Source organism: Symphalangus syndactylus, chromosome 19 (genome assembly GCF_028878055.3).
Source record: "Symphalangus syndactylus isolate Jambi chromosome 19, NHGRI_mSymSyn1-v2.1_pri, whole genome shotgun sequence".
Classification (NCBI taxonomy): domain Eukaryota; kingdom Metazoa; phylum Chordata; class Mammalia; order Primates; family Hylobatidae; genus Symphalangus; species Symphalangus syndactylus.
Window position 1 is genome coordinate 29,453,864 of NC_072434.2, and position 220,075 is coordinate 29,673,938.

Here is a 220,075-nt window from a genome sequence, read left to right on the forward strand (position 1 = left end):
AATGATTAAACATAGAGTAGCCATATGACCCAGCAATTTTATGCCTAGGTATACCCAAGAGAATTGAAAACCTAGGTCCACACAGAAGCTTGTACAGAATGTTTATAACTGCTTTATTCATATAGCAAAAAGTGAAAACACCCCAAATGTACATCAACTGATGAATGAATAAATAAAATATAGTATATTTATACAATATAATATTACTCACTTATAAAAAGGAAAGAAGTATTGATTCATGCTACAATATAAATGAACCTTGAAAATATTATGCTAAGTAAAATAAGTTGAACACAAAAAGCCACATATTATATGATTCCATTCATATAAAATGTCCAGAACACACAAATCTATAGAGGCAGAAAGTATCAGTGGCTGACTAGGGCTGGGGAGGGGAGAGAGAATGGAATGTGACTGCTAATGGCTATGGAGTTTCCTTTTGGGTGATGAAAATATTATGTAATTAGATAGTGATGATGGTTACACAACTTTGTGAATATACTAAAAACTACTGCATTGCACCCTTCAAAGTGTGCATTTTATGGTATAAATGGTATCTCAATTTAAAAAAAAATTATAGTATGCCCATAAAACATAAAGCCTAACCTTTGTCAATGCCCTTAAGCTAAAAGATAGGAGGACCACACGTGTAGTTGGAAAAGTTGAGCTTACTTCTCATTGCAGCAAGGGAAAAAAGACCCCATTGGGAACCGTGGGACATGTCAGTAAGATAATATTAGAAAGAAGTTATCAGTTTCAGGTCTATGGTAGGTGACTTTGGGAGAGTTTAAGGATGCCAGGCTTTCTTCTGGATTGAATGCTGCCAGTAAGTAGGGGTAATTCTATGACTGGATGACTGGGTATCTTTTTCTTTTTTTTTCTTTTTTGAGACAGAATCTCACTCCATTGCCCAAGCTGATGCACAGTGGCATGATGTTGGCTCAGTGCAGTCTCCGCCTCCCAGGTTCAAGCAATTCTCCTGCCTCAGCCTCTCAAGTAGTTGGAACTACAGGCACGCACCACCACTGGGCTAATTTTTGTATTTTTAGTAGAAGCAAGGTTTCACTATGTTGGCCAGGCTGGTCTCCAACTCCTGACCTCCAGTGATTTACCCACCTCAGCCTCCCACAGTGCTGGGATTACAGGCATCAGCCACTGTGCCCAGCCATGACTGGTTATCTTAATAAATTTTATCTAGTAGGAGGAAAGGTTATACTGAGGCTAAAGATGTAATTGGCATGAAGAAAAAATAGAGAAGGAGAAAGCTACAGGCACTCATTCATTTTAGCCAGGATAGAGGGCTGTCTGGTCACTTTTGTGGTTTGCATGATATCCAGGCTTTCTTTGTGTTCAGACATAATTACAGAGTGGTTTTTTCTAGCCTTCATCAATCATGGACCCTATAAAAATTTGATGTTCTGTGACCAGAATACAAAAGAATACCAGGAGAGCACCACAGTCCAGCTATGAATGCCTGACCAGCTTAGAGTAACACCTAGGCCCAGCTGTGATACAGTGCAATATATCACTATGTACAAAATGATAGCAAAAGGACATGTCATGTACCTTTAAAGACTGGAAGCTAACAAATAGTTGAAGAAAGAACACATTTAATTAAAGTCACTATCAGTCAACTTTTCAAATTAACAAACTAAGACTAGAAAGTAACTCCCTTATTCTGTACAAGATACCTGTATCAATTTCCTTTGCTGTTGTAGCAAATTACACAAACCTCCTGGAATAAATAACACAAAATTATTATCTTACTGTTAGAACTCTGATACGGGTCTTACTGGGCTAGAATCAGGAGGTCAGCAGGACTGTGTTCCTTCTGGATGCTCTGCAGAAGAATCTATTTCCTTGTCTTTGTCTTTTCCAGTTTCTAGAGGTCACCCACATTCTTTGCTCAAAGCCCATTCTTCCATCTTCAAAGCCAGCAATAAAGGTTGAGTCTTTCCCATGCTGCCATCTCTCTTGTTTTCTCTCCTCTGCTATCCTCCTCCACTTAGAAGAACCCTTGTGATTATATAAAGCCTACGCAAATAATCCTGGGTAATCTCCTCACCTCAAGGTCATCTGATTAGCAACTTTAATTCCCCTTTACGATGTAACATATCACATGCACAGGTCAGGGATTATTAAATAGAATGTGGACATCTTGGTGGGGTTGGGCATTATTCTGCCTACCACAGTATCTAAAAAACGCCTACAGCATATATCAGAAGATTCTGTTTTGAAACCAGGACTAACGAGAATGCCCACTGTCACTGCTTCAGTTCAAGACTAGGATAAAAGTTTTCTAGTTGTCAATACAGTGTTCCTTGGACTATACCACACTGTCATTACTAGTTTCTAAAATGCAAGCACTGGTCCTAATAAAGACAATCTGCTCACGGGTTACACATAAACCTGAAAATACATGTCTTGAGTAAAAGCTAAATCAGAGCTAGCAAATGCATGGCACTGTGCCTCCTGCACAACTCTTGGGCCCCTGGTGAATGTTGTTCATATAGCATTATGCTTTCTCCCACAGATCAGGAATAAAAACGCAGAATCCTTCTCAATATATTATTTGCAGCAACCACAACCGGTGGATAAGTGTTGGCACGTGAAACAAAATCTATTTGCCAGTCTTGATCTAGATAATTAAAACCTGATATATAAAGAAATGAGAATAGTCAGCTCCTTTTGTTCTAAACCACATACAACAAAGTGTAAGTGGGAAGTTTTACAATCAGAAGATTTAATTTCCTAAAGATGCCACAGACCTTTAAATTAGTATTTAATAAACCTCTAAGGGCAGTGGAATAATTTTCCCTTGACTCACTTTATTCTTGATACAAAAAGAGCAACCTATAATTAGCAGCATGATCTGCTTAAACTAGCATCTTTTTCTTAGTGCCTAAGGATTAGACACTAAGGTAAAGGTATTGAAGCACTAGTTTATTAAAGCAGTCAATTAATAGGAGATGCTAACAGCTCAAATACTTTTTTATTCATAAAGAAAACAAATTGAAAAATTCAGGCAAATATAAACTATTTTATTTCTCAAATTAATTGTTAAATGAGATTAGAAAACTAAACCTTTCTAAACCATCTGCAAGTTCCCAAAGAAAAATAATATCACTGATGATATGATTCTATACTTAGAAAACCCTAAGAACTCCACCAAAAGGCTATTAGAAATGAAAAATAAATGATTGTAACAAGGTTTCAGGATACAAAAATCAATGTACCAAAATCTGTAGCATTTCTACACATCAATAACATCCAGGCTGAGAGTCAAATCAAGAACACAGTCCCATTTATAATAGCCACAAAGAAAATGAAATATCTAGGAATACAGCTAACCAAGAAGGTGAACAATCTCTACAAGGAGAACAAAACACTGCTGAAAGAAATCAGAGACAACACAAACAAATAGAAAAACATTCTATGCTTATGGATTGGAAGAACCAATATCATTAAGATGTCCATACTGCCCTAAGCAATCTACAGATTCAATTGCTATTCCTAGCAAACTACCAACATCATTCTTCACAGAATTAGGGAAAAAACTATTCTAAAATGCATATGGAACCAAAAAAGGAGGTCAAATATCCAAAGCAATCTTAAGCAAAAAGAACAAAGCCAGAAGCATCACACTACCTAACTTCAAACTATGCTATAAGGCTACAGTAACCAAAACAGCAAGGTACTATACAAAAATAGGCACATACACAATGGAACAGAATAGAAAATTCAGAAATAAAGCTGCACACCTACAACCATCTCATCTTTGACCAGGCCAACAAAAACAAGCAATAGGAAAAAGACACCCTATTCAACAAATGATGACGGGATAGCTGGCTAGCCATATGCAGAAAATGAAACTAGGCCCTCCTTACCTTTCACCATATACAAAAATTAACTCAAGATGGATTAAAGAGTTAAATATAAGAACTCAAAATATAAAAATCCTAGAGAAAACCTAGGAAATACCCTTCTCAATATTAGCCTTGGCAAAGAATTTTTGGCTAAGTCTCCAAAAGCAATTGTAACAAAAACAAAAATTAACAGGTGGGACTTAATTGAACTAAACAGCTAGCGTAGCAAAAGGCACTGTCAGCAGAGTAAACAGATAATCTACAGAATGGGAAAAAATGTTTGCAAACAATGCATCCAACAAAGGTATAGTATCCAGAATCTACAAGGAACTTGAATCAATCAGCAAGCAAAAAACAACCTTATTACAAAATGGGCAAAGGACGTGAACAGACACTTCTCAAAAGAAGGCATACAAGTGGCCAAGAAACATGAAAAAAATGCTCATCATCACTAGTCATCAGAGAAATACAAATCAAAACCACAATGAGATACTACCTCACATCAGTCAAAATGGCTATTACTAAAAAGTCAAAAAACAACAGATGATGCTGAGGCTGTGGAGAAAAGGGAACACTTGCACACTGTTGGCAGAAATGAAAATGATTTCAGCCACTGTGGAATGCAGTTTAGAGATTTCCCAAAGAATTTAAAACAGAGCTACCACCCAGCAATCCCATTATTGGGTATATACTCAAAGGAAAATAGATCATTCTACCAAAAAGACATGTATGTTCATTGCTATGCTATTCATAATAGCAAAGACATGGTATCAACCTAGGTGCTCATCAATGGTAGACTGAATAAATAAAATGTGGTACATATACACAATGGAATACTATGCAGCCATAAAAGGAATAAAATCATTAACTCTGCAGCAATGTGGATGGAGGTGGAGGCCACAATCTTAAGTGAATTAATGCAGGAACTGAAATCCAAATACTGCATATTCTCATTTATAAGTGGGAGCTAAGCATTGAGCACACCTAGACATAAACATGGGAACAATGGACACTGCAAGCTGCTAAGGACAGGGACATAGGTTGAAAAATTACCTGTTGGATACTATGCTCGCTACCTGGGTGCAATATACCCCTGTAACAAACCTGCACATGTACCTCGTGTATCTAAAATAAAAGTTGAAATTTTAAATAATAATAACAGTATAGCTCCTAGAATCCAGCTTCCCTTAAATCTAATTACTGCCTTTCTCAGAACCCAGAACCTACCACATGAATTTATGAACATAGAGACTACTTTCTTATCCAAATCTGTAGTATAGTTTTTAAATACTAATTGCCCTCAAACAGATCTGCTTTTCCACTTTAGGATGATACTGAATCTTAACTTTCTTCTCTTCGGTGGGGAAAAATCCCATAGAGTATCCTCTGAGACACTTTTACATACAATGAGCATCACATACCACTCAGGGAAACAAATGTATTCCATTTCTGAAATTACTCAGACAGAGCCTAGATTTCATCACAAACCAGCTTTCCTTGGTATAAGAAATTCCCTAAATAAGGTTGACAAAATTTAAATTTTCCTGTAGCTGAGTTTAATAGAATCTTCAAAGAATGGTAGGATTTCTTTGGCTGATTCCTACCCTGTTATGAATCTGGGAACTTTTGAAAGTTAGGAGGAAGGTAAGAGGTGAGATAGTCAGGCTAATCTATTTTTTCTTTTTAAGATGTAAGTCTGTTTGTCACTGCTTTGTGTAAAGCCATTCTGTTGCTACCCACCACATTTGGGAACAAAACTGAACTCCTTAGCATGACCTATCAGGTCCTGCATGAGCTAGCTCTATCCTGCTTCCCTCTCTAACCTTCTATCATTCCACCACTGTTCACTGGTCTTTCTCACACCAGCCTTTCTGCTGTTCTAGGTAGGCCGAGCTCATTCATGACTCAGGACCTTTGCACTAGCAATATCCCTCTTTCTGAAATAGTCCTCCCTGACATCCTCAAGTGATGTGTTCTTTCATTCCATTTGGGTCACCAGTGAAACATCACCCACTGACTGAGGTTCTTCCTGATGACTCCGCTAAGAGATCCCTCTCCCTTTATTTTCTGCATAACACTTATTACTATGTACTTGTTTATTCTGTCTGTTCTGCTGAAATATAAGTTTCAGGAGGGCAAGGAGGAACCAGACACCTGAAGAGTTCCTGGTACTCAATGAAAGCTCAATAAATGTGTAAGTGCTTTAAATGAATATTATTTCAATAGGTGGAAAAAGGTCCATGGTTTTTACAAAGGCATACACTTTGTAGGTCAGTTCCCTAATCCCTAGATGAGTTTCTAACCCTCTAAAATCACATTAATCCCTCTATTTTATTCCCCCCCATTGGAATATGTGACCCAAAAAGTCTTTTGGGAAATGGTAAATGCCCTTTTACTGTGATATATTTGAATTGTGACATAAGAACACCCTTCTCTAAAAAGTAGTTGTGAATTAAACAGGGGAAGATGCAGAAAGATGAGACAAAATATAAATGTGGGGGGTTAGGCATGTTTGAATGTCACAGCTTATATAAAATCTTTTCTTCCTTTTACCAAAGTAATACATCCATATGGAAGATCTAGACAATATAATAGCCAAGTGAAGAAAATAAAAGTTGATCATAATTCCCTCAATCAGAGAGTCACTGTTAAAATTTTTGTCTTATATATTTACAGTTTTGTTTTCCATTTGTGCATGTAGAAACTTTTTTTTTTTTGAGACGGAGTCTTGCTCTTTCACCCAGGCTGTAGTGCAGTGGCGCGACCTCGGCTCACTGCAAGCTCCGCCTCCTGGGTTCATGCCATTCTCCTGCCTCAGCCTCCCGAGTAGCTGGGACTACAGGCACCTGCCACCGCACCCGGCTAATTTTTTGTATTTTTAGTAGAGACGGGGTTTCACCGTGTTAGCCAGGATGGTCTCGATCTCCTGACCTCATGATCCTCCCGTATCGGCCTCCCAAAGTGCTGGGATTACAGGCGTGAGCCACCACGCCCGGCCCTGCATGTAGAAACTTTTAAAAAAATAGGTCTTGCTATGCATCTATGTTTGTAAACTGCTGTTTAAAAAATCTAATTATATTTTTATGTCATTAACTATCCATCCTTAGCTTGATTTCAATTAATTTATTCAACAAATATCTATTGGGCTTTACTGAATTCCTGTTCTTGAGGAAAGCAGATGAGGTTCCCTGGAGTCAAACACTTTTGCTGCAGCCAATCATGGAGAAACAGAAACTTCAGGTCAGTTGTTTTAGAATGCAAAAGGACAAGAAGATCAAAATTTTGGATAACTCAAAATTATTTTTAGTTAAATTAAGAGTTTTAAGATGACGCTTGACAGAACACAGGATGAGTCAGTCCAGAATAGTTGCCCAGGACTCAAAATGCTTATTGATTAAAATAGAATGCATCCTACTAGAATCATTTTAAGACTGAGAGCAAGATGAAAAGGACGTTAAAGGGAGAGGGAAGGAGGAAGGGTGGAGAGAGTAGTAGACACACAAGAACTGTTCTCCACTTGGGAAAATAAGCCACTTGTCCAGAGCCTCAAAACCAAAAGAAAGGCCAATCAGAGATAACAGGGGAATAGAACCCAGAAGGCCAACTGACACCAAGAAAATAGCTTTAACTTACATCAAAGAGGGCTTTAAAATGGAGAAGCAATCCTTCTCCTTCCAGGACCAACAAGAGCTGAAAGAGAGGTTTCAGCCTCTAAGATGTGGGTGGAACAGGAAAATAACGATGTCTGGGGCTTGGAGAAGGGAGGGTCCTGCAGATGGCAAGAGGTGGAGTGTAGCAAATGCTTCAAAGAAAGCACTGAATTATTTAGCCATGTGCCACACTCCTGCAGTAAGACTACCAAGAAAATAGGTAAGAAGAGGGAAAATGTTATTGGTTACTTTAAGCAAAGAGGATCAGCCGAAAGGGAGACTGCCTTACCTTCTGGCATTTAACAGAGCTTTATATAAGCTGTAGGCGACCTCTTATAGGTGCTCCGGTTGGTCAGGGAAGAGAAGGCAGAAGGACACACAAATGTGTTCAGAAAGCAAATGCTCCCCTTCTATTCTCAGAAGATGGCCTAAGGATAAGATGGACAAGAAGAATACGTTCTGTGGGTATGAATCTTGCATCAAGGGGGAAAAGACAGTTTAAGCAAACCTGTTTACCCAGAGTAATGGGTGCTTTGGGCTTCGACCTTGCAACTCATGGTCATATAAGTGTTGGAAAAGAATGTGTTTATGAGTTACGTAGGGGTTGCAAAAAAAAATCACACATGTCCCAAGTGAATAGCATGAGACTATTCTTTTGATCCCCAGGTGAAACACCCTGTCTCTTTTTTTTTTTTCTTTTTTTAACAAGGTTCTCATGGTGAAGAAATACCCTTTCTAACTCCTTCTTTGCCCATCCCCTACCTGCCACTCAACCAATCTCTGGCAAATGCAGTCTCTCACAATCTGGATTGACCACAGCTTTTATGTGAAACTTACAAGAGTCCAATATTTGGGTATATAATCATCTATGCAAATGTCATATCTCTTTGTCTTTACCCTGAAGTTCTTAAGGGCAGAGTCCTTGCGTGATTTATTTTATTTTATTTCATTTTACTTTATTTTATTTTTTGAGGTGGAGTCTCACTCTTATTGCCCAGGCTGGAGTGCAATGGTGCGATCTCAGCTCACCACAACCTCCACCTCCCGGGTTCAAGGGATTCTTCTGCCTCAGGTCCCTGAGTAGCTGGGATTGCAGGCATGCGCCACCATGCCCGGCTAATTTTTTGAATTTTTAGTAGAGTTGGGGTTTCTCCATTTTGGTCAGGCTGGTCTCGAACTCCTGACCTCAGGTGATCCACCAGCCTCAGCCTCCCAAAGTGCTGGGATTACAGGCATGAGCCACCACACCTGGCCCCTTGCATGATTTATAACTGAAGCTCCACAAGACTAAGACTAATGCTGTGCACTCAATCAGTGTTTGTTGAATGACTATCTGCGTAACCTCTGTCTCCTATACGACAAAGCACAGATCCTACATGGCCCCTCTGTAGAAGTCCAGGCAATGTCACATGTGTGCTCACAGAGCATGAACAAATGAATCCTGGTTTTCTAGGCTTCCCTTCCTGCCTCGACCCTTCACCACAAAACCTTATTCAATGCTGATCACACTGTCATTCCCACCTAGTGTGATGCCAAGAAGGGAGAATAGCACAGGGTCTAAGACCTCGGGCTCTGTTCTAGACTGGCAGGGTTGGAAATGCTGTGTGCCTTTCTAGCTGTGTGGTTGCTTTTTTCATTGTGAAATGGGGATTACAATAATATTTATCCCTGGGATTGCTTCCTGTCGATTACATGAGTTATATGGAAAGTTCTCGGGGCCTGGCGCTAGATTGGCTCTGTCAGTGTTATTATGATGACTGTTTCCTCTTTCAGTCAGTGCCTTGGTCCTGACATCCTGGAGCCCTCACAGAGTTCTCAGTTGAAGGCAGTAAGACTATCTTTCTCTAACTTTAAACACTACATTCTTTTTTGAGTTACCCAAGCAGTGGCTATCATTGTTCCCTAATACCAATTAGAATTTATAATGTGTTTATTCACAGATTCCTCTCTCTTCTTGGAGTCCTAGATTGACATTCATGGGTGGCCAGGGCGAGGACAATGTATGATTGCATTCCGAAGTGCGCCTCTGCCCTCACCTCTGAGGATCTGTCCCTGGGTTAGCTTCGCTCAGTTCTCTTCTGTGAGGAGGACGTCTCACTCGTGAGGGCTTCTCAATTGTTCATATAAATAGACTTTGCCCACCCCAGATTACCAGGCACACCTGCACATGTTCAAATCTGACTCCACTGAGCCCTCCCTTCTAAACTCTGACCAAGTGCTCATGTATGTTTTATCCCTGCATGCCTCTGAACTATAATAATAATTAAATAGCACTTGGATTATCACATGAGCTAAATGACAACAGACAGAATGAGGCAAGGAGGGGAACTGAAAGGTGAGATGTTTTCTGAGGTCACCTTGCCTTTCGAGTTCAAATGAATAAACCAGAATGCCCATTTCTCTTGCTGTAGGAAAGCTAGCGGCCCTGCAGTCTAGCCAGGGAAATGCATACTTTTCTCCTTGGCTCCAAATTTCTGCACTCCCTCAGTTCATTCCAGTTTTGGAACATCTTGCCATGCAGCCCATGGCACCCCTTCAGCATACTACTTCACCCATGCTGGACACCACCCCAATCCCTTCATTCCCCAAAATGTCACCAACACAAAGGTACAAACAGAGCAGGTTTGGACTAAAAATTTCAAGAAATGGAAAGAGTTTACATTACATCACAGCCAATAATTTAAAATCAAGTATTAGCTCCTATTCCATTTTTGGTTTTGTTTTGTTTTTTTAATAGAGACAGAATCTTGCTATGTTGGCCAGCCTGGATTCAAACTTCTGGGCTCAAGGGATTCGCTTGTCTCAGTCTCCTGAGTAGCTGGGATACAGGTGCATGCCCCTATGCCTGGCATCAACTATTCTTCAAGTATTTTGACTACCTTTCCACGTAGTTTTCCTTCAGGTCTCTTTTCTCCTGTGCAGTCCATCATGCTGGGACCTCCTTCCTGCTCTCCTCTGACCTCCTCCTCTCCCAGCAGGCTGTTTAGCACCAGCCCCCGCCCACCCACAAAGCCCTCTTAACTCTTTCAGCGGAGCAGTTTGCCATCTCATTGTTATACATTTTCCTGATCACAACCCTGAGACTCTACCTCCCACCGCCACAGCATAACAGGTCTCATTAAAGCTGGTTATTCAAGTAACATTTTTTTTACCTGCTATAGCTGGAAAAGAAAAAATATTGGGACCAGGTGCTGTGTCTCATGCCTTTAATCCCAGCACTTTGGGAGGCCAAAGAGGGTGGATCCACTTGAGCCCAGACATTCAAGATCAGCCTGGGCAACATGGCAAAACCACCGAATTGCTACAAAAATTAGCTGGGTATGGTGGTGTGTGCCTGTAATTCCAGCTACTTGGGAGGCTGAGGTAGGAGGATTGCTTGGCCCCAGGAGGTCAAGGCTGCAGGGAGCCATGATGATGCCGCGGCACTCCAATCCAGTTGACAGAGTGAGACCCTATCTAAAAAAAAAAAGAAAGAAAAAGAAAAAAAGAGAGAGAGAGCAAGAACATTGGGAGAGTCTATAGACTGAAGTTGCAGTCTTTGGAGAAAAAAAAATTTCTTTAGTACCCCTGAGGATGGCCCTTCATCCATGACTTCTGGCAGTGGAGAATCCAGATCCACAGTTGGAGAGCAAGTGAAGGCACACTTCTGTGAACGATGAAATGTGTAAGAAAATGTGTTACAACAAGAAGGAAAGCACACCTGGACACGACAAACATATGAATCCTAAGCTACACAAAACAGCATGAAACCCATTCTTGCTGAAATAAAACCCCATCTGTCCCACACAATCATTTCTCCCTTATTAAATAAGATGCCAAGTTGCTTTCATCAGATTGGCATTTGGCCTATTCAAGAACAAGCATCAGAATCTCCCTAAGTTTGTTCCTGGATATGAACAATGGTGATTACTGCTGTTGTTTGTGGAACTTCCCTGTCAAAGCAGCTGAGTGATTGGCAATAGGCAGGCAAGAGAAAGGCAGAGCAAAGGATGCCAGTATCTACTGCAGTCATTTGCCAGTATAATGTAGGCTTGTCAATTATCTTGTCATGCAGCAACTTATGCTGAGTTTAAAAACAGTAAATGTCACACAAAAGTATAAGTGATTTATATATGAGACTACAGGAACACTTAAAATCTACAATGCAATAAAATGAGATACACCAACAGATTGCATGTTTTGTGGTTATTACCACAGAGAAAAAAAAACAAAAAACAAAAAAGCCTTGAGAAAATAACTATTTGAGAGCAATCAGCTCTAAAGCACGAACCAGAACCACTTCCCACTTCACCCCCTTCCCCAACTCTAAGAACATTTGATCGATCAATCTGACTATCTAATAATGCTTTAGAACTTTAAGTAACAAAAGCTATAGCACTCAAATCAAAAGCCAGGCTGTTGTCTACTGCACTTTGCAGGCTGACAATACACCATCTGACAAAATGCAAAAGGCCTTGCTAAAGGCAGAGGGAACGTAACAACAACAACAACAAAAAAAAACCACAGAAAATTCAAGACGGGTTATAAGCTATTGCTAAAGTGACCATACATAGGGTGACCTATTTTGAAACAGACAATCTTCCATTTGTTTTTAGAAGCTTGTTCTTTGGAATCACATTTTTAAATGGAAGCATTGAAATGTTTGGCTTTATTGCTACATCTGTTACCAAGAACAAAACAAGTTGAGAGACAAGAAATCAGAAATTGTTCACACATCTAAGCTTCTCTTATTTTTCATTCCCTGCTCTGCTATTCCATCATGGAGTCTGCTTTGATCTAGTGCTTCTATTACTTCCTATCTGTTGACATGACTTTAATCTATCTCTCCACTTCCCTCTCAACTACTCTCGGCTTTGTTCTCAGTCTTCCTGTGTAAATTCTAACCTGTTTGCCTAGCTATTTTGCCATCCGGATTGGCTCCTTGCACCTGGCTTACACATTTTATTCTTTCTGTCCTGTTTACATATCCACCCTGCCTGGGCAGTTTCCTATTTTGCCATTTCACCTCATAGTCCTTGTATTGTCTTTACTACTTTTTTTTATCCTGCTATTTTTTCTACAGTACTTTTACCGTGGTTACTTTAATTGTATGTTCCTATAATACGGTCCACAGCTAGTCACCAAATGTTCAATTCATCGGTTTGGTTTCGCTGTTGCACAGCTAATTTTCCCAACCAAAATTTCTGCCCTCACTTTCCACCTTGATACTTCTGCACAAAGCCAGGGCACCTCAGCTCAGCCACCAAGTGACTATACATAATTAAACATAATACAAAACAACCCTAAATGATGATGGCCTATCATGAAGAAACACTGCATTCTTTATTTGACAAAAGGGAAACATGAGAGGTTTTTTCAAGACCAACGTGCATGGTCCAGGCACTATATCTAAACTATTCTGTTAATTATTCTTATTTTTATGAACTTCATTGAACATTAACAAATTCAGACGTGAGAAATGAGGGTTTTCTTTAGGAAGGGACATATGGAAGACTCCAACCTGAAGGTTCACCTTTGTTTTTTAATCCTTTCCTAGCAACCTCAGCAGTTTATGAGGCAGGGCAGTCTTCATGGCACTCTTTTTGTGTGTGTGCTTTTATATTGTGATAATTTGACAGACCACCATTTCTGTATATCTTACAGTTAAACCACCATACCTCAGTATATCTTATGCCTTATTGCTTTATTTTAAAAAGTTTAAAGGGGTTATTTTACCTAAAGAACATAGACATCTCTTTAAAATGTACGACTCTCTGTTTGACATATACTGCTACACTCTGTGACATCATCAAGGAAAACTAGAATATAAACTGTAAGATTACATATAGTAAGCCATTATCTCACAAGCCCTAAAAGGCTCCCTTATCACAAGAGAGGTTCTGCTGAGAGGCACATTGATTCCTTTATTTATCACTCACTGGCACTCCTGATGGGTTAGGTACAAGTGACAGGGTTCATGACTCCTGGTAGTTTACTTTCTAAAATGGAAGGATATCACAAATATAAAAAGAAATAACTACTATGCAAATAAACATGAATAAAAGATACCCAAGGAAAGCTCTTCAGCAGAGATAAACATTCTCAATACTTTTACCAAGGAAATTACATAAAGGTGGGGGTATGTCTGAAATCAGACATAATTGAGTTCAGATCCCACCTCTACTGCTACTAATTGTGAGAACCATGGCAAGTTATTTGATTTATATGATTTTCTTTTCTTTTGTTTTCATCTGATAGAAAGGGATAATTTCAAATACAGTCATCCCTCAGTACCCATGCTGAGATTGGTTCCAGGATCCCAACAGATACCAAAATCTGCAGATGCTCAAGTCCCTTTTATAAAATGGCATAGTATTTGCATATAACCTACACACCTCCTCTCATACATTTTAAATCATCGCTAAATTACCTATCATGTCTGACACAATGTAAATGCTATGTAAATAGTTATTTGTACTCTTTTGTTTAGGAGAATCGTGACAAGAAAAAAAGTCTGTACATGTTCAGATACAACCATCCCTTTTTTCTTTTTCAAATATTTTTAAATCTACAGTTGATTGAAACTACAGATGCAGAACCCATGGATACATAGGGCCAACTGGATCTTCAAAATTAAAAGCAGTAACATAAATTAAAAGGTTTAATAAATGCTATCTCTCTTTTTCTCTTCCATTGATGCTATTCAAAATGTTGGTTATACCATAGCCCCTACTGATCACTCTCCGGAATACTGGCCTCCTTCTGTTCCCTAAACCTAACCAAAGTGTCTCCCCAGGGCCTTTGCACTTGCTCTTTCCTGTGCCTGGAGGACTCATCACCAAGAGCTTCTCGTGGCTAATCGCTGGCGATTCACCTGTCAGCCCAAATCTCCCACCTTTGGAAGAAAAGCTGTCCATGCTCCAATTGCTCCCCATCCTATTACACTTTCATCATCTTTGTAGTACTTGGAACTGCCACATGAGCTCATCTTATTATTTGTTAGTTTCATTGTTTATTGACTGGTCCTCCTCCTACACACACACACACACACACACACAGACACACACAGAGAGAGAGAGAGACAGAGATAAGATTAGTTTCCATGAAAAAAGAGAACTTGAATGCCTCATTCACTGCCAGACCAGCACAGTGTTTAGACATGACTCTGAGCAATGGAGAGTTAAGGGAGTGAATGAGAAGGTTATCATCTTAAAAAGATTACTCTGGCCACAGTGTGAACAATGAATTGGAAGAGGCAAAACCATAAAAACAGTCAAAAGATCAGTGACTAACGGGTTAGTGAGAAGGAGAAATCAGTAGGCAGAGCACAGAGGGTTTTTAGGGCAGCAAAAATACCTTGTACGAAAGTATAATGGTAGATACACGTCACTACGTATTTCTCAAAACCCATACAATGTACAACACTAAGAGTGAGCCTTAATGTAAACCATGGACTTTGGGTGATAATAGTGTGTCCATACAAGTTCGCCAGTTATAACAAATGTACCACTATGGAGGGAGATGCTGGTAGTGGGGGAGGTTGTACATGTGTGGGCACAGGGGGTATATGGAAACTCTATATACTTTCTGCCAGGTATGCTGTGAATGTAAAACTGCTATAAAAGGTAAAAAGTCTATTTTTAAAAAAAGAAAAAAATAAGCTGGAGAAGCCAAAACTCTAGACAAGGAGAGCAGAACAGAATAGTGCCCTAATCAGGTAAGATTCACGTTACAGGTAGGTTTATATCCTCATTTTGCATAAATGCCCCTCTTGAAGCAGAACCCCTTGGCATGGACACACCACCATGGCTAGCATCTCCCTGGAGTTAGTATAGTGGGTCTCTTACCTACATTGATCTATCTCTTTTGCTTTTTATTAATTAAAAACATTTTATTAATTTGAACACTCAGTTCCTGTAACAGGCTCTTAATGAGTTACAGTCACTAGTTCCCAAAAATATTTCACATAAAATACTATCAAAACACATTTTTCTCCATCTTATATTTTTACAAATCTTCAGTGATTTCAGACCAACCTACTAGGCTATTGTGACCTTTTTGCTTCCTCATTCACCCAATACAATAATTTGCTCGTCCGTCCCTCCAAGATGTGTGTTGCCCACATATTTTACATGCATTACTTCTATATTTTAATCCCATTGCAGTAAATGATTATAAGCAACTAGAGATTGTAGAGACTTTCAGAACCTACAAATACTCTTCACCTGCTATTTCAAGCTGTGTTCTATACACTAAATTACAGTACAAGGAAGAGACTGTCTAGGAATTTTGTGAAAAAATTGATCAGTATAGTGCCAAGAGGTTTCTGTGGGACAAACCTAGAGAATCCATTCATTTTTATATCAATGCATTAATCAAATATTTTGATTTTAGTGGTTTTAGTTTATGAATCACATTTCTCCATCTTGTTCATAAGGTTATCATGAGACAACTCATTGAAATTGGTGACTGTGTTGAGACTAAGGTTGTAGTGACAACTGTCTAAATGCCAGACACCATTCTAGGTGTATATAGCACTAATCAAAAGTGTCACAAGTCCCTGCCTTCATGGAATTTACATTCTATAGGAATGACATTCTAGTGGTACCTGAATTCTGGCCCCTTTTCTTTTTTTTTTTTTTTTGAGATGGAGTCTTGCTTTGTCACCCAGGCCAGAGCATAGTGGCACGATCTCAGCTCATTGCAACCTCCGCCTCCCAGGTTCAAGCGATTCTCCTGCCTCAGGCTCCCGAGTAGCTGGGACTACAGTCATGCGCCACCACGCCCGGCTAATTTTTGTATTTTTAGTAGAGACGGGGTTTCACCATGTAAGCAAGATGGTCTCGATCTCTTGACCTCGTGATCTGCCCGCCTTGGCCTCCCAAAGTGCTGGGATTACAGGCATGAGCCACTGCACCTGGCCAATTCTGGCCTTTTCTATAAACCAGTTTATTCTGTTTAGTTAGCCTTTCTTTTGGGATTTCCAGGTCAGGATACACTTAAAAGTGTATGCTGCTTCTTTGTATTTGTGCTTGAGATCTTGCGTAGTTTCATTTTATAGGTGCCCTTTTAAAATTCTGAACTCAACAGACTGGTTCTGAGATGGAGGCATTTAGTTCTTTGGATGCCTCCCCTGACTTCAAGCTGCTCATGACCACAGCTGGGGACAGAGAGATTTGCCTCCAGTCCTGGCTTTCCCACTTATTGGCTGTTACTAGAGCAAATTACTCTACCTCTCACAGTCTGTTTTCTCATCTATAAAATATGAAGAATCAGACAAACTGCATTGTTGTGAAGAGTGAATGAGCTAACTGATACAGTACACCCAGCAAGGTGTCCAGCCATAAAGGAAACCCTCAGCATTTCTTTGTAGCAGATCTAACCCTCTTGATTTATGCTTTCATTGTGAGTTTCTGACAATGTCATCACATTTTTTCTTTATGAAGTTATAAATCATGTTCTAGTTTAAAATGTCACTTTCTCCTAGATACCATCTTTATTCCTCTATGTCTGTATGAGGTCAGTAACCCAGGCATCCACCGTCTCACCTATAAGATGGTGGGCTCCATGAGGGCCAGGAGCTTGGTTTTATGTCTTTCTTCCTGTTGAATTTCCAGCAATTAACGCAATGCTGAGCACATAAAGGGTGTGCAAATACTTGCTGAAGGAACTGTCTCAGTTTAGGAGATACATGTACCTATGCCTGCTCTTCCTTACTCCATTAATACTAACTTAAGGATGACAAGGCACTCTCTCAGCTACCATCACTTATAAAACACTAACCACATTTTCTTGTACATCAGAATTAAGTAAAAAAAAATCACCCTTATGAACGTGGCCTAGTGCAAGTGGAAGCCACACTAAAGTTTGGTCAGATCTCTTAGCACAGTGTTGGGACAAGTCTTTTGTACCATATGAGAGTTCATAGTTCACAACTATATTCCTTTTCTTGATATATTTGACCAACAATCTAAAATGGGTAAAGTACACAATGATATAGCCCTCAAGGTTAATGACTGCTTAACTTATACGAACATTTAATATAATTTTATAGTCCTAAAGAAACTTAATATTTAAGGTATCATAGCTTATTAGATCTGTTAGAAGCAATCGTCTTGTGTGCAATTTAACAATTTTAATTAGGCTTATTTTTCCCAGATAACTCTGTATACACCTATTGCTGAAACACCTTTTGAAATAGTTTTTTTCTTTTTAATGTATTTCTAGTGGTTTCCTTTTTTTTTTTTTTGTTCTCGTTGCCCAGGCTGGAGTGCAGTGGCACAATCTCAGCTCACTGCAACCTCCACCTCCTGGGTTCAGGCTATTCTCCTGCATCAGCCTCCCAGGTAGCTGGGATTACAGGTGACCACCACCACGCCTGACTAAATTTTTGTATTTTTAGTAGAGACAGGATTTCATCATGTTGGCCAAGGTTTGAACTCCTGACCTCATGTGATCCACCCGCCTCGGCCTCCCAAAGTGCTGAGATTACAGGCGTGAGCCACCACACCCGGCCTAGTGGTTTCCTTTTTGAGGGTTAAACTTTGCCCTCAAATCTGTGTTTGAGAAATTTGTTTTAACAGGTATCTAATCATTTGTTACCTATTCCACTGAACATTTGAAGACCATCTTAGCTTCAACTCAACTTCCTTCTTCAGAAGAGCTTCACATGCTCAAAAAAAAGCCAAATTTTCTTTGAAATAATATTTAAAAATTTTTCAGCACTTTATCTCATCACTATTAATATGAATGATCCATAAATATTGCATATTGGCTGCCCCATAAAATCTTAACTCTTTTTTTTTTTTTTTTTTGAGAGGGCTCGGTCTGTCACCAGCCTGGAGTGCAGTGGCATGATCTTGGCTCACTGCAACCTCCGCTTCCTGGGTTCAAGCTCCTGCCTCAGCCTCCCAAGTAGCTAGGACTACAGGCGCCCACCACCACACCTGGCTAATTTTTGTATTTTTAGTAGAGACAAAGTTTCACCAAGTTGACCAGGATGGTCTCACTCTCTTGACCTCGTGATCCGCCCACCTCAGCCTCCCAAAGTGCTGGGATTACAGGCGTGAGCCACCGCGCCCGGCCTTAACTCTTGAAAAATAATGTTTCTTCCCAAAGCAACTAAGGGTATATAACATGAAAATAATCTAAATTAGAAATTGGAAGTTTGGAAGTCTATTGTTCATTCACTTTGCCAATATATGTTCACAATCCTTCACTGGAAAGCCTTGGGACCAGATGCATTTGGGAATTCAGATTTTTTTTTTAAGTTTAGAAAAGTGATATGTTACATATACTCTTTAGTATATAATGCCCACAGTGGAGTCTAGAACAGCTTCACAGAATGAAACATATTAAGATTTTTGCAGCAAAATATATGACTATTCACACTAAGTGAGATATATATATATATATATCCTCATTTCAGTTCAGGTCAGATTTCGTACCCAAAGGCATTTTGGTGCCAAACTTTTGAAAAACGTTCAGTTCGCTGAGGATTTTACATTTCAGAACTGCAGATGAGGGACTGTAAACCTTTATAGCCATGCACTTTTTTCTTAACTTAACTGAAGTCTTTTGAAGCAAATTAAAACCCATGTCAAACTGATGCAGAAAAATAGGATTTAGGCTAAATGTTATTTCTAATAATTTGTAACATGACTTAGAACTTCTCCTGAATTCAATTTGATTGGTGTCTAATATTTGATAGCATTATTTCCTTTGGGGATGTGTACTATGTAGACACATGCTGGTTGGTTGGCTTTTCACGTGGGCTTTTTTCAAGTGAAACACTTTGTTTTAGCCTCTGTTGTAATTGTCTGCATGCTCGTGCATGACAATATCTAGTTCACATGCTCCTTCCAGCTTACAGTCTGTCAAGTTCCTTCTTGGCAACCTCCCTCTTGGGCTGATATTTTGACAAGCATCTGATATGCTGTAGCTCTCAAAATCCATTTCTTATCTTGTAAAAGTTAGAGTGACCATGGATTTTATGCTGTCTCCTCTGCCCACCCCAACACAGCCCTTTTAGAAATTTTTGACAGGCAGTTTGAGAAGCATTGTGCTAAGAGATGGCTCTCCTCTCAGCTTCTCTCAAATGCTACTTCAAAATTAATTTGAATGTACTTTCTCTTCAATTTTTTCCACCAGAAGACTTCTTTCCCAATCAAGCTTTATCCATGTATTCATCATTGTCAGAAAAGATGAATGGCAAAAGTATCACACAGAGGAAGATTAAAACTCAATGTTTTAATACTTTTAGAATCATGTTCTATTATTCTTCATGGGAACTTTAATAAAGACTGTCAATGACAGCCAGCAGTAAAATTCCATGATGGTTCTAATTCTAGATTTTCTACTTAATAGATGACCTTGAATAAACTATATGGCTGGACTGTGTCTCATGTGTCTCATCATGGGGATTAAATTACTTAATACTTATACTCAGAACAGAGCCTGCATGTAGTAAGCACTCAATAAATGTTTATTATTATTAAACTATATCTGAAATGGTCTAGAAAGCTCTATTCTGTACATAAAGCAAAAGGAAGAAAAATATATAAAATATACTAATAAAAAGCACATCTCAAAACATATAACTTTTGAACAGTAACTTTCTGCCTCCATTTTTGTCTATAGTACTATAAATTCATGTGATTTCAATACTGAGGGAAGTCATAAATTACTTCTCTGTGCATATACCCAACTGCTTAGCGATTTCTTTTTTCCTAAATCTAAAGTAGTTCAAAAGGTAATTCTCTCTCTTCTTTGCCTGAAATGACCTTCTCTCTTGTAGTTTCAAGGGTAATTTTGAGTTACCCTTTTAGACTAAAGCTGATATTTCCTCCAAGAAGGCTTTACAGATTTTCCTGTCTCACCTTAAATACTCTATGTATATCTCTCTCACTGTTGTTCTATATTGTTTAGTAATTCTCTACCAGCTTCTTTAGGGCAAGGGAAATCTTATTCATCTTTGTTTTTCTAGGGATTCTTAGAGTGATTGGCACAGGTGAGGGGCTGAGGATACAAGGAAAAGTAAGTCAAGGGCTGATGGAGTGAATGATTTAATGAATGAAGTAGACCAAAGTTATGCCAAAGCAAAATATCAACAATTTCTTATCAAATTGGTTTCATTTTATGTGCATTGCATATTTCACTTGTAAAATATATTGCATGCAAAAATCTTGGAATAAAGAATATTTAGAACTCATGTCATTGTGTCTGATAATCTATGAATTAATCCCAAATGTTTTACTTGGCCCATCTTTATCTTCCACTGGAATCTTCCTTTTCACAAGTAAGAACATGTCATAAAATGAAACAAATTAGAAAATAATTTTCCTTGATGCTTCCATAAGTAAAGTGATCTTACGGGGAAACATCATGGCAAATAAAAATTTTAGGCAAGACTTTGAAAACTTCATTAAGAGATTCCAAGAAGCTAGAATCACAGATGCAGGACATCCCCTTATTTGACCCACTAATGATGTAATATTCCCTTACCTTAATCTGAACTATACTTTATTTCCTCTTTCACAGAATTAATATTTTTTCAAGATTTTTTCTCTGACTACAAATGTTGTACGTGTTCACACAGAAATGTTGAAAATGTAAATAAGCTCAATGAAGAAAATTAAAATTCAGAATTCCTCAATCCAAATATAATCACTTAAAAATTATATTGTCCAATACAGTAGCCACTAGATATTTATCTTTCCAATTTTTAAATAAATCTCTAACAAGTACTGTTTTATAATTTGCCTTTCATTCACTATAACATATAAAATTTCTATGTCATTAATATTTTCTTTAGCATCATCTTTTTTCCCCAGCTTTATTGAGGTATATTAGCCAAAGGGTACAAAATTTCAGATACAAAATGAATAAGTTCTAGGGATCTAATGTACAGCATGCTGACTATAGTTAATAATACTGTAATTACTTGAAATTTGAATACTTGTAATTACTTGAAATTTGCTAAGAATGGAGGTTAAGTATGCTCACCACACAAACACACACACACGTACACACACAATATGCATGGTGATGGATGTGTTAATTAACTTGTTATAATCATTTCATAACATGTTTCAGTATCACATCATTACTTTGTACACTTTGAATATATGGAATATTTGTCTACATAATCTGAATAACCACATATTACTCCAATGAATGAATATATCATATTTACCCTTTCTGTTGTTTCTAACTTTCTATTATAAACAGGAAAGAGTACATACTAACTTTTTAATATGGCTTACCTTGGGGCAGGGAGCAACAGATATTTGTGGAAGGAGAAGGCAGGAAACAAGGTAGTCAAAAAAAGGGGGAAAAAACTATATATATATATATATATATATATATACCCTTACCTATGATATGATGACCTATGACGTGATCTTTCTAAAATGTTTCTCAGTGACAACATGTACATATATCCTTTCATCCAGTCATTCAACTTATTAGTGGGTCCTAAGGAAACTCAATGGTTGACCAAATATATACATATCAGGACACTCATTGCAGAACTGTTTGAAACAGCATTCTTGAACCAGCCAATATCCAATAACTCAACAACTTTTGTCAAGGCCACAAATAATTTCCATGTTACAAAATTCAATACTGATCTTTCACCCTCTTCGTACACACTATCAAAGTCAATCACATCACTTTTTGAAACTCTCTTTGCTGGCTTCTGGTACTCAATGCTCTCTTAGTTCTTTTCTTACCCCACTTGCTTCTCTGCCCTTTTACTGATTCCGTTTCATCAGCACAACCTAGAAACATTAGAGTGCCTCAGGGTACAGTCCTTGCACCTGTTCCCTTATATTATCTCCTAATGATCTCATCTATCATCTTCCAGTTTGATAGCTTTAAACACATACAGTGATGCCTCCAGCCCTGATCCCTCTAGGGCTGGAGATCAGCCTCTCTCTTGAGCTCTAGCCTCAGATCTCCAACTATCTGCTTGCCATCTCCACTTGGGTGTCTAATAGACAGTGCAAATCTAGCAAATCTAAAACTGAACTCTTCTTGCTCCTGCTGGCCCTGCCCACATAAACCAGCCATAAACTTGCTCATCCACAGTCATTATCATTTCAATAAAAGGTAACTATTCTAAGTTCTCTAACCAAAAACTTGTAGGTATTCTTGACTTCCCTTTTTTTTTTCACAAACCATTAACAAATTCTACTTTAACTTCAAAACACATCCAGAATCGTACCATTTCTTATCATTTCCGCAACAGGATTACTTCTCAACAAAATTGCTTCAAGATCCTCCTTTCTGATCTCCCTTCTATCTATTTGTGTACTCTCAACAAAGCAGCCAGTCATCCTTTTAAAACATATTTCCTTACTCCCTCTCTGATTTCATCTCCTGTACTCTCCCTCTCTCTGGTTCTGCCCTATCCACATTGGCCTTCTTACATATTTCCAAGCACTCTCTGCGTCAGAGCCTTTGCCCTTGCTGTTCTTCCTGCTTGGAACAATTTTCTTCCAGATGTCTATGGACCTTCCTTCACTTAATTTGTTACTCTGCTTTGTCCTTCTCCATATTATTCCTCACTTATTATCACCTGAAATGCTAAATATTTACTTGTTTATTGCCTGAATCTCCCCTACTAGGATATATGCTCCATTAGCACAGAAACTTTGTTTTGTTCACTGCTACATTCCCAGTGCCTAGTATGGTGGGGAATATAGTAGATACATAAGAAATATTTGTTGAGTGAATAAACAAACAGAAAATTTCATGAAATGTAAAAACAGCATGAAATAACACAGAAGGTTTCTTCTCTTCCATTGCTGTCATCTAGTATTTGTCAATGCTTTTTTCTGGAGCTGTATTGTCCAATACAGTAGCCAACAGACACATGTGGCTATGGAAAATTTAAAGTGTTTCATCTAAATTAAGATGTGATGTAGCTGAAAATTGCACATTTGGAATCAAAGACTTAGTACCCCAAAAAAGAATGTAAAATATTATATTAATAATTTCTATATGGATCACATGTTGAAATATTTTTGGATAGACTGAATTAAATAAAATACATTATTAACATTAACTTTTCCTTTCTTTACTCTTTTAATGTGGCTATCGATAAATTAGAAATTATATATCTGATCATGCTATCCTAAAATATACCTTTTCAAGTTTAGTCCTATGTTTACTCTTCTCAATTTATGTAGCAGAGATTTAGAGATCTACCCAAATATCTGTTTTCCCCTTTTCCTTTGGTAATAATGTTTACATGAGAAGAAGCGATGTGTGCCTGTGAAAGAGAAAGGATGTCCGCTTCTATTTCTCTTGCCACTACTGGCTAAAATTTGGACAGAGTGATGTACCACCTTAGACCTCAAAAATCAGAACAAAACCATACAGATGGAAGAGCAAGATAAGGTCAAGACTGACTCCTCTATGACTGTGAAGATCATACATTTTGATGAGACATAAAATTCGATATTTTTCAAGCCATTGTTAACTTGCATCTCTGTTATAAGCAGTAAAAACAATGAATTTACTAATCCAACTAACTAATATAACAAATCAATTTCATGGTACATTCATATAGCTTATTTCAGTTTTTCAAATACTTCTCAGTATCTTATTTGATGTTCACAACTCCATCAAGTCAGTAGCACAGATATTACTATCCTGATTTTATAGATGGGAAAACCAAGGCTTAAAGAGACTTTAAGAACTGTCAAAAGATTACATAGTTAGGAAGTCTGACACACTTGGAATTAATACTTAGGTTTTCTGCGTTTTACTCTGATGCTCTTTCCTCTTTGCAACCCTGGAGTAGAGCGTGAACTTGTATCACACCCACAACAATAGCAAATTGGACATTTTGTCAGGCCAAATGAATACAACATAAATCTTTCCAAAACACTATTTTTATTTTCTATATGAAGTATATTTAAAACTGGAGAACATGAGGACACAGATCATATTTTCCATAAGTCATGTCTTTCTTTGCTCCCAGCACTCTGTCCAGTGGGTCACGTTAGTGGCAAAAAACATAGAGAATGGTGCAGAGAGTTCTCTGGGACAAAGTAAGGGCCAGAAGTGATGTGTCATAGATGAAAAAGCAGATTACTAATGAAATTGAAGAAAAACAACATATGGGATGGAATTAACCCACAAGTAGCAGTAGGACTTAAAGATGAGAAATATTAGAATTTTTTTCAATGACAATATTAAAGGAATAAAAGCACTGCTATCTAAGACACTGCTTACATCTGGGTTTAAATTTAGCTATTTTCTTTTTCTAGACAATCATTATTATTTAAAAAGAGAAATGAAAATAAGAAATTTGATCACATTTAAATGGGATTCAAGGAATCTTTTGCAACACATAATTTCTTATTAACCTGAGTTTTAGTGAAGGACCAAATGTAGTTTGGTGCTGTAAAAACAAAATCCTTTTTTTTTTTTTTGAGACTGAGTCTTGCTCTGTCACCCAGGCTGGAGTGCAGTGGCACGATCTCGGCTCACTGCAAGCTCCGCTTTCGGGGTTCACTCCATTCTCCTGCCTCAGCCTCCCAAGTAGCTGGGACTACAGGTGCCCGCCACTGCGCCCAGCTAATTTTTTGTATTTTTATTAGAGATGGGGTTTCACTGTGGTCTCGATCTCCTGACCTCATGATCCGCCCACCTCGGCCTCCCAAAGTGCTGGGATTACAGGCGTGAGCCACCGCGCCCAGCCCCAAAATACTTTTTTTAAACAACTGAGGTAGTAGAAGTTCCCACATTGCTTTCTACTTAAGCATCTCAACCTGTATCCACGAATCCGCACCCAGGGACAAATCACTGGGTTGAGTTTCTGCCCATTCAGCTTCAGCCCCTGCTTGCTAAAACTGCCAGTAAGATAGCTACTGCAATGGCAGTTTGGGGGATGAAGGCATTGGTCTATAAGAAATTGAATTGAAAACAATTCATTTTATATAATATCCAGCCATCAAGTGGTATAATTCAATCTCTATGAAGCCATGACAAAAATGAAAATGCTTGAATTATCTTAGGAATAGAAACCTAGTTCCTACCGCTTTACATGTTTTTATTTGAATACTTTTTTAATTGGAATATCACTAAAGAATACATTTAAAATATATGTATTCTTTAAGCTTAAGATTACAGTAATCATGTTTTTGTAAAAATTGTATCCAAATAATTAGACTTTGTTTTAGTTGACTTTCTAAAATCATTGCTTTTTTAAATTAAAAGTTCTGAACTGAATCAGTGATAACTCATACACTTCCACAAATGGGTTCCAAGTCAGTAAAACCAGAATATCCTAGTGATGACTAAATTATCAATTTCTACAATGAACAAGTCAGAAATCTTTGAGGTTTTATTGACATTTGCCGGTCTTTCATCCCCTGGATTCCAGTCAGTACCTAAGACCTGACAATGCTCCTAAATAGCTCCACGATCCATCACTTTGTCATCTTCACTGCTAAAACCTAAGACAGTTCAGGTCACTGTCACCTCAGTACCTAGAGTATTCCAATAGATTCACCATGCCTCTCACATCTACTCTTGCCTTCCTTCCCTCCATTTCATTCTTTCACAGAAGCTATAATGACCTTTTTACATTAACTGTACTCAACAGAAACCCATATGTATATATATATATGCTGTAAATATATATATATGTATCTATATATAGACATATATATAGTTCACATATATATAGTTCACATATATATAGTTAACATATATATATAGTTCACATATATATAGTTAACATATATATATAGTTCACATATATATAGTTCAGATATATATATATAGTTCACCAAAAAGGCAAAAAAGCATATTTATCCTGCAGAATATCCTGCAGCCATTTTTTTTTTTTTTTTTTTTTTTTTTTTTAAGACAGGGTCTCACTCTATTGCCTACGCTGGGGTGCAGTGGCGCCACCTCAGCTCACTGCAACCTTCACCTCCTGGGTTAAAGCGATTCTCCTGCCTCAGCCTCATGAGTAGCTAGGACTACAGCCACACACCATCACACCCAGCTAAATTTTTTTCTATTTTTAGTGGAGACAGGGTTTCATTGTGTTTGTTGTTCAGGCCGGTCTCAAAATCCTGACCTTAAGTGATCCACCTGCCTTGGCTTCCCAAAGTGCTGGGATTACAGGCATGAGCTATCAAGCCCAGCCATAAGCCACCACTCCTGGCCCTTATTTTAATAGTATTAAACTGTACACTCAAGTGCCCAGAACAATAGAGGGGGTGCACTAGAATTCTATGTGGCAGAAAGTAGAAGGAGGTACAACCATGTGCAGTAACATGGCTGAATCAAATCTCACAAACATATTGAGTGAAGTAAATCAAACACAAAGAAATACACTTTAATAATTTCATATGTATAAAGTTCCAAATTAGGCAAAATCAATTTGTGATGTTGGAAGTCAAGACACTGATCATCCTGAGGAGAGATAATGACTAGAAGAGGGCATTCTGGGGCGCTGGGGCTTCCGCCCTTGATCCGGGCACTGGTTACACGGGGTGTTCACTTGGTGAAAATCAAGCTGCACACTTGATGTGTGCTCTTTTCTCTACATGTATTATACATCAACAAAAAGTATACTTAAAAATTAGTTTGATCATGCCACGCTTCTATTTAACATTATTAATCCTGAGATTAAAGTTCAACACCATCAACATAGCCTTGATAGTCCTTTACAACATGGCTCCAGCTTCATGAGAATCACCCTCCCTTTCTGCAAATTGTCGTGTTCCTCAAATGCTCAATGATTCTTCCCACCTCAGGGTCAGCTCATGTGCCACTCTCTCTACCTGGAGGTCTCTTTTCCTGCCCTTTACCTAGTTAACTACTACTTATCTTTCGGATCTCAGCTTAAATCTACTTTTCATGGGGAGGCTTCCTGACCCTAGACTGGGTCAAGTCCTCCTGTTGTGCCTTCTCTCTTCACATCATTGTAATCTTTATGACCTCTTCAACACTCTCATTCAGAAACACAGTTTCCTCTCTCTTTCCAATTACCCAAAAGCCCACAAGTAGCATTAAGAAGGAAGTTGACTATCTCCCTCTTGAGGTCTCCCCCTCAATGATGCAGGTATGCTGGAGTTCAATCAGTCCCAAATGCATGTGCTTCCAAATCAAGAGCATCTGGAGTCTGTATAGCCCACCACTGCTTCACTTCTCACATGCATCACTACACAGGACTAGTTCCAAACACCTTGATCGGCAAAATTGGTGAATAGCAGTTGCCTCATTCTTATTAATCCAGATAAGAGATTTTTATCTGGGCAGACTTTAGTGGTATCCCAAAGTTGTTTCACCTTCACATGCACAGCCATATTTCCCAAACCACCACATCATGTTGGAACCTCAGGTACCTGTTCTTGTCTTCCTCATATACAATTGTAATTTGGGGCAGCCCACACATCAGATTCAGCTTGCAGATATTTTCTTTGTTCCAAACAGTGTTTTTTGTTTGTTTAAGATTGACCTTTAACTGTCAGAAGACATCACATGAAAATCTGGAGTTGTTGCTTCTCTTGAAAATTTGGAAGATCCTCTACCACTGGGCCTACATTCCAAAATGGCACCAATGGGCTGAAATCGATCAGCACTTGTTCTCTTAAACAAAGCATGCACTCTCCAGTTTGCGACAGTCCCTACTATCCCCTGTTGCCTCCACAACTCCTAGCCAAATGTCAGTTGCCATTATCACTGAAGATTCACTGTTAATTTTCCTTTCAAGAGAAAAGTGAACTACTTCTTTATATATATTTCTCTCAGATGTGAGGAATGATAGACTAAGTATCTTGTGTTTCAAGAAAAATAGGAAAAGCATGTTTATTTGAGGATGTAGAAACATTCCTATGTACTTACAAGAAAAGGGTGTTGCTATCAAAAGAAGGCAAGACACCATAAGGACGCAATCATAGAAGCCAGGCAAGAACTGTGCTCAATAAACCTAAAACTGATGTGAACTAAATGCCCTAAAACAAACTAAAATTTCAACTGTTTTTAATATTAATAAACTAGAGGGTGAAGCAAATCAAATATTAAATATACTAATTGGGCCAGGCATGGTGGCTCACGCCTATAATCCTAGCACTTTGGAAGGCTGAGGCAGGCAGATTGCTTGAGCTCAGGAGTTCAAGACCAGTCTAGGCAACATGGCAAAACTCATCTTAACAAAAATTAGCCAGGTATGGTGGTAAGCACCTGTGGTTCTAGCTACTTGAGAGGCTGAGGTGGGAGGATTGCTTGAGTTCAGGAGGTCAAGGCTGTGGTGAGCTGAGATGACACCACTGCACTCCACCCTGGGCAACAGAGCAAGACCTTGTCTCAGAAGCAAAACAAAACAAATATACTAATTGCCCAAGCATCATTATCTTTTGTAGATAAATCTATTTTTAATGTGCCTACTGACTGCAGCAGAAATTATGTGTCCTGAACAGAAACAAATATCTATAGTTTTACATCTTCCCAGAAATACTATTGTTCAACATGCTGAAAGATATAGCAGAGAACCTAAAGATCTAGTAATATGAGATGATGTCTGGCTTCTCTGAACTTAACACATCAAGAAGGCAGCAGTTTGCAAGCAATGCCCCTCCTCCACCAAAAAAGGCATTATATTCTAAAACCAAGGAAACTGTTGTCCATTAATTTTGTAGTAGTTTAACTACAAGGCCTCTGAAGATCTGCTCCAAACCAACCTTTTTTCCCTGCCTGGAAGAAGAGCTCACACTTTCCATGAACTTAAAAGAAAAACACAAACCTGTTATTATCACAACTGTAACTACATGAGTGTGAAATTAGTTGTTTAAGGTGTATCTCATCTACCACATTGAAAATTTTATAAAGGTCAAAATCATTTGTTCACCACTAAGTAAACAAATCACCAGGGTTCAGGTAAATATGCTGAGATGAAATAGATTTATTAAAGGCTATGTAGGCCAGCCAGGGTGGCTCACGCCTGTAATCCCAGCACTTCGGGAGGCCGAGGTTGGCAGATCACTTGAGGCCAGGAGTTCGGGACCAGCCTGGCCAACATAGCAAAACCCATCTCTACTAAAAATACAAAAATTATCCGGGTGTGGTAGGAAGCACCTGTAGTCCCAGCTATTCAGGAGGCTGAGGCAGGAGAATCACTTGAACTCCGGAGGCAGAGGTTGCAGTGAGCCAAGATCACACCACTGCACTCCTGCTTGGGCGACAGAGTGAGACCCTGACTCAAAACAACAAACAAGGCTTCGTAGCTAGAGAGAGGCAAGATCAAAGAGATGGTCCAAATCTTATTGTTTCCAACTTCCTGCTAATGCAAGTGTTCCACACCTCCTCAAGATTCTCAAAATTTAGGCTATCTCACCTAGCCCTGCACCCAGGTCCCGGGCAGACCACTGTAAATGGCCCACCTGCCAGCAGATAAGATAGTTAGGCTTTCAGTGGACATACAGGAACTGACTTCTCCAGCTGCCTTAGATGACCAGAAGTGCTTCCTAGGTGAAGCTCACCTGCCTCTGTTTGACAACCAGCCTCTGAGATGGCTCCCAATAAATCCCACCTCCTGGGTTTCACATTTGTGTAGTCCCCTCCACATTACCGGTATTGGTTTGTGTGACCAACAGAATATGTTACTTACAAGATTAGGTAATAAAAAAGGCTGGGACTCTCTCTCTCCCTTTTGGATCAAGACTCTGAGGAAAGCAAGCTACCCTGCTGTGAGCAGCCCTACATGAGGATGAATTGAAACTTCCAGCCAACAAGCATGAAATAACTGAGGCCTGCTCAGAATGACATGAGTGTGTTTGAAAGTAGGATCTCTGGCCCCAGTTAAGCCATGAGATGACTGCAACCATAAGAGAGGCCCTGAGCCAGAACCACAGCTAAGTCACTCCTGGATTTCTGGCCCTCATAAACTGTGAGACAATAATTGTTGTCTTAAACAGCTAAGTTTCAGGATACTTTGTTATACAACAATAAATAAATAGTACTCTCTGAGAGTGATTTTAAGGCATGGCCCTATCAAAGGAGTAGCCTTACTTTAACACCTAATCCAGTGGATCTCAGAGGTATTAATATCTACCATTTGTGATTGTCTTACATTACCCAAAGACTTAGGCTTTTAATGGGAAGGAAGATTATATGAACTTTTTTGATGTCCTAAAACAGCACAGTACCAAGTGCGTGTAAGTACTCTATAAATATTTCCTGAATTGATTTTTTAAACTACATTTTTTAAACTAGAATCCATGGGACTGAATCAAACTACATTTTAACAGAGCATACTATTGCATGTTTGTTCATCTTGATGCAGTTAGAAATTATTCAAGGTACTGGCTGGGTGTGGTGGCTCATGCCTGTAATTCTACCACTTTGGGAGGCGAAGGCTGGTGATCGCCTAAGGTCAGAAGTTCAAGACCAGCCTGGTCAACATGGTGAAACCCCCTCTCTACTAAAGTACAAAAATTAGCCAGGTGTGGTGGTGCATGCCTGTAATCTCAGATACTTGGGAGGCTGAGGCAGGAGAATTGCTTGAGCCTGGGAGGCGGAGGTTGCAGTGAGCGGAGATTGCACCAATGCACTTCAGCCTGAGTAACAGAGCTAGACTCTGTCTCCAAAAAAAAAAAAAAAAAAAGGAAAAAGGAAAAAGAAAATTATTCAAGGTACTATGACTAAGTTAAAAAGAGTAACACACACAGGGAAGATACATTTCACTGAAGAATTGACTCCAAATACCATTCAAATAATTTGGCACAAGAAATATGTCCATTAAAATAAGACCTCTGACAAGGGTCTCTGATCTCTATAACTTTGATTTCTCTTTCTTGTAGACAAAGTGGACAGGAAAACGTTAGGATGAGAAAAGCATCAGTGTAAAATAAACAGACACAGATGGAAGAATTTGACAACATGAAATACTGATACGATGTTGAATTACAGAAATGCAAAAAGAAAGATCTAGGGCAAAAGTTCTCAAGAAATCTCAAGTACATTGTTTAAAGTATCCTGATATGACAAAATAAAAAAAACAAAGTGAAAACTTTTCTATGTTGAGACCCACTAGTTAAGCATTCTTTCCCAGAGAGACTCTACTGTCAAAACTTTATTTAATAATATTTCTATGAAGATTTTTTAAAATGGGCAATATATCGCTTAAACTTGGCCACCAAAATAAAACTTGTAACATTTCCAAAATAAGGTTTTATTAAAATACTTTAAATTTTTCTATGATTTATAGCCAATTTTTCTGTCAACTGATATAAGCTTAAGGTATCAACAATAGATTTATCAGATGATAGTGTACCTTTCGGTGGTGACATGTAGGCAGCTCTTTAATAAATTTAGTGAGGACTAGATGATGACTCCTTACGTGAAAAAAATTATTAGATTTTATATTAGATTTTATGTTAGTCTTATGACATTGCATGATTCAGATTATCAAAGCTAAATCTTGTGAGACTTCTTATGGCAGAAGGTAAGAAAGTGCTCAAAAATATGTTGGGGGAATGTCCCGTGAATACAGGAGACAGCTTGAAGGGAATGTCACAGGCCAAACATGCAACAGTAATGAATTATAAGTCATTGAAAAAATAGGAATCTGAGACCAAACTGATAATGAATAAATTAATAGAGAAATAGATTAAGAAAGGCTCTTGTTTACAGTAGACTGCTGATTGCCAACTGTGGAGACAGTGTTGGAACTGGAAAACTATCATTTTGTAATCATCATGGGAAAGATTAGTTCAGGCAAGAAATGTCAGTGGATGCTAAATCTAGGAGGAAAATTTGGATGAGAAGCATGGTATTTGCACAGTCTTAAAAGTATCTCCCCACAAATTGCTTACTAAATATACAGGGAAAATATAGTAAATACATAGCGGAAAGATTGGACAACAGCTGAACCAAGTGAGCAGAAGCATCATCACCAAAGAGGGACAAATGGTTATTGTGTGCATCCAGATGTGGTACCTCAAGGAGGACTCAACGTCACTTACATCAGATTTCTATCAGGAACACTACCTGAGACTAGACATAAGAAAACATCTAACAAACCCAAAGGGAGGAACATTTCATTTAAAGGAAGATGACTATATTCTTTAAAAATGTTAGTGTCATAAGAGACTGAAGAACAATTTCAGATTAAAGTGTCGTGACAAATTAATGTATGATTCTAGACTGGATCTGTACTGGAGTGAAAAAAATGCTATAAAAAAGAACATTATTGGGTTAACTGATAAAATTGGAATATGGATTAAAGTATTGCAACAATATTAAATTTACTTACATTGATACTTTACTGTGATTATATAAAAGAATATCCCTATTTTCAGCCAATACACACCGGAATACTAGGACAATGGTATATGCAACTTACTTTCAAATGACATGAAAATCTGTGTGTGTGTGTGTGTGTGTGTGTGTGTGTTTAGGGGGTTGCAGAAAGAAAAGAGAGAGGGAACATGAGTACAAATGTTAAAGCATTTAAATGGTAACAATGTTAGGCTGGGCACGGTAACTCAGCCTGTAATTCCAGCACTTTGGGAGATCGAGGCGGGCGGATCACCTGAGGTCAGGAGTTTGAAACCAGCCTGGCCAACACGGTGAAACCCAGTCTCTACTAAAAATACAAAAATTAGCTGGGCGTGGTGGCGTGTGCCTATAATCCCAGCTACTCAGGAGGCTGACGCAGGAGAATGGCGTGAACCCGGGAGGCGGAGCTTACAGTGGGCCCAGATCGCACCACGGCACTCCATCCTGGGCGACAGAGCGAGACTCCATCTCAAAAAAAAAAAAAAAAAAAAAAAAAAAAAAAAAAATTAGCCGGGCATGGTACTGTGTGCTTGTAATCCCAGCTACTCAGGAGGCTGAGGCAAGAGAATTGCTTGAACCCGGGAGGCGAAGGTTGCAGTGAGCTGAGATCACGCCACTGCACTCCAGCCTGGGCAACAGAGTGGGACTCCATCTCTAAATAAATAAATAAATAAATAAAATTTTAACAATGTTATACTGTATTAACACTACGTAAAATCTGAGTAGAGGATACATAGGTTTTCTTAGTACTTTTCTTGCATCTTTTCCATAAATTATTTCCAGATAAAAGGTTTAAAAACTCTAAATCTTTACTTCAAATCCAAACATATAGAAAAAGATTTACAGTGCACAATTTTAAACATTGAAAAAAACCCCACATTTGTAAGATGCTAGCTAATTCTCTAAGCACTATATATAAACTAAGGCTGGTTGCGGTGGCTCAGCCAGTGAACTCAGCACTTCGGGAGGCTGAGGTGGGATCCTTTGAGACCAGGAATTCAAGGCTGCAGTGAGCCATGATCATACCACTGCACTTCAGCCTGGGTGACAGAGCAAGATCCCATCACTAAATAAATAGAAAAATAAACTAAGTCCTGGATCACATCATTATTCATGTATAACTTTAGCAGAAATAATTTTGATTTGCACAGCCTCTTTATTTTATGGTCCCCAGGATTACTCCAATACTGTGTACACATGCATTTGAGGTTCACAGGCTTCAAAGCTGGGCATGAACTTGAGCATTTTGGCATTACATGTAATCTTTGATCCTATAATAATGGTACTTAAACCCTATCTAAAAGTTGCTTCATAAAGTAAGGAAGCCTCTTATGACATTTCTTCTGTTAGTGCTCTTTCATGCTGCAAGTTCACACACACACACACACACACACAAAACACACAAAATTGGTCACAAATAAATCCCTCAGTTCCCATGACTGAATTTTTTCCCTGCATATAAATTAGGTCTGGATGTTGAAATATTTGTGCATCCCCTTGTTTCTTCCCAGTGTTTTCTTCTTCCTGTTCATTCAAGCACAGCGTCTCCTCACAAATCCTTCCCTAGGAAAACATAGTCTTCAATACAAATGTCTTTATTCATTCTCTACCTATAAACCAACTGTAACCCCTCCTTTTTCCTCATTTCCTCCTCCCTCACAACATCCAGTTGTGAATCTGGAATTATTTTCAACTCTGTAAGCCTCTTTTTCAAATCTGTCACAGCATGTCCATCCCCACAGCTGCCACTGTTTGCATAAAAAACCTACATCATCTGATACATCAACCAGATACAAACCCTTCATTCCATCCAACTGTATTGCTGCCAGAATATTTTCTCAAAACGAGCATGCTGATATTTGCACACCCATGTTGATAGCAGCACTCTTCATAATAGCCAAGAGGTAGAATCAACCCAAATGTCCATTGAATGGACAAACAAAATGTGGCACATACTTAGAATGAAATATTATTCCATTTTACAGAGGAAAGAAATCCTGCCACATGCTACAACAGAGATGAACTTTGAGGACATTATTTTAAGTGAAATAAGCCAGTTACAAAAGACATTATATGATTCCACTTACACGAGGTATTTCAATAGTACAACTTACAGAAATAGAAAATAGAATTGTTACCAGGGGCATGGGGAGGGGGGGCAAAGAGAGTTGTTTAATAAATATAGAGTTTCAAAGTCACAAGATGAAAAGGTTCTGGAAAGCTTTCAAAGTATGAATGTACTTCATATTACAGAACTGTACACTTAACAGTGGGTTAAAGTTGGTAAAATTTATGTTATGTGTTTTTTACCATAATAAAAAAATGAGCATATAATTCTTTTATTTAAAATTCCTCACCAGCTTTCTAGTACCTCCAAACAAAGCCTAAACCCCTAACATTTCAAGAAGAATCTTTTATGATCTGGTTATATTACATAAAATTAAATCCCTCCATTCGTCATTTTCCCTCATTCCTTCCTGTCTTTGCACATAAAGTACCCTCTGCCTGGAACAATCTTGGTTCTCATCCACCTTCAAGATCAGTCCAAGCATCACTCTCTCTATTCTTTAGAGCCCATGGTTGAGGTAGGAGCTACCCACCTCCTTCTCATCTCACCCCACACGTATTTCAACTTAGCACTCTCTTCTACAATATAATCATAGGATTCATTGCTAATCTCTCCAAATGATGATGATCTTGAGGATAGAAATAAAAAACATCACAGATTTGCTATTTCTGGATCTCTAGCCCTAGGACAGTGCCTCATACATGGTAGCAGGTCAGTAAATCCTTATTGAATAAATAAATGAATTCCTAATCAAGTTGACTCTTAAGAGAAATAAGAAATCATCTTTTTTTTCTTTTTAAACATTCTAACATTTAAACATTTGTCAGTATCATAAAATGCTTTTTAAACATATACTCAATGTTATTCAATAAAGGCCCTTGTAGTTATTTTTGGTAAACCAATATTCATTTTGCTTTCTTTTAGGGGAATTAGCACATCCTTCATCAAATAAAGTCTGATAAGAATGACAATAAAAGTGATGTTGATACAGGAGCTAGAAAGAAATTATTTAGGCAGGTAGTGAGGGTAACAGAGTCTTGGTAAGGTTTCCCTTTTAACAAAAATCATCCCCAAAATCATTTCTTTTCTAACAAAGAGCAGCCTGTAAAATCAAGCTGCAAGCATAAATAAGCAAGTTGGAAGCTTGCATAGGTAAATGCTGGCAGCTGTGCCAATAAGAAAAGGCTGAGGGCCAGGCATGTTCAACATGGCAGCTCCATCTTCCCTTCTCTTTGTCAACCCTATGTACAGTAAAGAACAGACAACATGGCGCTGGCCAGGTAGAAAACCCATGTGCATATATAAAAGATTAAGGTGGGGTGGCCAGCTTCTTCATGCACTAGGCAAATGTCACACCTGGTCTGACCAATCTCTCGGGCCCTATGTAAATCAGACTCTGCCTCCTCAAGATGGTCTATAAAACCCCATGCACTTCACCGAGAAACCAGAACACCCACTTGGGTGCCCCTTTCTCTGCAGGAAAGAGAACTATTCTCTTTTCTCTTTCTTTTGCCTATTAAACCTCTACTCTTAAACTCACTTCTTGTGTCCATATCCTCAATTTCCCTGATGTGAGGATATTTACCCTAGACAACACCGCTTCAATGTGCTTTCTTCTAGCCAACATATGGGCACATGACCCAGTCTAGGTCAATCTACCTTTTTATTTATATAATTTGAATCTTGAGCAGAAGACAAAAGATTGAAAATCCATGTTTCTAAAATAGGAATCCATCAGTCTTCTTCAATATCAATTATGTTTTTTGCCACAATATTATGTAACCAACTACTCGATGACTTAACAGGATCAGCATTTCTTTTGGCTCATAAATCTGCAGATCGGTTATTTAGGCTGGGCTTTGTTTAATGGTTCTTCTTTGGGCTGAGTTCACCCACATTTGGCGTGTGATGACAAAATAGTAACAGCAAACAAGCTCCTTATGTCATATTAACATCCCATTGACTAAGACAAGTCCCATAACTGAGTTCAGAGTGAAGGAATGGAACAGAAAGGCACATCTGGAGTGGTGGGAGAATACTGCAAAGTTACATGACAAAGGGTGTACACAGATACAGAGAGAGAAAGAATCCTAGCCATTAATGCATTCTATCTGCTACACACACCAACCCAAACCCATTCAAATTCCTCTGCTTCTCTTTTCTCATTCGAGTTATTTACCCTTCCCTTCAATTCTGTGAGCTCTCCCATGGCCCTCAAAGGCTTTTCCCTTTATCTTTAAATCCAATTTAAAATGGATTTTGGATCATCAAGGCGAACGGGAGGCAGGACTAGATTGCAGCTCCAACTGGGATAGAGCAGCATTTGGAGGCTCGCATCATGAACTTTCGCAAGAACAAATCAGCAATCCCAAGAAGACCCACAGACTCTATGAAGGAAGCACACTGCTCCTGCAGGACCCAGGAAACAACCTAGATACTCAGCTGCAGCAAGACCTGCCCAAGGAAAGGAGACCCTGAGCTCTGACAGGCCTAGCCCTGCCCCCACCCAATGGTTCTTCCCTACCCACCCTGGTAGCAGAAGACAAAGGGCATACAATCTTGGGAGTTCTAGGGCCCTGCCCACCACTGGATCCTCTTCATACTACCACAGCTGATGCTCTCTGGAAGGTGCCACCTCCTGGCAAGAGGCCAACGAGCACAAAAATTGAGCATTAAACCACTGAAGCTAAGAATCCTCATACAGTCCATTGCACTCCTCCCCCACCACCTCCCTCCCCCAACCACCTCCACCAGAACAGGCGCTGGTATCCACAGCTGAGGGACCCATAGATGGTTCACATCACAGGACTCTGTGCAGACAGTCCCCAGTACCAGCCCAGAGCCAGGTATACTTGCTGGGTGGCTAGACCCAGAAGAGAGACAATAATCACTGCAGTTCGGCTCACAGGAAGCCACATCCATAGGAAAAGGGGAAGAGTACTACATCAAGGGAACAACCTTTGGGACAAAAGAATCTGAACAACATTCTTCAGCAGAAGACCTTCCTTCTGACAGAGCCCACCCAAATGACAAGGAACCAGACAACCAACTCTGTAATATGACAAAGCAAGGCCCTTTAACACCCCCCAAAAAATCACCCTAGTTCACCAACAATGGATCCAAACCAAGAAAAAATCCCTGATTTACCTGAAAAGGAATTCAGGAGGTTACTCATTAAGCTAATCAGGGAGGCACCAGAGAAAAGTGAAGCCCAATGCAAGGAAATCCAAAAAGCGATACAATAAGTGAAGGGAGAAATATTCAAGGAAATAGATAGCTTAAAGAAAAAAAACAATAAAAAATTCAGGCAACATTGGACACACTTATAGAAATGCAAAATGCTCTGGAAAGTCTCAGCAATACAACTGAACAAGTAGAAGAATGAAATTCAGAGCTCAAAGACAAGGTCTTTGAATTAACCCAATCCAACAGAGACAAAGAAAAAAGAATAAAAAAATATGAACAAAGCCTCCCAGAAGTCTGGGATTATGTTAAACGATCAAACCTAAGAATAGTCAGTGTTCCTGAGGAAGAAGAGAATTCTAAAAGCTTGGAAAACATATTTGGGGGAATAATCAAGGAAAACTTCCCTGGCTTTGAGACCTAGATGTGCAAATACAAGAAGCACAAAGAACATCTGGGAAATCCATCACAAAAAGATCACCTAGGCCCACTGTCATCAGATCATCCGAAGTTAAGACAAAGGAAAGAATCTTAAGAGCTGTGAGACACAAGCACCAGGTAACTTATAAAGAAAAACCTATCAGATTAACAGCAGATTTCTCAGCAGAAATCCTACAAGCTAGAAAGGATTGGGGCCCTATCTTCAGCCTCCTCAAACAAAACAATTATCAGCAAAGAATTCTGTATCCAGCAAAACTAAGCAACATATATGAAGGAAAGGCATAGTCTTTTTCAAACAAACAAATGCTGAGGGAATTTGCCATTACCAAGCCACCACCACTACAAGAACTGCTAAAAGAGGCTCTGAATCTTTAAACAAATACTGGAAACACATCAAAACAGAACCTCTTTAAAGCATAAATCACACAGGACCTATAAAACAAAAATACAAGTTAAAGCAAAAACAAAAAACAAAGTACACAGACAACAAATAGCACAATGAATGCAACAGCACTTCACATCTCAATACTACTCAAACATTGAATGTAAATGGTCTAAATCCTCCACTTAAAAGATACAGAACCACAGAATGGATAAGAACTCAGCAACCAACTAACTGCTGCCTTCAGGAGACTCACCTAACACAGAAGGACTCACACAAACTTAAAGTAAAGGGGTGGGAAAAGGCATTTCACACAAATGGACAGCAAAAGCAAGCAGGGGTAGCTAGTCTTATATCAGACAAAACAACTTTAAAACAACAGCAGTTAAAAGAGAAAAAGGGGGCCGGGCGCGGTGGCTCACGCTTGTAATCCTAGCACTTTGGGAGGCCGAGGAGGGCGGATCATGAGGTCAGGAGATCGAGACCACGGTGAAACCCCGTCTCTACTAAAAATACAAAAAAAAATTAGCCGGGCGTGGTGGCGGGCGCCTGTAGTCCCAGCTACTCGGAGAGGCTGAGGCAGGAGAATGGCGTGAACCCCGGGAGGTGGAGCTTGCAGTGAGCCAAGATTGCGCCACCGCACTCCTGCCTGGGTGACAGAGCAAGACTCCGTCTCAAAAAAAAAAAAAAAAAAAAAAGAGAAAAAGGGACATTACATAAGGGTAAAAAGTCTTGCCCAACAGGAAAATATCACAATCCTAAACCTATATGCACCTAACACTGGAGCTCCAAAATTTATAAAACAATTACTAATAGACCTAAGAAATGAGATAGACAGCAGCACAATAATAGTGGGGGACTTTAGTACTCCACTGACCAGCACTAGACAGGTAATCAAGACAGAACATCAACAAAGAAACAATGGATTTAAACTACACCTTGGAACAAATGGACTTAACAGATATATACAGAACATTTCATCCAACAACCACAGAATACACATTCTATTCAACAGCACATGGAACCTTCTCCAAGATAGACCATATTATAGGCTATAAAACAAGCCTCAATAAATCTGGGACAATTGAAATTATATCAAGCACTCTCTCAGATCACAGTAAAATAAAACTAGAAGTCAACTCCAAAAGGAACCTTCAAAAATACGCAAATACATGGAAATTAAACAACCTGTTCCTGAATGAGCATTAGGTCAAAAATGAAATCAAGATGGAAATTAAAAAATTATTTGAACTGAACGACAATAATGACACGACCTATAAAAACCTCTGGGATACAGCAAAGGCGGTGCTACGAGGAAACTTCATAGCCCTAAACGCCTGCATCAAAAAGACTGAAAGAGCACAAACTGACATTCTAAGGTCACACTTCAAGGAACTAGAGAAACAAGAAACAAAGAAAGAAAATAACCAAGGTCAGAGCAAAACTAAATGAAACTGAAACACCACCACCAAAAAAATACAAAAGATAAATGAAACAAAATGCTGATTCTTTGAAAAGATAAATAAAATTGATAGGCCACTAGCAAGATTAACCAAGAAAAGGAGAAAAGAAAATCCAAATAATCTCACTAAGAAACAAAAACAGGAGGTATTACAACTGACACCACTGAAATCAAGATCATTTAAGGCTACTAAGAACACCTTTACATGCCTAAACTAGAAAACCTAAAAGAGATAAATAAGTTCCTGGTAAAATACAATCCTCTTAGCTTAAATCGGGAAGAATTAGACACCCTAAATAGACCAATAACAAGCAGCAAGATTGAAATGGTAATTTAAAAATTACCAACAAAAAAAGTCCAGGACCAGAAGGATTCACAGCAGAATTCTACTAGATATTCAAAGAATTGGTACCAATCCTTTTGACACTATCCCACAAGATAGAGAATGATGGAACTCTCCCTAATTCATTATATGAAGCCAGCATCACCCTAATACCAAAACAGGAAAGGCTATAACCACAAAAGAAAACTACAGACAGATATCCTTGATGAACATAGATGCTAAAATCCTTAACAAAATACTAGCTAACCAAATCCAACAACGTATCAAAAAGATAATCCACCATGATCAAGTGGGTTTCATACCAGGGATTCAGGGATGGTTTAATATATACAAGTCAATAAATGTGGTACACCAGATAAACAGAATTAAAAACAACAATCACATGATCATTTCAATAAATGCAGAAAAAGCATTTGACAAAATCCAGCACCCCTTATGATTAAAAATCTCAGCAAAATCAGCATACGAGGGACATACCTCAATGTAGTAAAAGCCATCTATGACAAACCCACAGCCAACATAATACTAAATGGGGAAAAGTTGAAAGCATTCCCTCCGAGAACCAGAACAATACAAGGATGCTCACTCCCACCACTCCTCTTCGACATAATACTGGAAGTTCTAGTCAGAGCAATCAGACAAGAGAAAGAAATAAAGGGTATCCAAATTGGTAAAGAGGAAGTCAAACTGTAACTGTTTGCTGATGATATGATCATTTACCTTGAAAACCCTAAAGACTCCTCCAGAACGCTCCTAGAACTGATAAAAGAATTCAGCAAAGTTTCCGGATACAAGATTCATGTACACAAATCAGTAGCTCTTCTATATACCAACAGTGACCAAGCGGAGAATCAAATCAAGAACTCAACTCCTTTTACAATAGCTGCAAAACAAAACAAAACAAAAACTTAGGAATATACTTAACCAAGGAGTTGAAAGACCTCTACCAAGGAAAACTACAAAACACAGAAATCATAGATGACACAAACAAATGGAAACACATCCCATGCTCACGGATGGGAAGAATCAATATTGTGAAAATGACCATACTGCCAAAAGCAATCTACAAATTCGGCACAATCCCCATCAAAATACCACCATCATTCTTTACAGAATTGGGAAAAACAATTCTAAAATTCAGATAGAACCAAAAAAGAGCTTGCAAAGCCAAAGCAAAACTAAGCAAAAAGAACAAATGCGGAGGCATCACACTACCTGATTTCAAACTACACTATATGGCCACAGTCACCAAAACAGCATAGTACTGGTATAAAATAGGCACATAGACCAATGGAACAGAATAGAGAATCCAGAAATAAACCCAAATACTTACAGCCAACTGATCTTTGAAAAAGCAAACAAAAACATAAAGTGGGGAAAGGACACCCTATTCAACAAATGGTGCTGGATAATTGGCAAGTCACATGTAGGAGAATGAAACTGGATCATCTCTCACCTTACAGAAAAATCAACTCAAGATGGGTCAAGGACTTAAGTCCTGAAACATATCAAGGACTAAGACCTGAAACTAGAAAAATTCTAGAAGATAACACACGAAAAACCCTTCTAGACACTGGCTTAGGCAAGGATTTCATGACCAAGAACCCAAAAGCAGATGCAATAAAAACAAAGATAAATGGCTGAGACCTAATTAAACTAAAGAGCTTTTGCACGGCAAAAGGAACAGTCAGCAGAGTAAACAGTCAACCCACAGAGTGGGAGAAAAACCTTCATAATCTATACCTCTGACAAAGGACTAATATCCAGAATCTACAACAAACTCAAATTAGCAAGAAAAAACAATCTTATGAAAAAGTGGGCTAAGGACATGAATAGACAATTCTCAACAAGAGATATACACATGACCAACAAGCATATGAAAAATGTTCAACATCACTAAATGACCACAGAAATGCAAATCAAAACCACAATGTGCTACCACCTTACTCATGCAAGAATGGCCATATTCAAAAAATTCAAAAAATCAAAAAAGAGTAGATGTTGGTGTGGATGCGGTGAACAGGGAATGCTTCTACACTGCTGGTGGGAATGTAAACTAGTACAGCCACTATGGAAAACACTGTGGAGATGCCTTAAAGAACTAAAAGGAGAACTACCATTTGATCCAGCAATCCCACTACTGGGTATCTACCCAGAGGAAAATAAGTCATTATATGAAAAAGATACTTGCACATACATGTTTATAGCAGCACAATTCACAACTGCAAAATCATGGAACCAACGCAAATGCCCACAAATCAACGAGTTAATAAAGAAACTGTGAAGAAAAATAAAAGATTACACAAGAAAAATTGCAATTGGACCACATCACAAGCTAGGCTGGCTTAATGTACTGATTACACTAATAATGTTCAGTTTGTAGATTGCAATTATGTAAATACATTTTATAGAAATTTAAATTTGAAGAGACTCTAACATTCTGTAGTAAAGTATAGTGCCTTTTTCCTATTCAATATTTATGGACTGAACTGTAAAATCCGTATATTAAAGTTCTTAACCCCAGTACCTCAGAGTGTAACTGTATTTGAAGATAGGGTTTTCAAGTGGTAATTAACTTAAAATGAGGTCATTAGGAGAGGAAAGACCATGTGAAGGAACAAGAAGAAGATGGTCATCTACAAGCCAAGCAGACAGGGCTCAAAAGCAGCCAACCCTGGTGACAACTTGCTCTTGGACTTCCAGCCTCCAGAATTATGAGAAAATAAGCTTCTGTTGTTTATGCCACCCAGTTTGTAGCACTTCTTTATGGCACCCCTAGCAAACCAATAACATTATACACATTTAGGAAGAGACGAGGGATTTAGTAATTTGCAGGACATTTGTGTAAGGTTCAATTTAATTTTTGAAAATTTCCCTTGACCTATTATAAACTTTCTTTCCCTCTCAAGTATAAAATACAGGTTCAAGCACAATAATTCTAGTATTCATCACTACTGTAGCATGCTTTTCTCTGAGAAAATACTTAAGGTTCTTTGGAGCATTCATAAACTTTTCATCACCCTTGATTCTATAGGCAGGAACCATCTATGATATTAATCAATCAGGTATGAGTCTTCAATACAATGTAGGACCACTTTTGAGTATATTATTAATATACCCCCGCTGGAAATAGATTAGAAATTGTATTCCCATCTGTATCAGAGGAATTAGGCTTGATATCATACCGAATTAAGATGTATGTTTGTATTTTAATTCAGTCTACTTTCTACTTTCTACTTGTTTGAAGTGTTTCAGCAAACAACTCAGAACAGTTAGTGAATTTGGAAGCAAGTGTAACTACTGCAGGAAACCTAATTTCTCTATACTATTGATATGATTTGTTTATGATGAGAGACAGGTTTTAAAATGCAATTAGACTTGTTAAATAGCTACTGTTAGAAGGTATAACTGACCCAAACCAAAATCGTTGTATTTTGTAGGCATTAGCTAACATTTAATGGACTGTCTTACATAAACTCATTCACCAAAGAAATTAACTCATTAACTTGGAATACTGTTTTTAGTTTCAGGAAGTTCTACCAGAAGTTTTACTAATTTCACACTATACATATTGAAGTTATTGTATAGGTAACAAGGTCAGCTCTAAATATCTACATTAAAATAGTTTAAGCTAATTGTTAATTCCACTTCCATGATGTAGTTTAACCAAGGACTTATATAAGAACTTAAGCAGATTCACAGCTACATCTTTTGAGGAAAATGTAGACTGTATTTGGTGGTATCACTGTTGACATTTCCATGCAAAAATGCAAAGCTATAGCTAGCAAATAGTCAAGTTAAATTCTTATATTTTCACAACAGACTGACAACTCTTCCAGTCAAAAGGCATCTATTTGGAAATGGAAATGGAAAATATCAATAGTATTATAATACTCCTAGGTCTGACAATTATGGATAACACATGGAAAATGTAGTGATTCCTAGCTGTGTGACCATAAGCAAGTTTCTTCTCTGTGCCTTACTTATCTGCAACATAAGAGTAAGAGTAGCAATCTGTTATAAGAATTAATAAGTAGATACATATAACTACACGAGTACATATTACTATGTGCAAGGCATTTTTCTGATAAGGAAAAGATGAACAATAATCTCAAACCTTAAGGAGAACCTACATGCTTGCAGTACACTGATGGCCCAAATTAATGACCTCCCTGTATCTACCCTCCTCATAATAACTTTGAAACTCCTCCAATCAAGAAGTAAAATTTATTTCCTCACCTTTTTAATCCAGGCTGGACTTGTCACTTGCTACAGCCAACAGAAAGTGGGAAAAATTAAAGTGTGGCAATTTTGAGCTCAGGCCTCTGCTCTCCCTTGGTTCCTCAGTCTTTGCCATGAGAACATGCCTGCATTCTTCAACTGGATAAGGAGAGACATGTAGCCTAATTACCTGCGATTGCTCTAGTTATGAGCAAGCTAACTACAGACATAAGAATGAGTCCACTCTAGAGTAGCCAGACTGCAGAGAACCTACCAGCTTACCGCAGATGTATGCATAAACCAGCCATGATTAGCTAAACAGAGCCCAGATTAAGAGCAAACCCAGAAGAAATTTATTGCCCATAGACTAAAAAGCAATAATGGTTTGCGAATGGCATGTTATGCATGAATAGCTAAGCAATGTAACATTTACTGCCAACTTAGTCTTAACCCTTAACTCAAGAACATGATTCTGATAGTAATTCCCCCAAAACAGGGCCCATACTTGGTATATGTAGAATCTAAATTATTCTTTAGGGGTTGTGAAGTTGGAACTGTGTTGTCTTTGAATGCAACTCTATACAGACACTTAGAGACCACCAAAGCCAAATCCTGTTTTAAAATACATTTTGTTTGGCCAGTGAACAAACAGTACTTTTAAAAGCTTTGGGTATGATTCCCTTTAGGAGGTATACATATTCTTTGGTATTCTGCATTCCTACCAATTCCTATTATTTTAATCAGCCCAATTTACACATGTTACTTGCCTGACCATATGGATATTTCAAGTTGCAATGCTTAGTGTAGATTTTGACTGTGGGTTTTTTGATTTTTTTTTTAAGTAGTACATCTCTAATTCAACATAGTAATAGAATTTCTAACCAGCACAATAAGGCATGCAAAAATAAGTAAAATGCACACAGATTAAAAAGGAAAAAATATAACCGGATCTATTTGTAGATGGCATAATGATCTGCATAGAAAATAGTAAGAAACAATGAAAATAACTTCTAGAACTATTAAATGAGTTTAGCAAGTTTAGCAAGGGTACAAAATCAACATTAAAAACCAATTACATTTCTATGTACTAGCAATAAACATATGGAAACTGAAATTTAAAGAACAGTGTCATTTACAGGTGCTCAAAAAAATAAATATTTAGGTATAAATATAACAGAACTTGAAAAGAATCATCAGCTGAAAACTATAAAATGCTGATGAAAGAAACTAAAGAAAACCTAAATAAGTGGAGATGATGTACTAATTATATTCATGGATTAGAAGACTCAACATAGTAAAGATGGCAGTTCTTCCCAAATTGATCTATAAGTTTAACATAATTCCTATCCAAATCTTGGCAAGATATTTTGGAAAATATAAACAAGTTTCTTTTGAAGTTTACATGGAAAGGCAAAGGAATTAGATTAGCTAATAGAATTTTTTAAAAGGATAAAATGCGAGAGAACATTCTACCCAATATTATATTTTACTACATAGCTACAGTAATCAAGACAGCATAGTATTGAAAGGATAAATACATAAATCAATGGAACAGAATAGAGAACCCAGAAACAGGCCAACACATGGATGGATAGCTGATTTCTGACAAAGGTGCAAAGAAAGGATTGTGAGTAGAGGGAGGACTGTCTTTTCAACAAATGGTGCTAAAGCAACTGGACACCTACAGGCAAAAGCAAACAAACAAAAAACCCCAAAAAACAATATAAGCCTCATATCTTATATAAAAATCAATTCATAATGGATCATAGGTTTGAGTAAGTAAACCTAGAGCATAAACCTATAAAACTTTTTAAATAAAACACAGAAGAAAATCTTTGGGACCTGTAACTAGGTAAAGAGTTCTGGCCGGGCGCAGTGGCTCATGCCTATAATCCTAGCACTTTGGGAGGCCAAGGTGGGTGGATCACCTGAGGTCAGGAGTTTGAGACCAGCCTGACCAACATGGTGAAACCCCATCTCTACTAAAAAAAAATACAAAAAATAGCTGGGTGTGGTGGCGGGCACCTGTAATCCCAGCTACTCAGGAAGCTGAGGCAGGAGAATCGCTTGAACCCGGGAGCTGGAGGTTGCAGTGAGCCAAGATCACACCATCACACTCCAGACTGAGCGACAGAGTGAGACTCCGTCTCAAAAAAAGAAAGTTCTTAGATATGACACAAAAGGCACTATCTATAAAATTTTAAAAACAGATAAATTAGACTCCATCTCAACTAAAGCCTTTACTCTATGAAAGACCGTTAAGAGGATGAAAAGACAAGCTACAGGCCAAGAGAAAATATTTGCAAAACACAAATGCAACAAAGGATTTGTATCTTGAAGACACAGACACTCACTCCTTGCTTTGCACAGCAGTAGGACCATAAAAATGGCCATGCAAGCTGAAACCACACAACACAATCTTAAATCTTAATCAGTGGGAAAAGTTATGATTGTTCTATGACCTTTAAAAATTTGTTAACTTTCTTATTATTGGCAACAAATGTACAGGTAAATTTTAAAAGTAGTAAAACTAATATTTATTTAATACATTGTAATTTAAAGCATTAGAAACTTTTAGAATTAAAGTGCTTTATATCTTTGTAAAAAAACATCAGTAATAGTTTAAGCAGTGTCTTCTCATGATGTAACACAATAGAGCAAGCATCCTTTCTTTGCTTGGCGAATTGTCATATTCCTAAGTTTGGATCAGCTTTTGACGTTTTACCTTTTGCATTTTCAATGTCATGAGATATCTTTAAGAATTCCTTACATGTGAAGATATATTTCACTTCCTCGGGGACATCTTCCTTCTTTCCTTATTTATGCCAACAGTTTTGCTGTCACTAAATTTCTCTGGCTGGATGCATACGTAGAGTCTCTTGTTTGAATGGCAGCAGGATCAACATTCTCAGTCAACCATTTCATCTAAAACCCCACAAATGGTTAATTCAAATTTCACTTCCAGTGTTGTAAGTTTTTGTTTCTGTGCTGTACTTTCATCTCTGTGGCCAAGTCTCTCTTTCAGTTATCCATTTTTGTAAAATGTCAAGTGGGTTTATTACTGGGAGACAAGGAGGCAACAAAACCAAACATTTGCTGCCTGTCTTAATAAGAGATGTGCAATGGTCAGTCATGAACAAATTTTCAAAAAAGTAATTGGTCAATGACCATATACACATTTGTTATATTGTGATTTGTAGACTGTAAGAGGGAGTACTTCATGCAATCACAGTTAATATGTCATAAGTTCAATTTGAACCATTTAAGCCATGGCAAGTGGAAGTCATAAATACTGAAATTGTGCAAAAGTGAGGGCTGCCTATGTAAATAACTCTCAAAAGTCAATAGTTAAAAAAAAAAAAAATCAGGCCAGGCGTGGTGGCTCACACCTGTAATCCCAGCACTTTGGGAGGCCGAGGCAGGCAGATCACGAGGCCAAGAGATTGAAACCATCTTGGCCAACATGGTAAAACCCCGTCTCTACTAAAAATACAAAAATTAGTTGGCTGTGGTGGCACGCGCCTGTAGTCTCAGCTACTCGGGAGGCTGAGGCAGGAGAATCCCTTGAACCCAGGAGGCGGAGGTTGCAGTGAGCCGAGATCACATCACTGCACTCCAGCCTGGTGACAGAGCAAGACTCCGTCTCAAAAAAAAAAAAAAAAAATCAAATTATACAGTGGGCAAAAAACATGAACAGACATTTCACCAAAGAGGATATATGTTACAGATAGCAAATTAATACCTGAATATATGCTCAACATCTTTAGCTGTTAGGGACGAATTAAAACTATGATGTTAAATCACTAAACACCCATTAGAACAAGTAAAAAACATTTTTTTTAATCCTGACAATATTAAATGCTGGTGAGGATTTGGAGAAACTCCATCTCTCATACATAGCTAATAAGAATGTACAGTGGTACAGTCACTCTGGAAAATAATTTGGCAGTTTCTTAAAAGAAAAACAAACATACAATACCATACAACCCAGCAACTGCATTCTTGGGCTTTTCTCCCAGCAAAATAAAAACATATGCCTACAAATTCATGTGTACATGAATGTTCATAGCATCTTTACTTGCCACAGTCAAAACCTAGAAACAATCCAAATGTCCTTCAGTGGGCGAATGGTTAAATTGTGGTACATTCATATCATGGAACATTACTCAGAAATAAAAAGGAACAACCACTGACACATGCAACAACTTGGATGGATCTTCAAGGGAATTACGGCCTGAGTGAAAAAAACCCATCTCAATGGTTACATGCTATACGATTTCAATTATATTCTCAAAATAACAAAGTTACAGAGATGGAGAACAGATTAGCTGCTTGTCAACAGTTAGGAATGCAGTGACGACAAAAGGAGGAGAGGAGGTTTGGTGTGACTATAAGGTAGCACAAGGGATCTTTGTGCTGATAGAACAGTTCTGCATCTTGCTTGAGGTTATACAAATCTACTCCTAATAAAAGCACATAAAACCACAAAGACACAGACACACACAGACACATATGCACACAAGGGCATGTAAAACTGGTGAAATCTGAATAAGGTTTGTAGATTGTACCAACGTGATGGTTTTGATATGATATGCCATGCTGTATCATGTTATGTAAGATGCTATCATTGGGAGAAACTAGGTGAAGGGCAATTGGGGCCTCTCTGTCCTATTTTTGCAACTTCTTATGAATCTATAATTATTTAAAAATAAAAAGTTTAAGAAAAAATGACCTCCAATCCAGTGGCGTCACTTTTAGGAATTTATCCAGGATACACTCATACATAGGTGCAAAGAAGTATACACATGAATGTTCACTGCAACCCTATTTATAATGGCAAAAAGACTATCCTCAACCCAGACTCTCTCCAGTGTTGGCACAGCCATAGGTTGACAGGGTATGCAGCCAGTTAAAAGGAACAAGACATTTACTGTATAATGAATGCTTACCTCAATTAAAACATTTTTTTAAAGAAGACAATGATTTCCAAGATATACTATTAAGGGGACAAAGTAAGACATCTAATGTCTGTGTTAGAGAGAGAGGTATTTATACATCAGCTCATTATCTACAGAACAGGCCTGGAAAGGTCCCAGGAATCTATACGTAGTAATTACCTCTAGAAAGAGAAACTGGGTGCCCTTTGAATTTTGTAGCATGTGAATAAATCAATATTCATTAATCTAAAGATTCCCACTACCGCCACCATGCTTTCGTACTCGGGTCAGTCACCAAGACTTTATCAAATAATCTCTCTCTCTCTCTGGTTTCCACAGGATTACTTTGCCACAATGCTGTTTTCCTCTTTATGCTCCTCTTGACACTGTATATATTAATGTAAACCACAGTTCTAACACGTGACCCTTCCTGATGCAATATACCTTCTAGGACATAAGTTTATTCACCACTCTGAAACAGAAATCTCTCATGAGCAGCATACCCCAACGTATCAGTCAGGATCCAATCAGGAGGGAGACAGAAACCACACCAGTCGTTTGTTTTTTTCCATAAAATCTAGATTCTGCACAAACTAGTAATTTGAATAGAGAAAATTAAATATAGAAAATTGTTAATAAAAGATGGTTTACTAAAAGTAATAAAGAAGATTCTAACGGGTACGGAAATAACAAAGGGAGAAAGAACACTAAGAACTCAAGACTCACTCCCCAGCACTATTCCAGGGCTGAGATTCAGAACTCTTTGGAGAGGGCATAGTTGCCACAGGAACTTGGGCTGTAGATGGAAGAAATTTACCAAGGGGAAAGGCCAGAGCTGATGGAATCAGAGCACCTCACCCGGTGGTAGAATCACTGGAGGTTCTGGGTAGGCCAAAGGTGTTCTGTAGGGACATTTTACCAGGCAGCAGAGAAACTTGAAGGAAGGTGTGGGCCACTCTTACGAAGGCTGTTGAGGTGAGACTGACCTTCTGCAAGCCAATCTGCTGGCAGCCAATCAAATAACAGCACATCAGAATCAGAAAGAGAAGCATTTTCCCCTTGCTATTGCCTGTGTCCCTCCAATGAAAAAGCCTAACACCGAACCTGCTTGCAAAGGAGAAACCTGTACAAGCGCTGAGTTTCAACACTGCAAAGCAAGGTGTACCTTAGAGCTCACAGATAACAAATTGATAACTGGTACACCCCACAATTTTGAAGATGAATTACAGTGTGGTGATTACTATAAGTTAATGGTGTGCTGATGTTATAAAAGTATGGAAGAGGGAAAAAGTGAATTTTTAATTACTCTTTACTAGATAATTGCTATGACTTCTTAGTCTTCCATATATATTTGTGTGTGTGTGTTCATTTCTTCAGATACAATCTGTGATCATCCCCATACAGGTAGATTTCAAGATTTTGTAGTATATGTGTGGAAAATGAAGATCTGATTTTCATAAATCAATGAGAACATGGATAACATTGATGTAAACACATCTTTGCTTAATTAGCTTTAAGAGCATTAATTCTGGTCTATTTTTTTCTCATATGGGATAATACTAACGATGGCAAATACCTTATGCTGTTCATAATGTGAAGAATCACAAAAACACACATCTGTTATTTGATATGTACAAACTAAGGTAGATTTCACAGATGTGAATTTGAGCTGACTCTTGAAGGGTAAGAACACATTCCAGGCAGGGAAAGAAACATTTACAGAGGTATGGAGATGCGAAAAGGAATGGTGGGTTGAGAGGCTGCAAAAGAGTGTATGTGGCGCTCACGTCTTTGGGAGGGAAGGATTAGATGAGGCTGAAAGATAATTAGGCCTTAGGTTTTGGCTATAACCCACAAAGGCCTACTTAGTAAGTTTGGGACAGGGGCCAAGGAATCTGCATTTTAATCACACAACTACCTACCATTGGATGCTAATGCTCATGACCCACACGAGACAAATACTGTATAAAAAGATTTTTACTTAGTGCTATAAGTCTCCAAAGTAGGGCATACACACCTCAGGGACCATGCAAGATAATTCAGTGGGGTGCTAGAAGAACATATTAAAATACATATTTGTATTTAAATTCAACTTTATTAATAGTTAATATATGGGTACAGATGCCTTCATCTGATCTGTATATAAGGTGAGGGGAGAACAAGACCTGAAAGTGAAGCCTTATCCCCTCACGTCCAGCATACCATGACAGATAACAGTTTACAGATGCCACACAAAATGAAAAGTGGCACAAAAAGATTTCTAGGAAAAAAAAAAAATCAACAGATTAAAAGATAACAGTAATAATGCAAGCAAATGGGAACAAGGAAATGGCAGAGTTAACCCTTCTCCTAAACCTGTATTAGCTCTTTGCCAAATTACAAGGATAAAAATTATAAAATCAGATGACTAGAAGTCTGTGAATACTTTTAGAAAAAAGTTTGTGCCACATAAAGAACATTTTGAAACATCTTGAATATTAAAAACATTGTATTTTGTGCTTTTGTGGCTGAAAACATATTACCTACCAAAACTTTTGTATCTTCACAATATAACTCAGAAATAATTTCCTGACCTATTTAAAAATCTCTAAAACCTCAAAACAAGTTGTTTTAAAAAATACTCCAAAGTGCTTTAGTGGCTTTTAGAAAGCTACTTGTTAAAAATATGTAAGTTCTTAGTTGCAAGAACAAATGTTGTTCATCTTCCATGAAGGCAAACATTTGTTGTCACTAGGGTTGTGAAATTTAGAATGCTTTCATTCACTCTACTCCTCTGGCTCAGCTGTCACTTCTAAGTTTTGCTAAGATAGCTTACTTTAGTACTGATAGGCTAGTGTGAGATTTTTCCATGTATTATCTTTTCTGCTTGAAGATTACTTAACACTTATGTTATAAATACCCAGTCACTCTATCAGAGAATACAGGCCTTTGTTATAATTCGCTGCCTGTTTAAAGTTTTAAGTTATTTTCCTTATGTGAAGTTATACACACACAGATATAGCGTTTGGATCATTACATATCCTCAAGATCAATGATCTTACCTGAAAAAGGGATTCTTGGTTGCAGTCTGAAGTCTAGAGATGTAATTTTCTTTTTCCTTTGTAAATTCCTCTTTTTACCCTGAAATTTAAGAATTTGAATATCTCCTCCATGTTTAATAGCATCTCAAACTCAACATTCCAAAACTAAATTGATTCCTCCAGCTGTTACCACTGCAAAATCTGATCCTTACACAATCCTCCCCATCACAGTATAAACAGAAACTCCATCCTTTGTTACTGAGGAAAAAAAAAAAAAGAAGTGTTTTTGATTTGTATCTCACACATTGTAATCCTATCCATCTACTTTCAAAATATTTACAGAATTTCACCATTTGTTTTCCTCCACTGATACCACACGGGTCCAAGCCTGTGTCGTTTCTTGTCTATATTGTTGCAATATCCAATGATCTGGTCTCCTGGCTTCTGCCTTTGCTACCAACAGACAGATTGTATTCTTCAACAAGGTTGAGTCAATTACTCTTAAATCACATATCACTCCTCTGCTTACAGCTCCTCAAATGGCTTCCCATATGTATCAGCAAATTAAAGCCAAAAAGGCTTCCATTCATCTACAAGTCTCCGTAATCTTGTTCACTACTGCCTCTGCCCTCATCGCTCACTCTTCTTGCTCCCTCCACACTAGCCAAGTGGATTCCTTAATGGTCCTTTAAATGGCAGGTATGTTCCTGTCTGCCTTAGACTTCCTGTTCCCTATCTGGAATGCTTCTCCCCCTGCCCTCGCTCTCCCCCCACCACCACATATTTACCACACTAGATACCTCACTTCAAATTGCTGATCAAATGTCTTATCTGAGATGTCTCTGACCATCCATATAAAATAGTAAATCCTGCCACTATCTTATCCCAACATAGCCTAGTCACTCTACTATGCTTTAGGTTTTTTTTTTCTGTATTACTTATTACCACCTAAGACATATTCATTTACTTCTTTCCACCAAATAAAGGAACTACCATTGCTTTGTTCACCCTGTATTCCCAGCAACTAAAACAGTACTTGTCACTGCAGGAAGTAACAATAAATATTTGAATGAAGTTTATCTGCCCAGGTGTGTCCCCACACTCCAACCCCACCCATGATGCTTGGAACCTATTAGAGTGAGTGACAGCCCTTTCGAACTAAAGTTTCCTATAGTATTTAGTAATAGTGCCCTCCTATATCGTTTCCCTTTTTCTCCTTGTGGTTCTTCACTTACTCACATTAAATATCTTAGACTCGTCTTCTGGGTGTTTTCATTTTTGAAATCTCCGTGTCTTTGGATTTTTACTTTTCCAAAGATAACTACTTCTACATGATATCCCAGGCCACTATTTAGTCCCCAGTAGTGGCCATGCCTCTCTTTTTCTACCACGTTTTAATGTGGTTTAATTGCTAGAAAGTTTATTTTATACTGACTGAATTTTCTCAGGTGCTTTTTCAAAATTAAAGTTGTCATTCATCTCCACCAGCAATTCTTTTTCACCATCCATTTCTTCTGTGTTCCTGTTCTCTCTAGATGCTATTTTTCTTTAGGTTTCCTTAGATATTCTTGTCCACTCACTCCCCATTTAGCGTAAATCAAACTGTGGGATACTCTGAGTGGAAACAAACTTGTGAGCAATAGAAGGCAGCTCTCTTCTGTAGGCTGATTATCTACTAACCACCAAGTTGCCACTCCACATCACAGATGACAGGAGGAAAATCTCTTCCAATCTCTTTTTTGTTTTTTTGCTACTTACTTCCCCTCCCCCAGAGCCTCACAGGGAGATGTGGAATTGAGCCCACCATGCAGCAACCAAACAGGTACTCTGAAGCTACTCTTCCTAGTACCATACATACGAACTGCACCACTTTTCCTCTAAATCCATGTATCTTTGAAAGCAAGGCTCTTTCAGTTCAGATCCTTGCTGAAGGCTTCATAGCTGCCTGTCTCTAGACCTTCATCTGGATTACAGGAAGAAAATCAAAGCAAGCTCTCTTTTCCATCTTCCGGTAAAATCAAGTGACTGTATACACTCTTATTTGCCCAAAAGCTCCAAGCTCACAGCAGCTGCTCTATTTGAGAGAGGGTAGTTGACAGATGGAAACAGAGATTGAGGGGAAGGAATTTAAGATACATAATCAAACCATCTCCCTGGAACCTGTTTACGATGAAAGATGTAACTAAGTTTAAAAGTGGGTGGAAAATAAATAAATACAGGGTGACAAGATGAAAATACAAGAAAGAGATACAGTAATAGTGCAAAATGCATGACAGAGTAGGAAAGGTGTAGGAGAAATACATATGAATGGACAAGTCCCTGATGGGTGACAGGATGTTTAAAACACTGGAATAGGAGGAAATAAAAGATTCTTACATGCATACAGGTTTGTGAGATATAGCATTAATAAGTCCATGGCTTCTGTTTCCTCTGTCATGAAAAGGTGAGGTCACTTCTGGGTGAAGAAAGTGTAAAGCTGGATCATAGCTGGATCATAACATCTAAGGAATTGGCAAGGGAGTGAGTGAGAAGGAAAAACTCAAGATCAATCGCCGAAAAAGAAAAGGTAAACAACTTCATGCTTGCTAACATGGAAATGGATTTGGGTAAGATTTAGATAAAGTTCAGAATAGCATCTAATCATCTCACTATAGGCAAAGAAAATTCACAACCTCCCAAGAATTGTCCCCTAAAACCCAGAACAAAGCAAACTGAGGAAATCAGCCAGCCCACAGAAAAGTCAAAGGAAAATCCTCAAGAATGAAAATCCTTTCCTACCACACCAAAATCTCCAGGGATTCCTTTTAGCCAGCCACCCACCATTAGGAACCGCTCAGGATATTCTCTCTTAGTAATGAGTTGCACATACAACTGGGGGAAGTGACCCCAACACTGGCACTTAATGAAACCTTATTGGGCAGAGCTCAGATGTTCCAACAAAGGTTTTACCCACGTTCAGTATCATTAAGCGACAAAAGTAGCAAAGAATACAAGAACTAGCCTCACATGAGAGCAAACTTAGAAAATAAGACTCAGAGGGTGGGAAGGCTGTCAATAGTGTCTTAGTAAAAGTCCTCATCATCTGGGCTAATGGGACAAGTATGTAATCCTTTTTTTAACAATTCGGATGTTGGAGAAAGGCACTGAAATGATCTATACCTTTAACATTTTATTAATTCATCTTTAAATATATTTTCATCTTTAAATATCTAATCAAAGTTTTTAAAGCATGGATCCTGTAAAGCTAATGCCAACCAGTCACCAGTTACCTTCTCCTTGTTGCCATCTTTTTTCTCACTCCTATGCTTATCATTCTCATTTCAACACCTACATGAGTAATTGCAGCCCCATAGATCCTTGACTCCTCATTTTAATGAATACCTCCCCCTCTCTATCTCAGTTACTTCCAAGGTCTTGACTTTTTCTCATCAATATCAGATCACCTCTGAAGTCTTGACTTTACAGATTCCATCCTCTGACCACCTCCCCCTATCTTTCAGGCTCACTTCATTGTTATCAGTTCACACGACAGCACCACTTTCTCACCATTCACCACCGACCCTCTATCATGTATTCCTTGAACAGCTTAGATTCCATGTTTCAGTACTACAATTATTACCTTGAAAATATCTTCAAATCCCTGGCCTGCTTCTACTGCCATCAAAATAGCTTAAAAATCTAACTGCAATTCTCTATATCTGAAATCAAGCAACTAAATGTCACTGGAGAAAAATCACACTAGGTTTGCCTAGCTTTGCTTGAATTCATGACAACCCCAGAAGCATACAACACTGTCCAAATTAGTATTTTCCCATTAAGCTAAAGTTTTCTTCTCCTCAAATTCCTAAATGAAACTGCTTTAAACTACTTTAATGCATCTCAAATTTATTTCACCATCAGTGACCCTTACACTTCCTTTTTGTCCTCAGTAGTGCATTATGTAATAAAAATATATTTTCTAAAAATATAAACATTTTAAAATTGTGATATAGTCAAGCCCTTTAAAAACATTAGTGATGCTTAATTGTGCTAAAACAACTGAATGAGCCACAAGGAAGTTCACTTGACCTCCCCCCAACCATTTACACTGACTCAATAAACACTTTCAAACTATTCCATTTTAAAGGAAAATGTTTGTGTTATTCAAGAGACAAATAGATAGCCATTACATTTAGAGTGTTAACATTGTAAACTCCATGAAGGCAGTTCTTCTGTGAGTATCCATTACTATATTTTATGAAAGTGAGTATGTTGTATAACCCAATGTTTTCACTTGCACTTTGTTGGCAAAATAATCATAGTCCAATAAAATATCCAAATGTAATCAAAAGTATCTCTCAAATGTCTTCTGCTTCACTATGGTCTCAGCCCTATTTACATTACTTATGTAATAGAAATCAGCATTCTCTAGATGAGGGTTAATTATAAACTATAAGTAATTCTGTGTCAAAGGATCCACAAGTAATTATGAGACAGATTCAACAACAAAGCCTTCTTCAGGGCTACTTTACATTGTTTTCTAGGGTCATTTAAGAAAATAAAGAGGAAAAATTATTCCAACTCACCATAAATGCTGATCATTACATGATTAAATATGAAAGTACTTTAGAAAATGAAAGAAAAAATGCTTATTTGGCAATGTGCTGTTATTTATATACTAGCACCTTTGAGCCTTAAAAAAACTTAACAGCATTTACAACACATGCTATATCTATTTTAGCTATGCAGATGCTCACTGAAAAGCAGATAATCAAAGGAACAGAACAGCAGAATAAAATACATATTTAGTGGGCACTTATGAATTGAATAAAAATTAATTTTGAATATAGCCCATTAAACTCATCATTAAAGAAATTTTGTTGCAGAAGATTCACAATTATTGGTACCACTGACATGGTGATGCTGTTAATGCTCTGATTATATGAGTACAGTTTGTTTTGAAACTACAAAATGTTAAAATCAGAATGCTCAAACTGTAAAGGTAATGTAATTTACCCAGGACACACTTAATTCTATTACAATAATAACATAGAATATTTGACCATAATCAAACTGTAAGTTCAGCAGAGCATGAAGCTTGCTACCATTATGAACTATGATTCTATACATTATTTAACTCGTTAACAGAAACTGTAAACGGTTTTAACTCATTAGTTTTCAAAGTGAAATTTGTATTTCATTTATTCCTCAGAGAAATACTATGCCTGACAAATCTCAATAATCTTTTCACGTAAAGATAACATTCCAGCCCACAATACAGCTTCTAACTTCTTGGTATGAATGTTTTTGGGGGATTGAGGACAAAGGGAGAATGGAAATGTCCCCAGTGCTCTTAACACAAAATAGGGCAACATGTTTTATTTACAATTAAACCTAAAATTTAAGAGCCCACCAAACTGGAATCAGAATGAGTAGAACAGGCCAGGCATGGTGGCTCACGCCTGTAATCCCAACATTTTGGGAAGCCGAGGCAGGTGGATCACCTGAGGTCAGGAATTCAAGACCAGCCTGGCTAACATGGTGAAACTCTGTCTCTGCTAAAAAATACAAATATAGCCAGGTGTGATGGTGCACACCCATAATCCCAGCTACTCGGGAGGCTGAGGCAGGAGAACTGCATGAACCCAGGAGGTGGAGGCTGCAGTGAGCCGAGATCGCAGCACTGCACTCCAGCCTGGGCGACAGAGTGAGACTCCATCTCAAAAACAAAGAAAAACAAACAGAATGAAAAATAAAACAAAGAAAACAAAACAAAGAAAAACAAAAAGAATGAGTAGAATATGTTATCAGTTCACATGGCACCCAAACTTAAACTCTAATTAAGAACCACTTTGAGAAACAGCCCCAACTGGTGGTTAAAAATCACTTACAGTGCTTACTCTATGTACATGAACTGCATTACTTATTAAGCATTATAATCAAACTCAGGTTAAATAGAAGCTTTTAGTACATCTGAAGTGGACAGAAATGGAATTCAATGGCAAACAAAATCCTCAGACAGATCATTTGCTTAAATTCGACATAGCAGGAACCCCACTTTTTGAATTTTGGGAATAAAACTAGTTTTATTTCATTAGCTTTACTCATATGAAAATGCTTACCACTTATCAGTAAATGGCACATATTTGTAACTTCCAAGATGCCCTTATAAAGATTACCTAAAATAATACATAGACACCCAAAACACTAAAAAACCTGCAAGTATTATCTATTATATACTAACTAAATATAAGTCTTTATACATCTATTATACATTTTCAATTTTTCCTTAGTTATTATTCCAACAGATATAAACAATGCTGGGATCAACATACTTGCAAATGTGCCAACAAATATGCCCGAATATATAGGACATGGCATCTCAAAATTCCCACTCCAATTCTTAAGTCAACTTTAGTCATTTCTCCACTTTTTATTTCTATCATTAGAATAGCTGGGTGAATCTCAAACACAAGTGAATAAATAGTAGAAATTCATTCAAGTAATACTCAGGCTAATGTAATTAAATTTTCATGTTGTACTTTTTTAAAGAAACAGAGCAGCTGCCAACTTTTCAGCTGAGAACAAATTTCTGTAGTTCTTATTTTATAAATTACTTCTCAGCATTCTATATGGACTTTAACCAGACAAACCAATAATTTCTTTATTAAGAATCTTTTTTTAAAAAGTATGTGTATATGAAGGGCTTTAATAAACTTCCAAAAAAATTAAAAATAAAAAATTTAAAAAGACTTATCTTACTCATAATTTTGCATTTAAACAAGCAATTTCAAAATACAAAGTTTAAAGCTACTTTCTAAGCCATTAATTTGACCTTTTATAAATAACTGTTGTATTTGTAATATTATAAAATACACTGCTAGTCTCAAAAAACTTTATATACTTTAGTTCAACAAATATTCCTCCCCACTCCTCCAAAAAAGAACAATGTAATCACTTTAATTTTTGTCAGCAGTCACGAAAATTTTTATTTAGGAAAAATATTCCCTCAATATTTATTAGATAACGAATCTTATTTAAATGAATAGTTTACTTTTACTTTTCTGTGTAGACCAATTTAAAAGTATGCCACTTTCCTTTCATAAGCAAACTGTATTTGTCTCATTCTACATGGCAGATCAAAAATTAATACTTCTTTCTGCCTTAAAAATTTTGAGATTTTCCTCATTATGAATTAGTTGTTTCTATATGGATTACTGTTGTGCTGCTAAAAACAAATGTTAGTAAAAGTCATGGAGACATGGGAAAAAAACAAACTATAATACTAGTTAATAATGAAATACATTAAACATTGTTTAAATATTAAACAGTAAAATACTGCTATATTAAATAAATAATTAAAAATTGCATTTGTCAATGGGAATATAGGCCAATACCACCAATAACAAGGATGGTCTAGTGCAAAGGGTGGCCACAAAACAACAACAACAACAACAAATCAAAAACCACACACACATACAGAAAAGAAGGAAGAGGAAACACATTTAATACTGGTATTGTTTTCAATAACAAATTAAACCAGTGATTCTGAATCCTTCCTGCACATTCAAATTACCTGGAGAACTTTAAAAAAAAAATACTAATGACCAGGTCTTGTCTCAAATTACATGAAAATGGGAATCAAGATTCAGGCATGGATATTTTTAAAAACTCTCCAAATGATTCTAAAATGCAGTCAGGGTTGAGAGCAACTGATTGAAACCTACGTATTTCTTACTGTTCCCTGACTGAGAAGAATTTCCTGTAAGTATATAAATAGAACATTCCTTTATGGTTGGGCATACAAGGGTATCTCCAGTTAGCAGTAACTTACGGAGGGGTAAGTCAAGTTATTAATTTATACTTCATTTCCACTAAAATATCTACTTATACCTCTCTTCATTCCCTGTAATTCTGTACTCTCAAACTCCAAGACCAAGAAGAGTCAAACTACACTTTTATAATAAATTTGTTACATTGAAAATACATTATTCATTCATGCATATAAGTATTTACTGAATGCCTACTATGTGCAAGGCACTGTGTTAAGTACTGCTATACAGGACCATGTCATGGGAGAATAAATAGGGACTGGCTGAAAATTTTTGTTTTTTAGAATAAACAGCTAAAAAATAATGGAATGAAATTAATTACATGGACCTAAATAAGAGACTAAATTATCAAAGAGAAAAAGAGGTGCTTATACTAAGGGTCTGATTTTAAGATAGATGGTTATAGCATATTTGTCCTTTTCCTAATGTTCCTTTACAGTATTTCCATAAGCCTTTGAATATACATAAGGCAAATTCAAAATAGAAAAATAAACCTCGTTCAAAGTAGATGTTCCTAATTTTAACCATGTTCTGTCTCAAGTAAAGTTCATAAACAAGTACAAATACCAAAAATCTTTATGGGAAGGTAGTTCATATTGACTTGTAGTAGTCTTGACAAGTAATCTTACATAAAAATATCACAGATTCTGGTCCTTGACTATTTCATCATGGAGAAAGTTTACACAACATGTAATTTATTTTGGAAACAGATTTATATGCTAAGAAAGCCTAATGTGAACAAATTTGAGTTTTCTTTTATCTTTAAGGAAAGAAGATGCTACGAAGGGAGGAAAATAGGGGTAGAATCTGTTCAAACCTTGTAAGTATGCTAAAATCTAGTAATTTAAAATGCTGACTGTTCTGAAAAGCCTTGTAAATATCATGTGAATAAATATCTTTTCTAGTTACTAGTGGTATGAACTATGTGATTAATTAAAAAATAATTTCTTCTCATTTTTGTGACAGTGTTAAATTTCATTAAGAAGCTAGATAATGTCAGCTTAATACCTATGAAAGGCCTAAATGTTCACCAAAAATATGTTAACCTAGGAGAAAACTGCTGGGAATAAAAATGGAGAAAAAAATCATGTAAGACTGTGATCAGCAAAAATTCCAATGGCAAAAACAGTTTAGGAAAGTAAAGCCTCCTAGTTGCTTTTAAGGAAAAAAAAAACAAAGTGAAATCAAGGTTCAAGGCAAATGGTCACTTGATGTACCTTGGATGCAACATTTTGTCTAAAGTAGAGAAATAGTAAAATATTTCACTAAGTTAAAATATACTTTTTCTATTTTATACCATATTGAATACACACATAAAAATACCAGTGTTTTTCTCTTGTTTCTTTTCAGACAATTAAGCAAATGTTTTCTTTGGTGCCTGGGAGTTTATCAATATTTAGGGATAATGGAAGATAAGAACTCCAAGACTGACAAGCTTAAAATAGAAGATTCAAAATCCTATACCATAAAAATTAGAATCAAAAGTGGACTAAAGAGAAAAGGAGCTTAAAGTTATACTGCAATAGGGCTGATACATATTCTTCCCCAAATCATACTCTGGCTCCCAAAATAAAAAATACTACAGCCTATTGTGGTTTTAATCTGTTTTGAGATTTTTTTCAAATGGAAAGATATTACAGATAGAAACACATCATTCTAGGTTTCAAAATCACCAAAGTCAGTGAGAAGAATGTACATTCATTTAAATGTAATCATTTGTAAATAAAGACATCTTGAAAAGGCTGAACAGTTCAATCAAACTGAAGAATTGATCTTGATTTTTCATTATTCTTTTTAAATAAAGAGCAAGTGTAGATATAGTGTACATACAAGTTGACATTCTGATTCATTCAAAATAGTCACATCCCTTTGCTTGGTTTTGGATGTTCCAGAGACTAAAATTTAATACCATTCATAACATAGTATTTTCAGTAAAAAGAATTATAGAGCAATGAAAAATCAGAAGATGGCTCAGAGAGCCTTATAATCTCTAAATATACACACATTTATAACCTGCATTTATTTTCTAAAGAAACAAATTTTAAGTAATGCTAATTTAACCAATGGAGAAAAAACTTCTATCAAAATATACAATTTCCATTACAGACTAGAAGGCTAATTATTAAAAAAATAGTTGTAAGCCAAAAAGTTTGCTTATATGGATGACAGGCATCATCTCCTTGAAGCACAAAGCATCAAATAAGGTCTTATAAAAGATCAATCTGTGACCTTCATTTTTAAGTTCTTGATAAATTCATAAAGCTTGAGTCTCAATTTCCAGAAATGGAGGAGCCAAATAATTCAGAATCTCAAGTGGGATTTATGCTTTACCATGTACCTGAAAAAAAATATTATGGTAGGTTATAATGACTATAGGAATTTTAGAATTTTTAGAAAAATGCATGTAAAAACAAGCTGACATTTCTTAAAACTTAAAATCAACAGAATAAAATGCTGTTTTCTAGAAAACTAGAAATATAAAGACTTCTGGAATAAGCTAGAATTAACACTCCTCTTATTAAGTAATATAATCTAAGAGCTTCTAGCTAAAATAATATATGTTTCACATATATCATGAGAGACTTGCACCAAAAATGTTACAGATTTTAAGGAGCACACCTCAAAGAGAACCGAGATGCAGTGGTATTTACTGTGATCATATGCTGTTCTTAAATTTGCCAATTACAAAACTGTTATTAATGTAAAGGGCTTTATGAACACTATACTAGTAATTAAAATAAATTTTAAAAATTCATTTCCTTTTGTGAACCATCCATAACACAAATAAATCCAGAATCAGAGATCTTTCAGTACTTGCAAAAACACAGGGTTCTCTTAATCAAAAGTTCCTTGGATAGAAAATAAGCTTCAAAAAGGTCACACAGATCATTAGAGACAGATTACAAAACCAAGACTAAAGTCTAAGTCTTCTGACTCAGTTTAGTGTTACTTCTATCAGGCTATATTAAACTCTCCATCTAAAGTAATTACACAGAAAAAAACTTAATTATTTACTGAAGATAAGCATCAAGTTAATGTTGAAAGAAGGGAATTACGGAATAAGACTGACAACTTTATGGAACTTAAAATTTAACTGAGACAGAAAAATTACAATAAAACACACATAAGCATATTTTAGAATCGGAATTACCTGTCCAATGTTTCCCAAAACCGTAAGAACACTGGTCTATCCAAATGACGTTTGTGATAGCTGAGTTCTAATACTGTTACATCCCATTTCTGAACATTTGGATCCAGACGAACTTCATCATACTTCAGATGGAAGGCTTTAACTATAGATGGGGTGGAGAGAAGTAATCATTTTTTACTCAAAATAAAAAAAAAGAAAAAAATTTCTTTCTTCCACCAACTGAAGCCATATTATAACTAAAGTGATCTTTTAAAATATTGTCTTTAAAAACATTCAGGGTTATACATGCCAGCCACTGGAGACTAAAATGAGAAATAAGGTAAGATAAAATGCATATAGTCTAGTGAAGGACAGTAAGAAAGACTATAAGGGTGGTAGGTTATCACAGAAACACAAGAATGCAACCATACCTTGGAGATATTGTGGGTTCAGTTCCAGACCACCGCAATAAAGTAAGTATCATAATAAAATGAGTTACGCATATTTCCTGGTACCTCATTGCATTTTTATAAAAGTTACGTTAACACTGTATCATAGTCTATATTAAGTGTGCAATAGCATTATGTCTAAAAAACAATGTACATGCCCTAATTAAAATGTACTTTCTTGCTAAAAAATGCTAACAATCATCTGACCCTTTAGCAAGTCCTAATTTTTTTTTGCTGGTGTAGGATTATGCCTCAATGTTGATGGCTGTTGACTGAATAGGGTGTGGTGGCTGATGAAGGTTAGGGTGGCTGTAACGATTTCTGAAAATAAGACAACAATGAAGTTTGCTGCACTGATTGACTCTGCCTTTCACAAAAGATTTCTCTGCAGTATGTGATAATATTTGACAGCATTTTACTTACAGAAGAACTTCCTTTAAAATTGGAGTTAATCCTCTCAAACTCTGCCGCTTTATTATATTTATGTCATGTTCTAAATTCTTTGTTGTCATTTCAACAATGTTTATGGCATCTTCACAAAAGTGCTCACTGGAGTGAATTCTATCTCAAAAAAACCACTTTCTTTGCTCATCTGTAAGAAGGAACTCCTCATCCATTCAAGTTCCAGCATGAGAGTGCAGCAATTCAGTCACATCTTCAAGCTCCACTTCTAATCCTAATTCACTTGCTATTTCCACACCCTATCTTTATTTCCTCCACTGAAGTCTTGAACCTCTCAAAGTCATCTATGAACCATGAAGGTAGGAATCAACTTCTTCTAAACTTCTGGTTATGTTAATATTTTGACTTCCTCCTATTAATCACAAATGTTCTTAATGGCATCTAGAATGGTAAATCTTATCTAGAAAAGTTTCAATTTACTTTTCCCTGATCCATCAGAGGAATCACTATCTATAGCAGCTACAGCATTACAAAACCTATTTCTTAAATAATAAATCCTGAAAAGTCTAAATTACTCCTTGATCTATGGGCTTAGGAATAGATGTGTTAGTAATCATGAAAACAACATTCATCCCCTTGAACACCTTTATCAGAGCTCTTGGGTGACTAGGTACATTGTCAATCAGCACTAATATTTTGAAAAGAATCTTTCTTTCTGAGCAGTAGGTCTCAACAGTGGGCTTAAAATATTCACTGAACCCTGCTGTAAACCGATGTGCTGTCATTCACGCTTTTTTGTTCCATTTCTAAAGCACAGGCAGAGTAGAGTTAGTATAATTCTTAGCTGCCCTAGGATATTTAGAATGGTAAGTGACCACCGGTTGCAACTTGAAGTCCCCAGCTGTATTAGCCCCTAACAAAAGAGTCAGTCTGTCCTCTGAAGTCTTGAAGCCAAAGCACAGACTTCTTTGCAACTATAAAAGTACCAGATGGATCTTCTTCCAATAACCGGCTGTTTCATCTACGATGAAAATGTGTTGTTTAGTGTAGTCAACTTCATCAATAATATTCACTGTATCTTCTGGATAACTTGCTGCAGCTTCTTTATCAGCACTTGCTGCTTCACCTTACACTTTTATGTTATAGAGATGGCTTACTTCCTTAAATCCATGAACCATCCACTGCTACCTTCCAACTTTTCTTCTGCAGAATTTTCTCCTCTCTCAGCCTTCACAGAACTGAAGAGAGTTAGGGCATTGCTCAGGATGAGGCTGTGGCTTAGCAGAATATTATGGATGGTTTGATCTGTTTTCCATACCAATCAAGCTTTCCCCATATCAGCAATACAGTTGTTTTGCTTTCTTATTATTTGTGTGTTGACTGGAGTAGCACTTTTAACTTCCCTGAAGAAGTTTTCCTTTGCATTCACAACTTAGCTAACTGTTTGGCATAATAGGACTAGCTTTTGTCCTGTCTCAGCTTTTGACATGCCTTCCTTACTAAGCTTAATCATGTCTAACTTTTGGTTTAAAATGAGAGATGTGCAACTCTTCCTTTCATTTAAACACTCGGAGGTCACTGTAGGGTTATTAATTAATTGGCTTAATTTCAATACTGCTGTGTCTCAGGAAAAAGAGAGGCCTGAAGAGAGAGAGAGAGAGAGATGAGGGACTAACTGGTCAGTGGGGCAGTCAGAACAACAGTTATCAATTTAAGTTTGCCATCTTATATGGTTGTGGTTTGTGGTGCCCAAAACAATTTTAATAGTAATATCAAAGATCAGTAGTTCCAAATCACCATAACAGATATAAAAATAATGAAAGTTTGAAATATTGTAAAAATCACCAATACGAAAGAGACACACACTGTTGGACAAATGGTGCCAATAGACTTATCAACACACAGGTTGCCACAAACCAATTTGTTCACAAAAAAAATTCTGCAAAGCATGATAAAGCAAAGCACAAAACAAGCTATGCCTTGTACCTTACACACACAAATTCAGTCAAAAACCTTGCAAAAGTACTGATGTCTAACCTAAGATCTAAAGGCCAAGTACGAATTAAGCGAGCACAGAACAAAAGTGACCTAGTGAACAAGATGATCATGCTCAAAGAGAAAATGGATTAGTCTACAAACTAGAGAAAGTTAATAGAACTGCATCGTGCAAAATAATGTAGGGAAGGGATATATATAGCACAGAGGTTCAGAAAAATGTTAGGCTTGCAGGCCACATTAAGTAGTTTTTATAATATTTAAGTGACATGGAGAATCACTGTAAAGTATTTAGTAGAGAATAATTACAGTTTATTAAGCTAGAGGATAAAGAGAGAATTTTCTTCAATAGAATAGAATATATATGGGTGGCAAGAGATAAGTGGGGAATGAAAACTAACAAAATTTGGTAAGAAATGATGAAGAGAAAAAAACTGCTAGGAATTTTAATGGTGTTTTTTGATAGCTACTATAAATGGGACTGCCTTCTTGATTTCTTTTTCAGCTAGTTCACTGTTCATGTACCACCATGCTAGTGGTTTTTGTATGATGATTTTGTATCCTGCAATTTTACTGAATTCATTTACCAGTTCTAAGAGTATTTTTGGTAAAGTCTTCAGGTTTTTCTAAATATAAGATCATGGCATCTGCAAACAAGAACAATTTAACTTCCACTGGGGAAAAGATAGTCCTCAATAAATGATGCACGGAAAACTGTATATCTCTATATACAGAAGAATGAAACTAGATTCCTACCTCTCACCCCACACAAAATCAACTCAAGACCTAAATATAAGACCCCAAATTATAAAATTACTGGAAGAAAACATAGAGAAAACACTTCAGGACATTGGTCTGGGAAAAGGCTTTATGAATAAAAGCACTGGCAACAAAAACAAAAATAAACAAATGAGATTATATCAAACTAAAAAGCTTCTGCACAGTAAAGGAAACAATCAACAGAGTGAAAAGACAACCTAAAGAATTGGAGAAAATATTTGCAAATTACTCATCTGACAGGCGATTAATACTCAGAATACACTAGAAACTTAAAAATTTCAAAGCATAAAAAAATCAGATTTTATAATGTGGAAATGATCTAAACAGACATTTCTCAAAAGAAGACACAAAAACAGTCAACAAATATATTAAAATACGCTCAATGTCACTAATCGTCAGGAAATGCAAATCAAAACCACAATGAGGTATCATCTCACTCCAGTTGGGATGGCAATTATAAAAAAGACAAGAAAATACCAAATGCTCCAGAGGATGTGGAGAAAGGGCAACTCTTACACATTGTTGGTGGGAATATAAACTAGTAGAGCCACTATGGAGAACAGTCTAGAGTTCTCAAAAAACTACCAATAGAACTACCATATGATCCAGCAACCTCATTAATGGGCATTTATCCAAATGAAAGGAAATGAGTATACTGAAGAGATATCTGCACCCCCACGTTTAATGCATTCTACTCACAGTACTATTCACAACAGCAAAGATAGGTAATCAACCTAAGGGTCCAACAACAGATAAATGGATAAAGAAAATGTGGCATACATGTACACAATAAAATACTATTCAGCCATAAAAAAATTGAAATCCTGTCATTTGTGGCAACATGGATGGAAATGGAGGACATTATGTTAAGTGAAACAAGCCAGAAACATAAAGTTAAACACCACAAGTTCTCTCTCATATGTGGAAGCTAAAAAAAAGTTGAACTCATAGAAGTAGAAAGTGCAACAGAAAATACTAGTGGCTGGGAAGAGTAGAGGGGAGGGAGGAATAGAGAGAGATTTGTTATGGCTGGATAGAAGAAATAAGTTCGAGTGTTCCATACCACTATAGGATTACAGTTAACAATAATACATAGCTTCAAATAGCTAGAAGGAGGATACTGACTATTCCCAAAACAAAGAATGATAAACATTTGAGATGATAGCTATGCTAATTACAATAATCTGATAACTATATATTGTATGTATCAAAACATCACTATATACCCCATAAATATGTACAATTATATGGCAATTTTAAAAGTTACACTAAAAAACTGTAATCAAAGATATATCTAACATATATTGTCTACTACATATTAGGCACTATTGTAGGCACTAAAGACACATAGTGACCAAGACAAAGTCTCCACCCTAAAGGAGTTTATATTCTAAGAGTCAACAGTTTAACAGATAAATATACAATATTCAGACAGTATAAATGCTACTGAGGAAAAATAAGGCAGAATAAGGACATACTACATGTGTGGGAGGTTTTTGTCAACAGTATTCAGAGAGGGGTTCTCAAGATTGTCTAGCAGCAGGTAATTGAAAAAACAAGTTCTGCAAAGATTTGGGAGAGGAAGATTTTAGGCAGAAGGAACAGCTGACACAAAGATCCCAAGACGGAAGCATGCATGGAATGTCCTATGTTGAAGAATAATTTTTTAAAAAAATGTTAAGAAACGTTACACTTGCTATTTTGTTTGTTTGGCTGGTTAGTCGGTTTGAGACAGGGTCTCATTACGCAGGCCAGGGCCTCAAACTTCCGGGCTCAAGTGACCCTCCTGGCCCAACCTCTCTAGCAGCTGGGACTGCAGGCACACACCACCACAACCAGCTTCAGTTTAACTTTTTTTGTAGGCAATGGCCTATATATACATTCTCAGCTACAGTGTAAGAAATCTGAATTTTATTCCACATGTGATAGATAGTAAGCCACTGGAAAGTTTACAAGAAGCAGGTGAAATTATATGATTGCCATTTTTAAAAGACAACTCTGGATTGTTCAGCAGGTGATACATTCTAGGGCAAAATTTCCCAATTAGTTGTACTAAAAACAGGTTAGGTTATAAAATAATGACTTACAATCTTTTTATCTCCTTAATAATCAAGTTGAATCATCCCAGCTAGTTATCATTATATCTGCAATCCCTTTATTATCAAGGGAGCTTTTGTTTTGCATGTGCATGTACAAATGTTGTCCCCCCCCCCCCAATTTTTTACTTTTTCACTAGCATATGATTATGATCCGTATCATAACCTGGTATAAGAGGTTCTAAAGAGAAAACAATTGACTTTAAGTTTTTTCTCATAGCTATTTTATGGATTGCTTGTTTCATATTGCTTGCTAGCATATTGGCTTTTAATGTTAACAACTAATCAAGATTCAATTCTTGATAAAAATTTAAAATGAATAATTTGTGCCCAGAAAAATAAACTTATTTCTAATTTATTTGCTTTTATAAATAAGTCTCTTCATCAGACATGAATTTAATCAAACAAATTCATTAAAGGGGCTACATGTAATAATGTTCAAAAAACTTACTTGCAAAGTAGTATTCATATGTGTAAAATAAATTTGTCAATTAAAAAAATTTTTTAAACTCATGCATTCAGTGTAAATCAACATTTTAATCATTTCCATTCTGCTTAGGTGTTCTTTTCTAACTTGTTCAGCTATTTGCTAATCATTCTTCAGAATGCATGTAAGTTACATTTTTTAAAATGATCAAACTGAAGCCATAATGGCCTACAGTCTTCTTTAATAATTTCAACAGATTTCATCTTTATTGATATTTATTTTTCCACCAGAATAGACAACTTTTAAATTTAAAGCTGGGATACTAGAGTCCAAAAAGTGTAAGTTGCTAATTTTTAAAAACATATAAAGTTTCACTCATATTTTATTCGCATGAAGCAATGCTGTGAAACAAACTTACACCAACATATTATCATTAAAAAAATCTTTCTTATTCAGAAAAAGTATTAGAAGTTTTTAAGCCTCTGGAAGTTAAAAACAAGAAGTAAGCCAGGCGTGGTGGCTCACGCCTGTAATCCCAGCACTTTGGGAGGCCGAGGCGAGCGGATCCCGAGGTCAGGAGTTTGTGACCAGACCAACATGATGAAACCCCGTCCCTACTACAAATACAAAAACTAGCCAGGCATGGTGGCGTACGCCTGTAATCCCAGCTACTCAGGAGGCTGAGGCAGGAGAATTGCTTGAACCTGGGGGTTGCAGTGAGCCAAGATTGCACCCCAGCCCGGGCAACAGAACAAGACTCCATCACCAAACAAACAAAAAAGAAGAAAAAGAAATAAAATTCTTTTGTAAGAAGCCAGTTTTATGGTGGCACAACGAATTACAAAATATTTCACACAACTCAGAATTGCTTGTTTTTGCAAACTTTATGAATGCTGCCAACATTTTTTTGGGGAAAGCAACAAAGCAAAAGAGATCAAAGAGGTGCCATTTTAAATAATATTTAGATATACTGATGGCATGACAAATGATAAAGGGATAATACAGAAGATGATTAAATAAAAATATTTTTTCAATGGTAGCTAGCAATAATTTGAAGAAATTTATCATTAAAAATATCTTGAGAGGGGCTTCAAGATAGCTAACCAGAGGCATCTGGCACCTGCCTCCTCCAAAAAGAAGAACCACCTTCTGTAAGTTACCAGGAGGGTAAAAGAAACAAACAAAAAGAACCAAAATAGTGAGCAGATAATCACACTTTGAATAGATGATCTAAGAGAGTGCACTGGAATTCAAAAGATAAAGTGAGCAGAAATACCTAAGGCAAGGAAGGAGAAGGGAAGTCAGGATGGGCTCACCAGTGAGGTAAGGGTGAGAGACCCCTAATGGTCCACATTCCCACATCAGACTCCTGCAATCCTAGCCAGGGGAGAGCCACATGACACTCAGGGGTCCTGACACCAACACAGAAAGCTGCCTAGAGACCACAAGATGCTCCAGATAGGAGGTTCATGCTTGGGTCCTACACATGCCCTAAGCAGCTGCATGCAGCACAGCGCCATTTCGAGGGTTCGGCCCCCACCAGACTGCATCCTACCCTGGGGCCCAAGAGTCCTTACACCCTAAGTCGGGGGTGGGGGAAGCACCTGAGGACAGCCCCCCACCCCCTGCCAACCTGCAGACAATGATGATACCTAAGTGCAAGCCACTGGCAGTGACCCCACAACTCCAACAGTCGTGTATTTAAAAGCACCCTGAGGACAGATTCTCCCAATCACAGCCACCAACCGGCGGAAGCTCACATGCCCCAGATGCCTGCCTACTGGCTGTTGCCACTGAAAACAATGCTGCCCTCCCCAGCAGCAGGACCCAAGTGCTGGTAGCACGCTGCCAAGGACCTGAAGAACACCCCACCCCTGCCTGCGACCTAGAGGCCTGAGGACAGGCCAACTTGGCTGGGCTCTGTCCTCCCCTTCTGCCGCCCTAGCAATGCCTGAGCACACATTTTGGGGCCTGAGGGTGGCCCTGCGACATCCTCCACTGTTGGCACCTGAACACTTTTCCCAGGGGCAGAAGACACGCCCAACCAACCTGCCACTACCACAATTGTTACCCACCCACACACACCCCCTGTGGGCCTGCACACTGTCCTGTCCAGCCCATCAAAGCCACAATCGGTAACAGTGTGGACCTCTGGGGAGCCAGAGGTTGCCCCTTCACTGCTACTGCCATTGCCCACTGCCCAGAAACCTGACCTGCTCACCCTCCAGGCTCACCACTGCCACTGCTGGCACCCAAGATGATGTCTGGACCCACTAGCACAGGTGGGGAGCTAGCCCAAGGACTAGCCTGCCTGATGTCACTGACCCCAGCAAAACTTCACCACACCCTCCACTAACAAGCATACCTTAAGCCACTGAGGAAACCACAGACACCACTGACGCTGTTTATAGGTAAGAAATTACACAGCCAGTACGAAGAACCAAAGCCAAAGTGCCCCACCCAATCAAAATCATAGGTACATCTTCGGAGAAAAGTCCTCCCCTAAAAAAGCAAATTCAAAAAACTAGAAGAAGCAATGTTTATACCAGATGTGCAGATATCAACACAGGACACAAGAAACAGAAAAAGTAAGAAATCATGATACCTCCAAAAAAAAAAAAAAAAACAATAATTCTCCAGATACAGATCCCAATGAAAAATAAACTGAGGAAATAGCAGAAAAAGAATTCAAAATAATGATGTCACAGAAACTGAGTGGAATACAAGAGAACACAGAAAAACACTGGAGAACTGCTTCAGGACACTGGTCGAGGTAAGGACTTCATGGCTAAGACCTCAAAAGCACAGGCAACAAAAATAGATGGAATTATATTAAAGTAAAAGTTTCTGTACAGCAATGGAAACAATAAACAGTGTGAAGAACAACCTGTTGAATGGGAGAAAATATTTGCAAACTATTCTTCCAACAAGGGACTAATATGCAAGAAACTCAACAATTTAAAAAAAATCCCATTAAAAAGTGGGCAAAGGACATGAACGGACATTTCTCAAAAGGTAACATACAAATAAATGGCAAACAAATATATGAAAAAATATTCAACATCACTAACCATCAGGGAAGTGCAGATCAAAACCACGATGAAATATCATCTTACCCCAATTAGAAGGGTTATTACTAAAAACAAAATAACAGATGCTGGCAAGGATGCAGAGAAAAGGGAACTCCTACACTGTTGGTGGAAATGTAAGTTAGTAGAGCCACTACAGCAAACAGTATGAAGATTTCTCAAAACTAAAAACAGAACTACTGGATGATCCAGCAATCCTACTACTGGGTATTAATCAAAAGGAAAGAAAATCAGTTTATCAAAGGGATACTTGCACCCCTTGTTTACTGTAGCACTATTCACAATAGTCAACATTTGGAATCAACCTAAATCCATCAACAGATGAATAAAGAAAATGTAGTATATATACACACTGAAATACTGTGTGGCCATAAAAAAGAATGAAATCCTGTCATCTGTGGCAAGGCGACATGGATAGAACTGGAAGGTCATTCTATTAAGTGAAAGAAACCAGGCACACAAAGACAAATTTTCCCATGTTCTCACTTATATGTGGGAACGTTAAAAGTTGATCTCATGGAAGTAGACAGTCAAATGGTAACATACTAGAGGGTTGGAAGGGTGTGTGTATGTGTGTGGCAGGAGGGAAGGAGAGGGATGAAAAGCAGTTGATTAATGTGTATAAACATACAGGTAGAAGAAATAAATTCTTTTTTTAATTTACAACTTTTAAGTTCAGGGGTACATGTGCAGGATTGTTACATAGTTAAACATATGCCATGGTGAACAGCTGCACAAAGGAATAAATTCTAATGTTCAAAAGCACAGTAGGAGGCTATACTTAACAATAATGTATTATATATTTCTAAACAGCTAGAAGAGATGACTTGAAATGTTCCCAAAACACAGAAATAATAAACACTCAAGGTGATACATACCCTAAATACTCTTTGATCATTACACATTCTATCCATGTAACAAAATATCACATGTACACCATAAATATATACAAGTATTATGTATCAACAAAAAAAAATTTTAAATGTCAACCAACAAATAAATATAGCCACGTCACGTATAACATATCTAAAATATATCCAGATATCAGCTTAAACTTATTCTAAATTTGTAAAGATTTTATTTGGCAATTTTATGCAAATCAGTATTTAATCTTCTCTCAAATGATGTATTTCATTATAATTATGCAACATTAACAAAATATAATACAATTTTCTATCAAGGCCCACAGAGATGCTCCCAAATACCCTCAGTTTTCCCCCATTGCTGTACAGTGTAATCTGATGGAGAAAATGACTGGAGGAAGCCAGAGAGTGAAAGCAGGAAAGATCAACTAAGAGCTAAGAGATAATATACTCTCAAGTTTCTGGCTTAGGCAAATTACTGAAAAGGACTAACATAATAAGAAATAGTTTGAGGAATAAGGAAGAGAGTAAAACAATCAATTCCATTTGGAAACGGTTGAGTTTGACGTACCAATGAGATATCACAGAGAAGTTATCTCATAGTGAGTGAGGTATATAGGTCCAGAACATTGAGCTAGAGACATAATTTTTAGAATAAGGGAAAATAAATGGTAATTGAAAGCTATGAGATCTTCTTGAGAGGGCATTTAGAATTACGGGAGAAGAGAAATAGGGACATAACCATATACATTTGATCCTTGAACAATACAAGTTCCAACTGAGTGGGTCCATTTATACGTGGATTTTCTTCCGCCTCTGCCACCTGGGACAGCAAAACTAACCCTTCCTCCTCCTCAACCTACTCAGTGTGAAGACAATGAAGATGAAGACCTTTATGATAACCCACTTCCACTTAATGAACAGTAAATGTATTTTCTCTTTCTTACGATTTTCTTAACGTTTTCTTTTCCTCTAGCTTACTTTATCATAAGAATACAGTATACAATGCTAACGTAAAATATTTGTTAATCGACTGTTTATGTTATCAGTTAAGGTATCCAGTCTACAGTAGGCTATTCGTATGTATGTTTGGGATAAGTCAACAGTTATATGGGAGTTTTCAACTGTATGATATTGAAGGGTCCACTGCAGTTGATAACCAGAGGAAAAGTAGCAAGGAAATCTGAGACAAAGCGTAACAGGTACTTGGAAAGCAACTTAAAAAGGAGTAAAGGAGTGAACAGAATCAAATTCTGGTAAGTTAAAAGTATCCAATATTTGAGTCACTGGTGACTTCAGTGAAAATAGTTTTAGTACAGAGCAAGAGCCAGACTACCGGGGATTTGAACAGAAAATGAGTTGGTAGAGACAATTCTTTCCAAAGTGTAGCTATAAAAGGAAAAAGAAGAAGCTAGGGGAAAGGGTGAGGTCAACGGTAACGGTTTTGTTTTGTTGTTTAAAATGGAAGGGGAAAGAGTATCCTTAAATGCTGAGAAAAAGGAGTCAGTTTAGAAGGAATAGGTGAAAGAGAAAGAACAGTTCATGAAAGTAAATCACTGATGATTGTTAAAAGAAACTTCTCTAAATCCTTATCTAAATTTCAGAAGACTAAATTTGAACAAAAATTAAAATTTTATATTCTTAATGAATTTCATACAACATTTATATCTTAAAGACATCCTAATCATTTTTTGTTGAAATATTATTCAACAAGGCAAGCAAGTAGGTAAAAAAGAATTCTTGTTGACATTTTACTTTCATTAAAATTCCCATTCTCTTTTTATTTAATTTTCTATTTACCAACTCTGTGCATCACTCAAGTTTCAGAAATAACATAAAAAGCTATCATAATGTCAGTTGCTAGGCCCAACCTGCAGACCCTGGCCGAACGACAGAAGGAAAATGTACGCAGACACAGGTTTTTTCCTGGATGTGCAGCTAGGGGACTGGGCCACTCACAGACATCGAGGAGGTAAAGAGTCACAGCAGACGCAGCCCTGACACGCTGGCTTGTTTTTATTACAGATTTAATGACAAAGGTTTTGAGTCAATACACTTGTGGGTAATTAACGTGGTCGCCACAGCCTCGCCACCCCACCACGCCACCTCCAACCCCACCCCTCCCCCGCCCACCACCCCCACCCCCGACTCCTGCGGTTGACTAAAGGCCAGGTTCCCGGAGGCCTAAGTAAACTAACTTATCTAGATCAATTTCTTTACATTCCCAGGTTATCTAATCTTTGCTATCAGGCTCCAGATAAGACAATCCGGTTGACTTCAGCGAAATTATCTTTCAAAGCTTTTGCAAAACCTCCCAGCCTTCCAAGAAGGTTTGCATCTTTTTTCTATAATTTCTCCCACCACCCTGACCAATCTCCTACAGTCAGTAATATTAGAATTCTTTGTTTTTAAATGAATGAAGGTAATAGAAGAACAAATGACTAAAACTTTCAAGCCTGGCTACTTTCTAAGGAAAAATGATGGTACCACTAACAAAAACTGGGGCTGCTAAAAACATAAGACATTTCAGAATAGTACAGTCGACATTCACAATAACTAACGGGCGGATCACAAGGTCAGGAGATCGAGGCCATCCTGGCTAACACGGTGAAGCCCCCTCTCTACTAAAAATACAAAACATTAGCCAGGCGTGGTGGCGGACGCCTATAGTCCTAGCTACTGGGGAGGTTGAGGCAGGAGAATGGCGTGAACCCAGGAGGCGGAGCTTGCAGTGAGCTGAGATCACGCCACTGCAATCCAGCCTGGGCGACAGAGCCAGACTCTGTCTAAAAAAAAAAAAAAAACTGGCATCAATTTTAATCAAAATCTACGGACAGGCAACAGTATTAATTTTTTTCTTTTTTGAGATGGAGTTTCGCTCTTGTTGCCCAGGCTGAAGTGATCTTGGCTCACTGCAACCTCCGCCTCCCGGGTTAAGCGATTCTCCTGCCTCAGTCTCCCAAGTAGCTGGGGTTACAGGTGTGCACCACCATGCCTGGCTAATTTTGTATTTTTAGTAGAGACAGGGTTTCACTATGTTGGTTAGGCTGGTCTCGACCTCCCGACCTAAGGTGATCTGCCTGCCTCAGCTTCCCAAAGTGCTGAGATTACAGGCGTGAGCCACTGTGTCTGGCCAACGATTTTTAAGTGATCTAAAAATAATTACTAATGTTGTGGGATAGGCAATATTCACTTTCAGATATACCTATACAGAAAGTATTAATGTACAAAACTTTTAAAAATATGTCACAGATGCTTAAACATTAACATGTTACTTAACAGCAATCTTTTGATATATACATCATATGCGCAGAACTATATGACTCTCTTAAATAAAGTGAGAACATTTCTATACTGGATAAGCAGTAAATACAAAGAGAATCTTACTTTTAGCAAATATATCAACTGGTGATCCATCAGGCAAAAGCCACGGCCAACCTTTGAACTGCCATGCAGGACCCTGCACAAAAACAGCTACAACGCGGTCCCTACAAGTAGAAAAGTGGGTGGGGGAAGGTAAAGGAAAGAGGGAGCTTATTTCAAACTTGAGCTTTAGCTACTATAAATCCCTTAGGCAACAGTCCCATAAACATTCATGTGATAAGAGTCTCATCAATCCTTCTATGAAGCAAATATAGTACTTACCACCTTTTCAATATGATACTGCCATTAGAATGTATTAATGATTGTTATACTTCCCATTTATCTGGTTTTTACACCTAAGTCTTTTAAACATAATTCAATGGACAATACTTGTATGTAATCTTGTTTGCCCTTTCTGTTCCCTTCTGTTAATTAGAGTAGTGGCCCACTTTTCCAATGCAATAGGGAATAGTGGTTGATAACTATTAATCAAAAAAGTTGTTTAAAAAATCACTTAAAATTCAAACACATCTTAAATATTTTACTTTAACTAAAAACATTACATTATGGGAATTCATCAACCATTTTACGAGGTCCCAGGGCCTTATCTGAGTTCTTGTGATTACTTAGGAAGTAATCTGAGTATAGAAACCATTTAGACTTTTATAATTTTTGCAATTGTTTTACAACTGTTTCATTCACCCTAAATTTATAAGTATTTTTTAAAGCATTTTTTTCCCAACCAAACAACCTAGTTTTCCTAGAAAGAACAAACTTCTTTGTAGGCCCTCAAATTTCATTATTTTACAAAATATTTAATTGAATTCAGAAATTATAAGTAGTACTGCCATAAACAATTAAAGCCAATAACTAAAGAGGTGGGAACAAAACAACATCAGCAATAATGGTTAACATTAGTAACATTTACTGAGCATTTACTATGTGTCAAGTGCCATTTTAAGGACTTTATACATTACTTATGAGGTTAACACATTTAATCTTCAAAACAATCCAATGACCTCACTGGACACTATTAGAAACCCCATTGTATAAATGAAGAAACAAGTGCATGGGCATGTTGGAGAAGAGAAAGGAGGAAGGTAGAAGTACAGAGAAAAGGAAGAAGGGAAGAAGAGAAGGAGGAGAATAAATTACTACGATGGGGCACTGGGTATGCTACTGTTCCTATTTAACGGCAGATAAATCATGAGAATAGCCATCTCAGTATTATTATGAAAATAGTTTTGACCTTGCAACTCTGTGAAAGGGTCTTAGGAATGACCTGAGGTCTGCAGACCACACTTTGATAACCACTGCAATTAATGAAGACTGCAGACATACAAAAAAACATTAAACCAGGGTTACCTTCTATTCAAGCAAAGATCTACAACTATTAAAAACTGCAAGCTTAAAGTTCTCAACCTGCTCAAAATCTCTGAGGCTAAAATTAAATCTTAAGTTAAAGAATTTCCCCTTTCATAGGATACATGCCTCAAACTGTCAAAATCATCTTTGGCAATGCAGCACACTATTAAATAATCTTTCAATTTTATGATGTAACAGTTGAAAGCCCAAGATGCCTGCCAAAGCAAAGGGAATTTGCTGGACAGAGGTCACTTATATTCTACTGGGTCTTATAGCATCAGCACAGAAGCAGGATAATAAAAATGTTATTCCCCATGAATTCTTGGAAGGACAACTAAAGGAAAAGAAAAATAAGGAAGTAGGGAAAATGCTGGAGGCTTCAATGGCTGGAGACCCTAACTAATATACACAAGCAGTATTTTACAGCACAGTGATGACGTGTGTATACACTGTATTATTTCTGCAAATATACTGCAAACATAAAATACAAGTGATATAACTTTCCTACTTGGGTTTAAGCTTGATATCTGAAATTCTCATCTTACTCCCTTTCTATATTACTCAAAGTATCTATTAGGTACCAGAGAAGAATTATAATTTAAATATATATATATGTGTGTGTGTGTGTGTGTGAGAGAGAGAGAGAGAGAGAGAGAGAGAGAGAGAGAGAGAGAGAATTATCCTACCAGTCTTGAGGTGTAAGTTTAAGGGGCCGGTCTACTACTCTATAAGATACTGTGACACTAATTAATTGCAGTGCCCCCTGGTTGCAATTTTCTTAAGAAAATTTTTAACATTAATATTCTCAATGCCTTGACTTCTTAATGCCTGAAAACTAACAAGTACTTCAAAGGTAAATTCATCTAATGTGCCATGTGTTGCATTCTCTTTATCACAGATATATACTCAACTTTTACTCCCGGTTAAATAAATAAAGTAATTTGTGTGTCTAAATTTATAGGCACTTTATATTATAAACAGCTTAATATTTTGTTAAATGACATTTAAATTCAATAAAAGGGTTAAACCATGATAAAAGAGCTGTTCCTATTTTTATTACATTATTCCCTTACAATAAAAGTATGCCTTCATTTTTTTCTTACCAGAAAATTGAAATTCTCCAAACCAAAAATCTAAACATAGAATACCTTACAACATTAGTCTAATTTGCTGGGTTCTACAAGCTGATCCAGAACAAATGAGCAAGTGGAAAGAATTTTTTACACTGGGTTTTCCAGAAGTTGGAATGTTTCTTCTTATAAGTAAAATCAAGTTTATCTACCCAAAATATAAAGTTATTGAGGAATTATTAGAATGTTAACATTATTGATGACCAAACTAAATATATATTAACATGCTTTTCAAAGACAGTTTCTATTTAGAACCCATGATAAAATTTGATAATTGCTCACACGAGAAAAAACAACCAACAATATACAGAAAACAAAAGAATATTTAAAAAATATAGGCTGCCAGGTGCAGTGGCATGTGCCTGTAGTCCTAGCTACTTGGGAGCCTGAGGCAGGAGGACTGATAGAGCCCAGGAGTTCAAGTTCTGCCTGGGCAACATAGTGAGACCCCCATCTCCTAAAAAGCAACATCATCAACGGCAATAACAACATTCATTCTCTTGGGTTCAACACCTGTGAAAAGATATATATATATATATATATATATATATAGACTATCTTACCAGTCTTGAGGCATAAGTTTAAGGGGCTGGTCTACTACTCTATAAGGTACTGTAACACTAATTGCAGTGCCCCCTGGTTGCATCTGGTCTTTTCTTCTTTGTATTAGAGTTTCATTTTCTCGTTGACAACCCTGTTTCTTCTTTTCATCTGATGGGACAAATCTTTGAAAAAACAGAGATGAGAAAAAGTCAAATGTATTCCATGTGATGAAAACGGGAAGATAAACTATAATTTGAAATAATTTTTTTTTTTTTTGAGATGGAGTTTTTTTCTTATTGCCCAGGCTAGAGTGCAGTGGCGCAATCTCGGCTCACTGCAACCTCTGCCTTCCGGTTTCAGGCGATTCTCCTGCCTCAGCCTCCCAAGTTGCTGGGATTACAGGTGCCCGTCACCACGCCCAGTTAATTTTTTTGTATTTTTAGTAGAGACGGGGTTCACCATGTTGGTCAGGTTGGTCTCGAACTGTTGACCTCGTGATCCACCCGCCTCTGCCTCCCCAAAGTGCTGGGATTACAGGCATGAGCCACCACGCTAGGTCTGAAATAATTTTTTAAACATTAATTAGTTTTAAACTAAAGATGTTTGTTTTTAAATAAACCTGCTCTGCCAAGTACAGATCATGGAGTGTATAGGTCTTTCCTCTGTATACCAAATAGGACTCAAGCTCACTCAGATCCTAAGTTGGGGTGTGTGTGTGTGTGTGTGTGTGTGTGTGTGTGTAACCCACAATTTATATTCATTCAACTAGCACTTAGCGTTTTCCACACTAATACTGAATTTCTCAAATTCTATTATAAGAAAACTTCATGATAAAGAGGAATTTTATTAGAAATCAAAAGGTCATTTGAAATGAAAAAGTTGTTGTGGCTAGTAGGCTTCTTTACTCTGCGACAGCCTATCCAGGAGCTTCACAAAACTTTTTTTTTTTTTTTTTTTAAGATTTTATGCTTCAGCAAAATTACAAAAATACCATCAAACTTCAGAGTAGCCTTGAAAATTTTAAAGTATGAAAATTAAATCAGTGCATGCTGATAACCTGCTATTATTATCAACTAGTGGCATTTATCAACTTACTTATGTGGATCCATTCTCAAGACAGATATTCTTAAAAATAACTTAGCAATCTGGATAGCTATTACCACCTGTAAAATTTGCTAGTGTTCACAAAGCATTTTAAAAGTCTTATTTTCTAAATATATACATAATCCTAACAGTCCAATAACATATTTTATTAACTATGATCTAGTCGCTCCAATAAAATGGAGGGAATACAATCAATATATTGAAAATATCATTCTGCTTCTAAAGTTTAAAAGAGATGAAAGCGTGAAAGGACCAAAAAGCACAGGAGAACTTGCACTAATTAGAGTTCTCTGAAAAACTTCAATTCCACATATTGGATTCATCACATAATACTAATTTTATTGTCTAGAAAGTTTTTAGTTCATGGTGATAATGATGATACTGAACTTTGCTTCTGAGCTGATTGTTCTCACATCCATTTTACATTTGGTTAAAAAGTAAGATTTCTATATCATTTAAAAATTTCCCCCAGTAATCATTTGCTTTCTATGGCATTTGGTTTATTTATTGATCAAGCTCACTTAGAAAATGCCAGACAGTACTAGTACTTTGAATAATGAAACACATTATTTAGAAAATTTAATATGTGTGCATTGTTTGAAATTGCATTCTAATAAAAAGCCACAACAAAAATGTTTTAAGTTAATAGTATGTGCAATATATTGTGCTATAAGTTTTATAATACACATAGTTGTACAAAACATAGTCCCTGCCCTCTTGAACTTATGTTCCACACACACAGAACAAAGGGATTCTACTGCCAAGAGAAATGCTTTGTTTTATCTCAATCTATAACTACATGGGATTTAAAATGTTTAAGTTGTTAAATATGACTGCAACTCCCTCTTTTCTCGCTTCTGAAATTTTAACACGGTGTTAAAGTTTAAATTTACTTGTGCAAAATTACTTATAAACTTATAAACAAATTACTTATAATCATATGACTAGAACGTAAAATACATATGAATTAGTGATCTATTACAATACCAAACTAATAAAAAGTCTATTATACACCTATTTCAACTTTTGCATGTCTACACATTGGTTGATATGGTTTATAAAAGTTCAGAAACATTAACATGGTTTTTACAATTAACCACCGTCCTAGAATTTTTAGATGCTGTAGCATGTTAATTTCTGATTATATCTAAGTATTTTCTTAGAATTACAGTCATCTCTATTAGCAATAAAAAAAAAAGCTTTATTTCAAAATGCTTTTCAGCAAGGATCTCATTTGATAAACATAAGGATAGATCTTATGACCTCTTCCCTAAAGTTAAGTCTACTAAAAAGATTAGTATCCCACAGAGTCAATATAATTTTACCTGTTCACCCTACTGCAGTTCATCAAATCTAAGACACCAATGATTGTGAGCGACACCATTATATTGTACCACTATGAAAGGAAAAAAATACTGCCAATTAAACATGATATTCTATATAAATCCCACTCATCATCCCTCCAGAAAACTGGTTATTTCTTCTGGCTTGGGCTGCACTGCTGGATGTGTGTGATAGGCAATTGTTTCACATGTATCTCAGGGAAAATAGGTTCATCTACTATTGCTATCTTCCATTTTTAGGTTCCATGAAGCACTTGGTTGTTGCTTTGCAAAAAAACAAAATATATATATATATATATAGGATTAGGGCGAGGTGCAGTGGCTCACGCCTGTAATCCCGGCACTTTGGGGGGCCGAGGTGGGTGGATCATTTGAGGTCAGGGGTTCGAGACCATTCTGGCCAACATGGTGAAATCCTGTCTCTACTAAATATACAAAAATTGGCTAGGTGTGGTGGCGTGCGCTTGTAATCCCAGCTACTCTGGAGGACGAGGCAGGAAAATCACTTGATCCCAGAGGCAGAGGTTGCAGCAAGCCGAGATCACACCACTGCCCTCCAGCCTGGGTGATAGAGTGAGACTCTGCCTTAGGAGAAAAAAAAAAAAAAGAATGGAAATGTCATTCCTCTAATGCGGGAGAATTCAAACATCAAATCTGCACTCCAATGCTTCATTTCAGTGTATTTCTGAATATACAACATTTTTATTGACATAAAATTTACATACAGTGAAATGCGCAAATAGATGAGTTTTGATAAACATATACTAAGTATAAGCACCATTCCAATCAAGATAAAGAACATCTGTATCAACCAGAAAGTTTCCTTATATACCTTTCAGTCAAATGCCATTCCCTTCCCAACGGGCAACCACTCTTCTGCTTTCCATTAGTTTTTCCTGTTTTGGGAATTTATATACACACACTCATATACCAGATGTATTATTTTGTACCTGGCTTCTTTCATTCAATGTAATGTTTCTGATAATCATACCTGCTGTGGGATGTATCAGTAGTTCATTCTTTTTTATTGCTAAGTAGAATTCTATTGTAAGAAAATACCATTCTCTTGCTAGTGGACATTTCGATGTGTCTTAGTACGTTCAGGATACAATAATAGAAATAGCACAGACTGGGGTGGCTTGTAAACAACAGGAATTTCTTTATCACTGTTCTGCAGGCTACGAAGTCAAGACCAAGATATTGGCAAGTCTAGTGTCTAGTGAGGTCCCACCTCCTGGTTTGTAAACCATATTATTGCTGCGTCCTCATATCACAGAAGGAGCAAGGAAGTTCTCTGGGATCACTTTCATAAGGGTGCTTATCCTATTTGTGAGGACAGAGACCTCATGACCTAATTACTTCACAAATGCCCTGGGGCATTAGTGACTAAGTTTCAACATATAAATTTTGTGGGACACAAAAGTTCAGCATACAGCAGGGTAGATTCAAGGTCTGGGTTATTAGAAGTAAAGCTAACATAAATATTCCTGTATAAGTGTTTTTGTGAACACATGCTTTCATTTCTCTTATGTAAATACCTTTGAGTGAATCATGGGGTATGTGTAACTTTATAAGAAACTGCCAGGAAGTTTTCCAAAGCAGTTGAACCATTTTACACTTACACTAAAAATGTATGAGACTTCTAGTCTTTTGAATTTTAGTCTTTCTAATGGGTATATGAAATAGTATCTCAACATCATTTTAATTTTACTTCCTCAACAACTGATGATACTGAGAATTTTTTTCATGTGCTGACTGGCCATTTGTATACCTTCTTTTGTGGAGTGTCAACATATCTTGCTTATTTTTAATAGGATTTTTAAAAATACTGACACACAGGATTCTAGACACAAATCTTTTGTTAGAAATGTGCAATGAAAAGATTTTCTCCCAGCACGTGGCTGGCCTTTTTATTTTCTTAATGGTGTCTTTTGATGAACAGAAGTTTTAAAATTTCTTTTTTTTTTATGGTTCACCCTTCAAAAAAAAAAAACTGTCTATTTCAAAGTCACAAAAACATTCTATTATGCTTTATTCTAGAAGCCTTACAGTTTCAGCTTTTAAGTTTGTGTGTACAATCTACCTTAAAAAATGTTTGTGTATGGTGTTAGGTAATGGCTGAGAGTCATTCCTCTCCACCCATATATTTATCCAGTTGTTCCAGTACCATTTATTGCTAAGGCATTCGTTTCTTAATTGAACTGCATTGATGTCTTTGTCGAAAATAGTATAGCCCCATTTAAGCAATCTCCATTATTTTCATTCATCTATCTATCTTTACATCCTTAGTACAATGTGTGGATTATTGCAGCTTGATAGTAAGTCTTGAAATCAGGTAGTGTGAGTCCTCTCTCTTTGTTCCTCCATAATAACTATTTCAATCCTAAATTGCACCATATCTTTTTTGAAGATATTTTGCACTACATTTAAATTCAACATATATAGTACCATCTATGCACATATCTCACAGAACTGATGAAACTATGAACTGCCATCACTATTTTGTGCATGTGCCAGTAATAAAAACTATGTCAGGACTGCCACCTAGCCACAGCAACTCTAAGATACCATCAATTATATAACATATTACAATTTCAGAGATATTAAATCATGAAAAGTAACTGTGTATATTGGAATTAGTAAAGTATATAATACTCTAGAGCTAATTAAACTTAACAAAGAATGTGACCAAAGTGCTATATATTACAGCACTATCAATTTAGCTACCCTAGGTCAACTGTCAATGTATCCTGTTTCACTACAACTCCACTCTCAGCTTAGAAGCATCAGCTAATGGCAGCAATGACCAGATGGAATACAACTTAGGATGTTAACGAGGGCAAAATTTAAGCCTATCAAGTACTACCCAGACTTAAGCCTTAAATAACAAACAACAGTACTTTATTTCTATGCCTCCTCTTGCACAAGAAATTTGAACAAATCACCTCTGGCCTATCAATATATAATAATACAGTTGTCTATAAGGTAGCATCCAAAAGGTAAAAATGCATCTGAAATTCAAATATGACGAATGTTATAATTTTTGCTTCCTAGCCTATAGAACTTTAAATATATCTCTACGAATATATTTAGGCATTTATTTAATTCTAAAGTTAAGCCATATGTATTTCACTATGAATTTACCTTCTTTATTCAAAGTAGAATTCAATTTTCTACAATTTTACAGTGGGCTTTTAAAATTATTATTATAATCTACAAAGTCTGTTATCTCCCTAACAGACTTCAGGTTTCTATTCTTGTAACTTTTCTTTCTTTTTTTTTGAAACGAGGTCTTGCTGTGGTGCCTAGCCTGGTTTCAAACTTCAAACTCCTGGGCTCAAACAATCTTTCCACCTCAGCCTCCCAAAGTGCTGAGATTACAAGCATGAGGCATCACGCCAGACCTGGACAACAGTTTTCTTGAAGGCAAAGCCAATCACTCAGATACATGGCACACCAACTAGTGTGCTGCTTTACATGTAGCATTCTCATCAGAGCACAACTAAATGAAATTGAAACAAAAATAAAAAAATAGAAAAGATAAATGAAACAAAAAAAGCTGGTTCTTTGAAAAGATAAACAGAACAGTAGCTATTCCACCTGACACCACCGAAATACAAAATATCATTCAAGGCTACTATGAATACTTTTACATGCAAAAACTAGAAAACCTAGAAGATATGGATAAATTCCTGGGAAGATTCAAACCTCCTAGCTTAAATCAGGAAGAACTGGATACCCTAAACAGACCAATAACAAGCAGCAAGATTAAAATGGTAATTTAAAAATTACCAACAAAAAAAAGTTCAGAACCAGAAGGATTCACAGCTGAATTGTATCAGACATTGAAAGAAGAATTGGTAACAATCCTTTTGACACTATTCCACGAGATAAAGAAACAGAATCCTCCCTAAATCATTCTATGAAGCCCGTAACACCCTAAAACCAAAACCAGGAAAGGATATAACCAAAAAAGAAAACTACAGACCAATATCCCTGATGAACATAGATGCAAAGATTCTTAACAAAATACATCTAACCAAATCCAACAACATGTCAAAAAGATAATCCACCAAGATCAAGTGGGTTTCATAACAAGGATGCAGGGATAGTTTAACATACACAAGTCAATAAATGTGATACACTACATAAACAGAATTAAAAACAAAAATCACATGATCATCTCAATAGATGTAGAAAAAGCTTCTGACAACATCTAGCATCTCTTTATGATTCAAATTCTCAGCAAAATTGGCAGACAAGAGACATACCTCAATGCAATAAAAGCCATCTATGACAAACCCACAGCTAATGTAGTTCTGAATGGGGAGAAGTTTAAAGCATTCTGTCTGAAAGCTGGAACAAGAAAAAGATGTCCACTCTCTTCATTTCATTCTCTTCTCTTCACTATAAGGACATAGTCACCAAAACAGCATGGCACTGGTATAAAATAGGCGCAAGGACCAATGGAACAGAATAGAGAATCCAGAAATAAACCCAAATACTTACAGCCAACTGATCTTCGACAAAACAAACAAAAACATAAAGTGGGGAAAGGACACCCTATTCAACATATGGTGCTAGGATAATTGGCAAGTCACATGTAGGAGAATGAAACTGGATCATCTCTCACCTTACAGAAAAATCAACTCAAGATGGGTCAAGGACTTAAGTCCTGAAACACATCAAGGACTAAGACCTGAAACTAGAAAAATTCTAGAAGATAACACAGGAAAAACCCTTCTAGACATTGGCTTAGGCAAGGATTTCATGACCAAGAACCCAAAAGGAGATGCAATAAAAACAAAGATAAATGGCTGAGACCTAATTAAACTAAAGAGCTTTTGCACGGCAAAAGGAACAGTCAGCAGAGTAAACAGTCAACCCACAGAGTGGGAGAAAAATCTTCATAATCTATACCTCTGACAAAGGACTAATATCCAGAATCTACATCAAACTCAAATTAGCAAGAAAAAAACAAACGATCCCATGAAAAAGTGGGCTAAGGACAGGAATAGACAATTCTCAAAGGAAGATAAACAAATGGCCAAGAAACATGAAAAGAATGCTCATCACTAATGATCAGGGAAATGCAAATCAAAACCAAAATGCAATACCGCCTTACTTCTGCAAGAATGGCCCTAGTCAAAAAATAAAAAAACAATAGATGTTGGCATAGATGAAGCGAAAAGAGAACACTTCTACATTGCTAGTGGGAATGTAAACTAGTACAACCGCTATGGAAAACAGTGTGGAGATTCCTTAAAAAACTAAAAGTAGAACTGCCATTTGATCCAGCAATCCCACTACTCGGTATCTACCCAGAAAAAAAGAAGTCATTATACAAAAAAGATACTTGCACACGCATGTTTACAGCAGCACAATTTGCAATTGCAAAAATGTGGAACCAACCTAAATGCCCATTAATCAACAAGTGGATAAAGAAACCGGAGTGTATATATATATACCATGGAATACTACTCGGCCATAAAAGGGAACCCATTAATGGCATTTGCTGCAATCTGGATGGAATTGGAGACTATTATCAGGAATGGAAAACCAAACATCGAATGATCTCACTCGTAAGTGGGAGCTAAGCTATGAGGATGCAAAGGCATGAGAATGACAAAATTGACTTTGGGGATGCAGGGAGAAAGTGTGGGAGGGGGGTGAGGGATAAAAGACTACAAATCAGGTTCAGCATATACTGTTCGGGTGATGGGCACACCAAAATCTCACAAACTACTTAGTCATGTAACCAAATACCACCTGTTCCCCCAAAAACCTGTGGAAATAAATTTTTTTTTTTAAAGACAAAAGGTAAGAAGATAAATTTAGGCAACATAATAAATCTTTAAACCAATAGAAAAAAAAGAAAACACATTCAGCATCCTCAAACATTGGTTGAACTAAAAAATTGGTCTGAAATAATTATTTTGATAAACCCATGTAAGATTTCTAGTGCTCTGAGACCACCATTTGGAAATTATGGCACTTGTACTCATATATGTACATATATGAATGCATATTTCACATACGTGTATATATGAATGCATATTTCACATACGTGTATATATGAATGCATATTTCACATACGTGTATATATGAATGCATATTTCACATACGTGTATATATGAATGCATATTTCATATATATATATATACGGAACAATGGCATTGAGTAAACACTAACAAATTATGACCCTTAGAAACTATGACTTTATTCTGTTTCTAGTATAATATGACAGATCCCCTAAGTAACTGCAACAATAATTCCAAAACAAAACCGAGTAAACAGTAAATCTCATGAAGTGAGTAGTCTGGTAGTTATCAGAGACCAGGAAGGGTGGGGGAGTGGAGGAGAAGAGGTTGATTAATGGGTACAGAAATACAGGTAGAAGAAATAAGACCCAGTTTTCAATAAATCAGCAGAGTGACTACAGTAAACAATAATCTACAGTATATTTCGAAATAGCTATTAAAGAATAATTTGAATATTTCCAACATAAAGATAAACGTTTAAGGTAATATATATCTTAATTGCCTTGATTTATTACATTATAAAAATGTGTCAAAATATTACATGTACCTCAAAATATGTGGGTCTATTACGTATCAATACAAAAAAAAAAAGGAAAAAAGAAAAAAAATCTTAAAAGCCTATCTGAGCTAGCCAGCAAGGTATAAAAATTACTTAGACCAAGGACCAAGTGAAAAGAGAGGAACCCAAAGAAGTAAGAGTAACACTGCAGACTGCTATCCGTTGGATTTGCAAAGCAATGAAAGTTAAGCCTGGTTTTTCACTATATTTCACTGGGCTCCTGAAATACAAAATAAGTCCAAATTCTGCTCAAGGTAGAAAATCTAATAGGAGTTCCTTCCCTTATAAAGCTGAGACTCAGGGGTTAAGTTCAACATAATGGTAAACTAGAAATAAACTCACTGTTCACCCTCTTCCCCAACAACCCCTCACCCTAACCCTAACCCTCATTTTGACAATTGCAAGGAATATCAGATATCTCAAATGGTAAAACTGACCTCATTTGAATTTGCAGCAAGAACAACAGTATCTAGATATTTAAAACCTCCAATAGAGAATTTAATTTAAAGTTATGCTAGTAAATGAACAGTAAAAATAAACAGTAAAAAACTAAACCCACAAGGAAACAAGTTACCATGTATGAAACAACATTCAAAGGAAGATGACTAAGGACTCCAAATGCTACAATTACCAAAAACCAAGGCTTATAAAATAAAACAAGCTTGCAAATATGTACAGTAAAAAAGAATTACAAAGACAGATAATGCTTTGAAAAATAACCAAACAGAACCACAAAAACTGAAACATAAAATATCTGAAGTTTAAGGTGCGATGGATAGGCTTAAGATCAGATTAAGGTGTGGCCAAAGAAATGGACAACTATAAATTAAAAGTAACAAAATAATGAAAAATGCAGGCAACAGAGAAAATGAGACAGAAAATGGAATCATTTAAGAAACATGGAAGATAGAATGAGAAAGTCTAAAGTATGTCTCATTTAAGTTCCAGAAAGAGGCGAGAAAAAAGGGGGGATGGGGAACAGAACATACGCAAAAAAAAAAAAAAAAAAAAAAAAAAAAGTTTATTTCACAGATTATCAAAACTACCAAGACTTTGAGAACTGATGAAAAACACCAATACGCAGATTTAATTCTGACAGATTCCAAGTGGGATATATAAAAAAGAAATCTGCATCTAGCTACAGCAGATAAGTTTAAAATGATCTTTAAAATAACCACAGGGAACAGATTTCCCTCATAGGACTGATTATCACACTAACAACTAATTTCTCATCATCAAAACAAAGGAAGCTAGAAGATAGTGGAGTAATATTTTCAATGTGATGGGAAAAAAATAAACTCCCATATTATTTTCCAAAGTGGCTGTATCATTTTGCATTGCCTGAGGCTGTTGGGAACAAGTACTATTCTCAGTCCAGTCTACGCTCTGGTAATTTTTCTGCCTGTTTCTTTCCCGGTGACTTTTTCCCAGGCCTCATGTAGTTTACTCACATGAATGTGCTGAATAGTATTTGGCGGATGTAAGGAGAACCCTCTACATAGCGTTTGAGCTCCCTCTGCACACAATCTCTCCTCTTTGGAACTCGGCCCCATGTGGCTGCCAACATGGCCAAAATCAGGAAGTTACACCTAATCGTTTATTTTAAATAACGTTACAGTTCCAATAAACAACTTTCCAGATCATGTTTATAGATGTAAAGTGTATTTTTTAAAATACTTTCATAATACAATCTTAATTTTGTTTGTTAGGATGTTAAAGGGTTTTTTTTTGTTTCATTTACTTATTGAAGGGATATACAAAACTAAAGAATCCTCAATTTTACATAAGACCAAATAGAATCTAAGCCAACTTGAGCTATGAGTTACAGCCAGTACCATAATCGTGTGGAGGAGGTTTCAATTATGCATTAATTACATAGCAAAGCCTCCAGCTGACTCAAACTGTAGGGGAGATGTCAGTTGCAATGAGGTGTTAAACAATGAAGGGAGTGTTTTAAACTTGGAAGAAACATTAGGCATGGTCTGTCCTAAGAATGTGGTCTGTTTAATTGTCTGGTTTCTCTGTAGTAAACAAGACTAAAGAGAATGACACTAAAATTTACTTTGTGATTTCTTTCACTATTCACTATTTTCTGCTATAAAGCAGTGTTCAAGTATTAGATTTGTAATACATTCAGATGAACACTGCAAAGGTTCTTGAGAGTGGAGAATGAAAAGACAATTTCTTTTTTTTAACATTCCACAAACTTACTGTAAATTCTGTATAACCAGTCAGATATATTTATTTTTTAAAAAGTTGTCAATTACTAAAATTTGTGAGATTGGATAATACCAAATTCACGAATCATAAAATGGGTTAAAAAAATACAGTAAATGCAAAAAACAAAACAAAAAAACAACACAATACCAAGTGTAATGAAGCATCATGGGAACTAAAATCGAGTCCCAGGTGTGGATACGACTACTATGTATCAAAAAGGTATTTCAATTTCGAGATAAATGCAATAAATTAACTCACAGGTTGCACAAACACACATACACAAAACCAAACTTTAAATTTCAGGTATACAAGTCCCCCATCCTCCAATCTTCTCTTCTCAATGTGCTCCCTCATCCTTTTCTTTTTCTTTATTTACTTAATACTCATTATTTGGCTAACACTGTTTTAAACAATGTAGCTACAAATAACAATAAAATAACAAGCCCTTGTCTCTGAGGAAATCATAATGTAGTTGGAAGACTAGAGATAGACTGCAAGACACAGAAACTATCACCAAAAAATACATATATTTCAGATTATAAATCATGAACAGCCATGTATATTGACTAAAAGGTGGAAAGCTCATACAAAAACTAAACAATTTTTAGAAGCAGTTAATGTGATCCATTTCTGTGAGTCTGACAGTTTCTGTTATATTATCAAATCTATTTCAAGGACCAAAAGTATATCCTGTTCACACAATTGTAAATTACTTGAGGAATCTCATCAGATGACATATGCAATCAAAAAACTCCCATCTGCCAGAATACTAAAACTTTACTATAAAAGCCATACTATTAATGAAAAAACAGCTCAATGACTATTTCGTCATTCAAAAGTACTAAAAATTTTTTAAAAAAAGAATTCAGGTATGAATATACTTGTATGTGCCAGGATATCTAGATTTTGTAAAGAAAGCTACTTAAGTTGGAGGCACTTAAAATTCAATTCTACATTTAGCGAAACCTGAAATCCACATATATTGCAAATTGGCTTCTCACTTTGAATCAGTTAAAAGCAGTATGGTATTTTTAGATGTGAAGGGGCTTTTCTTCAAAAGTTATCATTAGGCCAGGCACAGTGGCTCATGCCTGTAATCTCAGCACTTTGGGAGGCAGAGGCAGGTGGAGTTTGAGACCACCCTAACCAACATGGTGAAACCCCGTTTCTACTAAAAATACAAAAATTAGCCAGGCGTTGTGCCGCATGCCTGTAATCCCAGCTACTTAAGAGGCTGAAGAAGGAAAATCGCTTGAACCCGGGAGGTGGAGGTTACAGTGAGCCGAGATCGCACCACTGCACTCCAGCCTGGGTGAAACAGCGAGATTACGTCTCAAAAAAAAAAAAAAGTTATCATTCTTACTTTACTGAGAAATAAGCCAGAGCATTCACATTCCCCTTTTGGGTATTAATTATGCTGCTGAATAAAACTGTTTTCCTAGAGATCAGTAAAATTTTTAACAGGAAATTTTCAACATTAGAGCATTCAGATTACAAAATATAATTATTCTAACACTTGACTTAGGCCTTGATTCTTGTAGAAGACTTTGTTTTGTTCTGGATTATTATCACACTACTATCAAGGCCAGAATAAAACTCAATTTCTTTATTTTGCTGTTCTTTCCTTTTATGGTCAAGAGGTACATGTGCAGGTTTGTTACACGGGTATATTGCATGTTACTGGGGTATGGTGTACAAATTATTTCATGATCCAGGGTAATATGCACAGTATACAACAAGTAGTTTTTCGATCCTCTCCCTCTTCCCAGCTTCCATCCTCAAGTAGGCCCTGGTGTCTGTTGTTTCCCTCTTTGTATACAACACGTACTCAATGTCTAGCTCCCATGTAGAACATGTGGTATTTGGATTTCTGTTTCTGTGTTAATTTGTTAGGATAATGATTTCCAGCTGCATCCATGTTGCTGCAAAGGACATGGCTTTGTTCTTTTCTATGGCTGCATAGTATTCCGTGGCATATATGTACCAGATTTCTTTATCCAATCCACCACTGATGGGAATTTTGGTTGATTCCATGTCTTTAATATTGTAAAAAGTGCCACAATGAACTTAAGAGTGCATGTGTCTTTTTGGTATAAAGATTCATAATCCTCTAGGTATATATCCAATAATCAGATTGCTGGGTCAAAGGGTAGTTCTGTTTTAAGTTTTTTGAGAAATCTGCAAACTGCTTTCCACGGTGGCTGAACTAAATTACATTCCCACCAGCGGCACATAAGCATTCCCTTTTCTCCACAACCTCACCAAGATCTATTATTTTCTGATGTTTTCATAATAGCCATTTTGACTGGTGTGATGTGAGATGGTATCTCATTGCGGTTTTGATTTGTATTTCTCTAATGATTAGTGATGTTAAACATTTTTTTCCTATGTTTGTTGGCCACGTGTATATCTTCTTTTGAGAAGTGTCTGTTGGTGTCTTTTGCTCAGTTAATGGGGCTGTTTGTTTTATCCTTAAGGTCCTTATAAATTCTGGGTATTAGATCTTTGTCAGATGCATACCTTGCAAATATTCTCTCCCATTCTGTATGTTGTCTGTTTACTCTGTTGACAATGTCTTTTGCTGGGCAGAAGCTTTTTGGTTTAGCTCCCATTTGTCTATTTTTGTTTTTGCTGCATTTGCTTTTGAAGACTTTGTCATAAAATGTTTACCAAGGCCTATGTCCAGAATGGCATGCCCTGTTTTCTTCCTAGGGTTTTTACAGTTTCAGGTTCTACATTTAAGTCTTTTAATCCATCTTGAGTTGATTTTTGCATATGGTGAAAAGGAAGGGGTTTGGTTTCAATCTTCTGCATTTGGCTAGCCAGTCATCCCAGCATCACTAAAAAAGGAGCACCTTCCCCACTGCTTGTTCCTGTCGACTTTGTCAAAAAGCAGATGGTTGCTGGTGGGCAGCTTTATTTCTGGATTCTCTAACCTGTCCCATTGGTCTGTGTGCCTGTTTTTGTATCAGTACTACACTGTTTTGGTTACTCTAGTCTTGTTGTTTAGTTTGAAATTGTGTAGTGTGATGCCTCCAACTTTGGTCTTTTTGCTTAGGATGCTTTGGCTATTCTGCCTCCTTTTTGGTTTCATATGGATTTTAGAATAGTTTGTTCAAATTTCTGAGAAAAATGAAATCTGGTAGTTTGCTAGGAATAGCAGTGAATCTGTAAGTTGTTTTGGGCAGTATGGCCACTTTAACAATATTGATTCTTCCTATCCATGCACATGAAATGTTTTTCCATTTCTTTGTGTCGTCTCTAATTTCTTTCAGTGTTTTGTAATTCTCATTGTAGAGATCTTTCACCTCCCTGGTTTAACTGTATTCCCAGGTGTTTTGTGTGTGCATGTGTGAGTGTGTGGCTATTGTGAATAGGACTGCATTCTTGAGCTGGTTCTCAGCTTGGACATTATTAGTGTATAGAAATTCTACTTATTTTTGTACAGTGATTTTGTATCTGAAATTTCACTAAAATTGTTTATCAGCGCTAGGAATCTTTAGGTAGAGACTATGGGGTTTTCTAGGTATGGAATCATATCGTCTACAAAGATAGAAGGCATCTCTATTTGGATGCCTTTTCTTTCTTTCTTTCTCTTGCCTGAGTCCCCTGGCTAGTACTTCCAGCACTGATACAGGAGTACTGGGAAGGCAAGAGCATGGTCCCTTTAAATGACATGGAATGGGGGAAGGCAAGTGCTGGGTAGAGGAGGGCCTGGTCCCTGGCTTGGGCTCCACCCCCACGAACTTACGTGAGGACAGGCACTTCTGCTTTCACGCCCAAATGTTCCATTTTCCAAGACCACCCTGGCCCGCCATGCCCCCATCCAGGGCCTATAAAAACCCAAGACCCTAGTGGGCACACACACAGGTGGCCAGAAGTCAAGAGAAGCACATCAGCAGAAGAAGACACAAGCGGCTGGACGTGAGGAACACACTGGCGGAAGAAGACACAGCAAGCAAGCTCTTGGTGATCAAGAGCACACCAACAGGCACCAGCAGGCTAACAGGCCATCAGGATGACGCAGAGTCTGGCCACAGCGGCCGGACTCCAGGGAAAAACCATCCCCTTTCTGGCTCCCCCATCTGCTGAGAGCTACTTCTACTCAATAAAATCTTGCACTCATTCTCCAAGCCTACATGTGATCCGATTCTTCCAGTACACCAAGACAAGAAACTCTGCGATACAGCAGAGTATGTTGTCCTTGTGATAAGGTAGAGGGTCTCAGCTGGTTAACACAGGCCGCCTACAGGGCAAACCAAAAGAGCACCCTGTAACACACGTCCACTGGGGATTCAGCTGTAAACATTCACCCCTAGACAATGCCGTGGCGTCTGAGCCCCATAGCCTGCCCATCGGTGTGCTCCCCTAGGTTTCAGCAGCAGGGTACTGAAGAAGCAAGCCACACCCCCATTGCATGCCCTGGGAGGGAGACAAAGGAACATTTCCTGTTTCAGTACTACGTTGAATAGGGGTGGTGAGACTGGACATCGTTGGTTTGTTCTGGTTCTCAGAGGGAATGCTTCCAGCTTTTGCCTATTCAGTATGATGTTGGCTGTAGGATTGTCATAGATGGCTTTCATTAGTTTGAGGTATGTTCCTTTGATGGGTAGTTTGTTGAGGGTTAACATGAAGGGATGTTAGGATTTACTGAAAGCCTTTTCTGCACCTACTGAGATGATGTAATTTTTTTAGTTCTGTTTATGTGACGAATCACGTTTACTGATTTGCATTTGTTGAACAAACCTTGCATCCCAGGGATAAAGCCTATTTGATCAGGGTGTTTTAGTTTTTTGATGTGCTGCTGGATTCGATTTTCCAGTACTTTGTTGATTTTTGCATCTATGCTCATCAGGGATACTGGCCAGCAGGTTTTGTTTTTTTTTTTAATGGTCTCTCTGCCAGGTTTTGGTATCAGAATGATGCTGGCTTCACAGAATGAGTTAGGGAAGCCCCTCCTCCTTGATTTTTTGGAGCGATTTCGGTAGGACTGGTACCAGCTCTCCTTCATACATCTGGTAGAATTCAGCTGTTAATCTGTCTGGTTTGGGGTTGGGGGGCTTCCGGTTGGTAGGATTCTTTACTACTGATTCAAATTCGGAACTCATTATTGGTCTGTTAAGGATTTCAATTCCTTCCTAATTCAATCTTGAGAGATTATATGTTTCTAGGAGTTTATCCATTTCTTTTAGGTATTCTAGTTTGTGTACACAGAGGTGTTCATAGTCTCTGAGGGTTTTCTGTATTTCTGTGGAGTTGGTGGTAATGTCCCTTTGTCATTTCTGATTGTGTTTATTTGGATCTTTTCTCTGTTTTTCTCTATTAACCTAGCTAGCAGTCTATTAATCTTATTATTTCAAAGAACCAACTTTTGGTTTCATTGATCTTTTGTATGGATTTTCACATATCAATTTAGTTCAGCTCTGATTTTGGTTATTTTCTTCTGCTACCTTTGGGACTGGTTTGCTCTTGTTCTTCTAGTTCTTACAGGTGTGACGTTAGGTGGTTAATTTGAGATCTAACTTCATGATATAGGCATTTAGCACTATGAACTTTCCTCTTAATACTGCTTTAGCTATGTCCCAGAGATTCCGGTACATTGTATCTTTGTTTTCATTTGTTTCAAAGAATTTTTTGAGGCTGGGCATGGTGGCTCATCCCTGTAATCCCAGCACTTCGGGAGGCCAAGGCAGGCAGCTCACTTGGGCCCAGGAGTTCGAGACAAGCCTGGGCAACATGGCTAAGCCCAGTCTCTACAAAAAATACAAAAATTTGCCAGGTCTGGCAGCGCACACCTGTAGTCCCAGCTACTCAGAAGGCTGAGGCAAGAGGATTGCTTGAGCCCAGGAGGCAGAGGTTGCAGACAGCCGAGATCACACCACTGCACTCCAGCCTGGGCAACAGAGAAAGACCCTGTCTCAAAAAAAAAAAAAAAAAATACCAGTGTTAATTTCATTCTTTGCCCAAAAATGATTTAGACCAGGCTGTTTAATTTCCATGTAATTGTATAAACACTTAATTTCTTAATCTGAATGTTTGTTAGGTATCTCCACAGTACAAATAATAAGACTACTAAATTGATCATCAGGAGACCTGGTTGTATTTCCTGCTCTGCAACTAAATGGCAGAGGTAAAAGGCTAAAATAGACTTTAAGTTTCTTTTATCTATCAGTATTTTTGTTCAGGAATAAAAGTGGGTCAAACTAGATATACTGTATATCATTTTTAGGTCTCAAGTTGTAGAAAACAATACATTTCGAGTTGTTTATATATTATGAAAAATCACTATTATATACATTCTCACTAACAGCACATAATTTGTGAGAGAAGCTAGATAAAGCTTTTAAAGGCTAACTGTTGACGTCTAATTTGTTTCTGAACCTATCTTCAGAATGTGATTCAAGTTTGCAGGGAGTCAAAAGACAGTATATTTTTCACTGTACTTACAATAAGGCATTGAAACTGAGTTTTACACCAAGTGCTAACCATATTTCTCAGCAGCTGCAACTAGTGACAAACCAGTACCACTCTCATGTGAGCTCCTAGAAGGTTGTGCTTATTGTATATTCATCTAGAGTAATTTACTTTTTAGTTATTGCTCTGTAGATGTTAGCTGAAAGAACAAACCCAATATACACATCAATCTCCCCAAATGAGAGTTATCACTAAATTCATCTGAATCTGTCTCACAGTTAAGGCATCAACATCACTGATTAGAAAAACATTAAAACTTATTTCTAATGTCAAGTGTATCCCAACTGCAAATAATCTATAGCTAAGTGGCCAAATAGCTTATAAAATAATCTGCTGGGTTTTTTTATTTTCTGAGGAGTCTCGCTCTGTTGCCCAGGCTGGAGTGCAGTGGCGCCATCTCAGCTCACTGCAGGCTCCACCTCCCAGGTTCACGCCATTCTCCTGCCTCAGCCTCCCATGTAGCTGGGACTACAGGCACCCGCCACCATGCCCAGCTAATTTTTTTTATATTTTTAGTAGAGACAGGGTTTCACTGTGTTAGCCAGGATGGTCTCCATCTCCTGACCTCGTGATCCGCCCACCTTGGCCTCCCAAAGTGCTGTGATTACAGGCGTGAGCCACCGTGCCCAGCCAATAATCTGCATTTTTAATTCCCCTCAGGTACAACTCAAACAATTATGAAACATGAATTAAGAAATTTGTTACATTTGGCAGACTAATAACTTCCTAATAAAATGGGTTATACTATGTAGTATACTGCATTATTGGAACTGGAACTTTATACATAAACACCTGGAAATGCTAAATACAATGTAACATATAACTGAAATGCTGAGCTAGAAAGAAAATAGTCAAGGGCTACAAATGAAGAAAATGCTGACGACCAATAAAGTGCACTGGTGTTGCCCACGAGGAAAGTGTAGGCAGTACTGAGAATTGACTTTTACCAACTACATAGGGAAAGGACACAGAGGAACTGGAACTAGAACCACAGAAGAGTCACATGATCAATGAAAGTTTAAACTAGAGGGAAAAACTGTTTCCAATCAAATGTCAGGGAAGCATATCCATCTTGCTCTACCTCTGGAGTAGGGGAAGAAAAGGGGCCCCTGGATAATTTGTTAGCCAGGTTCCAATGTCACTCAGGTCTGATTCAAATTTGAATTTATACTACCCAGATGGACTAGAAATCCTTATGTTAAGAACTTAACACAAAAATCAACTCAAGGCTTGAGATATTCTTGAAGCACCTGGCAAAGCAATCACAAAATCACTCTGGAAGGACATAACTTTATGCCAGTACCACTTCAAATAAAATCATATTAAGATTAGTGGGCAACAGTCCAAATTCGTAACAAATACCAAAATTAAATAATCATGTATGTAACACAATAGGACAATTTGACAGCTTCTGTTTAATAATAAGTACCATGAGAATGTAACAAACACTACTAAAATATTAAAGCAGAATACAGTTAACCACCTTCTCTCCAACTAGTGATCACAACATCTCTCTTATCCTCTGAAACCGTATGTATTACAATTTTTGAATTCCTCCATTTTCTATCCCCTATTTCATAAAACGCATTCTGATAGAAGGGACTATCTTAAAATCCCACATCAGTCAATGGTATTTAGCTGAATATATAAAATATTCACCCATTTTAACAATGAGTATGACAAAAAAAAAAATCTACTGAGGAAAAACTGCAACATTGCGTCTAAAAAACTTGATAGCATTCTGAAAATCACTTAAACATGGCTCATTTTAAACCTTGTTAATGTATATATCATTGAAGATTATTTAAAACAATTTTTATATTGCCATCTTTCTTCTGTAAACTATAGCCAATCCAAGAAGTAGTATACAGATTTAAAAATAGTCACAATATTTAAAAGTGGTATGCCTACTCATATTCATTAACAGAAGAAACGCTGTGGGAAAATATATGTAAACTACTTAAATTTTAAATCTGAAAGTGGTTGGGGATGGAAGAGATTTATTTTGTGCCCAATAACCATGATGCATGTTTATTAGAACAAACTGGGTACAAGTGTGACTGTATTCATTTTAATAAGGAAATGAGGAAGGAAAATAGACATTAAAAATTTTGAAAAGTTAAGCATTTGGAAATTTTATCATCATTTATAGGTTTCATTTTCACTTCTTTAACTTTCACTGCTACCTAGGTTAAATAACTATGCCCTCACCTACCCGCCTACTTACCCCCACTAGGGTGTAACATCTAATATTCAGAGAGAACCTGAATTTGCTTTAGAACTTCCTCAAGCTCTCTCAGAGAAAATCATCAAAAGAAAACAATTCATATTAAAAGTTAATACAATAGTATCTTTTTTCATTAGGACTTTAGCCAGAAGTTTCTGTAACTTTCCTTAAAGGATCAAAATATAAAAGAACGTATTGTTTTGAAAAATTATGCTTCATACTATGTGTAAGGCCTATAGCACAGAAACCGAAATTTTTTCTCCAAATAGTAATACTGTTTCAGTAACGACTATTTTCCAATGATATCTCAATATCCTACAAACAAGACAGTTTAATAAATTACTTACTTCAGGTCCTGCAGAAGGTCTTTTGCATTAAGCATGGTTATTAAAGAGGTGGTAGCTGCAGGAATTATGATAATGGGTGTTCGAGATCCTATAAAGACAAAATTTTCCAGGTAGAAAATATATTATTAGAAATTACACTTACTTTCCCTACTAAAAGTTAAAAGATTATAAATTGTAACTTTAACTCTTTTGATCTAAAAAATATTTTAAGCCAGTGGATATTTAAAAATATTTAATAATCAGTGTGGCTTGAGCACTGACAAATCAGAATGGATACCAAGCACAAACATGTGATATAGCTGCACAAGAAAATTATCAGGCCTGGTTTTGCAATCATTTACTTTTTAAAGTTAAGTTTAAAATCATATGCACAACCTCACCTTTCTTCTGATTTGGGGGAGGTCTTGCTTGAGAAACTGTGAAGAAAAAAAATCACAACTCTGTGTCATAAAAACCATATTCTTATTTTCAAACTTACAAATAAGGGGTATTTTTTAAATTATGTGTATTCACATATGACTAACTGTAATTCAGAAGACGTATTTTACAACTATCTTCTCAACACTCTGTTTGATGAAAATATTAAAATGCACTATTCAGCAATCTGTAGTCAAAAGGAAAGTGAATATACAACATCCATAGTTCTGTTTTCTGCAGTTTCAGTTAACTGCAGTCCACTGTGGTCTGAAAATATTAAATAGAAAATTTCAGAAACAAATAATTCACAAGATTGAAACTGCACATCTTTCTCAGGAGCATAATGAAATCTCACTGCCCCAACCAGGATGTGAATGCTCTCTTTGTCCAGCATATCCACATTCTATACACTACCCACCCTTTAGTCACTCAGTAGTCATCTCCCTCACTGTTATCACAGTGCTTGTTTCAAGTAGCCGTTGTTTTACTTACGAACGGCCCCAAAGTGCAAGAGTGATAAGGCTGACAATTCGGATATGCCACTACCAAAGTAAACACATTGTTTCCCTTAGGTGAAAAGGTGAAAATCTCTACTTAGTAAGAAAAGAAAAAAAATAAAATCACATCCCGAGGTTGCTAACATCTACAATAAAAATACTGAATCTACCATCCATGTAACTGTGAAGAAAAAGAAATTTGTGCTACTTTTGCCTTTGTACCTCAAACTGCGAAAGTTTCAGCCACAGTGAGTGATAGTGTTAAGATGGAAAAGGCACTAAATTTATGGGAGACATAAGAGAAACATGTTCTGGTTGACCGAATCTGGTTTGGTACTATCCCTCCCTGGTTTCAGGTATCCACTGGGGGTCTTGGAATGTATGCCCTGCTAGTAAGTGGGGACTACTGTATTACAATGCCAGGCACTGAGTATCTTACATTCATGGATGTTCAGGTCTAGGAAAAAAGAGAAGAGAGAGACAAAGAATAAATAATTTCTTTTTTTTTTTTTTTTTTTGAGACAGAGTCTCGCTGTCGCCCAGGCTGGAGTGCAGTGGCACGATATCTTGGCTCACTGCAGGCTCCGCCCCCCGGGGTTCACGCCATTCTCCTGCCTCAGCCTCCCAAGTAGCTGGGACTACAGGCACCTGCCACCTCGCCCAGCTAATTTTTTGTATTTTTAGTAGAGACGGGGTTTCACCGTGTTAGCCAGGATGGTCTCGATCTCCTGACCTCGTGAAACGCCCGCCTCGGCCTCCCAAAGTGCTGGGGTTACAGGTGTGAGCCACTGCGCCCGGCCAAAATAATTTCATAATAAGCTGATTACCACTGTAATAACTGTGAAAACAGAGTATAAGAGCAAATACTACTGTGCAAAGTGCGAATACGCTTAACCATTTTGGAAGAAAAGGAAAGAAGTTATTGAGAGCTAAGGCTAAAGGATTCCTTTTATTTTTTTTTCTTTCTTTTAAAAATTCTTGTCTCTTTTTAGGTGAGAAATACAGCATTACAGGTAATCAGTCATGTATATGTGAAGGTCTATATTATCTGAAAATGACCATATGATTGATTGTGATCATGTTATAAATAGACAAATCTTCCTATCTTTTTTCTTTTTAACAGAAACAGGGTCTTGCTATGTCACCCAGGGTTGATCTCGAACTCCTGAGCTCAAGCTACTCTCCCACCTCAGCCTCCCAAAGTGGTGGGATTACAGGGGTGAGCCACTGAGCCTGGCCCATATGTTTGTATTTTGTTTATATACAATGAACTTTTAATGCTTAGAAATATTTGTTGACATAATGGTAATAATAACCTAACACAAGATGAATACATCTTAGGATAAAAAGTGCTGCAAGTTCTATTTTCAGTATTTGACCATACAATAACTCAATGTGCTACAAGCTGTGCTCGAGTTTTGTTTTTTAAATGACAAAAATAAAGAAAAATTTAGGAGACTTAAAATTCTAATTCAATGTCAGTTCTTAAAAATGGATACCACCTTTAAAGTGAATAACACAGCACACACACTTTTGGAAAATGTTCTATTTAAAAAGCAGCAAAATGCTACATTTTCACTAATTCTTTGTAATCCTTTGTATAGCTCTCTCATCATGATAAACTATTGTAGGATTCAGCAGTATGACCTTCCCAGCCACAGAAAGCAGATAACTATATACACAAACACATACTGAGACATATGCCTTTACTATTACAGTTTTCTCATCTTTCTTCTTGCAGAGAAAAAAATACTAGAATTTTCTTAAATCAATTTGAGAAATGGAGGGTCATGAATAAATCTGATTGGCTACATAGTGTCATGTGGAATATAATATAGTCTCGGTAAATATTTGGCATTTGTTGGAGAGATAAAGGGATAACAGGATGGATAAACAGGAAACAGGAGTTGTTATCATGACTAAAGGGAACTACAAAAAAACAGAGGTTTCAAGAAAGAAATCTGTGATGGACAGATGGAAGGAAGGCAGAGAGCGGGGAGAGGAAGAGAGGGAAGAAGAAAGAGAGAGCAAGGGAGAAATCTCTGACTGAAGTACTGTTGGATTTGGTAAGGAAATCCACAAATGCCCTCAGGAATTTAGGCAAACATTTACTGAACTCAAGGCTGAGAAGACCCAATATAAGTAAAAGGCAAAATAAAAAAACTCACAAATGTTAAAAATAAAGTTTAGAGGTTTGGTTAAAAAAAATAACTGCGAAAGAATATAAACAAGTTCCCTAGTATGTAAGGACCCAGGCTGAGACACTGTGATGAACATGTCAATGAGAAGCTTGATCTTAAAGGGGGAGGGGGAGAGAAACATAAGGAGTTTGTATGACAGAGTGATCAACAGGAAAGGTCTATACTCAGATTATTTTAGTTCATATCCTTATTTTGACACTGTCTAGGCAAGTTGATTAACTTTGCTCGGCCTCAGTTTCCTCAATCATAAAAGAGATAATAGTTTCTATATCTTGATACTGCTGTGAGAATTTAAAAAATAATAATGCATGCTAAAGTCCTCAATTAGGTGTTAGCACATACTTACCATTTACTGAATCCTGCAACTACAGTAGATGCTAACTGCTGCCACTTCTACTACTACCACTACTCAAGTAAGTGTGCTAATTGCCAATTTACAAGCTGAGAATAAACCATAAGAAAAATTACTGTTGTTTTGTTTGATTTCAAATAAATTAGATTCTTAAGAAACATTTATTCGGAGCCTATGTACAAGCATCGCTGCTAAGTTATTATTAAATTGCAAATAAAACAGAAGTAATTCCTGCCCTCAAAGAGCTTTCAGCAGAGTACGGGAGCCCAGAACATAAACAAAAATGCAACCACATAATCTAATTGGAACACATACTAAAGGAACAAAATGAATGCATACTGGCAGAAAAGTGTCCTTTAGATATAATGCAAAAAGCTTCTCACAGAAAGTGGCATTTAAGCTGAAATTTGAAAGATGAAAACAAGCCAACTTCCCAAGAACAAGTAGGCGAACAGTCTAGATAAGAGGTAGGAATGCGGGCAAATACCATAGGCAGGAAGAAACTGCTGCCCTTACGGAACTGAACAAAGCAAATGTGTAGTCCACAGGGAAGAAAGGAAGAATGGCAGGAGATGAGGTTACAAATATATGCAGAGACCAATTCATGTAGGGCTTTTTAAGCAATATTAAGATCATATTTAAGTGCCAATGGAAAGTCCTATAACTATTAAGCCAGAAAGTGACAAGATTTTATTTTCATGTCACAAGTCTGGAAGAAAAAAAAACAATGGATTTGGACAAAGGATCGAAAAGAGTACAAGTGTGAAGGCAGAAAGCTCAGGACTATTACAACAGTCAACAATGGTGCTACTCAAACTATGTGTGGTTGAGTTTTTGTTTTAAATTCCAATTCAAAGCCAACTAAATAAAATATAATATCAATGAATTTCTAGAAAGATGATTATGTACTCAGATGCTATGACACTATTTTACCCTCAATTTCTATATCTATTTTGTTGGCACCAGAAATAAAAAGGTGCCACCAGAAATAAAAAGGTTGACACCAGGCAACTGACCACACTGAGACCCACTGGTCTAGAGATAATGATGGTTTCTACTTGAGTTGTGGTAGTGGAGATGAAGAAAAATACATAAATTTGGAATACAGAAAAGGCACATCTGACAGAACCCACCAACAGAAAAGGAGTAAGGAAATGTGATGAATAAAGAATAACTTCCAAGTTTTTGATTTAAGAAACAAAGTTGATTGTGGAGTCACTCTATGAAAAAGCAGAAGACTATAGAGTAACAGACCTTGAGGAAAATAGCAGGGAAAAATTTATCTTAATTAGTTTTAAAATGCCTATGGCAAATCCAAATGTTACACAGACAGTTAATATAAGATACCAGAGGTTTGAACTGGAGATAACAAATTTGAAAATCATCAGCACATAGATTTAAAACTATGGGATAAGAGGACAAGTGCTCCTTCCCTAATAATACTCTTATAATTTCTTATGCCTGTCTTTAATCTCTTAATCCTATTATCTTCGTAAGCTGAGAATGTATGTACAGGACCACTATTGTACAAATTGATTGTAAAACGTGTGTTTGAACAATATGAAATCAGTGCACCTTGAAAAAGAACAGAGTAACAACAATTTTCAGGGAACAAGGGAAGATAACCATAAGGTCTGACTGCCTGTGGGGTCGGGCAGAATGGAGCCATATTTTTCTTCTTGCAGACAGCCTATGAACGGGCATGCAAGTAAGAGAGATATCGCTGAATTATTTTCCCAGCAAGGAATACCCTGGGGAAGGAATGCATTCGTCAGGGCAGGTCTATAAAGGGCTGCTCTGGGAGTGTCTGTCTTATGTGGTTGAGATAAGGACTGAAATATGCCCTGGTCTCCTGCAGTGCCCTCAAGGTTACTAGGATTGGGAAATTCCAGCCTGGTAAATTTTGGTCAGATGGGTTCTCTGCTCTCGAACCCTGTTTTCTGTTAAGATGTTTATCAAGACAATACGTGCACAGTGGGACATAGACCTTCATCAGTAATTCTAATTTTGCCTTTGCCTTGTGATCTTTATTGCCCTTTGAAGCATGTGATCTTTGTGACCTACTCCCTGTTCGTATACCCCTTTTAAAATCCCTAATAAAAACCCCTCCCCTTTTAAAATCCCTAATAAAAACTTGCTGGTTTTGCAGCTCAGGGGACATCACAGACCTACCAATATGTGATGTTACCCCTGCAGGTCCAGCTGTAAAATTCCTCTCTTTGTACTCTTTCTCTTTATTTCTCAGACAGGCTGACGCTTATGGAAAATAAAAAGAACCTACATTGAAATATTGGGGGCTGGTTCCCCCAATACTTTCAAATGCCTGTATTTATGAATCCACTGGAAAACATGTGCCTCTTGTTAGTTATATTCCATAAATGAATTCTGAGAGGTTGGAAATTTTTAGAGCTTTAGAGGTTTAAAGTGTTTAACTGTAAACACTTTAAAACATTAAATTTACCCAGAGACTTGCCTGGCACAACAGCACTAAATAAATATTTGATGAAATGAGATATAAAAATTTGTAAATGCTCAAAAACAGAACTCCACCCTTGAGGTATCTCACTCAGAAAGAGAATAGGTGGGACAGTCTCTCATTTCCAAATTATCCAAACTCTACCCAACAAATAACAGTTATATTTCTATAATCCCCCTTCTTACACTGGCCATATATATTATGGGCATTCACATTTTTCAGATTTTAAAGAAATAATACTAGTGTACATGTCAGATATTAAACAATATCCCTTCAAAACTGGGCTGCACCCCCATAAGCAGATGCATTTAACATTTTGGCAGCAAAATAAAAATACACTAATTAGGACAAATAAAGCCTTCAAACTACTACTATCCATTCCAATCAAGTCTTATTGCTGAATGAGAGAGAAAACCTTAATTATTTTAGAATGGTGGGTAGGAAATGTGGATGTATGGGTGTGAAGCAGTTAAGTGGAAGTAGAAGGCAGAAAGTTCACATGGATGAGCATTAGAATATCTGAGGTATGACGAGACATTCGTTCAGAGTAATTTCCACTGGTTTAATCCCCAGGGCACTTTAGCTAAAAAGCTAGAACATTAAGAGGTGAAAAGACTTAGAACCCCTTACTTTACACATATGATCTTCCCCTAGCCACATACCTGGCTAGTAAAATCCAGTCCCTTTAATTTTGTCACAAGACACATCTGAACAAAATGGTTTGTTTAGGTATCAGTGCCTCTCCCAGCCCTTTCCTTATATACTAACTTATTTTATGAAAATGTGAAACAGAAAAAATTTTACATCACAGATTCTAAGTTAAAATCCTCAGGTGGTGGCTTTCCACCTTTTATATAATACCATTTCTGACATACCATAACCTCCCATCCCTACCTTACAAAGAAAAACAAACGATTCTCTTATCTGTGATTCAACTGCCTCCACAATATTCCTATACTTCATGTTCAGTATTCTTTGGGCCCAACTTCATCTGTTCATCCCTATTTCCTTCACTTTTTTCTTCCTTCCTGTAAAAAGCTCCTTTAGCTTCTCTTAGTTTCTGGACAAGAGCCTATTATATAGAAATTCAAATAATATTTGTTGAATTTAATTGTTCTTCTTATACTCTCACGATGGATTCTGGTTTGATATCTCTACTGAAAATTAGTCATGTCATCTTAATCAATTACATCCAATCTAGTCTAACAAGGCTGACAGAGCACTCCTCTTCTCCATACCTACTTAAAAACAGCAATGACAAAAATTTCAAACAAACCTACTGTCAAACAAGAAACAAAAACAAAAAAAGGAAATACTAGCCACATCTAAGAGGAGTATGAATACAGGACATAGGGAAATCACACTGCAAAAACATCCCAATATAAGCCCCATGTACCATACTTTTGATGTGCCTCCAGAAAATATTTAATATTCATAATCTACATAATTTTAGAATTAGCCTGTGTACATACTATGAATAGGAGGATATCCAAATCTGCACTACTGATACTGTGAAATTTATGCAGAAGATTCAGTTAACTTCTTGCCTGTGCCTTTCCAATCCTTTATTTTCTTTCTTCATACTCACTTTCAACGGCACTGATGAGTTTAAAAAAAAAGGGTGGGGAGGGGGAGACAGGTGGTATAGCCTAGCACTGAAATTATGCTAAATAAATGTAAAAATAAAACAAACACCAAACACCAAAAACAAACCCGAAAGACCAAAAATAAATATAGGGTTGGTATCTAAATGATCTATAAAGATCAGTCTTTTTAGGTACTAGGAATAGGGGGAAGAATTTTTCTAAAATAACTTCAATACCACCTTTGCTTAATACATTTTTAAAAAATGATACAGAATTTTAGGTGTTCAACACAGATATCTCAAGTTCTAAGCATCAAAGCTGAATATGATTCTATCAAAATTATAATTCTGTGCTGCTGCAGGAAAAAAATTCACATCTGTACATACTACCACAGAACTATGACAGAACTGATGAAAGGATGGATATACATAAATAGCTTTTAAACATTTAAAAATGTTTTAAAACATGTTTCTAAAATCTTAACCAAAATGAAAACATTTTCTTAAAAATTTTCTTTAACACTTCACTATATCTATTTATTCAAGTAAATGTTCCATAGTATAAATTCATTATTGAAAAACAGTGTTTTATAACCTATTTTATCAATGACCTTTGAATCAAACTGGGGAAAACATTACTTCAGTAAAGAATACCAGCTGGGCACGGTGGCTCAAGCCTGTAATCTCAGCACTTTGGGAGGCCGAGGCAGGTGGAATATGACATCAGGAGATCGAGACCATTCTGACTAACACGGTGAAACCCCATCTCTACTAAAAATACAAAAAATTAGCCGGGTGAGGTGGTGGGCGCCTGTAGTCCCAGCTACATGGGAGGCTGAGGCAGGAGAATGGCATGAACCCAGGAGGCAGAGCTTGCAGTGAGCCGAGATGGCGTCACTGTACTACAGCCTGGGCGACAGAGCAAGACTCTGTCTCAAAAAAAATGTATATATATATATAAAAAAAACAAAATCCAGTTCAGCTGCTTAATACACTATAGGAAAATAAATAATTTACTATGCTTTCACTTTATTTCTTTATGTCTTTCTGCTAAAAACATGAAGATTTATTAATGACGCTGACTGAAGTTTAGCAAGCATTTTATGTATATTATCAGTTTTGAGATCTGCTTAAACAGTATCAACAGTCTTCAAAGAAACATGACTTTGCAATGTATTTTAAGTAAAATTTAAATTTGTTCAAAGCATTATACACATACTAAAAAACTTGCACTGTTACGATCTTTTGAAAGAAAACAAAAAGCAAAGTTCTATATTTTTACCTGGTCTTGGTACTGGCTGGGCTGCAGGAGTCTGAGTCTTCCGGGCAGATGCACCCTCCTGTAAAAGAATAAGAATTGATGTATAAGATCAAAGTTTCTTTACATAATAAACACTTTAATTATTGCAAAGAAATCTCATATCTCTCTATCTCTTGTTCTGTTTTTCTCACTCAATTGGTTACTCCACTGAACATGTTATGACCTACAGTTTAAGAAAAAAATAAAAATGAAAACTCTCCTGATCTTTTATGCTATTAGTCATGAGATAATAAACATCTTTAGCATAAAATAAACTTAGTTACTACAGAGTAGTTACTGTAAGCATGTAATATTTTTAAATGATTTGCTTAACTGCTGACAATTTTAATATTCTCAGAAATGTCACTGCCTGTTCTAAAATCAAGTCAACCTTTTTTTCTCTAGACAATCTCAAAATAAATAAATGATATATACCCTCCTGTTGGAAAAACCTAAAATATGTTATATTGGAATGTATTTAAAAAAATAAACATTTCAAATAATTAAATGCCTTTAAAATATTCAGGAAAAATCACATTTATAAAGAAGAGATGTTACATTTGAATTAAGAGCAGATGAGAGTATCTTAAAAACTAAATAACAAATCTCAATACTTACTGAAAATGTAAGATGTACATGGAAATATGGTAAGTGTTGAAGTACATCAATTATATACTCAAGGATAGATGCCTCTGAAATGCTTAAGATTCTTAAAATGTCTGTTTTTAGTGCAATAGTTTCAATCATATTCACAGTGATATTTCATAATATATTTTTCTTTATAGAAAGTTGCAAGTGTAAATTTCATAACTATGAATTCATAAAGACTTCACACTAGTTGTACATAACAGAAGGAAATTTGACAAATATCAGGGGAGGTACATAAATACATAAAAATTAAAATCAATATTAGCATCACAAAAAACATTTCCAAAGAAATACTGCTAAATACTAATTATAATTACATTACATTCTCTTCAAAATTTGAGATGGTAAACGTGGTAAAACTGTTTGAAATAGCAGGCTATCCCATAGTATTTTTTAAAAAAAAATGACTATAAAAATGAGTACAAGAGAAAAAAGACTTTCACTTCAATACAGTGGTATTCCTAGCATTCAGTTAGAACATCACAGAAACCATTCTTTATTACAAGAAACAACAGCCGCAGGAGCAGGTAGGTAGCAAAAACTCCAAGAAGAAAAAAAAAAAAAAAAAAGACACCTGAGGACAGCAAAATATCCTTTTTCCAATATTCTCACTATTGCGCATTTAATTATTAATATATTGGTGTATTTACTACTGAGTCATTCTGGGTGCTGGTTTCATAGATGTATTGTTCGTAAAAATTTATCAAGCATACTTATGATATGGTTTTCCTCCAATTATCTAACATTCATGTAAACCTTTAAATGTAAAAAAAAAAACAGTGAGTCATAATTAAGGTGGAGAGTATATCAAATATTTAACATCATTATGATGTGGGGGAACCTTCTGATTATATTTGTCTCTAAGTTCATGTTAGGGGACATAACTGTTTTTATTCTTTTTTGTAATTCCAGTACCTGGAGCATAGTAGGCTCTGGGCACTGCAGCTAGTTGAACTGAACTGCACCTAGATTTTTAAAAAATCAGAAGCCAGGGCATAATCATTAAATAGGAATCCATTAAAAGGAACATTAGCCCCTATATAAAGAATCAACTAGACATTATATAATAAGAGTAAACTAATCATATTACTTACCTATTCTAGTATGTAAATACTGACTCGTGGGGATGTGATTTAAGAGGAAAAACAGAAAATGAGACAGAAAAACAATGAGCACGCATATATGCAGACATCTTCTGTCCACATTTAACCATGAGTCTGGTTAGATTCAAATCAAAGCCCTTCTTTTTTTTTTGGAATAGAGTAGCCTAAGTTCAAAATCACCAGAATAAAAATTATGTGCATATAAAGATAACTACACAAACCCAAAGTGATCCAACTAACTACTGAATTAGCTGTACACCTGTACTATATAACAAAGAGTACGAATTTTACAACATGGGTCAGGCAAAAGGTATAAGCATATGTAAATAATATGGGGGAAAAAAACCTTTTCCACTATAAACTGTAACCCTTAGGAATTTTTGTCTACTTTTGAATAAGCTCAAAACTTGATCCTTTTAAATACCAATAATGGATATTTTCTGTTTTCCTAGTAATAATCCTTGCTTGATGACCCAATCACTCCCTTTTGGCAATAAGTTCTATCCCCTGGTCACTAGGAAAGGTTTATATCCTAGACTACATCAATCAAAAGTCCTTCTCTGGGATTATTTTTTATAGACTAGAGCTAGCTGTTAAAAACACTAGCTATAAGGAAATAAGCCCAAAATCACTGATGATGATGACCCTTGACTCATGGAGAAAATGTATTGGCAGAAAGAGAGAATTAAGCTATAACGCAAGAAAAGAGGTAGAATATAATACCCTTTATAATACCTACTATCTATTTCTAGTGGCCTGCAAGACCTACTTTACCCTTAACCATTCTTGATTATATGAGTCAAATCTCCCATCTCAGCACTCTACAAACCCCGCACACACTTTCGTTTGCCTCAGTTGAATCAAAGTCCTGTCAGTTGCAATAGAAAAAAAAATGTTACCTAATTTTGTCTTCTCAAGACTTACTGAAAATTTCAGTTGTCGAGGTCGGTATAGTATAACTTTAATTTTGAGTTGGTATACACACCCCCCCCCGCCAATACACACACAGTTATACAGCTGTGACACAACAACAGACTAATGACAAAACAGTAGAATATGACCTTCTTGGAAGAAAACTGGGAAGTTCTTTGCAAATCACGCCATGAATTTATAGCCGTTTCTAGGACCCCCCAGCCAACACCACCCAAGAGGCTAAAAGCACATTCTACTCTGATTTCCATTATTTTTAAGTAAAGGTGGAGTAGTCACTGCATAAGGGATTGCAGAAATCAACCCCACCACCCTCCACCCTGAAGATGAAGAGACAAAGGTGAAGTCATTTTTCAAAGGCTATACGCATGCGCTCGCACACACACACACACACACACACACACACACACACACGGAAAGCATTAAGAAACAGAAAAAATAATCTGGAATATGGAACAGACTGACAATTCTATATTTTTAAAGATTTGGATTGGAAGAAAAAACACTACCCAGCTGGGAAAAGAAAGGTATCGGCACAAAAACAAAAGAGCTGACAAGTTGTGCTAACTGGAGAGGAAAACCTGCTTTCTCTTGAAAAGTCAGAAGCATTATAATTTCACCAAGACTTGAGGCATTCTAGAAAAGTAATAACTGAATTAACACAGAAGGGAAAAACAGTGAGAAAACCACATTTTCGAAGAATAAAAATACAAAACCAAGTATGCTGTTTACAAGCAATCCTTGCTTTCATTATTATAGCAAATGAGATCATCTAAAATCTTCTGATATTTGCAAAGTACCAGTATGTGCTGCTTAAACTAGTGGAATAAATATCGTAATATATAATACCATCAGAAAAAAATTTTTGTTGCAAGTGAAAAAGAATACGCTATATATATTATATTTAATTTTAAAATGTTACCTGAAACAGTGAAATACTGAAAACTTTTTTTTAAAAAAACAGGATCTCACTCACCCAGGCTGGAGTGCAGTGGTGCAATCTTGGCTCACTGCAGCCTTGACCTCTGGGGTTTAAGCAATTTTCCCACCTCAGCCTCCAGGTACGCACCACCATGCCAGGCTAGTTTTTGTTTTTTTTGTTGTTGTTGTTTTTTTTGGTGGGGACACGGTTTCGCCATGTTGCCCAGGCTGGTATCAAACTCCTGAGCTCAAGGCTCCCAAAGTGCTAGGGTTACAGGTGTGTACCACCACGCTTGGCCTGAAAGTTTTTATGAAGAAAACATATATAGAACATATGTGCAGACTCCAGGAGTTTCCGATCTACTTTTCTGTTGTATTAATAAGGGCAAAAGTCACATACGTTTTAAAAATTATTTAAATATTAGTCATACCCTTGAATGCTTTTACCTTTATTTTAAAAAGTAACTTATTCCTATGAAATCTGGATAATTAGAATTCCCAAAGATTAGAATGTTTAAATATGTGTGTGAATCTCTTTTTTTTTTTTTTTTTTTTGAGATGGAGTCTTGCTCTGTCCCCCAGGTTGGAGTGCAGTGGTGCCATCTCGGCTCACTGCAACCTCTGCCTCCCAAGCTCAAGAAATTCTCCTGCTTCAGCCACTCAAGTAGCTGGGACTACAGGTGCGCACCATCAATGTCTGGCTAATGTTTGTATTTTTAGTAGAAACAGGGTTTCACCATGTTGGCCAGGCTGGTCTCAAACTCCTGACCTCAAGTGACCCACCCGCCTCTGCCTCCCAAAGTGCTGGGATTACAGGCATGAGCCATCACGCCTGGCCTGAATTTCTAAACACATGAATGAGTCTTTTTTTTAAGGGATCAGGCCTCATTTTGTTGCACAGATTGGTCTCAAACTTCAAGCAATCCTCCTGCCTTGCCCTCCTAAAGCGCAGGGATTGCAGGAGAGAGCCACCATGTCCAGCTAGTCTTAAAAGAGTGTTTTGAGAAACCTGTTGTAGAAAAAGGAAACAGCAATTCTGGGGACAAATTACAATGAGGCTAAAAAACATAAAGGATTTTAGAAGCAAAACATTTCAACACATATAAAAAGCACAATTTTTTTAAGACTTCTTATAACCTTGAGGTATATGTATACAATATGTTGCTAACATAGAAAACAATTAACATACTTATAAAGCATAGTACTTCCTTCCCTTTAAATATACAGATAAAGGGCTATAAAATTTAAAAATAAATTTATCTTTCTTTCCCTAAGCCCAGAAACTCTCTCCAGAGAAGTAACCACTTAAATGGCTGAGACATGTTCTCTCTTATCACCCAACCTCTAAACAAACTGATTAAGATAGATGTTGCATCTATTGTACGATGAGAAAATAAAACTAAAACAAACAAACAAGCAAAAACCAGTTACTTGCCCCAGGTCACATGGCTACTAAGCAGAACAGATCTGGGCCTTTTTGAATCCAAAGCCTATGCTTCCTAACTACTAATACCTTGTAACCTCTGATTTGAGGACTTCCCTTCACAAACTTTTTTCTCTCTTTCCTCGTTCTCTCTCTTCCCATAATTCCAATGTTCCCCTGTCTTGACCTTTTGGCATTTTGTGGATACCTTTATCATTTTTGTGCTACTATACCAAAATAACACAGACTGGGCAATCTGTAAATAACAGAAACATACTTCTCAAAATTCTGAAGGCTGGAAAATCCAAGATCAAGGCACCTGCAGGTCTGTGTCTCTCTGCTTCCAAGATGATGTCTTATTGTTGCATCCTCTGGAGGGGACAGACAGTGTCTTCACATGGTGGAAGGTGGAAGGGCAAAAAAGGATTTAAGCTAATTCCCTCCAGCCTTTTACAGGGCATTAATTCATTTATAAAGACCATGCCCTCATGACTTAATCACTTTCCAAATGGTCCTACTTCTTAATATCACCACAGTGGGGATTAATTTTCAACACATAAATTTTGGGAGGCATTCAGACCATAACACCTCATTATACTATATAATTCCCTACTTATTTGTCTGCTTCCCCCAATCAGACTGCAAGGTACTTTACTTCGCATCAGAAACTATTACTCCTCCAATCTTGATACAGCCAGGTGCATGGGAGGTGTTTAATCACTATACACTGACTAATTAAAACAAATATATTTGCCTTAGAATTACTGATTCATGACTATTACATCGAGTAAAAACTGTTTTATCTATTAAATGAATATGGCAAAAATAACTGTCACACAGGATTATTAAGAGAATTAAACATTCATTCTTTCCACATACACTTTTTTTTTTTCTTTTTTTTTAAGATGGTATCTCACTTTGTTGCCCAGGCTGGAGTGCAGTGGCGCAATCTCAACTCACTGCAACCTCTACCTCCCAGTTCAAGCGATTCTTGTACCTCAGCCTCCCCAGTAGCTGGGAGTGCAGGCGTGCACCATCAAACCTGGCTAATTTTTCTATTTTTAGTAGAGACAGGGTTTCACCATGTTGGCCAGGCTGGTCTTGAACTCCTGACCTCAAGTGATCCACCCGCCTCGGCCTTCCAAAGTGCTGGGATTAAAGGCATGAGCCACCGCACCCGGCCTCTACATACACTTACTGAAAGCATAGTTAAGTGCCAAATAAGAAAACAGAAATGCAGAAATATAAACAAGAGCACGAGGTCCCTACCCACATGGTGCTTGCAATCTAATGAAGGAGATCGATAATAAATACATGAAATGAAAAAATTATTAATACAATTACATATGTATTTAGTTACTTGCAATATGCATATGTGTTTCTGTCTGTGTATTTTCAGCTCACTGCCCAAAAAAAAGTGGGACTAATAACTGTTAAACAATTTTCTTTTAACACTCTTTATATAAGGATAAGTCACGACCTAGCAAACTGAATTCAGCAGCAAATTAAAAGTATTATATACCATGACCTAACGGGATTTATTCTTGGAATGCAAAGGTGGTTCAACATATGAAAAATCAATGTATTTATATTTAATAATACACCACATTAACAGATAAAGGTGAAAAACCCTCATAGTAATCTCAAATGATGTAGGAAAAAAAGACAAAAATTAATACTCTTTCATTAAAACATTTAAAAATTCAACTAGGAATGGAAGGAAATGTCCTCCACATAATAAAGATACATATGAAAAACCCACAGCTAACATCATACTCAATGGCGACAAAGCTTTGTCCCTAAGATCAGGAACAAGACAAGGATGCCCACTTTCATCACTTCTATTCAACATAATACTGAAAGTTCCAGCCAGAGAAATTAGGCAAGAAAAACAGAAGGCATTCAAATTGGAAAGGAAGAGGTAAAATTATGTTTGCAGATGACAAGATTTGTATGTTAAATAACCTAGAAATGACACCAAAAAAGTTATATTAATAATAAACAAGTTCTGCAAAGTTGCAGAATACAAAATTAACACACGAAAATTAGTTATGTTTCTATACACTAACAATAGACAGTCCAAAAAGTAAATTAAGAAAACAATTCCACTTACTATAGCATTAAAAAGAATGAAATACTCAGGAATAAACTCAACCAAGGAAACAAAAGACTTGTACACTGAAACTATAAAATATTGCTAAGAGAATTAAAGACACAAATAAATGGAAAGACATTTGTGTTCACGGACTAGAAAAATATTAAGATTTCTATACTATCAGAAGCACAACACAATCCCTATCAAAACTCAACATTTTTGCAGAAATAGAAAAACACATCCTAAAAGTTACATGGAATCTCACGGGACCTCAAATACTTAGCCAAACTCATCGTGAAAAAGATCAAAGTTGGAGGACTCAAACTTCCAGATTTCAAAACTTACTGCAAAGCAACAGTAAACAGAAGAGGCATAAAGACAGAAATACAGATTAATGGAACAGAACACCCAGAAATAACCTCACACATATATGGTCAACTAATTTTTGACAAGGGTGTCCAGACCATTCAATAAGGAAAGGACAGCCTTTTCAACAAATGGTGCTGGGGAAACTGGATAGCCACACACAAAAGGACGAAGTTGGACCATTACTTTAAAACTATGTACAAATTTAACTCAAAAAGGATCAAAAGACTAAACTCAAGAGTGAAAACTATAAAACTTTTAGAAGAAAACAAGAGGAAATCATGAAACTGAATTTAGCACTGATGTCTTGGATATGAAACCAAAAGTACAGGCAACGGAAAAAGAAACAAACTGGATTCCATCAAAATTTAAAACTTTTGTGCAAAGGACATCAACACAGTGAAAAGGCAACCTACAGAAAGGGAAAAAATATTTGCAAGTCACGCATATAAGAAATTAATATCCACACTATATAAAGAACTCCTACAACTCAACAACGACAAAACACTAACCAGCCAATTTACATATGGGCAAAGGATTTGAATAGGTATTTCTCCAGAGATACAGGTGGCTATTAAGTGCATGAAAATACACCAGACATCACTAATTGTTAGGGAAAGGCAAATCAAATACCGTGAGACATCACTTCAAATACATTTGAATGGTTATTATCAAAATCCAGTAACAAAATAAGAAAATAACAAGTATAAATGAGAATATGGGGAAATTGGAATTCTTATACATGACTGGCAGGAACACAAAATGGCACAGCTATTGTGAAAAGTGTATGATGGTACTCCAAAAATTAAACAAAGAATTAACATATGATCCAACAATTCTGTTTGAGTATATATATCCAAAAATATTTGAAATCACAGACTTAAACAGATATTTTTACAACCAAGTTCACAGCAGCATTCTTCACAATAGGCAAAAAGTAGGAATAATTCAAATGAACATCAACACATGAACAGATAAATTATATATATACACAATGGGATGTCATTTAGCCTTCCAAAGGAATGGAATTGTAATACATGCTACAACACAAATGAACCTTGAAAACATTATGCTAAACGAAATAGGCTGGACAAAAAAAAAATTCTGTGTGGGTTTGTGACAGTGTTTCTGGATGAGATTAAAGTTTGAACAGGAAGATTGAGTAAAGCAGATTCCCATTCCTAATGTGAGTAGGCCTCATCAAATTCATTCTGAATATTACAAAAGAGCAGAGTTAGAAGAGAATGCATTCTCAGCTGGCTGACACAGATCCTGAGACTTCTTAGGTTCCATATCTGTGTGAGTCAATTCATTGTAACAATCTCCATATATACATAGGTGTGCATACGTTTTGTGTGTTAAACCACCAGTAAAATAAACACTAATAATATACTAAATCTATATATGTGTGTGTGTGTATATATATATATATATATATACACACACACACATAGAGATTTATTTCACAAATTATAAACAGATATAGAAAGATTCTATTGGCTGTTTCTCTAGAGAACCCAGACTAATACAGCAATTCAAATTGGAATCAAGAGAGAAAAGGTGATACAAATCACAAAATCTTTAAAAGCGGTACTCTTGCATATTAGAAAAACTTTTTTCATTTACTTATCTACTGATTAAAAAATGACATCCATGTGAATGTAGTTGAAATGTTTTATCATACAACTGCAATTAGCAAAAATCCAAAGCATGTGTATTACTCTCCTTTAATATCAAAGTCTATAATGATCTCCTATCTTAGGGCACAGGTGAATGATTCTGTCATATGTCTCTCTGAGGTTTAATAAAACCACTATGTTCATTTAAAACTGGCAGAATTATTTTTACAGTGGCAGAGAAACGTGGATAAGGTAGACGGTACACATAATCATTTGCGTAACATATGGGTCCATGAACTAAAAGAATATACCAAGTAACCGGAAGTGTTAATCAGCGTGAAAAAAGTTGATTTGTAAGTCTTAAGAGCTATGTTCCAGCTTTGACTTGCCACAAAGTGAGGAACTTTGAGAAAATCACTGCCTCTCAGGGTCTTAGTTACTTCACCTATAAAGCGAGAAAAATAAATTTTTAGATGACCTCAAAGGTCCAATTCTGCTCTGAAATTTCATTTTTCTAATGTAAATAATACCTTTTCACTAAAAACAATGCCACTGTAGTGCAACCTTGAATGTGCAATTAACTGATTAAGTTTGAAGACATAATCCAAAATGGGTTTCTTCAAAGGTAGAAGAATGGTATACCATATAAATTTGCTCTTCTTTTGTTCCATGTAAATTAAAACATATTATCCTGCCTAGTTCCTTCTATCACAGGGTATGTTTGTAATCAGTTGTTAGTTTAGCTGTTTTGGGAAACACAGAATTATAGTTACTGGCATACAGGTAGAAAGATAAGTAACAATTTACAAGCTTTAAAAGAAAACATTTAGTAAGATTCAATAAACTGACTGAGGAAGCTACACTGAAACAAATCTGTATGTATACTTAACTACCTGAAACCCATCACTGCCCCACAACACACACACACAAACACACACACACACACACACACACACAAACACACTCTACAAGTTAAGACAGCTGAAATGTTCTGGAACATTGTAAGTTCTGGAGACAGTAATAAATTCTGTGAAAAGTTAGAAAATGGTATATAAAACTCAAAGGTGAGAGAAAATCAGTGAAAAATAAACAATATGTTCATTAGCAAATAATTAAGGATAAATGGAGGATATAAACAGAAATACTACATTTTTCTTTTTTTGGCTCACTAAAACTCAGCAATTCTATTTTCTGAGACCACATCTTATTTAAAATGAGTGAAAATATAGGAAATGCATGAGAAATTAAAAGAATAACAATATAATACAAACCAAGTTCAATTGGGAACACAAAAGTATCAAAACACAGTGAAAATGAGTGACACCATATGAATTTCATAAGAGTTTATATATGAAAGACAAAATTTAAATAACACTTATTTCCAATTATTTTGCTATCTTTATAATGATCTATGTATCCATCAAGGCTATCAATTTCTTCAAAGAAAGGAACCTAATGATGCATCTCACAACCCCCTGTAGCTTGCATATAAAAAATGCCTAATGTATTTGCCAAAGGTTAGCAAACCCCCTATACAGCCTAAGAAGTTGGGGGCAGGGCACAGAATCAAACCCTAAAAGTCAAACATTATCTCTTGGTCTGTAATCCTATAACCTTTGCATGTCTCTTGTCTGCTTTGCTGTAGGGGTTTGGTCAGGGTGGTGGGAGAAATTATAAAATTATAGGAAAAATGCAAACCTTGGAAGGCCAGAAGGTTTTGCAAAAGCCTCTGGATAGGGTTATGGCTGAAAGCAGCCTAATTCTCTTACCTTGAGTTAATAGCTTAGAGCAGGTAAAAAGGAATGTAAGGGAGTTTATCTAAAGAGCTTGTTTACACATGTGGTCCTAAGACTGGCCTTTGTTCATTCATAGGACTGCTCTCTCCAGTGGAGGGCGACCAGATTAATTAACCACAGGTGTGCTGACTCAATGCCTTTGTCATTAAATCTGTGCTGAATAAATGCCGGCAAGGCCAGGTAGTTGGCGCACGGCTGCCACAACTCCTTCTGTGAGTGGCCCCCTGCTCTTTCACTGAATATCAGTGTCTGGGTATGTTATTCATCCATCGTGCAGCCTGGTTCTGTGGGTCAGACCTTGGCACTTTGCAAAGTTCCTTTACACTGAAGTCCCTATTTCTAATCGGGCCATAACCAATCATACTGAAGATGGCTACATGAATCAAGTATGTTCCATGTTCCCTTCTTTCTTCAGAAAAGCCCTTTTGGAAAAAAAAGTTCTATTTACTTACTTCCAACACTTGCTTTCTTGTTTTGTCTTTTATGAGATAGTGTCTCACTCTGTCACCCAGGCTGGAGTGCAAGTGCAGTGGCACGATCTTGGCTCACTGCAATTTCTGCCTCCCAGGTCCAAGTGATTCTCGTGCCTCAGCCTCCCAGGTAGCTGGGATTACAGGCATGTACCACCACGTCTGGCTAATTTTTGTATTTTTAGTAGAGAGTGGGTTTTGCTATGTCAGCCAGGCTGGTCTTGAACTCCCAATCTCAGGTGATCTGCCCATCTCGGCCTCCCAAAGTGATGGAATTACAGGCATGAGCTACCATGCTTGGCTCCCAACACTTGCTTTCTATTCGTATCTACTACAGCCATTAAAATAAATACTTTCTGATACTAATAATTTATATTTGGGTAACTATGCTTCTTTGCAAAGTTTTAGTAGAATTTTAAGTTTCAATATTTTACATATACTTGAATTTAAAAATTGTTATACTTTAAATAAATTAATAGTGTTAATAATTTTAAATATCAAGAATATGCTGGGTTTGCAGAGTGGAGAGTAAGCTGCCTGAAATAATTTATTCAAAGGTGCTGACCCAGTGGATGTCACAGTTCTATCAAATTCAACACATCCCTTTTATATTTAATTTACATAGAACAAGTATTTATATAAGAAATACTTTACAGTGACCCTTCTAACTACCTGAAATGAAATGCACAGGTAATATAACCAATCTACATATATATTTTAAAAATTAATACACTAATACAAATAAAATTTTTAAAGAGATTTATGATAAAGGCCACGGGCAGTGGCTCAGGCCTATAATCCCTGCACTTTGGGAGGACGAGGTGGGCAGATCACTTGAGGTTAGGAGTTTGAGACCAGCCTGCAACATGACGAAACCGCGACTCTACTAAAAATACAAAAATTAGCCAGGTGTGGTGGCACATGCCTGTAATCCCAGCTACTCGGGTGGCTGACGCAGGAGAATCACTTGAAGCTGGAGGTGGAAGTTGCAGTGAGCCAAGATCACGCCACTGCACTCCAGCCTGGGCAACAGAGCAAGACTGTCTCAAAAAAGCAAAAAAAAAAAAGAGAGAGATTTATGATAAAAATATGCATTTCAGTATTAAGTCTCAGACATGATTACACCAGAAGATATACTAACCAGATGCTAATACCTACACGTAAAGTCACAGTGAATATAACAATTACAAATGCCCATAGACTGGTATATTGGTGACTCAAATGCCATGAACATAATCTGATTTTTTGAAATGGTGAACCATTGGCCAAGTTTAGAACAAAGCAAAGTACAAGCTTCCCTCATTGTACACTGTAATTACATTTCTAGAGATAATTCAGTGCATGTTAAAACTGAACAAAATATACTTTATGTTCCAACAATGTTTTAAATTTAATTATAAAAAAGTGTTTCACCTACACAGATATCCAATGAAACACTCAGAAGTCCTGCAGAACACAGAGCTAGTCTTTGTTGTTTACAAAGACTGTCCCACACACTACTGGACTACTACCTACCCTGGCCCTAAAATACCCTTAAAAATAATTCTGTTAACTAGAAACATCCTCACAAACTTCTAGAACACCTCCTAGAAAGCAGTACTACCCCTACCACTGCCCCCCTGAGAACCACAGCTCTAAGAGTATTATTCCTGACTGAAATAGCTGTGCCTCAGAAAAACCAAGGAATACACAAGCATAATAAAGTATTTGCCAAATCACTGTTGATTGTAAATGCTCATTGTTAAAAGTTTGCATGAATTAAAACAGATAAAGGTATCTATAATTAGTTCTGAATGAGACACTTAAATTTAGCTTTGTTTTCAAGTCAAAAGAAATTCTTCAACAACATGCGTATCTGCTGCACAAGAAAACTGAAGGAGAAAAATAAGGCAGGCAAACACTGACACTTGTGGTCATTCTGAGATTGCTTATTTGCAATCAGGCTAATTCTTGCTTTGTGAGTTCAAGGAAAGTAAAGCTGGTTCATAAATCACCCACTGACTTTAGAGGAAAATTACAAGCTTTTAATAAACATTTTACTTCTCTTCAAAAAGGGAAACTACCTATACTAACATTAAATAACCAAAAACAAGCCATTTGTCCAAATCTTTTATGTAATGAAAAAGACTGCATCTGATTATAAATAAAAACAGTCGAGAGAAATAAACTCCAAGCAAACATTATGCAAAATTGTCTAGTCATCTTAATAAAACTAAAATTGGTCTCTAAATAATTGTGTCAAGTGACAGTTTTCAGAGTGGCATGGTGGAAATTATACCTGATCTAAAACATTAAGATTTTTGTCCAACATAGGAAAAAATAGCTGGTACTTCTGGTAAGCCCTAGCTGAAATTAATTCCTTGAATTCAGGGACCAACCACTCATAATAAAGCACAAACAGGAAAGGAGACCAACATAAGAAGACCAGATTCATGTCTCCCTTGTAATGTTACTCAAGGATTTTGTTCATTCCCATTAGATGAAAATCATCCACCCTGATTGAAGTGCTCTCCCCCTACCCTTTCTCTTTTAATCTTTTTACCAAGGACATATCGTTGAATGTACATACATAGATAAATAGATGATGTAACTCCATGAGTTACTATTTAATAGCCACTTGAACAGCAGATTTACATCTGATTCAACATATTCAAAATCATTAACTACAAGAATACAAAAATAATTATTTCTACACCCAGTAAAAACTGAGAATTAGGAGGCATTACAATTCCTGTCTTTAAATTCTGACTCCTTGAAGTCTATACTAGACATGCCCAGGAAAATGCTAAAACCAGCCTGGACAGCTCTGGCCATGATGCACATAGTAATGGCCACCTATTTTTCCATCACGGATGTGTTGTAAGATTAAAAATAGACTTAGGCAAGTGACAATTACAAGCCATTTATAACTATAAAACTTAACAAAATAGCTGCCAGTTTGCTGAATCTGAAAAAGAAACCTGTCACATTTACTGAGTTAGTTTAACCATAGAATTCAGATGTTAAAAGAAACTAGACTAAAGGAAGAACTTCTACAAGCTCTCCTGTCATAAGATTTTTACAGTTTCTCTTGACTGGAAACACGTAGGTTGCTAGAAAAAGTTACTAAGCGGACTTTTATCTCACATCTGCCCTGTTTTCCCGAACTTTACGTAAAGTTCTTAACTAGCTTAACTTAAAATTAACAAACAGGTTGGCCAGGCACTGTGGCTCACGTCTGTAATCCTAGCACTTTGGGAGGCCAGGGCAGGTGGATCACCTGAGGTCAGGAGTTTGAGACCGGCCTGGGCAACATAGTAAAACCTCGCTTCTAGTAAAAATACAACTATTAGCCAGGTGTGGTGGCACACACCTATAATCCCAGGTACTCGGCAGGTTGAAGCACGAGAATCTCTTGAACCTGGGAGGCAGAGGTTGCAGTGAGACAAGATCGTGCCACTGTACCCCAGCCTGGGCAATACAGCGAAACTCTGTCTCAAAAAAGAAAAAAAGACAGAAAGAAAGAGGTTGCAGCTGTACTTTAAAGTATGAAGTAAATTCCAGTTAAGTACACAGGCACCTTTTGTTATTAATATTTGGAAGTTTCTTGCTGTTTAAATACTTGTCCCGTAACAAGCAGTTCGGGTGGGGGGGGGGGGTCCCACTGGAAATTCAGGGACTCAACCCAATACTGGAGGGACCCACTAATGAGTAGGTTACCCATATAACTCTCTTAACAATCAAAATCTATAATAATCCAGGGAGACATTAAAAAAAATCCAATCAAAAGAACTGGCAAAAGAATAATTATTATTTAGTCCTTTCCTGGAGAAAGGGGTAGGGAATGTCTCTAAATCAACTTTGTATCCCCTATACTTAATAAGCTATGCCTAAATGCGCATGTTGGTACACAGTAGTTAATCAATATGTACCTGTTGAAAAAGTGAAAATATAAACATTCATTTATTATTCTATTAATGATTCCTGGGTATGCTGTGCCAGTGTTCGGAAAAAAAAAAAAAAATCCCACAATTTCTCTAGCAGTGCCATGTAATAAAAAGTTTAAGAACAGAGAATAATGATAGTACTAGATAGATTTAAAAAAAAAAAAAAACAGAGGATAAGAATTTAGATAATCTTGCTTCAATTCCCAGCTTGGCCTCTATTCTTATCAGTATTTATCTGACATTTGGACTAATTATTTTACAACCCCAGGCAATGGTTCCGCATCTTTTAAGTGGATATTACAATAATAAAACGATTAGAAAAGAGCCATTTGCATAACAGCTCAAGTAAGCTTAGCACACAATCTGATTTTGAGTAAATACTCCATAAATGGTCATTGTGGCTAGCTTCATAGTCAAATCCTATGTAAAGAATCATTGATAAATACTGATCTACAAAAATGCACCTGTACTTCTAGAAAATGTCATTTTAAGTAAGTTCTTAAGCATTACTCTGTTAACTAGTAAACTAATTTTAAAAACAAAACGGTAGTGAGTGAGAATTGTAGTATGGGTGGATACAGACTACAAGGAAGTTGGGTTTTAGTCCTCTCCTTCAAACTTAACTAGGAAAAGTCAAAGTTCAGTCTAGGCTTTAGGTTTCCAATTTATAAAATTCTTTTTTTTTTCTTTAACAATCCTTCTAACATTTCTAATACAGTGAGGGTTCTTAAAACTACAAAGCACAATTCATCAGCAAAGCTCAAAAATATGCGGACAAAAATGTTTTTAATATCACAGAATATAAATTCATATTCATTTGAAATAGCAGATATTAATGGTGGAGGCAGGTGAGATGAAGAATATGTATATAACTGTTAACCTTTAGCTTAAGCTCCAAAACTATAACTTTCTAGGATTGAATTACTGTCCCTAGAGTCTGAGAGGAAAAACTGATAATAAAGGCTATTTACCACAACAAAAAATTTTAAAAAACCTTCCCTACTGCTCTGCAGTAAGAAAAGAAGCAAGGTGCCAGCCCCAGAAACTAACCATATTAGAAAAACCTCAGTGAGTATGTAGTGCTAATAAAATCTGCTTCATGGCAAGTTATTAAATCTTTCTGAAACATTAGAATAAGTAAACATAATTAGTAAAATCTCATTACCCCCCAGATCCTGTACAAGTGTGCTATATCTATTACATCATTTTACTGAATTCTACGATACATGTAATTTTAAAGGGAAGGAAAAATAAATAAAAAGTAAATGACAACATTAAAAAGTGGTTTAACATAACGTTTTCTGCCATCAAGAACACCAAAAACCACATAAGAGCAAAAAAGAAATAGGCTGTATCACATCATGCATTAGTAAAGTAATCCATGACAGCTTATTTATACAAACCCCAGAAAACGGGGGGGTCGGGGGGGAGGAGATCTAAGTTACAAAGATATATGGTTTCAACAGAACCCATAGGTCTTAACTACATATTAGTAAAATCAAGAGCAATTTGAAAGCAGAGAAAAAAAAACTTCAAGAAGAGAATGCACTGAAGGGGTTAAATTACACCAACTTACACACAAAAGCTTATACTGCTTACACCCTGTAAAAGCATGTAAGAAACATGAAAACCAACATCTAACACAGAAAACACTTAGCCTGTACTTAAGAATAAAGTTTAAAAAAGGAAGTAAGCTGGAAAAAATAAAATCATAACCATTCATTTCATAATCATCACATTTTCAAATTATTCACTCATCACTACACTTGCATTCAACATATATAATTTATCACATAAAAGCAAAATCTCTAAGCTTCTCCCTACCTTAGGTTTTTAGTCAAAATGAATGCAAACAATCACGTGGGATTCAGCCAAGCAGTGACGTTAAATTCTGCTCTGTCAGAGAGAGCATCTGTCAAGCCCACATTTAAACTGCTGCCTGCCTGTGCAGCAGCTGAGGAACCGTGGATTTCATATTATAGACTAAAACCCCATTAAAACTGCTCGAAATCCTTCCTGCAGCTGCCAGGCAACAACGAAAGAAGAGAGGTAAATCCTATTCTTTTCCAATACAACTGAAGCACTACATTTTAGCTCTGGCTGCTTTACATTGCAGCTCAGTGTTATTAGTAGAAATATGGATACTGAGACGAGAACACAGCACTGCATTGTCCAGCCAGGAAAATAGCAGATGTAAAAAGCTTCAATGCATCAACTGTCGGGAAGAGTCAACAGTGCTACAAGCAGAACGGGCAACTACAGCTCTTTTGTTTAACGAAAGAGAGAAAATGAAAGAAAGGGAAAATTTCAGAAGACTAGGACCCATATGAACAAGGAGGGTAACTTGAAGACAAGCAGACAGATGGACACTTTGGATGCTGTGAAAAGCAATCGCAGGAGGCAGACTGTTGGGGGATGTGCGCATGTTCGATAGCATCTTCTTTGCTGAAGTGATGGCGTGCCAAAAGTATTTTCAGTGGGCATAATCCTCTTCACACAAATGGCCTGACCAAGGAAGGTATGTCAATATCTTGTATATGATAGTCATTTAAATGTGTTACCTTTTTATAGCCCTGGAGGCACTAATACCTAATAAGCAAGTTCATACAGTTCACTGCCCTTGAAACTATGAAAAGGTTTCTTAATATCTGATTTTAAAATTTGTCATTGTTTAGAAGACAAGCTGTCACTGCTTTATGCAGCTAAATATGTAGCTTGGAGTAATTCTGGGTTATAGACATCAGAGGGAAAAGGCAAATAAGAAGAAGATGTGTTTAAAGGATTCCTTAAGAAATTAAACTTAAAAAAAAAATCTGTAGCCCTTTACAAAAAACACAGCAATATTCTATCAAATTAGGTCATACTGAATCCTTATCTAGTAAATTAAATGCTCTCTTAAAAATGGCTATCAAAAGAGACAATGCAGTGAAATTTCATTAAATAGCAAGGAAAACCTTAAGAGTTTTTTTTTCAAAGTCCTTTTAAAACAAAACCTTAATATGTAACAGCTTTTAGTAACAAAATCTTCCCTCCAACATCTCCCTAAATGAAGATAATGAACACAACCAAAGACAGTATCAACAAATTTTAAGTATTACCATGCTACAAGAAGATACTAAAAGGAAAGCATTAACATAAGATCACATAAGGTAGTGTGAGTTTATGCATAACCCCACAATAGAGCCTCGTGTTATTATAGTGCCCATGAATAGAACTTTAAACAAAGGGACATCAATAGTGGCTTTAAAAATTAACTATTTTAAATAGCTTATATTTTATGTAAAAGACTGATTCCAAATGATCAAATTTAACGGTGTCTCTGATTATCATTTTAGAAGTGAAATTCAAAAACATAATATGGAAATACTTTGATACAAAAATACCCACAAATGGCAATACAAGGTCAAAAAATTAAATATAAATGTAGCTACTATGCTTCCAGGCTATATTAATATGCAGTAATGAACTACCGCCACTATATGTGTGTGCAGGGCACAGATAAATAAACTATTTTAGCAACAACCATAGAATAGCAGCTCAGGGCTCAAGAACTTAAAGATATTTCTAAAATTTTACAAATCTATCAAAGATTCTGATTTTTCCTCAATTTCACACCATAACTCAGTAATTATCTAATAATCACAAAAGGAAAACATTTTTAAAAAATATGTAAGTACTGCATTCCAAAATGAAGATTAAACAAGTTTACCAGACTCTATTACACCTCAACATCACTCTCAACCATGAATATTTATTCTAAGACTAATAATAAATAGTACTAAAAAATATGGTTATAAAAATTTCAAGTCCCTCTTGGTATCTTATCTCTCAATATTGAAGTCACCAATTAAGCAGTTTTATAAACCATACATCTCAAAATGAAAGTGTAAGTTTTTCTATTAAACCATCACCAATAGACTAAAGATATCAACACTTTTAAAAGCCAAATGATAAAAACTGAGTGTGTACTGAACAGCATTTTACAGTAACATTCTCCCCATGAACTTCATCCACAAGTTATAAATACACATCAATGTAAAGATATCAAAAAAGAGATAAACCAAAGCTATCTCTCTTCTAAAAATGTAAAAATGCAGAACTATTTTGCATACTATTGAACTTTCTTGTTTTGCTCTCTCTTTTTAAGAATTAAAATACAACAGGCAATAACTGGAGAATAATTTTATCATTTAGTAAAAAGGAGGCATGGTTATTTTAATTTTGTATTCTTTTTAACAAAAAAATTTATAAGATCTGAGAAACTTTTAATAAGGAATTTTTTAAAGGCTAGACACATACACTTCATTTATCAATGGGAGATTTATAGTTATATATGGATTTAATATCTCAACAGCTTAATATCTAAAACATACAAATACCATGAAGTCTAAATTAAGATGCATCTCTATCACACGCTGTTACAAAATCATATTAGGACCAAAACTATGTATTTATGCTACATTACAATATGCAATAATTTGCTGTTTTCTGTAATACTAAAATACTTTGGAGACATCTTCAGGTATATTGTTCTTATAAAAGCAACATAAATTATGATTATTTTCCATCATTCATTTACTCAGTCCTTTAACTCAAACATCCAAACATATGACCTTCTTACACCATCAAATTTACACTTTAAAAAAAATCTGTATGATTGGACTTCAACCAGATTCCAAGTGTTATTATATCAGCAGAAAACAGATACACTTAATTTATCTTTGTAACACTTAGAACAGATTATCAAATAAATTTTAAAAGCAACTTTCATTTCTTTTAAATTTACATACATTACCCTTATATCTACTGGTATCTTTATGAAGTGGAGCGGAGAGTCACTATTATTTACCAAATATGTCATTTGGAAATAAAAGCTTAAAAATAGTTCCCTGGTCTAAAAGAATGGCCAGCTATTTACAAGCACAAGAAGGAAAACACTGAGTTTCTAAATCGGAATGCTCAGCTGTATTATTTTCAGCTTAGTTTACAGCAGAACTATGTTTTGTTGGTACAGTGAATAGCCTTGGTTTTCATTACAGTAATGCTGAGTTTAAATTCATGTAAATAAATTCTAACAAATAGCATACTAGATGATTTGGTTTTAAAATTCCAAACTTAAAAAAATCGTTTACATCTTTCAAAATGCTTAATTTTTTTACATTTTAGAAATATTATAACTTCTAAAAGTACTCTGTAATCTCAGAAACTAGAAATTTCAAACGCTGGTGCCTACACGGTTGGACCTTAGATATTTGTTCAAATTCCCACCTACTTGCTCCTCCTAGTGGCTGCTACTATAATAGTACTTTCATTCATTTACGTCTAACACTTTCAATCAATATTTTCAAAGTACTTAACGTTATGTATGTGAATTTTGCTTTATAACTATTCAATTATATGAAGATTTCCATGTAAATTCTATTTCCTAGAAGTAATTAAATTTATGCCAAGGTTAAACAAATTTAATATTAACCATGATTCTCTCAATATCACAGGCTAAATACATACATGTATTTATGCATACACTGTAATTTCAAATAAATGCTCCTATATTAAAACTTTTTAATTGATTTCTTTTGCTTAAGGAAGTAATTTTCATAATAAAAAGTTGGAAAAATTAAAATTACATATTCATCACTCCTTCTTGCCAAAAAGTTTTTTCCTGTTTTAATGGAATTCAAACTACAGCTCTTTGCCCACCTCTACTCCCTCGACATACTGGTCCCCAAAAACTAAAAACAACAACAAAAACACTAAGAACAAATGTGAACAAATCTGTGCTATGTACTGAAAACCTTGTTGCAAGATAACATAACCAGTTCTTAATATATGGCATCATTACCTCACATGTTGCCATCTCATAACCTTTTTAAAATATAGGGCTCTAACTGTGCTAATGACAAGTTCTAAAAGTTTAACAAATTCTCTGCATGTAAATTTAGAATAAAGCACAACTCAAGGATACTTAAAAATATATTGTGTGAAATTCAGAATTTTAAACAGTTGGTTTCAAAGTAGCTCTTTTAATTCTAACATGGAGACTCAACCAAGATATGTAACAGTGTTCTGCCAAAGCCATAGACAATCAAAGATAATCACATGCTATATTTTAAAATTAATCTTAAGTCTAAGAACAATTATATCATGAATACTTCATATTTACAATGAAAAGTTGAAATTTTTGAAAGTGTTAATCATTTATTACTGTCTAAAAATCCTACACTGAAGTTACTAGACCCTGAAAATTAATTTTGGCAGGTGCATCTTCTCACTGACTTTCTCAACACAGTAGGGGCCAATGGAAACATGCCAAGCAGTGTACTGTGACTAACAGAACTCTGCCATAATCAACCTTGCACACCGTCTGTCCCACAACTGATACATGACCATTTTACAAAAAAGGCCTCTGACTGTGCACCATACCACCAATAGTATGTCAAATCAATTTTAATTAATGCCAATAAATTTTCCATCTGCTCTTAAGGCCTTTTTACACAACCTTTCTCAGAAATCTAGTAACATTTTTCTCGAATACATGCAACTTTTAAATCTTTAACTTGGGTCAAAGTACAAATGACCAGTGTACCAAGACAATGAAATGAATCCATCACCTCATCTCTTTAAAATGTTCACTGTGCTACAAAGGTATATTTTTAAATAAATTAATCTTGCTCTCAGTGATGTTATGTTGCCAAGGGGAAATAAATTATAAGCTTCGTTCCTGGGTTATATTTTCACAGCTTAAGACATTCCTATTTGCCCTGATCATATTAGTATCCAAAGTCCCTTTCAGGCAGTTCTGTAAACTTTTGTGCTTCATTTTTGTTTGTTTGTTTTTTTGTGTGTGCTTCATTTTTATAGAATGACTACAAGAGAGACAATGTGACTGAATTAGAAAATGATTGCCAAAGAATAGTATTAAGGAGAAGAAAACATTTTTGGTCACCAATCTCTCATATACCACTACCAGGTATTTACAACATGCTTCAGTGGAGGAGAAGACACTGCTGCTTTGCAAAGATGACCTGGAATGCCAAGAGGTCTCTCTTCCGCACTCATCTTATTGGAATACTTTCTCTAGTGTTTCTTTTTGCTATGTTTTTGTTTTTCAATCATCACGACTGGCTGCCAGGCAGAGCTGGATTCAAAGAAAACCCTGTGACATACACTTTCCGAGGATTTCGGTCAACAAAAAGTGAGACAAACCACAGCTCCCTTCGGAACATTTGGAAAGAAACAGTCCCTCAAACCCTGAGGCCTCATACAGCAACTAACTCTAATAACACAGACCTGTCACCACAAGGAGTTACAGGCCTGGAGAATACACTTAGTGCCAATGGAAGTATTTACAATGAAAAAGGTACTGGACATCCAAATTCTTACCATTTCAAATATATTATTAATGAGCCTGAAAAATGCCAAGAGAAAAGTCCTTTTTTAATACTACTAATAGCTGCAGAGCCTGGACAAATAGAAGCTAGAAGAGCTATTCGGCAAACTTGGGGCAATGAAAGTCTTGCACCTGGTATTCAAATCACAAGAATATTTTTGTTGGGCTTAAGTATTAAGCTAAATGGCTACCTTCAACGTGCAATACTGGAGGAAAGCAGACAATATCATGATATAATTCAACAGGAATACTTAGATACATACTATAATTTGACCATCAAAACACTAATGGGCATGAAATGGGTTGCAACATACTGTCCACATATTCCATATGTTATGAAAACTGACAGTGACATGTTTGTCAACACTGAATATTTAATCAATAAGTTACTGAAGCCAGATCTGCCTCCTAGACATAACTATTTCACTGGTTACCTAATGCGAGGATATGCACCCAATCGAAACAAAGATAGCAAGTGGTACATGCCACCAGACCTCTACCCAAGTGAGCGTTATCCTGTCTTCTGTTCTGGAACTGGTTATGTTTTTTCTGGAGATCTGGCAGAAAAGATTTTTAAAGTTTCTTTAGGTATCCGCCGTTTGCACTTGGAAGATGTATATGTAGGGATCTGTCTTGCCAAGTTGAGAATTGATCCTGTACCCCCTCCCAATGAGTTTGTGTTCAATCACTGGCGAGTCTCTTATTCAAGCTGTAAATACAGCCACCTAATTACCTCTCATCAGTTCCAGCCTAGTGAACTGATAAAATACTGGAACCATTTACAACAAAATAAGCACAATGCCTGTGCCAACGCAGCAAAAGAAAAGGCAGGCAGGTATCGCCACCGTAAACTACATTAGAAAAGACAACTTTTTTTCAAATGTGCAATTTGTAAATATTGCTAAAAGCATGTATAGTTAGAACTGATTACATCTGTAGGACAAGTTTTAGTTAAAACTCATCACATAAAGAAATTCAAGAAGTATTTTTTTAATTTCTGAAGAAGTTAATTCTTAAAACTATAACATTATATAACAAAAAAGGTTTCCCAGAAGAATCTATTTAAAAAACTGTATAAGGAGATTCTGTGTATTAACATGCAATAACAAGCATGCATAAATCAATGGTTCAAGTCTTCTGTTAGGGGCCAATAAAATGTATCTGCATACGTTTTCCACATAAATTTTAATTCAAGAAATGACAGTCAAAAGATCCTTCATTTTAGATTAAGCTTTTCATTTTAATATATAATTAAATGTAAATAAAACATCACTATCAATTTTAAGGAAACTTTGTAATTGTGCAAAGGATAAATTTTTTGACCTGACTATTTTAGGGTTCTAAATGCAATAAGATTTAGTTGAGTTATTCCACAAACACATTATAAAGTTCAGATGTTTCATCAATGCAGTTCTCACGAAAGTATTTACTTTTTAAAAATAACTGAGATATTCTTTTAAATTTCTTTTATTAATACTTTCTTTTATTAATATATGGGGGAAAATTATTTTGACATGACGTGGTAAAATGTGAAAAACTAATGTGTCTCAGGCTCAAATTTTTATAGTTATTAAATGTTTCAAAATAGACAAGTTTTGTTTCCTCATTGGTGTTAAGAACCAAACTCCTATTTCAATGAGTTATTTGATTAGACCAATTACTGCATTCTTAAACAGCACCACCATTTAATTTCATGTATATCTAACTTCGAATATATCTGTAAAGATAATCGAAGCAAAAGTAATCACTTAAAGGCACAAATAGGATGTACTGTTGAAAAAGATAAAGAGTGCAGGTGCAGTTTCATTCAATACATTTTTAAGATGCATGTCTGCCAAAATGCAACATATGGGAAGTTTATTTCCTGACAAAGGGTGTACACATGCCAATACTTAATCATTTTATGGCACCTATTTCTTTCTTGGAGTGCCAAGTTTACAAACCTGCAGTTTTTAATTTGGTAGATGACAAATATTCTGAATCACCAATTAAAAATCTTTTGGGGAGGGATGGGGAAAACTACAAATGTTTGACAAACACAATTCTAGGATGAACAATGTATACAATGCACTTTTATCAAGTTTTTTAAAATAAAGGAAAACAAAAAACTTTACTGAGTGTTATGATACAAGTATTTTCACAGTAATTTTGTTTGACTCCATCATGAATTTTAAAATCAACAAATACCAACCTATTAAAATAGTGTTTTTATTCCATACAAGTATGTAAATTTGTCAATCTTAATTTAGTCAGAATGTTTCTTAAATCTAATAACAATCATTTTTACCTCTTATTCTATTATTAAGGGATAAATCACCAGAAGAGAATTGTAACGTTTGTGAAACTTGAAAACACTAAAACTGTTTAAGTACTCATCTCCATTTCAAATCAGTAGCCTAAGTGTTCTACTCTAAATCAAGTGATTCTGAAAGCTGATCTATGTAACACACCCCAGCTCTTGGATCAAGTCTGTTTTTCACTTAATTTATTCTATATGACTACAGAAATACCAGAATTACTTAATAAAAGTTACACATAAGGGGATAATACCAAATCAGATCAGTATGTTTGACAGAAGACAAAAGGAATCCTTCCCTCAGTGTAGAATAATGCTTTCTGATTTATGCTTCAAAAGTTTAAAAAAAAGTGTGTGTGTGTGCATACACAGGTGTGTACATAGAAAGACAACTCAAGTTCTATTTGTCCAAATTATGACTACAGTGCAAGATCTTTAAAAGATAGTAATTTCCATCTGGAAAAAGTTTTTTAAAAAATGACTCATGAAAAACAGGTAACAGACACCTAAATTCTTCCTATCTCAAGTTTCAATTTAAAATCTACAAAATTTATAAAATCTATGTAAATTTCTATATTCCTAACACTATCTTGAAAAACGATAGTAATCAATATCAAACACTGTGAGTCCTCAAAGGGGATTGGACCAAATAGTAAAGTGACTTTGTACTGTTGAAAATCCTTACTTTAAAATAAATATTCTACTAAGTTACTTCTGACTTTTCCGCAACAATATTCAAGTCGTTTTCTTAAGTAAAATAAGTTGATAATGTATATAAGCATCTCACCACTTGTTAACTGTGTCTTCTTCATCCCGATACTATGTGATTTTTATATACATAAAAATAGAATTTTAAATGACAGCTTTGCTTTTGGTCAAAGGGTACAGAAATAACTAATCTTTATGTTCAAAGTGTTAATAGGTACTTCAGAAGATGAAAACACCAAAACTTTCAATACTTAGAATACTTGTTTATTTTGATCAAGTATATAAGTGCTGAAATTCTAATTCAACCAAATAATTGAGATTTCTCCTCACGCCTCTTTGTATACAGCATAATCACATATAATCTCAACTGTAATTTTATTAATATGCTATTTCCAGCAAATTCTACAAAAATAATACCAATAACAGCAGTAGAAACTATTCACTGATTGTACAAGCAGTATGCTTGGTACTGTGTTAAAGCACTTTACATACATGATCTCATACAACCCTTAGGAACAACACTAAGAGACAGGAAGGACTCGTGTAAGAGGTTAAATACCTAAGATCACACAGCTAGTAAAGCAGCAGATTTCCATTTCAAGGATCATGTTCTTAATCATTACACTGTTCTGATATTATTTCACATATGACAGCTGATTAAAAAAAAAAAGTCTAGAGCTGAGCAAAAATGGTCTGTCCCTTTATATTCCCATTCTCTGTTCTTCATCCTTTGCCAGGCCTCCAGGCTTCATACCATTTTCACACACTGGAGGGGCACCTGATATTAGGAGCAATAAAGACAAGAAAAAAGAGAGTATATCTGATCCCCCAATTATTTTCCCTTCTTTTCAGTTGTTGTTTAACGGTGACAAGAACCATTGTAAAACATACACATTACTGCTTATCTCTTCCTTCTTTGGGCCCTGAGGCACAACTGTAAACAGCAGGCAGGTGGCACTTAGAAACTATAAAATTTGCTTCTTTTTAAAAGCACAATTGCTAATTTTTAGTAGATAAAAGTAGAACTGCATTTACCCATCCTCCTGTTTGGTCACCTACCATTTTGTCATGAGAAGGTAAAACCAGTTCATCCAGACTATTTAGATAAATTTTCCATTTTTTACTGTTTAACTAGGAAATTTCATTATGAGATTAACATAGCCTTAAAAAGTAGAAAAAAAATTCCTGTTGACAGACATTTCTAAGGCATCTCCAAGAATTTCAATGTATCATTTAGACATTACTCCCAGAAGGCAGATGATGTCTATTAAATATTAAAATGGGATAGAAAACCCACTACCACCAAATTTTACAGTAATAAAATTGTTTGCTGCTCCTATGATGATTCTTTAATGCTCTGTAAGACAATGTCCTCTGTCTGCTATGCCACCTGAACAAATCCTTGGCACATGGATCCAAGAACAACTTCTCCTAAAGAGGACATGCTGAAGATTTTTTGTCTGTTCATAATCAGTATCCACGACCAAGCCTCAAAAAAGCAAAACAGTTCTTGTGTATACAACATAATGGAGTTGATGCTATGTTGCAATAAATGCCTTATCACTGGGAAAAGATCAGGGAAACAGGTTTAGGGGCCTATGTTCCTAGGGTCACACCACCATGAGGGAAGGGCAACACAGCCCCAAAAGTAACCACAAAACTGACTGCCTGGGCCTGATACAATGCAAAATGTTGTCTGAGCCTAGAAATTAATGAACAAAGAAAACTAGCCCACTGTTTCACATTTGCTTAACATTTAAAATTTGTTTTAAAAATGTGTTTAAAATTGTATTCCCTTATCAGGGATCTGTTTGTCTTCTGACAAGGTTAATGAAAAAAAAAAAATAACTACAATCTTCTTCCTAACAGATTCATGCAAGAGAGGGAAGAGAATGACTCCTATATACTTCAGAGAGAAAGCTAATAACTGAGCAAAAAAAAGACAAGTAAACTTGATTTTTACAAAAGTAAAGTTTTAATCAAAGGTCATAAGCAAAACCTCTAATTTAGAGTACAATTATACCTCAGTATCTGTGGGGAATTGGCTCCAGCACTCTCCACAGACACCAAAATCCACAGATGCTCAAGTCCCTTATATAAAATGGCATACTGTTTGCATATAAAATATGCACATCCTCCTGCATACTTTAAGTAATCACTAGATTACTTATGATACCTAATACAATCTAAATGCTATGTAAATAGTTATGCTGTATTGTTTAAGAAAAAAATAACACACACAAAAGTCTGTACATGTTCAGCACAGGCGTTCTGGGTTTGTTTTTTTTGTTTGTTTTTTGTTTTTAGTACTTTGGATCGGCAGTTGGTTAAATCTACGGGTGTGGAACCCACAGATATGGAGTGCCAACTCTATCTGTATGTCTGTAAGTCATGTACACTTAATATAAACTAAAACCTAAGTTATCTTCTATTATCCCAAATTTAGTACTTTTTCAGCATTCCCTATCTCAGTGCATGGCTAACCGTAGTCAACTGGCACACAGGAGTACCAGGGATCACCTTTGCCACTTCTTTCTCTTGCTATTGCCCATATCCATTTAACCCAAAGACTTACTTGGATCCCTACTGGAATCCATCTACTTCATCTTGCCCCTATTTAAAACAGCATCACTCATTTTTTAACTACTGCAATACCTTTATAGCCAGTTTCCTCATATCCACATAATCTGTTGCCAATATTATAGCCATAATGTTACTTTCAAAACACAAAGCTAGGCATGCCATACCACTGCTTCGATGGCTTCTCAATGTACTATATACCAAAATCCCTAAAACCCTTGGCCAGCTAAAAGGCCCATAAATGAGTCTCTTCCTTGCTAAAGCTAATCCCTCTAGCCAATCTTTTGATCTCATTCATACCTTCTATCTCACTGTAAATTATTCTCTCTCTCCCTCGAGACTTATTTAAAAGAAAAAACAAAAAATTCCTGGATAAGGAATAGTGAATTACAACTTGACTCAACGAAACAGTCTCACCCTTTTCGTTTAAAGCATTTTCATTTCATTTAAAGGAAAATGTTTTACAGTATCAAATCAAGTTTTCTCTATAGTGAGAAAGGGTAGTAATGACATGGAGAGAAGGGATTCCAGAGATGTCAGCAAGTAAGGTCTACAGGCCTTCATGATGGCTGGATACTAGAGATGAGAGGGGAGTAAGTGGCAAGGATGATGCCTAAAACACTGGCCTGAACACTGACAGTGCCATTTACTGAGAAAGAAAACACTGTATAAAGAACCTGATTCGCCACAAACAATGTAATAAAGAATCATCAAGCAATGTATAAAAGGATTGTCAAGTGGCACTAAGGGCCTATATATTACAAAGCATCATTAACAATAATAATGAATTACAATTACCACTCTACACCCATATGAAAGTACGGAAAATAACTAAAAATATAATGTATAACATAGGCTTCAGATTCATTTGAAAATACTTTTCAAGCAACACTTACATGCAAAATACTCTGTTCTCAGCACTGGAGATATAGTGGAAGACAAGAAAGACATAGTTTCTACCTTCGAATTCATATATTTAAGGAAAGATAATCAAAGAAAACAAATGAACAAGATAACTAGAAGAAAAAGGGTCCTGAAAAAGTGGCTGATGAAGTGAGATCTGAATTATGAGAAGGAATCAGTCTTATTAAGAGCAAGAGGAAGAATGTTCCAGACAAATAACTGGAAGGACAAAGGTTAAGAGGTAAAGAACTTGCCAAGTTGTTGAAAAATGTAGAAAAAGCCACTGAGAAGACTTGTAGCCAAGACCTTTCTTAATATGTACTGTCCCTTTAGAGCATGGAATTGTGGATAGAATTCAGAAGAAAGGTAATGGGAAAAAAATTTACAATTTTATTTTCATTAATCTCTAAATGAAATTAAGACTTTCTTCAGGAATGCAGATAAACCACAGTATTATTACAAATGGTTACAACTTTGCCACCAACAAAAATCAGGTTTTTTCATAACATATTAGAATAAAGATATCCCAAAATTACACATGCTCATTAGACTTCTAAAATCTGGTATTTATCAAATTTGCCACCAGATCATGTTACATAATGCATTAGTAAAGAAGCACAAATCATGTCATAAATGTGTTTATTAAAAATATCTTGATGATTTTACTTTAAATACAATTGGTTTTATCTTATGTATTTTCTTTTAAGCCTTAAAAATAGTATTCAGAAAGAGGATTCATAGGATCCCCAGTGTGCCAAATGCACCAACGGCACAAAAAAATTATAAACTACGGTAAAAGATACTTGAGATTCCTAACAACTAAACGCAACTTACAGTGCTTGTTTGGGTCCTATTTCCAACAAATGAATTACAAAAAAGACAATTTTCAGGAAATCAAAGAAACTGTAAAATGAACTGTGTGTTAGATTACATCAATATTATTTATTTTGTTGCATACGATGGCACTGTGGCTATGTAAAAGATGTCCATATGTTTAAGAGAGGCAAAGTATGTAGGAACAAAATGACAGTGTCTCGATTTTGCATTTAAATACTTTAGACAAAAAAGGAAGAGGTGGAACAGATAAGGAGCGCCTTTAAAAGAGGTACTTATAGCATCTGTGTGATGGGAAGATGGAAGATCGTGTGCTATTTTCTCTCATTATATTTATGTTAGAAATGTTTTATAATTAAGTAATTAAGAAAACCAAGAAAAAGAAATAGAATAAGGCATACTTTTAACAGCTGCTTCACAATAAGGAGACTCTCTAAAGGAAAAAGATCACAAAAAGGCACAACCTGCAGAGAGCAAACCAGAGAACAAGACTCCTTTCTCTAGGCTTATGTTGCCCTAGGCCAGGTTGCCTATCTTGATGTGTGCAATGTAACCAGGGATTTTCCTCTTTTCTCCACCACTGTGCTCAGGAAGACTGCAAGAATCCCTAAAACTTGCCATAGTATTCATATTTTTTGACTATGTACTCTATCTTAAGGCACTCATGCACTCATTTCAAAGAAAAAATAAACCTACATCCATTATGTCAGCTGTCTGGGCCTAGAAAATTAAGTCTTTGATTAAACTGGTACATCTTGGTATTAGAAATAGCAATGGTTTAGGAACAATAATCTTATAGTCTTAAGTTACCAAGTAACAATCAAGTTTAGGCCTTCTGTTTAGGTGGACCTGACAATTCAGAACACAGGATGGCAAAAGGAAGAGGGAAAAAGGATGCAGTGCCAGGTAACTGTAGTCTTCACAACTGATAGAAAGCAAAACGTCTGAATGGAAGAGTGACAGAATGCTTGACTTAGACAAGTGAGCCATACAAGATGGTTCCCAGGTTGTCAAAAAAATGACAAGAACTGAAAATTTTAGATATAAATTTTTTGTTTATATCTATTTTTCAACATAACATAAACTCTTCATTTATGTTAACTGGGATGAACTATCCATCTCTCGGATCTTAGCATATGTAAGCTAGGAACACATAAAAGGCTCTATCACCTGCAGGAAGGTTGGCTCACTAATCCTCTCTTCTTCCCTAACCTATTTATACGGTCCTGCTCTCCTAATCTGTCATCAAACTCAGCAATCTCTCACCAATCAACTACTTGTCTTTCCACTGCAAGTCTTTCCTCAGCTTGGCTGACAATACAAAAAAAAAAAAACTCATAACTTTATCATATGCTGTTATAAATCAGTTGGATATCTTAGCATAAATATTACTCAATTTAAGTAATTTTCTTAAAAAAAAAAAAAGGTACCAAAAATCAGCCAGGTGCAGTGGCTCACGCCTGTAATCCCAACACTTTGGGAGGCCGAGGTGGGGGAATCACTTGAGGTCAGGCATTTGAGACCAGCCTAGCCAACACGGTGAAACCCCACCCAAACTAAAAATACAAATATTAGCCAGGTGTGGTGGCACACACCTGTAGTCCCAGCTACTGGGTAGGCTGAAGCAGGAAAATCACTTGAATCCAGGAGACAGAGGTTGCAGTGAGCCAAGATGCCACTGCACTCCAGCCTGGGTGACACAGAAAGACTCTGTCTCAAACAAAACAAACAAAAATCAACTCTGTTTAACATTAAGCAACCAAAAATTCATAACATTTTTATTCTTCCAACACTAATAAATACATCTTTTTTTCATTTATTAAAAAATATTGAGTGTGGTGGTATGCACAACAATGGTTCTCCAAAGATTTCCATTCGCCCTAGCCCCCAGAACCTGTGAATATTTTAACATTACATGGCAAAGTTACTTTGCAGATAACTTTAAAATAGGGAGATTTTCCTGATTGGCCCAGTATAATCACATGGACCCTTAAGAGGAAGGGAGAAGAGTCAGAGAGAAACACAGCAGAAAAGAAGAAGAACAAGGGAGAGTCAAAACATGAGAGGGACTGTATCCACCACCGCTGACTTTCAAGATGAAGGAGGCCAGGAACCAAGTGGCCTCCTGAAGGTTGAATTAGCCCTCAGTTTACATCCAGCAAACAAACAAGGACCTCAGTCTTAAAATCACAAGGAAATGAATTCAATCAACAACCTGAATGAACTTGGAAGTGGGTCCTTCCCCTAAGTTTCCCAAAAGGGACACACTGCTGCTGACACCTTGACTTCAATCTGTGAGACTCTAAGTGGAGGCCTCTCCCTAAGCCACGATATATCTGAACCTTGGATTTACAGAACTGTAAGAGAGTGTTTTAAGCTGCCAAACTTGTGGTAATTTGTTACTGTGACAATAGAAAATGAACAGAGGTATCTACTTTGTCCCAAGAACTCCACCAGGTACTGGGAATATAGCTGGGACCTAGACAGATTGATGCCGATAGCTGGGACACAGGCTCAACCACGTGCAGTGTTCAGCAGAGGCTAGTTCTTTCTTGATCCTGTTTGCCAATAGTTCCTAAAGCAATTTGCTTGCCAGTGTGTGCCTCAGTCTCCATAGTTGGAAGACAGCAGTAATCACACAGGGCTTTTCTCTGGAGGTGTAAACACTTGTGAGTTATCATCCATATAGTCCTTGGATAACCTGTGAAGACTTAACTGCCTCCTGATGCTGAAATGCATCTCCCACAAAATGCAGCTGTGCCCCCTCTGCTCACAGATGTGGTTTGGAAAGATGTTGCCTCCAGTTCAGGGTGTAGCACTTACTTGATGAGATAATTAGACATCAAAAGTAACTCAACAAAAGCAAAAGATGACAAATAGGATCTAAGCAAAAGAGATTCTGCACAGCAAAAGAAACTATCAACAGAGTAAAAAGAAAGCCAACAAAATACGGGAAAATTTTTGCAAACTATGCATCCAACAAAGGTCAAATATCCAGCATCTATATGGAACTTAAACAAATTAACAACAACAACAAAAAAATCATTAAAAAGTAGGCAAAGGGCATGATCACTTTTCCAAAGAAGACATACATGTGGCCAACAATAATACGAAAACAAGCTCAACATCATTAATCATTAGAGAAACGGAAATCAAAACCACAATGAAGATACCATCTCACGCTAGTCACAATGGCTATGAAAAAATAAGATGCTGGCAAAGTTGTGTAGAAAAAGGCAGGCTTACACATTGTTGATGAAAGTGTAAATTAGTTCAACCACTGTGAAAGAAACTGTGGCGATTCCTCAAAGACCTAAAGACAGAAATACCACTTAACCCAGCAATCTCATTACTGGTTATATACTCACAGGAATATAAATCATTCTATTATAAAGACACGTTCATGCGTATATTCACTGCAGCACTAGTCACAGTACCAAAGACATGGAATCAACCTAAATACCCATCAATGATAGATTGGATAAAGAAAATGTTACATGTTCAGCATGGAATACTATGCAATGATAAAAAAGAATGAGATCATATCCTTTGCAGAGACACGGATGGAGCTAGAGACCATTACCCTTAGCAAACTAATGCAGGAACAAAAAAACAAATACCACATGTTCTCACTTATAACTGGGAGCTAAATGATGATAACACACAGATACATAGAGGGGAACCACACACACTGGGGCCTGTCAGAGGGTGGAGAGTAGAAAGAGAGGATCAGAAAAAATAACTAATGGGTACTAGGCTTAATACCTGGGTGATGAAATAATCTGTACAACAAACTCCCATGACACAAGTTTACATATGTAACAAACCTGCACATGTACCCATGAACTTAAAATAAAAGTTAAAAAAAAAAAAGAATTAAAATTACAAAAGGGATCACACTAAGAAAAAATATTTGTCAGGATTTTATTTTCAAAAACTCATTTGGAAATACATCTTACAGCACTGCCTCTTATTGCTTTATAAAATCCAAATTCATCATTAACAATTTTCATTTAATATTCTTGCATCTCATAAGATAAAGAGGAAAGTAATTTTATCTACAGTACACAGGCATCAGCCATTATGCAACTGCCTCCATTCTTACAAGTGTATTTTTTATTTTATTTTATTTTTGAGATAGAGTCTTGCTATGTCGCCCAGGCTGGGGTGCAGTGAGGGTGCAGTGATGTGATCTTGGCTCACTGCGACCTCTGGTTCCTGGGCTCAAGTGATGCTCCCACCTCAGCCTCTTTAGTAGCTGGGATCATAGGCATGTGCCACCACGCCCAGCTAATTTTTGTTATTTTTAGTAGAGACAAGATTTCACCATGTTGGCCAGGCTGGTCTTGAACTCCTGGCCTCACGTGATCCACCTGCCTTGGCCTCCCCAAGTGCTAGGATTACAGGTGTGAGCCACCATACCCAGCATCATTCTCACAAATTTAATGTTAAAGCTCATATTTTTACTTAATGCATATGCCAGGTATGGGTGTGTTTAAATAGCATCCTTCTTAAAATTCATCTAAACATCAATTTCTAAAGACATAAAATTAGACAAGTACTAATTACTTGAATTAGAAATAAACAGTTGCCTCCATATCCACTGATAAAAATTTAAGTCAAGAGTAAGCAAAATACAGCAGTGAGCCAAATCCAGGCCACTACTTGTTTTTGTATGGCACACAGGCCAAGACTGGTTTTTACATTTTTAAATGGTTGAAAAAAAATCTAGATAATCAAAAATATTATTTAAAATGTAAAAATTATATGAAATTCAAATTGCAGCATCTATAAAGATTTACTGTAATGCAACCAAACTCATTCATTTACCTATTGTCGATGACTGCCTTTAAAACAGCAGAGGTCAGCCAGACGCGGTGGCTCACGCCTGTAATCCCAGCACTTTGGGAGGCTGAGGCGGGTGGATCACCTGACATCAGGTGTTTGAGACCAGCCTGGCCAACATGGTGAAACCCTGTCTCTACTAAAAATACAAAAATAAGCCAGCTGTGGTGGCAGGCGCCTGTAATCCCAGCTACTCAGGAGGCTGCGCCAGAGAACTGCTTGAACCTGGGAAATGGAGGGTGCAGTGAGGCAAGATTGCACTACTGCATTCCAGTCTGAGTGACACAGTGAGACTTTGCCTCAAAAAAAAAAAAAAAAAAAGGCAGAGTTAAATATGGACAACAGAAACCTTATGTGGTACTCTCAGGTTTAGTTAGCACTGCCAGTTGGCACAATACAAATCACAAAAAATGCAATTATATTGCTTTACCTTACTTTAATCCTCCAAAAAGCATGTAACACTAAATTTTGTTTGTTCTCCCTCCTATTTATCTCTATATCCCCAGGGCCTACAATACTGCCTAGCATACAGCAGGCACACAACAAACATTTCTTGGATGAATGCAAAACACAGCATTTTGTGTGCCAAGCATTTTGTCACATAAGGACATCTGAATTTTATTTTTTTAATTACTGGTACCTACATCACATTAAAACAAAAAGAGGCTGGTACCTACCCATCACATTAAAACAAAAAGAGACCAGGCACAGTGGCTCACAGCTGTAATCCCAGCACTCAGAGGTGGAGGCGGGCAGATCACTTGAGGTCAGCAGTTTGGGACCAGCCTGGCCAACATGGTGAAACCCTGTCTCTATCAAAAATACAAAAATTAGCCAGTCGTGGTGGCAGGCACCTGTAATCCCAGCTACTCAGGAGGCTGAGGCAGGAGAACTGCTTGAACCTGAGAGGCAGAGGTTGCAGTAAGCCAAGACTGCACCACTGTACTAAAGACTGGGCAACAGAGTGAGACTCCATCTCAAAAAAACAACAAAAAAAACCACAAGAAAAGTAGTATGTTCTTTAGTGTACAATAAAATTAGATGGCAAAGCACTGTTTACCATCTAATGCAATGACACTACAACTGTGCTAAAAGAATACAATATAAATATTATCAGACTAAGCACTCATTGCAACATTCCCAACTCACATGAAAGGAATGGTCAGAAAAATTAAAAACTTTAAAATGGAGTATCTCATCACAAAATTTCTTTACAGAAATTAAAAAATTAAAATTAGGCTGTGAAGCAAATTTGAGAGGTTCCCTGTTAGCCAGGGAAGGAAAATGGTTAATCTATGGTTAACTAATTAAATTTGATTGTATTAAAGCAGTCAAAAAAATGTATTCAGAGAAAAGAAACTTGTTTAGACTATTAGCCTTTCACTACTGCTTAATGAGTTGAGGTCATGGTGTAGCAACATCAATTGTCAATCAGAAGTCAAGGCAAATGACTGAGTGGTTTTCTTTGGCTCTTGTTAACACGTTACTAATACCACTCAGTTATGGTTTATTTGAGGAGTCCAAATCATGTTTTGAAGTGGCTGAGGAATTAGCCTCTATGAGTACTCTACATAAAACAACTACAGGCAGGAGTGATTTCAAAGTAGTTCAGAAAACACTAATGAAGTACAACCTGAAGGGGAATCTATTAAGATGCTGATGCTACCAAACAAATGGTAGTTAAAACTATGTGTGGAGCTGAAAACGGCTCAGATGGGCAAATTTAGTCCATCTAAGAATTCTACTAGATTATTTCCTTAATTATTTGCAGATTTATCACTGCCGAAGGAGGGTTATGTGGAAGTTCCCCAATTACACAGTTAATGAATTTTGAAATAATCCATAAAATCTCATTATAAACCAGCATTGATGAATTTGCAATCAATTTTGGTAATAGAGAACGCTAACTTGGAACTTCAATTAAGCAAAATGTTCCCTCACACTCAAAAAGAAATTCCATTATTCTCATTATCAAACCAGTATTGCAGATTATTATCATGCATTGTACTTGTCATTAAAAATTTGTGACCAGCCTGACCAACACGGAGAAACCCTGTCTCTACTAAAAATATAAAATTAGCCGGGCATGGTGGTGCATAACTGTAATCCCAAGCTACTCGGGAAGGCTGAGGCAGGACAATCGCTTGAACCTGGGATGCGGAGGTTGTGGTGAGCCGAGATCACTCCATTGTACTCCAGCCTGGGCAACAAGAGCAAACAAAACTCGGTCTCAAAAAGAAAAAAAGAAAAAAAAACGTGAAAATTTGATTTATCTCTTGTTACATAAGTGCCTACATAATTTCTGTGATTTTGTCTATCGGCCTGTAAGCCTAAAGTACTTAGTTTCTGGCCCTTTAAAGAAGAGGTTTGTCAATCCCCAACTTAAATCATTACATTTAAACCACTTTAAATCACTGTAGACCAAAAAATGCAAGGCAATAATGAAAACACACTTAAGGCTGGGCGCAGTGGCTCACATCTGTAATCTCTGCACTTTGAGAGGCCAAAGCAGGCGGATCGTTAGAGACCAGCCTGGGCAACATGGTGAACCGTGTCTCTACAAAATATACCAAAATTAGCTGGGCATTGCAGTGCATGCCTGTGGTCCCAGCTGAGGTGGGAGCAGTGATTGAGCCCAGGAAATAGAGGCTGCAATGAGCTCTGACTGTACAACTACATTCCAGCCTGGGTGACAGAAAGAAAAAAAAATGCACTTAAACTATACAAACTCCTGCTATATTACTTACTTTTGCTCATACCTGACTCTTCATTTTTTTATTATCATTAAAAATAATTTCATATTAAAGTTTCTAAGAGTTCAGCTTAGATAACAAACACTGGTTTTGGAAACTAGGTTTTATGACTAACTTGATAATTGTTTTTTTAACGAAGTCAACCTAAAATTACAAGGCATAACAGAACTTACATGTAAAACTCATAGTGAAAGGATGGCTGGCTTATTTTTATGGGCAAACACCAAATATCAATACAGTGTAAGTAAATAAGGGCACATATAAAAATGGTAGGTTGTTCCTTACAGACCAAATGTTAGCATGCTCAGTTTAAGTGTACCAGTGGAGACTTTAACCACATTTTGATCAATTTTATGCATATGTGGGAGGGAGAGAGATATGAACGCACGTGCATGCATCCATGTGTGAAAGAGAGAAAAAGACTAATTATTTTCTTCTATTACTGAAAATGGTTCTGGTAATTTCACTAAATACACTTTATGTAAATATAATCAAATAAGTAAAATGTAAACAAAACTTTCTACACAATCCACCAATTATTCTTATGAAAAATATTTCATACTTTGCATTTATGCTGTGTGTACCTTCACATCTTTCAAATATGTCACAGCAGAATTTTTTAATGTGGCCATCCTGAGACTGTGTAAAACGTTCATCCCAACATATAATTATTACTTATCTACTGATACATAAAGTCTTCTTTATACTTCTCTATTTGTACTTTACGATGATACTACTTTATTTTTACTTAACCATATTTGATTTTTTACTCATACTGACTGCATTCTAAATCTTAAGTACTTTTATACAATGCTAAGAAACACTTAAATTGTAATGTCTTTGCAGAACTGAAATTACTAATTGGAAGGGTGAGGTTTAAGGAACCTCATTAATTTGACTATCAAACCTGTAATAAGTGAAAGGTAGAGAAAGTGATTTCTATGCTGAGGAAAGTGGCATACACCTGCAGTCTCAGGTACTTAAGGCAGGAGGATGGCTTGAGCCCAGAGTTCAAGTCCAACCTGGGCAACACAGTGAGAGCCCATCTCTTTAAAAAGAAAGAAAGATTTCCAAAACCCAGCAGGAAATCCCTGCTCTTCTCTCCCCTTCCAAATCAACAAAACTAAATGTGATTAATCCTAAATTTACAGCTCAAACTTGCAGAAAGGTCAGTCTATCGCTCCTAACCTCTCCACTGATAAATCAGATCCTTTGGATATCTACATTATGAATCCCAAATTCAAAGCTAGTTCCCTCACCAACACTTTCTAATAAATCAAATAGAATGGAATGAAACACAGTCCTAAAGTTGACTCAGTAATCTATACATCTAAAGAAATAACACATCATATCCATCTGGCAAGGGATTAGTCAGACACAACAAGGAATAGAAACCACAATGGCAAATCAAAACCTGTCTAAGCAGTGCCCAAGGGGAAAGGTACCCTGGCCTTGCAACAAGTCTTTTTTTTAATGAAGAGTTAAAAATAACAGACTAATACCACTAAACATTTGAAGGATATAATTTATTATACGCTCATTGCACAGTATACTATGATTTCCAATGTAGCTTTACACAGAGAACATGTTATGTGCTAGAGGTGAGAATCCAGTGCCCTTGTTAATTACATTTATCACTGCAAATTAATAAATCAGCATTTGATTTCAAATACTGCTCTCATAAGCTTAATTAAAATGAATCAATTTCTCATGGTATACTAACATTACCTAGTTTCTCAGCCCTTCTCTGGGCTACGGCAAATTACCAACATAATGCCACCCTATGAGACAACTGAGGATTCAGGCGGCTGATCAACCATAGGCAACAAAACCTCTGCACTGCTGTTCATCACCAGCAGTTATTTCTCCTTTGATCTGTTACACAGAAAATATGTTGACTGAAATTATTCAGACACTTAGAACCAGTTACTATGTACTGTGGACTCATCTTCGATGATCTACAAGAGGGTTCTAATATAAAATGTAAATGTAATACTGCCAGTATGACATAATGAAGCATAATTTTGTAAAATCTACTATACTAGGCCAGGCACGGTGGCTCACGCTTGCAATCCCAGCACTTTGGGAGGCCGCCGATCACTTGAAGTCAGGAGTTCAAGGCCAGCCTGGCCAACATGGCGAAACCCCATCTCTACTAAAAAGTACAAAAATTAGCTGGGTGTGGTGGCGGGCACGTGTAATCCCAGCTACTCAGGAGACTGAGGGAGGAGAATAGCTTGAACCCAGGAGGCGGAGGTTGCAGTTGATCCAGATCACGCCACTGCACTCCCGCCTGGGTGACAAGAGTGAGACTCCATTTCAAAAAACAAAAAAATCTAGTATACTACAGCCTTTTTACACTGATGTTTAAAGCTTTAAAAGTTATACAAACTTTTCAAAAATATTAATAATAACTCAGAAAGTTAGAAATAAGACAAACGTCTATCACAGGTGCCCCAAAATTGGTATCTATCAATTTATTGGAAAGTATCAGATCATTTATATCTACTGCAGTTAACCTAGGTAAAGAAAAATATTTTCCAATATCAAGTTATTTAAATAGTTACGTTCTTGAAGTTTCTTCTTAAAGTAACTTCTTTTTTTAGGGGGCGGGGAGGGTCTCATTCTGTTGCCCAGGCTGGAATGTGGTGGCGCAATCATGGCTCACTGCAGCCTTGACCTCCTGGGCTTAATCAATCTGCCTGCCTCAGCCTCCTGAGTACCTGAGACTACAGGCGCACACCACTATGCCCGGCTAATTTTTGAATTTTTTTGTAGAGACGGGATTTTGCCAAATTGCCCAAGCTAGTCTCGAACTTCTGGGCTAAGGAATCCACCTGCCTCAGCCTCCCAAAGTGCAGGGATTACAGGCATGAGCCACTGCACCCAGCCTGTTAACTTTTCTAGGAGGGGAAAAAAAAAAATAATAATATACACACACACACACACACACACACACACACACACACACAGCCAAAGTCCTTGATGAATTATAATGTACCTACAAATTTGCTATCAGAATAATTGGTAGTTATTCTGTCACTCTATTTAAAACTCAGTAATTCCTAAGGATATTGTGAAATACCTTGTATAGCTAGATAAGTTACTAAAATATTATAATCCTATCAGAAGCTGAATGGGGGTTTTCTAAAAGCCATCTATAGAACACAAGTAAGAATTCAGTAACTTCTGAAAGATCAAAAAGCTGCTTTATTTTAGTTCTCAAGTTTGGTATAATGAAATATATTAGGAATTCAATTCCAGAATATTTATGGCACCACACACAAGACAGAAATGACAAAAAGACACTGTAGAAAAACCGGAGCGTCTCTCCAAAAATACCAAATTTGGGGAGGTAAATGATTACAGGATTGATAATGTCCAGAATTCACTGTAGAGGATGATAAAAGATTGAATCAATTCTAACTGTAATGTGTAAAAATGTTAAACTGGCGGGGCGTGGTGGCTCACACCTGTAATCCCAGCACTTTGGAAGCCTGAGGTGGGCAGATTACTTGAGGTCAGGAGTTCGAGACCAGCATGGCCAACACGGTGAAATCTCTACTAAAAATACAAAAAATAGCCAGGCCGTGGTGGTGCACGCCTGTAGTCTCAGCTACTCAGGAGGCTGAGGCAGGAGGATTGCTTGAACCTGGGAGGCAGAGGCTGCAGTGAGCTGAGATCGTGCCACTGCACTTCAGCCTGGGCGATAAGAGTGAGACTCTGTCATATACATATGCGTGTGTATAAATAAAGTTAAACTGACTTGATTTCAAAATAAAACTCTAGTTTGATCTTATATACAGTTTCAAAAATCTAAATGTAAAAATAAAAGCTTTTTCAATGACACTCATAAAATATGACAAGTTCAACAGTGAGAGAGTTATCTGAGTTCTATGGTATGACATTTGTCTCTAATTAAAACAAAAGTAAGATCTTAAAATTTTTCATTTCTAAGCATTTCAAGTGAATATGTCTTCAATGGATTCAGTGCAAAGCACCATTCTGAAATTTCAAATAAGAACCTAGTTTCTTTTTTTTCTTTTTCTTTTTTTTTTTTTTTGAGACGGAGTCTCGCTGTCACCCAGGCTGGAGTGCAGTGGCGCGATCTCAGCTCACTGCAGGCTCCGCCCCCTGGGGTTCACGCCATTCTCCTGCCTCAGCCTCCCGAGTAGCTGGGACTACAGGCGCCCGCCACCTCACCTGGCTAATTTTTTTTTTTGTATTTTTAGTAGAGACGGGGTTTCACCGTGTTAGCCAGCATGGTCTCGATCTCCTGACCTCATGATCCGCCCGCGTCGGCCTCCCAAAGTGCTGGGATTACAGGCGTGAGCCACCGCGCCCGGCCTAGAACCTAGTTTCTAAACAACAAGATTTGTCCAGTCCAGAAGCAAGTAAGAGTTTAAAAACAGGTATTTAAAAAAAACATGGGAACAGTCACTCACAGAGGAACATGAGAAGCAGGAAAGACAAGAAGAACAACACTAAAAGAAACATCCATCAAGAAAAAGACCTGGAAAAGAAACCAAAACTTAGAATTAAAGATCAAATGAGGTTTGGTAGGATGGGGGAGGGGAAAGGGGATGAACTAAACAATGAATACTAAGACAGAAATACTAAGACAATTTTAAAAATCTGAATGCAGGAATTATATAAAAGATTAAAAAGTCACTCGAAAATCTAAATCAATTTACAAAGACCCAGAAATTGATCCAACAAACTAATGTTCAGCCAGCAATAGCCAATGGAAAAGTTCCCATCAAGGGCATACCCAAACACCCAAATATAACATGTTATTAAATACACTAGGTTTTTTTCATACGAACCAATTGATTTAAAACATCTGTCATAAAGTTAAAAGGGACATTAAAGATTAATCTTTGTTCAAAATAATAAAGAGAAATACAGAAAATAAAAGCATTTGTTCAAAATAATAAAGAGAAATACAGAAAATAAAAGCATTTGTATGTTAAAGAACAGCAGTGGTTAATCTCAAAATACAAGGAGGAGTAGGAAATTAAAAGTTATAAACTATGTTTAACACTGACAATAATTTTGTTAAAATTGAATTAAAGTTACACTGATGCAGGTAAATAGAAATTGGAATAAAAAGCTCTATTAAGTTGAAAGAAAACTAAAATCTTTGTGCAATTCTGAAAGTCATATATAACACTACAGCATTATATACTAAACTATAAGAGAATATATGTAACCAAAATGATGTTTCATAGTATAAATTTTTGTTATTTAACAAAATATATTTCCAAACTGGTTTCTATGTTTCCTATTCTTACAACGATCAATATTACAGCATTTTAAAACAAAGTGATGTTAAATTTATTACTAAAAAATATACAGTGATTTCAAGATTACTCTGATATACGTGGCAACAATAACTTTTCTTTCTTTCTAAAATAAATCTCAAGTGTTTTGTGATTGTGGCATTAACTCCATAGTCATCGGTAGAATAATTTTAAAAGTTATGTTACAGATATTAACTAAAACCTCTAATATGTTTTGGGTAAACTAATAGTTATTCTTTAACAAAACGCAAAGCTAAATTGAGTTGAATTGTACAGGCTTACACAAAATTTATCAACCAGTGTGCAATGGATTTTCAATAAATCTCAGTTAAGATATATAAACTAAATCACATAAAAATAATATTCGCTTTATATGTATTAAAATTCCCTGACATGAATATGTTGTTGCTGCAATTCATTTTTCTTGAAGTACATTAGCACCAAAATGCTAATAATGCTGACAAAATATTAAGGTTAAATCAGATTCTAACACCTCTTACTACAAGGAAGGCATGAAATGATTTAATATTTACCCATCTAAATTAAGTGTTCAGTCTAAATACCAGCCAATTAGAGAAAAAGAGTATATCTGTATTATTCAGTATAAAACGTTTACAAAATATTATATATGTTTAATATAAAAACATTTATGCAATAACTACAATTAATTCCATACTACAATCAAAAAGCAGTGAAAGGAAGCTGGGCACGGTGGCTCACGCCTGTAATCCGAGCACTTTGGGAGGCTGAGGCAGGCAGATCACTTGAGGTCAGGAGTTCGCGACCAGCCTGGCCAATACAGTCTGTACTAAAAATACACAAAATTAGCCAGGCATGGTGGTGCATGCCTGTAATCCCAGCTACTTGGGAGGCTGAGGCGGGAGAATCGCTTGAACCCAGGAGATGGATGTTGCACTGAGCTGAGATCACACCACCACACTCCAGCCTGGGTGAGACAGTGAAACTCCATCTCAAAAATAGTAATAATAAAATAAAATAAACTTTTAAAGAAGCAGTGAAAAGGGCAATGCTAAACAAGGTATAACTGGATACATTTAAACCTCAAAACAAATCCCTAAGGAAGTTATACCACCTTTCTGATGAGAAAACTGAAGCTTAATTTGCTGTAACAAACAGGCCAACAAATCATAATAGAAAGTTCTCTCTTTTATCTCCCTTATATTAAGACTTGGTCCAAATCTATAACCAGAACATTATCTGCCCCCCTCAAAAAAAGTTGGAAAAAATCACAAGGGGAAAAATTATTATAAAAGGGATATAAAGGATTTTGTATGAGTACCATTTGTTGAGCCTCTCTGTGCTAAAAGAGAAAAAAATATTGCCTATTCACTTTAGTGATGGCTTCTTAGAACAGTCTATGAAAATGCATATCTAACAAAAAACTGTATACAATACATAGTATGTTAATACGGAAGTATTACTTCATGTAACAGGTAGTAAGTATATAAAATAAACTTTCAAAACTTAAGGGATACAATGGACTATTATATGCATACTATTTTAATATTTACATTTTGTAAACAGTTTTTACATATATAAAAAAATAGTGTTTCATTTAAGGGGTACACCTTTACACTGCTAAGTGGACACATGATAGAACCACTTTGTTTCCTGAAATATCAAGACAAGCAACAAGTTTTGAAAATTGTTTAAAGTGTAATATAATATTCTCAAATAGAATAATATGCTAGTCTAAACACAGAGTACAGAAAAAACATTTTATAAAAGTAATATTCCTACTTATAATTATGTAACTACATATTAAAATCCTGAACACTTTATATACTTTTCAGATGAAGGTTACTTAATTAATTTTTTTTTATTTTTAGAGACAGGGTCTCGTTGCCTTGCACAGGCTGGTCTCAAACTCCTGGCCTCAAGCTACCCTCCTGCCTCAGCCTCCCAAAGTTCTAGGATTATAGCCGTGAGCCAGCATGCCTGTCCAGAAAATCGGTAACTTAAAACTAAAGAAATTACATTTCTTTCTATGTATGAGTCCTAACAAATGGATGGAAAAGGCCAACCTAGTTATCACCCTCTTTACATAACTTATTTGCAGCTACTTTCTCTCAAATGCAAAAGATCTCTGCTGTAAGATAAACATACACAGCTGCTGCAAAAAATACCCCAATTACTTGAGAGAAAAAAGACTATCATAATACTAGTCTTTATAATTTTGAATGAAAATTCTATCACTAACAATACTAAATACATATATTAATAAATATAATAAATTATACGTACAATAAAGCTATATAGTTGCCTACATTCACACATACATCTAATTGAGTTTACAGAATCATAAATTAATAATACAAGTAGCTACCATTTGTTAAGCCTCTTTGTACTAAGCATTTTATACAGTGTCTCCTTTAATCTTCAACAATACTATGATGTAAGTTCTATTATATATATTATAAAATAAAAACAAAATCACTGCTAGAAAGGTTAAATAACCTCTTCAACTTCACAAGCAGGACAATGAATGGCAGAACTGAAAATCAAAGCCAGCACTGACTTCAAAGCCTCATATTTGTTGTATTTCCAACTGATTAACTTATCTTTAACAAACTGGTGCTGCCTCTAGAGCAGGGATTTCAAACTGGATGGCCAAAACAGTCTATAGATGTAGCAGAAATAAGTAAAGAAGGCTAAATAAAAGATAACAGAGTAATGAGGCCTGTGGCAATCTAGAGAAAACCTCTTATCTAAAGGAGGTAGCTCCTGCAAAGGTGGATGTGGCTGTTGCCATGTGAGACTACAGACCCAGTACCCAGTCATGCCAGATAGATTTTAAGGAAGCTGGAAATCCAGACTGTTTATGTGACAAGCTCTAATTTTTAAATGGTGGTGAATAAGATAAAAACTTAAATTACAATGGATGCCTAATAAAACGTATCTGTGGCCACATTTAGATTGCACAATGAATGACTCCAGAAGCATGCTAAAAGAGACATATGATCTACCTTACCATCTTCTTCTTCCTGACTGTTCATAAATGTTAGTGCAATGTAATGTAATAATGCACTAACATTTATGAACAGGCAGGAAGAAGAAAAAGAAACTTTCCTACAAGCATCCTTAAAATATATACAATAACCAGTCTTCTTTCAAATCTTTCTACTCCCCACACTCTCCCCATCACAGGGCTTTTAGTCCTGCTTTTTGTTCAGTGCTCCTAAAATGTGTTTTCCTGTCATCATCACCAAGTTAAATCCTACATAAACTTCTGATCTTATTCAAGCATTACCTCCTCAATGAAGTATTCTGACTCCTGCAACAAATCCAATATTAGGCTCTTGTTGCACAACGTACCTCTAACACTTGGCATAGTCACAATTTTATAGTGTGACTAATGTATCCCTCTCCAACCAGATCATAAAGTCCGTATGAACACGTATGGTTTTGTTCATCTTTGATGTCCCAGCACTCAGCACACTGCAAGGCACACAGCATGCACTCAACAAATATTTGCCAAAGGAAAGAGGAAGAAAAGGAAATAGAGCCCTAAGGAAGACAGCTTTTAAAAAAGTCTCCATTATCTGCAGGGCTGAGCTCTACCCACAACTCCAGAACATTACTGCTACTATAGCACTCCCATAACACTTCAAGCAGAGATGAACAACAAATTAATCAATAGCCAAATGGGAATGAACGAAGCTTTATAAAACAGTGGTGGGGTGGGGAGAGTGCTACGTATGTGTTCCTGCTCTCCGGCCTGGGCAAAAGAGCGAGATTCTGTCTCCAAAAAAAAAAAAAGAATATAACCTGGTTGACAGACTGAGACTCTGGATCCTCCTGAGAATTGATGGTGATATTATTACACCTCTAACAAATTGTATAAAGCTACCTAAGTTTACTTACTGTCAAAAAAACATTCCCCAAAACATACTTATTGTAAGAACTATGATGACTGTTGGAATAAATTCAAGCAAAGATCTTAAAGGAAAGCTTTTAATCTCTATAATTGCAGTGTGTGAGATGCTTCCTCAAAAATGAAGACAGTAAAGGTAATCAAGAGTCAATGATACTCACTAAGAACAAACAGAGGTTAGAGTCTGTAACCCTTCCAGTTAAATATGAACAGGCTAGACAGGTTAAAATGAAGTTGTTCTCAAGGCAACTACCAAATCCTTATTAATAAGAGTGAACTGTGATCACCATCTTCTAATTATTTCTCCAGTGGAACCAACCATAAATTGGTTCCTTGCAAACTAACAAAAACAGGTCTTCATTATATCCTCTTATTTACTATACAATAAAAAAACTTTATCAAGTGACGTTCTTTGGCTAATATGACTCTATCACAAAATGAAACAATGAAAATATATTATTTCCCCCACTGAATGGTTTCTACTTCTAACACATAATTCTGAGATAGCTTTACTTAACCTGATTCTATGCAACACTAGTCCTTTCCAAGAATATTCCCTAGGTGTTAGGGTCGGGGCAAACTCGGGGGGTTAAATAAGCTTGAGAAAGACTGCATATTCTTCCAATTTAGATACTCATACATTAAAAACAATGAGATTCCTCAACCACAAAATCTGTTTAATCTAGTGGGGTTTTTTTGTTTGTTTTTGAGACAGAGTCTCACTCTGTCACCCAGACTGGAGTGCAGTGGCATAATCCTGGCTCACTGCAGCCTCCTCCTCCTGGGTTCAAGCAATTCTCCTGCCTCAGCCTCCGGAGTAGCTGGGATTACAGGCGCGCGTCACCACATCCTGGCTAATTTTTGTATTTTTAGTAGATGGGGTTTCACCATGTTAACCGAGCTGGTCTTGAACTCCTGGCCTCAAGTGATCTGCCCACCTTGGCCTCCCAAAGTGCTGGGATTACAGGCATGAGCCACTGCGCCTGGCCTAACCTAGTATTTCTTAAACATTATAGAACCCAAGCAACAAATTTGGGGGAAAAGCTCCAAACTTGGAAAAGTTCTCTATCAAATCAACAATTTCATGGCTTGGGCCTCTGGAATCTTTACTGTGAAACGTATTTCATGGCCTAAGTCAAAAGTTAACCAGAAACCCAACTATACAAACTTTTAATAACTTTAAAGATACCTGGGTTTCTGTTGCTATAAATTTGAATAATTCTTATTTTCATAAAATATTATCAAAGCACTCTCCCTGGGGCCTTTACTTCTATAAAAATTTTCACTAACCCATGATTCTTATGAAATGTGATTATCAAAACATATATCCTTCTCTACAACATATATAGGAAATAATCTATCTGTATAAAAATATTCTAGCTGTCTGCATAATTTAGTCTTGCATATAACAGAAATCTGATGTTTAACTTAAAAGATACATAGATTGATCCTAATTTTGTTAACTATGTACATCAACCAGGCATATCAAAACCTTGGAGAACAATGGCTGCAAAAATGAACTATACATAAATTAGAAAGGAAGTTACATCTGGGCAGCAAAGCCTTTTAACATATATTTAACATCACTGTATGTCTGGGTGGATATTATAAAGGAGAAACGTTCTTGACTAGAGAATAAGGTAGAAAGTTGGTGCAACTCACAAGCTCACAAATAGGTAGTAATTCCAAAGCAGAAAAGAAAAAAATTTTAAATTGAAAACTTAAGTCTGAGACATAACTAAAAAATAATTATCTGAGAACTTCAAAGCTTTCAAGTTCAAATTTCTCTATGTATTAATTCTAACAACTGCATAAATCAGATCACAAGCAACACAGAGATTCAAACTGGGTATTAACATAACTATCAGCAATTTAACCACTTTTAGTCTTTCAGTTGCATTCCTACACAATGCTTTTTTCATGATTATTCTTTAAAAATCACACAGCATAAATTTGCTTAAATTCACCTCTCTTTCCAGTATACTTCAGTATATTGCTTAAATTCACCTCTCTTTCAGTATATTTAGAACAGTCTCTGATGATGCAGGAGAATCACATCATTCTCATACTGATCAATTAAGAAGCTATCCTTAAATTTTAGAAAAACTGCTCTGTACAAAGGATTGCTGTAAAACCCATCACAGATTTTACTATTTGCAAAGAAGCTCAGATAATAAAATCATTTCATGGCATTTCAGAGCTACAAGGACGGATGAGAAAAGTAAAAACAATAATAATAAAAATAACAAAAAACTTACTTTGATGGCTCCCCAAGGGTAACAACTTCATTCTACGACTAATTCTTGATGGCTCCCCAAGGGTAACAACTTCATTCTACGACTAATTCACTCAGGGAATGATCAGCGGGCAAGTTCTGTCACACTTAGGGAAATGATTAGTAGGCAAGTTCTGTTCCCAAGATGTCAATAACCAAATCACATAAGAATTTAAACTAAATCTTCAGCCATGAATTATATATTGAAGTCAGGAAGAACCAGGCAGATCGCATAAGATGGGAGTATCTAATCCCTGATGACTTTTCCCTTAATTCTCTAAACTCTAGCAACACTGGCCTCCTTGCTGTTGCTCTACTGGACCTCAGTCTTGATCCTTGCCTTGACATAGAGGAATGCTATCCAAGTCTCTGCTCAGCTGTTACCTCCTGAGAGAAGTATCTCTGACGTCTCTCTCTAAACAAGCCTCATGTCTTATTCACAGCTGTATAACCAGCAACAAGAACAGGATCTGACACAAATGCTCAATAAGTACTTCTTGAATGAATTCATTAATCTACATATAATTTAATACAAAAACAAATCTGATGACAATTTAAAAACAAGTATATTAACAAAATATCTGATATTCAATCCCAATTTGAAGTCCAGAAAAAAACAAACTTAAAATCAGATCTCTATGCTTGCTATTTGCTTTCGGAAATAGTGAGTAAAACATGAAAAAGTCCACGTAGATATAAAGATATATGTTAGTTCTGAGAAATCACAGCACATATATAATGATTCCATGTTATATAGAGTCCATAAAGATCTGATGATTCACAAGCAAAGACAAAAGTTTGGTATTAGTGTCTTATGTATACTCTATTTAATACACATGCATAGTATTTTAAAAGTATAATAATCTAGAATACAAATAAAAGTATAAAAGCTATAACGGTCTAGAATATAAATATGCAAAATAAGGTTAATAGAATTCCTGTTCTACATCACCAAGTCCAATAATTAAATAAAAATTAAAAGTGTTAAATATGGCTTGGTCAGAATATATAGAAATAACCATTTTTAGCAGGCTAAAAAAAGAAAGTTTACTAAACGTGAACCAAAGGCTTATATTCACAGATACCCAAGTATTTAGTTCTGTTAATTACATACTTTGTAAGCATTATAATCACTATAATCCATCTCTGTAAAGAGTGTAGACATTACATTGTTAAAAACAAGGCCGGGCACAGTGGCTCACGCTTGTAATCCCAGCACTTTGGGAGGCTGAGGTGGGCGGATCACGAGGTCAGGAGATCGAGACCACGGTGAAACCCTGTCTCTACTAAAAATACAAAAAAATTAGCCAGGCATGGTGGCGGGCACCTGTAGTCCCAGCTACCTGCAGAGGCTGAGGCAGGAGAATGGCATGAACCCGGGAGGCGGAGGTTGCAGTGAGCCGAGATCGCACCACTGCACTCCAGCCTGGGCGACAGAGCGAGACTCCGTCTCAAAAAAATAAATAAATAAATAAAAATAAAAACAAAAGATATTATGCGAAAAAGCTCTCCCAAACTGACCTCATAACTTAAAGGCTTTAAATACCGATCAGGTGGCATTGCCCTACTTGCAAGTTAATCAAATCAGCTTTTATTTACATATATTCAACTTAGTTTGAAGGAAAAGAAAAATGAAACAGGATACCCATGAATCAAATAATATACCACACAGATCAATCAGCACAAGTGATCAATAAATAAAAATGTTTGAAATAAAAAGTATGAGAGAATAAAGATTTTCTTCAACATGTGCTACTCACATAAAATCCCTGGAACAAAAGAACATCTACAGCCAAATTAACTTACCGTTACAGATTTCAGTGTCATACCATGGTAGGTTCCCATAGTGTCAATTTTGAAGCCTTCCGTTTCTATGAAAAAAAGAGGCTTATTGTTAAGATTTTATAGATCATGTATCTTATGACCTATAACAAATCTAAAGTAATAATCTACATTGAATGTGATGGTTCAATAATATACAAAGCCTTGAATCTACTATGTAAAATGACATACTTGTGAAGATAAAAACTTTAAAAAGGACTCTAGGTTAAAAAATATTAATATATTAAATACAGACCAGCAAGCCTATTGTGTAGAAGCTGGTTAAGACTCTCTCTGCAATTATGTTCAAAAATTAGATTGAATACTTTATAACCCCAAATTACTTACTACTAATACTCAATGATAGTACCACTAAAAGCAGCTAATACCATGAAAAAACCCAGTTATAAAAAGTAGTGTTCCAAAGTTTCAGTCATAAGGCATATACTTATTTTTACATACATACATATATATGTATTTTTTCTTTTGAGACAGGATCTCACTCTGTCACCTAGGCTGGAGTACAGTGGCACAATCTCAGTTCACTGCAACCTCTTCTCCCATCCCCCCTCCCCAGGTTCAAGCAATCCTCCCACCTCAGCCTCCCGAGTAGCTAGGACCACTGGCATGCAACACCACACCCAGGTATTTTTTTGTATTTTTAGTAGAGATGGGGTCTTGCCACGTTGCTCAGGCTGGTCACAAAGTACTGAACTCAAGCAATCCTCCTGCCTCCACCTCCAAAAGTGCTGGAATTACAGGTGTGAGCCACAGCAATCAACCATATTACGTATTTTATAGAAAGCAATGTTGTAAATAATGATTGGACTGCCAGGACAGAATCCCAATATGCCTTTCTGTAAAGGCAAATATTTTAACACGTTGCAAGCCTTAAAATCTGTCACAACTGCCCAATTCTGTATTTTAGTGCAAAAGCAGAACAAACAATATATGTGATCAATTAGGGGCAACCCAATTTGGCCCATGGAGGGTTATATTTAGTTTGGGGGCTGTAATTTACCAACCTCTGCTTTATATAATTCATTCCCCAAGAAAAACACTGAATATTGTAACGAAAGAATGGACGTAGTCTTTCTATGGCACATACCCAGTGCATGCCTTTAACAACTGAATGAAGTCAGCACACAAAATTCATTGCATCAAGGCAACATATCATTTAAAAAAAACTTAAATGAAGATTGCAGATTATGCTTAAAAATATCATTAACTTCCAGTTGCTTCTACCTAATATTTTCATGATTCAAGTCATGATGAATGAAGATCTCAAGAGGAAGTTACACTGACATTAGTCTCACCTCACAGCTGCAGAAATGGTTCGTTATTGCATTAGCCAGAATGCCATGTAGACTATCACAAAGTAAGTCCTCCCATCATTGCTCTAAATCTGTTTCCAAGTTCTCAATGTACATACACATTTATAACTTGGGAAACATGACTTAACATATAGAATCTCTACTTTAAATTATATAAAAACAAAAGCAGTATGAATAACAGCAAACATTTATAGATAATTTACTTACATATCAGATACTATTCTGGGAACTTAATATTTATTAACCAGTCCAATACTCACAATAACGATAAGAGACAGGCACTATAACAACATTTTAATTACACGCAGGAGAAAACTAAGGCAGAATGCAGTTAAAGTAACATTAAAATTCACACAAAAAGTTACTACGACATAAGCTATCTGGATCCAGAATCCATGCTATTAACCAGGGGTTGGCCAACTTTTTTTCTGTAAAGGGCCAGATAATATTTTTAGGCTTTGTAGGCTACACAGTCTCTACTGAAACAACTCAATACTGATGTCACAAAGCCAAAGCAGCCATATATAAAATACATAAATGAATGAGTGTGGCTGTGTCCCAACAAAATGTTATTTAAGAAAAACTGCAGTGGGTAAGATCTGGTCTGTAGACATTACTTTGCCAACCCTTACCCTTAAACATCAAGCCATACGGCCTCTCAAGTTCAACACAACCACACTAAGGGGAAGATAAGAATTAAGCAACTTACCTTCTTTTCCTTTGAATCTTTCCTGATCGTATCTGTTATAGGCAGCTGGGATAGGCTGTTTGGTGCGCAAAGTGGGATCCTATAAAAAAAAAATTAATTATGAGTTACTTGTTAATATTTTTAAATGTCACTTATTTAATGTGCTAGAGTGCAGTAGCGTGACCATGGCTCACTGCAGCCAAGACCTCCTGGGCCCAGGTGATCCTCCCACCTCAGCCTTCCAAGTAGCTGGGACCACAGGCATGCACCACCACACTCAGCTAATTTTTTTTTTTTAATTTTTTTATAGAGACAAAGTTTCACCATGCTGCTCAAGCTGGTTTTGAATCCCAGCCTCAGGTGATCAACCTCAGTCTCCCAAAGTGTTAGGATTACACACATGAGCCACCACCATACCTGGCTAAAGTACCTTTACGACATAACACCCTTCCCTCCAATTATGCTTGTTTTAACAAAACAAAAAAACCCTTAAATTCAAAGTATATTGAGTTTAGTTTTACAGATTTTTAGCTGAATTATCCACCAAATTATTAATCCGTAAATAAACATGAAAGCCATGATGATTAATCCATTATAAACAGAGTAAGACTGAAGAGGTATTTTTTAAAAATAATTAGAAAAGGCTGTCAGTCTACTGATGCATTATTTAATCACAAATACTTTATCAAAACTCACAATGTTTAACAAACTAAAAACACATATTTAAGAATATTCCCAAAGCTACTTGAAAAATTCATGAAGACTGAAATACTTTTCATTTTATTATAATAGGATTCTGTATCAAATATTATGCCAAATACAATATACTTATCAATACCTATCAAGAATAAGTATATGCTTACTTCACACTAGGCATATACTTATATAGTCAAATGCCAAACATTAAAACCTTCAAGTATTCTAACGATTATATAAACATACAGAAAGAACATTCAGTCACAAATGGTAGAACTGTTTTAAGGTTTGACATGTTTCCTATCAACAGCTATTCAAAATGTCAACCAATTCATAATTCTAAGTACCTTGTGCTTTGCCATCATAGCTCTTACTCCACTACCTTTTTTTTTTTTTTAAAAAAAAACATCTAATAAGTAGGGAACTCCTGAGAGATCTAGGTTACATTGAAGTATGAGAATCTAACTAAACCCTGATGATCTGAGGTGGAACAGTTTCATTCCAAAAACCTCCCCCTGGTCCATGAAAAAAACTGTCTTCCACGAAACTGGTCCCTGGTGCCAAAAAGGTTGGGGACTGCTGTACTAGACTATAAGCTCAAAGAAAGTAGGGACTACAATCTTTCTCATTATTGTATCTCAAGATCATCAGCAGACTGCCTAATAGAAGGCACTTAAGTACCTGATGGAGAGTCAACTAAAAGTACTTATCTAATTATCAACAAAAGTCTACCATCTTTAAAAGTTAAATTCCAACAATTTCATGAGCAAATAAAACTACTACAAAGTAGCTGCAAAGGCTGTATTAGTACTCTAATACATTTCAATGTGCCTTTTAAAACTTGACACAGTTTTAAAAATATAGAAGATTTTCTGGGAGGCCCAGGTGGGCAGATCACCTGAGGTCAGAAGTTCAAGACCGGCCTGGCCAACAGGACGAAACCCCATCTCTACTAAAAATACAAAAATTAGCCGGGCGTGGTGGCATGCGCCTGTAATTCCAGCTACTCGGGAGGCTGAGGCAGAAGAATCGCTTGAACCCAGGAGGCGGAGGTTGCAGTGAGCCAAGATCATGCCACTGACTCCAGCCTGGGCAACAGAGTGAGACTGTCTCAAAAAAAAAAAAAATTTTTTTTATAAATTTTCTATTTATAGAATCTATTTTCTATTGCAGAAAATAGAAATAATTTCATTTGCATGTTTTATTCCTTTGTTGAATTATATGAAAATAGCTGGAATGATTTTCAACAAAATTAGAGTATGTTTGAATTTAAATACAGGCTATATTGTCATACATGAAATTTACTTTGGGAGGGTCTTAAGTGGCACTTCAAAGAGAAGGCAGTCAACTCTCAGAGCAGCTGAAATGGAGTCACAATTAAAGGACAGCATGACTGGTGATCAAGAGAAATACATTCACCAAGATGTAATAGATACAATGTCAAAAAGAACCCCAAACTGGGAGGTAACAGGGATTTATGTTATTAGCAATGGTTAGCGATTGTCCCAAGCAACAATGAGTAGGCCAGCCACAGTTTATCTAAAATAAATAGAGGGCTTTCCCTAATTAACCTTTTTCAGACTCTGACCCAGGTATATTAAGAATTACTGCTCCAGTTAAGAATTACTGCTGAAGTAAGTAACTTTTAATGTTGGGGAGGGCTTTCACATCTTTCAGATATTCTGAGGCAGCAAAAGGTTTAGAATCCACTGATTTTAAAATGTGAAGATGTCTTCAACGTTACTACACTGCAATATAAGTGGCAACTTCATTAAAATTACTGTAAAGCAGTAAAGCTAATTCTTACCACAGGTGCTGCATTTGGGGCAGGTCGCTGTTCAGGTGCACGCCCTTCTTCTCTGGCTTTTACAGATTGAAGAATTGCAAAAATGTTCTTGGAAAAATTCTAAAATATAAATGGATTTTAATTAAGCCCACTTTAAATATACAATAGTAAATTTAGTTGATAAATAATTTAAGACTAAGTTATCTTACTATCAATTCTTCCCTACTATATATGTCGTAAGGTATCATCATTATACACATATGTAAAAACCAACCACTACTGAGATATTGATCCAGAGACTGATTATTGTAAATCCCATGGTATTCATTTCATCATTTTCATTTTACTTAAACTGCTAAATTCGGGAGGCCGAGGCGGGCAGATCACGAGGTCAGGAGATGGAGACCACCCTGGCTAAAATGGTGAAACCCCGTCTCTACTAAAAACACAAAAAACTGCTCAGGCGCGGTGGCGGGTGCCTGTAGTCCCAGCTACTCGGAAGGCTGAGGCAGAAGAATGGCGTGAACCCGGGAGGCGGAGTTCGCAGTGAGCCAAGATCACGCCACTGCACTCCAGCCTAGGTGACAGAGCAAGACTCCATCTCAAAAAGAAAAAAAAAAAAACAAACTGCTACAAATGTATTCATATTCTGCATCTGTTCAAATATATAACCAGAAAGCAAGTTAAAATCTAAATGAGGCCGGGCATGGTGGCTCATGCCTGTAATCCCAGCACTTTGGGAGGCAGAGGCAGGTGGATCATAAGGTCAGGAGATAGAGGCCATTCTGGCTAACACGGTGAAATCCTGTCTCTACCAAAACTACAAAAAATTAGCCAGGCGTGGTGTTGGGCACCTATAGTCTCAGCTACTCAGGAGGCTGAGGCAGGAGAATGGCATGAATCCAGCAGGTGGAGCTTGCAGTGAGCCGTGATAGTGCCACTGCACTCCACCCTGGGCAACAGAGCAAGAATCCGTCTCTCAAAAAAAAAAAAAAAAAAAAAAAAATCTAAATAAAAATATATTTGTCTAAAGAGGCTTCTAGTTCAGAAAAAAAAAAAATCAACTACTACATCCTCCTGTTAAACTCCAGTGCTAATTTCAGATTGCTACATGTAACATGAGTTTTGAGATATTAGAAGTCAATGTACACTTTTCAAAGATGTGTAAGTTGGAAAGTACAAGTACAAACACTCTTCAACTTACGATGCAATTACATGCTGATCAAAAGTCAACACAGCTAACTAATCTGACGACTCTTCCCTTCACGAAATATTCTTCCTTCATGCTATGGATTGAATGTCTCCTCTAAAACCCATGTTGAAATTTTATTCCATTCTAATAGTATTAGGAGGTGGAGCCTTTAGGAGATGATTAGGTAGGTCATAGGGCTCCACCCTTACGAATGGATTAATGTTGTTATTGCAAAAGTAGACTCGGATTCCCGAAAGAGTAAGTTTGGCCCCATTTCTCTCTGTGTCTCATTTGCTTGCTTGCTTGCTTCTGCCTTCTGCCATGACATGACCCTCACCAGATGCCACTGCTATGCTCTTGGATTTCTCAGCCTACAGAAATGTGAGAAATAAATTTCTTGTCTTCATAAATTACCCAGTCTGTGATATCCACAGCAGCAGAAAACAGACAAAGACACTTGGCCTCTGAGATGCTATTCTCTCTTGGTTTTACCCCTAATGTCTGACAGTTCCTTTGGGGCTCTTCCTATGCTGCCTATCAATCACTTAACATTTCAAGGAATATGTAGTAAGAATCTACTCTAAGCCAAACACCTTGCTTGGCACTTGGGTACAATGATGATCAAAAAAGACATGGTCGCTGCCCTCATGGACCTCAAATACAACATAATTTCTCTTCTTTAAACAAAGCATTCTCTTTCCTTGGCTTGGACCACTCTTCCCACCTTACCCCTTTCACCTCCCTCACTAGTTTTTATTCTTTAGGTATCACTACTCTTTACTCTCAACTAAGTTAACTGCCCTTGCTGGGTGTCTGCCCTGCAATGTACGTAATAATTAACGCTTATTTAATATTGACTTCTGCTAAGAGTGTAACTTCTGTGAGAGCTAGGACCAATGCACCGCCGGTCAGTGTTTAGCACTTGCCTAGTTTGTAGATGTTAAATAAATACTATACAAATAAATATGTATATAAAATGAGAGGCTGCTTGAAACATAACTATTATCACTACACCAGTTGCAGTGCTAACTAGTTCCTATAATTCTCTGGAGCAGCAAATATAAGTCTCAGGACCCCTTTGCACTCTTACAAATTACTGAGCACCCCAAAGAGCTTTAAGTTTGTGTGAACTACAGTATCTATTGAATTAAAGATTAAAACTGAAAAAAATTTAAATATAATTCTTTTAAAAATAAGAAAACGATTTCATGTAAACATAACAGCATATTTCATGAAAAATCATTTTTCAAAATGCATAAAAGTAATGACAAGAAATAGTGGCAGGTTTTAAATTTTTGCAAATTTCCTTAATCTCTGGCTTAATAGAAGACAGCTGTATTCTCACATCAGCTTCTACATTCAACATTTATTGTGCTTTCTTATTTGGTCATAAATGTGGCTCTCTTATTTGGCCAAAGAATATAGAGAAAATCTATCCTCACACAAACAGTAGGAAAAGTGAAGAATATTCTAGTAGTTTTTCAGGTAACTGTGGATAGTATTCTTTGATATCATACCAAAATGCAATAAATGGTTCTTAAAGGTTAATGCAACATGGAAATCACATCCATAAACTTTTTGCATAGGTACTTTAAAATCCATCAGTCTCTTGCACTTTAAATGAACTTTCTACCCATGCATGATTTGTGACAGCATTCACTGGTCATCTGGAAAATATCAATCACTGAATTATGCACATTTTCCAAATATTAACCTGGTTAATTATACAGTATCAACAAATTATACTTGTTAATATTATTTGTAAAAGACTTAACTAGAACACTTCAAGAATTAGAAAGTTGCTTCTTTACTTATGGGTGGAAAAAGAATTAGAAAAGTGTTATGGTGACAGCAGCATAAAGAAACTTCCCAAAATTCTAATATTCTCACGAAAGCTCTCATTTTATCATTGGCAACAAATACTATCAGCTGCTTTCCTTGAGGAACAAATTTATTTCCTTCATTAAAAAAAAAAAGTCTGCCAAATAACCAAGTCTGAATAACAGTTACTTAAATAAAAAAATGTTGATTCAGTTCATACTTCATACAATGGCACAAGTCTCTTGATGAGAATAACCGTCATGTTTGCAGAAGTGCTTTCTACATTCCAATTTCATCACACAAAATATTAAAAAGACACACTTGAGGGTCAAGATTTAACAAAATTCATAAATTTTAAAAACATCATCAAGGACATTAGTGAGTAAAGAACACAATGGCTACCAGTAAAGTTAAGTGCCATTGCCTTGATTCACACCATGACCAGCAGTTTTATCAACCATTGATTTTGCACCATCACTGCAAAGGTCAATACAATGAAAAATGCACATAAAATCTCAGTCTTATTATAAAAGGTAGTTGAAAATATATGAAAAGCAAATCTCACTACTTTAAAAATAAAGAAGAATTAATCAATATTATCATCAATCTACTATGCAGTAGAATTACAAGTGATTAACATCTTCCTTCTAGTGATCTCCTTTTATTAGTTTTTCAGTGATGAGCATATACTAATTTATATAAGTTTATACATGTTTCTCTTCAGATCGTATAAACCTTTCACCTAATTTATGTAAGTTTAAAGTGTGTTTTCTAAATGGCATTATAAAATCAAGTTGCTTTATTTGGGGTCCTTGCAAAAATAATAACATATTTATACTTCTCATGAAATCTTTTTTTTTTTTTGGTGAGACAGAGTCTCACTCTGTCACCCAGGCTAGAGTGCAATGGCACAATCTCAGCTCACAACAACCTCCACCTCCCAGGTTCAAGCAATTCTCCTCGCTCTGCCTCCCGGGTAGCTGTGATTACAAGCGCATGCCACCGTGCCCAGCTAATTTTTGTATTTTTAGTAGAGACAGGGTTTCACCATGTTGGCCAGGCTGGAATCGAACTCCTGACCTCAACTGGTCCACCCGTCTCGACTTCCCAAAGTGCTGGGATTACAGGCGTGAGCCACCGCACCCAGCCTCTCATGAATCTTGAACCTGACTTTTGTTCCTGAAACTCAAAAAATAAGAAAGCCCTGATAACTAATAATAATGAAGGTCTATCTAAAACCCACAGGGCTTTAAGTACCTAATGGTATTTTTTTATTCTCATCTGCCTAAGAGTATTTTTAGAGTTTACCAGATAAAAATAATACACAGAAAGACTATCAAAGTATTTTTCATTTTTTTAATACTAATAATACTCATTTAGGCAAGCCTAGCTACAAAACAATTCTTTTAACTTTTTTTTTTAAAGATATAGTGGTACCAACAATATTAAATCAGTAAGTTTAGAAATGATGGTACAATCCTGCCACCTAGAGCTCAAAGAAAACTGTTCATCTCAGTTACTTGAAAAAGTAATGTTTGGTCTAAAAGTTAGATAGGGTATATCACCTATTTTTATTCTTCTACTATGAGTTTGAGATTTTTTTATTTTAATGAACACTGGTGGATCAACATAAGTCACAATATTTCTCAAGTATTAGCCATGCTAGACATTGAAAATCAGTATCAACAAATCATTTTATTGTAAATAGCAAAAATGGAAGTTTACTCACATCCTCAGATTTCTCTATAATTCTAAGCTCTGGAGAATGGTTCTTAATCTCAACCTTAGGTACTTTGTAAAACAAGTCAAAGTACAAAAGAAAAAGAAATGATTCTTTTCCTCATATACTCTTCATAGCTTTATTCCTACTAAAATAGCAATGTAAATTTAAGACTAAAATCCTAAAATTCTACAATCAAAACCAATTTGCCTAAAACAATGTTAAATTTCAGTTTCACGAGTAACTTTGCACACTTCAACATTCTTACTAGATCATCATTATTAACAACTGTGCATCAGTAGAGAAAACATTTAAGAGAAAACTGAGGCACTGAAGAGGAAAAGACAAATGAAAGTACATAAATCAGGATAAATGCATCCTCTTTTTGGAGATCCATGAAAATACTGGACATTCAGTATTTCAGATTTTTATCTTTCAAAATATAAAGTGCATATCTCCTTTAACCAGCAATTTGTTTCCAAGAATTAATCCTTTGGCTATACACACATAAACACACAAAGGTACATGCACAACAATGTTTTCTAATGCATTATTCATAATAGTGGAAAGGAAGTGAGGGAAGGAGGAAGAGAGGGAAATGGGAGGAGAAAGAGAGGAAGGAGGAGGGAGGCAGAGAGAAGAAAGGCAAGCCAGAGAAAGGGAGAAAAACTGCACAATCTTTGGAGCAAAAACAAAATAAAACAATTTCCATTAATAGGGAGCTAATGAAAAAACTGCTATACCCATACAACAGAATATACTCAATAAATGTTTGCTACAGATTTCCGTAAGTTATCTACCATGTGAGAAAAAAAATAATGATGGCATTAATAACCAGAGAACTTGCCATCAATATTATTCCGTTTATTAGGTTTAAGCAAAAATGACTCAACAGGAAAACTGGGCCATTCTTTGATTTGCAAATGATTTGTGAAGGAGCTTGCATTTTGATTCCTACTTTTTCATCAGCATCTCTGATGTATAACAACCATATTCAAGAATGGAATGGTAAAAATGGCCATCTGGAATCTACGCAAGAAATAAAACTTTTATTTCTTATTCAAGAAATAAAACTTTTATTTCTTATTCAAGAAATAAAACTTGAAACTTCCACCTAAAAGCAAATTTTAACCAATTCTATAACCACAGACTAAACACACACTCTCTCTCTCTCTCTCACTCCAACGAATGAGTAAAATATTTTAATTACCTTTCCTGTGCTTTGTAAGATAGTTGTTCGTGTCCTCCATACTCTCTCTCTGCTGACAATATCTCGGGTCACATCTACCTCAGCATCCACAAAACTTCTCTGTTTAAGGGCAGTTATGTCATCATCTAGATCAGTCTTGATAGTAGATCTTTTCTTAGCCATAATTTTGGCTTTGATTGCAGCAATTTTTTCCACTGACATAGCTTCAGACAAAGACCTAAAAGCAATTTCTTTTTTAAACTTTCACAGCAAGCATTCCTGGAGTGTATCACAAATATATTTTGTTACATTTATAAATTTCTGGTAAAAACACTTAAATGGCAATAATTAAGGTTTTCTTATCTGTAAGACTGACTTGCTATTCTGCCATTATATAAAATTTTTATAAAGAATTCATGTCGAGATATTACCTAAGAGCAAATTAGTAATTTCTTAGAAGTATCACTGCAACAAAATTCTTCATGGTTTTTCATCTCTTCCCCGCAAAAAAGCAGGACTCATTGATATAGGTGCTTTTCTTTATATTTTCTGTATCTATGGAAATTACACACACACACAGAGGCCACTTTGGAAGGCGGTAAAAAATTCATCCTACAGAAAGTTTAAAGCCTAGGTTTTCCTTGAAATTTATTTCAAGGTTTCAAACTTGTATGCCATAGTGCAGAACATAATTTAAGTGACAGGCTTTTATATGCCACAAAAACATATTCCTTTAATCTCTCGAAGATAAAACCATATTTTATACAGTTTTCTTTTTCTTCCCTTTCCTTGATTTTCAAATAGGCAAAATAGTAGAAACAGACTATGCAGAAATGTAAAAAAAGACTTAACACTGAAAGTATACATGTCATAAAATGGTAATCTTATGCAAAGTGTCTTTTATCATGTAAAATGAGAAAAAGAATTAAAAAGTGTTTGGGTACCTTAATAACAGTAGACAAAAATATTACTTTAGTCACAAGATGAAAATCTCAAAATATGTTCACACAAAATCTAGAAAAAGGACAAAAATTCCTGCAGGTTTAAATACAGTAGTATTATACAGTATCAAATTTTAGATTAGGTATGAAGGTACTTTATAATAGTGCTCATATGCATCTGGCATTTGATGCATTTTGTGTAATACTGTGCAAATTTCCCTTAAAATCTAAAGCACATCAGCATACCTTAAGCCAAATTCATATACAGTACTCCTCTGTTTGGCTTTCCACAGCTTCAGTTACCCGCTATCAACCACAGTCCAAAATATTAAATGGAAAATTCCAGAAATAAATAATTTGTAAATTTTAAATTATGTGCCATGCTGAGTAGCCTGTTGAAATCTTGTACTGTCCTGCCTGGGACACCTGCCTGGGATATCCGGACACGAATGATCCCTTTGTCCAATGTATCCATACTGTATACACTGCCCGTTAATCACTTAATAGCCATCTTGGTTATCAGATCGACTATGGCAGCATCAAAGTACTTATGTTCAAGTAGCCCTTATTTTACCTAATAATGGCCCCAAAACACAAGAGTAGTGATGCTAGCAATTCGCATATGCCACTGCCAAAGTGCTTCCCTTAAATGACAAGGTGACCTTGGCACTCCTTGGCTAGAGTTCAGGACTATCCGAGGTTTCAGGCATCCACTGGAGGTCTTGGAACATATCCCCAGAGGGTGGATGGGGGACTACTGTACTTCTCCAAACTATAATCAAGCCTCCAATGGACTTTGAAACATAGAATTTTTACTTACAGCCAAGATGAAGTACCAGAGACTAGACTAACCCTCCAGCCTTTAAATAACCAGTCGAAATACATAAAACAATGGTTTACTAGATGCCAGATTATCAAGCAATGAAGGACAGTAATTCCCTAACAAATGAGAAACAAACAAGGTAAGCCCTGTGACTGCCTCAGCTTATTGCCTGGTAAGTTTCCAAGACATGGCCTTGGGAGGAGAACCCATGTAGAACTGAGCAGATTCTCTGATAAGAAGAAATGGAGCTGAGATTACAGCAAGACCAAGGTGATTAGAATTCATACGTCAGAACACCTGAGAACTGCACACAAGATTCCCCTCATGTACCCCAGCAGAATTCTGACTAGCACAAATATGAAGAAACTATCTAAGGTTGAATAAAGAACCACCCAAGTGGATTAGACAGAATAATGCCTAGTGGTCACACGAAGTGAAGAATAGTGCCTGTTCCACTAGCCAGAATGAAACCTCATGTTCATGAGGTATTAGGTACTCAGAATGGTCTTGCCTCAGTGGGTGGGGAATAATTACCCTAGCTGACCAATGTTCAGACAAATTAAAATCAAGACCCAAAAGTAACAAACTGTTTCCAAGGGATTTAACTGTGTCCCAAAAAAAAAAAGCTAAAGATGATATGTGGAAATGTAACAATATCTAGCACTCAACAAGGTAAAAAGTATATACAATGTTTGGTGTGCAATCAAAGATCACATGACATGTAATAAAGCAGGAAAATGTAATGAAGCAGGAAAATGTAATAAAGCAGGAAAATGTAATAAAGCAGACATGTAATAAAGCAGAACGAGGAGAAATATCAACCTCAAGGCATGAAAATAATTACAAGAACTATGTTCTACATTTCAACAAGCTAAATGAAAAGATGAAGTAGGTATGCTTTTTAAAAATGAGCAAAACATGCAAAAATTAGGCGGGAGTGGTGACATGCACCTGTAATCCCAGCTACTTGGGAGGCTGAGGCAGGAGAATCACTTGAACCCAGGAGGCGGAGGTTGCAGTGAGCCGAGATCACGCCATTGCACTCCAGCCTGGGTCACAAGAGCGAAACTCTGTCTCAAAAAAAAAAAAAAAGAGCAAAACAAACTTCAGACGAAAACTACAATGTTGGAGACTAAACATGCATGGAATTACATAAAAAAAAATTAAGTAAAGTTGAAAACACAACAGAAACTATCCAAAAAGGACTCAAAAAAGAATTTAACAGATAGAAAGTGAATTCAAAAAAAGAGAAGAATGTAAGTGAACTGTCAAAGAAAAAAATATTAAAGTTCAGCCAGGCACGGTGGCTCATGCCTGTAAACCCAGCACTTTGGGAGGCCAAGGCAGGCAGATCATGAGTTCAGGAGTTTGAGACCAGCCTGGCCAACATGGTGAAAACATCACCTCTACCAAAAATAGAAAAATTAGCCGGGCGTGGTGGCAGGCGCCTGTAATCCCAGCTACTCAGGAAGCTGAGGCAGGAGAATCGCTTGAAACCAGAAGACAGAGGTTGCAGTGAGCCAAGATCGCACCACTGCACTCTAGCCTGGGCGAAAAAGCGAAAATCCGTCTTCAAAAAAAAAAAAAAATTAAAGTTCAATACAACAGAAACTATCCAAAAATAATTCAAAAAAGAATATAAACAGACAGAAAAGAATCCAAAAAAAGAAAGAATGTTAAGTGAGCTGTCAAACAAATTCAAGTAGAGTTTGAGTAGCTGGAATCCAGAAAAACGAAAACATTTTTAAAAAGTGAAGAAACTATGCCCATCCATTCATGTATTGTCTATGGCTGCTTTCCCCACACCACAAAAGTTCAATAGTTTCAAGAGACCCTATTACCTTCAAAGCTAAAAATATTTAATATGTGACACTTACCAGAAAAAGCTTGCTGACCTCTGGTGTACGTAATCAAGAAGAGGTAACATAAAATGAATTTCTCAGCTTATAAAGTAATTTTTAAAAAGAAAGACCAACATGGTAATAGAATCAAGAAGACTTTTCAAAAAGCATGATAAACACAATGACTTCCAATCCCCACACATATTCTTATGAACTTAAGAGCACAGAGGCATAAAATGAATCCAAGAGGTAAATGTGAATGTGGAGAGCATTTTAATATTCCTTTTCCTTATACCTTTACATATATCTAAACTACCTACTTTCTACTTAGAAAAATTCTTACCTAATCTGTTCAGTCTGTACAATCCCTTCTTTGTGACCCTCCAAACGGGCAGCCAATCTCTCTTTATCAAGGCGCACACACTCTTCATCCTGGAAATAACCACTGGTTAATGCATTTTAAATTTTTATTTAACTTTTAGGAAGAAAAAACACTACATGTAACTTTCCCTTACCAAATTTCTTACCTCTACAATTCTAGGTATCAGTATCTTTAGGCCAACTTCAAGACTACTTTTAGCTACATAAAGATAATAACAATAAATATATGTTGAATCTTAAGACTGGAATCATCTAAAAGCTTAGGAAAAACTTGCTTAGCCACTTTTTTCTTTATGATTAAGTGCTCTTCCCATATCATAGTTGACTTTCTTCAGAAAGACACAACAAATAAATTCATCTTTTTGAGAAAGTTAATAACCAAATGTTATGACAAGCCTTCACCAGAGTCAACAATTTCATTTTGGTATCTCCATTTTTTTTTCATCTGTTGCTACAGGTCCTGAATCCATTAGCACTAATCAAAATGCTCTAAGGAAAACCTTACAGGTTTTCAAAGAATGGTCCTTAGAACATTAGAAGCTTCCAACTAAATGCCTCATGGGCCACTTCAAGATCTTGTCTGAAATTCAACCCTGGTAGCTCAGCTTTTATCTAATTCACATATTAAGATGTCAAGTAAAATTTACTCTGAAAAGCAGTTGGCTAAAAACAAAACAAAATCTGGTAACTCTGATCCAGTTTAATGTCCATATTCAACAAATAACAAAACTGAGGACCAGAGTCAATGACCATGACTAATGGAATTCAAAACTGTATAAAAAGCATCAGCATACTCTAGAGATCCAAAAAGGTGTTGGGCTCCAACTCATGTCCTATTATTAATCTACCATGTAAAAATCTTAAAATGAATAAACCAGCTGAAATAAATGCAAAAATATTTTGGCAAATGCATCCAACTTTTTCCATTTGCAATACAGAGATAGCCCAGATTACTCAAATTCCTTACGAAGCTACTGATTTTAAAGATAACTGTAGCCTAGATTTTTATCAAATCAGAAACTCTGCCCTCAGTTTCTCTTTCCTAGCACAGTTCCTTATAGGTCCTCGAAAGACATACACTGAACTGAAAACCAACGTTGAAAACCATAGCTGTTTGTGTAATGCATTTCAACCCTACAAATGATTTGGAAAAAAATGTATTATGCCATTTCCTGCTGATTTTTTAAGTTACTGGAATCCCAGGAAACTAGGACTTCTGCCATGTTGAATTTTTTCAAATAATTAGACTGTGATGTTCAGATTGTTTCAAATAAATGGCATCCCTTGAGCTGGGTGCAGTGGCTCATGGCAGTAATCCCAGCACTTTGGGAGGCCGAGGTGGGCAGAATGCTTGAGGCCAGGAATTTGAGATCAAATAAATGGCATCCCTAAATTCATACACATCGTTTACCACAGGTCACAATCTCCTTTCATATAAGGGGAAATATTCAGTTTTACTGCCACAAAATTTATACCCACTATAGTGGAATGGCTAGAAACCAGACTGCCAAGGTTCCAACTGGTTCTTCAAACCTCAGGAACTCACTCTGTCTGAGCCTATTCGCTCATAGATGACATGCACAGTACTACCAACTTAACGAGTTCTGGGAGTACTATGCATATCATCTATGAGCAAATAGGATTACATGAGTTAATACATATAAAGTACTTAGAATAACACATAGCATAGAGCAATAACAATGAATCAATTATCACCATCTCTTAAAAATATCAGATCCATTTCTCAGAATATCCTTAATTAAGACTACATTAAAGTAGTAAGTACTTCATGTTCACAGCTCTGAGCAGTAAAGCAAGCACTCATAACACATTGTTCCAAAGGTAGGCAAACTACATCCCAAAGACCAATTCTGGCCCGCCATCTGTTTTCTGAAGTTTTTTATAGAAACATAGCCACATCTGTTCATTTATGTATTGTCTATGAGTGCTTTCACACTACAATATTAAAGTAGAATAGTTGCAACATCAACTATATGGCCCATAAGGCCTAAAATATTTACTATCTGGCCTTTCATAAAGAAAGTATTCTGCAGCCTGGCCAACATGGAAAACCCTGTCTCTATTAAAAAAAAAAAAAAAAATCAAAAATTAGCCGGGCATGGTGGCAGGCACCTGCAGTCCCAACTACTCGGGAGGATGAAGTGGGAGGATCACTCAAACCCCGGAGGTCGAGGCTACAGTAAGCTATGATCATACCACTGGACTCCAGCCTGGGTGACAGAGAAAGATTCTGCCTCAAAAAAAAAAAAAAAGAAAACAAAACAAACGAAAAGAATTCTGACCCTTGAGCCAGTATGTTCATCCATAACAATATAAAAGCAAAGAAAATAAAATGATTTGTCCATCACACAGCTTGCACATGAGAGAGCTAAAACTATAGCTTGAGCTACTTATCAATTGTTCTTTCTACCACAAAAATTTTTCCAAGAAAAAAAAGCTCCTCAGGTTATTGCAATCAAAGAATCCTTGTTACTAAAGAATCCAAATTTCAATAACAATATAAATAAAATTGTTTAAAATACAGTTCCTTTACCTCAATTCGTGGTTTCTTTGCTTCTGCTAAAACTTCATCTGCAGCTCGTTTGACTATAAAAGAAAGAGAAGTAAATAAATGTGTAGTTTTGGAATGGGCTTCTGAAAGTTCAATATAAATATGCAACAAGACATACCTTGAGTAGATCGCTGAAGACCTATTTCTAAGGGAGCACTTCTGTCTATACTTGCCGATGTTGCTGAAGATATAAAAAGATTCATGTAACGATTACTATTTCAACATATATATTGGGTATTATTACAAGTGAAATGCTTTAGGTTTTTTTTTTTTTGGAGACGGAGTCTCGCTCTGTGGCCCAGGCTGGAGTGCAGTGGCGTGATCTTGGCTCACTGCAAGCTCCGCCTCCCGGGTTCATGCCATTCTCCTGCCTCAGCCTCTCCGAGTAGCTGGGACTACAGGTGCCCGCCACCATGCCCGGCTAATTTTTTGTATTTTTAGTAGAGACGGGGTTTCTCTGTGGTCTCGATCTCCTGACCTCGTGATCCGCCCACCTCGGCCTCCCAGAGTGCTGGGATTACAAGCGTGAGCCACTGCGCCCGGCCTTAGGTTTTTAATGTACTTCTATATGGTGATTTTCTCTAGGTAAAAAATTCAGTTTTTTTTTTTTTAACATTTCAATTGTTTTAATTTGATCAATATCACAATCCTCATTCCAGAACACTGAAGATTAGTAGCCTAGTGAAAAGCAAACTATCGTCCTTGATAAAATTATCAGTATAAGAATATAACTCTATTTCCCCATCTTCCCAAACAGCATTTTTTACTTACTAGGCAACTAATGAAAACTTTCAGGTCCCTTTACCAACCTTTTAATTGATATTTAAGCTTGATTTTTAAATGAATTGTACATTTTCATGATTATCCTCAGGTTTTAAAGCAGCTCTGCAAAAACATTTTATTTAAAAGATTAATCTATGATTAATCCATACTAGAAAGTCTCTAAGAGGACAAACTATTTTTTAACAATTTAGCTTACAAATTACTGAGATGATCTGACTGAAATTAGTTGCTTCAAAGTATATGCTATAATATCATAACACAGACACCTAAAAAGGTATATCTAAACATAAGTAAACACATAAACATATATATACACACACACACACACACACACACACACATACATATGGACAAGATTTTTTTTAAGTTAGCATTCACCCTAAACATGCAATTTTTAGTTATTCACAACTGGTAAAAAACTAAATTATTTTTAAAATTAAATTATTTAATTTTTGAATGGCTCAAGAAAAAGGGGTATACCTGTCCCCATTCACCTAGTTCTCACCACCCTATGCAGCCAACTAGTCTCTTATATATCCTTCTAGAGTTTCTTTCTGTAGATACGAGAAATACAAAATTATTTTTACCCTTTTTAATACAAAAGGTGGCATACTAAACATACTGTTCTGAACCCTGTTTTCTTTTTTACCTAACAACTTATCTCCCATATCCCTCCATATCAGTAAGTAGATCATTTCCTTAACTTTTTTTTGAGAAGGAGTCTCGCTCTGTCGCCCAGGCTGGAGTGCAGTGGCGTGATCTTGGCTCACTGCAAACTCCACCTCCTGGGTTCACGCCATTCTCCTGCCTCAGCCTCCTGAGTAGCTGGGACTACAGGCACACGCCACCACACCCGGCTAATTTTTTTGTATTTTTAGTAGAGACGGAGTTTCACTGTGTTAGCCAGAATGGTCTCGATCTCCTGGCCTTGTGATCCGCCCACCTCGGCCTCCCAAAGTGCTGGGATTACAGGTGTGAGCCACTGTGCCCGGCCCTCCTTAACTATTTTATTATAGCTACTGAGTACTGTATGGCCCAACTACAATTTATTTAACTAGGTCCCTGTTGATGAGCTGTTCAATTTTAGTCTTCTGTCGTTATGAACAACAGCACAATAATATATTAATATAAAGTCACAAATTTTCATAAATATATAAATGTACATATATATTATATATAATGGCAAGTTTTTTTAAAGTTAGCATTCGCCCTACACATGTAATTTTTAGTTATTCACAACTGGTAAAAAAAAAAAGCTAAACAAAATATACCTCTAGGATAAAGTTCCAGACACAGGATTTCTATGTTAAATTTGTAATGTTAGACTGCTGCCAATTCTTCAATGGGGGTGTAGGGGTGCACTGATTAACATTATAACCAACAATATAGTAGAATATCTGTTTTCTCATTGCTTCACCAGAGCATATTATCAAACTTACAGATTTTTGTCTATCAGGTAAAAAAAAAAAAAAAAAAAAAAAATCCTATCTCTGTATAGTTTAAATTTGCGACTCTTATTATAAATGATATTAAGCATTTTTCATGATTTTATCACCTTTTCCATGAATTTTATGACATAATCCAGACAGTGTTTGGTCTTTTATGCATAAAGTTCCAGGACCCTTCATATACTAGTGAGATTAGCCCTTTATCTGTGATGAGTTGAAATATTAACATATTTTCCCAGTTTGTCATGTCTTTTGTTTTTTATAATACAGAACTTTACTACTTATATCAGCTTGTAACTGAATAATTCCACCTTCCTCCCACTGACTTGACATGTCTCTTTAATCATATGTTAAATTCACATATAAATTTCTAACCTAACAGATAAAGTTGTTTTATTAGTGTATCTAGTCATTTAGTTTTTTCAAATTATTGGGGTTTTAAGTTCTCTAGAATGACTAGCCTTTTCTCAATGCTCTTCTACAAATTTTTAGGATGCTTACTTTTGCCAATGAACTTTAGAATCACCTTGTCTAGTTCTATTCCTACCTCAAGAAAAACTAGAGATTCTTACTGAGCCCATGTTAAATGTATAAATTAAGAACCAACATCTTTAGCTATTATGTCTTCCTAAGAATACAGTCTTAATATTTGCTCAACCTTTTCATTAAACTATTAAATTAGCAGTTTTTAAAAAGTGGCAAAGCAATACGCTCAGTGACTAAATCTGTCCTATAAAAACTGCCAGGCGCGGTGGCTCAAGCCTGTAATCCCAGCACTTTTGGAGGCCGAGGCAGGTGGATCACAAGGTCAGGAGATCGAGACCATCCTGGCTAACACAGTGAAACCCCATCTCTACTAAAAATACAAAAAGTTAGCCAGGCGTGGTGGTGGGCGCCTGTAGTCCCAGCTACTCAGGAGGCTGAGGCAGGAGAATGGCATGAACCCGGGAGGCAGAGCTTGCAGTGAGCCAAGATCGCACCACTGCACTCCAGCCTGGGGCAAAAGAGCAAGATTCCTTCTCAAAAAAAAAAAAAAAAAAAAAACTACAGGAAATGACATAGATGGATAAAGGGCAACTCTACTTTTGATTCTAAAAAGAAAAATCACTTGCTCTAAAGTGCTTCCCCAAAACTAGCTTATTTATCAGGCTCACCTGCAATGCTTAAGAATAGAGAATCTTAGACCTTATATCATATCTTCTGAAGCCAAAAACAAAAACAAAAAAAACCACTATTTTCAAACCATATGATTCTCATCACTTAAAAAGTTAGAGAAATACTGCTCCAAAGAATCAAATTTGCTTTGATTAAAAAAAAAAAAAAATGGCTGGGCGCAGTGGCTCATGCCTGCAATCCCAACACTTTGGGAGGCCAAGGGAGGAGGACTGCTTGAGCCCAAGAGTTCAAGACCAGCCTGAACAATGTAGTGAGACCCTATCTCTGAAAGAAAAAAAAAAAAAGTTTCTTCTATCCTCCCCAACTCCATCTCCTTCACAGAATTGAGACTCCCTCTTTAATACTGCTGGGTTCTAAACTTTTGTGCATCCAGTCTCCCTTGCATGACAGTAAACACGTTTACATGTTTAAGACAGGGATTTGGCATTTTGCACAACACCCAGCATAATGCCTTTTAAGAATAAGCATGTAATAAGTCCTTATTGAATGAGGATAGCATAGGAAGAAAGCATTCCTAATGATGATCTTTCCATTATACACAAGATTCTCTGTGGAAATCAATCTTACTGCTTAAAGCCATGCATGACAAGACAGCTGTTAATGACTTAAAGGTACTACACGCCACACTCAGCAAAGTAAGACCCAATAGTTCTATTACATCAATGTACTTGTACTCTGTAAGAATAAATTAATAATTATTCATTTATTCAGTTAAGAACCTACCATGCACCACTATTCTAAATGCTGGGTATTTAACAAGACAAACGACTGTCTGTCCCCTTAGGATTTACCTTCTAATGGGAAAGACAGACACTATGTACATAAACAGATATATAATTTCAGATCAATGTATGAGATTTCATGAAAAATAAATCAGGATGGCACTACATAAAAACCACAGGAGGAGGAAAGGAATACTATATTTTCAACAGAGTGGTCAGAGAAGTCTTCTCTGATGGAACAACATTTGGAAAAACACTTGAGCACGGATCTAAATGAAATAGTAAGGAAGTGAGCCATGTGATAATGTAGAGAAAGAGAACTCAAGATAGAAAGAGAAAGTGCAAAAGTGCTAAGATTAGCATAGCTAAAAGACCAAAAAGACTGACTGTTATGAGCAAAGGAAGACTGGTAGAAGATGACGTCACAGAGATTTAGGCAGAGGCAAGATCACTGCCAGGGTAACAAGTATGAGTTTTATTCTAAGAGTGATGGGAAGCCACAGGTGAGTGACACAATCAAGTTTATATACTTTTTCAAAAGCAGGACACTCTATTGCTAAGACTACACTATAGGAAATAAAGAGTGGGGACCTGTGAGGAAGCTATACAATAATCTAAAAAGGAAGGATGAAATAGGGTAGGTAGAATGGTAAGAAGTTGTCATACTTTTAAAGAGAGAAAAAAACAATTTGTTGATAGAATGGATGTGAAATGTGACAAAGATTTCACCAGAGTTCTGGCCTAAGCAACTGCAGGAATAGGGTCCCACTGCCCCTTATTAAAGTGGGAACACTGAGGAAAGACCAGACTTGTTTTTGTTCTGTGTGAGGGCAGAAGGGAAAGAGGGAATCAGGCATTCCATTTTCAATGTTAAATTTCAGATGCCTATTCAACATTCAAGGAAACATGTTGACAGTAAATTTATAAACCTGGTGCCCTGGAAGAAATCAATGCTGAAAAAAACACTTGAAATTCTATCAGCATATATATGATATCTAAAGCATAAAACTGAAAGAGATCACCTAGAGAATACAGGTTAAAAGAAAAGAGAAAAAAAAGATCAAGTCTTGGAAACTTCAAGAATTAGAGGTCAGGTACAGAAGTAACCAAAATAAACTGAGAGGTGAACAATGAGTAGAAAGAGAACCAAGAGGCTGGTGTTCCAAATGCCAAATGAAGAAAGGCTTTCAAAAATGAGCAGTCAACAGTAACAAATGCTGTTGAGAGGTCAAGTATGGTACGAGAGACCAAAGGATGTAGCAATCCTTAAATCAGTTTTGACCTTACAAGGACTGATTTTAGTGGGATGGTGAGGATGAAGGCCAGACTAGAGTGGCTTCAAGAAACAAAGGTAAAAAAGAAGCAATGATACCACACGAACTCTTGCAAAATATTTCACAGTATCAGGGAGGAGATAAATGAAGCAGTAGACAGCAGAAATGTGGGATCAAAAACATTTTTTAAACATGAAATCTTATTGTGGGTATTCTAAAAGGGAATGATCCAGAAGAAAGTAGAAAACTGATCATGTAAGAGAAACAAAAATTTAAGAAGACAAAGTCTTTGAGACCGTGAAAGGAGATGGAATCCACACACAAGGAAGGGGTGACTGGCCTTAAGGGCAAAGACAGTGCATCCACTGTATAAGAAAAAGGTGAGCACATGGACAAAAATGAAGGTAGGTTAATTTTTTGGTGGAAATACAAATTCTCTTCCCACTAATCATTATTTCACAGGGGAAAAAAAGAAACACTGTCTGTTTAAGACTGGGAACAATTTAAAAAGTACTCACACGCTTCACCATTGAGATATCCAAGTAGATCTTTTCGATCAGGTCTTCTAACAACAGGAATATTTTCAGTCTAAAACCAAAATGTTAAATAAGATATGAAATGAATAACAATGATACACAACTTAATAAATATTAACATGTAATCTGTGAATTTTATTCCAACATATCTTGAAAAAATATATTTTAAATCACATTTGTAAAAAATGACTAGGCTAAAAGAACCTAATAAAAATCCTGAAAATTTATTAAACATGTTAGTTACTTTTAATAATTTTCTTACAACTTGATAAATATTAACATGTAATGTCTGAATTTTATTCCAATATATCTTGATAGAACATATTTTAAATCACATTTGTACAAAATGACTAGGCTAAAAGAACCTAATAAAAATCCTGAAAATGTATTAAATATGTTACTTTTAATAATTTTCTTGGCTGGGCACGGTGGCTCACATCTATAATCCCAGCACTTTGGGAGGCTGAAGTGGGTGGATCACCTGAGGTCAGGAGTTAAAGACCAGCCTGCCCAACATGGCAACACCCCGTTTCTACTAAAAAGACAAAAATTAGCTGGGTGTGGTGGAGCATGCTTGTAATCCCTGCTGCTCAGGAAACTGAGGCAGGAGAATCACTGGAACCCCGGAGGCAGGGGTTTCAGTGGGCTGAGATTGCACCACTGCACTCCGGCCTGGGCAACATAGAGATATTCCGTCTCTAAATAAATAAATAAATAAATAAACTTCTTTTTGAAATTCCAGGAAGATATACAGAAGATAATGATTAGAAATAAAGCAATGGCCAGGCATGGTGGCCCACACCTGTAATCCCAGCACTGTGGGAGGCCAAGGCGGGCACATCACTTCAGGTCATGAGTTCAAGACCAGCCTGGCCAACATAGTCAAACTCCATCTCTACTAAAAATACAAAAATTAGGCCGGGCGCAGTGGCTCACGCCTGTAATCCCAGTATTTTGGGAGGTCGAGGCGGGTGGATCACAAGGTCGGGAGTTCAAGACCAGCCTGAGCAAGATGGTAAAACCCCATCTCTACTAAAACTACAAAAATTAGCCAGGTGCGGTGGCAGGCGCCTGTAGTCCCTGCTACTTGGGAGGCTGAGGCAGGCGACTCGCTTGAACCTGGGCGGCAGAGGTTGCAGTAAGCTGAGATCGCGCCACTGTACTCCAGCCTGGGTGACAGAGTGAGACACTGTCTCAAAAAACAAACAAACAAAAAAGTACAAAAATTAGCCGGGCATGATGGCAGGAGCCTATAATCCCAGCTACTCAGGAGACTGAGGCAAGACCCAGTCTCAAACACAAACAAACAGTGCAAGAAAAATCGGTAGCTAACAGATTTCAGTTTAAATCCTTTGTCACTTTATATGTGTAACAATGAAGTAACAACAAGAACCTTTAGTATCTTTGGCCAATGACCTTATATTGAATACTTATTATAATTTACTGCACCAAACATTGTGCACTGACTCCTCAATGATTTAGATAAACTGTATTTAATCACTTAGTAATTGACCTTTTATTTTAAAAAGGTCAAGCTAAATCTTAGTTTCTCCTTATGAGTTTAAAAATTTGAGTGCAGAGTTTTTTTGTGCTGGTATTCTTTTAAACCAGCCTAGGCCAGGCATGGTGGTTCATGCCTGTAATCCTAACACTCTGGGAGGCCAAGGTGGGTGGATTGCTGGAGCCCAGGAGTTCGAGACCAGCCTGAGCAACATGGAAAAACTCCATCTCTACAAAAATATAAAAGTTAGCCGGGCATGGTGGCAAGTGCCTGCAGTCCCAGCTATAGTCCCAGCTACTCAGGAGGCTGAAGCAGGAAGACAGCTCGAGCCCGGGAGGGCAAGGCTGTGGCTAGCCAAGATCCTGCCACTCCACTCCAGCCTGGGTGACAGAGCAAGACTCTGTCTCAAAAATAAATAAAAAATAAAAATAAACCAGTCTATATGGAATATCATAAACAGTTAAAAGATTTGAGTTAATTTTAAGTTACTGTTTCTAAGTCTAATAACTTACGTCATCATTTGGTCACTATTGAGTTATGTACACATCACAGTCCACTGAAAAAGATTACATCTACTCACACTAAAATAGGAACTAAGGACCAGGAATATCTGTTTTAAGAGTGGTCTGCTCAGCCGGACGCAGTGGCTCACGCCTGCAATCCCAACACTTTGGGAGGTCGAGGCGGGCGGATCACGAGGTCAGGAGATCGAGACCATCCTGGCTAACGTGGTGAAATCTCGTCTCTACTAAAAATACAAAAAATTAGCTGGGCATGGTGGCGTGTGCCTGTAATTCCAGCTACTTGGGAGGCTGAGGCAGGAGAATCCCTTGAACCCAGGAGGCGGACGTTGCAGTGAGCCGAGATCACACCACTGCACTCAAAAAAAAAAAAAAAAAAAAAAAAAAAAAGAGTGGTCTGCACACAGGAAAGAGCAAATAACACAAAGTAATTAGGAGACAACAATCTCAAATTCATAGAATTTTGGAATTTTAGAATCCTACTCTTTCAATCTGGCAAATACTTAAGAAACATGAGAGTTAAATCTTATGCAACCAAGGGTCCCAAGGTCCACAGTAACAATCACAGCTATCAGTTATATGTACAACCATTTCCCAAAAACAGAATCTATAAATCTAAGCCAACTATCTGAATCTTTGTTACACTAAAATGAATATATCCAACAAAACACTGTAAGAACTACCTAATTTAGTTTTTAAAGATCTGAGTTAAAATAACCTTAAAGAGGGAGCTGGTGCTATTTTTTCCCCTTATTTCCCCAAGTAGTCCCACTGTAATTTAATTTTTTTAAATACGTAACAAATATATATTTCTTACTCAGGAAAGCAGAAGCCTTATGGTTTAATACAAAGCCCACTAAGTGATGGGATACTTTCTCAATTGCTATAAACACACACACACACACACACACACAAACACACACACTTTTTTTTTCCCCTGAGACAGAGTCTTGCTCTATCACCCAGGATAGACGCATTGGTGCGATTGTGGCTTACTGCAGCCTCAACCTCCTGGGCCCAGGTGATCCTCCCACCTCAGCCCCTTGAGTAGCCAGCTGGGAGTATAGGTGCACACTACCACGCCTGGCTAATTCTTTTTATTTTTTGTTTTAACGAAGTTTCCCTATGTTGCCCAGGTTGGTCTTGAACTCCTGAGCTCAAGTGATCCTCCCACGTCAGCCTCCCAAAGTGCTGGGACTACAGGCATGCACCACCACACCTGGCTTTTAGTTGCTTTATATAACAAGTTATTGTTTGAAAGATACATAAGCCAGAAACCTTAACTATTTCTAGTCAGGAGGGAGGTTAGGGTTATAGAAGTTAAGTTTCACACAGCTTAATGTGATCCAGCAACTGTGTTAGGTAACTCAAAAAGCAGCTCCAGTGATGACAGACACAGTGATATTTTTAAAAAGTGTTTTAAGAACTATAAGAAAAGTTTAAGAAAATTGTTTTAAGAACTATAAGAAATGGGAAAAAGTAGTTATTTATAAATACATTTCATACTTAATTTTAAGTATATACTTGTAAGGAAAAGCAACAAATATTAAAAGCAGGCATTTAATTATTTCAATTATATCTTCAAAAAATGTTATGTTCAACTCTACCAAAAATAATCTGAGGGAAAAGCTCATTTAAAAAAATTAAATATCTTTTAGGCCATTTTATGTGGGCATTATAGTACTTTTCCATGTCATACAGCTATCCTATCCAAATAACTCTGAATCTTATTTACTTATCAATTATAATATACTGCTATAATTTAGGTCTTAATGATACTTCCCTACAGATGAAGAATCTCATCATCATAGTTTATGAAATCAGTTCTTTTCAAGTTTTTTCCAAAGATTTCCTCTGAGTAATAAATTTTCAAACACTGAGAAAGCAGGCAAAACTAAAAACAAATGAACTTCTCCAGAGTACTAAAACAGCTGCACAAAACTGATTAAGAAATAATTTTTTTAAATGTCTGCAAATCTTGATCCTTACAACCAAAAAAAAAAGTTTTATTGAGATTAAACTAGAGTTCTGAAGTAACAGGGTTCTTCCACAGGCTTAAAAGTTTTTCTAAACATCTCTATAAATACCTTTAGCATTTCGGGTTTTCTTTTTCTTGAGATGGCATCTCACTATGTTGCCCAGGCTGGCCTTGATCTCCTAGGCTGAAGCAACCCTACTGCCTTAGAGTCCCAAGTAGCTGGGATTACCAGCATGCACTAAGAAGCCTGGCTCCATAAATCCCTTTAAAACTTCCTTTGTTATAAACATTACCCACACTTTACATGAAAAAATATCACAGATTAAAAAGTCTGTGTAAGTCACACAGTCACCTAATTTTGACTCTCCTGGAGACATTCATACAAACCTTTCATTCTTTTGATTTGAAACCCATGAGGGAAGCTATCCATTCCAAATGATACCTACTACCAAGAAGCCAAAAAAAAAAAAAATGTATTAATACAAAAATTAGCCTGGCATGGTGCGCCATGCCTATAATCCCAGTTTCTCAGGAGACTGAGGTGGGAGGCTGGCTTGAGCCCGAGAAGGGGACGGTACAGTAAGCCAAGATCACAACACTGCACTCCAGCTTAGGCAACAGAGCCAGAGCCTATCTCAAAAAAAAAAAAAAGAAAAAAAAAGTTTTAAAATGAATTATTGGCCAGGCACAGTGATTCATGCCAGTAATCCCAGCACTTCGGGAGGCTCAGGTAGGAGGATCCACTGAGGGTAGGAGTTCAAGACCAGCCTAGGCAACACAGCAAGACCCCCCATCTTTAACAACAACAAAAAAAAATTAGCCAGATACGGTGGCACAGGCCTGCAGTCCTGGCTACTTGAAGGCTGAGGTGGGAAGATCACTTGAGCCTAGGAGTTCGAGGCTGCAATGAGCTATGATCACACCACTGCACTCTAGCCTGGGCAACAGGGCCAGACCCTGTCTCTTAAATAAAAATAAAACTGATAAATAAATAGATAAGCAAAATGAATTCTACTTACAGCTGCACGTCGGACATAAACAGGATGAGAAAGGTGCACATTATTAAGTAGAAATAAAATGGAATCCAATGTGTAGTACTCTCTGGGTTGGCCTTCCTTTCCAGTCCTGAAATAAGGCAAGATTTCTTACTGACAATTCTAATTCAACTCTTCAGGCTGGATTCATTTATATACACAACTTTGCTATCAACAATGAGTTTAACATAGCTAAAAGTATAAAATCTAATAATGAATAGACTGTCATGATCACAAAAGAAACACAAAGGAAGGCAATGACAAAAAGCAAGAAGTAGGGAAAATACAAAAAATTCATACTCTAAGGTACTACACACTTTTTAGAATTAGGCCCAAATTAGGCTCTGGGCTTTATCAATAGAGAAATCTAACCAGATCCATAGTGAAGAGGATCCGTAAGAGAAAACAATTACACTGCTAAGAAGAAGCACAAATATCAATGGTGCTAAATGTAAAAGAAATTTATCCTATGGCTCTTGATAAATAAGATACTGCTGAACAACATCCTTCACATTCTTACAGTAAACACAACACTGAATTTCAGGGGTATGACTGTTACGGCATCCCTCAAATTAGACCAACAATGTAAAACCAAAATGCTATTCTACCTGTGATAAAACAATGTAGTCTACTAACGGTGCAAGATCTCTAATGCAGGTACTAGTATTACCTCATTCCAACTACATTTGCCCCTTCTGTATCTTTGAACCCGTCTGAATATGGTCCACTACAACCAGCCCTAAACCTACTTTTCTACCTTCTAGTCCCACTTTTTCTCTAAACCAATGTATTTCAAACCACACACCGCTATCAATTATTGTATTATGAAACCCAGTAAAAAGTTAAGAACCATGTTTTTTCTATTTTCAGAATAGAAAAGAACAGAAAATTAAACTGCACTGCATACACTAAGAAGAGTATTGTTGAGTGTTTTATATGTGTATATATTTACATGTGCATGTGCACATATAGAAAATAAAAACAATCTCTTGGTGTGATTCACTGTTGAAAAAGTTTAAAATCTACTGTGCTAAGCACTCCTTTTTCACTGGCTTCACTGAATTGCTGTCAACACATTTACTTTCCAGTTCTTTATGCCTTTAAGCATACAGCCTTTAAGCATACAGTTCACTCATCTTGGAAGACTTAACCCATCATTTAGCCCAGAGAATTCCTACCTATTCTTTAAAGCTTATTTGTTTGTTCATTCATTCATTCAAGAAAACTTTGTTGGCTGTGAACTTGCCAAAGACAATTCTACGGAACCTTCCCTAAATAACCCCAACTAGAAGTGACTGCTGTCTTCAAAAGCTATTATAGAAAGCATTTCACATCAACTTATAGAAAGCATTTCACATCAACTTATCTGTTTAATCTCCTCTATTCAGACGAAGTTAACCACCTTTGAGTTAGAAACCAGAGTCTTAGGAATTTTTTTTAATCCTCAGATTGAACCACTTCACACCCTAGGTACTCCTTAGCCATTGTCTAAAGAAAAAAAAATTCACTAAAAATCCAACCACATGTAATTCTATCTATGCAAGTTATTTGAAAGAGTAAAACACCAGAAACTCAGAATGTCATTTGATCAACATTTTATAAAGGTAATTAAATCATATGACCAAAAAATTTTAAAACCAACCAACAGGCAGGGCGCGGTGGCTCACGCCTGTAATCCAAGCACTTTGGGAAGTGGAGGCGGGCAGATCATTTGAGGTCAGGAGTTCGAGACCAGCCTGACCAACATGGTGCAACCACATCTCTACTAAAATACATAAATTAGCCGGCCATGGTGGCGGGGGCCTGTAACCTCAGCTACTCAGGAGGTTGAGGCACGAGAATCACTTGAACCCAGGAGGCGGAGGTTGCAGTGAGCCAAGATCGCGCCACTGCACTCCAGGCTGGGCGACAGAGCAAGACTCCCTCTCAAAAATAAATAAATAAATAAATACCAACCAACAAACTAAATTTCCCTAGTTTTTCATCGACTCTTCATAAAGCTTCCATTCAAAGAAACAAAATGAGTAGGTAAGTTGTAGCTCAAGGTTCTAATTCTATAAGCGACGCACCAGTGACAGTGACATCATTAAAAAGGCCGCTAATGACTGTTAGACCCGTCTCTAGAAGTTTTCCTGAATGACTTAAACTGATAAAACTTCACATGGACCAACATTCCAAAACATTTCCCTTTAAAATACACTTCCGAAAATCACACGCACCATCTATTTCTTAGATCTGTAAAGCTCACTCATTTCACCAACTCCTGAAGACCCTCTCTAACACAGACTTTAATGACTTCCAAATTCACCAAATTTCTTTCCGGTCCTGACTTCAGGGTTGATTCCCTTTTCTACAGGAATAACCCCCACCCCAACAATGAAAGGAGATGAAATAAACCAGGAGTTGCAAACATCAGCGGAGATAGTTACATGGCAGCCTGAGAGAAAAAAAAAAAATAAAGAACAAAAAGAGGCGTCTACGGCACCAGACGGTGTGCTCCTTTGTGCACCTATGTTCAGGTATCCCTTGCGCACCAGCCCCACACTTCGCTGGTACACATACCTACTGGTAAAAATTAACTGTAAAAGTCAGAAACTCCCACGGTATCTTTCCTTAAGGCTTCTCAAAAATTTAAAGGGATGAACTGCTCTAGAGCTCCGCCCCTTCTTTCCTTACCCTAAAAGTGCAACTTCTGCTCTCGAGAGAAACTTTCTTTTCCCCGAACACCCGTTTTATCCCATCCCCAGGGGAAACGGGGGGGAGGGGTTAAGAAAGAGGTCGCCTGGGGGCGCCCAACTCTGCCCTGCCACCCCCGGGCCACAGCCATGCCGGACTTACCCCCAAACTACATAGTTGGTCTTCACATTCTTGGGCCAGGAGAACTCCCCGAAGATCACTTCGTCTCCCTTCACCACAATCTCCTTCTTCTGGATGTTGTACTGTCGCAGGACGCTAAGCACGTCCGCCATCTTCCCCCCCCTCGCCTCCGCCGGCCCGGGGCGCCGCCGCTGCCGCCGCGCCTGCCTCCTTCTTCCCTTGTCGCCTCGCCCTCTTCCTCCTCCTCCTTCGCCGCCGCGACGAACCAACAGCAGCAGCACTAACAGCCGTCCTCGCCTACGACAGCAGCAGGGGCAGTAGCCACCCAGGCCGCCGAGGACCCCGCGCTGTAAGGCAAGGCCCCGCCGCCGGCTGCCCGCGGAGAACGCCTGACTGCGCCCCTCCAGCGCGGCACATCCGCCGCCAGGGGGAGCCGCGACCGCCTGGAAAAGTGCCCCTCCCAGACTTCAGCTGGGCACGGAGCCCACTCACTCGCTGAAACGCTGAGCGCTGGGGCACCGCGCCCACGTACGGCGCACGTACGGGGAACTTTGCCGGGCGCGCGCGCGCGGAGCACGTACCCAGTACCCCGCGGCGCGCACCCAGCGGCGACAGGTGCGCGCGTACCTGAGCAGTGGGTCAGCACTTCCATCCCCAGCACGTGCACTGAGTATTTAACGAACTGTCTTGGGTGCGACCAGAGGCTCCCGGGTCCCTGCTTTGGCCGGGATGGAATTCGGCAAGGATTTGCGGAACACTAGAATTACCTTCCTATTTAGATCGGACCCAGGCCTAGCCAAAGACCTCTAGGACTTAGTGATCCGGAGAAGCCCTTTTGAAAGAGTGGGGCTCTTGGGGTTGGGGTTGGGGTTTTTTGTTTGCTTTTGATGTGGAAAAGAACGAGTTTTGGTTTTTTGTTGGTTTTGAGTGGAAAAGACCGAGTCCAGAAAAAAAAAAAAAAAACAGTTCTGGGCACTGCTCTTTGTTAGTTGTTGTTTGACCTTCGTCAAGTTACATAGCTTCTCACAGCATCAATTGGTTAATGAAGAAAATGGGTTTAATACGAAGATAAGGTAAACGCGCCTAGCAAGTCAATAAAATATCCTAAATGTTGGATCCTCCCTCTTCATTCTTTGGATGATGACTTTTTCCATCGCGGTCCTTTCTCCCCGCCAATCCCGAAGGGCTATATTCAAAAGGCTCTGTTCCAAGATGTAAATGGGAAAGTTGCCCTGACAGAAACCCCAAACGGTCCAATTTAGAACACTTCCAGACTACCCAGTTTTTTAAATGGTACTCAGAAGTCTCAGTGGTGTCCTTGACGTGCGTTTTGAGACGGTTAAGATAAATTCAATATACTATGGCAAACCAAACACATCCTATGGGATTGTTTTATTTCTTTTACCATGTCAGAAGGAAAAAAGAGGCAACTTTGTGATTGACATAACCAAATTCCTTGACCTGTTTTGAAAAAAGTCAATCTTTTCACAACACAGAGGACTACAGACACAGAAATGTGTGGTTCATTTCCTATATGATCTGTAGCCATTCTGCAACTGTTAGTTTGTGAAATTTTTTTCTGTTCCACCAATGTTTTCACCCCGTAGTATTCTCCTGAATCTCACCCCAAGCACACACATTATAAAGAAATGGCTACTCTTATCTATCCCCACATTCTCTCTTCATACCTGTGTCAGAGCACCCAGTGCCACATTACTTCCCTTTATAGTTTACTTGCCTGCATCCACAAAACTGAAACACCGTAGACCTGTGTCCTCATATCCTACTAACAGATTATTTGGTACATACTAGTAATAAATGGATGAATTTAAAAAAATTGATGGAAGCTCCTAGTAAATATCGAGTTAATACATGGACGGAGGCTTCTAATAAATGTTGAAGTAATAAATGGAAAGATAAGCTCAAGGAAGCCAAGATTTCATGATTAGGAGGATCGACTATAGTCCCTTCAAATGATACTTAATTTTATTTCATATTCAAATAATGATTAAAGTCTCTCTTTTTGGATAAATTATGTTTTTTAGGTTAATGAATTTTAAAAAGTGGTAAGATAAGTCATTAGTAAGTTGTTGCTTTTAACAGTTAAAGCATTGAAATTTGTAGATCATTTTTTCCTGACCAGCCTGGGCAACATACCTCGACCCTGTGTCTACAAAAGCAATTGTAGATCATTTTTGTTTTTATATAAGTACCCTTATAATTGTCCTACCAATACCGGTTCATTGGAGGATGTCAAAATACAATACAAAATACAATACAAAAAGGCAAGATTAGTGGCAGAGCTGAAAAATTAGAAAATTAATTAGAAAAAAAAACAGAAAAATAGTCTGGTTTCTTTGTCTTGGGCAAAAGCAGTCCACATCTCCAGATATTAGCTCCTGAAGAATTCCTAAAAATCTTCAGTTTTATGTCTTCTGTTAGAATAAATGCCCAGCAATCAGAAGAAAGTGGTATGTCTTTTTAGTCGGAAACGATTACCTTGGAAACTCCAAGGTAATGATGTTGGAAACAATGGATCCAACATTATTACCTTGGAGTTTAAACCACTACCTCAATTGCTAACAGTACCTGAGAAGGTTCTTTCCACCAATGCCCAAGGACAGTTTTATTCTGGTTCCTTTTCCAAAGGACCAAATCGCCAGGTTTTAGATCAATCGAAGTCTGCTTAGGTAAGTATTTTGGAAATGCACTTGAACCTACTAGGGATAATTCGGGAGGTATCATAAGTCTCATGAAGCATTTATTTATATTACTCTGTAATGGTAGAACCTAGGATTGGAAGTAAAATTTTCAAATACATGGGTCGCGGGAGGCTGTTAATTCGAGAATAGATAATCTGTGGGTCATAGAAGGGGTTGATTTATTGTCATCAATCAATCATGACTAATGGCAATTTGAAGGGCCATGAAATTTGTTTTTCGAAACTGTTGATAATTCTAGTTTTAGGACTTCGTTAGTTCTCTTTACTTTTCCTAAAGTTTGGGGAAAATCAGTGTGTGGAGTTATAGCTCCCTAGCAAGGAAAAGCCTCAGTCCATCCAGAGAGTAAGCAAACAACAACCCAGACATAGACATAGTTTATTCCAGGGAATTATTATGGGTTGGGTACTTTAGAAAGGTTAATGATTTACTTGATGTCTTTGATATATATAGGCTTATTCAGATTGTCCATTTCTTCTTGTGTGAGTTTTGGCAGATTGCGTCTTTCAAGGGGTTCCATTTTATCTAGGTTATGAAATTAGTGGGATATAGTTTGTTCACAGTATTTGTTATTATCCTTTATTGTTCATGTCATCTGTAGAAATGTCCCCTCTTTTGTTTCTGATTTTGGTAATTTGTGTCCTCTCTCTTCTTAGCGTGGCTAAGAGGTTCATTGATTTCATTGATCTTTTCAAAGAACCAGCTTTTGGTGTGATTACTGATTTTTTTACTTTCAGTTTTACCAGTTTATGCTTTAACTTTTATTATTTCTTTTCTTTTGCTTACTTTAGATTTAATTTGCTCTTTTTCTAGTTTTCTGAGGTAGAAGTTTAGATTATTGATTTTTAGGTCTTTCTTCTTTTCTAATATATACATTCAATGCTACAAATTTCCCTCTAAACACTACTTTGCTTCCTCTCATACACTTTGGTAAGTTGTGTTTTTATTTTCTTGCAGCTCAAAATATTTTAAAATTTATCTTGAGATTTCTTCTTTGACTCATGTGTTATTTAGAAATGTATTGTTTAAACTCAACATATTTTGGAATTTTCTAGCTATCTTCCTATTATTGATTTCTAGTTTAATTTCATTGTGGTCTGAGAGTAGATATTGCATGATTTATATTATTTTAAATTTGCGGAAGTGTGTTTTATGGCCCAAAATGTGGTCTGTCATGGTGAATGTTCCTTGCAGGTTTAGGAAGAATGTTTATTCTGCTGTTGTTGAATAGTCTATAGATGTCAACTATATCAAGATGACTGATGGTGTTGTTGAGTTCAATTACATCCTTATTGATTTTCTGCCTGCTGGTTCTGTTCATATCTGATACAGGGGTGTTGAAATCTTCCACTATAATAATGGATTCATCTATTTTTCCTTGTAGTTCCATCAGTTTTTTGCCTTATATAATTTGACGCTCTGTTATTAAGCACGTACACATTAAGGATTGTTCTGTCTTATTGGAGAATTGACCCCTTATCATTACATAATGCTCTTCTTTATCCCAACAAACTCTCCTTGCTTTGAAGTCTGCGCTGTCTGAAATTAAAATAGCTACTCCTACTTTTTTTATTAGTGTTAGCATGATGTATTTTTCTCCATTCATTTACTTTTTATCTATATGCATATTTACATTTAAAGTGGGATTTTGTGGACAACATAGAGTTGGGTCTCATATTTTGAACCACTCTGACAATCTCTTTTAATTGGTGCAGTTAGACCATTGATGTTCAAATTGATTATTGATAAAGTTGGATTAATATTGACTGTATTTGTTATTGCTTTCTATTTGTTGCCCTTGTTCTCTGTTCCTATTTATGTCTGCCACAATTTTTCTCCTGTGTGTGTGTGTGTGTGTGTGTGTGTGTGTGTGTGTGTGTTAGAGAGAGACAGGGTCTTGCTCTGTAATCCAGGCTGGAACCTAATGGTGTGATCATAGCTCACGGGGGCTTCAAACTCCTGGGCTCAAGTGATCCTCCGACTGAAACCTCTAGAGTAGCTGAGACTACAAGTGTACACCACCACACCCAGCTAATTTTTAAATTTTTTATAGAGACAGGGACCCACTTTATTTTTTAGGCTGGTATCAGATTCCTAGGCTCAAGCAATCCTCCTGCCTCAAGCCTCCCAAAATGCTGGGATTACAGGCCTGAGCCACTGCGCCCAGCTGTTTGTGGTTTTAATTGAGCATTTTATCTGGTTGTATTTTGTCTCTTTCTGCCTTTCTTTCTTTCTTTCTTTCTTTCTTTCTTTCTTTCTTTCTTTCTTTCTTTCTTTCTTTCTTCTTTCTTTCTTTCTTTCTTCCTTCCTTCCTTTCTCGTTCTTTCTTTCCTTCTTTCTTTTTTTCTCTTTCTTCCCTTCTTTCTTTCTCTATCCCTCTCTCTTTCTTTCTTTCTTTTTTCTTTCTTTTTGAGGTGGAGTCTCACTCTGTCACCCAGCTGAAGTGTAATGGCGCGATCTTGGCTTACTGCAGCTTCCGTCTCCTGGGTTCAAATGATTCTCCTGCCTCAGCCTCCCGAGCAGCTGGGATTACAGGTGTGCACCACCACACCCAACTAATTTTTTGTATTTTTAGTAGAAACAGGGTTTCACTATGTTGGCCGGGGCTGGTCTCGAATTCCTGACCTCAGGAGGTGATCTACCCACCTTGGTCTCCCAGAGTGCTGGAATTACAGGTGTGAGCCATTACACCCGGCCAATTTGAAGGACTTAAAAATCTTTATTGCTTCAAATATTTCTTCTTTTTCTTGCTTCTCCTTCTGATATTCCCATTATATGTACATTATACCTTTTGTAGTTGTCCTACAGTCCTTGAATATTCCTTTCTGGGATTTTTTTTTTTTTTTTTTTTTTTTGAGACGGAGTCTTGCTCTGTCACCCAGGCTGGAGTGCAGTGGTGCGATCTCGGCTCACTGCAAGCTCCACCTCCCGGGTTCACACCATTCTTCTGCCTCAGCCTCCCAAGTAGCTGGGACTACAGGCGCCCACCACCACGCCCGGCTAATTTTTTTTTTTTTGTATTTTTTAGTAGATACGGGGTTTCACTGTGTTAGCCAGGATGGTCTTGATATCCTGACCTCATGATCCGCCCGCCTGGGCCTCCCAAAGTGCTGGGATTACAGGCGTGAGCCACTGTGCCCAGCCCTGTTCTGTTTTTTCAATCTTTGTTTTCTTTGCCGTTCAGTTTTGGAGTTTTCTGTTGAGAGACCCTTTAACTTGGAGATTCTTTCCTCAGCCATTTCAGTCTACTAATAAGCCCAGCAAAGGCATTCACCATTTCTCTTACAGTTTTTTTTTTATATCTAGCATTTTTTTTCAGGATTTTCATTCTTCCGCTTACATTGCACATCTGTTCTTGCATAATGTCTATTTTATCCACTAAGACCCTTAGCATATTAATCATTGTTTTAAATTCCTGGTCTGATAATTCCAACATCTCTGCCATGTCTGGTTCTGATGGTTGCTCTGTCTCTTCAAATTCTGTTTTTTTCCTTTTAGTATGTAATTTTTTTCTTAATAGCTGGACATGATATACCAGGTGAAAGGAGCTGCTGTAAATAGGTCTTTAATAACGTGGTGGTAAGTTGTGGGGGAGAACAAGTGCTCTGCAGTTCTATGATTAGGTCGCAGTCTTTTAATGAGCCTATGCCTCTGGACTGTGGACTTAGTTCCCTCCTTCTTCCACCCTTAATTGGCACAGGATAGCTAAAGCAGGCTAGACTTGGTGTTTTCCTTCCCCCAAGTCACCGAGGCTCTGAAAAAAAACCCAGCAGGTTAGACTCTAGTTAACTAGTTTTTGCTGAGGGCAAGCCTTGTTAAGAACATAGTCCTCTAGTCTATTTCAGAATGATTCATTTTCCCTCCCCCTGCTGAAAACAAGTGGGGATTTTCCTAACATACTTACTGTGAGAACCAGGTCAAGCTCCTAGGGATGAGTCACAAAATTGTGAATCCACTCCACCCACTTGACTGGATCCCCCTGGAATTTTTAACTCTCAGACTTGTCCACACTAAGCATCCAGCAATTCACTGATCACAGTTTAGAAGTTCTTATCCTAGCACTGGTTCTGTGACCATTTCCGCTCATGAGTCTCTGCTCAGGTAAGCTGTGAATCCCTGTATTCATCTGTCTCTGTCTCCAATATTGGGGGCAGTGTTTGCCCTGTATCTTCATCTCTTTCACGGATCCAGGAAAAGTTGATTTTTCAATCTATTCAGTTTTTTTATTTAATGTTACAACAGAAAGACAACTTCCAAATTCCTTACATATGGAAATAAACATATATGTTTTTTACTTAGAAACTGTTCTGGCTTCAAAACATTATTTATTAATTAAATTAATCATTTGTATAATGTCTTGAACATAGTCAAGGATCTGAAATTTACCACGTTTGCTCTCACAGTAAATACTTATTTGCAGCACTGTAAGAATTTTATAAAATTTACCCCTAAAAAGATATTATTACTCTTGCATTGCATGAATACCATTACAAATATTTCATTTATGTATGTATACACATGTATTTACATTTACATATGGAAATTTAAACATGTCGTAGAAGCAATGATAATTTATTTAACTCATAAAACCAACGTAGGAAATATAGGAAGTTTAAATCATGAGAAGTTTAACTGTGGTCCTGTTCAAAACAAAATATTGTATTGACATTACTTTTATATGGTATTGAAATTTAAAGATTCTGAATCATGCCAAAAGTTCTTCTTTTATCTTGGAAATAACTAAGGTCTTGTCTTTTTACCTCGTAAGTATGGTAACAAGGGCTATTCAGTAAATTCAGGACTCACAAAACAAACACAAAGAGTTTGATGGCCTTTTTAGTGTATGTGCTGCCAAAATGAGTACTTTGATGACTTTTTTGTTTACTTTTACGTGATTGTTTATCTAAACTATATATTCTTAGAGTGAGCACACAATAATTGAATGTTTTGGTTTTTTGTTTTGTTTTTTGATTGGTTAATCTTTAGAATTTTCTAAGAGGAATAAAACAGAGAAACAGAACAAAATGAGAGAGTCGTTTTCAGATAAATATAAAATTACCACCTTAAAAGGCTAATTATACTTCCTCTGAAAAAAAGAGAAAGTTTAGATATGGAAATACTCATTTTAACGTGTACACACACAAAAGAGCGTTGTAATAGCTGATTTAAAGAACAACTTGGGCCCTGGACAATTTTATCCACCCATACAGTGAAAAATCCAACACTTATTAATCTTCAAAGTAAGAACACAAAGGAAGTGATGTCTCCTACGTTAAATGAAATACTCTCTCTTTTAGACAAACAAGAAAATTTCCTCATGAAGGCTTCCTCACTTTTTGTTCTAAAGCACCTCTCATATGAACAATCTTATTCTTGTCAAAAATAGCTAAAGTGGGTATTGTAATCTCCAATTGTCTCTGGTAAAACTGTACCAGTTAGACAGATAAACATACAAGTTAATATTATAATGTGAAAACATAAGGGAAGTAGGTTTTGTCAAGTAGGAAGCAGGTTTTAATTAAGAAGGCCCTATGAGTACTGCAATGTTCCCTAAAATGGCATTTGTGTAACTCATGTCTTTATAAATTGGCCAAAGGTTAATGGTCACCAAACATGGGGTGGACAAACCTCCTGATTCCAAGCAGATAAAATTAAAGTACGAACACAAAGACAAAACTAAGGAGGATGTCTTTGCATAATTTGTAATGGAGACTCAAGACAAATTTGGTTCAAAGAGAGTGGTCTGAGGAGACCTGAACTTCCCAGCCCCCAAGGCCAGCACAAGGATAGAATTGTAGGGCCTCTGCTTGGTATCTTCTTGTAGACTTTTTCTCTAATTGACAACTTGGTAAGCAGACAGACCATAAAAGGAACTGCTGGAAGACTAGACAACAGTTTCACCAAGGAACGATATAAGTGTGATCAGATAATGGAAGGATGCCAGGGCGCCTAATTCCGAAGAAAACAAAATAAAATTCAGTGTGAAGAACTTCAACGAAACATTGGAGCTCAATTCAGTATCAACTTACCTCCTCACTGTGTGCCTGGGGGCCTCAATCAGGAGAAGACACAAGATTCCAGATGTGACGTCCACACTAGAGAGTTGAGGATCTTAGCCTGCAGCAGCAAGGTCTCAGCTGAATCTTGGTGGAAACTTCACTTCTGTCAATGACTTGCAAACAAATATCACCAGGGGCACACTCTAGGCAGAGTTAGTTCACCACAGGCCCTGAGCATTCCTGCATATTCGTGCTGAGGATGCCAAATTGCAGGGCTATCTTTCTGCTGATTCTGAGTAGTTGCTGTAGCTCATCACATAGGTAACTAAATACATGAAGGTAGCCACAGCATTGAGACAGCCACGTGGGAAGGAGTCCCTGAAGAAACTCCAACCACCCTGCCCACAGGGGTGGAGCCTCAGGAAGTTCACGATGTTTGCAGAGTGGGGAGCCTGGCCCCATCTCTTCTGTGTGGAAACTGGGATTCAAACTTCTGAGTAGGAAGCGCTCTAGCAGGGACTCTGGCCTAGCAAGAGTCCCTGTTTCCCCCTTTTCTTCCTTTTCACCCAATAAAACCCTATCTTACTCACCATTCAAATTGTCTGCGAGCCTGAATTTTCATGGCCGTGGGACAAGGAACCCTGTCTTTAGCTGAACTAGGGAAAAGTCCTGCAGCAGCATGACTACTGCTCATTCACTAGGTGAAGAGGACTGGCTTGATTGCATCTTGCTGTAATATTCGTTCCTAGACCTTTGGCCCTGGGTAATTCTCTTAAAAAATAACCCACTGTGGGGGCCAGGCACGGAGGCTCACCCCTTAAATCCCAGCACTTTGGAAGGCCAACGCAGGAGGATCACCAGGTCAAGAGATTGAGACCATCCTGGTCAACATGGTGAAACCCTGTCTCTACTAAAAATACAAAAATTAGCTATGGTGGCACGTGCCTGTAGTCCCAGCTACTCGGGAGGCTGAGGCAAGAGAATCGCTTGAACCCAGGAGGAGGAGCTTGCAGTGAGCCGAGATCACGACTCTGCACTCCAGCCTGGTGACAGAGCAAGACTCCATCTCAAAAAAAAAAAAACAAAAAACACTGTGGGTCGGGTGCGGTGGCTCATGCCTGTAATCCCAACACACTGGTAGGCCAAGGCGGGCATATTGCGTGAGTCCAGGAGTTTGGGCAACATGGCGAAACCCCATCTCTACAAAAAGTACAAAAATTAGACTGGCCTGGTAGCGTGTACCTGTAGTCCTAGCTATTTCAATGGGGCTGAGGTGGGAGGATGGCTTAAGCCTAGGAGGTCAAGGCTACAGTGAGCTGAGATCATGGCAATGCACTCCAGCCTGGGTGACAGAGTGAGATAGTGTCTCAAAAAAAAAAAGTAACTGCTGTCATCTGACCTTCCATGCCTCCCTGTTGCAACTGGGGCTCAGGAAACCAGGAAACCAGTGCAAATATGTTGACACTCTGGTTACTGCTTTCAGTAATAAAGCCCTTCATTGTTGATTCAAGTGTGTTGTCTCTGTGTCAGCATTCATGAAACCTGCAAACTAATCTGTCAGCTTGCAAGGAGAATAAAATCTCCGACTCTTCACAGTTCTTGATCAGGAGGTGGCAAATTCTTTTCTGTAAAGAGCTAAATATTAAATATTTTAGGGTTTGTGGCCACATAAGTGCTCTGTCAAGTATTTTTCTGTATTGGTTTGTTTTGAAACAACTCTTTAAAATGTAAAAATTTCCAGGTGCAGTGGCTCACAACTGTATCCCAGCACTTTGGAAAGCTGAGGTGGCAGGGTGGCTTGAGCCCAGGAGTTTGAGAGCAGTCTGAGCAGCATAACGTGACCCCATCTCTACAAAAACTAAAACATTAGCTGGGCATGGTGGCACACATCTGTAGTCTCTGCCACTCAGGATGCTGAGGCGGGAGGATTGCTTCAGCCCAGAAGGTCGAGGCTGCAGTGAGCTGTGATTGCATCATCACACTCCAGCCTGGGTGACAGAGCAAGACTCTATCTCAAGAAAAAAAAAAAAGTAATAATCTTTCTTAGCTTTTAGGCCATACAAAAACAGACCACAGATAGGCTTTGGCTCCAGTTTGCCAACCCCTGCTTTTAACACATATTTTTTAATCAAACAAAGTTAAGTTTATTGGCTGTTGCTATAATTGAGACCACATATTATGTGTATCTGTGTAGTATTTCTATAAGAAGGTGTTAGACTAGATCTGTTCAATTTTATTTTTTTATACGGTAATTTTCTTTTTTTTTTTTTTTTTTTTTTGAGATGGAGTCTCGCTCTGTCGCCCAAGCTGGAGTGCAGTGGCGCAATCTCGGCTCACTGCAAGCTCCGTCTCCCGGGGTTCACGCCATTCTCCTGCCTCAGCCTCTCCGAGTAGCTGGGACTACAGGCGCCCACCACCATGCCCGGCTAATTTTTTTTTTTTTGTATTTTTAGTAGAGACGGGGTTTCACTGTGGTCTCGATCTCCTGACCTCATGATCTGCCTGCCTCGGCCTTCCAAAGTGCTGGGATTACAAGCGTGAGCCACCGCGCCCGGCCTATACGGTAATTTTCGAAAGGATTCAGTGATATGGGGCTTTGCTCTGTATTGGTTCCTATCACAAAGCAAGGGTAATTTTATGATTGGGTCTCTTAATTTTCTCTAGAATAGAGATTAGTAAACATTTTCTGGAAAGGGCTAAATAGAAAATATTTTAGGCTTTGCGAGTTACATATGGTTTCATTCATATATTCTTCTTTGTTTGTTGAACTCTTTAAAAAATGTTCAAACCATTCTAACCCAAGGGTTGTTAAAACGTGGGTTAGGAGTTACTTCCTCTGATATGCCTTCCCAGATTCTCAAATTCAATGTAGATTCCCCTCCCATGTATTCTCCTAGATTTTCATGAATGCTAGATTCATTTATATACTGTTCACTACAGTACCTGGCATATGGTGGACGCATAATGTTATTGAATGCAGGAATAAGAGTTTAATTATTTGTGGAATCCCATCACTTGATGGTGAGAGACAATATACGAATGGGAAATGGCCAGACTGTATATAACAACAGAATTCTGACCCATAACTGCTGCAGCAAACAGATTTGGCCTGCAGAGTTGTATTTTTCTTTATCTAGAAGGTGGAAAGAATGAAGTGAGGCTAAAGCTGTAAGTGGCAAAGAAGTAGAAGTCACTCAAAGTGGTCATTTGGGGATCTGTGTTAAGATATGATTATTACTGATTGGTCTTGTTTTTTCTTATTTTGTTTTTTAGAGACAGAGTCTTGCTCTGTTGCCCAGACTGGAGTACAGTGGTGATTATAGCTACTGCAACCTCAAACTCCTGGACTCAAGCAATCCTCCCACTTCAGCCTCCCAAGTAGCTGGGACTACAGGCACACACCTGGCTAACTTTTTATTTTGTTTATTATTTATTTATTTATTTATTTTATTTTTTTGAGACGGAGTCTCGATCTGTCACCCATGCTGGAGTGCCGTGGCGCGATCTTGGCTCACTGCAAGCTCCGCCTCCCGGGTTCACGCCATTCTCCTGCCTCAGCTTCCCGAGTAGCTGGGACTACAGGCGCCCACCATCACGCCTGGCTAATTTTTTTGTATTTTTAGTAGAGACGGGGTTTCATCGTGTTAACCAGGATGGTCTCGATCTCCTGATCTCATGATCCGCCCGCCTCGGCCTCCCAAAGTGCTGGGATTACAGGCGTGAGCCACTGCGCCCGGCCTAACTTTTTATTTTGTGTAGAGATAGGGTCTCCCTTTGTTTTCTAGGCTGGTCTCAAACTCCTGGCTTTAAACAATCCTCCCGCCTTGGCCCCCCAAATTGCTGGAATTACAGGCGTGAGCCACCACACCCAGCCCTTGTTCTGTCTTGATTCATTATGGTCACAGAGTGGTTTTATCTGGTTGTTGGTATTCTGAATTTATTTTTATTTAACAGGAGAACATAATGATCCAGCTGTTAGTGCCAATCCAGATCCTGAATGGCAGAGGCTGCTCTTCACTTTGTAAGTAGGGGGAGTTGAACTGACTTCTCTCACTACTGCAGTCCTGACTATGCCCATATCAGATCCCTTATCAGATTTATACTTTATATAATAGCAAACAGCTTGATAGGTCTTTGTTCAGTGTTTGGACCATATAGTGGAGCTTTGGTAACACTAGAACTAGAGACTTGTGATTAAATCTCATTACCATCACTGTTAAGTATAGCCTTGTGTGGGAATGTTACAGAGAAAAGGACTTAGAGACTTACTGAATCGAAACTTTATGTCTTGAGACTCTAAGGATAAAAGTAATTTTAAAAAAAGAAACGGAACAATTTTTTTTTATCTTGGATAAAATAACAATTGAATATTGTATTGGTCAGGGTTCTCCAGAGAAATAGAATATATATAGATTTATGGAAAGGAATTCACTCACATGATTATGGAGGCTGGCAAGTTTAATATCTGCTGAACCAATGTCCTAGTTGGAGTCCAAAGGCCAGAAAGCTTCTGCAGAACCAAGGAGATCCAATTATCCAGTTTGAAGGCCATCAGGCGGGAAGAGCTAATGTTCAGTTCCACGGCCATCTAGCAGGAGAATTCTTTCCTGCCTGGAGGAAGGTCATCATTTTGTCCTATTCAGACCTCCAACTGATTTGATAAAGCCTACCCACATTATGGAGGGCAATCTGCTTTACTCGGTCTTCAAATTTAAATGTTAATTTCTTTCCAAAACATCCTCACAGAAACACCTAGTGGCCAAATACTTGGGCATCCATGGTCTAGTCAAGTTGACACATAAAACTAATCATTAAAATATTGGGCTTTTTTTTTTTTTTTTTTTTTTTTTTTCAGAATAGAGCTGAGCTTGACTCAACATGCATCTCCTAGCATAAATTGTACCTGTATTGATAATTGTTCTAAGGTGCTCCAATAATATAGGGATCTGTTGGGGCTGGGGGATGATGGTCTGATCTCAGTCTGGTTGGCTACTGGTACAGCAGAAGAATAACATGTTGAATTTCCAATGAAAAGAAGCAGCAAGCCCAATTCAGTAAAAACTTTAAAGAATATCTAATAAACAGCCTTTGCCAAACCAAGAAAAGAAAGTAGAGGGCAGTAAAAGTAAGGCATATGACAGAACTAGATTTGTTGGTTTATTTGCTCTTTCAACACGGATTTTTAAATATGGAAACACAGACAAGTCATGCTTGCTTTTTTAAACCAACAAATTAAAATTGCAAACATGGCTGAATTTCAAATCAGATAAAATAAAAAATTTCTGCATGGAAAACATGTAATAGCTTTTGTCTTCTTCCTTACCACCTGGAGTGCTCTTCCCCTTCCCTTCTCCCTCTGCCCCCACCTTGTCTGCCTAACTCTTACTCTTGTTAAAACCTTAGGTTACAAGTTTCTTCCTCTGCCATTCCTTCCCAAATATCAAATTCAATTTAGGCCTTCCTCTTATGTATTATCCTAGGTTTTCATGAATGCTAGTGTCATTTCTGTGCTATTCACTACAGTGCTTGGCACATGGTGGGCACATAAAATTTATAGAATGCAGGAACAAGAGGTTAACTATGGAATCCCATCATTTAATGGTGAGGGACTGAATATATAAATGGATAATGGGCAGAACATCCATGACAATAAAACTCTGACTTCGAGCAAACAGACCAGAACAATTAGAACTTGGTTAATGACTACCAGCTTTCCAAATATGCTCCCCAAACCAGTCATATAGGATGCTTCCCTTCCAGTTGGCCTGCCTTCACATCTTCATGCCAACTTTTTTTTTTTTTTTTTTTGAGATGGAGTCTTGCTCTGTCACCCAGGATGCAATGCAGTGGAGCCATCTTGGCTCACTGCAACCTCTGCCTCCCGGGTTCAAGCAGTTCTCCTGCCTCAGCCACCAGAGTAGCTGGGAGTACAGGCATGCGCCACCATGCCCAGCTAATTTTTTTTGTATTTTTAGTAGAGACGGGGTTTCACCATATTGGCGAGGGTGGTCTCGAACTCCTCACCTTGTGATCCACCTGCCTCAGCCTTCTAAAGTGCTGAGATTACAGGCGTGAGCCACCATGCCTGGTCTGTCACTTTACTTTTAAAATGCACAACTTGATATTCTGATACATGTATATGTCTTAGTCCATTTTCTGTTGCTTATAACAGAATATCTGAAGCTGAGTAATTTGTATATAAATTATTCTTACAGTATTGAATCCTGAGGAGTGCAAGGTCAAGAGGTCACATCTGGTAATGACCTTCTTGCTGGTGGGAACTCTGCAGATTCCTCAAGCCATGTAGGACATCATGGGACAAGGCAGCAGAGAACTCTGTTTTATAAAGCTTCCAGTTCTACTCCCATGAGCGCCCATTAATCCATTCATTCATGTTCCAGCTCTCATCTCCTAAAGGCCCCACCTGTCAGCACTGCCACATTGGAGAGTTTCAACATAAGTGTCAGAGGGGACAAACATTCATTCCAAAGCCTGATACACTGTATAATAGCTATCACAATCAAGCTAATTAACATAGCCACCACCTTTCATATTTACCATTTTCTTTTCTATTCCCTTTTATTTTCTTCTCTCTGTTTCTTTTTCCTTCTCTTTTTTTTTTTTTTTTTCCAGACAGAGTCTCACTCTGTCGCCCATGTTGGAGTGCAGTGACGCAATCTCAGCTCACTGCAACCTCTGCCTCCCAGGTTCAAGCGATTTTCCTGCCTCAGCCTCCCGAGTAGCTGGGATTACAGGTGCGTGCTACGACGCTTGGCTAATTTTTTCATTTTTTTGTTGAGATGGGGTTTCATCATATTGGCCAGGCTGGTCTTGAACTCCTGACCTCAATTGATCCGCCCATCTCAGCTTCCCAAAGTACTGGGATTACAGGTGTGAGCCACCGCACCTGGCCCCATTTTCTTTCTTGTGTGCAGCTGTGAGAGCACAAGATCTACCCTCTTAGCAAATTTCAAGCATACATTGCGATTTTCCTAACTATAGTCACATTGCTGTACTTTAGCTCTCTAGAACTTACCTATCTCGCATAATTGAAACTCTGTACCCTTTGACCAACATCTCCCCATTTCCACCTTCTCCCAGGCCCTGGCAACCACCGTTCTACTGTTTACTGACATATTTCTTAACTTGCTATTGCAGTCATCACAACTATGACCAAAAATAATAATCGCTTCTGTAGGTACCCCATGAAGCACAAAGAAGTTGAAAATTATCAATATATTTATTAATATATTATGCTGAATTCAGGCATAACACTTTCTTCTGAAGTACTTACATTCTGAAATCCTTAAAAAAAATCTGTCCAGTGAATTCTGTGCTTGATAATAGTCCATCTATACTGTATTAAAATTAAATTGTAACATGATCGGTTCACCTCATAATGATCTTTATTTCATAAAACAATTTGAGATAATGAGGTAAAATTTGACTTCAAAACTAACACCATAAATTTCCAAAATAGTTTTATAAAAAAATCAAAAAGCCCACAATACTATAGGTCGATAACATACCTTAATTTTTATTTTATTTCATTTATTTATTTTTTTTATGAGATGGAGTTTTGTTCTTGTTGCCCAGGCTGGAGTGCAATGGCATGATCTTGGCTCACTGCAAACTCTGCCTCATGGGTTCAAGCGATTCTCCTGCCTCAGCCTCCCGAGTAGCTGGGATTACAGGCATGCTCCACCACGCCCAGCTAGTTTTGTATTTTTAGTAGAGATGGCGTTTCACCAATATTAGAGGGGCTGGTCTTGAACTCCCAGCCTCAGGTGACCCGCCTGCCTCGGCTTCCCAAAGTGCTGGGATTACAGGAGTAAGCCATCGCGCCTGGCCACATGCCTTAATTTTTAAAGTCAAATTTGTCTTTATAAAGAATGAATTCATACCCTTTGGGGGTATTTGTTTTTGCAACTAACTTCTATCCTTTTATTAAGTAATCAAACATAGCCCATTTGAACGTTGGAAAAGAACTGTCAGAAATAGAAGTTCTTATTTTGTACTTTGGTAACGTATTTTACACTTAGTTGAGCATGGAGAATCTAAAAAGGTCTGGATTGTTGTAATAATTGTTTAGAATTTTAGATGTACCATTTGACCTTTGACTTTAAGACGAATTTCAGTGTCCTCAGTAAACAAAGGCTTACCCCCAACCTTAAATAGTGATGCACAAAGGCTATTATTACCACCACTGAGTGGCTTAGATAATCCTGTCAGCAGCAACCGCCCATTTCCAAAGCCATGGTGAAACATCTCCGTGCCAATTTCTTTTGTTTCGTTTCCTAATTTTTTTTTTTTTTTTGCAGGGGGTGGGAAATAATCTTTGTCTTCTTTGGAGTAAACCTTCAACACCGGATTTTTTCTTTTAAAATTGATGTAAACCCCAATATCCCCATAATTTATATTGGGTCTCGACCAATTGCCTAATTATAAGAGGATACATTTAGGCTCTTATTTCATCCATACAAAAACTTGTCTAACAGGTAGTTGGAAACATCGAGGCACCACTTTGATTCTGTTTTGGAATCATGTTTTTTCTTCTCCGTTTCCCCAGCATGTCTGCCACCATCCTCCTGCACTGCTTCCACGTGCCTGGGAGCCTTTATGAGTGTCCCTAAACCTAAAAGAATCCAGAGGCGGGGCTCGGATGAACTCTCGAGATAAGCAAGTGAGCCGCTTCTCCCCTCTAAAGGATGTTTACACGTGGGCGGCACTCGCGGGAATCCGGCGCTTGGCTGCGTGGAGGTGACCGGCGGCGGCGTGGGCAGCCCGGAGGGGCGGGACGGGGCGGGGCAAGGCGGGGGCCGGGCCGGAGGAGGCGGGCTCCCGGGATCCGCGGTGTCCGGCCGTAGGGCTCGCTGCCGTTCCGGGCTCTGACCATGCTCTGGCGCCGCGCGGCGCTGGCGGGGACGCGGCTGGTTTGGAGCAGGAGCGGCTCGGCAGGCTGGCTTGACAGGGCGGCGGGAGCTGCGGGAGCTGCGGCAGCTGCGGCCTCTAGGTACGGGGTCAGCGGGCAGGAGCGCCCCGGCATGGTGCGCAGGCCTTGCGAGGGTCTGGAGGAAGGGGTGGGCGGAGGCGCCCCTTTGCCCCGGCGCCGGGTGGGCGAGGTGTACTAGTGCGTGGGCTGTGAGTCATAACACGCGGAGGCGCTCGAGGAATGGGCAGGGAAGGGTGCTCTCCGCGGCTGTGCTGACTTTAGGAGCCTGTGACTCTCGCTTTGAAAATACTTCACTCATGTTCGCTTAGACCATCCCTCTGTGAATGGCTAGATAAAATACAAGACGCCGCAATCAATTGGAATTTCTCTGAAAGAGCGAATGATTCTTAGTCCAAGTGTGTCCCATATACTGCACTGGACATAGGAAAAACGGAACAGTTTTCTGGTGTTTGGTTACAATTCTAATTTGACCGGGCCTCCTGCATCCTTGTTTGCTAAACTTAGCCACACTACTGCAGGAAGTGAAGGCGATGATTCCCACTGAATGGCCAGAGCTTTTAGGATAGAGGCTGACTGATGGTGATGCCGCCTGCGGCTAGACCGGGGATAGTGCTTTCCTTACACTTCCTGGTTTGGAATATCCGCGGCTTCGGGACCTGCAGTGGAAGGGACCTGCGGCTGTGCTGCCCACGCCCGCGCTGCTAGTCCCTGGCGGTCCTGCCGGCTCACACTTCCGCGCCTGCCACTGCGCACTTGGCCGGAGACTCTTTCTCCCTATCCACTTGATCTGGGAACTTCTATCAGTTTTGCAAGATTCTAGGAACCTCAAGTTTAACTTTCCAGACCAAGCTAGAGACCCCTCCTGAAGGGCTAATCACAGGCTGTTAAGTGTTTGACAGCTTTTTGAGGCCCCGCAGTGTTTTTTTCTGCGTATCCCTGGGGTCAATATAGCACTTTGCCTACCTAGCACCCAGTAGGCGCTCCATAAATGTGGCATGACTAGGTGCTTCATCTGTGTTGAAATGAAATGTTTATTGTGCACTTACTTCCTCCACGCATGTTTCTATTCATAGTTCCTGACAGTTTTTACCAAGGTCAACTAGAAATTGAAGGGAAAGGGTGCCTTCCAGAAACTTTCATTTGGGTAATATTTCAGAATGCACCTCCTACCTCCTCTCACTACCCAAGAAAGCATTCTCTTGTGTTCTATTGGAGCTCCTTCAGTAGTAAATGCTGTAGTAGATGGTTTGGGTATGACAGTTTAAGTGATGGACCTGAGATGAAAGGACTTGCTTTCTTAGTTGATAAACCAAATACAGCTTGCTGATTTATTCCACCAATGCTCTTCCTTAGGGCTAGGCCAACGCTGCCTAACCTTTTCCGGTTTAGGCTTCAGGAACTCAACTTCTTTTTATCTTAAAGCTTCACCCTCGTCTCAGGTTGGCTGCAGTCTCCCTAGCTCGCTACCCCTAACTCCTTCCTGAGTTAAGCGCACAGGACTTTTGTTTGTTTGTTTGTTTTAAAGGGTTCCTTGCTAATACTATTAGGAAGCAAGGAATAATAGATTGCAAACATTGGGTAGGCTATAATGTTATAATGTTTAGTTCCTGTCTCTTACTCTTCTTTGTTATAACTGAACAAACTGATGTTTGCTGTAGCTTCCTCACTCTAGGTGTGCTGATATCATAATCGTTCCCCCTTATCCGTGGTGGACACGTTCCAAGACCCTCAGTGGATGCCTACAACGTCGGATAGTACTGAACCCTATACATGCTATTTTCCTATACATACATTATAAATTAGGCAGAGTAAGAGATTAACAACAATAATAAAAGAACAATCACTTTAATAAGAAAATGCTCATTTCAGGGAATCCCTTGCCGAATCTTCTCATAGGCCCAGTGCTTTTTGGCATAACATATTGCTGTCAGTTGGAACACTTTTTCTGTTCTTGTCGCCACAAATTTAATACTTTTCTGGCTTAACTAAGCACTTATACCCTATGGCTGTAACTTGCAGTTTGAGGTGTGACATCAAAACTACCATGAATTTTTTACTTCTTTACAACTGCACGATAGAAGATCCGTTCTTACCATAGACCTTAGCAATCTCAGCATGTGATTTTTTTTTTCTTATTAAGTGGAGAGCTTTCACCCTTTCACTTAAAGGAAGCACTTTAGGGCTTCTCTTTGGCATACCTGAATTGCCAGCACCACTACTCTAGTGGTTTGCAGCCGTTATTATTATGATTATTTAAGACGGGAGTTTCGCTCTTGTTGGAGCCATTATTAAGTAAAATAAGGGTTACTTGAACACAAGCATCACCACACTGTGACAGTCAATCTGGTCACCAAGACAGCTGTTGACTAAAGGGTGGGGAGCTTATACAGAGTCCATATGCTAGACAAAGGGAGGATTCATACCCTGGGTAGGAGGAAGCTAGATGGCTCAAGATTTCATCATGCTACTTAGAACTTAAAACTTACAAACTATTTTCTTCTGAAATTTTCCATGTAATGTTTTTGGACCACAGCTGACCTTGGATAACTGAAACCGTGGATGAGGGGGGACTACTGTGTAGGGCAGATGTTCATTATCCAAGGATAAGATGTACCGGAAAAAGCTATTTAGAGTGGATTCACTTAAAATAAGACGAGTATTTCAGGCCAGGCGCGGTGGCTTACACCTGTAATCCCAGCACTTTGGGAGGCCGAGGTAGGCTGATATATGAGGTCAGGAGTTCGAGACCAGCCTGGCCAACATGGTGAAACCCCATCTCTACTAAAAATACAAAAAATTAGCCAGGTATGGTGGTGCATGCCTGTAGTCCCAGCGACTCGGGAGTCTGAGCCAGGAGAATTGCTTGAACCTGGGAAGCGGAGATTGCAGTGAGCCAAGATCACACCACTGCACTCCAGGCTGGGTGACAGAGCAAGACTCTAACTCAGAAAAAAGACTAATATTTCATGCTATCCAGTTTAAAAAATTTTGCTTGGGACTTTTGCAAAAATTAAACAAAACATAAAAAGTAGCTTTACCTTTATATTTAAGAACATTTAAATTTTAAATGCACCCCCAATAAATGAATACAGTATTGATTTAAAGGCAGAATATTTGAGTTTTATAACATAATCACAAGGATAATACTTTGCTTTTTAAATATGTGAAGTTTCAAAAATTCTCGTATTTAGATATTCGGGTAATTCTGTTTTGAAACATCTATTATATCTCATAATCCTGTTGTAAGATTTGTAATTTTACTGTGCAGTTAGTTTGCATGATGGTGTTTGATATTGTTCCAACAGTGCGGTAGGGCCTGGTTGACCAAGAAGGATGAGTGGATGGGGAAGAAAAGGTTCCAGGGCTAAAAAGATTTGATGATGATAAACTGGTTGAGTTTCTTTTTTTAGTGATAATTTTCCTGACAATGAATGCTTCCTTTTACAAGCTCCCAATAGCTAGGTTTTGGATAATAAATACTGAGATAATGAGAGGTCCTGTATTCAGGAAATAATAGTAGTAATGTCAAACATTATTGAGCATTTACTATGTGGAAGGCACTTATCTGCTTTCTGCATATGAATTCATTTAATCTTCACAAAATCCTTTGAGCCGTGCCAGTGATTATTGTTTCCACTTTGCAGACTAGGAAATTTGGAGCTATGGCCCATTGCGGTTGAGATACTGTAGCTTCCTCAAAAATCTTCGAAGGTTCCCTGCTTCACAGTGTGTTCATAGAATTTTGGCATGTTTTACTAAGAAAGTAGAAACTATATTTTTAAACCAATGGTCAGGTCATATGGCGTAGGATGGAATATTTGAAATTTGCCAGTTATAAATAAGAGTGTGTCAAGCTTTAAACACAGTAAATATGATTTTATCAAATAATTAAGGGTGTTGGGAAGCTAGTTACATAAGCACACAGGCCTTTTTGGTTTTAGTGAAACAAATACTTTGTATATTGACATTTTGTACTGATAATAAGTAAAATTTTTTTCTATTTTGTAAGTTTGGCTATATTTGTTTATAACATTGATTTTTTTTCAAATAGAACTCGTGATAAATTATCCTTAATGCTTAATAAACTACATTGTTCTTTTAAATTCCTTTTAGGATGGAGAGCAACACATCATCATCTTTGGAGAATTTAGCGACGGCACCTGTGAACCAGATCCAAGTGAGTGATGTGGGAGATGATTGAAAAACTTTCCTCTGTAGAAAAAGAATTGTCTCTTATATATTTAATGTGCTTATTCAATATCCAAACTTGAGATAGTTCAGCAAATGAATTAAGAGATTAATATTTATTTTAAAATCTGCTATGAAAATCATCCTTGTGACTAAGAAGTCTGGATCATTTTGGTAATTAAAATGTATGAGATTTATTCTTAATGAAGTCTTCACTCCTCTAAGTTGGATAATGAGGTTGGCTGCTCCTTTTCATCATACCCACTTGAGGTCTAGTGTTGATACCAGTCAAGCTGCCCTTAGCTAGGGATCCTATTTGATTTTGGCCTGGGCAGCAGTTTAACAGTTTTCTTTGTTAGTACAGAACGTAGTGTGCGGTAGTTACTCCATAAACCATCCTCTCAGGGATAGGACTTCTTTTCCTCTTTCTTTTACTGAGAAGCTTCGTTAATTCTGCCTTAGAAAATCTCTCTTACATGTATGTTTTTCTTCCCTTGCAACCTACAAGACATAGCCATTTTTTCTCTCTTGCTTACCACTCACTACTAACCACAAACAAAAAAAATTTCTGCCTTTAGTTGATTTGGCTAAACTCCTAGCTGTTGAATATAACTGTGAGGGAATTGCTTTTTTGTTTGTTTGTTTGTTTTGTTTTGTTTTGAGGCAGAGTCTCGCTCTGTTGCCCAGGCTGGAGTGCAGTGGTGCGATCTCAGCTCACTGCAACCCCTGCCTCCTGGGTTCAAGCAGTTCTGCCTCAGCCTCCCTAGTAGCTGGGATTACAGGTGTCCACCACCACACACAACTTATTTTTGTATTTTAGTAGAGATGGGGGTTTCACCATGTTGGCCAGGCTGGTCTTGAACTCCTGACTTCAAGCAATCTACCTGCCTCAGCCTCCCAAAGTGCTGGGATTACAAGCATGAGCCACCGTGCCCGGCCTGAATTGCCTCTTTTAAAGTAAAAATACAACATCATGGAATATACAGTAAGGGCGAGCTTGAGAAGAAGTAGGAAGAGGGTTCTAGAAACCCTAACGCTGTCGTCTTTAGTTTCAGCTCACTTTGGAATCTCTTCATCAGTGTCTAATACATGTCAGAGCCCTGGAAGCTCATCTCTCCCTACACGATGGTGTCAGTGTGTCTGTAACCTGAGGCAGCATGGTGGAGGGAAGAGCACTGGCTTTGGTGTTGTGACGAGGTTGAGTCAAATCTCAGTATTACGAACCACTCAGCCTTAGTTTTGTCCTCTGTAAGATGGATTCATTAATACAACTCTGGTATGGCAGGCCTTCCCTAGGATGGACTTTTATACTAAATATTATTAGTAAACACAAGGGAATCATAAAAATAGACCAACTTGCAGACAGCTGGGCTAAAACTCAGGACCCTTCTGACACCCAAGGGTGCGTATAACTTCTGAAGCATGGGTCTTAACTTTCTGGTTTTTGGCCTTCATCTTGAAGGTACTGCTTATGATCCACCACAAAAGAACAAACTAGACAGGCTGGGCACAGTGGCTTATGTCTGTAATCCCAGCACTTTGGAAGGCCGAGGCAGGTAGATTGCTTGAGCCTAGGAGTTCAACACCAGCTTGGGCAACATGGCAAAACCCTGTCTCTACAAAAAATATCCAGGGATGGTGACACATGTCTGTGGTCCCAGACACTTGGCAGGCTGAGGTGGGAGAATCACCTGAGTTCAGGAGGTTAAGGCTGCAGTGAGTTAAGATCGCGCCCTTGTACTCCAGCCTGGACGACAGAGTGAGAGCCTGTCTCAAAACAAAACAAAACAAAAACCTACACAAATGTCTGGATGCTAAATCCATCCATTCAAAATCTTTTGAAGGACCCAGGCATTCATATGTTTAGAAACAAAAAACAAAAAGAAAAACTTCATAGGCTGTGTGGATGCATAGCAGAATCTCATAGCCATTGTGGTAAAGGCCTGGAAGGTAGTTTTCAAACCAGGCTGATATCATAATTATATGGAGAAGTTTTTTAAAAATACAGTTTTCAACTTCTACCTCAAACTCATTGAATCAACATTTCTGGAAGTAGCTTTTCCTGAATTAAGAGTATGAGAATACCTTATCAAGAGAGTAATGACAGCTTTTGTACTATAAAGGTATATAGGAAGGGATAGAAGTAGAGGGGTAAGCCTTACATTTTAAGAAGAAATCATATACCATTCCTTACCGTTGAAAGTTACAGAATAGAAGGTAAGTAGTTAACTCCTGAATACCTACCGAATATTTGAAAAGAAGTATAATGTTTTAGGGCTGGGCGCGGTGGCTCACGCCTGTAATCCCAGCACTTTGGGAGGCTGAGGCGGGTGGATCACCTGAGGTCAGGAGTTTGAGACCAGCCTGGCCAACGTGGTGAAACCCCATCTCTACTAAAAAACAAAAATTAACTGGCTGTGGTGGCAGGTGCCTATAATCCTAGCTACTCGGGAGACTGAGGCATGAGAATCGCTTGAACCCAGGAGGCGCAGGTTGCTGAGATCGTGCCACTGCACTCCAGCCTGGGGGACACAGTGAGACTTTGTCTCAAAAAAAAAAAAAAAGGAAAAGAAGTGCAATGTTTTGGTTTTTTTGTTTGTTTTTTTTTTGAGACAGAGTCCACTTACTGTGTTCCTCAGGCTAGAGAATCACTGGAACCACCTCCCTGGTTCAAGTGATTCTCCTGCCTCAGCCTTCTGAGTAGCTGGGATTACAGGGATGTGCCACCATGCCCGGCAACTTTTGTGTTTTTAGTAGAGATAGAGTTTCACCATTTTGGCCAGGCTGGTCTCGAGCTCCTTACCTCAGGTGATCTGCCCGCCTCAGCCTCCCACAGTGCTGGGATTACAGGTATGAGCCACTGTACCCGGCTGAAAAAGGAGTATAATGGAGATTAAATATCTGGACTGTAGAGCCAGATTTGCCTGGGTCTAATCCCAGCTCTTCCACCTATTAGCTGAGAACCATGAACAAATTGTTGATCTTCCTCTGTACCTCACTTTCCTCAACTGTGAAGTGGGGACAATAATAGGACCTACCTCAGGATTGTAGTGAGGTTTAAATAACCCAGTGAAGATAAAAGTGTTGAGAATAGTACCTGGCACACAGAAATGGTTGCTGTATATGAATTGGCTGCGATTATTATTTATTGTTATTGCTCTATGCCAGGCACTTTTTGTTACATCTTTTTTCCTAATAACATTGCTTTGAAATGAAAAATATCCTCAATCTGCAGATGAGAAAAAATAGATGATGCTTAGTTTGAGCCCAGAATCATGAGACCAAAACCCATACCCTTTCCATTATATCTTAATTTCTTTCCAAATGGTAATGTCTAGAATTAAAATGATTTTTTGTGGTTTTATTTCAGGAAACAATTTCTGATAATTGTGTGGTGATTTTCTCAAAAACATCCTGTTCTTACTGTACAATGGCAAAAAAGCTTTTCCGTGACATGAATGTTAACTATAAAGTGGTGGAATTGGACCTGCTTGAATATGGAAACCAGTTCCAAGATGCTCTTTACAAAATGACTGGTGAAAGAACTGTGAGTATATCCTCTGCGGTGCTGTTCCTCTTTAATAGGTTGTAAACTACATCACCCAGAGCCTAGAACCCTGTGTTAAGAAAATGAACCAGACGTTCTCTGAGGATAGATAAAGCAGCTGCAGATCTAGGAACCAGATTCTTAGAATAGGAAACAGCAGAGTTGATTTATTTTATTTTTATTCTGTGTGTGTGTTTTGATTGGGGTTGATGAGTAGGGTTATTATGAGTGCTTGTCTATGGATCTTTGAGTTCCTCTTGGAGCTCTTGGCAAGATGAAAGTATTCTTCCTCTCTTTACCTGGGCAATACAGGGGTTGGTCTTCAATTACTTTTCTAATAGGAGTGCTTTAGTGCTCCATGTTTTTAGATTCTTGAAATTTGGATTTTTCCATAATATGCATAATGAGAAAAATGTATAGTGTTACCACTTTCAAGTTTATTGAAGTTTATAGTGCACTCTTTCCCTTCAGTAAACAAATGTAAGAAATAACTAAATATTATTAGTTTGTCTGCTTTAGTTTATCTTTTACATACCATAGTAATCAGGAAGAAGGGCTTTAGAATCAGATTGTTTTGGATTTGAATCCCAGTCTGTCATGTACCATCATTGTGATTTTGTGCAAGTTCCCGTGCCTCATTTTCCTCCAAAACAGGGTTAAAAATAATACCTGCCTCAAAGGGTAAAGATTTTAAGATTTAATTTGTGAAAGAGCTTTGTGGTGCCAGGCTCATAAAAGTACCCAGAGTTCAAATGTCTCTTATTATGTGAAATGATCTTAGTTCTGATACTAGAGTAGAGCCTAATTCTTCTGTTTGTCCAACAGGTTCCAAGAATATTTGTCAATGGTACTTTTATTGGAGGTGCAACTGACACTCATAGGCTTCACAAAGAAGGAAAATTGCTCCCACTAGTTCATCAGTGTTATTTAAAAAAAAGTAAGAGGAAAGAATTTCAGTGATGTTTATACTAACAAGTTTGCTAGTACAATGTCAGTTATTTAAAGTGATAATGCCCGATAATGTCTTTTAAATGTTTGAGGATGTTTTAAATACATGCAATGTCTTCACGAAGAAGATGTAAAAATAATGAACAATAAATTGCAGTGGAAACTTCTTCCCACTTGCCAATTCTTGAGAAAAAGGGATGGTATTAAAAAAATGAAAGGTTGGAGTTGTATCAAGATAAGAATGTATTTTATTAGGAATTTACGTATGAATTTTATAACCAAGAGCTAGAAGGTAAGCATTTGAAATTCTTTATTTCCTATTCAGGAGTTAACTCTTTATCTCACATAGTTTTTAAGTGGTAAGGACTGATGTGTGATTTCTCTTTAAAATTTAAGGCTTTTGCTGATACACTTGTGAACTAGGCAGGAATATCTTATACGATATTGTGAAAAGTCTTCACACTTTGTACTTGTAGAGTAATAGAAGTATATTAAATTTTTAGCATGGAATGAAATTTAGAGAAACTAAATTACTCATTTAATGACTTAATAGTTCAGGGAACAAAACTATACCTATGGGCAGAAATTAAAAGGAGAAGATTTCAGCATTGTATGAGGATGAACTTTTGAAACAGTATAGAAATGTACTTCAGTTGGCATGGGATGGTGGCTCACGCCTGTGATTCTAGCACTTAGGGAGGCTGAGGCACAAGGATCACCTGAGCTCAGGAGTTCGAGATCAGCTTGGTCTACATAGCAAGACCCCCATATTTACAACAAATAAACAAAAATTAGCCTGGTGTGATGGCACGTGCCTGGAGTCCTAGCTACTCAGGAGGCTGAGGCAGGAGGATCTCTTGAGCCCAGGAGTTTGAGGTTTTATATATATATATATAAAATTTATATAAAATTATATATAAATTTATATCTATATAAAATTTATATAGATATAAATTTTGAGGTTTTATATATATATATTTGGAAAGCAGAACTCTCCACCTCATAATTTAACTGAAGTACATTTCATATATATATACGCATACACATTTTATATATTAAATGTACTTGAATTAGATTGTGAGGTGGAGTTTTGCTTTCCAGAATTTATGTGTATTTTATTTATTTATTTATTTTGAGACAGAGTCTTGCTTTGTCGCCCAGGCTAGAGTGCAGTGGTGCAATCTCGGCTCACTGCAAACTCCGCCTCCCGGGTTCAAGCAATTCTCCTCCCTCAGCATCCTGAGTAGCTGGGATCACATGCGCCCGCCACCACACCTGGCTAATTTTTGTATTTTTTAGTAGAGATAGGGTTTCACTATCTTGGCCAGGCTGGTCTCGAACTCCTGACCTCATGATCCACCCGCCTCGGCTTCCCAAAGTGCTGGGATTACAGGCGTGAGCCACTGCCCCTGGCCTCTGAAGAAACATCTTTTATCAACGCTTCCTAGACTGGTTAGGACATAGGGTGAGAGGTGAGTGGTGGGTGGTTCTTGATTATGTTCAGATCTTGAAAGAATTCAACATTAGGGAGAGAAGCCTTATCAAAAGCCTCAAAAACTCTACTGAAGGTAATATATCTGATTCTCACTATGGCTTTATTTAAAATAGAAGAAATAAACCCTTCTAATATCTGCCTCTTAGTCTTCTGAACTTAAACTCGTTGACTAACAAAAGATTTTTACTTTGGAGGGTTTAGCACTGCATCAAAAAGGAAGCAGATCTCTCCTATTTGTTAAACGCTAAGGGATGAAAGAAAATACAATAAATCTGACCTCTTTTTGCTGTATGGCACATTAAATATCTTTGAAAAAAAACCCAAAACAATAATAACAAAAGCTTGCCACTCTAAAACGTTTAAAGTACTGGGCACAATAATAAATTTTAAAAAATGCAAGGCTAAGCAGGTTTTAAAACCTGTACTCTCCAAGAGGAAAACAAAACCAGGAGCAGAATCCGAGGATGTAGGAAAGCACTGAAGCCAGTAGCTCCCTTACTGACAGTGCCAATCGTGGAACGCCAACAGCTTTAGTTTTAACTGTATGCAAGGGGCTGGTTACAAAGCTGGGGGTTAAGGGAGAAAGATTTAGATGGGAGACCACAGCATACCACCACTAAATCTTCAGTTAAAAAAAATTCGTAATGTACTTTCAGAGCATAGCTGATGATTTGTCCAGACAGACAAGCGTTCAAATCACTAAAGGTGTAACCATTAAGGTGACTTAACCTCAGAGAACTTCAAGTTTCTTATAAAATGTAGATAATAGTACTTTCCTTTAGGATTTATTTTTTGAGGAATGGAGATAATACATGTAAATCATTCAGAGTGGTTTTTAATAGACAATTCATAATGGCTATTATTAATCACAATGGCTCAGGTATCTGTTTTCTTGTGGACCCATCAGGGTTTTCCAAGATTCCTACCTGTACCCAGCCAAGAATTTAGGGGTCAGGGGAAGCCTCTGGGGTTTCATGTTGTCTTGGATATTGATTTCCATTTCTTCTCCCTTTCCATACCTTACAGCTGGATAAAAGTAAGAGAATGGTAACTAAGAAAAACTTGTAATTTTTTTCCTCAGTCCTTATTTTTACATTTTTTATTT

General features: G+C 37.2%; 3 protein-coding genes across 9 annotated transcripts; 2 read left to right on the forward strand and 1 right to left on the reverse strand.

The window, feature by feature from the left end:
- Positions 1–60,325: 60,325 nt before the first annotated feature.
- Positions 60,326–191,673, reverse strand: CDC73 (cell division cycle 73). 2 transcript variants are annotated; one of them, XM_063613733.1, is made up of 18 exons: positions 191,142–191,601; positions 188,289–188,394; positions 183,252–183,321; positions 177,449–177,511; positions 177,313–177,365; positions 174,721–174,809; positions 170,794–171,010; positions 164,872–164,970; positions 162,390–162,468; positions 160,332–160,396; positions 109,429–109,486; positions 101,972–101,989; positions 100,999–101,034; positions 100,619–100,706; positions 80,324–80,485; positions 77,290–77,390; positions 63,823–63,964; positions 60,326–63,009 (listed from the first exon to the last, which is right to left on the reverse strand). In XM_063613733.1, the coding sequence occupies exons 1-18, from the start codon at positions 191,270–191,272 to the stop codon at positions 62,973–62,975; spliced, it is 1,614 nt and encodes a 537-aa protein (XP_063469803.1). In that variant the 5' UTR covers positions 191,273–191,601; the 3' UTR covers positions 60,326–62,972. The 2 variants fall into 2 exon arrangements, with proteins under 2 accessions (XP_063469803.1, XP_055090986.1); XM_055235011.2 differs by lacking the exon at positions 101,972–101,989 and having other exon boundaries at positions 191,142–191,673.
- B3GALT2 (beta-1,3-galactosyltransferase 2) lies at positions 126,667–134,246 on the forward strand. Of its 2 annotated transcripts, none has more exons than XM_055235012.2 (2): positions 126,667–127,261; positions 131,605–134,246. In XM_055235012.2, the coding sequence occupies exon 2, from the start codon at positions 131,725–131,727 to the stop codon at positions 132,991–132,993; it is 1,269 nt and encodes a 422-aa protein (XP_055090987.1). In that variant the 5' UTR covers positions 126,667–127,261; positions 131,605–131,724; the 3' UTR covers positions 132,994–134,246. The 2 variants fall into 2 exon arrangements, with proteins under 2 accessions (XP_055090987.1, XP_063469811.1); XM_063613741.1 differs by having other exon boundaries at positions 127,210–127,261; positions 131,714–134,246.
- A 16,352-nt stretch (positions 191,674–208,025) lies between the features above and the next one.
- On the forward strand, positions 208,026–217,642 carry GLRX2 (glutaredoxin 2). 5 transcript variants are annotated; one of them, XM_055235015.2, is made up of 4 exons: positions 208,026–208,599; positions 212,906–212,969; positions 216,351–216,527; positions 217,353–217,642. In XM_055235015.2, the coding sequence occupies exons 1-4, from the start codon at positions 208,502–208,504 to the stop codon at positions 217,485–217,487; spliced, it is 474 nt and encodes a 157-aa protein (XP_055090990.1). In that variant the 5' UTR covers positions 208,026–208,501; the 3' UTR covers positions 217,488–217,642. The 5 variants fall into 5 exon arrangements, with proteins under 5 accessions (XP_055090990.1, XP_063469813.1, XP_055090988.1 ...); XM_063613743.1 differs by having other exon boundaries at positions 208,403–208,522; XM_055235013.2 differs by lacking the exon at positions 208,026–208,599 and adding an exon at positions 208,649–208,852.
- Positions 217,643–220,075: the final 2,433 nt, after the last annotated feature.

Coding starts and splice junctions, on each gene's coding strand:
- CDC73 (XM_063613733.1), bottom strand. CDS start 191,272: ATGGCGGACGTGCTTAGCGTCCTGCGACAGTACAACATCCAGAAGAAG. Junction 177,366..177,448: donor TCTTCAGCGATCTACTCAAG/GTATGTCTTGTT, acceptor TTTCTTTTATAG/TCAAACGAGCTGCAGATGAA. Junction 100,707..100,998: donor TCCCCCAAATCAGAAGAAAG/GTGAGGTTGTGC, acceptor TTGTCTTTATAG/GATCTCGAACACCCATTATC.
- B3GALT2 (XM_055235012.2), top strand. CDS start 131,725: ATGCTTCAGTGGAGGAGAAGACACTGCTGCTTTGCAAAGATGACCTGG.
- GLRX2 (XM_063613742.1), top strand. CDS start 208,734: ATGCTCTGGCGCCGCGCGGCGCTGGCGGGGACGCGGCTGGTTTGGAGC. Junction 208,868..212,905: donor TCTAGGTACGGGGTCAGCGG/GCAGGAGCGCCC, acceptor AATTCCTTTTAG/GATGGAGAGCAACACATCAT. Junction 212,970..216,350: donor CACCTGTGAACCAGATCCAA/GTGAGTGATGTG, acceptor GTTTTATTTCAG/GAAACAATTTCTGATAATTG.